Below are 240,386 nucleotides of genomic sequence, written 5' to 3'. Positions count from 1 at the left end.
ACTCCAAAAGTCACCAATTCTACACTCAGCTAACCTCACAACTGTATCTGCCTAGCTTTGTTTACTTTGTTTTTGAGCAGGTATATACAGGAAAACAATGACAAACAAGAATTCCCTAAAGCTCACATATAATTTCAGTTTTGGCTCCAATTATTGCTTTATAATCTTGTTTTTATAACTGGGTCAAAACCGACCCTTACAATACAAAGGTAATCATTTCAACGAGAACATTTTATAATTAAGAGAAAAACTTTTTTTTTTTGGCTTTATTTAGTTTAAATAGAGTTTCCAGACAAAGTCAAGAAGCCTTGTTGCAATAAACACATTTATGTGGCTCTTTTTTGGTGCTAAAAACGGGTCAGTGCCGACCCTAGCACAAGAGAAAGGTTAATATATGCATGTAGTTAAGAGAAAAGGGATACAAACAAGGAAACTGCATAAAAACAAACCAGTTTCACTTAAAACTCTGCCTAACCCTGCTTCTCATGTCTGTTATCATTCAGCGCTATCTGACGCCGTCCTTCTTTTTTTTTTTTTTTTTTTACTATCCCCTCTCAAAATCTCCTTTTCCTTACAGAAAACATGCTGGGAGGAGAGGAGGAGGAGAAAAGAAGAAACGCCTCAGAGGCGACAAGAGAGTGAGGAAGCAAAGAAAGTTGGTAGAGGAGCGAGAGGAGAGCAGAGGGGGCAACCAGATGGAAGGAAGGAAGGAAAGGATCACTTTACAGGCTCAAGTGCGCGATTAAAAGATCCTGAGTAGATAAACAAATATATGAATCAAAGCCTATAATAATAATTTTAAAAAGGGAATCGCGGGCGCGTCACCGCGCTGCGTGGACGCGAGCAAGACAAGACAAGCAGCGGTGCGCGCTGAAGCAGCCAGGTCCTGTCTTTCTCTGCCTGGATTTTACTCCTCATGTTCCTCAAACTCTCGGTGAGGTTCGTCAACTTTTAGGGTCAGTGCGTGAAAAACACCCCTTCAGCTTGGCCTCAATCAATTCTTTCGGGACACAAGCACAAGAAGCACTGGGGAGAAGGTGGAGGAAGGAAAAGCGCGTTGTTACTTCCGAGGAGTGCAGCTCGTTGTCGCCGGGGTTTAGGCGTTGGCAACCGGGTAGAGAGCCCCTCGTCATGGCCGGGGCCAAGCCGGGAGTCCACGCGCTGCAGCTCAAACCCGTGTCCGTCCATGAAGTGCTGAAGAAGGGAGGGAAATTCATCAAATGGGACGAGGTGAGAATGACATCTTAGAAAAGTTGTTTTCACTACAAACAGCACATTTTGCTGTAGTCATTGCAAAAGCCTTCAAGGAAAAAAAAAAAAAGTCAAAGTTTTGATCAAGGCGCAATTCTGGTGTGAGAGACCACTTTTGACAGTAGGCCCTCTGTTGTGAGGTGTGTGTGTGTGTGTGTGTGTGGTGGTGGTGGTGGTGGGGGGGGGGGGGGGGGGGGGGGATGTGGGATACAGACATGTTTTGCGTGCAGGTGTGCGTGACCTCGTAGTCCTGCGCTGAACACAGAAACCCCTGTACTGCAAGTGGGTGTTAATCAGATAGTCTTGTTAAAAAAAAAAAGCCCCTCTGTTGTCGCCAGCAGTATAAAATGTGTGTGTTGTGCTAAATTCTTGTCAAGCCGGTTTTTCTCGGGCTCCGGTTCAATTCAGACGCCCTCATCCACCTTTCTTTCTGCTCTTTTCTCTCTTTACGCACATTCCCCTCTTTTCTCTCAGAAGATTATAGAGCAAGAGGCACCTGTTTCAGAAGCGGTGTGTGTTTTTATAGATGTGGGATTTCACTGTACTATGCAAAAAAGGTGAAAATCACCTGCAGATGATTCCAGCTAAAAGTTTTTGCTTTTCCGTTTTTACCTTCCGCGTTTTTAAAAGCATGACTGGCAACCCTGTCATTGAATTTAGTGAGTTGGAGTTTTATTGGACTATGTGCAGAGAGTAGGTTTGTGTCCATGTGTCTGAGCAGGCATCAATGATTAACTGAGTGCATGACTGAAGGGCTCAATCTGCAGGCTCGTGCTGGATTTACTAAACAACTGCATGCAAAGTGTTTATGTGTGAGTGTGGGGAGAGGTGTGTACTTCCAGTTAACCTGTTATCAGAGGTGTGAATTGCAGATTCAAGGTCAGGTGCGGTGTACACTCAGGTGTTGTAAAGTAGAGCAACATATAGGCAACCAAACACAACCCATTATAGCAAAAATATTATTTGTTTGTAAGATTATCTTTCAAAGACGGGTCTTGTCACGCAAACAGTGAAGGCCATATCCTTTTGATTTCCTTTTTCTCCTCTCCCTCGCACACTAACTCTCCCTGTTTGTCTCTCAAAGGGAATTCCCAGGAAATGGTTATGCTGCTGATTAAGTGTGTGAACACTCAAAAACATATACATGCTTTCTCCCTGTCTATCTTTCAGCCCCTCTTTCCCACTATCTGCTATGTCCCTCAAGAGTCAACAAATGGAAATCATTTGGAGATGAAGATGAACTTGTTTGCGCTGGGGAGTTGTGCGGATGTCAGATTATTTGTTAAAAATTCATTCATCGACCCGTTTTCTCCCTTATCACCTTGAGTGATGTGGTCAGCTTGCTGATAATTCAGGAGGTTTAATGAGTATGAAGTGTGATCATGCACAAAAACCAGGATCGTTTCTATACGTGAAATGGTAGTTCAAGAGATTATTCAGTGTATTTCTTCAGATAATACACATTACCTGTAGGAGAATCTGATTAGCTTCACTTGGTAGATGATATGCTTTTCTGGGTAATCATACATATTGCATCATTAAATAAGTAAAGGAAGACGCTGTACTGGCCAAAGTTACATCTTGCAGTTTCAAGAAAACTGTTGTAGACTAAAACCAAAAGTTAATTTGCTGTAGCTGTTGCTGATAGTTTTTCCTGTAATCTTCCTAGACAAAGTGCTCTGTAAACAAAAATCTATCAATGTATAGTTTTATACCTTTTATAGAGGTATTAGCTTGCCTTGCTCTAAGGTCATGCAGGCATCTTTTTTTACAACTCAGATGGACAGATGTGCAGTCCACCAAAAATTAACAATGTGTAGGTTAATGGTGATGGACAAAGTAGACTAATAAGAAGAAATATAATTTTTTAACACTTAGTTTCACTTCACCACAAAGCAGATGTTTGTCCTTTTTGACTTCTGCCTTTCCAACAGCTTAAAAACATAACATAGAGTCCATATGTTTAGAGCTTAAGTTGTTTTGTAAATAGCAGATGGCATTAACAGAAAAAAAACCAAAAACCCTCAACATAAAAGAGTGATGTCGCCATAGGGCTGCAGATGATGACGTCTTTTTTTTTTTTTTTTCATTTTTTAAATCACCAATAGTTTTGGTGTCACATCACCACTGGGATTTCATGCATCGGTACCCATTTTTCTTCTCATGCATTTAATGCTTGTGCCTCTCCAAGTTGCTACTCTATTGAAATATGCCTCCATGTTATGTCACATGACAATAAATCTCTGCAAATGAGGAAGAGAAATAAAGAAGTAATTAAATTGTTTGACTGAATCATGAATTAAGTGTTTCTTTAGAAACATGTGTGACCAATAAATTTAACTGCTTTAAAAAAAAATGTATGGAGCACCGTGTAGCCTTCATATTGTTGTGTGTACTTTTTGAAGTCTCAAATTTTACATTAAGCTATTACTTTGTTAGAGTTGTGTACAGTAGTGGTGCATCCCGATTGCAAAGATTCCACTGTTATGTTATGTTTTCAGGAAACCACAATTATGGACCGTATCTACATTCCTTTTATAATGATTTTATCTTCTCTTCTTTTTCCTCTTTCCCCTCAACACACATGAGAAACCCATGGGTCGCCTGCACAACAGCAGCTTTATCAAGCCACAAACAAGAGCTCATTAGGGGGTGGGAGGGATTAGAGGTAATTTTGAAGCACCCTGCTTTCAATTGAGGGAGTTCAAGTCCTGCAGGAAAACAATTTTGTCCTTTTGTTTTAACTTGGATTTCACTATTTCATTTTGTGTTGAGTACCGACTCTGACGTCTTTTAAGTTTTCTTTGCAAGTGTATGCACACCAGAGTCACTTGGTGAGGTTTAGGAAATGAGATATTTGGTTAGGTTTGGAGCCAAAAAAAAAAGAAAAAAAAGCATGGTTCAATGATAAATACAGCATTTATGTTACCCGGTTGCTCCTTGCAAACTGTCACCGTGTCAGGTTATTTCAGAGAAACGGGACTCTCTTGCCCAGGAATGAATTTAGGATACACAATTGTGGTTTTAAGAAATATAAAATTGCTACATTAGTCTCAGGAGATGAGGTTGAGAGACCTGCAAGCTTTAGCTCTGGCTAAAAGCCCAAGGAACATTATGCACATCCAGTGGATTGTAGCCACAACTTTTTTACTGCCACACCCAATTATGTTAAACATTCAAGCCAAATACCAGGACCAGAACAGAAAACGTTATTTTGACTTGGTTTTGGAACTGACTCAAAGTGGACGTCTGAAAAACTGCAATGAAAAACAGAAACAATGAAATAAAGTGATGTACACACACAAAAAAGAACACTTCCTGTTGTAAGTTTCGTAATTAAAATCTCAATGAAAACAGGAAAATGAAGCGACTGACTTCGTATCCACGCAGCCAGATGAAAATCTGATGAGATGACTTGGAGTACATGTATGAGAATTATCACTCATAATCATGATGACCTATTTCCTAAACTCTTGACTATCGTGGTTCTTTTTGGGTTTCAGGAACTCATTGAAGAAACCTCACTTCCTGGTGTACTGTAATTTAAATGATGTGTGTATGAAATGGAAAGTTTGCTTGGTTTTAACATTAATGTAGTCCTAAATTATCCTAAAAACAAATTAATGACCAGTAAAACTTGTATTTTACTTTGCAGAATTTAAACCCCATAGTGGAGCTGAAACTGTTCATTTGCTATATATCAAAGTGAAAGTAAAATTTGATGCCAGCTTTGTAATGTGAGGATTCATCATTTCAAACTAATGGCTTAGATGAGATTAAATAATTTGAAATATCTAAGTGTGTTTTGTTAGTTTTCTAAGATTTATTAGATGAGCAAACACTGCAAAAGTTAGGGAAATGAGTACATTTCCAGTTTAAGGCAGTTTTCCAGCATTAATTCAGTTTTTTTTGTATTTGATAAAAACATTGCTTCTGTACCTCCTCAGTTTTGATTGCTTATATTAGATATATGAACCAAGATGACTTTCAGCTAAGAGACAAACGGCTACATTGAAACTAGTTTATTTTGTGTAACCAGAAATTCTTCTTGCAATACCATGTGCAATAATTTTCTTCCAAGAAAAACCTGGACAAACCTGGAAAATGAATTAAAACACGCTGTCTGTAAGAAAATCCAGTTTTCCTGGTTTAGAGATTTTGGAACCATTGAAAGTAACTGGGCACAACTCAGTCGGGCACTTTGGTGCATGTAGCTAAATTTATCCCAAATTGGGCAGTAAATGTAATAATAACCACCAGTAAGAGAAGGTGTTTTTTTTTCTTGTTTTCTTTCTTTAAATTATGCATTTCTTAATATAGATTTTTTTCAGATACACACAATCCGATCACAGATCTGTTATCGCTAAACCATATTTTCAGAGATGCTTAGGATTTGTCCATTAAAAATGTGTTCTAATAGTTAAAAAATTAACCTTTGTCACAAAAACGATGGTTTCTTTAAAGACTTAATGTAGTGCGATAAGAATGAGGACAAACACACAAGCTGCCTGAGGGCAGTGCAGTTTGTTTACATGAAAATCCCACTTTTGACCTCATCCCCTCTTTTTTCCCCTGTTCTCCATCACTATTTCCTCCCTCTTCATTTCTTCATCTTCTACTCTCAGGTTCATCTCACATCATCCATTCATCTTTTTTTCTCATTCATTCACCTCTATTTGAATCCAATGTCAGTCATTCAGCTGCTCCTGTGTAGTCTCCCTATAACTTTTTTTTTCTTTGTTTAACTTTTTATACCCTTTTGTTCTCACAAAACAACTCCTTTTTCTCAATTGCCTTTGGGCAATTTACTATAGACACATGAAGTAACACACACATTGCGACTGACTCATGCACGGGGGAGGAGGACCAGGAATGCATTCCAAATTGACTCTTTCTTCTGTGTTTTGGCTTGTATACACATGTGCATGTGCGTTGGAGGGGGGGGGGTACTTTTGTTCTGGGTGTGCGTTTTGCGTTGAATGACTTCCTGTTTGAGCTTGTTGTGAGGCTCCAGAGCCAAACCATTTTCCTTCAATCTCCCTCCCTCTGTCCTGTGTCTCTGCTGCCGGTGCTCCTGCTCCGCCCTGTGCAGCTAAGCCACAATTCAATTTAGAAAAATTCCAACTGGAATTCAGTTAAAATTCCCCCTAAACAAGGAATTAAAAGAAGCAGAGGCAGACGGTTTGCCTACAGAGCAGCTTGGCACTCAATGCTGGTGTCTTGATACGTAAAGATACACAAAAACAGTCTTAACATCTAATGTTAATATTTACCTCTTTTGCAGTGCTTATGGTTTCACAAAATTCTGATTAAACCTGTATGAACTTTTTTTTTATATATATATATCTCCAAAAGCAAAAGGAGATCTAATCCTATGGGACAAACATTCCTCACATTTTGCTTTGGTCAGATCCAGATGGAACAAGTGAATTTGTTTTCCAGATTTGTGGACTTGATTTGTTTAATCACTTGATTTTTTTTTCTAAACAGGGCCTTGCTAAAAAAGTCACATGAAATCAAGGTGAGCTTTGGGAATCTGACATCCCACTTTTGAAATTAGATGTTCCTTTTAAATCTATATAAGCTGAGATAATCATAGTGAAGCACAACATTTTGCATTTTAAGGGTTGCTTCCTCTAACAGTTTGAGATCAGATTTTAAAGACGGACTTACAGGAGTTAAAAACTATAGTGTTAGCCACATACAAGGGCAAGTGTGACACAATGGTGCTTTTGTCCTTGGTGCACAGCTGTGTTGTCAAACCAAACTGACAACAAACACTTATCTTGTCACTTACATTCTGGTTTTGCTTTTGCTGACTTTACCCCAATTTGTTGGACATACATTTGCTGTGCTTTTGCAAGTGCAACCTTACAAGAAAGTTTGCACCAGAGATGTGCAGATTCAGCCAAATGTGTGGTTTGGATCATTTTCAGTTCACTTGTAAGTGGGTTTAATCCAAAATTACTTTGAGGTCTGTTCAGCTGCAGTGCAGATGGTAAATTGTTAAAGCAGTAGTTGTATGTTTTGGGAAATACTCATATTAACTTTCTTAATATCCCCTCTCATGCTTTTTTTCAGCTCTACAATATTGAGAATAATTTTGGACTATTCTGATGCTCAGATGGTACAAGATGCCAAAATAATATGGTGTTTTACAAGTAAACAATAACTTAATGCCATCAACAAGGCAACAAGAGGCTGCAGGTCTTTGTACTGTACACATAGCTCCCATGATCTGACTACGCATAGAATCAGTTTGAAAGAGAGGAGACTGTTGAGAGACAAACCCCTACCAGAGACAGAAAAATGAGGCATTGACATCATTGACCCTATCATAAAATTAGGTCTTTATAAAATACCCCAAGTGTTTTTACTGCGTTTGTGTGTGGTATGCAGTGTCTGCACAGCTTCATCAGAAACCACAAGATTGTTAGCACTGATGCCAACTGAGCTCTGTTTCTGTATAACACATTGTTAAAGTGATTATAACTTTAACCCTTACCAGAATGAAAAATATGTGAAAAGCAATTACAACAATCTCTGGATGCAGGACAACTTGTATAACTTAAAGCTAATATCAATTTTGTTTTATCTACATTACATCAGATGCACATGATTCTGCCTCATTTGTTTAATGACATAAGGAAAATTAGCTTGTCCACCTGGCTAAGTGTACATGCCAGTTGGAGTTCATAAATAAAGTCTACTATTGAATAGTTTGATATTAGATTAAATGTCAGTTGGACTTTGTCTCACTACAGGCCAGTTGGTTGGCAGGTTTTTTGTTTGATGTGAAAGTAAGGCAAGCAACAGAAACAGACTAGTTAGACTTAACATCAGGGCTTGTACAGTTTATATATATATAAAAACATTTTTTAACAAGATTTATTTTTATTTAGCCTTTATTTAACCAGGTTAGTCCCTTTAAGATCAAAGGTCTCTTTTTCAAGGGAGAATGGCCAAAAGGGCAGCAGCATAGTTTACAACTTTGAAATTTGCTTAAATAAAACACGTGCACACAGACAAGGTAGACTACAATGATTCCACCAGAACTTTAAACTCATTCAGTGTAACAACGGCTTAAATTGAGTTTCAGATTGTAATTTATTCCAAGTATTAGGGGCTGAAAACCTCAATGCTTTCTTGCCCAGTTCAGTTCGTACTTTAGGGACAACTATTTGCAGAGCATCCAGTGACTAAAGATTGAGACTTCATTGTTTTGTTGCAAAATGACAAGACAAATAGGACAGACTGATACCCAGATGGGTTTTGTAAATGAACACATACCAATGACTGAGGCGTTAAGCACAGAAATATGACCAGTTAACCTTAGAAAAGAATATACAATGGTGAGTAAGGGGACCGCAGTAAGAAATGAGTCTCAGTGGCTTATGGTACACACTATCTAGCATGTGGAGATAATGAGCAGAATCATTCATATACAACACATCTCCATTGTCAATAACAGGCAAAAAGGTTGCTTCCACCAATTTCTGCTTCACATGAAAAGCAAGAGTTATTTCTATAGTAAAATAAAAGTTTAATTTCTTTTACAACATACTAAATTTGCTCCCTAAAATACATGTGGTCATCAATTAAAAATCCTAAATATTTAAAAGTAGATACCAACGCATGTTGACCATTTCTTTTAAAATTTTCTTAAACAGTGCTGATCTTGCAGTTTTTGAAGTGGTAAAAAACATACATTTTGTTTGGTCTACATTTAAAACAAGTTGAAGATGACAAAGTTGTTCTTGTCCTTGTGGATGCTGTGCAGTATATGACAGTGTCATCAGCATAGAAACGAAAAGTTGAATTTGTAATTTTCTGTCCAAGATTATTTATGGAAATAGTGAATAACAATGGGACCAACACCAAACCTTGGTGGACTCCCTTTTTCACTTGTAATACTTCAGAGGAGGAACCTTCAATCTGAACAGCCTGGGTTCTGTTTGTGAGATAATTTGCAAACCATCCAACTGCTTGCTGAGAAAAACCAATAGCTTCAAGACATTTAATTAAAGTAATATGATCGACAGTATCAAACGCCTTTGACAAGTCAATAAAAAGGGACAAACAGCACTGCTATTGTCAAGAGCTTCAGTTATATCATTTAAAACCTTCATAGCAGCAGTAACAGTACTGGGATTTTTGCAAAAACCTGACTGAAATGGTGACAGAATAGAGTTGGAGGCTAGAAAGTGTTTTACCTGTTTATTGATCTGGGATTTAAGCACCTTTGCCAGAACTGGGAGTTTAGAGATTGGTTTTTGATTATTTAAAATACCAGGGTCACCTTTTAGGGGGGGAATTACAAGGGCAAGATTATTTTATGGTTTTAAATGTGTGTATATCAACTAAAACTGATTTAAGTCTTTTACTATTATGAGTGGTAGTGTGTTTACCCACGATATGATGACAGCGACAGTATACACGGAACTGGAGCACTGAACCACTGCCTCCGACAAGATATTAGCGGGATTTGACTGTAGGAAAGGAACACAACTGTCTGAGATAATAAGGTTAGTTTATTATTGTTGACTAAACTGAGAAAGTCATCCCACACACATTCTCACAGCTGAGCCTGAGATGACAGCTGTCTTGCAGACAGGTGAAATTAAGTAGTTTCATCTCAACTTGTTCATAAGTTGTTGCTGTCATTGTCAGGGCTTATATGTAAGGCACTGGTAAATGTTTGGTCACAGCTCACTTTATCTTTAGAGAAATGATCTAGTAGCCCCAAGGGCATCCCATCACTGTAAATTAGTATACACACTCAGGTGCTGCGTTCTTATCAGTGCTGATCGGAGCCAGAGCTGATAAATACCTGCCACTACTGCAGAGTCATCTAATCCTGCTCTGAGTGCAAATGAAATACTCTATCTTTTGCATTTAAAAGCCAAATGCTAGTGTGTGTAAATGGATATTTGTGACTACTGTAAAAGGGGCTACAGACTAGATGAAATTGGTATCCAACTTCAGGCAAAAAAATAGGACAATATTCGTTACCCTTTTTTTAACGCAATTTCTTTCTCTTTTGATCAAAGCATCTTCTCTTAATAAAAATGCCCTCATAATTTTTCTTCCAATAGGCTTTTGCCCTGTATGTTGTGGCTTCTTAAACTCTGTTATCTATCTTCTGATTTGCCTATCTGCTTGGCTTTCCCAGTCTTTTTATAATATGCATTAAAAAAGTTATTAGCAGCAATTTTTATAAAGTAAAGGACAAAAAAGTCTGCCAAAGAAAGATAGTCTAATTATTTGAGATCTTGTTGAAATGCAGTTTAAAAATATCCCATTCAAAGTCAGCATTTAATGCTTATACAAAATTTTTATGTAAAAACGTACATTTCATGAGAACATACTGTAAGTGATTATACATACCTTGCTTTTCATTCTAGTAGATAAATACAAGGAAGCAACAAGTCACAAACTGTCAGACGTCTGGGAGATTAGGGTGAAGAAAGAAGAGAAGGAAAGAAGGAAGTAGTGCAGGATGGTGTGAATGTCTGACGCCATGTTGAGAAACACTTCTGACATCCTGACAGAGTGGTGAGAAATAACCTCTGGATGGATAGAGGGAGCGAGATGGAGAGGGGTGGAAGGTCAACTACAGCCACATGTGAAGTGTGGCACTGACATCTGGAGTTCTCCCTCTCCCCTAATCTTTGACTCTGTTAATAATCTGACCCTCATTCACTCCCAGCCTTTCTGTCTCTCTTTATCTTATATTTAATCTCTTCACCATTCATTGTTTTGTCATCTCTTTCCCCCTCTCATCCTCTTTCTGCTCATTTATCTGCTGTCTGCCTTTTTTGTTTTGCTCGCTCACTGACTTTTCAATCTGTTTTCTTTTTGTCAACTTTTTCTTCCTCATGTCTTTGCAGATTTTCCTCTCTTGTATCAGGTATCAAAGTAAACTGTCTACATTTTTGGTAATTTACTATCTGAAAATGAAAGTCTCTAATACATTACAGTGTTTTTAGTAGAATTAGTAGCAGTCTTGCTTGTCACTGTTCACTAAGCTGCTTTTTATCAATGTCCTATAAGGGCTATAATTTATCAGTGCGTAGATCTGTAAATGATCTTGCTTTCAGCTCTGACTGCTTGTTTTTACAAAAGCAAATGTTTTCCCTCCTTTTTCATAGGTGCAAACTAGAGTCTGAGAATGCTTTTATTTTGCATAATATGGTGTCTTGGTTATTTATACCCAATGCGTTATTACATTATAGTGGGGCGGCAAAGCTTAAAATACCATAAAAATTGTTTATATTGTGATTAAAGTACTAAATTTGCTAGGTAGGTTAAAATATGTACATGTAACTAAGCTGAACATCGGGACTTTGGCTCACATAGTTTATTTCTCAGTGATTAGACGGACATTTGTAATCATCAGAGTTTCTGCTTTCTTATGACACCTTGAGTGTGTTTGCTTGTGTTTCACCAGCTTAATGACTTTAAATGAAAACCGATATCTTAATAAATTCCAGCCAGACCTCCGACCTCTTCCCGGTGCTGAAGCAACTCTGGTCAAAGTGTTAAATGACATTAGGTTGAATACTGATTCTGGTCAAGTATCAGTCCTGGTTCTGCTGGATCTCAGTGCTGTGTTTGATACTGTAGATCACAGAATCCTGTTTCACAGGTTGTAAAACTAGGTTGGAGCTTCTGGAGCGGTCCTTAAATAGTTCGGGTCCTATTTAGAAAGCCGGAGTTATTTTGTTACGATCGGCAGCTAAGAATCTGAGCAAGTGGCCATGACTTTTGGAGTCCCCCAGGGATCAGTCCTTGGACCTCTTCTTTTCAACTTGTATATGCTCCCTTTGGATGAAAAAAAATGACAGAACTTGAACATTAATTATCACATTTATGCAGGTGTCTTTGTCATCAAATGACTGCAGCCCAAAAGATTTACTTTTGGGAGTTAGTATCTGGAGCAAATAAACACCTGGATGAGGGAGAATTTTCTACAATTAAATGAAGATAAAACTGAGATTATTCTGTTAGTAGCAAAGAGAAGAGGGTCAGCGTTGGCAAACACTTGGAGACTCGGGCTCTTAAAATCACAGACTAAGTTTGTAAACTTGGAGTGTTGATAGACTCAGACCTGACTTTCAGCAGCCACATCAAAGCTATCACTAAGACAGCTTTTTACCAGCTCAGAAACATCAACAGAATTAAAAGTTTAGTCTCCCATAAAGACCAAGAGAAACTCATCCATGCATTCATCTCCAGTAGGCTGGATTACTGTAAAGGTCTTTTAACAGGACTTCCTAAAAAAAGCATTAAACATCCGCAGCTCATCCAAAACGCTGCTGCTAGAGTTTTAACCAGGACTAAGAGATCTGAACACATCACACCAGTTTTGAAATCTTTACACTGGCTTCCAGTCAGTCACAGAATAGATTTTAAAACCCTTTGGATCATTTACAAATCCCAGAATGGTTTATGCCCAGAATACATCTGTGATATGTTCAGAGAATATAAACCTAGCAGAGCTCTTAGATCCAAAGACTCTGGTCAACTAGTGCTAACCAGAGTCCAGGCTAAACATGGCAGTGTAGAGTTAAGAGATCACTTCGTCTTCGTGTCTGACGTCAAGTTTAGTTATTAGCAAACATGGTAATGGTGAATGAGATCATGATGATACTTGATGATGTTATGAGAAAGAGACACAAACACAGTAGAGTAGTAGTGTTGGACTTAAAATCATTAAATGCATTGTGGCTTCTTCTTTGTTCCTTTCACGGGTCAAATAGCCATACTGCACAACACTGCCCCCACAGTTTCCAGTGGCACTGCTCCATTTGCTCTGTTGGGTATACATCAACAAGCTCTCTGAAAACATAGATAAATACACACAAAATGTTTGCCAGAAGACTGACAGAAGGCACGGTTTGTTTGTGTATGCATATTTAATATTGAGCATCAATGAGACCTCAGGCTGTGCATACACCAAAAAAAGGAAAGAAAAACAAAGGTATTACTTTATAATTGTTGTGCCTTTTTCAGAATTTTTTTTTTGTAGGCATTACAGTTTTTAATATGAAATTGGGTGGGTTTTAATGGTGTGCCGTGTTTGCTGGTGAAAAAGCAGTAATGGGTGATTTTGAACATTGAATTGTGGTAATTTGCAAATCCACAGCGCAGTCAGCTCTGAATGCAGCCAACACTGAGAGGAAGTGGGCATTTGTGGAAACAGAAAAACCTATCTTAGGATTTCAAAAAATAAACTTTACACACACACTGTATTATTTACTCTGCAGAGCATCTACCAGTGGCTGGGTTAATGGTTAGTTTGAAACATGTACGACCTGATCAGATGAAAGTTAAATGAACCCTGTGGAGAAATTAAATTGTGCAGCACCTGCCAACAGGGCAAAAAAATAGGACTCAAGAATTTGAATACACTACTGGAGATATTATCAGGAGTAAAAAAGTTACAGTGCTGTTCAGATAAACCTATCCGATGCCATCTATACTTTAATGTTCCTGCTAGTTTCTTTCTTTATAACTTATTTTTACCTTTCTCACCCCTCTCCACCCTCTCTCCTCTCACTTGAGTCCAAAGGTTACCTTCTATCATCAACTTTTACCATTTGCTAAAGCAGCAGTTGAAAAACACATACAAAGTGCACACTGGTCTTATTTCCCACGCAGCTACGGTAGGCTGTTTCCAACACACACACAAACACACAGTGTATGGTTGACCAAAGGTGGACTTGGAGCAGCCACTTTTATCAGTTTCCCTCTAATGGCTTTCTCCTGACTCACATTATACAACCACACACACACACACACACACACACACACGTTACTTTGTGGTGAGGAAATGCAGTTAAAAGGGAAACAGAAAAGCCATTTCTTTGGCTTTAACTTGCATGTCCTTGGAGGCTGTGATTTTTCAAGAGGTGCTCATTAGTTGGTCCATGTACGACATCAGCCACAGGGGGTGGTCTTTCCACTCTGTGTGTGTGTGTGTGTGTGGCATTATAGACAGGTAATGAAGACATTAGTTATGAAGATGTTTATTAGAGGGTCAGTACATCTGGAGGGGGTCTGGAGAAGGAACTGTGACTTTTAATCAATTAAGGTAGAAGAAAGGAATAGAAGTGAGTGATCTGCAGTGCGGGAAGAAAGATGGACATGGAAAAAGGAAAAGAAAGAATGAAAGGAAGCAAAACAAGACTTCAGAAGACTTCTACATATGGCAGTTAATTAGGGAGTGGGTGAGGTTCAATTATAGAGCCTCCACCCACTCACACATAGCAACACCCCATGGGGTGCTTGTTTACAATAAACAGGATGGATGTATGTGTGTGAGAAGACCATGCATTTCCGATTTTCTGGTAAAGTTTCTGACTCGTTCAGATAATTTTGCCTGGAAACTAAGGTGAAATGTTATTATATTACATGCACTTTGAACAAGCATTGACTTTGAACAAGAAAAAGTGGATAATTTACAAGATTACCGAAATTATTGTAACCAAGTAATTGGTGTACTTGCCAAATTCAATCACTCAGTAATTGATCTAAACAACCGTCCAAAACCAAATTATGAAGAATTTGCTACAATCTAAAACAAGGAGAGCAGCTGCCCTCAATTTTGTAGCTTGAAACAATTTCACTTGGTTTAACTGATGAAATGTAAACTTGTTAAGAGCCATTTATCAAACATGAGTAACTGGATGAAACATTGCAAAAAGGTTTGCACGCATGTCACAGTAAAAAGCATCACCAGAAAGCAGTTAACAGTTATGTAAAACTCAGCAGGCGTGACATGCAAATGTATCTAACCACAATGGTGTGTGTCTGAGCATGTGGATGTGTGTGTTTTTATTCTCCAACCAGTGCTTGCTTGAATGTTCTTTGGCAGATATGATTTTCCTGCCAAAACAAAGCCTATTGATCAAACCACTGTCTGTATGTAAATGTGTGTTTTTTGGGTCTGGTCCCATTGGAATTTCCTATTTATGGGAAAGTGTGTATTAACACTGTGTACACATGATCAATGGATTGTCAAGATAGTCAAAAAGGAAACAAATTTTTTTTATTTTTTTTTGTTTTTTAATGAATCAACTGATTGGCATATGTAAATTTGTCATGGCCATGCATTTGATCAAAGAGAATGACATTCATTGTGGTTTAAATACAAGAGGGGAATAGAACTTAATATTTCAAGTGTCTGTCTTGCTTCGTCCCTGATAGAAATGACAAATCACTGCTGTTTTAAGTTTTAAAAGTTCACTTTATTAGTGTGGAAAAAATTAATCTCCACCTCTCCCTTGATACTAATGATGACATGTTTTTGTCTTATTAGCAACATTTCTACTGCTAATGAACTTTAATTAAAATACTATTGCACAACAATGTGGTGACTTGTAGTCGAGGGTGACTGGTATGAAATAACTTTAGGCATATGCTGATATTCAGTTGATTTGATTATTTTGTTTTTTCTTTTAATGTGTTTGTATAGCATCACAGAAAAATGAAAGGTTAATCAATATCTAATTAAAGAAAAGCGAAGTCCAGCTGGAAAAACAAAACAGAACAAAAAAAAAGGAAATGTAACATGGTGCTTATGCATATTTGCTATAGAATACTAAAGAAGAGGATATGGTAATTGGTTGGATGGTTTGTTTTGTGTAAAAAAAAAAGGCTCTCCAGGGAACCGATGCATAAATGGTGCATGCTCATAAGAACATGTGTGTATGCCTTTAAATCCCACACAAATTGGACTCTATAAAGGGAGGATGTGTGATGAGGCTGTGCGCCTCACAGATTCTTTGAACCGTGTGTACGCACGTTTTCGAAGCAGTTGTAGCCTGATTGTTTCTGGCATTTGAATGGCTCATTCACTGCAATTGGTTTCCAAAGAAGACAGCAAACCATGCTTGGAGTGTACATCTCTTTCTTCCTCCTAAACATCTCCACACAAGGCTGTATGTGTTCATCTGCTGCTGATAGAGCAACAGATGAGTAATGATCCTTTTCGGGCAGCACAGTGGTGTAGTGGTTAGCACCGCTGCTTCACAGCAAGAAAGTTGTTAGTTTGAACATTCGCTGGGGGGAAGATGACAGTGGCCCTTTTTTGTGGAGTTTGTTTGTTTTCCATGTGTATGCGTGGGTTCACTCTGGGTACTCCGGCTTCCTCTCACCATTCAAAGACATGTGTAGTAAGTAAATTGGTCACTCCTTAGGAGTGAGTGTGAGCGTGATTGGTTGGTTGTCTTTGTGTTGGCCCTGTAACAGACTGGCGACCTGTCCAGGGTGTACCCTTCCTCTTGCCTGCTAATTGCTGGAACAGGCTCCAGCTTCCCCATGACCCTGAATTAGACTAAGCGGCACAGAAAATGAATAGATGAAGGATCCTTCTTTCTGTGGTATAACAGAATTGATCAGTTTTTTGTTTTCATTCACCAGTTTTTCATCTGTTCCTGACTATAAAACTGAGGTTACTAAACAGATTTCCTCTTTTTTACTTGAGGTGTTTCACACTCAGTAAAAGCTAGTTCCTTTTCCTTTAACATGGTTTCCATTGCTGTGCATATTTAGGTGAAAAAACAGAAAGTGGAAATCATACTTGTGGATGTATATTTTAAGTATGATTAGATAACAAACATGGCACAATTATGCGTAGCCATGTTCCTTAGTGTGCATATGCACAGTTTTAGGGATGATACTGGACAATTTTTATACCTCTGGCCTCAGATATCTTTGTGAAAGTAAAAAAAAAAAAAAAAAAAAAGATGGCATGGCATATGGGAAAGTGTCATGAGTCTCAAACTTCTTTATCTAAGTTTCCTCAGCAACAACAGAGCACAGCCCATAGATATGCCTGCATGTTGATCAGCTTGTATGCTCAGATGTTACTTGATATATATTATCAGAAAAGAAAAAAATGATAATAAAAGGGCAAATAATTGGCCACCCTTTTAACTGGTATTCCTCTAACTTGAAGCTCCTGGAAGTACAGCAGATGGCTCATCCACCTCAAACATGGGTAGCAACATCGTTTATATCATGGCATAATGTTTGGTATAAACTCAGGCTGTTATTGCAGGGTTCTTACATAATTATCATTTATATCTTTGTGTCAGCGTGCTTCGCAAGAGAAAAGACATTTTAGACAATACAGGATGATACAAGACGATAAATGGAAATGTTTTAAGGACACATATAATATCAAATACTAACAGTGTTTCAAAAGAAAAAGTTGACCCAGTAAATTGTGTTTTATTCTTCTGGTAGGTATATCTGTGTGTTTTCTCATCTTTGCTCTAACTGCTAGCTAAATACAAACAGGTAGGGTTGATTATCATTGTGAGGGGTAGAGATGTCATATCACCATTGGTGTAACAAAGCAGTGGGATAAACCACTTTTATCTTCCTTGTGTATGAAGTTCTGGTATTTTTCAAGCTTTTTATTTAGAATTTTTTATCAACGGGTGTCTAGAAACAACATATTTTAGGTGCTGTTTTAAAAATCAGAATTTGCCATTATGTTAGCGAGTGAAGCTCTTTTTTGTTTATAGGTACTTTGTCACAGCTGTTCACATAATCCACCAAAAACACTTTATCCTGCTTATTTATGAAGCGGGGCGGCGGGTGGAGGGGGTTGGTCATTTCTGTTTAAAATAAAAATTAATTTAAAGGCATTATGAATGGCTTAAGATTTTTACCAAAGCTGTACCAGGTTACAGGACAAGTTTGAGTAAAATCCAAACTTGATAGGCTGCATACTTTCAGCAGGTTTTATGTATGGCATGAATGAAAACTGAAACGATTTTGCTAAAGCACTGTCTGAGAAGTTTCATCTCCTCCGTGGCTTATGCTCATCTGCAGAAAATGGCAGGGATTTCCTCTTAATGGCTTTACTTTTTTCTTTTGTGAATACCAGTGAAAGGTAGTGGAAGCTGCTGGCTGTGTGCTCTTGCTAGCTGTATCTTTATAGCCACTTTACTTTTTTGGTTGGATTTGTTTGGTGATTGTTGTACAAGTTGTGAGCTTCAAGACTTTTTGATTCAGTGGAAAAACTGTCACTATGCTTTCATCCGTTGTTCATTGTGGATTGATTCTGTCTGTGATTTTAAAGGGAGAACTGACTTTGGATTAAAATGAAATGTGTCCTGTAATTGACCCGTTTATTTGTTTTTGCCCAGAAAAAAGCATTTTGATTAGCTGTATAGCTAAATATTTAATACAAAACACAGCTGTCTCTGGAGCTGATTTGGATATTTGATTGTTTTGGACTGTACACACTCCTAAATTTGTATTTGGTTCAGTTTTGTTGTCTTGAAATTCCAGCTTAGCATGCAAAAGATAAACAAACACGGAGCCCAGGCTTCGCTTCAAGTCAAAGAACCGTGCAGCTCTAACATTTGCGGCCTCCAATCACCAGCTGAGCGGAGCATCTGACATGAGGTCACAGTCTTAAGATGGTAATCACAGCGTGCAGTTGGGGCTGTATGGCTCTGCAGTTGGATCAGTGAGTAAAACCGAGGTCACAAGTTCAGTAATTTATAGAGCGGAGTTGGCTTCGTAGTTGAAGTTACACTCAAGTTACTCTTTCACAGGGTTTTGTGTGAAGGCAAAGTGGGGTGTAATGTGCAGTTGCATCACTGTTACCTCATAAGAAACAAACTCTAAGCTTAAAAACATCAAAACAGCTAAATGTTGTTTATATTTGTGTTTGCTGTAAGGCATGTTGAATTGCTTTTTTTCTGTAGGAAATGTGCCTTATAAATAAAATTGCCTTGCCTTAGCTAAGCTTAGGATTTAACCCCTTTTGTAAGGACCAAATTTAGTGCTCAGTTAGGCCTTTGTAGTGTGTCTAAAAATCATCCGTTGTTCTTTCTTACTTCATGCAATGCACGCGCATTAGTTTGCTTAACAGAGAGCAGTGAAGTAAATCTAAATTTATAACCACTGACAGATAGTTGTTTAAAAAATTGTTTTGTCTCTGAAATCTGAAACCTTCTCTTTGCAGCTTGTATTAATTTCTATTCGAGTCAAACATAATTTAAGATTTTTTTTCTCTCTTTTGACATTTTGTTTCTTCTTTTTTCTCCAACCTTTTTCTCCTCCCTCCTACCCACTTGCTCACCATCCTTTTGCTCTCAATCCTCTCCTGTCTTCCTCTCCTTCCATCTTTCTTTCCCTCCTGCTAACCCGCTCTCCTCTAGCCAACCTTGGAGCCTAAACTCAAGGTATGTTTAGTTTAGACAGCAATAGTTATGGATAATTTGTAGGAAATAATGCATTGAGGAATCTTGAGAAGCTGTCATAGAACACACCGTTCACTCAATGTGTTTGTTATGCAAATGATCATATTTCAATTGTCATAAGAGTGAAAACTGTTTGCTTTTATTCCTGTTCATGAATTATGTTTATTTAAGGCATGAGCATTATAAGCATGAATGAGTTTATTAGGCCTGTTATAGTGTGTGATATTTAGGTGTGATGTTTGGTTGTTTTTGCTTCCAGTATCCAGTTCATTGATATTATTGTGACATTTTATCGTTCATTTCCACAAAGCTTTGTTAAAAGCTTTGTTAAAAGCTTTATGGGATGTTTTCTGTGGGTTTGCTTTACTTCTATGTAATGCTGGTGATGATGCTGATACTGATGCTCATGATGACTGGTGTCAGTGAGTCATCGGTCACTTTAGTAACAATCTGGATCATCACTGTCTGTCAGGATCTCTGGACAACATTTTCATCTGTTGCAGCAAAACTGTGATTACCGAGCCAGAAGCTCTTTGTGTGTGTGTGTGTGTGTGTGTGTGTCTGATCATTCTCCATGATGATGCTAATGACATGTTGATTCAGACTCCTGTGCTGTTATTATGCTGCTCATGAATGAGATTTACATGCTGGCTTAGGTGTGTGGTTTCCACAATCAAAACAGCTGTTACACAACATGTGACACAAACATTCTGTCCATCTTCCTGTCTGTCTGTCTGCTCTGGCATAATGGTGACGTGCTTTAAGACAGCTGTTGCTATGAACTGCATGCTTCAGTATCACAGTAAACAGATGTGAGATTAGTATACTTAGATAATAATAATGAGATAACTGTGCAGACAATCATAGCCTGGTTTACTGATAAGAAAATAAGCCACTCACCCGGTCAGATTAACCATGTTTTTCTTTTCCTTTTTTTTTTCTTCTTTTTTTTAATTTAGCACCTTTTAGGTAACTGTTACAAATAAATGGAAGAGATGTGGAAACATATTTATGGAGCAAAATGGTGGCAGATCATGGGACTTGTAGCCGACTTTAGTTGTTAATGCACAGCTTTCTGTGCAGTGAGCATCATGTTCATTCACTTCGTTAAATTTCAGCTGAACAGCACTGCTTTTGTAAAACTTCTGATCATGTAAACTCACAAACAGAAAAAATGTCCCCAGTTGTAATATTAAGATGTAACTGAAACATGCTTAAAGAGCTGTATTTGCCCTTATTTCTGCTTAGAAAACCTGAGCTGTCTGGGTCCTTTCTCACAGCTGTGTGATGTGAGATGGTTATCCTGTGTGTTCATCCCTCTAACATTTCCATTTATGTTGTCACCTAGGAGCCCAACAGTGGTCCCCCGACTCTGGTGACCCTGAAAGTGGATCCAGATGGATTCTTCCTCTACTGGACTGGAGGGGCCAACCTGGTAAGAAACACAGAAAAAGAAACAAGCCCACCTTACAAAGAACTTAGAAAAACACACATGATGGAATAGAAATGGGCCACTATAGAGCATTCTTAATGTACCAACATAAGTGCTAATATGAGTAAAACACTTATTTGTTCACTTTAACACCGCTGTACAGCTATAAACCCATTTCATACAGATTTAGTCCTTAATAGCTGTTCCTTCCTTCTCCGTCTCTTTTTCTTTTTGTGGTTTTCCTCAGTCCATTAGTTCAACCAAAATGGGTTTCATCTATTTGTTGTGGTTTTATTTGTCTCCTCTTCTTTCTTGTTCAGTCTCCTCCCTATTGTTCTGTGGTCTTCATCAGTCCTGATCTCACTCACTCCATCAGTATTTCTACACATCCATTCCCCCCTTCCAAATCTTTGGTTAGCCATTTGTTAGCTCATTATTGCAGCAATATTAGATTGTTTCAACATCTAGCTAACACAATTAGCAAGATACAGTAAACAGCATCATGAGGATGTTGTATTTTGAGATAACTCTGAAGTATTTGTGTGTTGGAAGTGTTTGAGTCTAATATCTGTTTTAATACACATAAAATGCACAGTGTGACACTGAGGCTGTCATGATCTTGAAGTTTAGCTGGCATACATTTTGGTTTGCATTGATTTTTGGCAGTAAGTAGTTTAATAGTGCTTTTGTTCAGTTTGTTTTAGATTAGTCAGATTACCCAGATTTGTTGCAGATCCAGCCTCTTCCAAATTACTGGGGTCTGCTGTTTTTGGTTAACATAAAATCAAAATGCACCCACAACAATGCGGGTGATGAGATACTGGATCTCAGTATCTCATTGAGATACTTCTGCTTTAGTTGTAAAAGTTGTAAAATGAATAAATTATTGCATTTCTCTTAGTTTCATGCTGCTGCTTTAGTAGATATTACAAATGAAACATGTATTTGCAGTCATGCGTAATATTTCTAAAAGTTCTTTACTTGAACTCTACTGTGTTTTGTTGTGTGTGCTTCTTGGATTGGATTACATCTCAGGGCAGCTCAATTAACTCAACCTGCTCTACCACTCATTCGGCTGGTTGTCCTGAAGGCGTGGATGGAAGGAACTTTTAATAGAAAATATTACGGTGTGGTGTTTGCGTGTTGTAGAGTACGTGCACATGTGTGAATACACATATCTGGGCCAGTGCACACGCCCCCCCCCCCGTCTGTGTGTGCACGTGTATCAGCATGTGTTCATGCATTCACATAACAAACAGAAGCTTTAAATACTCATTTTATCCTGATGTCTTACTTGTGCATGTGTCTGCACACACGTGCATGTGTGGGATTGAGATAATAGGCCATTTGTCGCCTGAGGTGCAGCAGTGACACTGTTTAGACTGTCAGCTATGGATTCTTCTCATCAAGATGGTGAAGCTTTACTTGGGGATACTTGAAATGGGATTGTTCCGTTGTCTTAAAAGTTGTTGCAGAACATCAGAAGAAATGTATTAAACCGTTTTCTTCCACAAGCTGACAAAATTTCCTAAACTCTTAATGAAATGTTTGTGACAGACTTTGATGAAAATACTGTATGAGCTTCCTTTTCAGCCAAATCTTTACACCTCTCTTCATAGTAGGCAGTTTTTGTTCGATGATCCACTCAGCTTCTGGGGTGCTTCTTATTTGAGATCGGTCCTAAAGCTATGAATTACACATAGATGTAGACGTAAACTATGCTCTATATAACTGTTGATTGGAGTTTAACAACAAAGCAGAAAAAATAGTGTTTGCGTTCTAAATCTAACATAAAGGGAATGCAGCACGATTTCAGCTTGAAACGTATTCCAAAAATCTTATCTGCTCACTAAGTTTGATATATTCTAGCCAAGCCTGCCCCAAAGTGCCGTGGTTAACTTATATTAAAGTTTTTACAGTGTTTGTGACTTCATATACTAAAATACATACTCAAAAAAATTTTTTTTTTAAAAATATATCTGATTTATGTTGCAATGGAACTAAAAAAACACAACCAAAGAATCATCATTTTTATTTTTACTTTAAATCTTTTACTTTAAATCTGGTGACTACATTTTCTACAATGCAACATTCCTTGGTGTCAGATTGATTGTGATGTGGGTAAAAATCAAATCATTGTCTTTTGCACCTCTGAGTATGGTTCTGGAAAAATAAACAACTACGGAAATTTTTTGTGCTTCCTGTTATAAGGATCTAATTATGTGTTATCTCAACACAAATACTTATAAAACTGTTTTTAAGCGTGCAGCTCTATCTTGAATTTTTTCCAAAAATTTTCTGGCATGACAATGCAAACGTTTGCAGTATTTGCTCTGACCTTTTCTAGAATTTTCCACCCAGTTCTCTTGTAAAATTGCATTCATCAAGTGAGACAAAGTGGAATAGTAGCAGCCAATCCCCCAGAGCATTGACTGGGAGCAAATGTGCATCCTAGTAAGATTTACTACTTCATATTCTTTTCTGCAGGTCATTATTTTGCTCCATAACTGTTCACGCGTCATTGGATATAAGTCTGGTATACCAGAAACAGTTATCAAGGAGCCTTATTCTTCATTCTCATGTTGTAAAGTTATTTCCACAGCACACAGTTTTTATCATGCCTTGCTTACTTTGTGCTTTAGACAGACACAACCCTGCACACATTACCTTATATTACCAACAGAATCTCTCATTTTAATTGAATTTTTTTAGAAGGTCTTTGATGTGCTTGTGTGAGCAGCATTCATTCAAAAAGTTCAGCTTAACTTGCCTGCACATCTTTCTGAACATCTCCAGTGTAAATGCATGAAAACAGACTTAAGTGAAGACAGTTTCTGGCACCCATCAGAGTCAGTGCCACTTCACTGGATGCGCTACAATGCCCGTCTGCTACTTTTCATCATCATTAATGTTGGCATGACTAGGTTGGGTTGTGGCTTCTATTCTTATTTCAGTAACGGGAATGAACCTTGGTGACGGTCACGACCACAAGTGATGACAATAGACCTCAAAACATCTGGAGCACGGAGGCTAATTACAGAGAAATGTTTATGGTAGTTATTTTATGTTAATTTACTTCAATTCCAGCTCTTTCTGTGAGATAATTTCATTTTGTCAGTTTTGTGGTGAATTTTACTGTGCGTACTGGTGAGTAAAACTCTCAGTCAAACTTTGGCCAGTGCAGGGACGTCTGTCTCTTTAACCTCATAAGCTTTTAGAGTGATGCAGGTTTACAGCCAAGCTCAGAACATCTGGACAGTTGTAGAAAACAGAAGAAAAATGTGGCGTTCTGCTCCTGCAAACCTCTTATTTATTTATTTTGGTCTCAAAAAGCTTATTTTGGCAAATCTAATTTGAAAATAGACACACCTGGATTTTTTTTAGAGTGACTGTGTAATCATTTCAATGATCCCAGAGTGAAGCTATAATTCAGTCTTGTGGCTCCCCAGGAGGTTTCCAGGCAGAGCTCAGAGGAAAGAGGACACAGCAACACAGATATCCAGAGATTATTAATGAGAACAGTTAAGACACTTTCACATGGATGACAAGGGTATTCTGGATGGAACCCATTTCTCTTAATAGAGGCACCCAAAATATTCAATCTCAAGCGCAGTTTTTATTTTGGGTTCAATGCTGCTCTTGTTAAATGCCAGAAACTTCAACCAAACATATAATCAAGGTGGCGGATGGTGTGTGTGTATGTGTATATATATATATATATGTATATATATATATATATATATATATATATATATATATATATATATATCTCATGATTAGAGAGCTTGTGATCAAAGAGAGGACACTCACTCACCTAAATAATTTTCATAATCTCAGCAAAGGCATGCAAGAGCATCCAAAAGTCTGCAACCCAGAAATGTCAAAAGCCATTCACAAGTTGAGAAAATATAACATCTAGCATAAAGGTGACATTGCATTTTACAGTATTTAGGGCATCCTGGTTCATATGATTTGAAGCTCAGCCTATGGGGGTTTAAGTGTCTGAGGACACGACACACACTTTCTTTAGCCCCAAGCTCCACATACAGTAGCTCCGCAAGTAATGTCAAAGATTTCAATGACACAAAATTTGAATTAATTTTTGACCACTTTGTGTGTTTTCTGCTGCATCTTTGGAAACCACTGGCTCAGAAAATTAGTTTCTGCTTTTGTCACTCAGTTAGCAAAGATTGTGGCAGCAGCGAGAATCAGTCTTGTACCAAATAAAGACAAAAATCTTGCGAGTTTAACAAGTGCTCTGTAATGTTTCTCAGTTTGGCTGCAATCATGGTTCTCTGAAGATACACAACAATGGTTTTGCATGTCTCCACGCAGATGGATGTTATGAGTTGCAGAGAAACTGCCCCACACACACCTCTGAATTACAACAATATGTTGGACTTATAGCTGGACGTATAGCTTCAACACTTGGCAATTCATTACAATAATGTAAACGTTTGTACAGAGCTGTAAAAGTTGGCCCATGCACAGCGTGGAGATGCACGTTCCAGCCTTTCCTCATGTTCCATCCATCATCCCACTTTAAAACCACTTTTTCTTCTTATCTGACTCTGTTTGGATAGCCTGCTTTCATCCACTCATCTTCTCTTTTAAACATGCTCCTTAACAGTTCCTCCTTACCCACTATTGTGTAGCCACCTTGATTTGCATCCTTTCACGTTTTCTCCAGGTTTTCTTCCATCATTCCATCTTACATCCATCTGTTTCATGTCATCTTCTTCTTTGGCTTCACTTTGTTTAACATTTTTCTTTAAATATCCCAACTCTTTCCTCTGTTTTTCCAATATTTCATGTACCACTGTCTCTGTGTTGACACTTTCCTTGAACAATGTTCTTGTCTTTCATATTTCTTGCTCATCCTCCGTTCCCTCCCAGCATCCCTTCCTATCTCTTTGTCTGTTATCTCCCTTCCAACATCTTTACATAATGTTTGGAGGGGCATGTTCCAAGAACTCTAAATTGTGTGTGTGTGTCCCACAATTTCCCATCATTTTTGAGTCAGTGGTGATAACAACAAACTGGCTAATGTACGCACGTGTACACACACACACACACATACACACTGTGGCTGTGAGGAGACAAACCCCACCATGCCCCAGTCTGCACTGGTTTTCTTTTGCTTTCCAGTCACTGTCCCTCTTTTTTTTTCAAATCTGCCCAATCATGATGAGCAGTGTATTTGTACACTAACAAGCCCACTTTTATCTAACCAAGGGACAGCCTCCAGATCCAGATATGCTATTTCCAGGCTTTTGCAAGCATGAATTGAGTGGGGTGCAAAGGGGATAAATTTCACAAATATTTTAGTGCAGTAGTAACAAGAAGGGGCTATTGTAAATGGTGTTTTTAATAAAACTGTGCAACATGCACCAGCCAGATCATGTCCAGGAGGAACTCAGAATAGACATGCTTTGGAAGACAGAAGCCCTTTTGATAAACAACATGCTGCAGAACTTCCTGCAATTAAGCACTTTTGTGCTGTTTAAGAAAGATTCTCTCATTTGTCTTTGGATTTCAGTCAAAATATGTTAATGATCTATTCTAACTACTGACCCCTGTGATTCCTTGGTATCCAGTTTTGTAACTAAGTCCTCAGCATTTTCACTGTGGGTCGGTGGGTTGACTCCAGCTGAGGCTACATTCTGAATGCAGCGCATGCCAGTGGCTGTGGGTTACACAAGAGCCCAATTCACACATATGCTTACAACTTCCTGTTAATCCTGCTGCCAGTCCTCTTTCTGTTCTCTAACCAACCCCTCCTCCTCCTCCTCTTTGCACTTTCATTGATCTTTGCATTTTCATTCCCGGTAAAATGTTTTGGATGTTTAATGGATGCCCCTGCTGAAAAGGAGTTTTCTAAAAATGCTGATATTGCTGTTTAAACTGGTCTGTAATCCTTTCAGACCAACAAGTAGATGCATTGAATTAAGATAGCTTTATAGAAGTGTCCTCAGAATGTCTTATTTAAGACATAAGACAAATTAACATCAAAATAAAGGGTTTGATTTAGAGAAGGTGACCCTTATTTATTTGCAATCTGGTCAATGTGAAGCCCTGATTTCCCTACTATTAGGATATTAATCATGCCTTGTGAAGCCTCTTTTCTTTTAAGCACTTGCCTGTCTCTATTGTGATCCATATTGAATTCTCAATTTTTTTAACCTATCAGGAAACATGATGGGATATTAACTGCTATTTGCAATGCACCTTATCAGGAGTACCTGCCTTTATAATCCAGTGTTGTCTCTTATGAAAATGTATCAGAAAAAGAATTACAATTTTAAAAAGGAGTTTTATAAAATGTTGTGTTCAGTCTATTTTAATCCATTGATTGTAGAAAAAAAGAAGTGACTTTAAGTACAGGACCACTGACAAGCACTCAAAGCCAGCTCCGATACATCTTTGTCTACAACAGTCTCAGAAAGCATCAACTTCTTTCCAGAAATGCTTTGGCAATATTCACATATACGTGATTCATTAATGCTCAGTCATGGTTGTGCTGGGCATTTTGAACTGCAGTAAAAGTCATGAGATCAGACTCAGTCTGGACTCCGGCTAGATGACAACTTGTTCCTGCAAGTGCAAAGCAATGGACCCACAACTCAATTCAGGAATGCAAGAAGTCACCCCATTTAAAATGAGTAAGTCTGCTGTAACCTGAAACATTTATGTCTGAATTCTGCCTAAGTCAACACATATTTCTCCCCAGTATGGTGTCATTACCTAGATACGGGATCAGTGTGCTGGTGATCCTTTAGCAGATTTTTGTCGTCAAAGATGCATGCTTCTGTCTAATCAGTTTTGTTCAAATATGGCTGCTTCTTAAAGAACAAGATGGCAATGGTCAATTGCAGAATTTGAGCCTTTAAGTAAACCATTTCACAAACCACTGGGTAACATCACAATTGCTCCATCCATCATTTAGTTGTTGCTTTTCAGGTCGAAACTAATGCACCTCAATTGTGCAGTGATGTATGAAAGTACAGAGGCAGAACAGGGGGATCGAAGTTAATCTGCTGCCAGTGGGCTATGTCTGTAAGGGAGAACCTGCATTTTGAAGCACACCGCTTTAATAGACAATATGGTCTTCACTCAGATGATTCTGCAAATCCAGAGTAGTGTAAGCACACAATGATGTGGCACGAAGTTTCTTCTGGTTGGCATGTGTGAATCACCAAAGAGGAACAGCAGTGAGATAAAGAGGAACTGCACCTAACAAATAAATTACTTAAACTACAACTAAACAGTAAATGACACAGCCATGGCACATTCTGTTATCACAGTGTGTTGTATGTTTTCACAAATTTGTTCAAAGTTGTAGTTTCTTCTGTTTGTGGATTGTGTTTTCAGATTTTGGGTTTTATTATGATGTTTCTGCATATATTTTAGATTGCAGTGTTATTTGGGAACACGCTTATTTAAAAATAAAGGTAAGTGCCTCAGTAGATGAACTGAACATTTCTGTGTTTATTCCCCACACGAGCTTTTCCAGCACAAATTTTTTGTCAGTAAAATGTACTTTAGAATAAATGAGGGGATGGGATTTGATACAGTGTGGTTAGGCTGCCCTTGGCGATGTGAGGCCTCACCTGTCACAGAGTTAAAATATACCTGTAACAGCAGCTAATATTCCTGGTCACTATTTTGTTTTTATTTGCTGTGCGTCTGATTTACCTTTTAAATGTCTTTTCCTCCCACATTTTCCGGCTCCATGCTCTCCATCTCGGGGCAGCTGGCAGCTATCAGAGAGATGAGGCAAAAGTTGTTCTTCTAATATAAACTGAAGGATGACATTTCCTCCCGCTCAGCTCTCCAGTTTTCTTTCTTAGCCTTCCATCTCACAATTTATATCCTTTCTTTCCCAACTACACCTTTTTTTCTTCTTCCTCCCCTGTCTTCTTATCTCCCTCTCCATTCCTCATCAGTATATCAATTTTACCACATGGACCTTCCTCTTAAGAGTTATTGCTCCTTAATTTCTTGCAACAACACTTCTAATCTCCCTCATTCTCTCTCTGGGCGTGGGAAAATGGGCAGGAAGTTGCACAGACATGTGGGGTGCTGAGGGAATTTCGTTGCCCCCTCTTCCCTCCTTCCATTTCTCCTCCACCAAAAAGATTCCCATTAATGTTTTGTACAGCATTCCTTTCTTCCCTTCTATCCATCTTTCAGTCTTCAATTCCTTCTATCCTCATGGCTTCCAGGCCACATCAGTAGCACCTGTGCTTTCAGATATTTTGCCCCAAGGGATGCAACAGAGTTGCCGGCAGACCTCTGGCTTGGCCTCCTGTGGTGTGGAATTGATTTTAAATACCTTGAACAAAGTGAGGAAGTGTACTTCAGTGTGAAATGTGTCACAGCCTGGAGCTGTGAAAGTGAGCTGAGCTGTGTAAATCTAACATGACAAGCAGGTGACATCCTCTAGATCAATAAGGCTGAGTTAGGGTTTAAATTAGGCTGTGCTTTTTTGGTTTTTCTTTATTATCTTCATAGTGATTTCTTTCTTTAATTATTAAAAACATTTGCTATACATTTAGATTATTTCTGCATGCCCTCATAGAACCAATCCCCACCTGAACTGGAAACAGTGAGTTTATATTTGTATGTAGGTACAGTCACCCAGGCTGGAGAGTGTATCCAAGATACTAAAACAAGACTTTTCCAGAGTAGCAGCTTCTTAGTTATGAAGCTTTTAGTATGTGTTTGAGTGTAATGAGCTAGCGGATTAGTTAGAATGATTGTTGGCAGGTATAGGTAGAGCTCTGATAAAGAAAGCTCTCTGGGTCTAGTCAGACATCCACAAGGAATTAACTTGGAACGAACGGTTTACATATCACACTCTTGGTCACTGGTGTGCACACACAGCAGCCCACAGGGGAAGTGAAGTGTGGCAGCTGATAATGTGACAGTTTCCTCTCTTCCTTTCTTTTCTCTTGGTTTCTTTACTTCACTTGGCTGCATGTTTTATTTTCTGAGCAATCTTCATTTTAACTCATAGAGACATGCTGGTGCGCACACACATAGATAATGAAACACACACACACACAGATCCACATACCCAATGTGTTGATCTGCATGAAGAACTGAGACGTTGCGTGGTATCGAATCTATTGTCAAAGCAGACGCTTCCTGCACACAGGATGAGTTACTGTGTAGATGTGTGACTTGTGTTTTCTCTACTGTTTGTGTGTGTGTGTCTGCTTATGGTGGTTTATTTAATTCATTTATTACAGGATCATATTTACGTAGATTATGTTGTCATTAATCATTATTAATTTGTCTACAAAGTAATGACATCCTAATTATAGATGTAATGGTTAAAATCTGTGAATGATTATGGCATAATGAGGAAAAAATGTTAGCTATGAGAGCTGAACCGGTCTTAGTTAAAACCACTCTTCCTAATTCTTGTTGCTGTAATGGTGCATGCAGAGCTCAGGTATTTTAAATGATATTTGGATGTACAGACATTGTGTTTGACCTGTAAAAACACTGATATAAATTCACAGTAATCTTGTTGTCTTAACTGCTGGCTTCTTTTCAACTGGGTAAATCATCATATTCTCTATATTCATGCTCTGGTGGAGCCTGTGGTTCAGGAGGAATAACAGGCCATCCAGTAATTGTTGTTGTGAATCACGGCTTCTTTAGTCCACATGTTGAAGTGTGTCTGGGCGAAATATTGAACCACACATTGCCCACAATGAGTTTACGATAATACACAGAGTGAGAGGCTCTGCATGTTTGCGTGTGTAGATCAGTGATCTTGTCCTGTACTATAAATCTCTTTTAGTAGTCATCAAGACAAAAAATTCTATATAAACACAATCCAGTGGGGACATCATTCTAGTAACGTTGCAGTTGGTAAATGCAGGAAAAAGTAGAACAATAGTTGTAATAATCAGAATTTTTGCTTAAATCCGTTTTGCTGCTAAGAACTTAAGAAATTCAAACGAATATTTGATCAATATATTAATTTATATGCAGCTAAAGCTCCTGTGATTTATGAGAATATCTGAAAAAACTGTCAAATATTAAGCTTAACAGTAGGTCTATTTCTTCTTCTGGTGTTTTACTTTAGGGCCTGTGTTACAAGCTGTAACAAGGCTAGCTTGTTTACTCTTGAAGCACAGATCTCAGTTGACTGGAACAGGCAAGAGCTCAAGTTTCACACACGGCAGTAAAAATGCCAACATATAGACACATAGTACAAATGTGATGTTGTATTTATGATTGTTCTTCATGTATGAAGACCAGTCATGCAATCTGAATATCAGGATACCCTACATTCATTGTTCTGGATTATCCAAATAGAATGGTTGTATCCCCCATCTTAAACTCTGATTTGAAAACTTAGCCTTGTGGTCTGCCTGAATTCACCTATAAACCCATTATCACATTATATAGTCCATATTTAATTCATGAAGTCTAAGAATGTCAAACTAGGATTCTTTTGTGCTATTTTTAAATGATTTTTTAAAACAATTTTTGTGTCTTTCCCACCGTGTAGCCCTGAAACCAGCAGCTATGGCTTCCAATCATTAATATAAGCAAGGCTAACTGTATGCTAGCTAAAGCTTCAACAACAGTAACTTGGTAAAAGAAACTAAAAAGCTGCTCTTTGCTAGACTACACACTTACACATGATTTTTCTTTCTTTTAACCAATTCTCGATGTTTCATGTTTTGTTTTTTGGGGCGTACGTGCGTGTCTATGTGCTGCTGGCTGCACATGAGGGTTTGTGTTGTCAGTGATCTTTGTTTCTATGCTACAAAAGATTTATGATAGCTGAAACTGCTTTGGCTTTGTGAGAGTTTGTGTGTGTTTAGTTCACCCTTTATTTATTTGCGCTTTGAGACATTTGGTTATGAGTGTGTTGTTTACGGATGTGCTAATTTTGTTGATGCCCCACTTGCTTTTATTTTCCATTAGGGATGTTGTTCTCCATCCTTTTGCATTTTGACTGGCTTTAATGTTTGATGCGTGTTGTTTTTCTTGATTTTTTTTTAAGTAATAATAATAACAAATAAATCTATTAAGGAACTTTTTGTCTCCATGCAGATTGTAAAAGAGCTCACACTATAAATCATGGCTACGTGTAGAATGCAAATGTTAACATACTTGGTTTTAATGTTCATTTTGTTAGTTTTTGTGCTCTCTACAGTAAAAAAAAATATAACGCCTCCGAGTGAGAAAGTGACAAAAAGTATGAAAGAGGTAAAATAGATAAAAATAAAAAAAATGTGGATGGTTAAAAGCTATAGAACTAGATCCAGTTGAAATACACAGAGGAATTGTAACAAGATGACAGAATTATAGAGTTGTCCCATGCTTCACAGGAGTATTAAGTGTCCCCCTCCTTCTCCTTCTCTAAACACCTTGCCAACTCTCCCATTGGAGCCATAAAACAGTTTGAAGCTCTCTTTGTTCTACTTTTCTGCTGTTTCTGTGTCCTTTAAAGTCTCCTGTCAAGACCTTCTCTCCTCTTCTCCTCTGCACTGATTGGCCGATTGGATCACAGCCAAGTGGCAATGGGTGGAGGCGCGTGCCGTTCCACTTCCGTCTATGTTGGTGTACATACGGGCGGTCATAGGGATCAGTTTCCAATATGCCGTCATCATGTGCCATTTGATAGCAGCAATTATTGGTCATTTAAAACATATTTAGCAGTTGTGACCTTTGAAATGCACACTTGGACGCGTCACAGGAAAGGAGTGGTGCTGTCCTGATTGTTTAGTTGCCCTTTTATATTTTTCTAATCATGTGAAAGTGAATGGAGGGGGTTGCCAGTGAGGCAGGCAGGAGGGGAAGTAGAAAGTCAATCAAAGAAATGAAGGAAGGGAAAGGAAATGGTGCAAGAAGCTCTAATCATAAGACAACAACACTTTCTGGACTTGTTTTAGTACCTTATTATAGGTTGACCTAATAACTAGTGCAGGATCAAAATCACCCTTGCACGCAAGTGGTGGAACATCAAAAGCTAGATTAAGGCTAGCTCTTTTTAGCTTAGCATTGTGACAGGATGCAGATGGAAAATGTTAGCGTAGCTTTGTGGAAAGCTACCAAAATCCATCTGCCAGTTTTACTTAAGCTTAAATCAACTATCTGTTAAGTCTACATTAAAACTCAAGTGTAGTGTAGGACTGATTCTATGAAAAATAGTAGTTGCTTCTAAACTTTTCTCTCAAGATAATGTTTGCTAGAACTAGTTTAGCCACTTTGCCAGTTTGTTCTGTTACTAAGTTATCTGTATTTCTAGGTAGAAAAAATATAAATGACATATATATAAATATCCAAGGTTAGTACATACCCCCATGTACCGGATAAGCCATCAGCATTAATTAATTATTTTCTAGGAAATTACTGTAGAAAACTCTAGAATACTGACCTGTCGGTGGGAGAGTTATATTTGATAAGAAGTAAATGAACAGTTTGACTTTGAATGAAAGAACTAAGGCATCACAAATTGCTCAGACAAAGATGCAAGAAGCAGTGCAGCTTGCTGTGTATGGAGCTGCAAAGCCACATGCAGATGCTGACCTCTGTGGACCAGCAAAAGCACCCACTGGGATAAATGGAATCCTAGCATTCATATGGATGTTACTTTGACATGTCACACCTACCTAAACATTGCTGCAGACCACGCACGCCCCTTCACAGCGGGATTTTTCTATTGCAGTGGCCTCTTTAGGCTTGCTACACTGCAAAAGTGTGCAAGAACAGTTGGGACATAACAAAGAGTCCAACCTGTCTTCTCAGCCATCGAATTCCCCAGTTCTCAATCAGATCCAGCATCTGTGGCATGTGCTGGAAAAACAGGACCCCACCTCTAAACTAGAAGGACTTGAAGGATCTGCTTAAAGTCACCTTGGGGGTTTTTGCAAAGTTCATGCCTCTGTGGGTCGGAAATGCTTTGGAAACAAGTGGAGGACAAAAGTAGTTAAAGCTGCAACAGCAGTTCATTTATTTATCTCTTTTAATTCACCTGCTTGTTGTGATCAGTATCCTGAATATATAAGTACTTTTTATTTTTATGAAACCAATAGTTTTAAACTACATATAAAAAGAATTCAACATAAAACAAAACAAAGGGGGAAAAAGAAACAATAATGGTTGTCAATAAGTAATAACATGCAGAAGCTAAATCTAGCCAATACATATGCAGCATGGCAGCAATAAAACCGATTTCATCCTTCTTTTTTTTTAACTTGATTCAGTCCATATTGAAACAATAAGGCTGCTGTGGAGTCGCAGACATTCCTCCTCTGCTGTAAATCCTCAAAAGTGGATAAAAGATTTGTGCAGATAACCACGTTTCATGTGAATTTCATGTCTTGCACCTTGTGTGTATGCAAATATAAATAGATTTAAATTAACTAAAAATAAATATGCCACTAAGTAAGATAGGTTTTACATTGAATGCTCAGTGTCTGGGTTGAATTTGAATTATTTTGATGTTCTAAAGTACATAATCATAATCATAATCATATTTGATAATTCTTCTGAAGCTTTTATTGATATCACATAATCTTCATTTGCACATTAGCATAGCTAATATGCAGGAGTTTGGCTTTCTTTTCAGTCTAAAGATAAAGTGCAATTAGTTATATCTTTTCACCAGTTGATATCATAACTAAAAATCTTTATCAGCTATGTGATACATTAGCATTTGACCGATTTCAGTTTTCTTAACAATAACAGCACAAGTTTCATTTTCACTTCCTTTGAATCAAAACCACTCATCAGACCAGAATGCATGGCAGTAAAGTTTTTTTTTTTCTTTTAGGTGCAACCTCTGTTGCTAGGATTGCATTCTGGGAAATGTAGGCAATCATAAACCGAGGCAGAAGGGACTAAGTCCAGTCCATTACTGGTCCAGTAAAAACAGTAAATTAAAGTAAATGATAGCACTTCATCACAGGATGCTTCCTGGAAAACTCACCCAGACTCATTTGGAGCCTGCAGCTGAGTATGCAGTGATGAATGGGGAGAGCTTAACACAGAGAGATGAATGGAGCGCTACAGCTGCCATTACTAGCTAAATATTACACACTAAAACCCGCAGATACACACATGCAAACTGAGCAGAAGGCTGAAATATGTTAGGAATGCGATTTCAGAGATGACTGACCTTTACACGGACATATGCGCCACGTCATGTGCTCAAATACACAACAATGCAGCAAAACACACATCTCACTCACTTTTCTGATCACACGCTGACACGTTTGCACTGATTTAAGAGTGAATATTTTCTTGCTAGGAGTTGTCACATAGATCTGAAGTGTACTGACTTGTTTGGGTTTTCTACTCTTACTTGCCCACACATGCACTCTGACATACACACCCTTTTTTGCTCAACAGGTCAGGATGTTTCACAAGTCAGGACCTGCGGTGATGTGTCTGTGTGCATATCAGTAGCATGTGTGTCTGTGTTTGACGGTTAACATTTTCTTACTGGCTAGTGATGTAAAAGACAAAGTTGTAGTCTCATTACTGTGGTCTCCAAGGAGTCGCCATGGCAGTGGCAGAATGAAACCATGGCCTGTGGGAGAGGGGGTGTGTCCATGTAAAGTGTATGTGTGTGTCTTATAGACCCAGAAGTGGCTTAATCTCCCAGGAAGTAAGTAATTCTCCACAGGCCAATCAGAGGACAAAGTTTGAGACAAAGCTAAATCCAATTGGTGCAACACTGCTGACCTTTATTTCTAACAACCAATCCCAGGGGAGCCCACAGTCTGCGGGGAGGTGACATCACAGCTAAAGTGAGACTCTGAGACTGAAGAAGGCATGAGTTTCAATACTTAGACAATGATGCTTACTGTGAGTGTGTCTTTACTGGTTTTCTTTTTTTAGAAAGTAAAATCAGACCAGAGACTTTGGACAAAGTTACAGTATCAGGCAAAGTGTGACAAGAACAGAAACCTAATTGTTGATAGATAAAAAAATAAAACACACACGCACCCAAAAACATTTTAACATTTAACAAAAATTCAAAATTGTGCATAAAACGATGTATAAAAAAGTCAGAGCCGAACAGGAACACGTGGAGAAAAGATGGGACATAGATGAAGTAAAAGGCTTGAGGAATGAATGTGGGTCTAAACAAATATTTACACAGGACGATGCATGCATCCTCCCATGTGTTTATGGTTGGATTTATGACCAAAACCTCCTCTTCTAGTCCAGCTCTCATTTTTTTGTCTCATCTCTGCTTCCAGCCAACTGCGCCCTCTTGGTTTATGGCACTTTGGTCTTCATTCTTTTCCCACTCAGTGAGAATCAGAACAAACAGACTTAATCCAGCTTCTTCTCTAGAGCAGTGGAATTGCATCTAACACGAACAAAATCATGCTGATTTTATGGCTGACTGATTTATTTTTTGGCTGTTTTATTTATTTGTTATTGAATAATTACCTTGTCCAAATGACTAAAGCTGCTATTTGGAGTGGTATTGCATACAAAGCTGTGTTGTGTTTTGTGCAGTAAAGATAAAACTATCTTCTGCTCTTCTGACTTTGTATCTTTTCCTTGTTTGCATGTGTGCATCTGTGCTGCTGCAGCATCAAGGATACAAATGTTTTCCAAAGATACTAAAAAAAATGTGTTTGTGCATTCTTGGCTATGCATGTCTCTCAGTTTTCAGCTTTCTCCCACAAATGCACACAAACACACAATGTTCATATGTCGCTGGTTGTGTTTTTAGTCCGGAGAAGCTAAAAGATAAATAAAAGAGATTTAATGGAAGGAGATGAAAGGCTAGATGAAGCATGAACTTTTAGCCTAGGGAGTTAATTTCAGCACAGACTTTCATTCAAGTTCTCTTCTCTTTTTTTTTTTTAAACCCCCATCCATCGAAAACTTTTGAGCACGTAGCTCACTGTTTCTTACATAACTGCAAACTGTAGTGGAAAAGATGTCTTACCACAACAATGCACATTCATCCTTCCCTATCATGTTAGCAGCACTTTTCTTGCTACTTTTTAAATGTGAATGTCATAGATGACGAAAAGACTCTTTATATTGTGTAATTAAACTTTTAACAGACGAAGGTTTCAGCTGCCTTTTCAGACATGCAACTTAAAAATAGGCATTAATTTCATTACACTGTCCTTATATAAAATGTAATAGCTCATAAATATGATATGGATATGTGTTCAATTTGAGAAGCTAACTTTAAAAAATATTAAAATAGTCTGTTTCCACAACTTTTACATACTCAAAAAAACTATGTAGTGGCTCAGAGTCTAAAACTTAACAATCAACCTGCATGCCTCTTGTTTAGACACACAATCCAGTCTGCAGACATGCTAATATTTATAGTTTTGAACTAAAAGCTAGAGATGCATGCTGCCATTGGCTTGTCAAGGGTATAGAAAAATGGAGGCTTTGACAAAAAACATTTGCATCAACAAACAAGCCAGTGATGTCAAATTTGACCTGAGTGTGGTTAATATTCGCTGGAAGAGAATAGTTTGTTAAAGGATGATGTATGTGTAAAGACAAATATGACATGTTTAAAAGTAAACAAAAGTTGTTAAAGATTTACAGGATGTGCGTGATGATCATACTGTAATTGGTTAAAACAAGTTAGAAAAGATAAGATACTGGCGCAAATGCAGCAGCAATGCAAATCCTTCTTGCACGGCTTCAAAATGTGCGTTTATGGTGTAAAAACTGAGATTTGGGTTAATTTCGGCGTTGTATCTTGACATTTGGGTGCAGTCAGTCAAACTTTAAAGAGCAAATTGTAGATGATGCTACGGCATTGGTGGTGCCAGATCTGGACATTTCTTTATTAAAATATTAATAAAGAAGAACACTAAAATGACTGTTCAGTATTTAAAATTTTTAATTTATCTCTTTGTTAAATTTGATAAGAGTTTAGCTTTACTAACTGGGTTTGGAATTGCTAATTGAATCATCTGGTGAATTTTTATTAACTTTTTTTTCACAATGTTTGCACTGAAAGGTTCTGTGCAACAAACCATCTGACCAATGGAGGTGAAAGTACTGTCCAAACAGTGGCTGAACATAATTTCATTGCAGTCCGTTCTGACATGACTCACTGTGGCTGTAAATTTGAAAGTCAGGAGATCACTCAACATCCGCTAAAGCAATGTGGCCATGCATGGCATTTGTAAACAGACAGGAACCATTGCAGTGTAACCAATCTCATCATTTCCTCTTTTCCTTTTATGTTATAGTAAATGTGCATCACAGGTGATTAAACAAACTCTTTGACATTTCTGTGTTTTAGGAGGTGGAGAGCCTGGACATCAGCACCATCAGGGACACCAGAACAGGAAAGTACGCCAAACAGCCAAAGGTTGGTAACACATGTGTATTATAAAGTGGGAGAAAGAAGCCACCACCTCCCACTTTTGATAATTTTCTCCTCAGATCACAAACATGATGCTCAAGTGTGACTGTCGGCAAGCAGAGTGTGTGTGCGTGAGTGTTTCCTCACTCAGCTGATTGTGCAAAGGTGACAGAGTGTTAATGAGCCTGCTGACAGATGGGCTGTCAGACAGGAAATGATATAACCAGTGACTGTTAGTGAAAAAGTGATTGTGTAAGAGTGTATACGTGGTGGAGAGAGAGATAAAGCAGCATTTTAGTACTAAATAATTAAAACATAATAATATGTTGACATAGTGCAGGTGAGTGAATGAATTTAGTGAGCAAATAAAACATTTATTGATGTACTTAAAATGTGTTGCTGTAGTTTAGGCTGATGGTTTCAGCAAAAAAATCCGCTTTCAGCTGGTTGATTTTCAGCAAAACAGTCGTTTTGCATTTCTGTAATAAATCAGGGCTTAAACATGCACACTGTCAACTTTCATTTGTGGGTATATCTACAAGCCAAACACAAAAGTGAGGACGCTTTGTAAATGTCAATAAAAACGGAGAGCGTTGGTTAATCCTATGAACCAATATTGTATTCACGATAGATAATAGAAAACTTACCATATGTTGAAATGAAGACATTATTTGCTGAACACAAAAGAAGAAGAAAGAAATGACCTCATCATGAATACAGACTTCAACATCACTTATACACACATCATTTATACACACATCACTTATACACAGCGGGGATGTTTCTGTCAACCAAGAAATTCCACAGAAACGCACTCTGCCAATAGCTTTACAAGGATAGCCTCTTTGGTTAAAAGCAGCTCCAATAAAAACTATTTACTCTGAGGTCTGTGATGTATCTTAGGTAGCCTGAATACTGTCTTTGGAATTTTTCTTTTCTTTTTCTGATGGAGTGGGTTGCCTACTAATCTCTGGGTTCGTAATTTGATCCACAATCCCTTAAGTCCCCATATCAGTGTCCTGTGGGAACACCAATTTACTACCCCCTGAAGTGTGTGTATGTATATTTGGTTCGGTATTGATTCATTTACAGGTATTTACATCAATTTTTTTTTAATGTTAAAGGCATTCTCAGACAGCTATATAATAAAACAGTGACCCCGTTCATATGATCGTCAAAATCAGATATCTGGGAGTAATCAGATTGCTGTAATCTGCGCTGTCATGTCTTCATGCACTTCTCAAATACAATATTAAAAAAAGCCTTGTTTACATTTACCAGTCCATTATCGAATTTATTTTGGAGTATGTATGTGCATAGTGACATCACTACCTGTTATTTTATATACATTCAGTGTTTGTTAAACACGTTGGAGCCCACGGTCTCAGCATCTGCTGCTAATGTGAGATGTAATAAGCTGTGTAAACCAATGGTGAATGAAAAAATCTGAATTTAGCATAGTCTCGGTGAAAGAAGCAGATTTTGGACAGAAGTGACACAGACAACCTTTAATTTGTGATTATATGCAAAGATCTCGCCAAGCAGTGTTTACTCAAGTGATTTTTATTTTTTTTAAATCCAGCTCTAATTCTAAGGATAAATTTTGAAGAGTGCGGGAAGATTAAACTTCAGGGGAAATAAAATTATGTAAAAGATCCTAGCATAGTAACTACTCAGATCAGTGATGTTATAATGATGCTGTTTATTATGTTACCATCTACCATAAGAGTGACCAAAAGACCAAGCACTCTATGGGAAGCGGAAGAAAGGATAAAACCACAGAACATTTGCCTCTGAAGATGTGGTTTAGGCTTTTAAAACCTAAAATTGTATTGATTTTTAAAGCTTTTAAAGTAATTTGAAATGGCTTAATTAACAAAAATAGACAATTACAAAGCAAATTAGTACGGATAGAAACTGAAATGAGGATGCTCAAGATTCAACTGAGGGAGAATTTCTTAGTTAATAGTCTCATTTATTGTTATAAATAATAATTATCATATATAGTGCTAGGAGATAAAGGTCACACAGAAACATGCTCCACTGTGGCTCAACCCACGCAGCCATGTGTATTAGAAACTTTCAGATTATATAAACATAACATGAGGCCTATAAACAATCTATGCATTCCTGTTTTACAATGAGCTAACCTTTTGGTTAATTGCTAATGCTAAAAAAACAAAAAAACAAAACAAAATAAAAAAACTCAGTTAATATACAGGTTAAAACTGTGAAACATCAAATTTACAAAGATCAGAAAGAAATTGTGTATGAGTGCTTTATTATCTTGACAAACAGCAAAAATGTACACATACTATAAAGTAATGAGCATTTTTTGTGCAGTTTTAGTGGCGTATTTCTTTCAGTCACACTTGAAGTGAATACAGAAGAGATACATAAGGGCCACTGTAGTTTAAAGATGATATAAAACTGGGAAAATTTGAATCTGAGGAAAAACCCTGAAATTTCAAAAATAAAAGATAGAAAAAAAGAAACCCAAATTCTAAGAAAGCAAAGCCTAATGATTCCCAAAGCTTTTAAAATCATAACTTTGCAGAAAAAAAATCCACGAGGGACCAAATCACCCACATTACAGCACAAACCCTTCTGTAGGAAATAAAAAGAGCTGCAACAGAGAAGTTGTCCTGCTGTAAAACACATTTGAATAGCTGGCTCATGTAAGCAGTAACATCTTTACATCTGTCCATCAGCTGTAGTTACTGATGCAAAAAGCATATCAATCATCCATCCCAGCTGTTTTCACCTGAAGTTACTCCAACCTTTTTTTTTCTTCTAATTTATCATTTAAATCTCAGAAAAAAAGTCATTTATTTCCTGTAAATTAGAATCTTTAACCATGAAGTTTGGAGTCTTGGAGCTGTTTCTCGGAATATTACCCCTCCCCGACTCTGTAATCCGAGACATGATGGAGGAAGAGTGATCTATAATTGAGAGACAGACACTGCATGTCCGAGGGAGTTAGTGGACTAAAAAGGAGGAAAGAGTCATTTAGTTAATTAGATCAGAGTGCTACGCCACATGCATCACATTTACTGTTCTCAGGAGACAGACATGGGCTAGAGTTTGTCTGCTGGGTGTTCAAACAAGTGTAAAGTTTATTATATTGTTTCTGTCAAGGTAATAAGATGTCTTCAAATAAATGAATGTGTGTTTATCAGGAGCCAAAGATGCGGGAGGTGCTGGGTCTTGGTAAGGAAAATGGTGAAGGCAAGCTGGTAACCATCGTCTATGGCAGCGACCTGGTCAACATCTCCTTTCTAAACTTCCAGGCCATGCAGGAGGATGCAGCAAAGGTAACCATGGAAACCACCATCTTATAATGTTCTCAAATGACCTATATATGTAAACTTGTTTTTTTTTTTTTGTTTTTTTTCCTTCCAATCCAATTTACTCTGTACCCTTAGGCCATATGCTGATTGCTCACTTTACAATGTTGACTTAAAGACATGTGCATGTTCAGGAGCTGTTTCGTCTGTGTGTGTTTCATATTGTATATAACAACCGTTCACTTAGTTTTGATGCGGATTAATAGCCTACAACAGCCCAGTTTTATCCACTCCTGTGTGTTTCCAGATTTGGACAGATGAGCTGTTCACTTTGGCCACAAACATACTTTCCCAGAATGTATCGCGGAACACCTTCCTTCTCAAAGCGTAAGACTTTGTGTCTGACTTGTCTTGACGTTGCACAGATTTTAGGTATTTTAGCTAACACTCGCACTGCCTCTCTGTCCGCTTCAGGTACACAAAGCTAAAGCTGCAGTTGAATCAGGATGGGAAGATCCCCGTGAAGAAGTGAGTAACGGCATCATCAGCCACTTTTTCAACTCTACACACACATTTACAGGCAACAGGCTCTCCACTTCTTCTTTCTTTTCCTCTTCTCTGTTTCACTTTCTCTTAGCTTTTTCTTTTGGCTTGAGTTTTATGTTTAGAACAGTATGTTTTAATGGTTTTAACTGAGGCTTGATTAAAAATAGAATTAACAGAGCTCTAATAATGCCTTTTTCTTTCAGTATTCTCAAGCTGTTTTCTGATAAAAAGCGGGTGGAGACAGCTCTGGAGCAGTGCGGCTTTAACAACAGGGTAATCATTAAATGCAATCACTGATCACAGAGTTACTAAAGATATGTTTGTTCTTAGTATCCCCTCATGCACAACGATATGATAGGAAAGGTCTTTTTTACCTCAAGGTGCAGATAATGTGGTTACATTCTTGGTATGCCCTTCAATGCAATAAAGGCAGCAAAAGGCTGCAGGACTATAGAGGAGTAGCTTAAAAGTATTTTTTATCAACTGTCACGTTTAAACTTTAGACAGTGATTAAACCACTAAAACTTCCCTAAAAAGTTATTTTTCATTAAAATAATCTCTTGCAAATGGCTTGTATGTGATACTATGCCAATAACCAAATGTATGGTTCTGTAAAGACCTGCCTTTGTCCCAGTGACTCACCTGGCTGCAGCTGCTCACCATCAACTCTTTGACTTGTCCACATTGACAAAAGAACAGAGAAAGAAATATATTTGTGTAGTTTGGCAGAAGTATTTATATCTTGAAACCAAACTACAATGCTAGTTTTGGTTGTGAATAAAACTTTGATTTTCGAGCAAAAAATGATTGTTATACTCATTTTCTAAATCATTTGATAGCTCTAAGCGTATTAAGACTGTGTTTATGAAATGTTTGATGAAATGGTTAATTATAAAGAACAAACCAGCTTGTTCCTTACTATTTGTCCTAGCACATCCTAGCCCACAATCAGATAGGATTGGTTCCCTGAGTTGGTTTGACAAGAAACATTATGATTTTTTATTTTTTTAAGGATACGATTAAGGTGCTTCAGTTCAGTACCATATATATGTACCATACAGCCATAAGATACACGAGAGTGGCATCATTTTAGCTACTTAAATAGCTCTGCATTGGAATAAACGGGTATAGACAATGGATGGACTGATGGATGGTATTATTTTACCAAACCAAACGAGCAGAGTAGTAATGAAAACTTAAGCTAGCAAGCAAACATAAATTAAAATAGTTGCTAATATGTGGTGTAATTAGACAAAGAGAAAATGGACTTCCCCAAAGAAGCGTTTTCTTTGTTTTTGTTGATGTAACCAAAAACCATGGATTTATCTCTCTTAAACCTGGGAATCCAAGTCAAGTATGATTTAAGTGTTTCGCTCTATTGTTTTGTGACAAGCTTTGCTTGTGTGCCCTATATGGTAACTCAGCCTTGTAGTTTTTGGGTAAAACAAGGTTTCATGTGTCTTGAAAGATCAGTGCAATCTTGACTTAAAATCAGTTTGGAGTCACAAGACATTTCTCACTGATAAAGACACCAGACGATGCAAACTGTGCTGTCAGCGCTTCTCCTGGTGTTGCTGTACTCTGGTGCCCCCTGCTGGTTGCCTAGAGGAACAGATTTTTACCTGTAAAGTGATACCTATCATTACCCCTGCCAAGGTGGTGCTGGTCTGTTTGTCTGTTTGTTAACAGATAGGGAAAAGTTTTGGCATTAGAGGGTCTAATTAAAAAAATAAAATAATCACAGCCATTGGCATGAAAAACAAAAAATCTGTGTTTGTGAAGACAGATGGTTGACAGTTGTCTTCAACAGTCATAGCTTTCTGTCTACGTCAACCTCTTCACAGCTCAGAGCAGCAAATCTGTTCATTTAACAAGTCCAGTGAGGAAAAAAAAAAACATGAAAAGTAAAATCAAAAGGAAATTGTAGTAATTTGTCTTATTTTGAGGAATTCACTGAAGATGGCAGTCTACCAGTATTTATAAGAATTAATTTTATTCACACAGTGGCATGTTTTTTTGAATATGTTTATCTTGATCTGGCCCTTTTTGCTCTTTTCTTTTGTATTTTGCTACACAAACCTCTCTGTAATCTTCCTGCAGTCAGAGGGAATAAAGCCAGATGATTTCACGTGGGATGCTTTCCAGAAGTTTCTTGACAGCTTGTGTCTCCGACCTGAAATACAAAGCATTTTTGAGGAGAGGTATGCGACACCCATGCTGTGATTTGACAATTTTTATTGTCTTTCCCCTTTGCTAGAATAAATATTTACCTTCACCACCCTAAATCCTAGCATTATAGGATTTCTCTTCAGCCACACACACACTTGTTAATACACTTCTGTCTTTGCTTCAGTGGCTCCAAGAGGAAGCCGTTCATGTCTTTGGACCAGTTAATGGACTTCATCAACCACAGGCAACGAGACTCCAGACTGAATGAGGTGCTGTACCCCCCACTGAAAAGAGAGCAAGTCCGACAGATCATGGAGAAATATGAAACCAACAACGGCCAGCTGGAGAGAGGTCTGTAACTCTGCTTACATATTAAACATCACTTGTGCCTCTGTGCAGAGCTGCTTACAGCATGTGACCTTTGGGAGTTTTTAACAAATTATACTGTGAATCAACAACAGCTGCAGCAAAGATGGCTTGGTTCTGCTTGTTTTAGTTTAAAGAGCTCTATTTAAGGTTGTCACTGATGCATTGGTTTTCTTTAAGCTGCTGAAAAGTTCTATAAAGAGCTGCTATATCTTTTTTTATTGCATCTTTATGGGCAGCACCACAAAACTAGTTAATTTTTAGGCGTTCTGTGTAGTAGATATATATTTTTTCTGCTACAGCAAAGTGAAGCACAGGTTGCTCCCTTGAAACTTTATGCCTCAGACATGGCAAAGCTGCATCCAAATCACCAAAAGCAACCTTTTGCAAGTCTGATTAAATGTCCCTCAACATGTTCTACTGTGGTCTTCTGTGGACAAAATGTACAAAAACTGTGAACAAACTGAACTACAAGCAGCTCTGCCAGTACTCTTCTAAGCCACAACCGGTAAGATGATCCTGGCCCAACAACAGGAGCTTTTGTGCTCTTTGAAAGTTTTTAGAGCAGATTATGTTAATTTATTACCCTTCAAATTAAATCAGTTATTTTGATCTCTAAAGCAGATGGATGCTGGTTGATAAAGTCGGCAGCTAAAATAAGTTTTATTGTGTAATAATTGAGGTACACATCTTCTGTCCTGCTCTCTTTTGCAGACCAGATCAGTTTGCTGGCTTTCTCTCGGTATCTGGGAGGAGAGGAGAATGGCATCGTACCCCCAGAGAGGCTGGATGTCATTGATGATATGAACCAACCACTTTCTCACTACTTTATCAACTCATCACATAATACATACCTCACAGGTAAGTTTCTCATAAGAGCATATAGAGTAAAACGGTTCACACAAGCTTACAGAGCCCGTATTATTTTCTCAAACTGTTCATTAAAACACAATATATCGTCCCAGTTAGTCTGAAACTCTTCTTTTTGGCTGCATATTTCTGGATTTTAGTCTTTCAGATTTGAATCTGTAGATGCCTGTCTTTCTGTCTTTAGTGGGTCAGCTGACGGGGCTGTCCTCAGTGGAAATGTACAGACAGGTGCTGTTGACCGGCTGCCGCTGCGTCGAGCTGGACTGCTGGAAGGGTCGACCACCAGATGAGGAACCCTACATCACCCACGGTTTTACCATGACCACTGAGATCCCTTTTAAGGTGAGTATTTCTGCTGCTAAGGGTTTTTATAGTTTCATGTTGACATCTGGATCAGATTAAATTAGCTATAATATTTACTGTACAGTAGTTTTACAAAGCAAAGTTTTACAAAACCCACTGAGTAAAAAAGTAGATTTTTGTCATGTGTGTGGAAAACTCAGAGATGCTAAGCTGCTGTTCTATTGTTGTTGAAACATAAACATATTTTCAAGGAATTTGGTGTTTGGAACTCTTGGTCTGAATTCATACTTGAAGCAAGAGTCACAGAATATTTAAAAAAAGGTGGCATTGCTATCCTGAAAAAACTTTGTTTTGTAATTATTTTTTATATGATTTGATCTTAGCCAAAACAAAAATTCCACAAAAAGATCCTGAAAAAAATAATTTCTTTTAAAGTTTAATTTTTTTATTTGGTGAAGATGTGTGATATATGCGTCAAGTACACAAGCTCATGTAGACCATAATATGTAATTAATTTATATAGCTCATGATGTATTTTATCACACTTTTTCAGCTTATAATTAAATGAAATATATTTATTCTTTTATTACAGACTAAATAAATTTATTTAATATGGTAAAACGTGGCATTTCTTAGAGTAATACTTTCTAAGGATATAACTGTACTGCCATTGCCTGATAATAAATTTCTTCTTCTTCTCCTTGACTACAGGAAGTGATTGAGGCGATAGCAGAGAGTGCCTTCAAGACTTCACCTTACCCTGTCATCCTTTCTTTTGAAAACCACGTAGATTCGTAAGTTTCCTCAGTATTACAGGCCAGCCAGTTTGTCACCGTCTGCATGTATTTCAGCTCCTTTTTAGACAACAAGTCCCGTTTATTTATTGCCAGACAAAATACAAAACTTTAATTGAAATACTTCCTCTAAACTTGTAGAATTTGTTTGAACACTGATGCTTGAAGGCATTTTGAATTTTGGTTTAAAACGGAGCTTTGTCTGCTATCAATTCAGAGCTAAACAGCAGGCCAAGATGGCAGAGTACTGCAGGACAATCTTTGGAGACGCCCTGCTCATCGATCCACTGGAGAAATATCCGGTATGATAATTACGGACTGCTTGTGACTGCTTGTGTTCATTGTTAGTAAACTTGCAAAGCATGTATTTGTTTTTTTAATAACTTTTTGCAGCACATAATGCACTTCTTTCCCCGCACACTACACAGCTCTTAAAATAAAGTCCAGCCTGGCCTGTGACCCGGACCTCAGGTCAGCGTTAGACAAACAGAACTTTAAATTGACAAAATGAAGATGTGACAAAACACAAATAGTCTTGGATGTTAAGTAAAGTGAAATGGTTATATACACATCTTGCACGGGCAAGAACTCAAATGTGTCCTTTTATGTTTCAAAAGCTATTATCTTCAGGCTAAAACCTAAAATATAGCTGAACTAAAGAAGATTTATCTCTAAGTAAATCAGTTGAGTTTGCCTCTCAAAGCATGATGACATTTCCACCAAGCAGTCATGTTTTTTTTAAACAGCAAAACCGTTGATTTAATATGATTTCAGGGATATTTTTTTAGTTATAAAACCCTGTTTGGCCCTGTGACTCCTTTTTAAAACTGACGCATCAAATTTTGATTTGTCACATTTTCTGGTCAGATTAGTTGCTCACCTAGCTCTGATTAACATGCCAAGTCTTTAAAAACTTGTTAATCCAACTTCACCTCTGAGTCTGTCCATGCCATTCTGTAATAGTTCAAAGCTGATCTATGTGAATTTGTGTGTGATTTTAGCTGATCCCTGGCCAGCCACTTCCCTCACCACAGGAGATGCTGGGGAAGATTCTTGTTAAAAACAAAAAGAAGCATCACCATCATCGACCTTCTGAGAGCAGCGGCAGCATACGACGCAAGGATCAAGGCGAGCAGTCGTCACCTATTAATGGTAAGAATGAACAGCTCTGATTTAAACTTTTCAGCAGCTGATTTCCCTTAAACCTTATGTTAAATCTGCTCATTACTGCACATGCCAATGAGCCCATTCCCATTTGTGTCCAGAACCAGTTTAAAGTTGACAGATTGCTATTTTCTGTGTAGACTGCCCTCTGACAGACTGTGAGGGAAGTCAGCTCCTTTACAATGGAGAGGAAAAGCTGGCTGAGAGGATGGTCAAAGATGCAGAGCCTCGAAAATCTCTCGGTTTGTTCAAGAAGTACAGCATTATAAACTAGAAGTGGTGCCAACATGTTGAACATTTTGTAAAATCTTTATCTCATGCTACCAGGGGGGGAAGGAGAAAGCGAAGAGGATGAAGAGGATGAGCCTGTTACAGATCTGAAAAAGCCCAACTCTGACGAGGTAGGAAGCAATAGGAAAGGCTGATAGACTGTTTGACAGGCTAAGGGGCTGAATGATGGATTAGTGTTATCTCCTTCATCCAGGGTACCGCCAGCAGCGAGGTGAATGCCACAGAGGAGATGTCAACTCTCGTCAACTACATCGAACCTGTCAAATTCAAGAGCTTCGAGGTGGCAGCTAGTAAGTGTGTATGCACAATGAGGAGAAAGAAAAATGCTTAAACTTATAACTGTGTGTGTGACTGGGAATAATGTAGGTCCTGGAAGATTTACAAACATGTACTTGTTCATGGGTTATCATCACTCTTGTCGCACATGAAGTTGATATGCATAGCATTTTAATAAATATTTGTGGTTTCCAGATTATTTTCTTTGTCCAGTCTGACTGCCTTCCTCTGTTCCTCCCTTATTTTTTTGTCCTCCAGAGAGGAAGAAATTCTTTGAGATGTCATCATTCGTGGAAACCAAAGGCATGGATGCCCTAAAGAACAACCCCGTCGAGTTTGTTGAGTATCCTTACAAGCTACAGGCCAGTCCCATGATAATTTATGTGCCAGCATCTTTCTAGCAGATTGTAAGATGATGAATATCTGGTCCACAATTTCCTGTATGGTGTGACAACCAGTGAATGGAGATAGATTTTAAAAAAGATAGATTGGTGTAGGATTATAGTTGATGGCTTTAAGAATGTGCTTTGGCTAATATGTTCCAGAACATCATGCTCTCTGCTAACATGTAGCGTTGTCATATACAAAACAAAGAACTGCACAAATGTTGTGGGTCAGTTCTTCTTGGGCTACTGTACCAAGAAATGTTGCCCCCTTCCTACAGATTTCTGTAAATCCATTTTCAAATATCTGTTGCATTAGACGATGTATCCTCACAACAAAATATAACAACATAACATATGTTACAACATATTCAGTAGACAGACATGAGAGTTGTATCAGTCTTTTCTACTAACTCTAGAGAGAAAATGCTCCAAAAAACTAGAAAAGCCGGGCTTAATGTTTGACCGAACATCAGCAAACATCAGGAAGTAATTTTGTCTGGCACAGCTTCTAACATGTAATAAATCGTCACTGCACATATGCGCCTCCCCATATGTGTTGATCCTTTACAGCGCTCTTCCAGGTACAATAAGAACCAGCTGAGCAGAATTTATCCCAAAGGAACGAGGGTGGACAGCTCCAACTACATGCCTCAGATCTTCTGGAATGTCGGCTGTCAGATGGTGGCGCTAAACTTTCAGACTCTCGGTAAATACTTTTATAAATATGGTTTAAATATGGTTTGCATTTATCTTAGTTTGGAAATTATTTTTCACTTCTTTTTTTATACTGCTTAATTATATTTTCTGAACCTCCCTTGTTGTTAAAAATCAATGGTAAATGGAGTCTTTGAGTTTCTGAAACTAATGCAGCTCAAATTTCAAAGAAGTTTGGATGCTGTGTAAATATAAACAGAGTGCAATGATTTACTCATTTTATAAATTCACTGCAGCATCTCCTTTAACAACCATGTGTAAACATCTGGGAACTAAGGAGACCACCTGCTGGACATCTGGGAGAGTGATGCTGTCTCATCACCTCTGCCTTTTCATGTATTTGGCAGCCTTGGTTTGTCTGTCTGTCAGCAACATAACTCAAAAAGTTATGGACTGATTTTGATAAATATTTCATGAAATCTCAGAAATGGAACAAGAAACAAGTGATTAGATTTTTGTGGTGATCCGGAACACCACCTAGATCCAGTAATTTTTCTAAAAGGATTCATTCCTATGGGGAGATAGGGATAATTTTGCCATTAGAGCTTCTAACTCTTCTTCTAAATAATGCCCACATTCATTAGTAAAAAATAATATCTAAGACCTTCCTTGAAAAAGATGTCTGAATGGGAGCAGATGTTGCTCTAATACTTTTCAGCATTGATGGTCCCTTTCTGTGTTTAAATTGTCAGAGATGCAAGGTTTTGAACTAGCAGCTGGCAACAGGCTGAATGATTCCCTTCCTCTTTAGTTGCAGCATTAATGAGTTTCCAAAAAGAATTTCAAATTTTTATTCGTCACACCAGGGAACATTTTTCCTCTCTGCCTGAGTCTTTTTTTGTATAACAGTTTACTTCTTTTAAAGGATTTTTTGGCACTAGTGGCCTTTATTTAACAGTAGCTTGACAGAAAAGGGCATCAGAGAGAGCTGGGAATGTCATGTAGCAAAGGGTCCCAGGCCGGGTCTCGAACTGTGTTTACAGACAATGAGTGAACCTTTTCCTATCTTTACTTTGGAGAGACTCTGCCTCTCTCAAGTGCTCTTTTTATACCAGACCATGTTACTTACCTGTTGGTATTATTATTATTAGTATTATTTCAGTTGTTTCCTTTTGGTACCACTTACTTTTACAGCTTTTTGTTTGGTATGATGTTGGTGTGTAAAATTTATAATTTATTATTCACATTTTAGATAACTTTCTAACTTTTTTGGATTAGGGGAACTAAAAAAGAAAAAAATTAACCGTTTCAATCTTTTCCATTCTCTTTTCCCTTGTTTGGCATCTCTTTTAGACCTTCCCATGCAGCTGAACATGGGGTTTTTTGAGTATAACGGCCACTGTGGCTACTTGCTAAAACCAGAGTTCATGAGAAGGACGGACAAACACTTTGATCCTTTTACAGAAAGCATAGTGGATGGAATAGTTGCCAATACAGTCAAAATTAAGGTAAAGACTTTTTAACTTTTTTATTCACACAACTTGTGAGTAATATCTTTAAGAGCCACTATAATAATGTATGATTCAACCTCCACTAGGTGATCTCGGGTCAGTTCTTGACAGAAAAAAAGGTGGGGGTGTATGTAGAGGTGGACATTTTTGGACTTCCGGCAGACACAAAGAGGAAGTACAGAACCAAAACATCGAATGGGAACTCCCTGGACCCTGTGTGGGATGATGAATTGTTTGTCTTTAATAAGGTAATTCAAAAACCAGACTCCAGATGTCTGTGAAAACTTTCTCTCATCGTTCTTCTCCTGTCTTACATCTTTTCTAAACTTCTCTCACGGTGACAACTTTCCAGGTGGTCCTTCCAACACTAGCCTCTCTAAGGATTGCTGTGTTTGAGGAAAATGGCAAGTTCATTGGACACCGAATTCTCCCAGTGTCGGCCATCAGACCTGGTAAAAACACCTAAACATAACTGTCAACATGAAGTGCTTACAGAAGTCCCTTTATGGAAACAAAGTTGAAAAGTGTTCCACTGATCCACAATATGCTGCTCAGTAAAGGAAGGTCTGAAGGTCATTAACCAGCTGTTTTCTTCCTTTCTTCAAGGCTACCACTACATAAACCTGAAGAATGAGCTAAACCAGCCACTTCTGTTGCCCTCTCTTCTGGTTTACATTGAAGCTCAGGACTACATCCCTAATGAACACCAAGGTGAGAGCACGGCATAAACAATGCTGCTGTTTACCACACAACCCAGCCTTTACACCAATTCAATGGATTCAGCCTGATCAGACACCAGCCATGACATTCAGTACAGTCACCAAACTTCATTTGATGGGGATTTTAAGTATTAGTTTGACATTAATACAAAATAAAAGTGCATTAAGCTATTTCTACCTGTTATTACTTTTTAGTTAAATGTTTTGTTTCAATATAATGACTAAAAATGTATTTTCTCTGTTGTCAACAGAAGCTAGCCTTTACATTTAGCTAGCAATTTAGCCTTTACTTGCCCTGCTAGCAAGCGCTTGTTAATTTCCAACACATGGGTTTAAAAGAATACTTTCTTTGTGTTTTCTTTCCTTTTTTCTTTAGCTTACAATAGGTGACTCCCAGTACAAATGTACAAAGACAACATTAACAAAATATTAACGGGGAATTGGTTTAACTTATACATCATCAAGGTGGAAGCATCAATATGGTGAACCAGTTACTCACAATAATATTACTTCATAGTTCAGTAATATTAATTACTATATTACTTATCTCAAATAATTTTTAACATAGTATTAATAAAGGACATCCTTTTTTCCAAAATATATTTAATCATGTATTTTAAAAATGTTTTAAAAAAAGTTTTTAATTATCTGCTCCCACTATTCAGTATAAGGGATTGTATTTTTAGTTTTTCAATGTCTGAGTACAATCCCACGGCCTATAAACAGGGCAAACTTGCACCATTCAGTCTGTTGAACACCATCTTTTCTGAACTTATACCTAATAGACACAACACTGGGCTTTGGATCATCTTTTTATTAAGCATTTTGATTTAACATGTAACTATAATTGCCCAAAAATCCCCAGTTAGTTGACATTCATACAGCTTATGTATAAATGTGCCTCTGCTCCTTTCACAACTTCAACACACTTAAGAGACCTGCAGCTTTAGTCTTGCCATCTTATATGTGGTCCAATAACACATATGAATGGGCCTATCAATCACATCTGCATCTCTTGATGTTTTATACCAGAACCTAACATATTTCTATGTCACTTCTCTTCCCATCTAAGTCATTTTCCCAGGCTCTCTGGAGAACTGAGTTTGGTGGCTAAGCCATTCTCATTAGTCCATAAAATTGAAGCTTTAACTACTTGAGTTATCTGACAAATGTCCTCTATCATAGTTTGAAATGTCAAGAAGTCTTTTGTTGTGCAGAAATTATACAATTTCTTTAGGAAGAAAATATATTTAATTATCTGTTCAAAAGCCTAAAAACTTTTTATATGCTTTAATAAAATTTCATAATATGACCTTGTGTTTATTCTCAGATTTTTACTCTATTTCTATTTCATATCATCAAATTATTTTTTATTTTGTGTTATTTAGTCAGCCTTGCCTATGCGGCTAAAAGGTGGTATAGGTCTTCTTGTAAAGCTCAGTTGAATATATCACAACACTAGATATTGTCTTTTGGTATTTTGTTTACTCAGAGTACGCAGAGGCTTTGACCAACCCCATCAAGCACATCAGTCACTTGGCCAAGAGAGAGAAACAGCTGGCTGGCCTCATTGACGACAACAGCGAGGTGAGACACACCATTATTAACCAACTAGAATGAAAGAGTGCAGGGAGGTTAGAGCATGTGTGTGAGTGAGAAAACTTTCCTCCTTTATTTTCTTCAATCTGTGCTGCTTTTAGTTTATGTTGACTCATGAAGTGTTCAACCTACTTTTGGCCAGCATGTCGGCAGCCAGCTAAGAGACGGCGAGATCAACAAAGAGACGGAAGTCATTCCAGCTGATCAACCCCCCTCCTCCTTACAACCGCTTCCCCCCTGCCCTCCAGATGATGTCCCTGACGTTATCAAGTTACCTACACCAGGTAGGGAAATCCAAAAAAGGATTAGACACACAAATAGTATTTTTCTTTGCATAGACTCAAGTGTAATACTAAATTAATAGGTAAACTCTCCACTGTTATGAGTCACTATGAGTCTACTTTTTAAAATTTTTTGAAAGCTCTGTTATTTTGTCCAAAGTTTATGTGCTCTGTACAAGGTAAGTTGTATGCATCTTTTCTGCAACCCACAGTCTTTGTAACCAGAGTATGTGGATTTGTACTCCAGTGTACTGTAGTATTAGCCACTAGATGTAGTGCTACCAGCAGTGAAGCAAACAGCAGAGTTACAGGTTTAAAGCAGCTAATACACTAAATCAGCATGTGTGTGCACTAAACGGTTAGATTACATACATGTCATTTGTTCAGAGTCTAAGCAGCATTCACCAATATGCTTTTGTTTACATAATTTTGAGCAAGTGATTATTTTTCCTTATTTTGCCATGTTGTTAAATTCATGCAAAACAGCAGCTTTTCATGAATTTAAACATTCAGCTTTCTATCAATTCAAGGATATTTTACTTGGAAATATTATTTGATAGAGTTATGAAATATCCTCCAACACAAGACAAACTCGCCTCCTAAAGCTTCAACGAGAACATCTAAGCCCATGTCTTTGTCTTTGCACAAATTAAGCCCTGTTTTGTTGTTTGTGTGCTCCATTAGTCTTGCATCCATTTCATGTATACTGTGTGTACACTTTTTCTCCTGTGTTTGTGTGTGCATGTGTGCTTGTGTGTAGCACAAACTCAGAGGGAGGACTTGATAGCCACTGTCCTGTCAGGTAAGGTCATCGCAACACATTCATTTCCACATTGAAATGAATAAAATCATTTAGTTTGTCACGCTGAAATGCATGAAGAATATATCTGTTGAGGTCATTTTCATAAGTCAGACTAACTAGAAGTGGACATTTCTCAGCGAGGTTGTAACTTCTCTGCCTGTCTCTGTATGCAAATCTTCCAGACATCCAGGTTCACTCTGTGGAGGAACTGAAGCAGCAGAAAAGTTATGTGAAATTCGTAAAGAAACAGAATAAAGACATGAAAGAAATGCGTAAAAAACACCTAAAGAAGGTATGTGCAAAATAGAAACACATTAAATAATTCCATGTTTTTAATTTCACACACCAAAGTTGAGTTGACTCCAGAAATTAAAAATAAAAAAAAGATATATTCCAGTCAAGCTGCATAAACACAATTTTCTTTTGCACATTCGCTAAAAAACTGTTGGGATTTTGCATGTGTAGGTGTGGAATCTGAGTAAGGAGCAGAAGAGTCGCAGCAGCCAGCTTCAGTCTGACTCCAAGAGGCGACGCAGTCAGATTGAGAAACGCCTCAACCGAAGCATTAAAAAAAAGTAAGTATAGACTAATAGATGGATGGGAGTAAAAGCAAGCCATCAATTGTTAATAGCCCAACACTACAACAGAAGCTTTTGTACCTCAGGCACAGTCTAGACATAATATACTACCCGGATCTCAAACCTTTTCACTTTGAGTAACATACCCATATTAAATTTTACAATATCAGGAATTTTTTGGCCAAAGCACATTAAATTTGCCCCCTTTTTTTGCACATCTAAAGTGAGGAAGTATCTACAAACATGTTGGTCAGGTCTCATTTAACACAAAACAAGTAGCATATATGGATATTTTAACATGTACAGATAATAAAAGTAGAATATAGAGAGAATCTCCCTGTTAAACATGAGGCGTTTTAGTGGCTGCCACTCATTAAATCTAAATTAATGTGTTCCACAGTGAGCCGCAGGAACAGGCGCAGCACGACCTGAGTCAGTTGGATCAGGAGCTTGAGAAGCAGACAGTACAGCTGCAAGAATGGCAGATGCAGGAGCTCCTAAAGCTTCGACAAGAGCTTTACTCACTGGAAAAAGAGAAGCAACAAAAGAATCTGCAAGAGGTGACGACACTCGCACCAGCTCTTAAATATAAACTAACACAGCACACAACTGTGATTTACTGACTGGTCTGCTGTGGTGTGTTTTCAGGCCTTCAAGAAATTAAAGGAGACGGCCCACGAATGTCAAGCAGTCCAGATAAAGAAGCTCAGGGAAACGTGTGAGAAGTAAGCAAAGCCTCCAAATGAAAGCATAAACATTAGCTTCAAAACTTTGGATTTGTCCTTCTCTGAGAATGAGATTGATGTTCATCTGCATCTGCAGGGAGAAAAAGGAGCTCCAGAAAATCCTGGACAGAAAACGACTAAACAGCATCAGTGAAGCCAAGAACAGAGATAAAGAGAAGGCGGAAATGTAATAAACTTTTTATTTTTTTTAAGTTTTTATTAGCATTTCTGAGTAAACTCTAGCGTTGATCCAACTATTTGTACAAAGTTTCTCAATCTTTATTCTTATTGCTCTCTAGAGAACTGAATGAAATCAACAGGAAACATATTCAAGATTCTGTAGCCTTGATTCGCAGGGTAAGGACCTACACTAGCACTGCACTTTATTTGTTATACTTTCTCCTAAAGTCTTTATTTCTTCTTTCTCCACGTTAGCTGGAGGAGGCGCAGACCAGGAGGCAGGACAAGCTCATGCTGAGGCAGCGAGAAGTGCTGCAACACATAGAAGAGGAACTTCCATCAGTAAGTCCAATTATTCACTGCTGGCGTTGGAATCTGTTTCCACCCACTCGTTGAGTTAAAACTTGTGATCAGATCTCAGTTATCTGCTCTCTTCTGCTTGTTATAAGAGGATTTAAATGTTCAGTAGTCCCACATGCTGATTAGTTTAGAGAAATAGTCCCAAGTTAAACCCTGAGCTAATTCTTTGTAGGGAAAAAAAACTATTTTATTTGGTAATGTTTTTTTGTTTTTGTCCAGCTCCAGTCCCAGTTGGATAGAGAACTGGAGGAGGGATACCGGCGACTACCTGAGGAAATCTGTCAGCACCTTCAGCTAGAGCTCCAAAACAAAGGTCTCCGAAAGGATGCCCTGTTCTCTGCTCTGTCCAATCACAGCAGCCCCAGCTCGGGTCCGCCCTCCAACTGCTCTACACCCTCTTACCCATCAACTCCCAGTCGCGGCTCATGGAACAGGAGCATGGACAATAGCACTGCCTCACTGGCTGATTCCACGTCCTCATCCACCACTCCTGTCCTATCAGAGGCAGAGATTTCATTCACTTAGATTTATTATTTGTACAAATGAACATAGGTATATTCAACAGGGGTCTATAGTGATCTGGGATAGTAATGATATAGATTATTTACTAATTTTATTTCTTTTTTTTTATTACAGACTGTCGATGTCTAAAGAGCTGTAATATTTTTTATTTTCTGTTTTTGTCACATGACACATCATTGCATTTTGTTGGAATATTTCAGAATTCTCATAATCAAAGTTCTTTTTTTATTTTGACATTTTTAAATACTTGTCTTGGTTTTACGGTCTGCTTTGTTTTTGCATCATTTCCTTTTTGTGTGGTCAGTAAGCTTTGCTGGGATTTTGCAGCTGTATAGTAGCACTGTTGTTGCTATAGGGATTTGTTTGTTGCAGCTTTGATCTCCTTTTTTTCTGGATAGCTTGAAAGTGTGTATAGCATAACAGCTGTAAAACAGCTAAAATGTTCCATTCATGCTTTTGGCTTAAGCTCTTTTGTTCCTCAGATAAATGAGGGACTATTTAAAATAATCTTAAGAGATGTCAGAGTGCTACAAATAATGTCATAAACCAAATATCATTTCCACTTTTGTTAGTAGAAATTATCCAGGTTAGATAAGTATCTTCCAAAGCTTAAATCTGAATGAGTGTTACTCATTTTTTAAAGAATGTTTTTTTTTTTTTTAAATCAGAAGATTTAGCTGTAATACTAGCAGCCAACCATCAGGTGGTGCTGTAACCTTAATTTAACTGTTCTTTGAAAAATTTCAGTCTGAGCCGACTGTACTTCCAGTCTGATAATCCAATTATACTGTACCCTAACACACACTCACACACCTGTCTCGCCACAATTTCATGCGTCATTGGTTAAAAACGTCTCTGCATGCATTCAAATTCCCATCAAGGTTGCCTGGATGAGAGGGGTTGTCAGCAGACATCCATCTGTCTTAAAAACAAAACAAAAGAAGTATGAAATTGTGTGTGTAGGTTTGCAAATGAGGGTTTATGTGACAGAACATTCACTTTCTAAATCATGTGCAAGCAGATAGCTCTATCCCAACACTCAAACTCACACGCTGGTTTAGCTTCTAAAATCCTCATCCCATCCAATCTACTCCCTGTGTAGAGAGCAGGAAGCATACACACTCATTCACACACTTTGGATACAAACCTCAGTAAAATTATAAATCTCAGAGATTACTGAACTCCAAGAGGAGATGTATTTGTATGTATATGTGTGGCCAGAAGATAATCTCTTGATGGGGCATCTGCTTTGAAGAACAGTAATACTTCCTTCTAAATAGAGAGATTCTGTTTTATGTAAGTGTGTGTGTGTTTGTCCTACATGTGCTGGTGCAGTTAGTTTGCCACTTTGGCAGCCTTGAGGACATTTGCTAAATTAGCAAGTCATCTGATGATGACTTAAAGCTGCACTATGACATCTTAATATAAAAACGGAGAGTGTTTTGCTCTCTTGGTAGCTGTTTGCTGCTGTTTTAACATCACTTAAGCAAAGAAATTCCATTACCCTGGTGTTTCAATTTTCTAAATGGACATAGGAAATGGTTTTACGTAAGTTTTATTTTAAATCAAATGTGCCCTTTTAGATATCCCCCACATTTCACTCAGTGTGTTACTCCTCTCCAGACAGATATTGAATGTGGGATTGTGGCACACAAGCTAAATGGTACATTAAGTTAAATATCTGCTTTGTCTCTACCAATGCTTCCTGTTTCCCCTCTATTTATTTAGCTGTTTTTCTCTGTCATAGCAGCTATTTTTTTGTGTGCGTATTGTCCACTTTGAGGGAGTGAAGTAATGGTACTATGTATAGATAATCTATGGAGATGTTTAGTTGTATGGATTTTACTACTGACTACTAGTGCTGGTGGGTGATTGAGGTCTGTGAGGTTAAATAGGGCAGAGGGAACAAACAAAAATGAGCATAATGTTAATGTTTTGTCAAAGAAATATTTAGAAACTCCTCTTCCACCTTCCTCTTTTTGATATGCACTGGTTACCTGTGTTTGTGATTACCCCAATTATATTCACTGACATGTAAACTATCATCTGTTTAAAGTCATATTTAAACTGATTTTCTATTATGGTGACAAGTCCTTACTGATAGAAGAAACTGTACGTGCAGGCTGCTGAAAAAATGAAAATATTTTATATCAAGTACCCATCCCAAATTCAGTGTGTGTAGTTTTTTTTTTTCTTCTTTAAAGATTTTTTTTTGTGTCTAAAATCCTCCCGGAGCTCTGATTTGTCCTTCAGCAGGGTATTTTTGAAGCCAGTGTCTATATTTTAATGAGCTGTTTAGGAAAGCCGCAAGACCATTTCAGGGTAAAGCACTTTCTTTAAATAAAACCTCTGACCTTGTGAGCTTTGATAGAACAAAATAAGATTTTTAGCCCGATCACCTCTGTGCTGTACTGCACTAATGCATATAGTTTCAGAGGTAAACCTTTTGGCGCACTCTGGAGGCGTGAGTCTCACCAGTCTTCTCAAATACTAAACTTAACCAAAAATCTTGACACATTCCTTGGTGGTAATGTGATTTGTAGAGGATTGTCAAGTACTTAAGATTTTTCATTACTTTTGTCGTGCAAAACGAACATACCTTTTTTCCCTCTTCAACATTCTTGTTAAAATGCACTTTTCCCTGTCTGTTTTGGATGCTTGTGAAATCTCTTGTTCTTGTAATGTCGACATCAATACAAACACCTTTCAATGACATTTAGTTTTTGTGTAAATCATCAATAGTTGCGTATTAGGTGTCACGAGCAAATCAGTACGGATACATTTTAAAGATTTTACTTTTTCCCCACTCTTTGCACTTTAAACTTGGATTTATTTGGTATTACAATAAGAATGCAAATATTTAATTTTTAAAAATGTTACTCATCTGAACTTGCAGTCAGAGTTGTGCTTGACTTGGCAAAAGTTGTATTTCTGACAAAAGATGAGACATATTGCCCAGTCTATCACCTTTCACCACTGTAATAAGAAGCTAAAAACTATTTGGCAGAAATTGATAAACAGACTACTGGTGGATGTTTGGAAGTGCAACTTGTAAGCTAATTTATAATGCATAGAAACCACAGGTACGTCAAAACAACCACTTGATTCACTTGAGACTTAGCAAGCATTCTTGACTCTAAATGGCATAGTTATTAAAGATAAAATCAAACACACTTACAGATGCAGCTAAAAGATTGTCCTTTCATTGAACCTAGGTACTGTGAGATCATATTGAGATTGTGTAATTAGTCCATTGAAGACTTAATGTAAAACTTCTTTATTGACATTTTGGAGGATTGGCCTGTGGTGCACAACAATCACTGAACAGATCTGGTGGCTTTGAGGATGGATTAGTATAAAGAAAATACAAAAAAAAAAAAAGTGCATACAGAATACAGTGACAAATATAAAACATGTTTTTTATTATTAGAATGTGCCATATCTGAGTGTGGCCCATTTTCAGCTGTTTGACTTTGATTCAAGTCAGCTAGTGGTCCAGAGTTTATGAACCAACAAGTAGGTTATTGAATTACCATGAACTGTGGCACACCGCCCTACTTATAATGTCTCATAAATGTTAACTTCTGTGATCTTCATTTAGGGGCACTATTTTTTATTTATTTTTTTTTTTTTACTAATCTCCCAGTTTACATCCCTACATAAACAGAAGTAACATTAGCCAAATGTGTTAATTGCTAATTAGCAAATATTTGTTAGCATGCTAAGTTGCTAAACTTAGCTAGCAGTAATTTAGACGTTATTAAAGAGTTACTAAACTGTTTAGTAATGAGTTACTAAACTGTAACTCAAAACACAGATGTCCTTATAGTCATTTAGGCATTTTTAGATCAGTAAAAATGTGGACTTGTGTTAGTGGAGATTATTTATTTTGGCTTTATGCTAAAAGATTAGCATGTGCACCATAACTTCCAAACATGCAATTACTAGACTGCTGTCACATTTAATGTTATATTTTCCATTCTTAGCTTTGGCAATGTTTTGGTTCAGCCAACATGTACTGTGATCTGTGTTTCTGTGGCACAAGGAAAGGTTTAGTCAGTGTACTAATGCCTTAGTTACTTTGCTTCCAACCAAAATTGAGCTTGAGATTGTTTCTAGATAAATGTGAGCCTTAATCTCTGATTTCTGTCCTGTTTATGTTAAAACTCTAAGTTAAATTGATGTGTACAAAATAATACTCTCATGAACACAGCGGCATACCATTAGATAGTATGCTCACTTCAGTATCTCACACAAACACTCCTTGACTTTCTTCCTTTATTAGACATTTGGTGACTAGTCTCCCTCAGGCTCACCCTGAGGCCTTTGGCTGTCATGCCTTTTCTCCCTCTCCTCTTCGTGTCTCAGCCTCACTGCCCCAATTCTTCCCCTCCAGTTTTTTACCCAGTAATGAGACCATATTTTACTTCAGGACTAGTTGAACTTATTACAAGCAGCAGAGTGAACACTTTACATAGTGAAAGACAGCATTCAATATATATTAAACAACAGATTTGTTGATACTGCATATGAAGTATAAATAATTGTCAGATATAAAGGGAATACTATACATTGATCCAGGTGTAATATTTTATTGTTTCCTCATATTAATATAAAGTAGATATGGCTGAACATTCAGTAATAAACTTCTAATTTTTGTTTCCTGTTTCTCTGCTGTCTCCTGGCTTTCTTTTTGATGAAGTTTGTACTGTATGTGATAAGGGCTTAAGAGCTTGAAAAAAAGCAAATGGACTTCTGTTTCTTGGTTCTTGAAGATGTTTCAATGCTCATCCAAAAGGCTTCTTCAGTTCTGCATTAGAAACTTTTCGGATGAGATGTAAAATATCAAGTTTTATGATAGATAGATAGATAGAGAGAGAGAGAGAGAGAGAGAGAGAGAGAGATAGATAGATAGATAGATAGATATGGTGATTGGCTTGCTGTGGTGGGTCATTTGCACATTTCCTGTCTTGCTGTGTGGCACCTCTGTTCTGCACTGTGAGTCAGGTGTATATGTAATCCTTTGAAATGCCCACTGTGTGAGAATTATCAATGTATATGCTCGGTGGTTATTCTTGAATCGATCCATCACATGCCACAATTGTGTCAGATGTGGGATCAAAATGACTTTATTAAGAGAGATTGAGCAGCTTATGGAAGCTCTGGAGAATGAGACCTATCCATGGAAGACTGGTGGATTGCTTTTATCAAGGTAGGTGGAAGAGCATGGCCACAGTGCAATGCAAACTGAAAGTGATACCTGCAGGCGGCCTTTCTCAGGACTGGTAAAAGCCCTCCCACTGACCCCTCAGCTTGCAGCAGAGATCCACCCAGTGACAGCGAACAGACTGCCAACACTGACCAAGCTTCCTTGCTATAACAGAGAAATGACGCTTGATTGTTATCCAGGTGGAACTCGCTGCTTAACTGTATCTTTGGTCAACAGAGGAGGCAGCAGTGCAAGTTGCCTTGATTCTTAAGTGCTTTTAATAATGCAGCCATGTGCTGGGGCAGCAGCACCAAAGCCAGAGGCTTGAAGACATTGAACAAACTGATCAAGAAGGCTGGTTCTGTGCTGGAGATAACTGGAGCCGCTGGAGCTGATTGTTCAGAAAAGAATGCTGTACAAGCAATATCTTCTTCTAATTATTGTTTTTAAAAAATTAAAAATAAAACCCTACTACAACATTACAATTTCCCTCTGGGATTATTAAAGTAGTTTTAATTGAATTTGTGATTAATTTCAAATGCACAATGTTTATAATGACCAAATAGGTCATCGTGACTTCTAAGCTGCTAAGTGTATTTTGTGTGTAAAAGCTATTACCATATATTTGATATACCTAAAAAAATTTTGTGGTCATTGAGTGGAAAATAAAATAAAATTAAACCTTTGTATCGTTTCATAAGGCCATCTGCCGATCGTAACCCTTTTATGAAAAAGAAACAACTAGTTGATAAGGTCATTTACAGTATTAACATGATAATCAGATCAAAGAGCAGCAGGAGTGTTTTCTTTGGTAACAGATTTGGTATGAAGTAGAGGTGGTCTGTCTGTAAATGTAAAACACCTGGAGACAGAAATGGCAGGCATTATTTCTACAGAAACTGCCCTTTTGACTCACAGTGAAACGTGTGTTACTGTGATGTATCATGAGCCCTTAGCCTTTTTTCTAATGGGAACTAATTTATGTATGAAGGAGCACATGGCAGCACTAGACTGCTGTCAGGAGTCAGCAGTGTTTGTGTTGTACTGTGTGTGTGTGGCCTCAATCACTACAAAAGTTACTTAAAGACGCAAGAAGGAACCCGTTCTGTGAGGGAGAATATTCCTCATGTACTCACAATGCTGCAGTATCCTACTGCTTTATTCTCACGTTTTTTCTTTTTTTCGCTCCTCGCTCATTCCTTGCTTCTATTGCTGGGAAGGTTATTTTGAAAGTATAATCCATCACTGATTACCTGCAGCAAATCCACAGTAATCAGTCACCCAACAAACCGTCAGTGCAGACAATCGGTTTGGGGGATTATGTGCATTTTATCAAGAGCCTGAATTCTGATCATCATCTGTTACATTTCAGGATGTCATGAACACATCATTTCATCTGGGAAATGTGTCAGAACTGGTTCTGTGCCTTGTCTACATCTTTTCAAATGAGCATCATTTGTTCACCTCATCTTTTCTTTTTAAATTCGTTATACTCTGGGCTTTTAGGTCAGTTTTGTTAATCTAATTTTCCATTCAGAGGAGAAAACTGAAAAACAAAAATAAGTGTTTATCTAATTTTCATTCTAAAATAACAGGCTGTGTTTTGCCATGTCAAGAATAATTTCTGACTGGAATTGCAGTCATTCTACTAGCAATGTAAAATTATTTATCATAAAATGATTAGTTAACACAAGGTGCTCTTCCTGACCTTAACCATACTGTATAACCGTTTTTCCAAGGCAGGAAATTTTTAATTTACACGGGATTTAAAAAAAAAAAAAAAACCTTGGCACATTTCCAACATTACCTGAGGACTTTTCAGATTCCCCAGAATTCTTGAAGGGCAGGTCTGTAAACTTAAGAACCAGTACGTTTAATTTGCTCCAACAAACATAACTCCATGTTTTGATCATTTTTAAAATGGAGTTATGAGAAGAGGACAGACGATGAGCTCCAGGCTCTATGAGTGTATTTACCAAAGACAACATTTAGTAAAAAATCTAGTCAGTTGAAATGTACCAGAACTTTGTGGTATGGTGGAAATGCAAACCATACAGATTACCATGACTTTTTATTGCGCAGGATTTATTTATGAGTATATAAAAATTCCTGGAAATGTCGGGAAAATCCTTGTATGACACAAACCTGTTGACCTCATAAGTCCCTCCAACAGCAAAGCCTCTCTGTGATTCGCTCACACAGACCATCACTTCCAGTCTGAAAATACAATAAAAACTGGTTGTTTTTTGTGTTTGTATTTTACGGAATTTATTTTTTATTCTACAAACTATAAAACCAAAATCAAGCAATTTTCTTCTTTTTTTTATTAATTCCATTTTAATAGTTAAAAAATTGTATTCCTTGTATTTCATCTTTAGTTTTTTAAAATTTAAAACAAAATTAAATAAATGCTTGTTTGTTTTTAATACTCACCTCTGAACAGAAAATTTAAAAGGACACTGATCCTTTTCCTGCATCTTTACTCTTCCTCTTGCTATTCATCCCTCCTAAAGTTATAAAAAAGTACTTTTTACGCCTATCTTTTCATTTCACCTCTTCATCCTTGTCAGTCTCATTGTCTTGCTGTCAAATTCCTTCTTTCTGGTTTTGTGAAGACTCTTTATCTTCTCTCAGTTGCATCCACCACTGTTTACTCCCTTTTCTCAACTGCATCTGTTATTTTTTTCTCCTTCTTCCCTCTGTCCGTCTCATCCTCTTCAGCCTTTTGACCCACATTGTCTGCCTCTTTTTATGCTTCTCTGTTCTCACTGAAGTTACATGTGAGATCTTATCCTTTCAAAAACTGCATTAAACACCCATCGTCTTTTGTCTAAAATGCCATTGTCTAAGTGAATATGCTAGTTGTGCTTTTTTTTTTGTCTTGTCTTTTGTATGACCGCCCCCTTTTTTATTGCTTTTTTCACAATTTCATTTTACTTAATTCTGTTATGTTATCTTTCTCTTTTATTTATATATATACATTTATTTTTTCGTCAATATTTTCGCTATTCAGAAGTTTTTGGCATTCTTTTAATTTTTTTCCTCAAAATTTTATATTCATTTTATAAACTTAAACAAGTTAAAAGAAAGCAAAACAATGTCAACATAATTATTGTTTTTTTTTTTAATCATGGTAGTTTTAATTTGCTTCATTGGTTGCAATATTAAGCTATGTTCATCATCAAGAAGTCAGAGGACACATTTACTGAGTCCAGAAAACTATTTTTACACATAAAAATCCCATAAAGATCATATAAACTTAGGAGAAAAACTAAGGACTTTGTGGCAATAAATCTTATACTGTTGAAAAGCTGGTTTATTTCCTTTTTAAATGGTACCATATTTGTAAGGGAAATACATTTGTGGGCTGAGTAACAAAGTTGAGAATGTGGGTTGTGCCCAATGCCAAATAGTTTATTTTGCAAACCCAACTCTGCTGCACATCCCACATATGCATGTTCTGTTGAACATTGTACCAGATTTACATAAACAGTGCTAAAAATGTTACACTCAGTTATGTTTTTGGGGCCGTGGAATTTAGAGAATAATAATAATGAATGTTTATACAGAAAAAAAAACCCCCAAAAAACAAACTTTTAATCTGTTTCTACTTGTTTTCTTATTTATTCTTTTTTTATTGTAGAGTACAGAAAAATTTAAAAATGTAGCTGTATGTCTCACTGTAATGTGAAAGAGGACCAAAAACTGAGTGAATTTTAAATTTATTTACAGAATCCAGTCTCCACATGAAGGCTGATGAATAAGTAATCATTTGTCAGATAACCATCACTTATAACAACGATATTATGCCAAAATATGTCAGCGTGTTTACAGCTTGTTGCCCCAAGTGATATAAAGAAAGAGGAAGAAAAAATAAATAAATAAAAAAATCAAGCATCTACATTTTAAAACCCCCTTTAGATATCTTCTGTTGACGAGCTATTGATTTGCAACACGTCTTTGATCATCTTGCTATGATCAAAGTACAGCAGGTGGCTCATAGCATAATGAGTTACACCTCTCAGGCATCAAGCTACATTAACAAAACACATGAGGCTGTAGCTGAAAATAGAAAAGATGTGTGTAAATATGATAGTCCATAAAGATGGGCATGACTTTGTTTCATGCGGCTTAAACACAAGTTTGTAGTCTTGGTTCACCCTTGATTAAAAAGAGTGTTTTTCTACCAATAAAATAGTTGGAATAGCTGTAGAAAACTGTACAAGACAGGAAAAGAGAGAGAGAGGGCTGTTATCTTAGTGTGTTTTAAAATGTGTCAATCTGTGATGTTGCAGATAAAAAAATAAATAAAAAAAAAAGTCTAATGTTTGTAGTGTTTCTAATGCTTTTCACCAGACTGAAAAAAATTGGTCAGGTAGTTTATCTGTCAGGGTTTATCCATGTAATACTGTGATGAAAGCCCATCCTTATTTCTTCCTAAGTACTGCTCTCTGTTCATTTTATTTATGTGTCTGAGAAAAACTTTTCCAGTGATAATATTTTTTACTAAGAAGTTGTTGTTTGCTAGTTAATTAACCAACTAAGAAGCATCAAAAACAGTTCGTGCGAGGCAAACATTTGGACCCATGAGAGGAGAGAGCGTTTCACTTCCTGTCTTTCTCATCCCACAGGATAAATTTGTGTCAGCACCAAATCCATCACTTCTTCTCATGCTTCTTCACATTTTTCTTTCTCTCAAATTTCTTCTACACTCACACTCCTCATCCTCTGCTTCTCTTTTTGCATTGCATATCAAACTTTGTGTCTCACCATTTTATCTTTTCTGACTATATATTTTGCCTCAGTTTGCACCTTTCTTCTGTTGTTCTTTGTGTATGTTCCCCTCAGGACTTTTGTGTTTACTTTTCGTCTCGTTCTCCTCCAGCGGAGGATGGAGCGGTGTTTCACCGTCGTGGTTACCGCTGGGTTGCTGAGGGAATAACAGCTGCCACTTTATTCTTGAGAAACTGACAGAGAAGAACGAGAAGAGGAAGATATGCAGCAGTCACGCAAAACATGCATGCAGTTTTAAGCCTTAAAGTTTGAGTCTCTTATAATTAGGTCAGTTTTAGTGAGAGAATAGAAATGAAGCGGACACCCTCATACACAATATAGCAGAGAGATAGCGCTCTCATCTAGCTTTCCCCAAAGTGCCTCAGAGCAAGTCAGGGAACCACACAGTAGACCTGTTTATTGGCTAACAGAGCAGCAAAACTGTTGTACTGGTCAGGTCCCAGGTGTCTCTGTGTGTTTATATGCGTCAGTGTGCAAACTTCTTGCAAACTGCCCCTCAAGCCTGGACTATAAATATGCTGCTCTTTCTCAGCTATGGCTAAAAATCTGTGGTAGATGTATGCAAGAGTTAAAACAATCTTCTCATCCCACACAAACATTTAGAGGCTAACCCCTGAGATTTACTCTATAGGGTATATGAATCACAACGAATCAAAAGAAATGGTGTAAACAGAAAAAAAATAAAACCATTTCTTTATGCTACATCATTAAAGCCTCTCTCACCCCTTTCTGTCAGATTTGCTTTGTTTTGTACTCTGTCTCTTTAAGTCACCACTCTTGGAAAGTCCATTCAGCTTAAATTGATCAAAACAAGATGGAGAGAAACTCTGCTGCTCATATAAGTTTGTTTGTATGAGGTGTGCCAAGCTAGCCATGGGACGGGCCATTTGCAAATGTATTTTATGATGATGCACACTAGTGATCGAAGAAAATTTCTGTACTACAAAGGAGCTGTTTATTGCATTTGGGATTAAACTCTGGCCATTTTGCTAGAATACAGTGTTCTACAGGGGAAAACCTGCATGCTGACATTCACGTTTGCTACTTTGACACCTGAAGCGTAACATTTTTAGAAACCAGGATCAGCTGAAAGGGCATAATACAGAATCTGGGGTGTTCCCAAGAGAAGGAAATCCAATGCACATATACACAGGGCCCAAAGGTCTTTTTCTAATGTCCAGGTACCAAACACTCCAAAACATCAACAAGTGTTCTTTGTCTATGTCCTGACTGTTTGGCGGCATGAAGAGGACCTACTCAAACTTGGTGATGTTATGTCTGATTGGTATTCTTTGAATACAGACTAAGTTTTTTTGTTAGCAAACAGAGCTGACTAAACATTTCAGATTAAATGTGAGCACATGCTGCAGCCCATTTGCTAATTCCTAAGCTTGTAGTGAAGTATCATCTCAAGTCCCTGTATCTTAACTGAGCTCTGTAGAAAAGACACAGACACCCTTTTGAACATTTGCCAGTCAAGTTTTATTTCACCTTTGAGAAAAAAAAAGAGAAAAGAAAAGTTTGGTCTTTGTAAACATCTATATCCTTTTTCACATCATATCATTTTCAGCATTTAAAAATACTTTACTCTTTACTACAACATTTCCAACATCAACACTGTATTCAGAATGAATTCATGCATCAACACACTCATGGACGGTATGATATGAATGAATGCACACATCCACACACACTTGCACACCCCCCCACACACACACTCAATAAAAAGGATGACAGTACACTCGTTTGTTTCTATGTTGACTTGGTGTTCTACTCTCTGATGATTTTAAACCACACAAAACAAAACAAAATGAACATTAAGATTCATGAAGTGAAAAAAAATACCATAAATTTATATTAAAAGCACTTTGTGGCCTCATAGATAGGACTGCATGAGTATAAAGTGGAAAAAAAATATAAATAATTATAATATAGAAAGCAACAGAGTGGCTAACAATCGAGAAAAGATGGGGGAGGAAAGATCAACTTCATGGTCTGAGAATCTCTAAAATGTGATGTGGCATTAAAGTATGTAGATCTAAAATGTCCATTATTAAATAATAAGTGAGACATTGTGAAACAATTACTTACATGAACAGAGTATTTAGCATAACCATTCAAAGATGGCTGTCAAATAATCCAAATAAAAGGACATTCAGCTCATTAATACATGACAACATGAACATGACATGCTTTTTCACCCCATCGTTTTTATTAATTTAAAACCATCCCTTTTTTCCCCTGTTGTACCACAAACAATGAAGTTCAGCAAAAGAGAGACAGGTTGGCTTCTCACTGCTGCAGGTGAACATAACAGCCAATCAGTGAATAGTCGTGAAGTGGGAGGAGCTTTTATTCTCTCAATCACTAGCTTAATATTCGACTTGTTACAGCTGTATAGCGTGATTGTCTTGTTCTTAAATTATTTTATAATTTAAAAATGTCCTATCTGTAATTATCTATTTATTAATGCCTTCACTCTAATCAGCCGTTGAGCAAAACTATTAGAGAGGTGTTAAAGAAACATGGAAAATGGAAAACGCTCATGTAAATATACAGTAACAGCAGCTACTTGCAGGAACAATGCCACATCCAGGTTTACCCAAATACAAATACTGTAATATAAATCTTCCATTTCAAACCCAGATTATATTCCTCTCCTGTTAAATCCCTGAACACACACACACACACACACACACACACACACACACACACACACACAGCAAATCATGTAGTTCTATCAGACTAATATTCAGTACCAGTTAAAGTGTTACATTTGCCGCACACATTTTCAGGCTGTCACCTTTTCCATCAGGAAAGCACAAAATAATTATAAGTATTATGTCATCACTGTAAGTGCATCTGAAATGTGGAGGGTTGTCATGTTAACATGTCTGGCCACTGATGTCCAACCTTGAATAGAGTGCTTTATAATTTATCATGTCCCCAGTGATGTGTAACTGTACTTTACGCGATTGCCTTGTAGTGTGACTTGGATATTTATATTATTGCCCAGTTCCATAATAAGTTCCTTAACCACACCACGAACCCTTGAAAATAGGATCCATTTTTTCACTTAGTGGAACGTTAGCAGTGCACCGAGTTGTTGCTGTTGTAAATACATTTTTGCTAGTTCTTATACAGAATTAAAAAAACCTTCCAAATATCGCATTTGGCATCATGATTACTATCGTATAATGTCTTTGCTAGTCTCTTCCTTTTTTGTAGCAGTGTAGTATATTGTAATGTAGCAATTTCTTTTTTGGTTACATGTTTTAGGTTGAGCTGATACTGAAGTGCCCTTAGCTGGATCTTAAAGCAAAATAACTACGAGTATGATGCATCAATTTCATCAGCTTTTGTTTTCAACTGATGTTAAGACAGCCCATTATCACTAAGATTGATCCACAAAACAAAATGTTGTACTCTAATAACAGTCCCAGATCCCTAAGAGTGTAGAGGTTTGGCATCTTTCTTTGCTACATGGTTTTATGGACTTTTAACACTGTTCATTTGATCTAAAATGCTTGTAGTATGCCATCTTCCGTTACACAGACCCCTGTTAAAGACCCATCTCACACAATATTTTCACTTTTCTATTTTACTTTCACTTGCAAATAGTTAACGGTTTAGGCTTAAACAACCCACTTTTCCCATCCCGTCACAACAGTTTAGAGATACGCTGCCATCTCATGCTTTATAAGCATTGACTTTGACACCATTGTGTTTTGGTGATTTGAACAAACATATCTTTTAAATGTTTTCTGGTAGGACAGGTCCATTTCCTTTAACCAACAAGTCTAAGATGTGTGTGTGTTTTAATTGCCAGATTGCATGTGGACTACATGTGTATGTAGCCTAGGAAGCATGTCTGCATCCAGCCATCAAGACATCCAATGAAGAGTCAGCAACCTCAGTGTAAGACAGCTACTAACAAATAGTTACACACACCCACACAGACTCAAGCCAAATGCCAGCATCAATTCTCTGTCTTGATTGACAGCCAAAATCTATTATATATCAAATATTATTTGATAGATACACACATGTGTGCACAAACACTCACACAGGTAATCCAATTTTCATGCATTTTTACCGTGGGCCAGGTTGGCATTTAAATTCATTAATCTAGCATATGGGACTCCACCAGGGACACACAGGGCAAGCCCTTGTAAGGAGATTACAACACCAACTCACACACACTCACATACAAAGGCACAAACACACATGGAGACAAACACACAAAAAAACATGCAAACAAAGAGAGACACAAGGAAAAGAAACACACATGTACAAAAGTTGAACATATGACGAGTAGCATGTTGAGCATATGCAGAGGAACTAGGCAGTTATGTTCGCTAGAGGAGCAGCAAACACACAAAGTGAGACACATGAAAAGAGAATGACACACAAGCACAATGTCTCACATTCACCAGAGTCAGGAAGACAACGGTGAGCAGATAGATGGTCGCTAAGCAACAGCCAAAAGACTAAAAATATGGTTGCATTTCTTCACACACTTCCAAAGCATGCACACGCGTACACACACACACTGAGCTGTCCTCCAGCAAAGCTTATCAACCTTTAAAAAGCCTACATTTCTAAATCAGTCCCAGTATTTGTCTGTTCATGTGGCAGCACTATTATCCCACACCCTCATTCTGCAACTGGTTACAGAAGCTTAAGTCATTGAGAAAAAGAGTTTGGCCCGACAGATGTCCCGGCATCTCAGCGGGCCAGAAACCATGCCAACCAGCAAGTCATGTCAAAACTGGTGACGTTTAAAGCAACAGAAAAGACTGAAGACACAGAGATAATGAAAATGATCAGTGGGGATAGTTTTAACTATGTGATGCTAATTCAAAAACATATCTGTAAGCATCCAGGCTTGTTGCTACGGCTTCTGTAACTGGGGGCAACATCATTCTACCACTGCAACTTAGACACATTGCTCAGTTTGCTGTATTTTAGTCATGCTGGCAGTATGGCTCAGAGTGGTTATAAGTTTGACCCAACTAAAGATGTAAATACTGGACAAATTGTCATGAAGGTTTCACGCAGCAAAGATGATCTTCATTTGATTTTTTTTTCTCTGCCAAGAATGGATTATTAGTTTGTTAGTTCATGCTAACAATTTGGTCCACTTCTTAACATCATCAACAGTTGAATCTGAAGACTGGAGCCTTTTAATCTGTCTGACTGTTGCAGTTTATAAAAAATTTAGTCAAATATGGACATAAATATAGGATTTATGAATGTAGCATGAGTTTGGGCTAAATGCTTTATGGGATGGTAGAGCTGCCTTTACATAATTGTGTTTTTTCTTTGTTTTGTTTTAAAGCCTGCACATGCCTAACATATTAAAGCCCACAAGCTCCAGGGCAGCTTTGATGAGGCATGCCATTTTGTGTAATATCTAAACACATAACATTTTCATGAGTGAGATAATTCTTTTTTTTTTAAAAAAAAGGGATTATTTGCAACATGGCAGATGACCAAACTCTTGATCAATGACTGTGCCTGGCTGGTGAACAACACATTAAGAGATCACTACAGCTTTTGACAGAACGTAAAGGGAAGTGGTGTACTGAAATGTCAAATAAGAGGGAAAGGCTCACACATCTGGGCATTTTTAGCCCACCAGAGCAGAGCCCCCCTATTTTAATTTTCCATTTTTATAACTGCAACTACATCAGACGTTTTGCAGGTTTTATTAAGCTTTTATTTGCATGGGACTAATTAGTCCACAACTAACAACGTAGACGATGGGCGGGTAAATTGTTTTGTTTTCTCTCAGAAGGGTTTTCCTTGAAGTTTGCATTTAGCATGGTGTGGGGTTTAGCTGCTCTTTCTATTGGGCTGTTAACAAGAGAAATGCATTTAATAATAATGTACACTGACAAGCAATATGCCATCCCTTCTGTCCAGCTTGAGTTCAGCCTCAAGGCAAGACCAGTGTATTAACACACAGCATCATGTAAATCTCAGCTTCAACATTTTCTCAGACAAATAAAGATGACAGAGCAGCTCCTTTGACATGGTAGCACACAATTCTCTTTTTCAGCTTTTCCCATATCTTAGTTCGCTGTGATACAGCACCATGCCTGAGTGAACGCATTTTTTTTTAACAAAAAACAAAAACAAATTGCACAGATTTAGCCATTAAATATATCAAATCGTTTAGTGGTAGCGTGAACACTTTCAGTTTTACTAACAGCTGCCAGCTCATTTGAAATGACATATGCCTGGAAAATAAAACTTCACACTTCAAAATGAATGGTTAGTCATGAGTGATGATGTTGGTCTATCAAATCTTTGAAGAACAACGTTTTTTTTCTCACCTGGTGATATAAAACATACACATGATATTTAAAAGCTGCCGTACATTTCCCTCAAAGTTAGTCTCTGCAGTTAATTTCTTTACGTCTCATTTTTGCTCTTTGTTTCAATGAAAATAGAGTCTGGGTCTTTCTTGCCTATTTTCAGACATTTTCCTTACAAAGAGAGGGAGGGGGGGGAAGGGCTTCATTTAAATGAAAGATAAATAATTTCTCACACACATCAATAAAAGTTTCTTATAATATCATGTACAATTAGAAAGACTGGGTGTGGTCATAGCTTTGATTTGTCAACACTGCCGTTGCCTTCACAGTCGTCGTCATGGTTACAGTCGGTACAATCCTTTATTCTGATTGGTCTTTCTTGAAATGTCTTTGCTAATGTCACTTGGTCTCATGTGAGCCCCTTCAGTTCTTTGTATTTCAAGGTGTAAACAGTGCACTGTTCAATATGTAGCGCACAAAGTCATTTGTTTTACCTGCTCATTGACTTTACACAAGATTTCTTGATTTTCAAGCCATATCCTGTCTTGACATCCACTTTATCCTTTTCTTACTGTTTTTTTATATCTTTTGTTGGTGTTTTTACAATTGCACGGTAACAACAACAACACATGACACCACTGAAAAGTGTAGAAAATAAGGAGGAAGTGGGGTCATCATTAACAGAGAAGGATTTGGGATTGGCTCAATTAAAAAGAGGGTTTGTTGGTGGTGACCACATCAGTTCATTATCACAACTTCAAACTGTTTGTACAGGACACATAAAAGTAAGGCAGGGCAGAGGGGGCAGTAAGAGGAGCTCGATGGTGTGCGGAGTGTTTGTAAGGGAAGGAATGTACAATGTGTGTGTAGAAATGTAGAATAGATGAATTATTTTGCACAGTGTATCCAGGATTAAAATTTTTAAAAAGCACATAAAAGATGGCCTGTAATCATTTGCCTGCAAGTTGGTTGCGGGATCACCTGAGGGCTCCAAAATGTGTTTTTGTATGTGTACATCTAGAGAAAAGGGAGTTAAATGTCATCAGTTCTAGTTTTTTGATAAAAGTTCAAAGGTTATGACAGAAGGATCCACTGGTCCTATGAAAACCATGAAGACAGGAGGTGTGAGATGTAGAAGATTTTGCAGCGCTCTTCTTACTTTCTCCCTCCTCTGCAAGCATGTCCATTACACAGCTACTGGTTTTCTTGCAGGCAGCCTTTCTTTCCTTTTTTTTTTTCTTTTTTTTATTTCCATGGTTATCTCTCATCTTTATCCTTCCCCTCAGCTTCACTTTTCTCTATAGAGGCCAGATGATTATCTTACCTGCTGCTGGTTTGGCAGTATGCTGCAACAATATCAGCCGTTTATTAACTATCAGACTGTTTTGTCCAATATTGACGACACAAGTCCAGTTAAAAGACTTCACTGTGTTTTTTTTTTACATTAATACTTTATGCTGAGGAATTTGTCAGCAAAGTTCTTTGCATCCCAAAAGTTTCCCTTTCACATGAGAGTGCAGAGTCTTTGAAAGTAAAAGAGCTGCTCTTGCACAGAAGTATAATTATTGGAGACATCGTTGGGGAGTTATATTTTCTGATGAAGATTTACACTAATCTTTTCAGGAAAGAAATTAAGGACGTAAAATCAATTTTGGACAAAGTTTAAAGATTTATCCATATCAGTCCAGATCTACTCTCCATTTAACTTGCCCTCATCCCTTTGATGTTGGCAGTGGGTTTTCTCCCTCTGCTCTCATCTCCATTTAAAACCCCTCTATATGGCAGTAGGCCTCCAGTGAAGCCAGCAGGATGTAAATCAGCCACAGCGAGACGAACATCAGTGACGTTACCATCTTGCAAGTCCGTGGCCCACCCAATTCACCACCTGCCACTGATGCCCGTCGCCGGTACAGCAGTGTGATCACACACACCACAGCCAGGATGGTGAAGAGAGTGACGGAGAAGGCCAGGCTTCCCGGGTCCACCTTGAAAGGCTTGCCCTTGGAGCGCCAGGCGACAGCTGCGATGGTCCACGCCACTCCAATGCCCAGGAAGACATTGACAGCATTGGAACCGGTGACGTTGCCGATGGACGCATCAGCATACTGGTCCTGGATGGCAGCAACTTTGCTGGCAAATGTGTCTGATGAGAGAGAGAGATTGAATGTTTAATGCAAACTTTTTTTCCCATTAGGCCTCCGAAAACTGTAGCTTCAGAGTTTGTTATTGATTTCGTCTTTTAGAAGAAAACAATTCACAGTGCTTGACAAAAAAAAAAAAAAAAGAAAATGATGTATAACATAAACCAAAGGTAATAATTACTTTTCAATCTACAAAAAACCTAAACAAAACAAAACAATGAAATATTGAAAAGCCAAAGTAAAGAAACAACAATCACAACTTCTGATGTTTTGAACAACTGTTTCTTATAAGCAACTGAAGAAACTAATCATGAGCTAAAATTCAATATGAAACCACAGTGACAAACTTACAATTTAACACGATGGTATAAGACACGTGTATGCAGAGAAAAACATAAGGAAACCTGAAGAATTACAGACAGAGACCAGACAGAGTTCAACAAATAATAAAACCTTGACATCTAATATATGGCTGTGTGGAAGAGATCAGAGGGATCAATACTATCATACAATACAACCAATACCCCACAACAGAGAAGCGATAATGAAAAAAACATCAACAAAAATAAAAATAAGATATTAGACAACACAAAAGAGGACAAGACAGACTAAACAGATGTTTTCGTACTAGTGCAAATATCAACTGAATTCAAGAGATCTCCACATTTTATAAATATATGGTATAGATGTTAAACAACTTTCACTTTATCCAGGGTTGTCTCAGCCAGTAAAGGTAGGCTGGGATCAGACAGTCCTCCCAGGAAAGAGCCTTAGCTGTTAATAACAAATTTTAAAAAAACTGTGACAGGGGCAACAAACTGCTGCAAAAATCATGTGGTATTGAAAAGAAACTGGTGGATGAACAGGTTGCAGCTAATTAGGCCAACTGATGGCAGGTCAGTAACATGATTTGGGATAAAAGGAGCACCATATGCAGAGTATCTCAGAAGGTAAGATGAGAAGAGGTTCAGTCATCTGAAACTTTACAATACTCCATTATTTACAATACTATAATCAAAAGAAAATCTGGCACAATGACTCTAAAATGTCTGTTTCCTCTTTAAACATTTCACTTTTTTTCTTTTTCTTTGCTCTATTGTTAATAAGTTAATAGTTTATGACATTTGCAAATCATTGTAATGTGTTTTTATTTATATTCTTGTCCTTATTCATTCCTCTACAATTGGAAGAAAATCTAGAGACAAAATATGAGACAAACCTATGAAACTAACTGTGTAAATGAGGGTTTAGACAGCATAGGTGAACTATTATAGTTTCTACTAGGGGCTTAAATAGTATTTTACATGTAGAAGTAGAACATTAGTCTTGCTGTAATTTGTAGTTGTATACTACCATCAACATGTGCAAAATCATAGTAATAAAAGCTTCAAAATTATGTAGGCGTTTACAAGCAAGCTTTTTAGTGATGAATATTTGAGCAGAAACTGGATCAAATGCGTGAGAGTCTACAATTGGGTGAGCAGGAAGCACCAGGGAAACAGCTTGTTACTGTATGCATATCTCAGCTTATTTCTATTTTTAGTCAAGCCGCTGAGATGAGTCTCAGTTCGTATTGAAATATCAGTGAGATTAGTTGAAATTCATATCCCAGCATGAAAAATATTCTCCAAACTATTTAAGGGGGGCAGATTAATCTTAATCATGTTGGTGAAATTGTGAATTTGAAACTGAACTTTGACACTTTACATATTTATCTCCCAAATATACAAGGTATACACACAATGTACCAATGTTGCATCACAGACAAGAGTCTTGTGCAAAGAAAATCTCCTATTATGGCACCGTAAATTGGCCATTTCAAAAACTTTTTATTAGTCTTAATGAATGTCATCTCTGTATTTTGGGATATAAGCAAACAGTTTAATGGCGCATACCAGAAAAGGATTCAGAGACTTTATTCTCTCACATTTTCATTTCATCCTCGAAAACCTGCAAACAAGCTGACCCTAATAACTTTGATTAAACTATTACGTAATTTCAGAATTTCTCACTTTTTAATCCCTTACTAAGTTCTTACTGAGTAAAAATGTTCTTTCTGAGTAAAACGGTCTCTGGGATGCTGTGTAAGGTATTAATGCAAACAGAATGTAATAATGTTCCCATCATTTAAAACTTATATCAACGTTGGTTTTCTGTTGATCTTCTGTTATATTCACATTAAAGCACTACACAACACATCCAAAGTTCTTTATTCATTTTGTTTGTCACAATCTGAAGAGAATTAACCAAACTAGCTATTTGATTCAGATAAATAAATATGAGTTATAAAGACAATATTTTAATTTGAAATGTAGGAGAGTGGTGGCAGCATGGTGGTGTGGTGGTTGTTTCAGAGAAAGAAAGTTCCCAGTTCGCTGGGATGTCCCATCCTTGGAAGACTGGCAACTGTCTTGAAAGTTTTTGTTTTATTTCTTGGAATGATGGACTCCAAATTGTTTAGCAATGGTCTTATAACCAGTCCAAAATGGTGCAATAATTGCATCTCTCAGATCACGATGTCTTTCCACCTTGGCATTGTGTTTACATAAAAACTGAATGCTGCAGACCAGCATGCTCATGCTGATAATGACCAATTAATCAAGTGCATTTGATTAGCACCACCTGGCTGCCATCAATCATGCGACTTAAAGCTTGATCTAAAGACAAGCAGCTGTGTAATATAAACACTACAATACAACAATGCTGAAAGCCTTGTAATCTAAACTTGACTTTAGACTGCTGCTGATCAATAAAACTTCATTTAGCAAGTTTACAGAATTTAAAGTAGACCACCAAAGACTAACTGCACCAGTGTGTGAGATGAAGACTTTTAACCAGTGACACTACACTGAGGATAAATCTGTGATCTCTACACAACTTGACCAACAGCACTTATATTACATACCACTTACAGTTTAAATGGTTCAGATGGTTTAAAATGGAGTTCAGTAGACCTCACAGAGCTGTCAAACCAAGATCCGATCAGCATCTGCTCCCTAATTGCCTGAATCTGAAAATTCACAGTAAATTGGCCTGATAATCCTTGAGTGTGTCCCGGATGTAATAATGCAAAAAAGCTTTTATGAGCCCAGAGGATGGCAAAAGGAGGAGGGTGAGAGCGGGAATGAGAGGAGATGAGTGTTTCTAACGAGAAGATTACAATCACACAAACACGCACATGAGGCAGCAAACTAATCCCAAGGGAAGTTAGAGTCACCTGCTGAACCTGCACACATTTTCACCCACACACACACCTGGAGTTTACAGCACACACAGGTCAGAATGATGGATGAACCAATAGCAAAAACACAACATTCAATAGAAGGAGGGAAGAAAGAGGGGGGCATGAGGTAACACCATGCCAGAATAACAAATTTATGGGCATGGTGCGAGATAGAAAACAGAACAAGGGGGACTCTGGAGAGTCGAAGGAAGAACCGATAGAAACTTAAATAAGAATATATAGATTCAGAACTGAGCAAATGAAATGCCAAGAAATTAACAGCCAAGTGTTTTGTGAGAGAAGACACACTGCTGGCGGGTGTCAAATCCAGGTTTAGAATTTCTAATCTCAATCCACATGACAGAACATCACTCTAGAAGGAACTGATTCAAATATTACTTTCCAGAGACTTCACTGCAAGCCATCAAAGTTACCACCTGGAAGAGTAGCACAGCAGCCATTTCTATAAATCAAACAGAGAAGTAACAATAAACTCGCTGGTGAGAGGAATGAGGTAGGGAATTGAATTAAATCCCAGGGATGACACGTCCCCTCCAGGCAGAGACAAGCTCAGGCTGAAGGCAGTGAAAGAGCCCAGTTTATACAACTCAAACATTACTTCCAGCCTGGGCATGGGTGCAGCTGCTACTAAAATAAGATGGAAGAGTCAGATTTGCAGCTCATTTTGTTTCTACAACAAAACGCAAAAGTGTTTTATTGGATTTTCTGTTAAAACATTTTTGAGCTGCTTTGCTCTAATGTATTCACACGTTTAGCTGCAAACAAATCCCCCCAAATACCATAATATTTTTAACAATATTACTAGTCAAAACAAATAAAACTTTACTTGATCATATTTCCACCTTTGAAAACAAACAAAAAAGGAAATAAAACCCAAGGTGGAGCTGTGCAGACTGACAATGAAAAATGGAAATAAAGCACAGTTTTAACAAGGGAAGAATCATACATAAGAACTACACAAGAACATGTGATTTCACTAATTTAGAAATATATTGTACTGTATGCTGTATTTAATGGGAAGAGGTCCATATTAATATGAAGTAGATGTGAAACAATGTCTTGCAATTTTCCTTCTCTTTGTGTCTACTTGAAAGAAGTGTGTATGTGAAGAGCAGCTTCCACAGAAAGAGGTATGGCCAGCATGTAGAGTCTCACAAACACCATACACTCTGAGAAAAGTCTGTTAAAAAAACCAGGGGCCAAATGTACCGTAAAAATGTGAAGCAATTTTCCATTTTTGGATTAACGGAAGTGTTCATACAATTACTGATAAAATGTCCTGGTAATTTTCTGCCAGAAAATTATGTGTGCATGTTCTTTTTTTTTTTTTTTTTTTGCATTTTCCTTTGAGTAGAGTGCTTGACATAGAAGGCTGGGAACATGTTTTTTACTCCCACATGACAGACTAATTCAGATTCTGCAGATGCACAAGGTTAATGCTACCTTTTAGATGAGCTGTGCAACAGCTTCACATGCATGTGAATCTAATCTAGTCTACAGCAGTGACAGACTGGCTATTGAACATGCAGGGCATTCTGTCCGGTTCTTCACTAGTTAACTGGTTGCATTCATTAATTAACTGGTTGCGTTTACTGGTTAAAACAGCAGATCTTAAATTTAGCTTTTTTTTTTTGTCTTACGGAACTAAATGATCTTATTGAAAGTGAGAAATTTATTCTTTAACCATCATTGATCAACAATGAGTCAGCACCTTTCTGTTTGTCTGATAGCTGGATACATTTGAGTAAAAGTGTGTTAGAGTCAGCTTCTGTGTAGGTACAGAAAAAAAACAGTTAATTTATTTACATTTTTGTCTACATGTAAATACTGATAAAGCTGTTTGTTTCTTTATCAGAGAATCCAATCATTTTGGACCTGACTGCATCATCATGTGTAAAAAAAAATAAAATCTTCATTCAATCTTTAGTTAAACCTGGTTGAGATAACATCTCCTGAGGAGAAGAGCAGGCAGCAGACAGACACTGTTTCTACATTTAGTCCAGAAATAGTTTTCATCTGATGCATCGTTTCTCGTGTCTGTTCTTTCGGTTTTCTATCAAACAAAGAAATGCTGCTCTAATATTCATCACTATGCTGGAGTATAGATGTTTATTTTATTAACAAATTACACTTTTTTGAAGTATTTAACATGTCCGTTCTCACTGATTTCTGCTTTACTCGCTGTATGGCTCTAGTGGTTTTAAGAAGTTAGACAGTTGATATTCACATTTAAGGGAACCCAAAAATTTGTCATGTGCATAATCGTATATGGCTTGGTCTAGGCCAAAATGCCCCAGTCCGTCCCTGGTCTAGAGTACAGTTTAGAGGTGTGGATTATGGCGATTTTCCTCAAAAGTCTTTCTTAAGACAAAGCATCCACAACGTTATTCTGCTCCTTGTCAATAAGTTTGGTATGTTATTTTCTTTCAACTGAAGTTGCACTTGTATGTGAAATCAGTGTGATAAGTCTGTGTGGTTACCTATATTTGGACTGCACAGAGCTGGTCAGAGGTGGACTTTCACAAACTGGATTATAAAATGTACATTTCACAGGGCAGAGATGGAAACCAGGAGGAACTGTCTCTCTTCTTAGACAGTTCTGGTAACACTTTGCAGTAAGATACACAAAACTGTGCTTTGTTACTAGGGAATGGAAGGAATCAAGAACTTATGCATAGTTAACCAGTACTTACTGATTAAAACACAGCCCAGGCTTATCAGGTAATTAATGGTTAGCTATCAGGGAAACCAAAGAGGAATAAATCAGGAACGAATGGATAGTTAACCCCTTTAAGTACCACAGTATGAATGACAAGTGTCGCCAGCAACGCAGTAGGACTTAAAGGGTTAATGAGTACTAACTTATGAACACATACTCCAGGTTTATTAGGGAACTAGTAGTTAGTTATCAGGGACACCAAAGTGGAACAAATCAGGAACCAATGGATAGTTAACCCGTATTTAGAAATAAACATTACAAGATGTTTGACTATTGATTCATTTAAAATGACATTATCATTATTTGCACTTCTGTATTATTTCTGTACAGCTGTACATTTCGGTGCTTGAAGATTGCAAAACTTTATGCTTTAGCAATTAGTTGTCCCTGTTTGCAGTGAACAAACACTACTGAATGGATTATCTCTGATGCTGAAGAGATCAAACATGCAGGGAACATCTATTTTCTTTTACATCTAAACAGACATACGGACCTTATCTACAAACATCCTGTAACAATGGTCTAAGAAAGCATTGAGTGATTTCTGTGCAAATGCTTTGGATTTATTTAATTAGGATATTAAGTGGAAATTTAAACATGTCAGATTTTACTTGAACAACACCTAACTGGAAAGCCAACATCATGTAAAGAACAATGTATTGATTGTACTCCACAATTTACTGGTGAATTTTGGTTTAAATGACACAGGATTGTGGGACAACCATTGTGATATTGAGCTTAACTATATGAACGCACCATAAAAAAAATGTGTGTGTGCAGACACTGCACACACATATTCATGACCTCACCATCTCCCCCCTTCCAGGCTCACCTGGCACTGATGTTCCCAGTGCTACAAACACCACAGCTGTCACTGAGTCCTTCAGTCCTATCGTGCAACCGAAATGCGATGCCAGATCGCCAGTAACTGCAGTGAGGACGCCGATCAAAGATATGGATACGATGAAGCAGGCCCAACCATTCCAGTACTCCGTTGGTGGGACAAAAGCAAACAGAACCTTCCAGAAGACGGTGAGGAAGTGCATAATGTAGTCAAAGCAGGAAGGCAGCCGCTCCTCGCCACTCTCCTCCTCATCATCATCTCCTACAGGTGCAGAAGATTTAAAATGAGGATGAGTAAGACAGAATGAGAGAATGTTAGATTAAAAGAAAAAAATTTGAAACTATGTGAATTCACTGAGCTATACAAAAGGATTGATAGGATCATAATTATATTTGTCTCAATGCTACAGCAGCTAGCAATTAGCTTAGGTTAGCATATTAAGTAAAATATGGGAAAACATTGGCTTTACTCTTCCCAAAGGTACAAACACTTATTATTAATAGATCAAAATAATCAAAATCAAATCAAACACTGCTTGAAAGTTTTGAGAAATCTACCCTAAACCCACACAAATTTTAAATCATGAAAATAATCCCACATGTGTTATGTGTTACCTGCGCTAACAGTAACAGCACTGACAAACTGCTCCCTCCAGCTGCTACTTCCCACCACCAAGGCCAGGTTTGTCTTCTTGATCAGCTTATCTACAGTATTCTAAACAGGCACACACACACACACAAACACACACAAAAGCAAGCATGCAAATACACACAGGCCAGGCAGAGTAGGAAAGACAGAACTTCAAGTTGTTGATTTACCCACAACCCCACAGCAAGAAAAAAATACAGCTTTCCAGTAAATGTCTCCAGTGCAGAAATATATTTATACAAAGAGAATTGAAAGTATAGGATATACTGAGACGTAGCTGTAAAATTGGCACATTTTACTGATGTTACCCAAAAGAACTGAAGAAAACCTACAGGCAGGCTGATAGAATTTTCTGTTTAAAGCAGGCAGGGAGAGGAATAATAAAGTATGCAAAACAGCTCGGAGCAGCTACGGAGCATCACAGCAACAGTCATTATCCTAAGTCAGCTGACAGGGCTACAGGAAAATCCTGCATGGTTTACTGTTTACAGTATTAATGGCTCTATGAGGAGGAAAACACATTTATTGGAACAGTCTCAACAAGAGAAACCACAAATTAATCCCAATGTGTGTGTTTTTGTGTAATTAAGGATTTATAGATTGGACCTAGGCACTAGTATTGTATAGTAATAGGTTGAAGAACAAGCATTGCATGCATAGGAAGAATAACCTTTTCAGCCCGTCTAAGAAGAGTATTCACTGCTCTCTGCACACATGCACACCAAGGACATGACACAAATGGACGAATGAATAAATGAGCTCTGTAAACAATGAGATACACATGATTAGTTCCATTCAAAATAAAATTAAAGTCAGAGATGAGAGAAAAATGAAAAGGTGATGGATGGATGGATGGATGGATGGATGGATGGATGGATGGATGGATGGATGGATGGATGGATGGATGGATGGATGAATGGATGGATGACAAGCACAAAGTAATGAAGGCTGAACAGGCGACAAACACCTTCAGTTTGCTACTTTATTGTTTTGCTACACACAGGAAATGTCAAGTCATTTATAATGATCTGTTGCTAAATTACAAAACTGTTGAACCATGGTTTAACTGATTACATCTAAAAAGGCACCACTCCCCATGTAAAATATGCAACCATACAGAGTTTAATGACTTTAATTTGATGAATGAATGATCTTCTGGCAACCTTCTTTTATTTTTTTAAAGAAATAATGAAAAAAAAAACAGCTTATGCTAAATAAACATTTTGTTATCTTCTAAAAAAATTGATTCAAGCAGAGCGAACCACTCAACACGATCCATTACATACTAACAATATAAGTAATTGACAGGAATTAATAGGATATCTCACATGTGCCTCTACTGGTGATGAAGGCATGGATACACACATGCACACGTGCTCACTTACCTTGAACTCGTAGGACTCCTCTATGATCACTTCCACTTGTGTGTGTTCCCCCAGACTGGGGCAGCCCATCTTGGCCACCTCTTCCTCCTCTGCTCCCACTAACGGCTTGTTCTCATTGGAGTCACCTAGGTAACCATGGAGATGCACAGACCAATAGTAAACCCTCAAAGGAATTTGAGTTTTCTTTCATTTACTCCAGTTGACATTAGTTCTGTAAAACTTCTTATGTATGTTTGAGTCCACTGAGACATTTTGTATTTGGTAACATTTTGTAAAAATATAGACAAAAAAATGCAACCCAAAAATTCTCTGTCCGAATATGACACATATGACTTTAATACTAAAGAATAGAACTATTATATAAATATAAATAATTCTAGTAAGACACTGAATATGTATAATTAAACATGTCAGTAATGAAAAAGGACATATTTAAATAATTATTGTGTTTTGAATATTTGAAAACAAATTTAAGTCTTGATTGATTGTTTTTTAGGTAATATTTTATGTAAAAAATTAATTTATCTTTACGCATCTTTCTGTATTTAGATTTTATAGACTATTTTGTAAACATGGTAACACGAATGTCTTATATATAATATTTTCTTTTTTCTGTACAACCTCTCTGTAAGTCAAACAAGGAAAGAGGACCAAAGCCTGTTGTGAATATAATTTTAGCAGAGCTACATTGTTTTAGATTTTATAGCAGTAATTTGCTTCAGTCAGTTTCACCCAAATGTATTCATATTTATTATTCACATATTTAAATATGGATTTTTTTTTTAATTTTCAAAAACAATTTTTTTAAAATTCCAAACTTACAAAATGTCCAAAACAGCTTAATTTAATGTATTTAATTACTTTTATTCTGCTTTATTCACACATAAAAGCTTATTTTTTCCCCATAGTTTTAGTACCTTTTAATCTGCCTTTACCTATGGGTCAAATGGTTGAAAATCTAGACTGAATTAGCTCCAATTATTTAAAAAAAAATATTCAAAACAAATTAAACTTATACCGCTGCCTTCACTAATGCACTAGATTGTGTTGAGTATCATTTGGACATTTGTCATATCTTTGCGAGAAAGCAACCCACACAGAGTCATGTCCATTGTAGGGGCATTTGGCAGTGGACCCAGGTCAGCATGAGCACCCTGACCAGTCTGTGACTACACAGCCCCACATGCAACAACAACATGTGGTTCATTTTACACGTTTCACCATTCTGAGCTACAGCAGTTCTTTGCTGTTCTGCATCAGTGAGTTTTGGCTGCTCATTAACCAGTTTAAGACTGGTTCATGGTGATTTCCATAATTGTAGGTCTGAACCACAGCAGAAAACAAAAATCCTGCTGTTAGCTGTGGTGACACTATTACCATGGGCACACTGCACACTACTAAGAGAGAGTCCAAAGTAAAGGTCAGTATACGAAAGGGTAAGAAACTAATTTCCAGCAGGGCATTAGAGGGCAAGTTAGTCAAACAACATAGTAGTTATCAAGTGTAAAAACCAGCATTTACACCCCAGCTGAAATCAAATCATGTTTTTAAAAACAAAAATCATCTTGACTCTGGCCTCAGCAGCTTGAATTATTACTGTAAAATCTCCTGTGAGAGAACAAAATGTAAATGCTAATATTTACATCTCATATGCCACAAGGGAAATCTAAGCTGTCAACCATTTCCTGTTGTTACAAATGTGAATACACACATGGAAAGTTATATTTTCAGACATTTCTATCTTTCCATTACATATGTTGCATCATCAGCTTCCCCATTCTTCCATAAAGTGAGCGTTTTCACTCACTTTTCACAATCATCCTTTGAACCGTTATCACTGTCGAGCTGCTGTAATTGAAAAGTGAGGCATGTGTTACAGTATGTGTGTGGCTGAGCGTGCGCAAACGTCAGCCTGCTTGCTCTTTGACAGCGTTATAAAACCAATTATATTCCTCTGTAATGAAACACGCCCCAGGCTGCTGCCTCTTCATGTTTGACATCTAGACTGTGGACCCATGCTCCACCAGTAGATTCAGCGAATGTGTTGAGAGCAAGATAAAAGAGACTGAGGTTTCACTCTCTGACTGTGCTTTGTCTAATTTGGCAGTCTGTTCCATAAGGTTCAAGTGTTATAGGAACCTTATGGGGGATCATATCCCCTGCATTTGTTGGGTCACTTAAACCAAGAAGTAAAAGCTCGTAGCTAACGTGCTAATAGCAGTGGTTGTCAATCCCATGCCACCATATGAAAATGTTAATAATTACCCCTAAACATCATCATCAGACTTTATTTGTTTATTTGCATACTGGGACAGGGATTTCTCTGTTTTTTGTACACACAAATGCTTTTTTTCTGTGTTTTTGAAACTCTCATGAAACTTATTCATCCTGGGAGCAGCGGCGGAGGAATACAGATACAGGAAATGGAACACATAAGCTATCTACAGGACAGGACAGAACAGACATCCCTCTGAAAGTTGAGATTCTTCAATGTCTGTACCAGGATGTTACATATCTTTTATCAGTCTGTTGTGGAAAGTGTAATGTGCTTTGCAGCCATCAGTTGGGGCAGTGACATCTATACTATAGAAAGGACTGAACAAATTGGTTGGTTCTGTGCAGGGGACAACGCTGGAGCTGCTGGAGCTGACCATCCAGCAACATAATGGACAATTCTTTACATCCTCTACAGACCAGAATGAGGAAACAACAGAATGTGTTCAGTCAGAGACTTCATCAAGTATGCTGCAAAGCAAAGATACAGCAGATCGTTCCTGCCAGCAGACATCAGCCTCTGGAACAAAACTGTCAATTAATTATTAATTATTTTTAATTAAACAAAACACAGAAAACATTACAATTTCCCTCAAAGGAAAACTATATGATTTTCATTTAATTTTATGTCTATCTGGGACATATCATATCATTACATTGTAATGCAGTAGCATTCTTAACTTACTTTATTTTTTTTAGGTAACTAATCTAAACCATCAATTCAATAATTTAGGAATCAATTACCTGTTACCTTTTAAACAAGCAATTTGCCATTTTTTAAATGTTATTTGTCTGCATATTTTGTTTCCACAAAACACACAATAAAGGAAGACATACATAAATAAAATAAACCTCAAACACAGTCTGTCTCTCCTGCTCAGCATTTAGTGAAAAAGAAGGAGATAGAACCAACATTTGTGGTGTCATCATTTCGCCACAAGTTAAGAAATTAAATATCTACAAGCTGTTTACACTGAGCCCCACATGACTGATTTTGAGTTTGCAAAATCACGGTCTAGTGGTTCTAATTATAGCCACAAAAGTTTAGGAACTGGTGTACACAAAGTAAGAAGCAACTGGTGACATGCTGCTCAGTTTAAGGGCTTAGTTTTTGACACAAGACCACACAGCTTTTAGCATGCATTTTATGTTTGTTTTTAATTTTACAAATAAAAAAGGTCTGTAACCAATAACTTAGTAAAACTTATGAAGTCTGCTTCAACGTGGGATTGTTGAAGCCTTCGGCTAACTATCAAGCTGGAAAAAGAGACAATTAAGACAGATCAAAGGCAGTGTAAAAGTGACATTGCATCATGGTATTAGTCTGCAGAGCTTCAGATTATATACCACACAAAAACATATGATGATATCTGATTTTATAGCCAAAGGGAACAAGAAAATGCAAAGGGATGATTATATTTACTTATTTAAAAATGATCTGAGTTACTTTTCCCCATAATTTTGGAATTAGCTACTTTTTAAAGGCAGTAATCTTGTCATCTACTTGATTACATTTGAAATATTGATCACATCTGACTGTAGGTAAATGTGAGGATCGCTTGTTTGGACAAAACAAACAAAAAAAGTTTGGCTTCATAATCAGACTTCATCTTAATCCAGTTCATCTTAAGGGAGCAACAAAAAGTCTGTGAAATCTCATGGTAATTTATCCAGCATAGCTGCTAACACCAGAGGCAGGCTAATTAAAAGATTCACAGTTTTTCACAAGTACCTTAACTATGGTGTAAGTATTAGATTGTACTAACTCTGTTACTGGTCGAAAGTGCAATTAGACCTGTAGTCGAGTAAATTTTAAAGGGGCTAAAATCAAATTAAATGGGGTAGAGAAATGACTCATCTGAGTGAAATAAAATGATGTAAACATGTTTATCTATGTAAACAGACATTTCTTTTAACAGAGGTGATAAAGCAGGAGAGACCAGAGAACTGAGTCTCTGAGCCAAGATTAACTGGCTTGTGCATGGAAGTGAGCCTTTTAAATTTCAGCTAAAGCTTTCATTCTGTTCCCACAGAGAGTTAAAGGGCTTACAACTTTTAGATTCTTGAATTTCTGAGCTCCCTGCTACCTCCGTGGACACACAGAGAAGGACATGACAGGTGGGACTTAACTGCAAATGTGTGACCCCAGAGAACAAATACAGAAGCTCTTTGGCTCTTCATTTTCTGTTCACAATAAACCTCTTTATATTTGTGGTTATGAAACAGCAAACACTGATCAGGAAAAGTTATTATTTCTGCCCTGCCTGTGACATGGACGGCATTATTCTAAAACCACCCCGCAGCTCAGGGGCAGTGTTTTTATAATCCTGTCCAGGCTGCATAGTCAGTGCTTCAGTACGTTTCCACAGTTAATCTGAGTTTAGATTTAAAAGGCTTCAGGTAATCAGTGCAGGTCTCACCCTGTTTTTAAGCGACAGATGTGCACTCGGATGGAAAGTCAGTTAAATAAATACTTCATTCTGTCACCCAGTCCTTGTTGCCCTTCACAAGTTCTTAAAATTGTCTTTTGATAGCCTAACACACAAAGAGACAAACACACACTCAAAGCAGACAGGAAGGCAGACCCACCATGTTTCTGTCCAATCTCCAACAGAACCGGCTCTCCAAGCTCAATGGTGAATGTCTTGTTCTTCTCATACTCTTCATCATCAATTATTTTTACCTCAATGATCTTCCTGTTAAAAGGAGACAAGAAAGATGAGACTCAGTGAGGGCATGCCATATAAATACGTTCTTAGTTTAATGTTCTTCCTCATAATACGAAGCTGGTTGCAGCAAACATGTTTGGATAAATCTAGCTAAAGTTATTCACACCATTTGGGGGTGAAACCACACAAAAATCAGCAAAGGTACCGAGGTACACACAGATTTTTTTCAAGCTGCACAGCATGGTGATGCGAAGCACAGCTCAGCTGCTTCTGTGGCATTGTCAATTATGTGCACCTGGAGGACAAACCTAAAATGCAGCTCAAGGAGTTCTGCAGATGTGTGTGCAGGAATCAAATCTTAACAGGTAGTGGAAGCGGAAGTAATCAGAAATAGTTGCATTCTCAGGGGAGGACAATATCTGGAGACGGTGAGATAAGGATTGGATCACTTCATTAATAACTGCAAGACAAGTAGTGTCCAGAAATATGTTTGCAATTTTAATATTTGCATGAGGCAGTACAAGAGGTGCATCCATTGTTTGTAATTATGTGGATTATAAATTTGCTGGGTACCTTTTTTTAATTCATTCTTTTTATTAAAGGTGTCAAATGAATGAGTTTCTGTGCAAAATCACCATCGAGGTTGTTGAGCATCAAGAGACAAAAGCAGTGTTCAGCCTGCTCATAAACTTCACCTATCGGCTAGAAGAAGAAGGGAACTAAAAACAGGAGAAGATCCAGGCTGGTAATAGAGCAGCAGCAAAATCTCTGCAGTGCTCACTTTGTAAAATACTCCAATGCAATGCTCAACGATGCCATACTATTACTAACTTAGAAATGTGATTACAGCTCGGTCCCGGACAGTGGCTGTGGCTAATTATGTTAGCTTGGATCATGCTGTTTGTATTAATAAATTCGTCATCATGGGCTGTTTGACTTTTGGCAGCACTTTGTAAAAATAAAAGAATCTTTAATCACGTATGTTAAGAAAATGGAATCCCGACACTTCCTGACAATAGATGGTTTCCTGTGGGTTTTAAATTTGTACAGCTTTGTTAAATATGGCAGGCTGGAATGTATAACTTGTCATGAACATATTAGCTATTGAGCCCAATGAAACTAGTATTACCACCATGCTGCTGATGTCAAAGAAGAGCAGAAACACAACCAGCATTGAAAATCAGCTTGGATCATTTAGAAGTATTGTCAGCTCACACAAGGAAGTAATTCCATTGCCCCCCAGATGCACATGCATCCAGCAATGTTTGTAAGCAAATAACCTGTTTACTTACAGGAGATTCATTGTTTGTAACAAAAGGTACCATTATGGTCTCATAACCACATTAACACCAATACAAAACCTATTAAACTATCTACAATATCAAGGCTCTAATGTCTTCATAGTGTTTGTTGCTCACACTAAGACTAATAAAGCTGAGCTTTGAATTCAAACTGTAAAAGGTTATATAAATGATGGTACAAGACATCTTATATTCATTGTACTCTTAAATAACTTAAAAATTATGCAAGTGTCAGATGAAAATTTAAAGATTTCTGAGCTGGGCTACGCCCCATTGTTTAACAAATCCCCCAAAACACACCTCATGTGTATAGCTCTCATAAATTTGAAGTGTTACATGATGATTTGTGAAAGGCATACACATAAAATATAAATGTACACTAACTCAACTCAGCTTTATTTTTGTAGCTCTCTATAGCTCTACACTAGAAGTGCTTGTGCAACCAGCGGCAAAGTTTTCAAATAACTTTTGTGAGTCCTTCGAGTCTATTTTTGACACACCATCTTATGACATTGGTCGTGAGTCTCCTTCACTTTTTGTGTGACGGGGTAGAGAAAAGAAAGGGAAAGAAAGGCAGAAAGTGGGCTCAGCCTAGAATCGAGGGGGCCATCGTGGCTCCACTCTGCTATCAGGTACCTCTGCAGCCCAATTGAGCTAATGTGTGTTTGTGAATCCTCAAATGTAGACAAATTATTCCTCTCACTTTGCTTGTGATACGTTTGGTGTGTCAAGACTTGTGGCTGTAAATTAATCTCCACATTGCTATCAATTGATAACTTGCACATCTCTGGAACATAGCAGCTCTGTGATCTTTTTGCTTGTTGATTTGTTGATTGACACAACAATTATTTCATCTCTATGGTTAAATCTGTCCACATGTCTCAGCGCTTATTCCTGATATAATGTTGGCTTTATCATAGTATACACACATTTTTCTGCTTGTGCTTTAAGGTTTATATTCTAATTAATGTTTTATGCTGAGTGATAGTTAAATGAATTGCTTGTATGTATCTTAACAGGTTGCTATGGGAGGTTCCATATATGCATATGTAATTTTTGTCTGAGCACCTGCAGCACACATCAGTGTTTAAAATATCTGTGACTCGTGCTGCAGTTTTGGTGCTTCTACAGAAATTTCATCCATCTCTGTCTGCCTGACAGACAGAGGAGAAAATGTTCACTTCCATCTGGGCTTTTTCATAAAATCCTTCACTGCTGCAGATAGGCTTTGGTTGAACAGGAAAAATAGGAGAGGGAAAGTTGAGAAGCAAAAAATATCTGGAAGGATGGAGCGAGGAATGTAAAGAAGTGGTGGATGGGTTATAGAAGTGGAAGCACATTTTTCATTGGTTAGCTGTTGCAGCAGCAGTGGATAAAATTAGCTGGATTTGCTTTTGCATCGCATCAGCTTCAGAGGGCAACTTCCAACAATGCTGAAAAATAAATTTTAAAAAAAATTTGGTTTATATTGTAGTGACAAAAAAAGAAAGAAAAAAACAAAAAACAAACAAATACCCACAACTACATGCAGGTACATGTCAAAAAGATTAATAAAAAGGGAGGAAGGAGATCAGAGCGGTTATATTCTGTTTTACAGCTCATTTCTTTTATAATTTTAAGCAATCTGGCTGTGATATAATCTCAATTCATGCAACATAACTGCAATACTGGATTCTTTAATAAAGAAACTGAAAATCTTTGCCCATGTAAGGATCTTTTTATAGGTTAATAACCATAACTAGGCATAGCATGTCTATTAAACCTTGCGTTTTTAAGGCCTCTGTGAGATTAGTCATGTTTTCTTTTTTTTTATAGCCTTTCCACAACTAAAAGCACTAAAGCAAAAGTAAGAGGATTAGATTAAACGCTCAGCTTATCGGCTTCAACATATACTACAAACAGTAGCTTGTAAAGATATATGTAAAAGTTTAGCTGAGCTTAGCTTTCAATACCAAGGAGCATTTCTTTAACTAACTATATTAGTTTGCTAAGTTAAAGGTTAGAGTTAAATATGTTTACTACTGGCACAGCCACAACATCTGCTTCGCTTAACTGGATTCATTGATTTTGCAGCAAACTCTGTAAAGGTTAGTTGAGCTTTACTAAAGGTGAAAGTGAATCATTGAATCTGTCTGAAAGTGATAATGGTAGGATTAAGGATGAAAATGTGGATATGCACACAGATAACTAAAGAAACACAGCAATTATTATCTAGTTTGTTTAGAGGATTTGTATGTGTAAGTAATCATCAGTGTTTTCTGTTAGCATCAAGTCCAATTGATCAGCATATGCAAAATGAACTGTTTTATTAACACTTTGCCCGTCTTGTTCACCATTTAAACAGTTTTTACACTGTGAGTCACATTCACCCATTTGGCACATCTTAGTTTACACAGAGTTACAGGCTATAGAGATATTTTTCCTCTTCACATGTATACACACGAGGCAATTTGATGTTTAGTGTTATTTCAACATGTAGTCTGAGGAAGTCCGGATCACACTCTAAACCTTCTCACTGGCAGACAAATGTTCTCCTTCTTGAACTACAACCATCCCATATCTGTTATTCTTGTAGCAGATTGTTGTGCTTACAAACCAAATACTGTTAGGTAAACATAATTCAACAAAGTCATGTGTACAACCTCTGCTGACAAAAACCTTTAATAGATAATTTCAAAACGACTTTTAGATCATTGGCTATTTAGGATCCTGAGGTGAGAAGCTTTAGTTTCAAGTCTATATTTTTTGTCAGACAGTCTTACAAAAAAACAAAACAAAAAAAAAAAAAAAAAAAAAAAAAATACAAAGTTGATAACCTAAGTAGATAGTATGAACTTGATCAGATAGTTTTAGCTCAGGCTTTGAGTCTCATTGAAATGAATCAGAATTGGTAGATAACTGAGCCTTTCTAAGCTTTCAAGGTCAGCTCAAAAGTACCAGGAAGTCCCTCCTTTTAACAGTCTATTGTGGTGCTTTTCAGGGCCACATAGACACACAATCAATGTTTGAATGTTATTAAGTAAAGGTTGCACAACTGCTCAAGCATAGATCATGTGATAAGACTGCAAAACAGCAGCTTGGAGGAGGTGGTTTGTGCATAGAGGGAGAAGATACAGCAGCATAGTGGAAGTATGTCTGAACAGAGTGCACATCTCTAGAACAAGGAATTCAGCTTGTGATGAGCATAGTCAGATATATGAGATTTACACATAGGACTTGTGTTATCGTCTTTCTAATACTCTACATTCTCACTCAGATGTGTTCTCAGTGACCAAGATTTCACACAGAATGAATCAATAATTATATAATGGTATGTATATATATATATATATATATATATATATATATATACATAATAAAATAAAGGTTGTTGAAAGTGTTTTTAAAATGACATATAAAGGGAAAAAAAACTAAACAAATCCACTTTATTGCATCTGAGGTCACTACCAAAGCAAAAGCTTACAACACAACACAATTTTTTAGTAAGAAGTCAGAATGACGAGTGAACTCTAGAGGAGTAATTTCATGGTTGAAAAAAAGGTGTACTGTATTTCAAAAGTATTTTTCTCAAGCATAGCACACGCTTTCAGAATAGTATATCACACCATAAAAAATGGGTAAGTCACTTTAAAAGCTATCACTTTAGTCTTTTGCTAGCTTATTGCTAGTTAGCTTCATTTGTTATACTCCACTTACAGTTGTCAGTTCAACTCTGATATTTACTGTTGTCCCTCTCTGGAAATATTAACTCATTATTGAATAATTACCAAGAATTTTGACAATAAAACTGTAACTGTTGTCACAGTAAACTCCATACAGTATGTGCTCAGTGGACAAGGAAGAATGTGAAGTGTAAGAATGGTAAAAGGGTTTACATGAGCCATAAAATGAGAATGAAATTGGTAGAGGCTGTTAAAAGAAATGCAAAGAGAACAGAAAATAAAGAGCACTTAAACAACTCAAAATGGGATGGAATATGCAAGAGAGATAAGGAGGGAAAACAGAGGCAACAGAGATGGAGAAAGAGGCTGGAGGAGGAATATGAGTAATGTATAGTCTCCACTGACATGTTAAGGGTTACGACTCAGTACACACTGAGTTCAATGAGAGGGGGTGGGGATAAAAACATACATACACATACAGAGATTGTCTTTGTGAGAACATTTATTGCCAGAATGCACTCTGAAACTCACAATTTTGTCCCTAAACCCAAACCTTAAAATAACTCTAAACCTTACTCAACAATGAAATCTTAACTCCCAAACTAACTGTTAAAGGGATGCCAGATGGTGTGAACCAAACATATCCTCCCTTTACACATCCTGCCATGATCTAACTGATGTGGTCCTCACTACAGCAGTAGGACACAAATATACACAAACACACAGTAACAGACTGCAGTTTACTTTGCAAACACAAATAAACAAATCATAATACAACAATTCGTAGCACAACACACATTTCTCATGTTGTACATTGTATGTATTGCATAGATTGTATATATTATATAAGCCGACAGTCAACTCTGCATTAGTTCATGCTTTACTAGTGGTACAAAAGTCACACATACATCTTAACACAAGCACGCAAACTATTCAACTCAATGCACACAAGCATGATATGCATGAGCACATGTATCCACTTAACACCTGGAGGGCTCATAAACATGTTATGCACCAACTGAGCCAGTTTACATATTGCATGCAAAGCACAGAAACAGATACAGGCAAACACGCTGACTGCAGCATTTTCATTATTCATAGTTGTCACTGACAGCTCTCACACGTGTCCTCGCCTATCTATCTCGTTCCTATTACTGCTTCTTCAGCCCCTTGTTAACCTCCTCTGTACATTTCCACAGTTTCTCTGACTTTCATCACTTAAGGTTATTCTGTTCCACTTTTGATAAATCCTCTGCACAGTATGTTACATACAGTTCTGCAATAGATTGAAAGAAGTTGAATATATCATATAAAACATCAGTTTTTAATAACACATTTGAACAAAAGTAGTGTTAAGGTTAAGTGTTAAGTGACACACCCTCTATTGTTGTTTCACTTAAAATGGATTGTTTGGGAAATTGGTCCTTGGGCTAGGCTCAAACATTGAGGACTTGGGAGCCTGTATGATCTAAGAACAGCTGATAGAGATCCACACATGAGCATTATCATTTTTAAAAACATGAGAGTTGCGAGGAGGATTCTGCTGTGATTATCAAGGAAATAAACAACCCTTTACATCAATGACTGTACCAACAGATGTTTAACTGGTCAACATCTGCAGCTTGGTGATGATGTACGGTGTCAGATTCATGTCAAAAGTCATGTCAAAGTCAAGCATCGATCGACCTAGCTAGTGTTAAAAAAAACATATTGTAGGAACAGACACTCAAAAAAACCTGAGATAATAGTCATTCATTTTATAACTAAAGTACGCTACACCTTTGGCTCTGCAACAGCACTCTGTATAAGAGTGAAAGAGTCTAAGGTTTAATCCATGGAGCTGATCCTCAGCTTCTCACTCCACACTTGAACGGACATATACTCATACAGGATGAAAAAGAGGGGAATGTAAATTTAGGCTCACACCTCCCACACCTGCTACTCTGTTACACATCAGAGGCTCAGAGCCCCAAAACTACACTGTAATGCATCATGTAAATGTCTACAGTTTATGCAATCTGGTGCTGAGCAGAAGGTCTCAACCTCTAATAGGAGGAGAGATTTGCTGTTGTATTACTTTCTGCCCTGGGTTGAAGTTTTAAATTACAGTTCACTTGTGCAGAAGTTACCAGCACAATTCATTCCTGAAATATTTGTAGATTTCTTTGTCTTGCTTAATTTAATATTATTTGCCTCTATAACCAAACCATTCAGTAAAAGTCATCACGGCATGTGGTCTGCAAGCTTTGCAGGTTTATACTTATTATTGAAAATATATTTTTGTTTTCTAATCTAGCCCAAATACTTCACTTTTCTCCCACCCTTACCTCTGCCTCTCTTTCTGTCTCATCTCTCCTCTTCTACCTTGTTACTTTTTGACACTTGCTCCCCAGAAAGTTTCTCTGTTAGAGAGGAGCATCAACACCCTGTCAACAAACAGACACAAAACACACACACATACATGCACCCACACACACAAACACTGTAGCAGGTTCACTGAACACAGAGTGTGCACTGCCAGAATTAGAGTGAAAAACAATGTGAGCAAAAAAGGTCAACAAAAGGTATTGTTGATTAAAAAGCCCCAAAGAGAATCTTTAAATCAAGTTAATGGAGAAGTTTTATACCATCGCTGCGTGTGTGTGTGTGTGTGTGTGTTTGAGTGTTTGCATGTGGCTCTAAAGTTCTTACAGAAGTGAATGAATAAGTGACAGCTTGATTTGATTAGTTGAGACCTCACTGCATTACTTAATGGATCAAACCTCTCTTTATATCTTTGTCTCCATCTCTTTCCACCCTCATCTGGCTCCAGTACTAGTTTTGATTTGCAACCAGTGGACATGCTGTGTTTGTGTGTGTGTCTCTGTGCACAAAATGTGTGTGTGGTTTCAGGGAATTAGAAACAGGACACAATACTTTAAGATGAGAACTGCAGCAGCTAACGAGTCATTTTCTTGAGTGAGGCTGATTTATGCACACAATCCACTTTTATCCTCTTTCCCTTCAGGTGGAACCTCTAAATGTGTCTTTCACGGATGCATGCACATACTTACACACACATACACACACAGATAACTGCTACAATGCCATAAAGCCAAAATGTTAAAAAATATATCCTGATGTGTGAAATTGGAAAACAACGTAGGGACAAATCTGGCTCAGAGTGATGAAGAGGAGAAAAGAAAAAATGGATTTATATCTTGACCAGACCTTCAGGTGGCCACCAAGATTATAATAAATATTAATATCAACAAATAGGATTACCAAAATAAATGTCACTGTGGTCCAAAAGGGAGGAAACAGTCTCTACAGACTTTCATAGTTTAGCTGGGGTATTCATACACCTTACTTTAAAGTTACACTGTGTCACAGTTTTATGGTAGTACATAGGGGGGGGGGGGGATTTCTACATAAATGAAGAAATTAGCCACAATCTCATCACTGTTAACTGACCTCGTTGTCTTTGGTGGCTGTTTTACAGTAATTTAAAAAGAAAAATGAGCTGAATGTAAATGCATCCAACAGGCATTTGGGACTCCACTTTCCAACCGTTAAAACCACTTCTAAGCTGGTGTTGAAAAGGTGAAATGAATCTGTGCCATGTTGTGCCTTGTATCCTAAGCCCTTTCAGAACTGCACTGCTCTCCATTAATATGATGACAACTCAATTTGTTATCATGTGAAGTCCTCCCCGCTATTTTCTGATGCATTTTAAGATTAAAATCTAACCAGGTTGGCGCAAGTAACATATACATATCACTTTTAAAAACTTTTTAATAAATAATTTACTCTCTGTTTATACTATGGGGTAAATTGTGTGTTATGCCTGAGCACATGTGGGTTCTCTCCCACATGACACTGACATAGTTGCTATCATAATATAGTTATTAATTAACAGTTGTAGTTTTACTGTTGTACATTTGCATTTACACCTTGTCAGCCACAGGCAGGAAACTCTGTCTTTCCTTCACAGTCCAAAAACACGTTATGTTTGATGATTCGAATATGAGTGAGTGTTAGCATGAGTGGTTGTCTGCCTCTCTGTGTTCTCATGGACTGGAAGGCTGTCCAGGGTGTGTCCTGCCTTTTGCTTCTTTGCAGCTAATAAAGGCTCCAACCCCCCTGTAACCCTGCATCAGAATAAGTGGGTGTAGACAATCAGTGGCTATAAACTGTCACGGTTTCTGGGTTTTGGTGGGTGTTTTGATTGTTTAGGATTTTGGTTTTTGTCATGATTAGTTTGGTCATGTTCTTGGTTTGTAGTTCTTATGTTCATGCTTTAGTTTTCAGTTTTGTCATGCTTGGTTTTCCCTCTTGTGTTCCTGTGGTTTTCTGTTCCTGCCTCGTTAGTTCACCTGGTCTGATTAGTCATCCACTTCACCTGTGTCTTGTTACTCCCTCTGTGTATAAGTACTCCCGGTTTTCAGTCATTCATTGTCAGATCCTCATTTTTGTCATGTTTGGTTTTTGTTCTCTGGAGTTTATCCCCGTCGTCTATGGTTGCCTGTCTTGTGTTCCTGGGAAATAAACCTTTTACCTGCACCAGTTCTGCCTCCTGCCTGCATTTGGGTCCTCACCCCCACCTCCATTCGTGACAGTAGGATCTGACCACAACTGGACCCAGCAGGTTTGATGGCTTGGTATCAGTTTTACGGTTCTGAGGTTGCTGACTGGTTCCCAACGGTGGAGGAGCCAGACCTGTGGTTTCCTGATCCTCCTCCCACAAGGTCCAGGAGGAGGAGGACGTCCAGGCACCAGGGGCGGCAGCCCATCGAGTACATGACGTCAAATGAACTGGTGGGAATGCTCCTTGGACTGGACACGGAGCCTGAGCCGCTGGAATATCCAGAGTGGTCGCCGTTCTGGGGAACCAGATTGGCGATTAGCCCAAAACCACTGGGGCAGGCCAGGTCTCGGAGGTCGACGCCGGCTCATCGCTTCACGTCTCGAGTGACGCCATCAGCTCCACGGTCACGGGTGTCGTCACGGGCTCCCAGGCCCACGCCTCCAGTTTCGCCTCCAGTTCCAGTGCCCCAGGTCTCCACGCCTGCTCCTAGGTCTGCTCCAGCGCCCCAGCTCTCCACACCTGGTCCGAGGTCCTGCCCTGCTCTGCAGCGTCCGACGCCAGCTCCGAGGTCCTGCCCTGCTCTGCAGCGTCCGACGCCAGCTCCGAGGTCCTGCCCTGCTCTGCAGCGTCCGACGCCAGCTCCGAGGTCCTGCCCTGCTCTGCAGCGTCCCATGCCGGTGCCCAGGTCCTGCCCGTCTCTTCTGGTTCCTGTCCCTGAGGGGGTCTCTGGTTGTGACGCTCCTCTTCTGGTTCCTGTCCCTGAGGGGGTCTCTGGTTGTGACGCCTCTCTTCTGGTCCCAGTTCCTGAGGGGGTCAACGATTGTGACGCTCCTCTTCTGGTCCCTGTCCCTGAGGGGGTCTCCAGTGGTGACGTCTCTCTTCTGGTCCCTGTCCCTGAGGGGGTCTCCAGTGGTGACGCCTCTCTCCTGGTCCCTGTCCCTGAGGGGGGTCTCCAGTGGTGACGCCTCTCTTCTGGTCCCTGTCCCTGAGGGGGTCTCCAGTGGTGACGCCTCTCTTCTGGTCCCTGTCCCTGAGGGGGTCTCCAGTGGTGACGCCTCTCTTCTGGTCCCTGTCCCTGAGGGGGTCTCCAGTGGTGACGCCTCTCTTCTGGTCCCTGTTCCTGAGGGGGTCTTCAGTGGTGATGCTTCTCTTCTGATTCCTGTTTCCGAGGGGGTCTCGGGTCGAGACGCCCCTTACCCACTACTGGTGCCCGACCCAGAGCTCCAGTCTGCCCGTCTGCCTCCAGAGATCCAGTCCAAGCCTGCCCGTCTGCCTCCAGAGATCCAGTCCAAGCCTGCCCGTCTGCCTCCAGAGATCCAGTCCAAGCCTGCCCGTCCTCCAGAGATCCAGTCCAAGCCTGCCCGTCCTCCAGAGATCCAGTCCAAGCCTGCCCGTCCTCCAGAGATCCAGTCCAAGCCTGCCCGTCCTCCAGAGATCCAGTCCAAGCCTGCCCGTCCTCCAGAGATCCAGTCCAAGCCTGCCCGTCCTCCAGAGATCCAGTCCAAGCCTGCCCGTCCTCCAGAGATCCAGTCCAAGCCTGCCCGTCCTCCAGAGATCCAGTCCAAGCCTGCCCGTCCAGAGATCCAGTCCAAGCCTGCCCGTCCTCCAGAGCGCCAGTCCAAGCCTGCCCGTCTGCCTGGAAACCTGTCTGTGCGTCCTCCGGGTCGTCCTCTGGAGGTTCTGCCCCGGTCCGTCCGGCCCCCTGGCCGGCCTCCTGACCGGAGCCTGCTGTCTGCACAGCCTCCGGGTCGTCCTCCGGAGGTTCTGCCCCGGTCCGTCCGGCCCCCTGGCCGGCCGCCTGAACTGATCCTGCTGTCTGCACGGCCTCCGGGTCGTCCTCCGGAGGTTCTGCCCCGGTCCGTCCGGCCCCCTGGCCGGCCGCCTGAACTGATCCTGCTGTCTGCACGGCCTCCGGGTCGTCCTCCGGAGGTTCTGCCCCGGTCCGTCCGGCCCCCTGGCCGGCCGCCTGAACTGATCCGGCTGTCTGCACGGCCTCCGGGCCATCCACCGGAGGTTCTGCCCCGGTCCGTCCGGCCCCCCGGCCGGCCTCCTGGCCTAATCCTGCCGTCTGTTCTGCCTCCAGGTGGCTCCCCCTGAACTTTGTCCTGGGGCCTGTCTTGTTTTGGTCGGTCCCTCCTCCGGGCCCCCTCCGCCCACCCTGGGTGGCCTGCTTGGGGTTTTTCTCTTTTGTGGACTTTGTTGGGCCGTCTGGTATCCGGCCCTTGAGGGGGGGGGTTCTGTCACGGTTTCTGGGTTTTGGTGGGTGTTTTGATTGTTTAGGATTTTGGTTTTTGTCATGATTAGTTTGGTCATGTTCTTGGTTTGTAGTTATGTTCATGCTTTAGTTTTCAGTTTTGTCATGCTTGGTTTTCCCTCTTGTGTTCCTGTGGTTTTCTGTTCCTGCCTCGTTAGTTCACCTGGTCTGATTAGTCATCCACTTCACCTGTGTCTTGTTACTCCCTCTGTGTATAAGTACTCCCGGTTTTCAGTCATTCATTGTCAGATCCTCATTTTTGTCATGTTTGGTTTTTGTTCTCTGGAGTTTATCCGCGTCGTCTATGGTTGCCTGTCTTGTGTTCCTGGGAAATAAACCTTTTACCTGCACCAGTTCTGCCTCCTGCCTGCATTTGGGTCCTCACCCCCACCTCCATTCGTGACAATAAACAATGGATGGATGGATGTTTCTGTCAGTGCAATCAAACCCTCACATCTATAACACTGTTCAAAATGCTGAAACATCTAAAAAAAAAAAAAAACATTTTTAGATGCTTTCATTCACCATCAATATGTTTTACACAAGGAATACATGATTGGGACACTAATGTTAAATTTGATGTAGATTTGACATCCATCGATCTGTTGTGCAGGGGTCTGGAAACAAGCCCAGCTGCAACAAGATGAGACCTTGGACAGGTCACCAGTCCATCACAGGACTACATATGATATTTTGAAAAAAAAAAAAAAAAAAACACTGACTATTACAACACTATAGATTTTATTTATTTACTGTCCAATCTTGCACATTGGTTTGCTCTGTTTTTTTGTTTTTTTTGTTTGTGTGTGTGTGTGTGTGTGTGTGTTGTTGTTTTCACAGGGATGTCTGAATGAAGGATGATGAAAATTAACAAAAGCGATCAGTGTGTGAATGATTGAATGCCATTGCTCTGACTGACAAAGTCATTAATGTTACTTATCATGTGTGAAAAGACCTTGAAATTATATTGAAATTAGCCACACTTCCTTTTTTCACATAAGAGTGAGAAAAATATGTCCTTGTTTTTTAAAGTTACGTTAGTATGGTAGATTACAGCAGGCAGCTATGGAGAATCAAGAGACCATAAACCCATTAAAAAAAGAGTATTTCTATTATTAAAAAATAACAGTTTGGCTTTTCAGATTTACAGTATAGAAACTACAGTCACAACTGGAGAGTTTTCCATCATCAAAATTATAAAAGCATGTCTAAATATTTCTAAAAAAAAAAAAAAAGCTTCTACAAAAGCAGGTTGGTTTAAAGAGCCTTCATTTAGATCTTCTCATTTGAGTGACAGCAGCACAAACAAAGCAGGTGGGGATGTGAGGGGGAACAGACAATGAATAAGATAAAAGCCCTTAAAGGGAGGGGTATTGTCCCTCTTAATGATGTTGTGGAATGCATAATGAGGAATCACAAAACACATATACTGTTTCATCCACATACACAGTCCTTCTAAGTGGTCTCCAGCTGTGGTGAGTAATAAAGTTGCAACTCTGAAATGCGTGGGAGGGCAGAGATGGATAGTTAAAGGAGATGCTTTGAGGGTGAGAAAGATAAATGAAGGAAATTATGGACACAGGAGGATTAGAAAAGGTGAGAAAGGAAATACAAGAGGACAAGGAAGTGACAGAAACCAGCTTATGAAGGGAGAGGGAATAAAAACAATATCAACTGGGCAAAAACAACAGAAATTCAAAAGACTTTCCACTGCCAGTCACACAGGAAATTTAATACAATCTGGGAACAAGTGACTCACCAGCATGTGTTAAAATAAAAATACATGGTTGGTACCTTATTATTATCATAAAATGAACTGGAATACTGTTATGGAGTATACAGAGTACTTCAATGACTAATTTGCAACAGCTGGTGCTTGTTTACTTGGAGAAGATCCAACAGATGCTAGTTTTGGGTAAATCACAAGCTGTGGCATCAGTATACATTGAAATAATGGAGGCCACCAAAAAACATGATCATAATAGGAAACAGCAGGGAATAAATTTATGTAATGCTTGAAAACTCTGAAGACAACCCCTTTCCCTCTGTAGTGTGCAGTACATTAGCTTACACACTTCACACTTTACATATTGTAAATGTTTAAATCTGTCTTAGATAAGCCTGAAAAACACATGCAGTATGTGCATGCTAACGAAGCCGCCTCCACATAAAAAAACAATATTAAACTATGTCACAAATCACTTTGTGCACACTTTTCCACAAACAGACACAATCTCTGCCAAGTGTACTATATTCCATAAGGAGCTTCTTTTCCTCTGTGCTCCTTTGGAAATGAAAGAAAAAAGAGGGATGAAGTGAGATGATGGAAGAAAGGGTTGAGGGAAAATAATAAATATAAGTGTATAAAGCATAGGCAGCAGAAAGAGGAAGAGAGCTTTATTGATCAAATTATGGAGGAAGAGCAAAGAAAAAGAAAAGGGAAAAGAAAAAAGAAGCAAGTATGAGAAAGAAAAGAAGGGAAAGGTAAAAAGAATAATGACAATAGAGTAAAGGATGGAACTGAAAGAGGAGAGTGATAAGATTTGATCTTAAATGTCGCCCACATGAAGTTTGTAACAGAAAGCAAATAGAATAGACAGGCGCCAGCACCAACATGCAGTATGCATACATGCTAGTGAAGTGACAGCAGTATAGCATAAATCCTGCACACTTGAATGACATTACACACGCTAACCCACTTTTATTTCTCCTCTGATCATCATCCACCCTCACACTTCCTCTCTCGCCACCTCTTCACATTTAATAAATTTCATTTGCATGAATGAAGGCGGGGATATTCAGCTGCTCCAAAGAAAAGACTGACACGTAACAATCCACTAGGGTTGCACTAGCGGGGTTTCAACTTGCAGATGTTTTTCTGGTTCAATTTAATATAAATGTGCTTAAAATTAAAGGTGGAAAGTATGAAAAAAAAAGAAAAAAGAAAGAAAATGCTGCTTGTCTGAGTGGTTATGTGTCCTAAATGAAAATGCTGTATCGTTCCATATGTTTTTCTACCTCTGTAGTGCGTGAGGAGACACTTGAAGATGGTCCTAGGAGGATGCACTAAACAGTATTCAAATGTTAGCAACTAAAAAGAAGAAGCGGAGGGAAAGAAGAAGTATTAATATTTAAAGGAAATACAGTTAGAGTGACTGAGAGGAAATGAAATAGCATTTATTTATGAGATTACTGAAGCTCAGTTTCATGATGTCAGTGATAGAAGACATAGATTCAGATTCTTGCTTTTTCAAAATGACATTTTATTCTCCTTGTTTGGTTTATAAAGTTATTTTTGTAAAGCCATTTATACAGGCAGAAAATAAATATAACAGCACTACAGCCTTCCAAACGAAGGAGAGTTTGGGTATGAAAGAATCACAGTTCTCATAGTCTCAGAAGGCAATCACGCTTCCTCCTGGGCATCTTTGAATCAGATAAGAGGTTTTTGATGTGCCTCAATCATTATGGATCAGGGGTTTGACCAAATATTTTGACTTTATATAATAGTTTATGTAATAGCTTGCTTTGCTGAGAAGAAGTAGCGTGCACAGTTCAGCTCTGGATGACAGTAGACTGTAACAAAGTGACAAGAATTAATTCCCTGTTCGGCGGCAGTTATATTTAAATTATAATATTTAGTAGATGGTATGATGTGTGCATGCAGGTTTAGAGCATCAGCCCACCTGTTGGGAAGGTCAGTGATTTTTACTTGAAAATAAAAGCAAAAGTACAGAAAGTACAGTAGATGTCACCAGTGTATATACTGCATTCAATCTGTAGTCCAACCCTGAAATAACATAAAAAAGACAAAAAAGAGACTATAGGAGAAGTGCTGCCTTGTTATAGCTCACAGAACTATAAAATATAGGTGGCTTCTCTTGGTAGAATAGGTATTTCAAGTAAAGTTCTTCTTAGGCTAGGAAAAATACTTTGACAACACATATGCACCGTTAGAGGTAGTTCTTTATATTTGATATAATCTCTCTGAACATTGCATCCAAACCAGAAAACAGACTAATCTGAATGTAAAATCTAATTTAAAAAAAGAAAAGAAAGAAAGAAAATTAAAGAGGGTGTACTAATAAAAATAACAAACAAAAAGTTTGTTGCATCTTTAAACAAATAACTTGGACCCAAAAGCATCTATAATAATACATTCATAGCTATGCATGACCTTTAATGTTGACTATGTTAAACAACAAGGTTGTTGTTATCAGGTTTCCACTGCGAAGGTAAAGCGGCCGACGCGACTTTGTTGATGTGTTTTGGAAAATGTTTATTAAATGTATTGGCTGGCAGTTCAATGCCATGAATACATTTTAGTACCCATAAATTATACAATGCCATATTTTTTCACACAGTGGAAAGATGCATGGAGACATACAGTAGATGGGTGGAAGTGAGGATAGAAGACAAAAAAATTAGATGTTTGTATAGAAAATGACAGAAAAGAGACATCTGAAATAAGTAAAAAAATCTGAAATGGGGGAAAAAATGACAAACAAATAAATGTAACGATTAAAGATATATCAGCTATATACCGACCACAGATGGAGACAGAGGAAGTAAAATAGAAAGTGTACAATTATTTTTAAGGAAAACTAAATAAACCAGAAAGATGTAAAAGATCAAAAATTATGTCAGTAAAACCTGAGAACCATTGCAAATCATTTTTATCGGTTCTGCATTTTGATCCTGGTTGCAAAAAACAAAACAAACAAAAAAAAAAAAAAAAAAGAACAAGTATAAGGCATTTATTCTTCCTCATCTGTTGTCATCCAATTTTCTTTTATCTCCCTTCTCCTCCATGTATCCCTTCTCGTCTGTTCTCATGTATGTTTTAATGCTGCTCATTGTATATTTATGTTCTGGTCAAAAAAAGGAGCTGCCGTGGAGAAACAAGCTGTTTAAAGAATCTCAAAGCACTAAAGAAAATCTGCTTCAATACCTTCTGCTGTATGCAGTTTGGACTGAACATTTGGTTTACTTCATTTGTTTCTACTTATGTTGCTTGCAGTTGTTCACCTAATTCCGTCACTATTTGACACTATCATACAGTATATTTTTTTGTTAGTTGCTATGTTTCACGGTATGATGCCTGAGTTTAAAAAGGTGCAAACATTCCTTTAATTATTTTATAATGCTATTTAATCAGACATTTATTGACATTATTTACTGTTCTTAGAATTGGCAGAGGAATATCATAGATACTATTTTTCTGAATATCAGCAGAATAAAAAACAAGCAAACAATTCATAAATTTGCATTTGATGGAGCTGTAATGAACTCAATTGAATTTTGAAGCTGAGAATGTTTATTCCTCCAAAGGGGGTGGGGGGTGGGGGGTGGGGGGGGGGGGGGGGGGGGGGGGCACAGTACAAAAAGTTTGAGAGCCACTGCATTCGAGTAACTTTCCCTAAACAAACTTTTTGCTAAGGGACACCAGGGATAAAGTGAACACCTTGCAAAATCCACGCCTTTTCTTTCCAAAAACCTAATATTTCTCACTTTCATTGATGCTGGAATGTTTAAACTCAAACTACGCAAATACTGAATATTACTGTATCTTCAGATTAAGAAGGCATTTTATTTTATAGAGCTAAGCTGAAGTAGTTGGTGTGATGCCTGGATAGATAGCAATAATAAAAAGAGCTTGTGCCCCGACTCACATGATATTTCAGACAGGCTAGCATGAAAATTTGAGCTAATATTCAATAGTCATGCTAACAGGCGCTGTGGTGCTTTGAGCTGAATGCTAATGTTAGCTTTCCAGCTTACAGCATCCAATAATGTTTAAGCAGGAAAACACTGTTTAAGCTGTTATGCTATGATTCAGCTAGCATGTAGCTTTTATTAGCTTATTCACTGTATCCAGTTTGTAATTCTGCCTTGATCTATATTGATGTTAATATAACTCAGTGGTCAGTTCATAGTTGCCGTTTGGAAAATAAACATTGTCCTCACAAGTTCAGAAAATGTTGTGTACTGTATATCTAATCACACTTTCTGTTGATTGACTGCCATTAACAGCTCAAGGTGACGACTTTTAACCAGTGGGACATATAAATTACCATGTCAACCACTGCCAGGCCTGTGTTTATCTGCCAGCCAAAGGTTTTCACTCACAAACACACACACTCATCGTATTTCTCTCTCTTCCCCTGGCACAGGGAAATCTGCCAATTCTCTCTATTCCCCTCCACTCTCCTTCACTCACTCCTCCTCCTTCCCTCTTCTCATCCCACTATTACCACCCAGGGTGCCAACAGTTGGCCCTACCAAATGTGCCCCCTCATCTTCCTCTTTCCTCCAGTCCTATTTGTTTTCCTCTCCGCCCTCTAGCTGTTATTTGCCCCCATTTTCATCTTCTTCCCACCTGCATGTGCCCTTTCTTCTCCTTCTTTCTCCCAATGACTCAATTCTCTTTTCCTTTCCAACTCGGCATCTCTTCAACTTTATCGCTCTGGTTCTCTTTTCTGTCTTCCCATTTACTTCCAGCCCCAGAAACCTATTCATCTTCTTCTGACACTTCCAGTCTCCTCCTACTTACCCTTCATCCACCTATCTAACTTTTACCCATCACTCAGAATACCTCCACAAGTGTTTTTATAACCAGGTCATAAGAGGTTTTTATCATTGTCTATCAGGGGAAATAAAAGTGAAGATAGTGAATGAGCTGTGAAGAATTTAATTATCCATCAAATGGTACTGTAATATACAGTATATTAATTCTAAATTACACTTTAAAATCATTAGAAAAGTAGAATAACAAACTTTTAACCTGATTCAAATGACAAAATGTTGCAGTTTATTTTTCTATTAACATGAGATCACATTAATGTGGTATTACCAGCTGAACAGAAGACTGGGTTAAGGCATTTGTGTTGTACAGAGTAGCTGTATAAACTACAGCAGGTTAAACAGAATATCAGACTCTCCATTAAACAGAATGGAAAGATGGCAACCACTGTGTGGAAGAAGTGGATAAAAAAAAGATGAATGGAGATGGAGACAGTTATAAGCAAAGAAATATATACCCTCCATTGAATTAGTTATCTGCCTGTTTTGAAAAAAAAAACTTGCTATCCAACAGCTGGAATGGAAACAACTTTAGGGAGAGGGTTAAATGCCTTGCCTTGTTGATTGCCTTGTTTCATTACTTAGTCTTAACTAGGAAAATGTACCCCAAATTAACCAAAACAAAAATTCAAAGGTCACTGTCGGGGACTTGTAGCTTATCCTAGTCCAGTGATTTTCAAACTGAAAATGAAAGGGAGTGCTCATGGGATTGGGAAAATGTAGCAGACAAACTAATGTTTAGACAACTTGGGCTCTTGGAAAATATTCTGGTCCACACTCCAGACCACTTGGTGGCAGTAATGCACCAATTCAGTTTTGCCAACCGCCAATAAAGAAGAAATCTGGATTTACTGAACACATGGAAGGGAGAAAAGAAATAGAGAAATATCGAGAAAGAGGTAACTGGCATGTTTATTCCTCCAAAAGGGGGGCACGGTAGAAACAGTTTGAGAACCACTCTTCTAGTGTGCCATTGATTATATATAAAGTATAGAAGGAGGCTAATATCAGCCTGATTAGGTTGATTCCCTCAGGTACATGTTTTACTTGCTTAACTGTACATTTACCTGAAGTTATCACTTCATCCTGTTATTTTACATGAAAGATTAGGCTACATCATACACTTCTGTCAGTTACAGACACTCACATGTATGTTCAACATTACCGTTCTTACAGTTCTTTATTCGTTGAATAAAGCGAGGTCCTTAAACTTGCTTTATACAATAACTAATAGTGTGCCTGTGGCTAGAGGTGCTTGCCGCAGGTCTGTCCATGTTTTTATCTCTTATTTATTTTGCACTTAGTCATCGCTGCTTTGTGGATGTTTCTAAATGCATCTTTTCTTCTTTGGGTTTTGAAATTTTATCTTTTTCCTCTGCTTACAGAGTTAATTAAATTCTGTTTAACCTTCATCTGTGATTCACTATTTGCTGAACATTAAAAGTTGAAGATAGTCTCTTCACTGAGCTATGCTAGCAATGTATCTAAGATAGTAAAACAATTCCCTGATCACAAAACTATGGATTAATATACTGAGTGTTTTAAAAGAGAGTTCAGATGCGTGGGGGCATATATGGGTGTCTATTTTAAAGTGTGAATTTGGTTGCTCAAGTTTTACCTTTTACTTGCTTTTACAGATAACAATAGAAACCTTTCAGGAGAGATGCAGGTGGAAATTTGATAAAATAGGGGACGATAAAACTGAAGGGCAAATTTTTAAGTATTAAAAAGTGGAGTATGGAAGAGGGGTGAGAGGGAACGGATGGATGAACATTAAAATGAAGGGAGGGTGATATATCATCCTGTGAAATGAAGAGGGAGACAGAGACAATGTGTGTGATGGAACAAATAAAAAATAAGAGATGGCAGGTAGGGAGGACGGCCCAAGCAGAGGTTGGAGGGCAAAAAAAAAAAAAAGAAAAAGGAGATTAATACAAGTGAAGAAGGATGAGTGACAGACGTACAGTTAGGCCCATAAGTATTTGGACAGTAAAGCAGTTTTCATGATTTGGGCTCAGCATGCCACCACATTGGGTTTGAAATTAAACAACTGAGATGTAATTGAAACGCAGACTTTCAGGTTTAATTCAAGAGGTTGAAAAAATATCGTGTGAACTTAAGAATTGCAACCATTTTTATGTGAAATCTCCTCATTTCAGGGGCTCAAAAGTAATTGGACAATTAACATTACCATAAATAAAACTGGGTTTTTTTAATACTTTGTTGAGAATCCTTTGCAGACAATGACTGCCTAAAGTCAGGAACCCATGAACATCACCAAACCCTGTGTTTTCTCCTTTGCGGTCCTTTGCCTGACCTTTACTGCATCTGTCTTCAGTTGTTGTCTGTTTGTGGGTCTTTCTGCTTTACGTTTTGTCTCAGCAAGTTCAAATTCAGGGCTAATTCATGTTGAGATCTGATGATTGACCGACTAGTCAGAATATTCCACTTTTTTGCCTTAAAAAACTCTCTCTATTTTTCCTCTGAGGGTCTTCTTTTCATGGTAGATTAAATCTACCATAAAGTTTTCTCTTTATGGTAGAATTATAAACTGGTTGACCGACTTTCTGGAGAGTGTTCTTCACTAGGGTGGATGTTGTGAAGGGGTTTTCATCACTATGGAAAGGACCCTGCAAACATCCACTTCTGCTATCCTCCATGGACATTGAGTTCCCAACTTTACGAGTGCCCTTTTTGGAAGTGAATGCTCTCAAAATAAAGATGGGATCTGGTCCATATCATTTAAATAACTTCATCTGGAATATGTTTTGGAAAACGGCTAAAATAAGAAAACTTGTGTCAGTGTACAAATACAGTATATATGGACCTGACTGTATGGATCAGGCTGGATGCCTGGATAAAGAAGAAGACAGTTGGCAGAGAATTAAGGAAGAAAGAAGGAAAATCAAGCAGGTGAATGAAGGGAAATGGGTTGGCAGGATGATGAAGCAGACAATGAGTTTAAAGGAGTCTCAAAGAGGGAAGAAGAACTACAGTGGAGAGTGCTCTGAGAAGGAGGAGATGTGAGTGGAGATAGAGAGCCTGTGTGAGTCACAACGTCTCCTCCACAAGCTATTAGTGATTTAATCACTCTGACATCACTCTGTGTGTCTCTGTGTGTGTGTATCATACCAGATAACCCTGAGGTGGTGCAGTCAGGAACTGGCTCATCACTCTTCCACAGCAGCGTGCATTCATCATGTCATAGCAAAGTTTCTCAAGCTCTGGATTAAGACCCAAAACAGGACGGTTTTTTTCATTGGGTTACTCTCCAGCATGGTCGTGTACGTGGCTGTAAAATTTACTATTTACCTTCTGTGAGACTGATAATAGTTCATCTTAAATGACCGACTATAAAGCTTAAAATGCCTACTTGATTTCTGCTAAATATGCAAGTCAACCAGAAGGACATTCATTTCCATGGAAGGCTCTGTGATTTCTGGTGCGTTTGCAAAACTCCTCCGTCAGTTATTTTCATTAAACTGAGCTTCCCTGAGAACAGTAGAAGGTTTATTAATTTGTAATGAGTTTTGAGGAGACAAGGGAGTGTGCCAGAAGGTTGTTTGTTGATTCTGGCCTAATTAACATACAGTGCACATGTAAAGTTCAAAAATACATCAACTGGGAGAGCTCAATGCACTGCAGCTTAAAAGCCCATTCATGCTCACCGCAGAAGACGGATGTGCAGATAGACAACAGTTTTGTCCGTCTTGTGTGTCAATAACGCATGTAATTTGGTCTGTTCCCAGGGAGCTTAGCTATCTGTCGCTTGATGCAGAAAACGGTGCAATACCACCGGAAATCGCAGAGGCAGTGCTGAGCAGAATAGCTGGCATGCGACCAGCGAAAGAAACACACCAGAGAAGAAGAAGAGGATCAGGAAGGGAAAGCAGAAGAAGAATGAAGACGAGGACAATTAACAGCACAATCCTAATTGAGGAAGGTGTTTACTTAAATTTGAGTCTAGTTGTCTGCTTACATGTTTGTTTTCTCATTGTAGTGTGTCAGCTAACCTATGAAAGCTGATTTAGCTAGCATTTACACTGAAACAAATAAAATTTGTGAGCTTCCAACTTCAGTTTCCAATCCAGGTTTCATAGAAAGATGTACTGGAGGTTGAAGAATGCAAGATGGATGTGCAATATCTCCATCGGGGCTGTGTGGGCCAAGCATTAGGTTTTATTCCTTTTTAGTTTTGATGTTTTCTTTTTATCCCAAATGGGTATTGTCCAATATATTTATGATTTCTGTCGTGTGGGTGGACGGTTGTATGTAAATGATTGGGTTTGTTATTGTGTTTCTACTCATTGATTTTGTTAAGGTGGCTAACGTAACAGCACTTAAATCCAAGACAAATTTAAAGAGGCAATAAAGTGTATTACAGTGGCTCACATCGTATCGTTACATAAAATGTATAATGCTTTAAATACTTTGCAGCAAATACAAACACTGCTACAAAAAACTAATTAAGGCAGAATGTGATGATTTTTGATGAAGCACCTTGTAAAATGAGGAAAATTATTTTATTTAATTTAACAACCTTGCATGAGAAACAAGTCTTATGACTGTTAAAATCAACTCTTTCTATAATAGCATCTGTTTCTGTTGTCTGGTTTCAGTGATCCCAAATAGTCTGAGGCTGAATTATCATTTCACTTCATTAGCTTGTTACTGCCCTCATAGCAGCATCGAGCTGTGCACAAACAGAGGTCACTGCTCAGGCTGAATCCCTTGTAAACAATTGGAGGGTAAACTGTTGTGGACTTTGAGGCTATGCCTTCAGTATATCAGCAAGATGATCAAAGCAGAAGAAGAGACAACATGGCATAAAAGTAGTATTTCTTGTATTTGAACGGACAGAAGTCAAATGTTCCTATAAAACAATTTGAAAGTCCAGAACTAACAAAGGAAAAACTCCATGTAAATTCAACTGTAAAATATCCTCCTAGAAATTAAATACTGTAAGTTTATGAGACTGACAAGCTTTTGTTATTTTGAATATCTGTCTTTCTCGTCATGAAATTCTATGGTTACATGTTTTATACCAAACAAACAACTGGATAAAGATTTGGGACATTAATTAGTAACAAACTAGTAACATCCCCATACAAATACACAATTTAGCCTTTTCCCACAACAAGTTTGCACAATCTTTTTATAAAAACAGCACAAAGGGTACAAACACTGCAATTTCTTTTACAGATTTATACCTCTGTTAATGTTGGCCTGTACTGGGGCATGGAGTGACCCACTCACTTCAATCCACCTTTGTCTTCTTTGAGTTTCATTAGACATCAGCAGAATAACCATCTAAGTATATTATTGCCCAGCTCAGAATACGACACACCAGACTGAAATATAGCCATGGGCAGCTGGTACAGATTGCCTTTTTCTTTTTTTTATTCTCATTGTGACTCATGTGGTGAATTGGCCTGGGTTGTTAAAAAAAATCTGCACTACAGAACATAATGAGCAACTTGCTGGTTTATATTGTAGTCATCATGGATAAAAAACAAACAAACAATCAAACAAAAAAACACAACAAAGAATATCCTCACATATTTGCTGCACAGACACACGCACACATATCTATCTATCTATCTATCTATCTATCTATCTATCTATCTATCTATCTATCTATCTATCTATCTATCTATCTATCTATCTATCTATCTATCTATCTATATATATGTACAAGTAATTGCTAGAGCGTTATTAGCTTCATTCTTTCTCTAGTTATGTGAACTACATAGCTAATGAAAAACTACTAATATCAAACTTAAGAGCAAATGACTTTGGATAACGATAATGAGGAGTCTGGATGTGTATACTCTGACCTGGAAGTGTGATAAAGAAATCCACTTCAGAACTGGATGTGAATTTAAATTGCATGTTTTTAAACCTAGGGGGCTTCAAATTGGGTTGTGTTCTTTTCTTTTTGGGAATTTTGAAGTTGGCGGCGACTTCAACCACTGAAATATATGCTCTGAAACTGAGAAAGTTATCATTTTACAGTACAATACAGTAAAAAGCATAAAATCCTGACTACTGAGAAGCAGGCAATTATACCTGCCTTAAATGATGTTCATGATAAAACAGAAGCTATATGTTCAAAAAGATATGCATGGTTATATGAACTTCATTGCTTCAAGGTAAAGGATGTGGAAGGACTGTAGTAGTTTTAGATGGTGGGAAAGTAAATATCTGATTAAAAAACAAGCAAACAAATATTTTCCTTGTTTATCTTTTTTTAAAAAGAAATAACAGGAAACCTAACTTTAAAACACTAGTGATTTATTTATAGAAACCTCTTTTTACATAGTAAAAAACAAGAGAGCTGGTGTGAGGCAATGATTGCTAGTCACTGTAGATATGGCTTTACTTATTCACAGAAACACTCCCAGTGTAACATCATTAATCTAATCAATTCTGTGTCCCATATTGAAAGCATGACATATGGAAAGTTTAAAAAGACTACAAAAACAACTTGCAGGGGACATAAATGAAAAAGTAGAACACCAGCTGACACACCCTGGAGGTTCCCCACCAGTGTGGTGGTCTGTGAACTTACTAGTCAGGCCTTTAATGTGGTCTCCACAATACAGGGTGGAGGCCAGTTTAAATGTGGGGCCTGATGCAGATGGAAAGGGGCGGCAGTGACCATGGAGGTGCAGGGAAACCAGTAGCCTGTTACTACAGCTCCCGTGATTACAGGGTGAGTGTAGTCCACAGAGGTTTGTTCACAGGGCTTCACTGGCAAGAGTCAGGGTGTGTATCCACACTTAGTTTAAATACATGTGGGTGCACAACAACAGCCACAGTGTGTGTGCGTGTGTGTGTGTGTATGTGTTTGAGTGTGTATATACTTGGCAGAGAAAATTGCTGGAAGAGCAGGTTTGCAAAAACAACCACAGGGGGAAGATGCAGTGTGAAGAAGTAAAGAATGAGGGGTAACAGAAATAAGGAGTGACAGGGACGCTAAAAGATAGTATTGTGTTAAAAATAGGCTGATGCAAGGAGGAGGAGAAAAAAAGAACAATGAGGTGGAAAAACAGACAGACCGACACAAACAGAATCACCATTTTACAGCCAAAGCTAAAAAGGACTACTTTGTTTTGTATTTTAGTGTCACAGCATCCCTTTCAAAGCTCAGCACCAAAACTTTTATTGTCACGTTTTGGCTTTGACTCGGACCCACAAATCAATAGATTCCTTTACTGTGTAAAAGCAGCACTAAGGCACAATTAAAGGGTTGGAAGAGTAAGAAGAGCCAGAGGCAAGGATTAAAAATGGGTTAAAAAATTGTGTTTGGGGGAAGCTGCAGGTTCTTTACACTGAAGTGAGAGTATGTATGTGCGTGAAGCCTTTCAAGTCATATTACAGTAGTATAGATAAAAAATATCAAAAGGCAAACAACAGACGGTGGCTCCACATTGATTTTTCTCCACAGCTGACACTTCACGCATGAGAAACAACTGCAAGCGCACTAAAACATACACAGAAAGCTTAAAAACTTATTAAAAATGTTGACTTAAGCTACTTAACTTTGACTGCTCTGACATTAGAGGAGATGAAGAAAAAGAGGAATATGGGAGGAAGAGTAAAAGGAGAGAATAAGAGTCAAAAGGCTTGAAGAGGAAGGAGACAAAAGAGGGAAAGGGCAGAAAAGACAGAATAAAGGCACGTGTGCTTTTTTTATCCTCCTTTTAATTCTTTTTCATCTTTATTTCAGCTCTCTGACTGTCGCTCAGCTGTCTGTCTGGCATCTTTCTCTTTGTGAGGCAGACCATGACAGCACCAAAATGTGATTTGCCTCATAATCCACTTGGCCAATGAATGTTTTGGTTTATTAATTAAAGATCAAACAATGGCCATGCGTCTCACAGATGGAGACGCAATCACCATGGTTGATGCTTTGGACTGACAATAAACTCTCAAGGAATGGAGTAATTTTTTAAAGAAGAGGAGGCAAATAATTGGGAATGTAATCACAACTTACAGTCACGTAACAGCAGGAAAACAAATCCTTAGAAGAAAGGCTCAAATTAAAAAACTACAATGGTCCCTTTTTCTACGCCCATAATTTCTTAGCTGAGTTTGTTATCTTTCGACTTTTCATCTCTTCATGTCATTTCGTCTTTGTTGTGCTTACAAGACGAATGATCAAAAGTTGCTAAGGCAACAAACAGGGGGTGCAGAGCAATGAAAAAAACTCATTCTCATGGAGACGAAATAAAGAATTGGGAAAGTGGAGGAGAAGCGGAGGGTAGAGTGGGCGGGGAGTGCTTTTCTATCTATTAGCAGGCTATTATTTAAACCTGAAAGGATGGGGTAACATCAGACATCAGAGGAAGAAATGTACCTTTCCGAATAAAAATTATGTAAAAATGCACAACAACAATGTGCCTACTCGATTTCAAATGTTATGACTGATTTTGGTGATCTTCTAGATCATTGTTGCTCTTTTTGTGTTAAAATAAACACATTATTTTTCCTCTTGCTGCATATTCCCACTGACGCAATGTCCACATGGCACCGAAGCCGGTTCAGGTGTGAAAATGGTGGCGAAAACTAGGGGCTTCAACATCCCCACGACACAGATGTAGGACATACTACAAGGCTGTGGGGGGCGCTAAAGAGTAACCCTCCAAAACTAGAGCAAAACAACGCATGCACAGATAAAGGCTCACTGCGTGTTTCAGGAAGTTCACATTGGAAACAGAGAAGAGAATATAGCTGAGGATTCACTGCGAGGCAAAAGAGAAACATTTCTTTGGACTAATGAAGAAGTTGAGCTTCTTCTTCAAAAAATGCTTGACTACAAAGCATAAAAAACTTGAGGAAGGGTGGATTGGGAATCGGCGCGTTCATCACATTGACGTCACATCCTCGATTTGTGCGGCACAGTACCGCAGACAGTAAAGGACTCAAACCTATCCACTTTGGTACCTGGCTTCATACATGGTCGGTTTCATGGAGGCTAATCCCTGGCTTCGTGGGGATGAAAGGGTGGTTTGCTAAAATACTTTTGCGGTTTTGCTGCAATCAGGTGTTGTGCCGAAAAAAGACAGGTTAAAACATAAATGTGTGTCTGGGATGCTCAGTTTTAGCTCTCGTCTCTTTAAAGATCCCTTCTCATCTTCAGCATGTGACAGTCCGAAGTGATATAAATATGAGAAACTGGACAGAAATTTTGTGAGTGAAAGTCCCTCAAGAACAGGAAACATGAATTCCTTTACTGTTCTCAACGCTGAAACATCTAAGGTTTGAGATAAAGACTCTCTAGGCCTCAGACAGCACTACAGTCATAATAATCACAACAAAGTGTCAGGCCCACATTCACAATATTTTTTCAGTCCCTAAAATCCAAAAAGCATATTTTGCTTGGAAAAAGGTGCATCACAATTAAATAAATAAACATTGAGATTAGCTGTTTCTGCAGAATAGCTGTGTAAATGTCTTTTGCTTGATATATGTCACCTGCTATACCAAAGATGCAGAAATCTAGCTTAAAATGACCAAAGACCAGATGCTTTGGTAATCATGCTTTGGTGAAGAGTCACTTGAGAAGGCTTTAAGGCGCTGGTGCTAAAGCGTAACAAGATGTTATAAGGTTAAATCGTTTGTGACAAACAAATCATTATGCTTGGGGAACTGCGATTATAAAGGCCCATCACTTAGCTACGTCAGTATAATAGATGGAAGGACATAATATTGTCTAAATACTCTGAGAAGTTCTTACAATATGCACCGAAACTGTGATCTTACACAACATATGCTCAAAATGAGTAGTCTTGAGCTTGTGTTTACATAACATTAGTTGAAGCCTTGCTTCTGTAAAAGTCATGGTGCAACATGAGGTCCGCTAACAAATCATGGCGTCTAATTTTCAGTGTTTTTAAATAACATCCTTAATAGTCAAATAACCTTAGCAGGCCGTAGTACCAAATGTCATTACACACATTTTCTAAATAAGCTGAGACAAACAGATGAAAATTAAACAAATCAAAGAGGTTTAGGTTTTTGTTTTGATCTTTAACTACACCTTTTACATAGCACTCATTGAGAAGGTGAGTGATGATGCATGCATCCTCAGAGGTGTAGAACTACCAGGTAGCTCAACAAGATAAACTGATAAACAGCAGATGAAGTTCGGTGATGCAGGAATTCAAGTTACTTTGCTGCATTGCTTCATTCATTTTTAAAAGGACATTTTTTTAAAGTGATAAAAGTACCAAAAGCCCAGTCAGATACCTGCTTCAAAAACCTAACATCTGACATTAAGGATTACTGGAATGGTCGCCAAACATGCACATTCAATCATTGTGAAAACAAGTCTTTGCCCAAAGCTCATCCAGTCAGTTTAATGTTATAATATTTTAGGAAACTCATCTCTTCAACAAGCTGAATGTTATGATCTTTGAATGATTTCAATAGCCTGAAGTGTGTAGAATAGTTAAGTGAAAAACCTTTTAGAAAGTAGTTACAGTAGTAGTTTACAGAGGATGAAAAACTAGTAAGTCTGAATGCACTCCCCCAATAAAAAACAGAAATCCACATCTCTGACATGTATTTGACACGTGCATTCAAAAACATTTAGACACACTAAAAGAACCCAGATAAACTATGGACATAAATAAAAAAAAAAAATAAATAATAAAAAATCAGAAAACAGACAATAATTTCCATCAGTTAGATGTTATCTACACAGAAACATTCTTGCTTTGCTGTACCACTGCTAGTTTTAGAATAAACTATGGGCTAATTGTGCAGGAAAGTCCTCATTTTTCATTTCAGTGAATCACATCACTTTTTGTTTTTCACTATTTATTTTCATTAAGGCAGCAGTTGAAACTTTAAAAAGTTTTCAATGGAAATATTTCCCATACACACATTTGTCTACCAGTAAAGCCTTTCCCTTTAATTGGGTTGTCTCGTGATGAACCTGTTTGTGATGCAGTTATTATTGATAGTTGAGGAAACTGAGTGAAGGCCAGTGCAACACTAGATAAGTTAGATTTTATTAATACATTATTTTTAGCTGATATATTTTTCTCAATACAGTATTTACAAAAGTTTACATAAAAAATTCTTTAATACTCCTGTTGGGAATTTATGGAGCAACATCCAAATTAGGTCTTAAAGTCAAAAATATACATTTTTGGCTGCACATTTAATCCAGTTTGTGAATGGTTAAATCACACGTTTATATTTGTTAATTAAAATGTACACACTCATTTTATATAATCAGAACTGCAAGATATTTTATCAAAAGCTGTTTCTAACCATCTCAAAGAGTTATGGGTGAATGTTGTCTAATACAAACTCTGTTGCATAAATATAGCCAACAGCAGGAAGCAGTGTGCATACTAAGCAACTGAGTCACATGCTGTGATAGTGACAAAGCTCTGCAGTCTTTACATATGAATTTGAAACAAATCTGCAGGAAAACATTCCAGAAAAATCTAACTAAGAAATATCTCTGTAGCTAATTAAAGTGTGTTTGTCTATTTCCCCTATCTCTGCTTGGTTATAATGCAAAGCACTTGGTTTTATATTCTGTCTGCTCCTTCATATTTGAAAATGCTTAAATCCATGCTGTTGTTTAAAGGCAGTTTTTTAAGCAGTATGCTGATAAGCAGGAAGGGCACAATATGCAAACATCCACAATCTTTCTAGAATGATAAAGATGCTGAGGTGTGCGCATGCATGAGTGTGTTTGTAAGGGTAAGAGTAAGAGATGACGTGACACACGCTAGACGGGCAGCAAAAATGACTGTGTAGAAATATAGAGAGATGCTGACTCACACAACAGCAATAGCAATCAAATGGAAACACTTGCATGAACATGAAGGCTTGAGCGCAGAAGGAAACACGCTTGTGCACACTACACACTGCACAGCTCTTGGGGGATTTGGAGTTCAAAGGAAGTTTTATTTTAGGAACAGCTTCGGGTTAGTCACCCCACACTGGTGACAGACGGAGAAACAGGTTGCAAATATCAAACACTTTTAAAGCACTACAACATGCACAAACACTCGCTCAGTCACACACAAGACTCACATTCCCACTTTTCCTATTTCCTCTTGATTCCACGAAACATCTCGCCAAAGGCAGAATGTGTTGTTTAAAAAGTGCTAGCTGACGTCTTCATTACCAGCAGCTAATGTATGATCACAGCTCTCTTGACAGCTTTGTCAAAAACACCAAGAACTTGTGTTGTAGTCTCTTTAAAACATAACAGAAGATAAAGCTTAAAATCATGAAGTAGCGATTTTGGCGGGATGTAATTCAAGGGTGTTCGAATGGATCTGAATTCAGAGGCGGACCACAGTGAAATTACATGAGGGTAAGCAAAGGGTTAAGGAAAGAAAGGGTAATGAAGGAGCACAAAATACAACAAGATTCACAAGATTCAAGCAAAAGGAGATTTAAACTGGCAGGATAACAAACCAAAACTAGATACCAGCTAGAAGCTAAAATGAAGCTCTGGCAATGGACTGTAATGGAAAGTGTAACATATATAAATATACAAGTCACAAATCAAATAAAAAATTAGTCCTTTTTATCTAGATTGTCTGGCTCCATCATTGAAAAACCAGCGGTATAGCAGCACCAACTCTTTACTAGGCTGGAGCAAAGAAAAGTGAGACACACTGACACAGCTGTAGCTCACTGGTAATTACTCTGTCTGTCAAAGTGTGCTGAGATCCTGAGATATACAGGATGTAACCTATAGCAGCCTGCTATAACACTGTGTTAAAATAAAGTTTTCAAAGACAAGGTAGTGTGTCTGCTTGCTGTTTGTTTATTGCAAAATTTATAAATCAGTGCTGAACCTGACAGGGGGGGGGGGGGCAAAAGGAGTGAACAGAGAAGAAAAAGAGAGACAAAGATACACCAGACTGACTTTTGTTGCAAATGCAAGGATCATATGAAATATGTATAAACAATACAGCATTTTGTAACACTGATTTAATGTGTGGCTTCATGTGTGGGCACAGCCTTTAAGACCAATTGTAACTTTCAAACTCATGCGAAATGCATCCACTTAGTACAGAAAACTTGTTTGCAACCCACACGAATCTATACAGCGTCTCATGGTCAGTACTCCAGTCCAGTACCCTCATGATTTATTGTATTCGTTTGCATCTTAATTTTTTTTAGTTTCAAAAACATCTATTTTCATTCTCTTTTCTGTCTCCCCTTCTTTAATAAACCTAACCGACTTTAAAAAAAAAAGCAAAAACAACCAAGCAGCCATGGTGGCAGGAGCAGATGACATGAAAGGAGCTCAACAAACATCATTAACTTACAGTAACCTTCTGAACTTTTGTCGCATATGTTGCTCCTTGAGCTTCCTTTCTACAGTTTGACTCTCAAGATGACTGAATGTCCTGTGAAGTCCACTTCACAGGAAATTATTTAACTACCTAAACCTAATGTTTGATGTCACAGTCTCTACATTCACCTTTAATAAACAGGCTAAGGTTGTAGGGCTGCAAACAGGTGTGGTGGCAACAGTAACTAGGGACATAGTGTGTGGTTAATGATTTTTTAGAAATTCATCACAAAGTAAAGCTTAAGATTCTTCCAGAAATGTCAGAGCTTGCTTGTATAATCAATCTGCTCTCATCTAAATACACACATACACAAGCAGGGCTGGGCAGTAACTGAACAGGCGTTGGCACAGTCTGGTGGCGACACCTGTTTCAAATTTATAATGAGCAGCCGGGGGAGAGGACCACACACACACTGTAACAGACACACTCACTCGCACAGTTGTCTGGTTCTTGGCTGAGACTCTGAACTGTGTTGCAGGTCAGATGATGGCTAAGAATAAACAGACCCTGCTGAGAGTCTCTCTCTGTCTCACGCACACATAGTTCACTTCGCCTTTTACCTCTGCACGCACACACGTACCCTCTGATTAACACAAAAGGAGCAAAAAAGGCAGCTTCAGAGCTGCAGACAGGAATCCGAGACATTTGTAGGACCCACTGGGGAAGAAGAGAGGAATAGATAAAAGAAGCACTAATTGGCTGAACAGAGAGAATTAATTAATTGTTGTTGCACATGGTGGGACCAGATAGTGAATAAATACAGATACAAAGTGCTTTATACCCAATATGTGTGTGAATTTATACAGAGTGACTCTTAATAAATAGTACAAAAACCATATCCATCTATATTAATATGACCATGGTCAGTTCCCTCATCGACTTCATTCTTGAACCATACCATACCATACCATACCATACCGTTCCATATAGTACCATACCATACCCTACCCCACCACATCATACCATACCATACCATACCATACCGTTCCATATCGTACCATACCATACCCTACCCCAACACATCATACCATACCATACCATACCATACCGTTCCATATCGTACCATACCATACCCTACCCCAACACATCATACCATACCATACCACACCACACCACATACCATACCATACCATACCGTTCCATATCGTACCATACCTTACCCTACCCCACCACATCATATCACACCACACCACACACCATACCACATACCATACCATACCACACCATACCTTACCATATTGTACCATATCATACCATACCCCACCACATCATACCATACCAACCACACCACACCACACCACATACCATACCATACTATACCATATCGTACCATACCATACCACAACACACCACACACCACGCCACACTGGCTTATCTGCCTGCAGCCAGGATGCAAATGCTGCCGTACCGCTGCAGCGAGATGATTGGCTGAAAAGACAGGCTCCACCCTCTGCCACCAGGATTGGTCGCCAGCGGTTCAGGTCCTTTCAGGCTGGCCACTCAGGAATCCTCCTCGCCTTTAAATACCATGGATTACCTTCATTCGAGGCAGCTGTGTACTGTCAGGACACAGTTTGCCATTTGGGACAGATTTCTTTAAGAGAGGTGTTGTTTGTGGGCTACTCTGTGTGAGGATTGTAGTGTGCTACCTTGTGTGGGTATTACCCAGCTGTCCAGCATAGGAGCTGCGATTTTGTGCTGGTTATATGTTACCTTGGCTGAAACCTCTGAGTAAACTCCCCCGGACTTACTTGGTGCGTGGGTATTTTCTGTTCTTTTGTAAACTGTCAGTAAGGACGTACACCTGTTACAGGACACCTTCAGTTAAGCTTGGTTTTGGTTTACGTGAGTTTTGAGTAATCATTGGTATTTGTATTTGTTTGATTCTAGGATCTTTTGTGTTGGGTCATGCTGACTCCGCCACTTTGTGTTATGTTGGGGGTTTTTGTACATATTGTAAATAAAAATTGTTACATATATATATATTGTAAAAACCTGATTCCGACTCGTTTTGTTACCGACCCTTCTTCCCCTGGACTTAGAGGGTTCGTAACACATACCATACCATACCATATCATACCAAACAACACACCTTGCATACCACACCACACCATACCATACAAGTGCTGCACATAACTGAATACTAAAAATTATAAGAAACAACAAAAAAAAAAAAAAACAGAAAACAGAAAAAACATCAGGCATGTGTATAAACATGACATAAGAACCACTAAAATTCAACACAATAAAACCAATTTAAACAAATAAGATCAAGTAAAGAAAGTTTAGCTGAATTTGAAAACTAAAGAATAAAAATGGGTTTTAAGACAAGGTTTAAAAGTGGACAGTAAAAGGGCCTCTCTAATATGCAAGTGGAAATTATTCAGAAAGCCCTGTCTCCTCTGAGCTTCCTCCTGAACCTCAGTACCTCTAGTACCTGTAAACACAAAAATTAGAAGTTTAAAATAAAGTCTAAAATGCACAGGCACCCAGTGGAGTGAAGCCAGGACAGGCGTAATGTGGTCTATTTCACAAGTTCTAATCATCAGTAATGAAGCAGCGTTCTGAACCACCTGCAAACTCCAGAATAAGGACTGACTTACTCCAACATAAGTCCATTACACAAATAGTAAAAACTGTCATGTTTCTAACTACACACACTGTTTACACAGTAGGAGTTTATGACATCATCAGGATCAAGCTCCTTCTTTCTTCAGATGTATACAGCTGATATCAAAGCTGGTCGGACATCATGACAACTTAAATTTAGTGAATATGCAAAATTCTCCCGTCAATGCATAAAGAAGACAGCTACCTCATCATCCCTGAGCTACAATAATGACAAACATGTGATGGAGGCAAGGAAAACACATTTTCTTTCAGTGATTGATGTTGCATTGTGTTATAGTCTATAATTAAAGATATGTAAAGTTGAGCTAAAGGAACTCATCCATCTTCTCTCTTCTTGTCAGTTCAGCTCCAATGGCTTCAAGACCTTTAAGCACTAGCACATCCTTTTTACATTCGACCCTCCTTTTCATAGTTTATCCTCCATTTACCACTCTTTTCTCAAAAACTCATTCCAAAATACAGCATTACTAAGAATTGTTGACAGGTCAATGTTGGAGTGCTTAAATTCATAAAGAAGGCAAAAGGGGTAAACAAAGCTATCACACAAACTGAATGAAAGCATGCTTTATGGAGCATGGAGGGAGTGAAGGGAGGTGTAGAAGCTGAGTTATGTCTGGGTTGTGATCCAGCTTAACTGCTTTGGAAATGAATCCCTTTTCTGTGAAAAAAGGGCTAGACAGCAAAGGATGGATGGAAAAGAGGAAATCAGGAAATAAGGGAGGAGAATAAGAAGGTGGAGAGAGATGAGATGAGCAGGTGGAGAGTGGAGGTAGAAGAGGGTGCCAAACAGAGGGAGAGGAAGGTGAAGAAGCTAAGATGGAAAAAAAATCTGACAGTGTAAATAAGTAAAGGTGAAAGGCAGAGGGGAGGAAGATGCAAATGAAGAGGAGGTATGAGATGACGGGAAGGTGAGGGTAAGGGTGAAGGTGAAGAAACTCTAAAAATATGCTAGAGAAAAACATGGGGAAAGAAATAGAGAGAGAAAACAGCCAATTCAAGATTAATGAATAACATAAATGTAATGATGCAATGACAGAAAAGAGGAAAATTGGCAGATAGGAGGAGGACCAGCTAGTGCAACAGATTAAAGCTGGTTCACATTAGTGTAGAGGAAGAATTCTGACAAGAGCTTCAAAAGAACAATGATGAAAAGAGAGGAGAAACAGAGAGGGACAGCGGGGAGGGAAGATGAAAAAACTTAGCGAACAGAGTGAGTTAGTGGAGGAAGAGTGAGAGATGAGAATAAAACAGAGATAAATAGAGAGAAAGAACTTGAGGGGTATTGATAATGAGGGAGGCTCTAAGCCACCTTAAACCCAAAAGTCAAGGACTGATTGGACCAAAACAGGAGTGAAAAAAGAAGAGTGAATGAGAGGAGGTGCACAGGACATCTGGGTAATGACACAGTGGGCATTTTAAAGTATAAAAACAGAACAACAATGAGGGGAAAAATGTAAAAGGACTGGCTTTAAAAAACTTGTGAAAAAAGGAGTGGCACGACAGACAACGGGATGGATAGATCAATATACCACAGGGGTTTCTACTCCAGGCATATCCCTCACTCGGTTTGCTCACTCCCCCTTTACATGGAAGCAGCAGATTATCGATTCATCTCCTCCTTTCCTCCACTGTCATTCTGCTCATTCAGCTCCTCCAAAGCAACAGCTTCAAAGCCTCTCAGCTTGTTTTTCTCAGGATTTAATCCAAAACTTACATTTCCTCTGTTACCTCTGGCTGGGTGTTAAAGAACAAGCCAACATGAGGCAACAAGGAGAAGACAGAAGGAATTAGGCTCAAGATCAACACTGAATAAGCCACTGATGAAGGCTTGTTGGAAGAAAATATGTAGATATTTTGGTTCTTTTCTGTATATGATTTTGAGCATTTACTGCTACAATTATCAAACTGTGTTGAAGCAGTTAAATTAGGATTGTTATGCAGAATTAAATTAACTCCACAGCAGTGTCTTTAACAAGCTGCTGCATGTTCACCTCTTAGCTCGTAAAGTTGGTGCACTAATTTGCTTTTTAGCACCAAATTTAATAAACAGCTGCCCTGGAGGAAGTACATAATCATTTTCTTACTGTCTTTTTTTTTTAGCTCATCATCAGTAGCAGTCAATTTTTCTCCCTGGTTATTATGAATTTATTTTCCCTGTGACAGCATGGTGGTTTAACCCAAGTAAGCTCATCTAGTTCAAGTGTCTGTTTCTTAGTTTTCAGTTTCTTTTGTATCAGACACGTAACCTGCCACACATACTTGACATGTTTCGATAGCAATCCTTCCATCTTCATCAGAGGTGTGACTGTGTACATGTATGTATGCATGTGTATGTGTGACAGATTACGTGTCTAACACGAAAGAAACTGAAAACTAAGCATGGTGACTTGTTAAAAGAACCTTCATTTTCTCCTACTGGTTAAAATGGGCTAACTAAACACTTTCAGTGCTCATTAACCCTCAAAGGCTCATTAAAAAGATAATGGAATATACTGCTAACCCAGAAATATGAAGGCTACAATTAAGACTTGCAAACTCTCCGTTTAAAAGTGCTATCTGAACATATAATAGTTTAATGAGAGGACATTTATTTGGGTCACAAAAGTTTGTACAGACTAAAATGAACTAGTTTATATTCCAGTCAACTGAATTTTAAACCCCAGACATCGTCACATCCTCCTGGTTGTGCTTTTACACTGCTACATTATTCATTAACATGTCTGTCCAGACATGAAGCTCCTGGCTGCAGAGGAGACTTGTGTTGTTGCCTGTTTAGTGTCAGTGTCTTTACTCTAGTATTGCTTGACTAATTTTTACTGACCAGATCAAGTTTTTAGTGTGATTTACTCTTTGGCCTTCAACCCAGCTTACGATCTTTTTAATTTATTTTTCATTTAGTTTTTCTTGTTTGGATTTCATTTGATCTATTTTATTACTTTTCTTCCTTATACAGAATTTTATGATTATTTTACATTCTTGTTTTTATGTATTTTTATCTGCCTCAGATGTGAAGTCCTTTGTTTCAGCTGTGGCTGGTGTTAAAGCACTTTATGATGATGATGATGATGATGATGATAATGATAATGATGATGATGGCATCCCAAATACACACATAAAATAATTATTTCATTGTTATTTACCTCAAATTATTTACTGTGCACCACTTCATAATATGAAGTCAACCTTTCACACCTCTGATCATCCATCCATCCATCCATCCTTTCTTGCCTCCCTCACCCATTCATCCCTCCACCCTTGCTCTGCCTTATTTATTTATCCAGTGATACATCCTCTTCTCTCCCTCATCCATTCTTCTCATCATCCTCTTTGGCTCTCATCCTTAGAAGGGGTAAGATATCTGGAGGGTCCATCATCAGCTTGGGTCACTGACATCCTGAGACAGAATCCACACTGAGTCTCCTCCTTCTAGCCTTAAACCCCAAATGAACCAATCAGGGAACTTTAAAAACTCTATAACTTCATTCACAATTTTAAATATCCATCCAGTAAAGGTGTATTCTTATAATGAAGCACACAGTGAAAGACTCAACAAAGTCATTTAACTGTCCCTGTAGGGATGCTCCTTCACAGTAGCCACAGCTGTTTGTGGATGTGGTTTGTAGATAATTATATTACACATATTTTTAGCATTGATTTTCTGCGTGCAGCTTGTTGAACTTAGATGTATGTTTTCAAATCAAAAACACAAGTGCTTCTTCATATAGATGAGTCTACATGATATATTGGTCCACAGCCAGTAGAGAAACAGGCTCATTGCTACTATTTTTTACTTTTTTTCAAACTTGACCCAAACAGTTTCAAATTCGTAGCTCTTTTTAAACACCTTCATTCAAACAGTTTAATATGATTTGATGCCACTTCACTCATATCTGCTGGACAGCTTCATAGTCCAAGAAGGGCTAACTTTTTCCTGCTGTTCTTGCTCATTATATCTCTCATCTCATTCCTCACTGACCTCAGTGTTCACCAGCAGCAAGGGCTGAATCACATAATTTCATTACACTCACACACACATTTGCACATACACATTCTACCCTTGTAGTGACAATCCTGTCTGGAGGCTGGCTGGTTTCAGACAGAAAATTTTTTTCTAGCCTGACATGCACACATTTATATCCACAGCTTTGTAAGCTGGCATTAGCTGGGTTTAAAATGAATTTGAAGCCATTTTTTTGGATAATTTGCATCAAGCTTGATTGCATTAATTTACTTATTAGCTATAAGAATAAATGAGGCTGTGTTGTGCCATCAGAAGATGATTGCTTAAGATTAATAAGAAAATACATATATAATGTGTATCAAAATGCAATAATTAAAACAATAATGCACAGAACAGAGAATAAACTCTAAACTTTGAAAGCCCAAATCACTTCAGCTTCAGCCCAATTACATTTAAGTTATTCAAGAGTACACTGACTATTTCCAGGTCACACCAATTTATTTGTAGCCTACAACCTTTTAAATCAATCAACAACTTTAGAAAGTGATATCCTCACCCCTGTATCTAAAAGTCAAATTTGTCCTATTGCATATAGAGCCCACACACACTAGCAAACACACAAACACAGAGGGGTTGTTTTATGGGCCCCAGGAGGCACTGAGGAAACTGCATTCCCAACCGCTTTATATATTGGTCAATTTAACACTGCTAGCATCAGCATATTAAAAATGCATGTTCCCAAGAATGCAAGGCAGTTCTGAGTGTGTATGTAAGCACACACGTGTGCAGGTATTTAATGCAGACTACCTTGAAAAGGAGAATTATTACATTCTAATCTACTGCTCAGCACTGGATTAAAAATTAATAGAAGTCACTCAGAAAGAAAATAGGAAACCAGGAACGTGCATGTGTGATCCAAAATAATGCCAAAAATTGTTTTAAGGAGTCTGAGTTTGCATTAAGCTGACAGATAATGGTGTAAAATATATGTACTCACATGGTCTCATCATTCTGAAACTCCAGTTTTCCAGCAGCCAGTTCATAGTCCTCCCCTCCTTTGGCGGTGCCGTCCAACGTTCGATAGGGGACGGCTACCAGGCCCCTGGCTCCTGATGTCCTGAGAACTTTCACCTCCATCACACCTACACTCTCGCTCACCCTCTGGCTGGCACCCTCAAAGGTAAAGATGCCTGAGAAAAGAAGAGCAACCAAAAAAAAAGAAAGTCAGATGGTTAATAAACACCTACGCTATCACTAGCTTTTTTGCTCTCCAAGGTGTACAGTATGGTACAGACAGATGAAATAATTACCACCTACTCTCTCTAGATAAAAGATTATTACCATTAGGTATACATCCCCCTTCCTCTCATCCTCCCACACTCTCATTCTCTTTGGGTTCTATCAAGTTCTCCAACTAAAGGTGACACAGAAAACGTTCATCTCCTGCTAACTGCACCTTGTAATGGAGATCCTGGGAGTGTGTGCTGCAGCAAACCAGTACATGCCTAAGTGTAACCATTTCTATCCAAATGGCTGCACTGTGCAAAAGTCTTAAAACCCCCTTTATTTCCTTTTTTTTTTTTTCCAAGAAATCAGACTTTCTGCCAACCACTGAAGTGGTCTTGAGCATTGGTGAAGTCATTGAACCTTTATTTATTTATCTTTTAGTTTATGTTCTAGAAATATTTAGAGAACTAAATTCTGCTGAATATCTTGTCCAGCTTGATTCCATTGATTCTACATGAAAACACAATACATAACTGAATTTAAAATTTTTAGCATAACAACAAAAATAGCACAACAATAATAAAAATTAGACATCAGTAAAAGGTGAAATGCCTAAAAACAAGCCCCTTAAAGAATGTGGACATCTAAAATCACACCAGGTCTTAAGCAGTTTTTGTCTCAATACCAACATGATGACAACAGGGAAAAGTTCAGGTAAAGCATTTAAAAAAAATCTATACGAAATTCAGTGTTTAAACTAGTTTTGTATTTACCGGTTTTAATTTAGCTTGTCTCCTAGTTCAGGACAAATGCAGTAGTAATCTGTGTGTTTTATACGTTTACAACTGTTTTATCCTCTATGTTTAATTTCTGCCTCTTTACAATTCCCTTCCAGACAGATCCAGTGTGCCGTAATTGGCCAGCTGGTAGTTAATAAAGGGTAAGTGGAATATGGTTACAAACAAATCACTCTAGTTAATTGGAATTAGCCTATATTGTGATAAAGATCAGAAGTGAAGCCTTGATTACGAAGACTTGCTTTCCATTTCCATTTGGTTTTGTGACATTGCAGACCATTTGTGTACACAGAAACAATGATTAGCAGCCTGAGAGAGCGTTTAAGCCACAGTAACATAGTGTACAGTTCGGCACATTGTTTTACCTGCATGATCGTCATCGTAAATGGTCACCGTGGCTGTGTGGTTGTCACCAAGCACAGCTTTCGGGGTGGTGCTGGCATCCGTAGGGGCAGTACCAATCTCAGGATAGCCAACCACACGGGGGTTACTAAGGTGTACATAGAAGTACTCATCCTCCTCAAAGATGTCATCATCAATCACACCAACTGTGATTTCTGGAAAAACAATGGACACTTCAAAATCTTGCTCTGAGAAACTGAAAGCATCTCTTAAAGTAAATGCAATACACCTGCAGTGCTGCAAACAACCTTGGTTATTTGCAGCACAAGTCTGGTTTTTGAATGCAATACCACAAAAACTTACTGGCATCATAGTTTTTACCTTTGAGGGTCTCTCCAGGTTTGAACAGCAGTGTTCCTTCAGCAAACTCATAATCGGAACCTGCGTTAGCTGTGCCATCCTCAGTGCGATAATCCACCTGGGGCATGTGGAAGAAGAGAGACAAGGGAAGTGGAGTGAGATGACGGGGGTGGATGTCAAAGATGATCATAGAAGAAAGAAAAGGGCAGATTAGCACAAAAGGAGAGCACAGCACAGAGGAAAAGAGACAGAAAGAGGAGGGCAAAGATGAGAAAAAGAGGCAGTTGGGGAGATGCGGACAAAGGGTGAGAGAACAAGGAAAACAGCCTCATTAAACCAAGCCCTCTGGTATGATATAGTTTCATAATAAGAACTTTGAAGCTAGCACAATACAACTTTCCACATTACTAGTCCTCTCTCCCTCTCCGCTGCATTTGCCTGTAAATTAACCCCCCAACATCCTGCTCAAATGCAAACAAAATAAAAATAAACATAAATAGAAAGATAAAGAACATTTTAAACTAATAAGAGTTTGTAGCCGAAGCTCAGTCATGGTGTCAGTATTGGTGGTGCTACTGTGGTCAGTCTATTGGTCCTGCTGTATTTTTAGCTCCTCATGAAATCTCTTAGGCCTTAATTTATTTTTTAATGCATCCATCCAGCTTGATGATATTTCTGGGACTGTCCTGAGGCTTGGTAATATTTAATATTTTCCAGACTTGTGGAGTGCTGATTTCATCAATTCTACACGAAAATGTGAGAAAAACTATTTTATTCATTTCATTGTTAAAAAAAAGGAAAATGATACGAGAGTTTTTATCTCCACTATCAGACAGACATTTTTTTACATATTAGTTCCAAGCAGGTCTTGCATACATAAAACTGGGACTAACCTAGTTTTACCCTTGACTGGCATGACATAATATAAACTGAATGTAATATTTTCAGTGTGAATCAGGAATCTAATTATACAGTCACTTGCATTTACGGCCCATATTATTTCATTAAGAGAAAAAATACTTAAAATAGTTTCTAAGAGAACGTTCACTGTTACAGAATGAGTTATTGGTAAAAATAACTTAAAAAAAGCAATTAGTTGTAGCAGACAGAACCATGGCTGAAGCCTTCAGAGAGCACTATAACACTGACTGCATCACATTTAGCATTAGCAGGTAACACAGGCAAACCTTTCATAGACAATACAGATGGATAACTCTTAGCTAAGTGTTCAACATCTCAGGTGCAGGGACTCAGATGTTTCTCAGTGACATGTGCAGGATTACATCATATGTCACAGACATACACTACAGTCCCCTCCTTTACCATCACTTTTCTAAAGTTTCTTTCTGCCTGAATATGCTGCAACTGTATCTCAGTTAAAAGACACAATACTGTGTTCAAATATTGCCACTGTGCCTCTTATCAGTGTTCCAAGACAAACCCTTGATAATTCACTTTCCCGACGGTTTAAACTTCCTCAGCCTTGCTCTCCATGCCAACATCCTTCTTGTTGGCATGGTTATTTACCATAACAGATGTTTAAAAGGGCCAGAATTGCCAACAGACACCCCATAAGCAGCACAAAATCCAAACCAAATTCAACACTTTTAGCAAAACAGCAGGATTATTAAATGAACCTGCATAACATTATACATCTCTGCAAGCATCTTTATATATTTTTGGTGTTTATTTCATGTTTTGTAAAATACAAAAATCTGATCTTCTGGTATATCATAATTTATTTACAAGAGACAAACAGCCCTATAAATTTCCTGTGTAATAACACTGCAGATATCTACTGTTGTCGGAGACTCTGCAGGAGAGTCTGTTATTCACACAGAATATTTTATTCAGTGCATTAGGCCAGCATTAAGACTGATACCAATGACCCTTTGCAAAAAGACAATGTTTATTGGCCACGAGCTCAACTTAAAACCAGAAGAAGAAGGTGTTCTAGCTCGTGTCTCCCAGCCTGCTTCTGCTCTTCTCTACAATCTCTCCTGCACACCATCATCCAATTAGAAAAAAACAACACAGAAACTCAAATCCTCTGGAGGTGAAAACATGTTAGGAGGAAGATCAGATCAAGACAAAAGTGTTAGAGATGTGAGTGGTGGTTTCCTCTGTTGTCTGTTTTAATTTGCCTCTAGGTTTCTTGACTTCCCTCCCACAAGCACACACTTTAATTCCTAATCGGCTGTGTTTCTTTCAGTGCACACACACAAACACACACACACACCTTGACAGTGACTCCAGGGTCTCCTCCATGTCTGGCAACAGTCAGTTTCAGAGAGCCACAGTTTTCAAAGCACTGGTACAATGAGGGTTCAAACTCCATCCTGACGGTGTGAGGATCGTCCTCCTGAGCCTGAGTCTCATTGCTGCTCACCACCTGAAAATCAACACACACAGTCAGGCACAATGTGACCTAACAGCTTTAAATATCAAGTTAAACCCTGACAGGGGGAGTAGCGTCTGCAGCTTACCTTGCGAGCCTGGTCAGCGGCATGTTTCTTGAGGATGTTGCCCGCTCCAATCATCATCCTGGTTGCTTGGATACGGTAGAATGCTCTGCTCTTTTGCTGCTGCATCAGGACCTAACAAGCCAAACCAATCAATTAACAAACTGATTCATGCTGTGAATTTGATCTGCACTGTCCAGATTGGTCTCACTTTTATGGAGCTTATCTTTTAGTAAGAGATGAAGTACATGAGTGAAATAGTTGAAAATACTTTCTTTAACCTCTCCAAAAGTTAAGTTTCTCACACTTAGCTGCAAACTTTAAATTTAATGATGCTTATCAATCTAGGAGAAAGTATTTCAATAAAAGTGTATGGCTGAATAGTAATGCTAACGATCCACCAAATTGAAAATGAACAAATTGGCTTCTGTGGTCGTGGAGATCATTAGATTAAATGTAGCCTCTTGGCTGAGAACAATGAAATTTATTTAAATCTAAGGCAAGTGAGATAGAAGTTTCACTGCGGAACATCAATAAAATCTGCAGCTGATTTGATGGCGGCCTCTAGTAGTTGTGTGCTTTTGCTTCAGACGTGGATAAAATTGTTGGTACCCTTCAGTTAATGAAAGAAAAACTCACAATGGTCACAGAAATAACGTGAATCTGACAAAAGTAATAATAAATAAAAATTCTATAAAATTTAACCAATGAATGTCAGACAATGCTTTTCAACTATCCTTCAACAGAATTATTTAAAAAAAAATAAACTCCTAAAACAGGCCTACAGGGTACCAACAATTTTGTCTACATCTGTAAATAAGTTTGCCCAGCTCCATTTTCCTTTACAACTTTCAGTTTCTTCTGTGAAGATTTATTATGGCCACAGAAATTTTAATGTGCCCAGTGCAGTTTAGTCTACTGGTCTGTTGTCATTCTCATTAACAGTGCAAAGCTGAAGGAGCAGCTGCAAGGGCAGAAGGGCACGGATGCAAACAAACATCTGGAAGCTGCTCATTCCATTTTCTGCATGCCAAACTGCATCTCCTCCCTGGTTCAGCATCAAAGCCAAAATAAATGAACTGAATAAGAGCCACAAAGAAGCAGAGAGAACAAAATCTTTCAAGATTTAACGGTTCAAATGTGATATTTAAAAGTGGAAATTAAATTCGGAAAAATAACGCTATGATGTTCTCATTTATTCTATATTAATTCACAAATCTAAGAAAATAAAAAAGACCTCAGGTCCCTTCAGCAAAACATTTTATGGGTTTCCTTCCAACTGAGGTAAGCCTGAGAAAGCTTTAAGTTATTATTTTATCTGTCAGCAGTGGCTTGACGGGCAAAATATCACCTGGATGGCAGAGAAGTAGAACGCTACAGAGATGTCAGTGAAGTCTAATGGCACTGCTAGTCTGTATATAAATGTTTTTTTAAGTAGCTAAGAAATACACTATTGTCTGTTAAGCCTGACAATCAAAACAACTTTGTTTATAGTTTCAGTGAATGTATTTAGTTTGCCGAAAAAACAATATGCCAAATTTACTGATGCAGCTATTACGTGAAAGATGTAGTTGACCTGAGTTGCACAACAGCAGCTAAATCAGCAGCATTTCTGAAATGTTTTATCTTTCAGTGTTTTATTTGTAAAGGCTGCATGATGATGTGGTGGTTAGCATTGTTACCCTACAGCAAGGGTCCTGGTTTGAACCTCAGCTTCATTTTCTCCAGTTTCCAGTCTCAAAACTTGCATGTTAGGTTAATCGGTGTTTCTGAATTAACCCTAGAATTTAGAGTAAGTGTGAATGGTTGTTTGTCTTTGTGTTAGCTCTGTGCTGGGCTGGTGACCAATCCAGGGTGTCCTTTAGTAGCTGGGATAAACCCCAACTCCCCTGTGACCCTTAGCTGAATTAAGCAGGTATAGAAAATAGATGGATGGTTAGTCTTGTGACCACTCAAATTGCTTTGCACAACAAGCCAAGATCCTGCTGTCACACACATTTACACAGCACTGTTTAAGGATCATTTATAGCTGCATGGAGGTATCTGTCTGTGTCGCTCTCGATGAGTGCTGTTTTCTAATTGACGTAGTAGTGCAGTAAATCAAAAACCAAACACAGCCTTCGTAGATTGTTTGAATGGCTGGATAAAAGTTAGCTTGAGCTAGCAGGGGCTGATAGCAACCGATTTTGGAATAAAAAGGAAACTCCAACATGGATAACTAGTTAAAAAGCACACCTACTATCACCTTAAACACCTTGTTTTCACCTGAACGTCTCACAGCATTATCTCCATCTCACTGTCACCCTCAGCAGAGAGATGGATAATTGAGATGTGTTTGTGACTGTTTCACTGGGCCAAAAGAGTTAGCAGCAATGTTAAGAAGCAAACTTCTTACAGATCTTCATACTGTGTGCTGCTGTTGATCCCTCAGGCTAAACAAACCTGTCTTTGATTTCGCTTTTACTAGCTTCACCAAACTATGTCAGCTTTGTGCCACTAACCTGGTAATTTGCCATCTCAATCAGCTGCTCCATGTCTTTTTCTGGGTGCCTCTGCTTCAGCTCCTTCAGAGTCCTGGCCATGTCCCTCCTTGCCTCATCTTCCTCATCCTTTGCTCCTCCCTCCTCCATCAACCCTCCGTCCATCCCGCTGTGGCAGTTCAGTGCTAACTGTCCGTCCAGCTCCAGCATGTCCATCTTGGTGAAGCCACCTGGGCCCAGTGCTCCACCTCCTCCATCTATGCCACCAATCCCTCCATCATTTCCTCCTTCTGTCTCAATGATGATACCGCGATTCTTGTCGGCACGGTAACGCTTGCGGACATATTTGTAGATGAGAAGGCGTCTGTCGGCCACCCAGGCTTGGACCACACAGAGGGGGAAGCAGAGGAAGGTCAGCACCGCCTCCCATACCTATAAGAGAATAGATGGGGTAAAATTCCACACTTTCCTCTTCTTTGTCTATTTTTCTTCCACCAAACCCTCCTCCTTAAGAAGCTCCTTTAAATCATGTGTGTCCTTACCTCCACCTCTCCAGGGGAAAAGACACTCAGAATCAAATAAAGCCAGATGTAAGCGAAGATGCTCCAAGCTGCTGTAACAAAAAACACCCGAAGGTGTTTTATTTTTCGCGTCTCTCCATCGGGAACCACATACACACACAGGGCGATAATGACAAACATGTTGAATGCAGCGCTGCCCACGATGGTGCTGGGACCCAGAGAACCAGCCTCGAAACCGTGACCGCACACCTGCAGGTGGGATCAAAATCAAATTATTATGTTCCCATCACACTTTATCTATCTAATGTGTAGCTAGCTAGCTCATGTTGTACCAACCTCAATAACTGACAGCAGTATCTCCGGGGCACTGGAACCCAAGGCCATTAGAGTGAGATTAGAAACAGTCTCATTCCAGATTCTGACTGTGGTCGTAATGGTCTCGCCATTTGGCTTCTTTATGGTGATTTCCTTTTCCTGGGATGTTATGACCTGCAGAAGAGCAAAAACACAATGAAGATACCAAAGAGATGTTAAGGAGCTTTGACTGAGTAATCTTACAGAGGGAAACATAAAACCACGTCAGGGTTTATTATGTTTATTAATTGTCGTACCTCAATAGAAGACATGAACCTGTCCGCTATAATGCTCATTCCCAGGAACATGTATATAAGGGCCACAAAGTAAACAATGGCACGTGCAACTTTGTCCCCTACAGAAGGGTTCTGAGGGTTCCACACAGGCAGCACAACTCCTGGAATTAAAACATGAAAAGAGTTTTTCCATCATAAGGGTCACAACAGCCCTATCTGGTCACTGCTGCTAAGTCTGCTCAACTCTCTGCTTCTTTAATCTTATATAGTCTGCCACTGCAAGCCGCCTAAAATAAACTCAGTGGCAAAACAATCTGAATAGGCATTTTGTGCAGGAAATTTTCTATAAGGCCCCATTTGTCATGATAAAACTCACTGAAGCGATAAAGCCTACGGATGTTGATGAGATTTAGGTCAATAATTTGGCACAATCAGCCCAAAAGTCAGCATGTTTCTGCTCATTAGCCAATGATGCTGAGTCACCTTATGTGAGGCTTGCTAGATGTGTGGGAGTGTCCATTAGCACCTGGAACATATAAGGTGTGGAAGTTGAATTTTTTTTTTTTTTTTATTATTATTAAAAAACTTATTCTTACAAAATGTTATTGAGATTTTGATTCAGCAGTTTAAGATCAAAGTTGTGGGAAAGTAGTTGAAACCTTCATTAGCACATTCAATGTTCCCAGTCAGTCCCAGTCAGTCAAATATCTAAATGTGTAGACAGCTGTTGAGACCACAAATCTTGATAATGACTGCAGCCTTTCCTCAGGCTAGCAATTATGACCATATTGTCTGCACTCCTGTGTGTACAGTTTTCATCTGCACCATATGAGAGGATTTTCTCACATAAAGTGTCAGGAGAGGTGTCATATTTTGGCCAAGAAAGCAAATGGAGTGATATTTTGCAAGAGCACTGCATGAAATTAAAAGGGGCCTTTGTACAGAACCACACAGTGTTATTACAAAAACTATTTTAACTATTGCATTTGGGTTATCTTTTCTTTGTTATGTGATTTTTTCATCTAAATTTTTTTAAAGTAATTGTGTTTTTATGATTACTGTTTTTTCAGACTTAATTTCAAGAACACAATTCCTCTTCTTCTATTTTCAGTACCAGTTCAGGCAAAGTTTACTGCCTGTGTCTGCCACTTTGCAATAACAAATGTATTAGGAAGCAAGGGCTACATTCAATAAAAGTGCATTCAATTTACAGAAAAGAGTTTTCTGTGCATGTACAATACAGATCATATGTATGGACAAGTGAGCATGGTCACAACAAACTGGCAAAAAGCACAACAGGATGCACAGGCAACACTGTCAAAAGGCCAGTCTGCAGGCTTGCACTACAGTCCAAACAAACCAAAATGAGTCACCACTGTGGTGCTAGACATAAAAGGACAAATTCAGAGGTCATGTGTCTGTGCCCCAGACTCATCTTTATTTCCTTGTTAAATTACTGTTCTGTAAATCTTTGATGAATAATGCAACCCAGACAATGAGGACTTAGCTATTAAACCTGCAGGATAGAAATAGTGGGAGAAATATACCATATTTATGCAGCCAAGCTTTGCTTTGACCATTAAAACATCATTATAATCCTTAGACATAATTATTTACTAAAAATGAAACTGTTCTAATCGAATAAGACACTTTAAAACCAAAGAAAGTGAGTCTGAAAGTTTAAGAAAGGTGGTGTTAATTATATCTGAATCAATATCAGTATTAATATTTATAAAATAATCATGTTCAGTTGTTTTTTATGCTTACACAGCTGGTATACAGTCAACCAACTAGAGGCTTAACACTTTCATCTACTTAACCCTGTCACTAAGCTGGACTCCCTGAAAGGTTTAGACTCTATGTAATCATGTTAATCCTTCCCATTTTCACTAAACTGTTTTCACAGATAACACAAACTCACCTTCCTGACAGGGGTCTCCACTAGCTGAACAATTTTTCTCTGAAGAACCTGCATGGACCGATGAAGGGTATGACAGCAGCAAAAAGAAGGATACGAGGAGGAAGAGAAGCGAGGAGGAGGAGAGGTGGGATGAGTGGAGAGAGGAGAGGGATGATGGAGGCGTAGACATGGCTGCAAGAGCCATTTTTGCTGATGCAGCTGGGCCTTTACTGGACTCTACTGAGTTCTACTGAGTCAACTCAGTGTGAGGTGATGTCAAAAACCTGCAGACAATGAGAGAGAGAAGGGGAGAGAGATTATTCACCTTTCCAAACCACAACACGTTTTCACATGAACTCTGGATTTAACTTTTAAAATAACCCCTCTAATGTTTTTCTTCAAGCATTGTGGGCCTTTACGTAAGGCTGCAAATGGTGGAACTTCAAGTGAATATAGTGTGGAAAAGCATTTAAGCACCACTCAGCAAAAACCCTTCATCTATGACCAAAATTTGCAAGCTTCAGTTTTATGGTAATGTCAAATGGACTGCAATCATACAGCACTTCACAAATACATTCAAACAGCACCTTAATTACATATGATAGTCACTGTTGTCTATCACACACACACACACACACACACACACACACACACACACACACACACACGCACACACACAGAAATGGATCGACTTCAATCAAACATAGGGATGCAATTTCAGGGTTTATAATCTTGCCAAATGATGCTTCAACAAGCAGACCAAAGTAGCTAAGAGTTAGACAGTTCACTTTACCTCCAAATCCACAGCCTGCTTCTCAAAATAAGATGGTGTAAATGTGATTTAAGAAAAACAATAAAAGCAATAACAGAAGTTCCCTACGTAAAGAAATAGAAAGTCTTTTAAAGTGCTGTAAATGGTGTTATACTTGTAGCCATTAACTCTAATTAAAGTGAAAATAATAAAGTTTAATCAGTCTGAGCGGCTATGAGCACAGATAAAAATATATAGGTAGCCTCTGTTTTTAAATCCGACCTTAGACCATTATGAACATATTTTATAGGCTAGATCACCAAACAGATAGAACTAGGACACATTTATGTATGTTACAATTCTGTTGTTTAGTAATTTTATACTAAATAAAAGAGTTTAAATGTATGCATTATTCATGAAAGTCTTTACATCTAGCTTTCCTTCCCAAAGACAAACATGAAAAAAGAGAACCAGGTTAGCAAGACTAATTTCTATAAAACCTCTCTGTTCACCCAGTTAAGTGCTCAGAACAATAAAAACTAAATCTCCTCACACATCTGATTTGCTCCTATAGCCCTTAACACCTGCAGGGCTCCATGCTGGAACTAAAAACTAGTGGGTCTTCTTTGTGAGCCAGAACATCATTAGTGTGTAAAAGCTGGGTTCTCGCTATATTTCAATATAGTAAAAAAAAAAAAAAAAAGCAAACGCCAAAACAAATAATAAGCTAAAGAAAGAAAGGAATACTGCAACAGTAAAAAATAAATAAAAAATAATAATAATAATTGGGGCAAAGTGGAGCTGGACATAGTGTCACATGTCCATCTTATGAGCTACTGGACAGCATGATGCGTCACTGGCCAGCAAACCCGGTAAAAGGGGCTGCAGAATTCAGTCACTGCAGCAGCTACAACGGAAGAAATGGACCGAGTACCACCTCCCACTCCTGGCTCTTCCAAAAATAAAGACAACAAATTCACTGAAACTCACGTCACAGTGGGAATAATTCATTTTGTGTAAAATGTTGCCTGGCAATTGATTTAATTTTAATAAACCAAATTTATTTAAGCTCATTTTGACTTTCTAACATCTTAAGAGATTCTCGTAGGTTATAATCGAGCCTGACAACTTAACCATCAACTTTGATTACCAAATTTCCAAGCTTTTTACTGTCACATGGTAAAGTCCTCCCACTATAGTTCCAGTTAAACTGGTATAAACTTGGTATAAAATAGCCAGTTCACTAGAAAGGATCGAGGCTCAGAGACTCCAGAATGGAGCCAGAACCAGAACAGTGTCTGACTGAAAGCGTTACTGGAGGGTTAAAATTTGAGGCTGAACCTGACTAATTAAATGGTCTAAATGGCTAAAACGGCACTCTTAATATTTCTGTTTGAACAATGGATCATACGATCATGTGCAACATGACAAATACTTCACTTGCATCCCAATGCTTTGGTGCTTCTCAGCTTTAAGTGATTTTTTACCATTTAACTCAATACAAAAGCATTTCAATGCTCAATCACACATTCAACTACAGGGAGTAGCTGATTTCAGAAAGAAGCAGCAGACTAATGCAGAACAAGGAGATGGCTTATATCAAGCCGAAGTCATAAGCAGAATAAATACAGATCAGCCTCTGATTCACAAGCATATTCAAAACTGTTTACTAACAGGTTTGCCTTGCAGACTTGGCAACGTAAAGATCAGTTGGCGTACTTGAGCCTGATCTTACACCACATATCACATATTGCTATATATTCTGAGCCACTTGGCATCAGACTGTTATGAGATATGTAGTTTGTTTTCTCTACATACATAGTAATATTTGTAAAAGGGTTATGCCTAATTTTTTGTCTTATTTGTAAAAATGTTTATCTAATCCTTCACGTAACTTTGGTGTCCAAACCTGCTCAAACAATGACTGAGAGCAAAAACAAAGAAAATAAAAGATAATTTGGTCTCAGGTGAGTGTTTTAATGTGAGTGTAAAATGTTCAAAAGCCGCAGATACTTTTGACTCGGGGCTTTCTCGCAACTGAACAGCAGGAGTATTAAAACGGCTACTTTACAAAGAGGCTTAAAAATTGATTCAGCAGTTTTCCCACCGTTCCCTGGTAGAAATGATGGCCTTGAAACAAATATTTCATATGCGAGTCTTTACTAATAAGCCATTACAGACACTGTCTGTGTGCAGAAGGCTGTTTTATAAATGCAACTATTTGCTGTAGATTTTATGTTGGGCAGCAAATCAGGTCAACAATGATATAATTCCATGATGTAAAGGGCCCGTTCAGAGCTGTGGGAAAAAAATGTTAAAAAAGGGAAGAGAAACTGTTTGATGAGGCAATGTCGAGTCAAATTAAATACAAACACACAATCAGAAACAGTGTCAGTTGGCCATGATGTAAAGAAGTTGCTGACCTTGTATTACCATATTCTCAACCTCACTTACACACCCTCCACTGACAAAAATGCTGACCCTCTTTCACACAAACACACCTATGCAAACACCACCACAGTTTGTCATCTGTGGTGACATTAGCATCAAGCCTCTGACCCTGTCTTCATCTATCTTTAAGGGTCTCGCTGCTCCGACAACTACCTGTCAGTTCAATTGGAAAGTCACTCCTCTGCCATTTCTGCTGCGTCACTTTCTACCAGACACTTTTTTTCGTTTTCCTCATCCTTTTTCTGCAATTCTCAGATGAATAGAAAACCCCCTTTTTTCTACTAGATTCATTAAATTTCATTTTTCCTTTCCCCATCCTCACCCCTTCCATCTTTACACTCTTTTTGGTCTCTTTTAAGCTCCCACTTGCTCCTCATCCCTCTGTTCCATGTTAATGTCCTGATGTTCTCTGTCCTCCTCTAATCCCCTTCTTACTTTCTCATTCTCATTTCCTCTCAGACCAACCTAATATCTCCTTTTATTTTATCTGCATGTAGTCTACAGTATTACTGTTTACTGACAAATATGTTTGTAAAAGTAAAAGGGACCATAAATGTCCATTATATAGACTTTTTTCTTCTTTCTTATTCGTACATTTTAATAACAGTGACAAACTATGATAATCATGTGTACTCAAGTGGCTACCACTTAGTTAAACAACTCTGGTTAAATGTGCAGCTGCAGATGAATTTCTGCGTACCATCTTCATTTTCTGTCCAGGTTTTCATAAATTTCAAGAAATCATTTGTACTCAAACGAGCTCTTTCCTGAGCTGAGTCTAGCTTCAGCATTTTTAGAGATAATTTAAGTGAAGCCTTTCAATAATAACTTTAACATTAAAAAGAAATGTCTGCTCTCAGAGCAAATCCATGTGCAAAGTGAGCAGAGAAAATCAATTTTACTGACTCATATATGAGAAATCTATTCATTAATCATCAGTAAATGAACTGGATCTTGGCTATGTGTTGGACTGGCAACCTGTCCAGGGTATACCACACCTCTCACCCAATGGCAGCTAGGATATGCTTCAGATTATGTGTGTGTGTGTGTGTGTGTGTGTGTGTGTGTGTGTGTGTGTGTGTGTGTGTGTTCCTTATTTTCCCCAGGCTGTCCTCTTGTAAGACATGAATCATTCTGACAGATCACACACAAACCATGACCTCTTCTGACATGACAGAGATGCTCATGCATGATTGTATGCTTGCATGCAGACATGCATGTAAATGAAAATATATGCACAAAAAAACACACACACAAAACATAAAAACTTCAGTCGCACTCACAGGCCGGTCAAATCCCTCTATAATGCTTTTAATCAAACCAACAGGTTTGCATGCACACGTCTGAGAGGTGCAGTTAGATGTGATAGTAAATTGCTATCATAAGGAGGAATGACACAAAAGATTTTAATGAAATTTAAACCATAGTTACCCATCTTACTGTCAAGAGCCTCATTCTGTAATTGCCTGTCTTTATTGTAGCTATACCCAAGTATAATAACAGAGTCCAGCTTTATCATGCTGGATTCAGATTGCCTTTGTTAATGTAAATTCAGCTAAGTCTAAGTCTTCTATCTCATTAAAGCCAACCTGTTTTCTGCAAATATAACATTTCCATTTGCTGCCGCTTGCAGTTAAAAGCATTAGCAAAGCAACTGGCAATATCTTCCTGCCAATTATGGTCAAATGACTATCAGTCATAAAAATCTGACAAAAAGACGAGCCAACAGTGGATTGAGTATCAGCTTAGCTAGTGTTCTGTAGCATATACTAATCTGACAAAATTGCTGCTCAGCTGATGCAACCAAATCTGAAACACTGCCTCTTTAAATCCCTGGGAATTGAAATAAAAACAAAGAAAATGTACCACATCATGGTCAGACCTGCCTGACAAAGCTGTAGTTGAATAAGGCAAAAAAATATTTGCCTCATATGTGAAAGTGGGAACTCTTAAGAACTGCACAACATGTGACAGAGGGGCTGAAAGATGAGATAAAAGCAGACGACACACATATTCACACCCACTCTGAAGCACATCACACACACACACACACACAAGTTTCAACCTGTTTATTGAAAGCAGTAAGAGCACTGACCACGGCTGTCGATTCCTATCACATCAGCTCTGCCTCAACGCTCTGCCTTGTGAAGTCATGCTGATGTCTCAGGGTTAAATGACATTTGATTCAGCATGATTTCTTAAGCTCAGCAAGGATTCATACTTTCATTCACATCCCTCTTTCCTCCTTCTACTCCATAGCTCCTAGCGTTTGCAATAGTCATGACCTCATATCACTGTGAAAAAACAGCCACAGAGGTGAGATTGCATCACTGTTTCAAGCACAAACTGGTGACTCTTGAGGAAAGCTCAACAGGAAGGGTTTGAGTTTTTGTCATATTTCTTCCACATGCACAGAAAGAAACTTCATATAACTACAATGCACTAGCCGTTAGACCCAGATTTATGTACTCTCTGAGGGCTGCAAAGATCTCTTTTCATTGATTTCTCCATCTCACTTTGAATCTAGGGTCATTTGTTTGATTTCATAGCACTGTTATGTGTCATACAGCCTTTCAGAGATAGTGATTAGAAAGAGTGCAGTCAGGATATAAAATCATATCTCAGGATTGAATTTTTTTCTTCTTATCCTTAATCGCTTAACCTTTATCATCTGTCTGGCTGATCCTTCCTGTCGTCAGGTTTTACTCTCTGCTCTCATATTTGCGTAGATTTAAAGAAACAGGCTTTTTCTTGCCAGTGTTTGCATATATTTGTGCTAACAGCTCAGCTGTTAAGAGCTGTGTTTTTGGTTTTCAATGGTAAAATGGACAACACACTGTAAGTGAGAAGAAACCTCAATCAATATGGATCTTTTCATATTGATTCCTGTGGTAATTTAAGTCTTTGAGAGGGCATTAATGTGGACAACAATTTATTCATACCTTTTCAGCATGAATAGAAGTGAATCTTAATTATATGTCATTTCAGAGCAGTGAGCTTGTGAGTGGAGTTGGAGACCTTTTTAGTAGATCTCTGTTAGCAACACCAAGGACAAAATGCATACAAAAAACTAGTCAAATGCCTTGTGCAACACACAAGCTGTTATTTATAAAGTATGAATGAGTGAAAGGGAGAATGTGCGTACCTTATCATGCATACACACATTAAAGGCAACTGAATTGAAGAAGACTGGTTAATAAGATGCTTTAGGCTAAGTCTGTAGAAGAACACAGCCAGCAAAAGATGCATGGGGTGCCATGTCTGCCAATACTGTTTGTTGGAGCTGATGTTCATTTTCTCATGTTTCTGTTTACTTTAATCTGAACTTCGTTTGACTTTAAACTGATTTCATCTGTTCATTTTTCTCCTCATTCAGCAGTTTTTGTTCCTTTTGTGACTCCATACTTAACACCACCAGATAAATCAGGTTTAATTTCCTCTTTACTTTCTCAGTTTCACATTCAGTAAAATGGCACTCCTCCTTTCTTCCAGTGTTATTCCTGTTTAACTGGGAGAGGAAATCAGCTTTGTGCATGTGTGTATAGCCTTTGTAAGGGTCTAAATTCATAAAAGAGAATCACAACTATGGATAGTCTTATAAAACTGGTGAGAAGAATATGCGTGCCTTTTTGTGTTTAAAATGGCCCCAGGACTGTACCGTTAGTTCTCAGGTCTGTTGTACATTTTTTCAAGTTAAACAATATCAAGACCTGTCTTTTTAAAATAGCTCTTAATGGTGCTGGGCACTACACCAGTTCATAACAAAAACTGTTCTTTTATTTTCATTATTATATTAATTTCACTTATATTGTTTGAGGTGAGACATTTTTTTTACTGCTGCACAGCTAAACATGCCTGCAGCAAAGCCTCTATTTTATCAGAGATGTTGATAATGAGCCTGAGAAAGTTCAGAAAGTGAAGCTGTTGCAGATGTTGAAGCTGAAGATGATGACACAAAAGATTATCAACTAAAATAAAAGGAACCATATCAGTAGTCTGGAGATATTTTGGGTTGAAAAGGTTTGATGTGGACCAAACACCTGTTTACTGCAACTGCTGGCGAGCTGAAGCTGTCACTGGCTGCGGTAACCTGAACGATTTGCTTCACCATCTTAGCAGCAAACATGCTTTAAATTCAGGTCTATGATCATGGCTACAGACATTAAAATGTCTTTTTTTTTTGTACAATGTAGACTTCTCATGACAATAGAATAGGCTATTCGTAGCCAATTTATTGTAGTAATTGTAGAAAAAGATATAGTTAAATACCATGAACTTGGTAACAATTTGATGATATATCATTTTGGGCACATCACTCAAGACCAATTCTTAAATCTTTTCTGTTTTCAAGTTTTTAGTGCATTGCGAAAATGCAGTACACTGCAGTTACAGCCATCTATGGTGCTGTAACTCAAGTGGTAGAGAGGTTGCCTTCCAATTAGAAGATCAGTGCTTCGATCCACCACCCCCTGGATAAACCCCCACATTGACCCTGATATGCTTGCTGGAGTGCGATAGAGCAAAAAGCTCTGCGTATATAGAGTGCAAGTACAATAACAAGTGTGGTTTGTGTGAATGGGTGAATGAACAACAAACAGAATTTAAAAAGACATTACATAAGCGTGCACCATTTACCATATCTTATCTAACTCTAATCTGTGCTTTTTTGCACTTTATTTTCTTTATCTGCTCCACCCTTCCTCTTCCTCTCTCTTATGTAGTTGTTCCCTCCTCTCCAGACACAGAAAAGGAGAAAGATTAAGCCAGCGGAACTGATCATGTTCATATCTTTAGTGTGTGTTTGTGTGTTTTTGCTTGTGAGTGAATGGGGTTGTGTGCCGGTGTAGTTGTCTGTGTGGGAGTTTGCCCAGTGTAAGTGTAAGCATGTGAATGTGTGTGCATGTAGAAGCACATGGGTGACTGATCACTGACTGAACCCATGGTAGCTCCAGGCTTAGAGCAGCAGGGTCTTGAGGGTGGCGTGGAGGGAAGTTGGGATGTGGGTGGAGGAGAAGCAATGAGGCAGCCCGGCAAACCCAGGGGGGGAGTAACAGTTATTGTTAGAAGAAGGAGAATTTGCATCGGCCTGTGCTCCTCTGAGGAGAAAAGAGCTCAGTTAGGACAAGATCAGGAGAAAGATGGGGAGGAAGACACAACAGGATGACAGTTGGGTAGAAAAGTGAAAGTTAGGAAGATAAAAAGCCATGACAGAAAGGGAAGAGATGCATGGAGATAAAGAAGGTTTAGAGGAGAAAAAAGAAAGAGGCTGAACACGTGCATGGCTCTGAGGTTGCAGCTATCCAGAGGCTGAAGAGCTGATGAGATATGTAATTAGGCAGATTTAAGGGCGATAGTGAACGCGCCTCACTGGGCCGTGGATACAGCTGTCCAAGTGTTGTAAAGTGCTGCATATACTCATGAGCACAGTGCAGATTTAAGATCCAGTGGAACAAAAAAAAAAGACGTCAGGGGTCTGGCTATCCTCAGATAACATTTTAAGTCGCTGTAAATTGTTGCACAGTGACTGACAGCTGTTTACTGCATGTGAGCTGTGAGGTCTTCCATTCTGCTCATTCAGGGAGAGCATTTATGCCAAGAGACTGCTAATCATAATCTGAGATTCTGACATTTCTAATAGTTGTAAGGCTTGATAGGTGCAAGCAAGTGCAGCACTCTCAGCATAAACCTACACATGTTGTCAGATAGCAGAAACAGATGCACATATTCTGCTTTGTTTGTCTTTAGGAGATTAAGGAGATCAGAAGAAAGATCACTAGAGATCATCAGAAAATTAGGACTAATTTATCCTTAAGTAATAAAAAATAAAGCTTATTTAGCCAAATGCTTCACTGGTCAACAGCTGCTGGCCATGAGCCTTCTGTTGGTTACCCTATTGCTACAATAAAATTACATTTTGTTTGGTCAGCAGTTCCATGTGGACCTAATGAGGGAAATTATTGCAGGCAATTCACACTTCACACTTTGTTAGAGACAAAGTGTGAATTGGGATTAGGTTATGGGAACAAAATCATAGCTTAGTTTTGTTAGTGAACAGATTCCAGCTTAGCCCCAATCATAGACTGTATATAAAAAAATGGATGGAGCCTCCATGACGTCACCCGTATGTTTCCGAAGAGCTGAATTGAAGCACATTGGGCGGTTCCCACCGTCGCCATCTTGGCAGTGTCACATGTGTCGTCGTTCCCAGAAAATCCAAAAATTGGGCAAAGAGGTGGAGCTGAGAGGGAGACTGTGAAGGTAGGGGTGGATGATTGACAACCATCAAACTCCGAGCTGCCTGTAGTTAAGAGCTAACCGAGCTAACCCGGAACTAACCAGCTAGCGGAGTTAGGCAGGCTAAAGCTAAGGCACGCTGTTAGCCAGCTAAAATCCGCAGTTGTGCTGCACTCTCCCTTCTTGCCATGGATATTGGATTACTGTCAATCAAAAGGACATGCCCCCTAATTATACCGAATTTCAAGCTTAAATAACATCTAGACGGATGAGTTAAAAAAAAATTTACCCCCTCAGTTATTCTCTGTAAAGGAATTGAACACATAGATTCTGCTTTATAGAGGAAAAGTGACCTAAGCCACTATATCCTCATTATCCTGCAGTATCTGAAAAGCCTTTAAAGGTATGTTGAGAATGAAAATGTTTCATATAAATTAAGAACATTAGTACCCATTACAAGTTTAGGATCAGGGTTTGGGGTGGCTTAGTAAAGGTTAGGGATTAGGTGTTGTGTCCAGATATCCAAAATGAGGGAAAGTCAGTGCATGTCCTTACTGTTTAAGATTTTGTGTAATCTGTACTACTGATGTTGACTTTAACTGTTTCTTTTAAACTAATGTGCCCTGGGCTCATCTGTCACACTGATGACACACACTTCATACTGTACACATGCTGCAGTGTAAGAAGTCAAATGGAAACACATACATTCAGTTTATGCAAACATACACATCTGCAAAAGAACATTTACTTCCAAATGCATAGATATTATTCAAGCAGCATGCAGTCACTAAAGTTAATGCGTGTTAGTATGGGTTTATGTTGGAGGCACGCATATAGCATTGCATGTAACATATAGATTTCCGTGTGGGTCAGATGATGTGTAAAAGTCGGATCAAGCCTCTGGCCTAGGTCACAAAGGCTAAAGATGAGAGATAACCACAGTGTGTAATCCCACAACTTAATTAAAAAAGACTGTCAGTTTGACATGAGGCTGCAAATGTTCTCAGCATCAAAATAACTAGAAGTGGAAGTTCAGTCCTCATCTTGCATTTCCCTAACATAAACAACACACCACAGTCACCATCTCTTCTCCTTTCATTTCTATTTTTCAGTGTTTCCATCTTCTACAGTAGGAAAGGGTCTGACTCATTTTGATTCTTATGGGTTTTTACGGCTTTGCAGCCAAAGTTTACACTTTTTACAAGCGTCACCTTCTGTCCTTCCTCTTTGTTTGGCATGTTGCACAAACATGTGAAAGTTTTATAGGCGAGGACATCAGTCAAATGAGATTAAAATGCTTTTAATGGGTTGTCACAGCATTATGGGAGAAGCTGATGATATGATGGTGCTAGTGAAGGTGTTCAGCACTATTACTGTCAACACCAGAAGTAGTATCATGAGAACTGATAGTTGCTTAAAACTAAACACAACTGAGTTACATCTTCAGTAAAACTTGACCAACTGGCGTCAAATGAGGTGAACATGCGTGTGTCTGTAAATCTGTGTATGCCAGAGTCACTAAGGGTGAAAATCTTGTCATGACAAGCATCTTCTTCATCCCCCGGGCATGTTTTAGCTGGATGGAGCAAGACTTTTCTCCATTTCTTTCCCATCGGCGTCACCCATCTGTTTCTTTTCTTCTAACCGCCCAATGCTCTGCTTTCTCATCCACTCTTTTCCCTGTTCATTCTTTTTTCAGCTCATTTAACTTCCCTTTTTTTGTCTCATTCCCTTTTTTTCTCATCACTTCTACTTTCTTCCTCACTCTTTCTTTTATCCTTATTTCGTCTTGTGCACCACAAAGCACCTATATTAATTTTAAAAAGGCCAAAATCAATCCTCTTGTCGTTGAGCTTAGAGAAAAGAGACACAGAAAAAGAGTGTTTGTCAAAAGCAGGAAGAGGGGAAGAGAAAAAAGATAAATCAACCACATGGACAATAACTGAAAGCTGCGCTAATCCCTCCTGATCTTTGTTTTACATCTGCGAGTGGTGCACTAAATGTGCACATACACTGTTTCTTGGCAAATCACATGAACACGTGATCTTGCTTTCCATGTGCATAATTTTTAACTTCTTCTTCAAACACAAACTCTTTTTCTTTTTACAGTGTGAGCATCATCAACTCTTCAAGCTATACAGTGATAATAAGTATGCGATCCTATTAGTCACTGTGGTAACAGTTAAGGGACCAACCATGTTTTTAAAGGCAGTGATTTTACACACTCTTCACGCTTCTACTTGTCGCTTTTCAGTTTCTATAAATAGACCATCTATTTCCACTGTTTCTCCTCTTTCTGTCGATCTGCTGTCTTCTGCTTTCCACCCATGGATGAACACAGCTATCAGATGCAAGTCCAAGGGCCAAAAGGATCAGGGGTATGTATGGGTTTCAAAAACAGAGACTAAATTGGTACCATTTCTGAATTTGTTGATACTGAAATAAGCTCCAGAACCAACAATGCTACTACTGAGATTGATTCTTCTAAATTTGTTCTGTCATGCCATTAACTGTGATAGCAGTTGAGTCCAGCTGTAGTAAGAGATTGACCTGGCCATTTCATTGGAGCAGTGTCCTTAATATATAACTACAATTAACTGTTTTTACAAGAAGGTGCTAAATTATGTAACTGGAATTTAAGTGGCATGCCTTGGTCCAGCTGAGCTAATACATGCAAGAGTTATTTGAGTTCTAGCTGTCTTATTAGAGCCTTTTAGTTCATAGTTTCTGTTAGAATAACACAATCGTTTTATCCTGTTTTTTTGTGACACTTAAATGTGTGGATGGCATAAATAAAACTCCCAAGCCTGATGTAATTCTAAACAAGGGAAAAGGAGCAGGAAAAAAGATTATAATGCCAAGTTTTTATACGTGTCATTACATCCCATCTCAACCCAAATCTCATACAGACCACATAAAAATGTTCAATCTTTAGATGAACACATACACAAAGATGCAGCCCAATAAGCTATATTTTATGCAAAGTTTGGCCCAAGAAAAGAGAATCCTGAATAAAATCCAAGAATATCCACACATAAGGTAAAGTAGCTACTAAGCAATCCGTATGGGACAGCTCACACTTCAGAAAAAGGTCATTAAATGCATCGATCAGACACTGCTGCAAGTGGAAATGTCAGGTGATTGTTTCTACAGTAGCTTTTATAGTCCGTCTGCCGTAAGGAAATTAAAGATTTATCAACTACATTTTTGTATTTCTGACACTACATAATTAAAAATCAATATTTTTTTGCCGCAAATACATTTTGTAATAAGGACAAAAACAGTATACAACATGTGTGTGATATGAAATGAAAGATGAGATCCTCACAAAGGAAAAAAAGAGCCTAGACTGAGTAGACTGCTGTGCTGTTGAAGTGTTACCACGGTGATTAATGGGTTAGGAAAGTTATTATCATTATCATTATGGATATTAAATGAGGGGGTGATGCACTTAGTATGTGTGTGTGTCAGTCAGATGGGAGAAACCAGAGAATGATATCACCAGATTATTCACAGGGCCAACATTAACTAAATCAATTAGATAAGATGGGATTCCTCATAAATTACTAAGAGGGAATTACAGTAACAGGCTGAACAGGCTGAAATGCATCCTAAATTAAATTAAATAAATAAAGATGGTTAGCGTGCAGTAGGTCAATATTTTCTAAATCTATCACAACAATAACAGAATATTGTAGTTCTTATTTTAATGTCATTTCTTTGAAAACTATTTAAAAAAACTATTAAAAATTAATGTCTTGGCTAGGTCACTAGAAAAACAATATCAGATAAGATTTAATCACAACGAGGCTTTTATCTAGTTAAATAATGGAGAAAATGCTTTTTCTGTACTATTCTGGATTAACGTCTTATTCTGGACTTCAGGTGGTATGCTAAGTTTGCCTCCAGCAAAACACTCACACACACTTTTATATCCTTACTCTGTCAAATGAAGGAAAATAATCTTTGTCTTTCAAATTTGAGGATTTATCATTTGCAAGCATAAAAAAGATACATCATAAATCTCTCCACAGTATCATTTAATCTTAGTCATGATGTTTTTCTAGTTCTTATTGCAAAATATACAATGGCATGAACCAGCTGCATTGAGAGGAAACAATGAATATCATCTTATAAAATATCTGTATATTGTCTTAAGATTGATTTTACAATGCACTTTGCAATTTGTGCCACTAGATGTCACTACATCCGACACACCGGATCATTAAAAACCATTTACAAATGAACATGGAACAAAACTTTTGAGGAATATTTAGTTAAGCAACATTTCTAGAAACTGGGGAAATATACCATTTTAAAATTAACTTTAAATGCTACTAAAACAGCCATAAATGTGTGCCTTTGCATGAAAGAGCTTCAGCTTTTTTGATAAACCCACATTTGGATGTCAGATATGACAAAGTGGAATAAATTCTTCCATCTGTATCCAAAAGATCCTAGAATGTGAGCATGTAGTTTTCTCTACTGAATGCTGCCTTTGAATAAATACAGCTCCAGATTTTCTTATGTTTTTAAGGTATATATTTCTATGTGTCAAGATTAGGAATGATTAAAAGGATTATACAGATTCACATTATTCACAAAACATCAGTATGAGATTCATATCCATGTTGTTTTGGTAAAATATAAACAATTCTTTTTCCTGGCAGCTGAGCTGAATCATTATATTTTCCCCAGTAACAACAGGGTTCAACACTTTGCCAACCAGCACAAACTGTTGATGCGCCTGCAAGCCTCTGAGGGTGCAAAGTTAACTTTTACTGTTATGATGACAGTAGTTAGTTGTACGCCTAAAATTTGGCATGTTACTGTTTTGCTTTTGCAATTTTCCTGTTAAATGGAATTGAAAGCCACAACTTACAAGTAAAATCAGTGCATTTGTTCACTTAAAAAAGAGCGTGGGTATCAAAAATGTGATATGTTGTATGATAGATGCTTCGTGTTACTAATTATATTTAGATATTTTCCACTTCTATTGAAAATATTCAGGTGCATGCCTCAAAGAACTGAAATAATCACAACATTGAGCAAAATTAACAGTGTTGTCACTGTTTACAACATGATACCATTTAGGATATCAAATGTCATACACTGAATAAGTAAAAGAGGGGGGTGAAATATTTGTTACAGAGGGAACAATTTTCAACAGCCAAAGTGTTACAAAGAAATATGAGCACAATTTCAAAGGGGAGAAAAATCAAGTTGACCGAATGTCCTGTATCACCACATTTTGTTGACCGGAAGGGCAGTCCAGAGCTGGATCATCTCAAATTTGAAAGCCTTCTCCTCCACAAGAAAATTCACCCAGATACAGAAACCCTGCTTATTAAACCTGTGAAATCTTCCCTGCAGTAGTAATGACAATGGGTGTGGCTCTGTTTGTGTGTGAGAGTGTGTGGGTGGTTACATGCAGCGTGGAATATCAAGAGAGGGAGCGCTCATATTTTTTTCCCTTTGTACAGACAATTAAACATTAATACATATGAATTCAAATGACTACTGAACACAAGTAGTCACAGTACTGAAGCTTTACTGTGGGTGTGAAAAAAGTAGTCACTATTACAGTGTGTGTGCTGCTGTTCACACATCAGCTCAGAGATTCTTCATCTGCACAGCCACATGGTAAAACGCACATAAATGTAGATAGACCTTTACTGCCACAGTAATGACTGACACCTTTAAAGACGCACTATGCAACTTTCCAACCTTAAAACTGCATTTGTGCTCAGCTGAATCATGAGGCTAAGAAACCACACTTCACAGCTTTTGCTTGGCAGCCAATCAATTCACTGTATAACCTGCAGCATCAAGAGAGGCCCAGTAATCAGTATCTGAATCGACCTTGTCACCACAAGGTCACACACCTACACACACAAAAAAACTAGACTTCAGTGTAAAAGATCGAGAAGTAGGCAACGTTTCCAGGGACATAAACTTTCAACATGCTGCCTCACTGTCACCAATAATTCACTCTCTTTAGACTCACTCTTGAATGCTCATCTTACAAATAATGTCAAGAGCCTCTCTGTGCAGCTTCTCCTATCTCCACAGTTTCAGACTCCACTCTGGGCTCTCTTTATTTACTATCGACATAGATCAGTAAAAGAATCATCCCGTTTCTTTGGAGAGCTTTAATAAGAGCAAAGAGTAATTCATCCAATTTACACTGTCCAGTGCACTGCATGAGAAACTCTGAAGTGATGAATTCACACTTCGTTAGCTAAATTGTAAATCTGATCTCATGTCAAGCGTATGATGCAAAAGAAGCAGATAATGGAGGTACTGAGGGAGCTCAAAGTCCTGTTTCAAGTGGGCCAATAACTCATTGCGAATAGGGGGTAAAAATCTCTTTTAGGCTTCCAGCTTTTATGTTTTACCGTTGCATGAGCTGCTACACTTCATTACTAAAGTATGACTTCTGTGCTTAAGGGTAGATGTTAAGGGGTTGAATGTATTTCTTATCTGGTAAGTGTGGCGTGTCACAGAAACACCATGGCAACAGTTAAACAGGCCACATGTATTGAATATATGTGTTGGGATTTGAAATCTGGACATCTATACATATAAATGGCTTGAGGCCATTTCATTTGAATACAATTTCATAATTGCTTTTACTGTTATTAGTTTAATTTTGCATGTAATTTGAGAAAATAACTATATTTGACATGTTCATAGCAAGTAGCTAATATCAAATATATACAGTGAAAGATGTGTGAAGTGAACAAACCTAATGTGAAAGATGTCATATCAGATGTGAGGTTGGTGTAAGTTCAGAGACGACACGGGAAAAAATGAAGAGACACCTCTCTTCTGTGCAATGTGCATACAGATGAACAAGTTGATGACTGCATCGCTGGATCAGTATCACACAAACATCCAAGTGTTTGGGCTTTCCTCTAAGAAACATTTCTTGCAAGACATTTTGGAGAAGTGGACCTCATATGCTCACAAATCACTCCTTAATAGTTTGTTAGCATGGATGAAGTTGACAGCAGACCCAGCTACACTTCAGCCAATTGGTGATAAGCCTCTCAGGATGCAGATACAGTTACGATCCAGCTCAAATCAGCTGTGATGTAATGACGAAGCCCTGTGGTGTAAGCTCAGAATGATTAATTATACCTCTTTTTTCTTTCTAAAACAGTCAGGTTTTTAGTTTATGAAACCAGAACAATATAATCACTGTTTGGCTTGTTAGAAATAAATTCTGTTAATTAATGGGAGTCACAATCAATAGAGAATGAGGTTAGAAGAGGAAAAGGAGAAAGAGTTTGAAAACCAATATTTTAAATTTACAGCCTGACTGACAAAAGGATAAAAGTCTTATAGATTGACATACATGATGCAAACATCCTTAGAATCTTTCAAAGTGGTCTTTAGCAGTAGTTCCTGTAGGCTTTCTACAGGCCCTTTAAAACTTTTTCTTTGGGTATTGGATTCTCTTCACAGGGTAAATAAACCACTTAATACTGACCTATAAATGTTTCAAATGTAAAAAAAAAAAAGGCACTTAACTTAAGGTATCAGCTATGTATAAACACGGAATAAATGAAGCAAAGCAAAAAATAAATATATATTGTATAATGTGTGAAGTAAACTGATGTGCAGGCAGAAATCAGTTTCAGTAGAACTCCTATTTGACTGTGGCTTTCATAGTGGTCCCATTAACTCCAACCAAAGTGGTGAGGGAGGGGGGAGGGATTTCACCCAATTTGTCTGGCCTTTAATGCAATCATGTCTGGCCAGCAGGCAACCCCAGGATGTTCAATTTTAAAATGCTCTCTATCTCAGATTCCACATTACACTGTGACAACGTGATCAGTTTGGTAACTGCAGGCCAAGAACAATGTGATTGCTTCAAGTTTTAGAAAATCAACTCATCACCATTATTAACATTCTGTTTACATCTTTACCCAAAGATCCATGAGATGCAACTATATCCTGCCAGAGTGTAAATTCTTAATCATCTAAATGTTCTCATGATAGCTGTGCCAAATGACGAGGGTAAGACAATTGAAGCTCCTTTTGTTGACAACTGAAAACATCTTTGATATTGTTTTTTTTTTGGTACCATCATCTATCCCTGATCTTTATTTCATTATCTTCACAAATGAGGCCCAGATGATGCATGGACCTGATTCGTCCAATATTGCTTTTTTTTTTTTATTTATCACGACTGAATATAAACAGTTTCCATTGGGTGATATATGGAGCATGCATGAGGCAGAAAGACATGACACCTACTTGCTCAAAGCAAATTCCCCAGACATATTAATTTCTCTATTTGCTTGTAAGCTAAATTGGAAATCAATCAGACTTGAACAAGAGAGCTGATAATGTAAAGTCCACACAATACATGATCAAACTTATCCAGTCATTTGTGTTATCATATACAATTCTTTCATGTGAAGTTGATAAACATTTGTGGCTGCAGAAAAATGGTTTATGTGCTCATGTACCTCAAAATGATCTTTGTGGAGGTAATGTAGGCCTCTGAAAAAATGTATGAGAAATTAAGTCATTTTAACATCGTATCCAACCTGAAATTATCACTTACTTAAAGAAACTTTATGTTGCTAAGGTTTAGCCAAACCATCTTCAAAATACTTTCAAAACTCCTGCAAGGAAAGGTGAAATTACAATGAATACCTAAATTATCCCAAAAGCCCCATCAGAAATGACACCATTACTATGTAAAGTGTCAAAAATACAGACTTAGACAATGTTGTCTTCATGCCTGAAAAGGCACAGTATTCGGCTGGAAACTTGGCCATGCAGACGCTACTGTAATTGTCCATTATGTAGGTGGGAGCTTCGTATCCCACCTCATTCCTGTAATGATAATAGCTTCTTGCAGTTAGCTGTTAATTACTGCTGCTGCACGCAAGCGTCTGACTGCATGTGTGTCCGTTCAATATGCTGAGCACGCTCAACCAGTGTGTGCAGCCATGGGTGAAAATAACCCCCTCTGCAACAGAGAAACAAAGGGAAAAGGAGAGAAGAGAGAGGTGAAGTTAACCAGAGACTCAGTGAGTCCCTGAGTCATCCTGACCTTCTGATTGATCCACCAGCACGCATACACCGTGATCTGTGTATAAACATGCACACACAAGTGCACAGAGCTCAGTGTTACGAGATGATGTCAGGGTGGTTGATTTCAGAGGTCTGCATTTGACACCACCATCTGGCTTATAGCTGCAGGGAAACACACACAAACTCCCTCATGCCCCAACACTTACCTTAATCCAGTGTTATTTCTAACCTTAAGTTTAAAATCTTAACCCTAAAAAGACCAGCTTGGAAGATTTCTAATATGCATTTATTTAGCTTTTAATGCAATTTAAAAATATCCATCTTCACATCATTTAAGAAGCAGCCACCCTTCCTCTCTCACCGCTCCCAAACAAATCACCTCTGTGTCACCTTGCCTTTGCCCAACAATAAATTATGAGCCTCCAGAGTACTCAGCCTAACCCTGCATTAATTCAATACCACTAAAAGTTTAAATTATGGCATTTAAGAGAGTGCAAAAAAAGAGCATGGTGTCCGTGACGTTCGCTCTGCTGTTGTGAAGATGTACTGTGACACCTTTCCAGTGATCTTTTTTTTTTTTTTTTTGTGAAAAAGTAGATTTTTTGTTGTAGACTAGACTACCTAACTAAACTAATTAACTTGTCTGTTGAACCAAGTAACTTGAAAGCACATTTTGCAGTCTCCAGCTCTTCATCCCCTCATGCTCTGCTAGTAGGGACGTCCAAATTTGCCTGAAAGGACCAGGGAGAAAACATTTGGACTGTTGCTTTAAATGGCAATGAATTCCAAAAAAATGTCAAGCTTTTACAGTAAAATGGTACATAAAATGGATTTTGTTGTGCATACAAGTGCTGTTTGGCACACGCAATACATTTCACCCCCAGAGCTATGTCTTCTTGGTCACAGCTAAAGTTTTAACTCAAGGGCAGTATGATGGTGGCTGCTGTAGGAGGCCAAATGCGTGTGTGATCATGTCTTTCCCTGCCTGGACACTTCAGCTGAGACTGACACTGACATTCTTGCAGCTGCAGCCCCACCTTATTAACCACAAGGCCCCAGTCATCCCTGCAAGAATGCAATGCAATCATATTGCTGCGCTCGAGCTAAATGTTTTATTAAAAGTAATATACAAGCTACTTCTGCTTTGCCTCCATTAAATTCCAATATTCCACTCAACAGCCCTGTAAAGGTAATGGTACTAGTAAATTTCTTTGCTATGCACACTAGAGATGAAAACTGGCCAATATGCAGCAGTGTGCAAGCAAGTGTGTATGTAAAGCAATAAGTGTCCTGTAGAGGATATGCAACTGAGTGCTGAGAGGTTATTTAAGCATCCGTACTGTATTCCTATTGGTAGAGCACTTACCTGGACACACACACATAACATGTTGCTTAGGAGGGTTAACAACACACTAAAATATCATGGAAGTAAGTGGCAGCCATCATAAAAGCTGGAGCTATTCGCTAAATGCTAAAGAGGCTTAAGTGGTTTCTTTGTTGTCACCTTTATCATATATTACACTCTGGAACACCCAGCCTATATTCCCATTTTATTTAGATTCTTTACAACATCAGTAATATTTTTGTTGTCTGTAACATTTTTAGGGAACATCATTTACATCATGTTTAATGCCCACAGCTCAACCACCTTTTCAACAGTATGTCAGCTTTATAAAGCAAAGCACAAGCAGCTATAAGGGGAACAGAAGGAGTGTCAGGAGTACCACAATATCTGCTTTTGATGGCATATATACAATTTACTCTGTACTGGTTTTTTATATGAACTGAGCCAAATGTTCACATTTAACTCAGTGCCAACTTGTATAATCACATTAAAAACCTTCCAGGTTTTCTTCTTCTGGTCTGCAAAACTGTGCAAATTACAAACAGGTAATGCAGCAGGCATTTGTTGTTTGTAATTTAACATCTGAAGAGATGTGATTAAGAGTACATACAAACCAGTATTCAGTGATTTTATAATAGGAAAAGTTATTTTTTTTAAAAGAAGATAAAAAAAAACATTGCCATATTTAGCTAATGTGTGAAAGTTAGTCAACATGTGCAGCTGCTGCTCTCAGTACAGGTAGAGGTGGATAGAGAAAAACAAATGCATGTGTTTGCCAGGTTTGTCCAAAAAATCATTAAATTTAATTCTAGTGTTTTGTTTTTTTGTTTTTTTTTTTTGTTGTTGTTTGTTTGTTTGTTTGTTTTTTTTAAAAAAAAAAACACTCATACAAAATTATTAAGTTGGCAATAATGACAAGTTGTCAGTGGGTTTGAATTGAATTGGCAGGGCTGTGCTTTGTAAAGACAAATACATGCATGGCCCAGTTTTACAGGCAAAACAGACGCGTTATATCAGTACAAACAGTACTGCCTGATTTTATATCTTATTAGAATAAATAATTATTTAAATTTAAAAGTCAATATGCTACATTGCCCTAATGTATGACACAACTGGAGCTTCAAGAAACATTAAATAGCTACATAATTCTCAAGAGACAGGGTTGGGTTTTCACAAGTTTATAGCATGCATGAAATAACACAGTAAGGGATCCAATATGCTCTTTTTGTAGCCACTCTTAGAAATTTGTCCACAGTAGACCCACATTAACATCTTCCAACATGCATGTGTAAATGCATTCAGATTCTCCTCCTATTACTTTTCAGTTCCCCTTTACATCTGTCCTTCAGGTCGAGGTCAATGGAAAATCTCATGAAAAAGACAGTATGTGAGCTTTTTTTTTGTCCATTTAATTACAGTCAAGGAGTTCTGCAACAGATGGCATACAGCTCCCACAGAGACCTGATCACAACATCATGTTCAGTACAAAACCAGAACCAAATACAAAACCAGAAACAAGTCTTATTTAACTTTAAGTGTCAAGTATTAGCATCTAGACAGGTTTAAACAGGAAACTTATTACTGTTATTTAATATTTAAGGAGAAGTTTACTAGTTATACTTTTTCTCAATCCTTTTTGAATATGTATTTGTATGCCTCATATGTTTTGTTTTGTTACAGTTGATGAATAAAATCTACTTATGATTATCACCAGGGATTAAAGTGAGCCCGGAGCCCTCCGGAGCTGAGCTCTGCCACCTTAGTCAAATAAATAAATGATTCAATTCAAACTGGCAGTGTCGCTGCTGATCATTTTTAGCATGCACAACCTGCATGGCTCTCTCATAAGCACAAAGATGCCCAGCAAATCTGCTGGCCCCGCCTTCATTAACATGCAGCATCACTGACCGAGTCAGTCAAGCCATGTGTTATCATTTGAACGAGTGTAAAGTGCATGTGTGTCGATTCACTGACTAATCCGCAGCAGTTTGAAACAGCTTTTAACCCCAATGCCTGAGTGGCTAATCGGGTCCTGGAGGATTCCCAGTGGGCTAGTCAAAAATAAATAAATAAATGCATAGGTAGGAATAAGTGGGAACTACTTCTTCTTTCTGGTCCCATTCTACCCAGTGTAACTACTGACCACAGGGAAATGTGTTAGTTATTCCAGAGGTATCTATAAAGTCCATATATCATCGCAGAAAATATTAGAATTACAGTCTCACTATAGTAGGTGTGTGTATTATTAAATAAATTACATTTTCTTTTCTTTTTTTGTACTTGAAGGAAACCTTTTCAGTGGGTCAAACCTAAAAAGAACTCAGACATAAAGAGAAACTAAAAAAGGTGTAGAAAACTTTACTATAAATATCTTTGATGCTGTGTGGATGAAGAGACAGGTGAGGAGACAAGAAGTAGAAAAGGCAAAGAGAAGAGGACAGAGTGAGGAGGACATGAGAGAGAGGGAGTGGTTTGTGTGAAACATTAGTTGCTTTTATTTTAAGATTAATTTTGGTCTTTATTTTGGTCTCTGGAGATGTGTGGGTGATAACAGCGTCTCCATTGCTCTGTGTGTTCAGCTTCTGGACCTGCTGCAAGTCACGGCTCTTTCATAAAGGGTTGTATTAAAGCATGGAAACTAAATTCTTTAGACAATGTTTTTGTAATTTGGTGCATTAATACAAGAAATTAGGCTTTTAATGTCTTTATTTTCACAAAAAAAACTACAGGATTTTAGGTTTATTTATCCAGTTTACTCCACATCAAAGAAGAGGTGGGCTGGTCCTAAATACAAAACTCCCGAGCTGAAAATTGGTTCCACTCTGGCCCTGGTTAACGGTAATCCCAACTTCTAACTTAAAGTTAGAAGCTGTCTAGGCTACCTATGGCTGTTACTGGTGAGATTATGTTCAAGAATATTTATTTAGCCGCTGGAAAGCCTGTTGTAAATGTTAATATCTTGTAATTTTGTTGTTAAATATGGAGGTGGATGAAGAAAAGAGAGGGCACAAACAAAATTTATTAATTACTTTCAACAGTAAGATTGGTTTGAAAAAGATTGATCGGCCAGTGAAAAGTCCGTGGAGTCAAAATAGTGTTTAAGTAGAATATTGGTGTTATTTGATTAAAAACGTTGTCATTTATTTAATGTTTTAATTATTTATTGGCTCCTCTTAGTTAACCATGTTAGATTGCTATTTGTGTGTTTTGCATGTTAATCCAGGCTGTATTTTTTGTTGAGAATAATGCCAATGCAGTAGTTTTTTGCAGTCACTTACATCATTTTTCCCCTACTGCACCGCAACACAGGGTCCCCCCACCCATCAAATCCCACTTTATCAGTTTTAAATTTAAATAAATCAGTTTTTTTAAAAAGCTGAAAGTTTTGCAGAGCACTGCACATGGACTCTCATATGAAACTATCCTTCTTAATGCTGCTGGTTCTGAGTAAAAGTTGAGGGACCTCTTCATACCGCTGATGTAGATCTTTCTTAAGTGTCACATTAGATAGGACAGCACGTCTCAGATTTTTACATGGTGCTGATAAACAAAACTGAACGCACCACAGGCAAGAGCTGGACTCCAACCACAGACAGTGACATGATAAACATTATATTGTATTAAGATCCACTAAAACTATTTAAAATGTCTACTTTAATAATGTCTGCTTACATTTTACTGTGCCATCTTGTTGAGTTCATTCATCATTTTAACGACTTAGTTTATGTTAGCAGCTTTGTGTTCATTTTCCATTTTTTTCCCCGAAATATGTAGTGCTCCACCTCTATCTACAATGAAAATAGTCTTTGTTGTTGTCATATTTTGCTCTCCCCTATTTTGTTAACCATCATCTATCCCTGAGATATCTCACTCTCTTATTTCAGGGTCATTTCATTCATCATGGAGCTTGACATTAATCTTGATTCTTTGCCATTATTTGCAACAGATCTCTAAACTTTGATTTACAGAAATATTTTCTTCTGCTGTTCATGCTTTTTGTTATCTCCATGTTAATTCCTTTTGTTAAGCCTTTTCTTAATCCATGACAAGCCTACATATGATTTCCTGGTAAAAAAAAAAATCAGTGTTATTCTTCATGTATGGGCTGGCCTGTCTCCATTCTTTATCTCCAGCATAATAGCTTCCATCTATTCGCCTCACCTTACAAAGTCATTATAATGTTCTAATTAGATTTAATCTAGTCTCATAATCCATCTCCATAGCTATTATCCATCTATCCTCCACCTTCTGCTGCTGTAGCCATCTAATTCACTTTGCATCACCTTTTGAATCTCGGCTCATCTCCACTGCTCGTCTCACTTCTTTACCTCTATCTGTTGTCACATCTTATACTCCAATTCTGGTAGTTTACTTAATTCATTACTGAATTTTCTTAATTATCTCCACCTTTACAGATGATTTGTGACTTCTGCCTCATATGTTTTTCTAATATTTTGTCTTCCCCAGGTGAAAATTTGCCAAACTGACTTACAGTTTTACTTTCACATGCATTTTTGCTTTTTCTTTTTGCTTTTTCTTCCTCCCACATCCAATCTATTCATTCCTCTATTTCTCTCTTCCCAGTGCTATTGATTTTTTACATCCAGCAATGCCATAAAACAGCACCATCTGCACAGATCAGCATCTTTCAAACATATGGCTACAAATTAGACAGTGGGTAAGTCAAGCTCAGCAAAACTAATTATGTCAACACCGGTAAAAGTTGACAGGCTAAACGATTTACTATCGGCAAAGTGATTTGTGATTAAATATATGAAAAGAAAAAAATTGGATTAGCAATTGAAGGGTTATTTCATTTAAAAACAAAGTGAGCACTTAATTAGTCTGAGCTGATCAAAGGCATTCCTTTACATCTTATCTCTCTTCTTTGTCCGTTAAGACGTTTATTTCCCCATTTAATTCATCATAATTTCAAAAATCATACAAACTCAACTCTGAAATAACTCATTTATGTGATATATTGTTAGTATCCCCTCTTTCTGGTTTCATCCCAGAGTACACGCACTTAAAATGAACAGTATGCATGGAACCAAAGTAAAGCAGTGATGTGCGACGGACTGGGGACCTCCAAAGGTGAAGGAGAAACGGTGAACTTTCAAATACAGACACATACACATAAACACACATGTGGCTTTTAGATGCTGTGCATTGGCTGGCAACACAGAGGTACAGAGCTTATGATGCACTGGCATAGAAGTGCAAAAAAATCTTCAATAAAATGATCGAATTTGAAATGCAAGGTGAAGACACACAAAAGAGAATACACACTCACCACTGAGTATTTTCCAGTTGTGTCTAAATGGCCGTGTATTGAGCTGACAATGAGTGACTCACTGCTGCAACTGACTCCCTATTTGACTGTTTACATTGCCAAAAGACACACACAGTTAATAGCTTGTGTGCACTCACACCAGCAGACCAAACAGCTGGTCTCTGAATGTTTTCAAAGGTGTGTAAGTCGACTGAGGGGATGACTCATAGCTGTCTTCAGACACTGTTCACAACTGGGGGGGTTTGACTTTGCTTCCATCTGGCTGTTTGACCTGCTCAGCGTGCTCTGGAAAAGGGCATTCACTTTTTATTTAAAAATCTGAATCTTAAATATAAGTTATAAGGAAAATGCATACTTTATAAATTCTATAATGCTGCTCCTGAAATGATTTATTCTACAGATGAAATGGGCCAGCACCCACTTACTCTAAACATGCATTTTCAACTCGTATTAAGTGTATAACCATGTTTAAAGGCATACTCTGACATTTTGGGAAATATGCTTATTCTTTTTCTCATTAAAAGTTAATTCAGAAGATTGATGCCATAGTCATACTCCAGTCGGTGTAGCAAGAGCTAGGGACTAATTACAGTTGCCTGGCATAAAGACTTTCACTTGGAAGAAACAGCTAGCCTGTAATCTCTATATAAGTTATTAGAGTAAACTGGTAGAACTTATTAAAGCACATGAGACAAACATGTTATATCTGCCCATTTATTCATTGAGGAAAATGGTCTATTTCACATAACTGCAAGTATGGATAGTGGTCTGTCCATTGGGGTTACATAAGCAAAGAGAAGCTGGAATTTCCCGTTTCATACTTGGCTTCAGTCCCTCCTTACATTACTAATATAAGAGGGGTTTAAACACATTGAAAGGGAGGTTTTTTGAATTAAAATACAGATCTTAGACTGTCCAGTTCTTAGCTTAGACTGCATTATGTTGCTTTTCTCTAATTTGTCATTTACTGCTTTGGCATTGTGTGCATACTTATCAGTCCAGTTGTTATTAAATTTTCTGCTTTCGCTGTCAACTCCTCCATTGAATGTGATGTTTTCATACGAAGTGAGTGTCTTTGGCCTTCTGTCAAGAGTGTAAACAGCAGCACTATGTAGTGTCCCAAAATGTCCAATAGTGGTTCGCTTACAGTTTAATCGCTGCTATTAAATGATTCATTTACTGTTTATGTACAGATGGGCAGTGGGCCAGTCCAAACAGACTGACAGGCCGGTGCTGGCCCGTAGGCCACCAGGTGAATGGCCTTGCTGTTGAATCACTGTACAAAAAGGCTTAAAAACTCTTTGATGGGAAAAGTTATTTATATCACTGCAGTCAAAGCCTTACTAAATATAAGTTTTTATCTTTTGAGAATGATAAAACTTTTGAATATAACTCTTCCATATACAAAATATGAAATGGACCACACCACCCACCATAATAGGAACATGTGAAACTAAAATCATTTTCTTGAAGGACCACTACAGCCACCACAAAAGGAGACTGTGACGTTCTCCACAGATGCATCACTTTTGGACAATCAGTGCAGTCAGTGAGGGGTACTAACATGTGGAACACAATACCGCATATAATAAAGCATTGTTTCCATCAATGAGTGTGGGTCGGTAGGGTTAGGGTGCGGATCTGGTCTGTAAACTGTAATCTCGTTGCGTTTCCACAGCCAACCATAAGGAGTGGATGGAAAGTTAGCTGCGTGGACCATCGACTACCTCACCAACCGGCCACAGTACGTGCGTCTGCAGAACTGTGTGTCTGAGGTGGTAGTCTGCAGCACGGGGGCCCCTCAGGGAACAGTGCTCTCACCGTTCCTCTTCACCCTCTACACCTCGGACTTCACCTACAACACCAGCAGCTGTCATCTCCAGAAGTTCTCTGACGACTCAGCCATTGTGGGCTGTGTGTCTGAGGGGAACGAGCTGGAGTACCGGTCAGTCATCATGGACTTTGTGGACTGGTGTGAGCGCAACCACCTGTGCTTAAACACCAGTAAGACCATGGAGATGGTGATTGACTTCCGGAGAAGGACACTACCCCACACACCGGTGAACATCCAGGGGAAGTACATTGACCTGGTGGACAGTTTCAAGTACCTGGGTGTTCACCTCAACAGTAAACTGGACTGGTCACACCACACAGACGCCCTGTACAAGAAGGGCCAGAGTCGCCTCCACCTCCTGAGGAGACTGAGGTCCTTTGGAGTATGCAGGCCTCTGCTAAGGACATTTTATGACTCTGTGGTAGCCTCTGCTGTCCTCTACGCCGTTGTCTGCTGGGGAGCGAGCAGCACTGACCGGGACAGGAAGAGACTGAACAAGCTGGTCAGGAAGGCCAGCTCTGTCCTGGGCTGCCCGCTGGACTCTGTGGAGGAGGTGGGTGAGAGGAGGATGTTGGCCAAGCTCACATCCATCATGGACAACACCTCTCACCCGCTGCACCAGACTGTGGAGGGGCTGAGCAGCTCCTTCAGCAGCAGACTGAGACACCCTCAGTGTAGGAAGGAGCTCTACCGCAGGTCCTTCATTCCCACTGCTGTCAGACTGTACAACTTATCTGTATAGTCATAATACTGTGTAGTATTTATTTATATTTTACTGTGCAATACCCCCCATTATCAATGTCATCATATTCTTCATATCCCACCATCACCATGTAAATATGTATATAGTCTGTGAAGTTGTTGTTATATTTTATATATATATATAGTATATATATATATATATATATATATATATATATATATCTTTTATATTTATAATGGTACATATTTTTTGCTTTTCTTAGACTTTTTCTTGTAAATAATTTATATTGTACCTTCTTGCTGTGATGCATGTTCACCTTATTCTGTCTTTCTGCACTTTATTCTGTAACAAGAGCTGCTGTAACAAGTGCATTTCTCCACTGTGAGATAATAAAGTCTAATCTAATCTAATCTAATCTAATAACCATACTTGAGAAGTGGAGCAGCAGTCCGATAGCAATAGATGCCTCAGCTACGTAATAGCATGGCCCCACCGCAGCGCCTTCCTTAAAGTACAACCAAATCACAACTCAGAAACAAAGGAGAAGAATGGCGGTCAACTAACAGTTTGTGTTTTTGGTGGTGCTTCATAAGGCCATTTTAAACGGAGATTCAATCAACAAAAAGAAAATATGTTGCTCTAAACAGGGAGCCATTCCTGTTTTGATTTTATGACAGGTCGCTCGAGAAGTCACTTTTTTTTTTTTTTCAACCAATTAATGGATTGCAGTGAGTCAAACTCCACCCTTTTAGGCCAGGTCGGTTAGATTGGTACCCCAGTGGAAGAGTCCCAACAAAGTAGGTTGGGCCGGGTCAGATATTAGGGTAACCTTGCCAGTTTTCGCATGTGTAAACACAAAAATGCATCCTAAACCACCCTGCTCCCATCGGTGGAAATGGGGCTTAAGAGAACACACCAGATACACAACTTTTAAATTTCATCTCAAAAACTGGCTTCTGAGATTTCCCAGTCTGGGATTAATAAAGTAATAATAAAGTGAGGCCTGGATTAATTAATTATTAATTAATTAATAAAGTACGCCTGGATCTGATTCTGATTCTAAACCTGTTCTCACTGCTTGAAATATGCACTTTAACTCTTTCACATTATACAATACAATATTTAATGCAACTGTTTTTCACTTTACTTTTTATTGTCTGTACCTTGTTGTTATGTGTATTGTTTTGTTGTGACCTGCCAAGGGGCAATCAGGTGCAAATTAGCTATTAGGCTACCTCTATGCACATTGACATTTGTTCATTTGTATGTATGTTCATTAATGTGCAATACTGTTCCTTTTTAAACAAATAAATAGATAAAAAGTGTCAAGATATTTCAGTTTCTTGTATTATAAGTTCTAAGTTTGCAGGATTTAGTTTACAATTTAAAATGACTACAGTCCTTACATTTTTTTTTATTTAAGCCCCAAGAAAGTGCAATACAAGAAGTGACAGGTCAGTAACAGAGTATTTAAGTACTTTCTCAGAGCAGTTTTCTTTGAGCAGTTGCACCATTCAGTCTCTTGTGCCCACAGGAGTACTAAACATCAGCAGCAAGGCGGGTCAGCAGATGACAGGTTTGACTGCAAGTCATCTAGTGTTGATGTCTTTGCTTAGACACAGCCAAAAGGGTCAAAAGCCTGACTCGGGCTGCACCAATTTGTACCAAACACCACTGCAGTGTTTCTCCTAGGTTTTTGGCATTGGGGTGGCAGCTGATTGGCAGTGGCCGATTGGCAGCAGTTGCTGTCAAATGGTGGCGGCAGGGGGTGGAGGGGAGTGGGAGGGGGTGTGTTAGGGGGAGGTTAAAAGTAACTGCATCGTCTTGGGTGGGTGTGGGGCGCCCTACTAATAAAATGGCAGATAAAACACTGCTGAATTACTTCTATCTGATTGAAGTAGATGTAGCTTCAAATATGTAGCCAGTGACTGTCTCACTAAAGCTTTGGTTTTTATAGAATTAACATAGATAGTGTATGTAAATTGGTTGCTGTAAGAACTTATAAGATGTCTGTGTCTTAAAAATCGTGGGCGCATAAAGCGCTGTGTCAAAGGTCATTTAAGAAGGGTGCACACTGCTGATGTTGCCTTGGGCACCAAATATGCCAGCACTGTCACACTGTCAGCACTTGAGCCACAGACAAAAAAGTTCATATCACAGCCTTCAGACTGAAGACACAGCACATCAGTGTGTTCTGTCAGCAGAAGAGGAAAACAAGCAACAATACTGATGCAAAAGTTTCAAGATGAATTATATACTGGTCTTTCATGAGGGCCCTGTGTGTCATAGTACCTAACCCTCAGAAATAAAGTAAAAAAATAGAAAGGGTCAAAGCTCTCAGGTATTTCCAAAGGTCACTTCTGAAAGCTCCTCCAAGGTTGTAATTGGAAACAGCAAAAAAAAAAAAACACCACTGATATTTCACCATAATAACACCACTCTGGAATTGTATTTCCAATCCCCACAGAGGGCAAAATCCCATCACCGAACACCCTCAAGAGCACTTTAGAATTAAAGTCTACCAGTGTGGTGCAGACTGCAAGACAGAACTGCTTTATAATAACTGGCTTTAAAAAAAGCCAGATATGGTGCAACTGGACATCTGCAAACAGAGACAGTGACAGCTTCTGCACCTGAGAAGACTGACAAATTGCCTTCACAATGTATAAACATCACACTTACTGTAGGTATCTTTGTAATATTAGATTTCTTCAACAAATTGAGCATCAACAACAGCAACAGCTTTGAAAATGGTCACACTGTAACTTATAACCAAAGCTATTACAGTTCTCTCTTAGATGACAACAAAATAAATGCTAGAAAGAAATGAGAAAAAGTAAAACCCCCCCAACACTTTCTCACTTCCACATCATCACATGCTGATACTTGGTTGGGGGCTTTTGGTGTAAGTTTAATGCACTTCCCCTTTATCTTCAGATTTAAATGGGAACTGATATTTTCACCATCTACAAGCTAAGATGTGTTGATATCTGACACCAAATTAATAGACAGAATACAAGCATTAGAACTATTTGCCAAAAAGAAAAAAAAAAAAAACTTAATCAGTCTTTTTAAAAAAAATCAAGAAGCATATCCATATCATTAGGCATAAAAGTTGCATATATACAATCTCCCATCTGCTTTCACTTAAAGACATCTTGTTCTCTTCACATCTACTTCCAGACATCCATGCACAAAATGTAGAGCTTACACAACTAAAGGTAATCCATATTACCTGCTGTGGTAATGCCTCTGGAGCACACATCCAGAGAGCTTCAGCACAACCCTGTGAACAATATCACTAAAACTCTGCCCTTCAGGGGTCACACACCTGTCACTGGTTTTAGTCACCTATACTGTTTCCCTCACATATTTATTGCTCTCATATGTACATACACACACACACCATGTCTACAAGAAATCAGCATCCAGCAGCTCACCTTCCAGCAGTAAAATCAATGAAAATACATCAGCATCATGTCACATCCAATAATCTCCTGTACAGTACTGAATACAGATGGTGGTTTAGTTGTAGAGAATGTGTGTGTGTAAGAGTTAAACAACAAAGGGGAGATTAGAAAGTAGGTCCAAAACTGTTTCTATGGTGATTAATGAGACACAAAAGTCTATCATTATGGGTATGAAAGGAGTGGGTGATTGCATGTGTATGTGTGTGTGTAGTTGTGTGTGAGATGGAGAAAAGAACCAGAGCAAGACAGAGACGAGAAAAATGAGAAATCCTTGGTGAAATGAGTTTCATCCAAGCCCCCCGGCTGCTTTTCTATCTTAGGATCGATACAGTTTTCTCACTGGTAACTGGGACGCTGTTTGGCACAGGGGCCAAAGCAGGTCAATAAAAACACACACCATGCTCGCAGACGATTTCAGAGTAAATCTGAATGAAATCACTTCTCTAGCTGCCTACCTGTCATCTCTCTTTCAAAATATGAATTAAACTGCAGCATTTGGTGCAAGACAGATCTATAAGGGAAAGGAGGAAGAGTTGAGGTTAGAGGTGTATGTGTGTGTGTTGCAGGGTGGGGTGGGGTGCAGATCTATTTAAAATAAAAAAAAATGAGTAACATATTACTTATGCAGGATTGAGAGATTTGCCTTTAAGCAAAGATTTACACATCTAATTCCCTGAAGCTTCAGCTTCCAACATGTAAAGCTACAAAACAACAATAGTGATTCTTATTATTTTTTATATTATCATAAAAAAGATTTTACACTCACTTCTAATGCCGCAGGCAATCAATGTTTCCACGGTAATAAAAGCAAAGGCAATATATATCAGCTCAAAAAGAAAAAAATGTGTTTGCGGTGGTCGCTGGTGTCATTTAACTTCTTCACTCAGTGAGTCTCTTAACCTGCAGACAGACAGCGACTCCGCTCGCTTGCACAGCAGATGGTGACTGTAGTTCTCGTTCTGCTCTGAAGCCTGAGAGAGGTTGGTGTTGCATCATAAAAATCCAATTTTCCACCTGCTGCAAATCTGGAGAGCAGAACAAGGACTACAGTTAACAGCTGCAGTCCAAGGTAGTGCAGACAGAGTTTATTCACACAATGACAGGAGAAGACGAAGCTGTCACTGAGGACCACCACAGCAACAACAAAGCCAGCCTGCAGAGGAGCGTCGTGAAGAGGAAGAAGACTGTCATATTAAGAGTCATACATTCAGTAGCTCATACTGTAAATGATTAACAAGGTCGTTCAAATGCCACCAAATCTAAGAAAAAGTGATAAAAGTTGTACCTAGATTTGAACGCAGACGACAGCATGAGATGAGGAATAGCAGCAGGCACATGAACACCCAACAGGAGACTTGTATACAGTCAACCATATGCACAGCTGATGATGTGAATACCTGAGCTCAGGGTCTCCCATCCCTAAATACAGAAGCTGAGCAGTGTAGAAGCCCATATTTTGCAATAGGGGCCTCTTTTTATGTGCAAATCTGGTACAATTATGCTCACTGCCATGTCACATGAGGATTAATGACAGTCTAAGCCATTACTCACACTAAGTCAAACGTTTATGTGACTCTGAGAGATGAAGTCTTAGATGTGTTACCTATAACATGTATGCATTGCTGTAATTAATGACAATCAAAATGTGACCAATCACTGCTCAAAGCAAGACACTCCTGGAATAGTGAGACTAAAAACACCTTGAGAGTTTGTATGTTTTCTAAATGAAAAAATATTCTAAAAAAAAAAAAAAAAAAAAACATGTACGTCAGTAATCAGCTAACACCTGACAATAACAGCTTTCAAGGAGACCAAACCTAGGTTTAAGTGCAAATTTTGAAACATTACTGTTTTTGATCCTGTATTAGAATTTTATTTACAATAAAAAAATTGTATATAAATCTAATAATGTTATTAACAGTAGTAGGATCATCAGTATAGTTGAAATATATTTGCATTGATCACATTCTAATCTTTTTAAGACTAGTATTTTATTTATTTATTCCATAATGTACCATAAAACGCAACCTTTTGTTCTTACCTCTGCTTGTATGATGGATTTCCTTTCTGGCTTTTCTGAATCAAGGCTGAAAATTTGTAGGCAACGGAGGCGCCGAAGCATCACCTAGTATATTATGAGGATCATCAACCAACAGCTCAGCCACAGACTCAGCAGCACCCAGGGGATGTGGCTAACATTTTTCAATTCAGAATAAAGTTCCTTTCTTAGGAAAAAATCTCTTTGGCTTTAAAAGATTGTAATATAATCTCTTTTTCTGCCTACTCAAACATGAGACTGTTAACTAAACAAGATAATATTAAAATATTTCACCCTCTGAATGACCTACTGTATGAGATAGTTATGTTACACCCGCTGGTTAAGATAAGGCAAAGACTTGGACTTTGTTGTCAAAGGAACAATGATAATAGTCATAGTTAATGTTCACCATCAGTTTGAGCTAGAAAACAAGCTGGAGCTTCCTCTGTTTTATTTACCTCTCTACTTTTAAAAGAAGAAATAAAACCAAAAACAAACAAAAGACAGTAACAGAAGAACTCCTGGAGCTGCTAATAAGGACTTTTCTCCTCATTACTACTTCTCAGAGCCTAAAGACCCAGTCCATCACAATTACCGATTTCATTAAATGTATTTTTAGTTTATCAGAATACATGCCTGTGAAATCCAAACGTCAATTAGGGAACCCTTGTTTTGCCAAATGAGTCAAATTAAGGCTGGTCAATTGTTCTGCAGATCCCCAGATCGATGGGATCTGACTGAGGCAGAGTGTTTGAAGCACATCCTGCTCAATCTCTTGAAATGGGAATCACAAGAATTCATTAAAATCGACTATCACACAGCCAAGGACACACACTTTCAATGTACTCTCAAACGGGTTTGTGCTGCTGGTACTGCTGGTAATTTTTTATCCATATACTATTGATGTTAGGTGTGTGTTCTCAAGTGCATGACATTTGAGTGGGTGGGTTTGGAAATGTGTGTGTACGTGTGAAAAATATTCAGTGTTTGAAGCCAGTATTCAGGCTCATTGTGAGGCTGTGGAGATGCATGCATGCTATTATATGTGTGTGTATGCATGTGTGTTTGTGCCTACATATGTCTTTGTATTAGTGCTTAATATCTGCTTTGATTCACCTAAAAGCATGTTTGAAGTAGGGACCGAGACTGGAGCAACCAACAGATTATAATGGTGATACTGGCAGAGTAGAGAATGGATGAACTAAAGGAGAAATAAAGAGAAGGGTTTGCGTAGGGGAAATAACAAAAAGGTCATGGATAGAGAGGTAAAAGAGCATTGCAGATAATAAGAGAAAAGAGTAATGGCAGAACAATGCTGAAGAGGAAATGAGGGAAGCATCACAGGACCCTTTAGGCTGTGAAGGCCAGAGAGGTCTGATGATGTACTGTTTTAGAGGACAGATGAATGGTTAATTGCGTATTAATGTTTCATTCTACCTCTACATTAGGCCTACATTAGAAAATGAACTTAATGAAGGGTGCTCTGGGGCTTAAAGTTAATCAATAGACTCTGCTTTTCCTAAAGGATCAAGTATCAGAGAGGGATGGACACTGGATGAACTCTGGATGGACAGAAGTGTATGCAAGAAAGCATCAGTCAACATAATCTTGAGTATGGGGAGTCACAATTGATGACAAGTGTAACATTGCATTACATTTATATATCTATTATTTATGGGACTATTTAAGAATATTCCCATAATAAAGCAAAGAAAGACATGTTGGACTCTTTCACTAAGGCTTTCTTTGATAATAACAACTAATTCATTTCATAGTATTGCAATAATCTTGTTATTGTGACTATACAATAATAAACAGACTATTGTGTGGTAAAAGAAATATATATTAAAACAAACCTAATCCAGAGCTAATTGTGAGCTACATTTTGGAGTTTATTGAACATGCCCTTTAATTTAAATTCTATCTTGCATCCTGTCTCTTCTCTGAGCTTCTCCAGCCAGTAAAAGTCAGTCCAATGTTGACTCTTATCTTTTCCCTTACTCTGTCACTTTCTCTTGCTCTCTTTTTTTTTCTTCTTCTTTTAGCTTTCTGTAATAATATCGTCTTAGGTTTCTTTACTGAATCAGCCATGGCATGTGACCAAAATGACCAGTGTGTTGATATCTAGTTGCTGTCTTTTGACATGATGCAATAGAGTAAAACACAGCTGTCTTGTGATGCTCCAGGCTGGAACACAAAGTTGTACAATATTTACAACTGTTAAATGTTTCAACATTATCAGTATATTTAATAGAACAATTTAGAATAGCTGGCAGGTCTGGCAAAAGACGACAGATAAAAATGTTGTAGAAGCTGCCAAAAGTGAAGTGTAATGATGCAGTGCATGGCCTCAAACACAGGAAAGATGTGTTGGTTTGTCTCAGCTCTAACGCCAAGCTCTGTGGTGAAAATACACAGTTTCACCGAGCATCTCATTAGTCATAATGATATGATGACATATTAAATAACCATGTAGTTTGTGTTGCTCATGCTATATAGAAATACAGAGCAAGAAACTACTTAATAGTTAATGAACTGAAAATAATTCAAATACAATAAAATTAAAATACAATTGAATAACAGTTTATTTTCATCTATGACCCAATCCTGAGTGAATGAACAACTGTGCCTCACTAATATACAAAAAAAGATGTATGGACAAACTGACAATGTTCTGGTCAGATGTTGTCATGTTTTAATAAAATGAAAGTCTATTCTTTCAGCCTTTATCCACTCTTTCAAATAAACCTCTTCATAATCTAGTAAGCTGTAAGACCACCACCTGCCCCATGTTCTTTGTATCACTTTTTAAAATTACATACATCAGAAACTGCCACGCTCTATATTTTATCATGTCCTATACAATGATGCGAGGGCATCTTCCTCATTTCTGATTGGACGGTTGGCATCTTAATTTACATAACGAGGCTTAATTGCTCTTTTAAAATAAATCCACATTCATTTAATTCCAATCTTTCATGTGTGAATATGTGTGCACAAGCATGCCCACCATAATAAATGTAACACAGAGTTCAGGTGTTTTGTGAATCCCAATGAGCTCTAAAGCAAGCAGAAGCTGTATGGTAGCCTCCATGCAGCTGTTGGCTACATGCAGTGAGACTTTAAGCCTTCCTCTAACTGGCCTTGGCAGTTTGACAGAGCCTGAACTGTGGCTTTAGATAATCCAAATAATGTAATGTATGCAATCTCATAATGCACATTGCACATATAGTGTTATGCAATCCACAATCAGCATAATCTTTCTCTGCTTTTCGATAGATGGAACATCATGGATATGTTTCACTCACATTGACAATCTCACACACATGCACACACACACACACACACACACACACACACACACACACACACACACACACACACACACACACACACACACACACTCAGCTTTTTTCAAGCCCAAGTCATGTTGCAGATGTTCATATCCAGTATCTGCCAGCCTGCGTTTGTTTGTATTTGCCCTGTGTGTGTGAGTGTGTGAGTGTGTGCATGCATATGATGTTGAGAGGTACTGGCAGCACAGTGCTCAGATTTCCATCCCTAGCTAATGTCACACACTCAGAGGAAAGCAAAGAGCCTAAGGAAGATTCCCAAAACACACATACTTGTCATGCATAAAGAAATGAATTTGAATACTGAAAGTGAATAATTAAAGTCAGCATAGTCTGAACATCATACCACATCCTCAATGAGGCTTTTCTACAGTGTTCATTAAATGGGATGGATTTATTTTTGCTACTTGGTGACAAACACATCTGTGCAGGGTGTTCATTAAAGCGTTATTTTTCCTCTGCAGGACCCCGATGACACATACACATGAAGTTCATGACTAATATTTGTCACACCTATACATAGAAATGCTTGGTATCCACAAATCCCAGCCATCCAAAATGAATTTCAGTCTGCACTGCACTCACCCTGAATGACTTTTCCCTCCACGCAAAGCTTCTCTCCATTTTTATGTCACAGCCATTTAGAGACGCTGAAGAATTTAATTCAAGTGACATGCAAATAAAACTAAAAGCCATAAAATATTTGAGGAGAACAGCTATCACCTTTATGAATAGAGTTTTGTGATGCTGGGATTTAGCCAAGTTGACTTTTTCATGAATCTGCAAGTTTTAAGTAAAAGGATGGAAAAGCAATGCTATACACCAGGAAAAAGCATCCAAAGTGTTTTCTTATGATGAATCAATTCAACATAATACTGTTGTCTTGTAGTTGGTATCAGTGGTGTCAGTTGCTGCTAGACAAGGCTGTTCCATCCAGTGGTTTGCCCTCATCAAAGGATTATTTGGGGAATTGTGAGTTGGCTAACAAAGCAAAAAAAAAAAAAAAAAAAAAAAAAAAAAAAGAAGTGTGTTGCACAAATCTGTTTACAGGTTTTTTCTCTAAAGGCTGTATATCTCTGTCATATGTCTTTTTTTTTTCTTTTTCTTTTTTTTTTTTGTAAAGTTTAAAAGGGAAATGTGTTTTTGGTGTAATTCCAAACAGCTTATAGACATTTATAGTATGATTTACTAAATTATTACACAGAGGGTCAAACAAAAAGGGTTGGGAACCATTGGTTTGATATGTGAAACTGTACACAGATCAGCTCCAACATTAAAACAATTGATATAAAATGAGTACCACTGTTTATTGCAAAGTTTCTGTTGGGAAAACCAACATCCTGTTAAGAACATGGATGCTACTTTCACAACGATCACTCCCCTACAGTAGCAGCCTCCATCAGCAGGGCTGCAGTTTCTAGGGAAGGGTTCAATAAATGCATCATGAGGTGTTCAGCCATCCTCCAGACTCTCAAGTTGCCAGTCTGATGGGTTCTCACATCTGTGGGAAACAAGTACAATCCACCAAAACCCCCACCTCTCAACACACACGGCACAAAGGATCTATTAACAACATGCTACCAAAAACCAAGACACCTTTAGATATATTTTGTTCATTTGGTGACTGGACAGAGCTCTTTTTGGGTCAAGAAGATGATCTACTCAACACAACCAGGTGGTAATAATGTGGTTGTGACTTATTGTGTTTGAAGGAGCAGCATAAACATCCCTTCTGAAAAGTGAAATGCCTAAAACAGCAATACCAGTCATGACTGCAATGTGTTAGCTCCAAAACATAAAATCTCTTTTTGGAGTTTAACTAGCAATGGAGCATAATTGGAGAATATGTAGAAAGAAAATGGACAAGTATCTAAAACTTGTAATAAAAGTGCATTTTTCTATAAAAATTGTCTTCCAAGATCATTAAAGTGTTCAAATTTAAGGCTTTTACAAGCAGTTTCATTTCTATGCAATTTTTTTTCTTTATTTTACTGCAAGGTCTCTGTATTACCCTCTTTCTTGCACCTATGTGCATTTCACTGTTTAACTGTATAATTCTTATTCCAGCTTCACTGCTTCATCATTGCTTTAATCCCACTATGAAACGAATGCACTCAATTTTTTATAAAAAGTTGGCACACATCTGCTCTCTTTCTCCTCCATTTCTTTAATTTGAAAAATAAACACCCCTGCAGCGATGAGAAATTACTGTCTCCCCCAATTAATGCCAACAAGAGGTGCATTGCACTGTGTGTGTGTGTGTGGGTGTGTGTGTGTGTGTGTGTATGTGAGCAATGCCAAAAAATTGGACAGTTTGATACCAGAGCAGATGGATAACACAAGTGCGTTTGATTTGTTTGTGTTCAGGAAATGGGAGCCACAGAGCTGTGGTAAAACTAATGAAGTTAAATGGAACAGTCTTTCATTAGCTCAGTGCTTTGCTGCATGATGAAACCTCCGCCCTGCCCTTCCTTTACTTTACAGGAGCAACGCGGTAAGGCAGTAAAAGCACGCCATCTCTGTAATGAATTTTCAAAAGAAGCTTTGTTCAGTGAAGAACAGTAAAGACAAAACAGCTTTATTTTCAGATTCATGCAGACACTCTTGTTCTTTGGAGACGGTCCCACTGACATCTGAGGGGTTGAAATCGACCATGAAACTTCAATGCAGAGAAGGACAAACAGTGATCAGTTAAAATGTGTGGAAGTGTATTTGAAACAGAGAAAGGCCTTCTGGGTATGTGCATTGATGAAAATAATACACAAAAGCAAAGGCAAGAGCATGACAACAGGGTGGATTACTGGTATCTACAAGTGCCTCTCGTCCATTTCCTGTGCATTTGCTTCTGTTTTTTTACACTTGTCCAATCTATCCCTCTTATGTTCATGATCTACATCCTTTTCCTAATCCAATCAGAAAACCACTACTCATGAGAAATCATGCATCACTCTCAATCCACAATCCATGCACGAGCACAAAGACACACAATCCAACCGGTCCAATGACGATGATGCTGAAACTTTCACAGTCACACAAGCATGCACTTGGGAACACACCATCTCAAAACCACACATGGAGAACCAGTTTACAGTCATGCATGCAACATGGCTGGGCAGCTTGTATATGTGTGAGTGTACTTTTATCAGATTATACAATCCAGGTCTGGGTTTATGCTGCTGTCACAGATTACAAAGAAATAAATTAAAGAAAAAAAGGGGAGGTGCAAGGGATGGAAAGAGAAAAATCAGGACAGGGAAAACTGCTGAGGACCAAAATGTATAATAATGGGAATGGGAAATGTGATAAAAAGATAAATGGTTATAGGCCCAGAAAGGGACAAATCTCTACGGATTCAAGGAGGTGTTAATCTAAACAGATAAAACAAACTAATAAGGACATATAGGGGGGAAAAAATAGAAAAAATAGGAATGGAAGAATCTGTAGATGGAAAAAAGATGAGAACAGAAATGATTGCAGCAACCAAACAAGAATAAAGTAGAAAAAAGGATTTCTTATTTCACAATCATAGATCATATAGCAGCACGGGAGAGCTCATCATTTCTCTCAGCAGGCTTCACGTCATCATTTTACACTGTTATTAGTGTTGAAGGTTGTCTGAGATTGCAGGGTCTGTAACTGAGAATAAATTAATCTTTTCCCTCAAGATTACTGAGGTAATAAAACTGAGTTAAAAGCTAAATGAATTTTGGTTATATATTCATTATGTGGTCAGACACATGGCTCCAAATCTGCTGGCGATGGCTTAGCAATGTTTTCATGCCATATTAGCCATTATCCCCAAAGTAGTGTTTTGTTTTGTTTTTTAGTTGTTTTTTTTTTTTTTGTTCTGAGAATTAAGCGTAGTGTTCTGTTTATTTGTGCACCACACAACAGGAGATCATCCTGGTAGAGCCTAAATGAAGCAATAAATAAATGAAAGCAAGTGTGCAATGAAAATCGTGTTCACAACATATCACATGCTGAAAACAAAAAGCGAGTTGAGCCTAATAGTTATCCACAATGCAGCCACCCGATCTAGTATGACCATTTAAAGGAGTTTTAGAATGAAATTAGTTCAGTTTCTTACAGAAAAACATCACATTTTTTATGCAAATTGTGTCAAACTAATTTAAAAAGCATGGTGTGATGGACTATGAGAAACAAGAATTCAACAAAGTGGAAAGATTATTAAGTAATTTTGCATTTCCAACACAGTGACCAAGAGCTGAATGAATCACCAAGGGGGTATTCATGCTATTTAGAAAATAGTATTGTCTGCAAATTTGAGAACCGATAAATTTAAGCTGTACCACAGAAATCTTTATCATATTCATTCAAACTTGGCCATGTTATGCATCACACACTAGCAAAAGAGAGAGCTCAGAGTACAGAATGCAAGATTGATGCCAAATTAGCTTTGATAGGGGTCGCATCACTGAAAAAATCTGCAAAAGGTCTGGTGTGTTTTTAAATGTGACTCAGCAGTCAGTTACACCCAAAAAAAACCATTTATGTCCACACTAACTCCTAGAGAAAATTTCTACACACAAATTATTAACAGAACATGCATGTTTTGTGGACTGTGGGAGGAACCCGGAGTGTCTGGAGAGAACCCATGCATGCAACGGGAGAACATGCAAACTCCACAGCTGATGTTGGAATCAGAAAGGGGACAATGCTAACCACCACATCACCATGAAGTGCACACCACCAAACTCAGTCTTATTTTTGTTTCAGCTTCCATGGTTTTGTGTAACAAACTTAAATTCTTACCTGCTTGCTGGCTTGTGAAGAGGATTGCAAGACTTATATAATATTAATATTAATATTAATATTAATATATATTAATAACTGACTAAAGTTGCTATCATTTTAGGCAATTGCCAGTGTTTTCCCACAAGTTAAATTTGCAATTAATACTTACTATTACAAAACATGGTAAATGTGCAAGAAAAGGTATTTCATATTTATACATTTAAATATGTTAAATGTGTTTTTCAATCAGACATCCATGATTTGATAAGCTGCATATTGAATAAAATCACATATGTTGTTGTTAATAGGTCTGCAAGATGCATCCAGCATACCTCAGTGTATAGTGAAGACAATAATGATTTAATCTATGTGGCTTTTGTTTTCACAATTTTGAAACAACCTGCAAAGTATTAGCTCTCCTTGTTGCAACTACAGAACAATCTACCTCATCATATAAAAACCGGAATGGCATTCACCTCAATTTCTAACACAACTGCAGCTATAGAGAAAATGTCTGAGATTACATAATCTTCTGCATCCTACTCTGATGTGTTTGCATCTACTGGATCCCTACCTGAGGTCTTTTTACATCGTCTACTAATATACCATCTGGCACCTCCCAGTAACCAGTTGTAGCACAGCTGCTGGATCCATTTGACTGGTCATATCCTCTGTCACATGCAGACAGTAACATCATAAATACAGGACTGTTTCATGATGACCCTACCTTTCCCAGAAGACAAGGAGGGCTGACACAGCAGAACATCCTCTCTAAGATCAACACAGTCAGCTGCAGCCTTTCACTATGAATTTGGATGTGGCAGTCAATTTCTTTGAGAGTGTTAGAAACCATCTGTTAGCAATAGAAATGCTGCCTTTACTCTTGCACAGCTACAGCAAAAGAGGCATTTGAAGAAATGCATGTAAAAACCATGCTGGGGATGAAAAAGACTGCAAAACTCTAGAACTAATTTTGCCTTTAAGGTACAAGTTCAGCCAGCCATGAAGATATTCAAGAAAAAAAAACTGCTCATAGATGCTGTCACTGCTTCCTTGTTTAAGTCACTTGCGCAAATTATGAATAAGTTTATAAATAAATTCCCCAACCACGACCAATAAAGATCACATGAGAAAACAACAAACCTTTAGTGATTACAGAGGAAGCTGGTGGTGATGAAGAAGCCACCATTAATGAGTGCAAGCTGACAATGAAAAACTCATATATTCCTCATTTATTTGTAGACAAGAAGAATACATCTGAATACCCATTTTACCCCATTTTACTATTACCCTTCAAGAGAAGACACCTTCAAAAATCTATGGCACAAAACGGCCCCACGGGATGAGCCAACATTGGTATAAAGCAAGAGGTCAGCAGGTGGGGGTCCTTTAAAGATGTATTTATTGATTTTGATTCAAGAAAATCAGGGAGGCATAGATTTTGAAGAGTTTTTTTCCCCTGATATTGCCAGACAGGGTGACAAGGAGTGAGTGTTTATTCCATTGGAATACTTAGTGCTTATGTAATTGTTTTGTAATTTGCAAGCGTGTTGTTTTTATCATTTTACTGTGTAAATATATGTTTAAGTATACCATAATTATAATTTATTGGCTATGGGTGTGAACATCAGTTTATTCAGTTATGACCAAAGTGTGATTAGGTGATTGTACTGGGAGGTTAGGTTACACTCTAGGACCTAGAAGCTACATAGCAGAAAAGGTTATGACCATCTTCACGCACCCTAGACACACTTTTTTTTAATCATCCCCCTCAAGCAGGATGCTGCAGGTCATTATGATAATTATGATCAACATTTCCTCCTACATGAACAGCTTCATCTCATCTACAGCTAGCTTGAGCTATGGAAAAAGACCTTGGAAAATAGCATTATTCTATGAACACAAGGAAATATGTAGTCTATGTCTTTATCAACAGCACAATACAGATTTACACTGAACACTTACTAAAAATCTAGGGATAATATATATATATCAAAAACATCAACAGAATAAAAAGTTTAGTCTCCCAGAAAGACCAGGAGAAACTCATCCATGCATTCATCTCCAGTAGGCTGGATTACTGCAATGGTCTTTTAACAGGACTTCCTAAAAGGAGCATTAAATATCTGCAGCTCTGCCAGTGGAGATTAAACTTTTACCAAACGTAGACACTTTTAAATCCAGGTTAAAAACATTTCTTTTCTTGTGCGCCTACGCAAGTCAGGCATAAATATAGGAGGCATGATGAAAATTAAGAGTAAAAGCACTACAGGCATGATGGAAAAACAGAGCAAGAAACAATAACAGGACATGCATGGCAGGGGAGGTAAAGGGAGAAAACCATAAGAAAAAAATATCTGCCTCCAAAAGAGAAAATTTATTTGCTTGAGAACCACTTGCTGCTTAATTTAGCTGAATTCTCCTTTCAAGTTGCATACTTCTGTCTTCAACTGTTCATTTCACCTGGAGTGTGTCCATTCACAAAGCTTTAAAGCTTTCCACTTTTCCACCTGAGCCATATCTCTTCATAAAACACAATCTGCAGCCACCATTTGGAGAAGGTCACCTAGCGTGGCTCACTTGGCTCTCCAAAGCTCTCCAACCTAAAATGAAAAGGCTGACTAGTACTTTGGCTAAACTGGATGTAGCATTTGCTTATATTCAGTAGCATAGAAGTTGGAACCATTTCAGACTTTCCAGAACACATTCAATTACTTAAGTGGTCCCACCGGAAAGAGGCCCTAGGGAAGACCCAGGACACACTGGATGGACTACATCTCACACCTGGCCTGGGAACACCTCGGGATCCCTCCGGATCAGCTGGTGAATGTGGCCGGGGAGAGGGAAGTCTGGGTTTTCCTGCTTAAGCAGCTGCCCCCGCAACCCAACTCCGGATAAGTGGCAGATAATGGATGGATGGATAGTTTTTTGTTTTTTTTTTACTTTATGTTACTAGCAAAACAAATGGGACAAGGGGACAAATTGGATTTCTTAAGTGTCCTAAGTATGCTTCATGCATTGAGGCCACATGTTTATTTTCTCTTTGCACTTGCAGAGTGAATTTGGGTTTGTATTTATGCAGATATTCTAAAAACTGGTCTGACGCTTTAGGGATTTTAAAGGTCAGTGAATTCTTCATCTGTGCCGATTTTCACAGTTGGCTGCATAAGTGATTGTTCCCTTTTTACAACTGGTTTCCTATTTATGATTCCAAACGAGCAGATTGCACTGAATTTGCATGGCCTCCGAGACTGGTTTGAGCACAGGATATGGTTGCTTTCTTCTTCCTCATCGTATCTTCCTGTTTCTTTTAGAAATCAGACCCACCCTAGTTGCTTTTTTTTCCATTTAACACTGCTTCATGCTGCCAAGCATTAAGCCATCCCTGAAATGTAATTTAATGCAAAAACAAGCCCCAACAACAGTAACAACATCTCCAGGACAGAGCCTGGTGAATCACTGCATGCATACCACACACACACACTCACAGACTAAGAGAAAGGCATATTCACAGACACAGTCTCTCACACATGCTGTCCTCGGTGGAAGAGTGTGTCATATGCTGAGGTTACTTGAAAAGCGAATGGCTCTCCTCCACTGTGATGTTTCCTATTCTTAGTAGCAGTGGGGAGAGCCTCTCTGCATATCAATGCCTTGCTCATCTTTAAACATCATCTGGTGGGATGACAGTGATGACGGTGCCATCATGTGTGTCGGTCTCTGTTTTAAAATTTGTTTTCCAGTTCTCTGTTATTCCACGATAACTTTTGCGAGTGAGAATGTATGTGTTTGTCCACATTTATCATTTTTTTTTAAAAAAGCGTGATGAAAAGCTGATTATACTTCTTATTGCAAACACAGAATAACTACTTGAGGATGAAAAGATGACTGAGCAGAAGTCACAAGAGGTTGTAGTCTTTTAAGATTGATGAGGTGACCTGGCAAGTGCAGTTGCATAACTACTTCTGGTAAGAATGATATGGTAGCAGATATGCATTCACACCGGTCCTTCTAATTTGAATCCTAGTTTTGTTTTTTTTGGTTTTTTTTTTGTTGCTCGTAAAGTCCCGAACAATTGGGTACGTGTGAAGCTAACCTAAAAACGTAGGTCTCTTCAACTCAACCAAGGAGGCAGACTACAGGGGATGGGATGTACAATACAGGGCATTGTGGATAAATGCATTCCAAACATAAGCATGTGTGGGACGATAGCCGGGAGAAATGGACCGCAGTCAGATGTAGAAGAATGTGGTTCAACCAAAGACCACTAGGATTTGATACAGCTCCATATTTACTCTTATGTGGTGAAACAGAAGTTGTCCTAATAGGTAAGCAAGTTTTCTTTATTGCTGTTTGACTTCTCACAACCTCAGGTGAAGTCAGTAATACATTATTTACAAGGTCCAGTTTGTTTGAGTAAGGGCAGTGTGTAAGGAAACTTATGCAAACTTGGACCAAAAGAATGTTGCAACTGGAGTCTATCTAAAAAGACTTTTTCACGTTGGTCAAAATTCCTGCTAATATCTGGCTTTCGAGTGCAATGTTAAGGTGTTTCATTAGTGCTCAGGCCCATGTCAGATGACTCTGCACTTGTGGGTTTTTATTTAGCCATAGCTGCAGTCAGCATAGATGGGAACACAACACCTGGGTGCGCATGCTAACTCCTATTGATGGTGCTATGTTATGACTAAAGCCCCATATATGCTCCCCTACGTACAAAAAATATGTCAAATGTTGTCATACATCGCCGTCCTCATACTTTCATGCATGTTTTCCGTTGCCATGGTGGTTAAGTCAATTTCTCCACAAGTGGGCAGTGCTAAGTTCAGAGTTCACTCCCACAAGCCGACGTCAATTTCAGACACTGTTTAGCAGCAGAAATGCACTGCTACAAAGTTGTTTCCAACCACCCAGCACACCCTAAACATTTGCATATAGTCTTCAAAAGGTTGCACAATTTCTACATTTGTTGTGCTCTTCTTCATTCTTCCACAAAACTGTCCTTCCATCTGCATATCCGTCTTCTGCATCGAGCATAAATGGGCCTTTAAGGAGTGGACATAATTCACATTTTTCCTACAGAAAAAGTTTACTAATCATAGCATCTTACATAAAGGCTCTTAAACAAGCAGCTCGCAGGCAAAATAAGATCAATTTTACCTGTCTGCAAGACAGCTTATTTTTTGTACTGCTCTGTGGGATCACATTAAAAAAAGATAAACTTGGCTAATTATGTTACAAAGTTGTGCATTGAGGGCAATTTCTTATATCTGTGCCTAGAATGTAATGATTTGATTGATGAGCACTGATGTAAATTGGCACATCTCAAAACAGTGTCATCAACATTTACAACATAGCTACGGGGAAAAATAAAATACATCATGACCCACAAAAACTAATAACTGCATCACAGTGCCATAGCACTTTTAAAGTAGGTTTTTGCAGTTATGTTCTAGTTTCTGCTCTAACATCCATGAATATATATTAAATCCAGCCCTTCATGATTGATACAGTCCAAGAAGGTTTTGGCAGCAAGCCATTAAATATGTTTGAAACAGTCTTTTAGTATAAAATAACACATGGTGTGAGATTATTGAAGCAATTTTAAACAACAAATATGACACCGGGTGGCATATTTGTTATTTAGAGTGCTTCTGCCTGCTACATGTTTCTGTACATTCAGTCACTGAGCTGCCTCATGTTGTCGGTGTAAGAACTAAACAAACGGCTGCATGCTGCATTCACTGCTTCAGGGCTATTAACAACTCACTTAGTCAGTAGCCACTTTCCTTCTGAAGGACAGAGTGGTGTACACAAGTGTGAGGGCCAAATCAGACTGCTGCGTGAGAGAGATCAATGCTGGTACATCTAAAACTGCTGTCCAGCTTTGGAAATTACACTATTTGGCAATAAACTTGTCAAATGAATCCCTGAAGTGATGCTTTGGGAGTGATTGGAAACTGAGTAGAATGAATTATGAGAGGGGGCTGGCCAACCTGACTGGCCCCATGAGGGACATTAAGGTGATATCAGGTCACCCCCACTTATCTTTATAGGTTTCTTTTTAGCTCAGAGACGTATTTCGTGCAGAATGTATCTACAATCTATATGGATCCAGGCCAGAATAATTAAATATTGATTTTTGAAGTTCCTTTCATATTCAGTGATTTTCATTTATTCAATGCTTTACACTGCAGTGTATGTTTAACATGTTTTTCCTATTCCTGACACTGTCCTGCTTATATGTCAGCCTTTAGACTATGCTTTAGTTTCTAGCCTAATAGCTTAATTTATCAAATGTCTGCACCTACTATGTACTTTTGAGCTTGAAAGGCTATAGATGAGTTTTATAAACAATACCCCTCTACTCACGCTACACTAACGGTGCAGTGAAGTGTTTGCATGCCATTGTTTGATGTTACCTGTCGGGATCTGACCCTTCTTTGAAGGCTAGACATTGAATAAACTCAAACACGGTTGACCACTTTATGGGAAAACAAACTTAACTGAAAATATTCAACTGATATCTTAAGAAAACAACACTTGTTATCTCAAGATAATAACACAATACCTTATCACTACAAAATTAATGTCATTATCTTGAGATAATGAGGTGAATAACTCATAATTTCCAGATGATGACATTTAAACATTTTTTCAAGCCAGGTCTTTCCAGGTCCGTAAGTTCATGAATTCTAGAATAAAGTTATTTTTATCAAATGTAACTTTTTCATTACCTATTATTTACTCTAAAAACCAAACTTTACCACGCTAGGCCTCTTACTATCACCCTTAGCCAATCACATGCCTCTTCCCTCTAAATGTGGCAGCTCAGGAAGCATTATTAAAAAAAAGCCTTTGTCAAATGCCACATTCATAGCAGGACTTGTGCACATTTGATGCTCTTAGTCGTCCTGTTTTTAAAACACAGGGCCAGGATGGGGGAGTCAAAGTTAATGTAGCTATCCACTCTTATCAAGGTGATTCTGCAAAGCACCTCTGCTTTTTTTAAGCACACACTGATATGGTGCTAATCCACCTCGATTTGGTTTGTATGAATTAGTAAAGAGATACAGCAGCAGCATGATGAGGATGATTTCTTGATATTGCATGACCACAATGTGAAAAGCACTAGTGACCAACTAGCCTTTGAATGCTAACTACCCAATAAACTGACAAGCTATACTGGAAGATCTGCTCACAAATGATTCCAGATTTAAAGTTATTCGCTCATCACCCCTTTTTTTCTTTGTTGTTAGAAACTTGTTTTTTTTGTTTGTTTGTTTTTCTGAGAAATGCTCTTGTTTGTTTTTGCACCATAAATGTGTTAAATAAAACGACTGTAGCCCTGAATGATGGTCACAGCAGATTCTGTCTATCACAAAATCTCATTTTTACCTTGTGTGGATTTTGCAACGCTTATACACCAGTCCACAATGAGCAGGGTACATTCCTGAGCTTCAGATTGTCCACTGATTCCTGTTAAATACTTTTTGACCTTTTTAGAGGTAAGAGTCAATAAGCTTAACACTGTAATCCCAGATTGGTTGAGTTTACTAGAAATTCGTGTGGAAACCTGTTCCCCTAAACATTTTTAGAAATGCTGAAACTAAACAGATTAAGTTGTAGCAACATAGGCGACCATTAAACTTTACAAAAAGTTATTAGTTCTCTTAACTAATTTTTAACTAATATTTTAATACCCCATAGTTGTTTGAACCAACACTTTTCAGTCCGATTTATGCAAATTGTTTTGTTCTTTCAGATGAAGACTGAGTCACAATGACTCGATTTCATATTAAAAATTGACTAAAAAGACTCAACTTGTTCCAGATGATTCTTTTTTTAATCTAGAACTATTTCAAAATCTACATTGAACTAGGAAATTTGCCTTTTTAATGATAATAATTCAAAGGTACATCTTGGCATATTTGTGCTATAGGATGATTGATCTACAACATGCAAACCATGAGACAGAGACATTAGGATGTGCGAGTCAATCTCTCGATACCTGATGCTAAGTATAGATTATGTGGTGGTGATCTTTTCCTGTTCTCACTCATGGTACCAACTTTAAAATTCAAACAGAACAAAGCTTTCCAACATTGTTTAAATGTCATCATAACCCAGGAAGTAAAGCACATAACTCAAATTTACAGCATAGCAATCACAAAAGGTTAAAATCTGCTCAATATTCATCTCGAATGAGCCTTTGTGTTTCAGATATATATGATTTTTGAAAATAGCCCCCCCTACTTGCATTAATGTAGGTACAGATGTGTTGCAGCTTGCATACGGTCTGAATCATTATTGTGAGGTAAAACAAAATAGAAGCAAAAAGTCAGCATTAAACTTAGTTTGTGGTTATCTACAACACTTTTGTGCACATTTTTAATCTAACTGTACTGACATTACTACTGATGGTTCCTACATTGACAGTTAAGCTGTTTCTGCACCAGTTTTTGCAACCAATTGCACGTCACAATTGGCATATTTGCAAAATTTACAAACTAGCCACAAGTCTGAGCAGATCTGTCTTAACAGAAATCTCTAAATCAGTCAGTGTGACAGCAGGAATTCCCAGATGGTACACAACATGTGAAAGGAACCACTGCAACAAGTGAAAAACAGTAATTGCGCAATTATTTGTGGAAAATGGTCAGTTATGCTGTTGTATTTCCTTGCATGACCTCATCCTCTGCTCTTCCCCTTTTGTACACCTGCCATGTATTTTGCTCAGCAAAAATATGACGTGTAGGAAAAAATGCAAAAAGTCAAGTTCTTTATACTTTTGCTTAATTTGATTTGTTTTTATGCTTCCTGTGTTGTTTTGTGTTTTATTGTGAAACACTTTGTGATTTTGATCTTGAAAGGTGTTATATAAATAAAATGTACTTACTTTCACCCCAAGCAGGAGGTACTTGACATCATAGCTAGCACATGAAACCAGAATATCATGCATGACTGCAACTTAAGTAAGACATGCAAAGCCAACTAAAACATATAATCACTAAATTAAAAACACGCTTCATTCCTCCCTTACAGACACCCAAAATTTTCCTCCTCCACATACACAGGTTATTCCTTGTCTTCTTTTCCACTTACCAACATTGTTGACATACCTCTGTCATACAATGTACCATCACATATAAGTAGTTATGCCTGCTCTCCTGTCAAAGCTACAAGTCAAATACCTACTGACATTCCTTATGTCTCATGGGCACTTTAGAATAGCTAAATTCAATATTTAATAAAGCATCATTGTCATTGGAAATAATCTAATCCCTGGAGGTCATACAAAGTAAATTTCAATCACCTAAAGTACGCCTCCTCTACGTCTGACAATGAGAGGACACACTACAGCGCAGCAAACTTTTTGAATATTATTGCTCAATTTAAAAGACATCTATATTTCTCCTCTCTGACGCCCCTCCTTCTTCTCCACAAGTTTCTCATCTTCTTATTTTGCTGCCCAACATAGTCAACATAAGCTTCTTCTGCCAGACAGTTCGCAACACAGCGTGTTTATCTCTACAGCTAGCAACACCTCCCCCTTACCCCCTCCCCTGCCACTACTACTGGCATTTAATACACGTACTCTCACACACAGAAGAGGATTATGGCCTGCAGGGACTTTCCTGTCACTTAGATCCTGGACAGACATGTCTTGAGTAACAAGCAACAGCACAAGTAATCAGTAGCTGGTGCCAACAACACACATAACACCTTATTATAGACAAGAATAGAGGCTAAGATTTGGATTACCGCTTTCTTCAGCTGGAAAGTCATTGTATTGTCATGGAATTAGTTGAGGATACAGTCACAGGTAAGAACATGTATAAACAGGCAGAGGGAGAGATATTTTTAGCATAGCAGTCGTACACAGACTTTGCAGGTATGAAGGCAGCAAAATGAAAACAAAACCCATACAAATATAGAGGGAAAACCATAAATGTGACCGAATTAATGTCAATATTGGCATTTCTGGGATTAGGCTGTTTAAGTAATAAACAAACACCTCACTGCACAAACAGGAAATCCCAAAAAAACATGTACAAACACAATATTTTGTCATTAGGAGACCTGTTGACAATGTTACCAAAATAAATGAGCTAAATCTCTGCTTGTCTAACAGTTTTGATCCATGCCTTACACCTTACAGGTGTTGTCCATAAACCAGTAAAAGCGTACTGGACTACAAACAGCATCAAAGCTGCTTAACACAAAGACTTATTGGAGCTGATGCAGTATGAAAATTATTTGAGACATGCAAATTAATTTATAGCCCACATTTCATTGGACAGCTTGGGTCCTTGAATTATTGAGAGGGTGGCATATCTGTGGGTAAATAATTCATCAAGGTTGAAAAAGTCCCCATCACTAGTATAATCGTCACCATCGTCATCCAGCTGCCATTAGCTCAACTATCATTATAAAAATATAAAACCAAACCATCATCATATTCATTCTCATCTCCATTATTACGCTCCTGTACCTCGGCAGCGCGATCAGCCACTCATCACCCTCATAACGTTATTACAAGTGCTGTTGTTTAAATCATCACCAAATCATCCAAATCATGATCAAATCTCCAGGAATTAACTGTTTCTGCAGCATAAGACCATCATCACCGCATCCAGCTCATATTTAAACATAATAATCACCATTTCGTAGATTAATTATCTGTTTCACTAAACAAACTTAAGAGAGTTCGCCCTTTGATTGTGAGCTACTGCTGTACTATTTTGGATGTAGTTAGATCCATCCCTCCTGTCCTGTCTGTGCTCCCTGTTCCTGACCCCAGTCCCACTGTCCCTCGCCCTCGGTGGCGCAGCAGTACCGGATCATACCCGGTCCAACGGTTTTAGTCACTTACAGTTTTCCACCGTGGCTCCGTCATCCAATAGATAAACAATGTCTAAATCCCGGCTTACGCACAGACGCCTTGTTTAGCACTATACAAGGGACCGTGTAGCTACCAGTTAAATGCTTAATTGGAGGCGCTACTGACGGCGTCTCCTGGACGAGGCAGGGCTCTGCCGTGCCGCGCATACCTGAGGGTACCATGCTGGGCATGTCATGCATGTCTCCTTTCTCGCAGATCTCCCTTAACGCTTAACCTCGGCGGACCTGTTTTGCTCCTTGTTTGCATTCCTCTTTTCTCTACAGACTGTCTTCACACTTTTTACACACTGACTTTCTCCTGTTTATCATACACACAAACAGCTGAAAATAAATTAAGTGAATAAAGATAAATATGTTTAAATTAACATAATTGCGCATTTAAACAAAAGAAATACACGTTGTTTGCGTTTTCTCACCGTTTGTGTACACTGGAAAAAGCCCGGGTCGGGATCCGTTCATTGATTCACTGACTCTTCCCTCTATCTGTTCATCCTTCCCTCCGTTTGCTCCCTCATTCAGCAACTGAATTAGACCTCTCTCCTCCTCCGAAGCGATGTCAGAGCACGCGCACTTCACCCGTTGGCTCGCACGTGCGCTTTTGCGCCCTCACTTGTTTCTCTTCCTCTCTCTCTCTCTCTCTCTCTCTTTCTCGCTCTCTCTTTCTCTAGAAAGGAGTATTCTCCTCTTCTTTATCTGTCTCTTTTTCCGTGCAGAACAACAATAGAAAGAGGGCTGAGAAAGAAATGAGGCACAGGAAAAGAAAATTAGATGGAGCTGAGGAAGGATGAGCTGATGTGAGCAGGAGTGCAGGATAAGACAGAGACAGACAGTGGCCATTACACTCTGTGCTACTGCTGGGATTTGTGAACATATGTGTGTTGGGAGGCACGGGATGAAAGTGAACCAAAAGAGCATGCATTCCCAGCAGCAGCATCTCCACAGCACTTATAAACACAGACCACCAGAGACAGAAGGGAGCAGTCTGAAAATTGGTGAGCTGAGAAGAAGATGCAAAACAAAATTAGAAAATATGAATGTTTTTAATAAACTGAAGGTGGCTACTACATTTTATTTAGAGTAGTGTAAGAAGATGTAACTATAAAAAGAGATTGTGCTGGTGTGATTAAATGATATCAGCATAGAGACAATGTCACTGTGGCTTAAATGTTCACAAAGGTTGGTGCAAATGGGGGCTTTTTGTCTAAGAACTAAGCTTTTTTTTTTCTTTTTCTGGTCTTACTTTCCTTTTCAAATGCTCATGCAGCAAGAAAGGAAACCACTATTCTTTTTTTAGCAAAAATACTTTGTGGTAAGGTTTTGGTTTTCAGAAATAATAGGTTATGAGAAGCATAGAGCATGGACTAAATATGCAACAGAATTCAATTTATAATCAGTGAGGTCCATACAATGTCTCTGAAGTAGAAGGGATGATGTGAAAATGAGCTTGATTTCCTGATAAGCATGTTGCTTACTATGGTATTGTCAATTAATTTAAAACCAAAATATCCATAAAATATTGTTGTTCAAAAGTGTTTGACCTAATTTCCAGGGGACCAGGCTGAATCGACATACAGGATATCCTGACCAGAGCCATTTTTATTGTTGTGCTTTTTGTCATCTTGTAGTCTTCACAGTAGATATATGTTAGTTATGTTTGACTTACACAAATAATCTTTAACTCCTTAAAGTAACCAAGTGGATTTCATGTTTATGCCAAACCCAACGGCAAACACCAAGTGTGGAAAATAATGATCCGATGGGAGACTAACCATGAAATACTCACAAAATAAAACTCTTGATCTGAGCATGCTATTACTGACCACTATATGGTTTAAACAAAAACATGTATACAATCTGCTACTTGTCTTCTGCCTCCTTGTGGATACTTTTTGCATTACAATAATTCTGACATATCAAGCAGTAATAAACGATACACATGTGCAAATTATTATTAATATTATTATATTTGTTTGTTTGTTTCTTTTAATTATTTACTTATTTATTTTTTGAAAGAACCAAATAAAGCCCATTATTTCTAGGCATTAAAGGGTTAATAGGACTATTTTCTTAACAATGTCAAGGAAATCTGGTAGGATTTGTGCATTTCTTGGTTGTTCAAACAGCAAACAGCTGAATACTCGCTTTCACACACCCACATCACACTTAACTCTCCCACCCTGCCCTGTAGGATAGGAAGCCTCAAATCCGGCCCCCACTACCACTCCCACCACACCCCACTCAGATGCAGCTGGGCACCCTCCCAGGGCCAGCAGCACCCCCATCAGCTCAGCCAGCCTGGATCCCGGCCCCTGGAGCAATTACTTCCCTCTGCCCGCCCCCAGTGGCGCCCAGGAACAGGGGTGTGAGAGGACCCCATAACTAACTCAAACTTGGACTGAAAAGTTGAAAGTTTTATTTACAATAGTGAATAATAAGTAAAGTGGTTTTTTAGAGGTGCAGCCCAACAGAGGGTGAGGTGAGTTTGAGACAGGAGGCAAGTGTTGATGGTTCAAAGACAGTTGGTGAGCCAGACAAGGTAAAGCCAGGCAAGGGTTTTCAGCAAGAAGGAAGAAGCTCAAGACAAATCCAAAGGGCAAGGCTGAGACAGAAATCTGTGAGGCAGAAAAACAAGGTCATACGCTTAGTGGTAGAAAGGCTGTGATTAAGACGCTGACTCGCTGGACAAATGGAAACTGACATCTGGCCATGGAGGGGTGAGAAGAGGAGACTTAAATACTATGAGAAACAGGTGAGCAGCATGTTCACCTCAGACTGTTCCACAGTTTAATTCCACTTACAGAAACAGAAAAACTTCTTTTTGTTGTACAAGCACGTAAACAAGAAAAGTTAAGTTTTCCCCTGAGACTATAAGCCACATCCCTCCATGAATGGTTTCTGAATATTTTCTGGTAAAGCAGTCACTGTTCCATCAGGGAGAGATACAGATACTTCACAAGCCCCACATAGTTTTCACAAGGCTGTTTCAGCAAATCTGTACAAACCTGTACTTGTGTCTGTGCAGCACTTTGGGCACTTTGTGTTGTTTTAAATGTGCTTTATAAATAAACTAGACTTTGACCTTGACAAACATTTTTTGAAACAATGGGGTTTAATTGCAAAAAAGAAAATATTGTCAGTATTTACCACACCAATTTCACTGTGATATCCTGGTTTATTCTAAAATGTGAGAGTTCATTCATTTGAGATACATAAAATCACTAAAATTGCATACCAATAACTACGGAGTACAGAGAAGTTACCCAAAATGCCCTTTCATAGCTCATGTTGAAGGGAGGACATTAGGCTGTTGGTCATCACCCTGACAGAAGGCTGTCCACAGGATGACTCTTGTTAACCAGGGTTTACTCTTTATGGTTCTTGGTGAACAGTAGGGTTTGAATTACAGTGGAGCCAAGGGAAACTCTGCTAAAAACACTCACCTCAGACACTAAGAGAGCTCTAAAAATAGTCCACGTTCAAGTTATATTTACTTTTTCTATACGGTTTCTATTGTTTCTTAAATTCAAAGAATAATATTAATTCATCAGCATTGTGTGTCTATACATTTAATAGATTTTTTGAACAACCCAGGTGATCCATGCTGTTAGTCGTCACTGTGGACAGTATATTGTTAGCTTGTTGTATGCCACAGACAGGGACCACTTCATTGTGGCTTTTTGTGGTTGTTAAAAGAATTTTACATGATTTGCAAAACTGCAGTGCGCGCCCAAAAAACATGGCTTTCCCCGAAAGCATCTGTGCGTTTTAAGCCTTGGTGGACAGGGAAATGAAGGCCAAAACAAAAAAGTGGTGAGTAAAATATTTTTCTAACCAGCATTAACAGCCCCCCAAGTGGCAGGTCTGAACACAACCAAGACAAACTTAATTTGTATTAAAATGGCCGTTATTTATTCAGTCATTATCAATTATCATGGTGGGCCTTTTTTAATCCACAAACCAAAATAATAATACAAAGGTGCTTGCAAAAGCTTTCATTTCCCTTGGAGAAGAGAAAACAAAATGCATAACAACAGGTGGTTTTCTTCTGAATGGAGATGTCTGATGTTTCTCCAGGTATCTATTGGAGCCACTTCTCCAGTGTGAGGAACATGGTGCTCTGATGACCACTGGTACTACTGTTGCCTTCATCTTCCAGGCTTTCTCTAGTTCTTCTTTGAGCCCTTGGTATTTCTACACGTTCTTGTGAACTTTTCCTGATATTGCCATTGTTCAAGATGGCTACATCAATCACAACAGCTTTCTTCTGCTGCTTATCAAAGATTACGGTGTGTGGTTGGTTGGTCACCACATTTTGTTGGTGGAAGGAAGTCCCACAAGATCTTAGCTCTCTAATTCTCCACCACATTGTCCATATTCTTCACAGATGTTTTTGTACACTATGGCGTTCTATGTATTCTTTGACTGCCAGTATTTTGCACCACGCTGTGAGGTGCTGGATTGTTTCAGGGGCCTCTTTGCACAGCCTGCCCCTGGAGTCCTGCCCGGTATTGTTCGATCTGGGCCTCTGTTGCTTGGTGCTCAGGGTTTGCTCCTGTGCTGCCATGATTAGCACAATTAGCATGATTAGGTTCCACTGCCTGAGACATTTACTGCTAGCGCTTCATCCCTGGGGTCCATCTTCTTTTCGTGGAGCTTGGATGTTTCATCTTGGATAGTGTTGACACCCATTTACCTTTCATTAAAGTTTCCATTCTTTATTGTAAAAGGATAAATAAACTTTATTTAAATTCATCTTTATTTAAGAAGGGTAATATGTGGTCATAAGGAGGAGTTAGGGTGGAACCTGCAGTAGACAGAATTCAAAGTGCATCAATCAGGTTTTGCTTAAAAGTCATTAACTGTGCCAAGCTCAGGTTAACCTTTGGTCTAAATCGGCCCAAATTTCAACATTTCCTTTTTGGGCTAACTTTGGTCCGTGTTGGACGTCTAAACATGGCCCAAATTTAAACATCTTTATATGGGCTAAAGGCTTGAACGGACTGACCTGATTTAACCATAAAAACATCAGTTAACGTCTGGTGTTTAGTGGGCATTGAATTTAATGGGCTCATTGTCATGTTCAAGAAACTAGTTAAAGATCCCTTTTCCTAGCCTATTTATTTCAAGGCTTGATGTGCTGTGCATTCAGAGATGGTACACCTCTATCACACAATGATTTTCCAATCCTCATCTCTCCAGTTTTGGTGAACCTGTGCAAACTGGTTATGTTTTTTTCAGGCCATTCTCTCTGTAAACCCTGGAGATGGTTGTGTGTAAAAGTCCCAGTAAATCAGTAGTTTCTAACCCCCCTTTCCTCCCCATTCTGATGCTCAGTTTGAACTTTAGGAAGTCATTTTAAACATCAGTTGCTGCCATGTGATTGGCTGATTAGCTATTTGTTTTAACAAGGAAATGAACAGGTGTACCTAATAAAGTGGTTTGTGGGCGTGTTTCTGATTTTGTCTGTTGTTTAGTTTGGATTTATTGGGTTTTTTCACGATTCACAATCGTGAAATTAATGTATATCAGTGGAATTTTTGTGTACCTTGAAAATAATTCTAAACCTTGTTCAGCTAGAAAATTGGGATTTTTAACACCCCCCCTAATTTTTCTACTTCAAAACAAGCAGTTTAGATGCTCAAAGGTAACCAATGTTTTTAATGCCTAAACTTCATGATGTACATTTTTAAATTCCCGTAAATATAACAGTGTTGGTTAGTTGACTTAACCAAAGCAAATGATGTGCCTGTTGTTCAGTAATTACATGAAAACAGTGTTGACAGATACCAGGTTCTCTTGCCTAGTTAATATACATTGTAGTCTCCTGAAACATAAAATGTTTACATAATTCCCAAGAGACATGGGCTACAATAATAGTGTGCTAAACATAAGTGTCCAGTGGCATGAGATGAGGTGTGAGGAGGTAAGAAAAGAGTAAAAATAGAACGAGTTGGTGATCACTGAGCAAGTAGACATGAAAAGAAGAGGAAGCTGTGTGGGATAAGTGCTGTTAAAATGGAATAAGGGTGAGGGGTAAAAGAGCAGAGTGCTGGAATCTATGTGACTAGTGAGCACGAGGAAAGGCACAGTTTTACATTATCCATCTTTTTGACACAGCTGATCAGAGTTCTGTCTCTGTGTGAAACATGGCCTTTACACCGCAGGCTAATTCACACCCCGAGGGGACATCACATACGCTCACAAACAATAACATACACACACACACACAAGTGATTCCAGTCCAACTCTTATATATGCTCAGAGAACACAGCTTCACACACAACCACCCATGTGAAAAGCATTCCAGCTAAATGGATAACTGATATGTATGCATGCAAACTTAAATGTAACACATTAAATCTGTTGGGGGCCATTCAGACTAGGAATGAATAGAACATGGGTTTCCTGTGAAAAGCACTGCATGTAATATTAAAGCGTTTCACTTAGGAGAAACACAGTTCTGTGCCAGAATAATTACAAAAGCAAAAAATATCCCATTCCCTTTCATCTGCTCCATTTGTGTCGGCCGTTCTCTCAGTGCTCTCAAACTTTTTTTTTTCAAACATGATGCTTCCTGAGTTAATTCAGATCTAATCAACCAGGCATAAGACAGTTTCATCTATGTGTTTTTAAGTGAGTGTCTTCTGAAGGAAATGGACAGTATCAGTTTACAGGTCCTCAACAATGGACCCATTCAACAATGGATGAATGGGTCTGCAAATCCTTAGGCATCAACAAAACATTAGACTTAAAAGTGGAACAGAGATGGTATTCAAATGGCATCTCATTCAGATTGCAAATGCAGTAATCTAAAAATAAAGCATTGTGTAGCAATGATTTTATGTATATATATATATATCATTAATACAAGATATTTGTAAGCCACTTCCTGCCAGTTCAGTGTTAACTAGCTTGTGTAGCAAAGATAGTAAGAAATAAATGTCTGCCGTGTGACAGAGAGTGATACATTTTTAAACTTGTTAAACCAACAAGCTACACATATTTTGTAATGACAAATATGATCCAGCAGAACCCGCCTTCCAGTTCAAACTGGCTCTTCTGAGCTCATGCTGTTGCTTCTTCCATCCTTGGCCATCATCTTGCCACCCTCAAGCAAGGCTTGTTTCTCTTGGGGCAACTCTCTTCTTGTTCCCTCTGTGATGCCTGCTGTGTGCCAATCCTCCACAACTGTTGTTCATTTGCTTGTTATACCTGGGGGTTTGCCCCACTCGCTGATATTCTGAGTACGGGGCATGTCTGGAACAAACACAGCTAATTGCTAATGTAATCAGTCATGTGAAAACCATGTTAACTGCATCAAAGAGGATTTGTAATTACATATCCCCTTATGTCTTTTTTTAAGAAGTTTTTTTTTTTTTTTTTCTTTTCAAAAATTGCCATTTCTATTATCTTTTTAATACACATAGGAAGCATGGCGGTAACCTGACTACAGAGACAACATACTCACATTGTAGAGAGAGGAGACTTTCATCTCTTCCTCAGTTATTGACAATTAACCTACACAGGTTAAAAAGTAAAAGTTCTTATTCAAAGCATTAATAAATAACCAAACTTTATTTGTTGCTCCCTAATAGTTTATATTCCCTCTTCTCCTTAGCTTTAGTTATAAAACAGTAGTTTGCTGGCATGATTGTTGTATGCAAAAATGACTTGATAATTAAGAGTGATTTTGTTTAAGTGAGCAAACATAATAAATACTACAGATGAATTGTCTGTTTTCAGAGTTTATGACACAGAAATAGTGTATTTTGATTAGGTAAAACCACTCTAATTAGGAGTTGACATTAGATGATGCCACAATAGCAGATTTAGCAATGCCCAGATAAATACTCAAATCCAATGACTCAAGTCACCTCAGTCTGAAGGGAAAATTATAAATGACAAAAGAAAAGTAAAGAAAAGAAATAAAGTTTTCCCTTGGTAGCAGGGCTGCAGACTGTGACACCTTTGATAGAGATTCCCTATAGCAATAATAGCATTCAAACTGCCTTCGGATGAACAATACATGTTGCTCTCTGCCATGTGTTGAACAGGATTTTGGCAGACAGTAATTTGGCACAGCTCAAAAGCCAGTTAGAAACAAGGCTAAGTCTTTCTCACACTGATTTGGGCTCTCTTGCTGTTACCTACACTTATCGTCTCTGTAGTAGATAGTTGCACAGCATTAACTAATTTTATGGCAACCACAGATTTAACTAATTGTTTTCAGATATTTAGCACAAAAATGCTCATTTTGGCAAATGTGCATGTTTGACTAGTCTAAAATATTACACTATTAGGTAGAAATGTTGCTTGTTAGCTTAGTGTACAGTAGCAAATATTTAGCATAGCTCTTTCTGGAGGACATAAAATCTAACTCAATAAATACCTAAAAAAAAAAAAAAAAAAAAAAAAAAAAGAACATATGTCACCACGTCTTCCTACCTTTTATTGCAGAGTATAGACTCACGTGTTCTGACCATGTACGTAAGGCTGGACCAGCACCATCGCCATTCAGCCAAAAGTGGGAATTACAAAAATAAACATTTGGCTCCAGTGAAAGAACACTGTTACACTGCTATAATCTTTGTATTGTTGTCAGTGTGTAAATATTACCAAGTAACAGAAAATCAACATAACATGTGTAACTGAACACCCAACATTAGACTCAGGTGCACTTTCTAAAAACTACTGTCACATGTCCCCTCTGCACCAAGACACACAAGTTTAATCTGCCATACAAACAACCAATAACAGCTCCACACTCTGTGGTTCTGAACTCTTCTTTGTTGGACTATTCACATCTTGCTTATTTCAGCAAGACAATGTGAACCAAATTCAAAATGAGACAACTACAATTACAACTTCATGAATTTGTAGTATATAAATCTGTGTAATACTTTAAACTTTTATTTGTTGAATTTCATGTGCTGCTGTCATCAAAACTCATTAAAGAAAAAAAAATCCCACTATTAACCTTCCCTAGTTCACCAATAGATGTCCAAATGCCACCACCCTTTTAGCTTTTTGAACTTATTAAACCAATAAGTTACACATATTTTGTAATGACAAACATAATGTCACTTTCCCTTCCTAAAATAGAACATTTGATTGTTTGCTTTAAAAAATTCAAGAAACAGTGATTAGGTAAAACCACTCCAATTAGGAGTTGATATTAGATGATGCTGCAATTCCCAGATAATTACACACTCAAATCCAAAGTCTTAAGCCACCCTGAAGGGATAATTATAAAAGGCAAAAATAAAGTAAAAAAAAATAAAGTTATCCATGGTAGCAGGGCTGCAGACTGTGACACCTTTAATACATTGTTGAAGAAAGAGTGATAAGTTAATGGTAGTAAACACACTGGTAAATATGTGTGTAATGGGGTGCTGGATTCACCAGACTGCTGAAATTAGTAAAATTATCTTTGATAAATATGGGCTAATGGAGGCCAAGTCCCATCTCAGAACCCCCTTATGTGGTCATAAAGACGGACAAATATTGTGCATGATTACACAGAAGCACAATAACACACTCTTACTGTTTTATCCTCAACTTTATAAAGCATTTTAACTTCTGATTATTCATGACCTGCTTCCCACTCATTGCACCAGGCCGCTGAAGCAGTTGTAAGTCCTGCTGATTGTGGTTCATAGGGGTGCTGTGAAACAGAACTGAATGATGATGAGGCACATTGCGAGCAAATGAGTCTTGATAATTTGAAAGCCACACTGCACTGACTCTCTCGCATCTGCTAACAGATGCAGGATTATATATTCTTGTCTGCTTGTACATACACCCACCAAGCATGTCCTGACACATGAAACCACCCACTGGTTGATTCTTTTCTGTTCACTTACGGTTATTGCAGAGCTAACAGCCATGCAAGTGCATCAAAGTATGTGTCGCTGCTGTGCTTGGGTAGTCGTCAATCACAATAAAAGTTGATTGCTAAGTGCTTATGAGGCTCTGGGACTGTTATGTGTAGTTATGCAATGTTACACTTATGGCTGCTTAAACATACACATGTGGCACAAGTTTTGATGCTCTAACATGCACATACACACTAACAGGATTTAAATGAGATGTGGACCACCTCCATTACTTTACTCAGTTATTGATCACTGTTGAAAGGAAGTTGCTGATTAATCAGAAGGCAGAGAGAGATCCATGAAAGCCAACATTTGCACACTGAGCAGAATAGTTGCATGGTCTGAGAGTAATTTGCTAAAAAAAACACAAACATACTCAGGTTATAGAGTGTCTGCACAGACGTGGAACCTGAGAGAGATGTCTTCACCACAGCCTTCAACACTGTGACCAGACTTTTTTCTGCACTTCTGTTTGGTGCTGTTGCTTAATTCTTCCTTAAAAACTGAAATAGAGATATTTAAAACTGTGAGTATGAAAACTTTCTGTGAAACTACAACATGCATTTTTGCCTACCCAGCTCCCCAAAAAACTTAAAATAATGCTCTGTCACTGTGCATCCCTGAAAAAGATGCATATATTTTATGTAATAACATGTTTGCTCACTCACTATAAATCATTTATCATCTATTACTCTTGCTGCTCTCATGCACAGACAAAAATACACACACAGAAAAGGAAGGCAACTGAACTACATACACGTGACAAGCTCTCACCTACTGTCTCTGCTTCACCTGAAATCTGTGTGTGTGTCTCATACACACATTCACACAGTTCGATATGTGTTGCAGGGAAAAGAGTCCCAAAGTGCAATTCATCAACATGTTTCTTCTCCCGTTAAGCAATAATGACTGTTTCCTGTTTCACACATACCCGTACAGCACGCAGTTTAGACCTTATGTTAACAACAAAAATAAAGGGGGGGTTGTAATTAAAGGTATATCTGCAGACACACTGAATTAATAAAATTTACAATAGTATGCAGCAGAGGTTGGACTGTAAAGATTTAAATAGAGTTAACAAGGAGAAGGATGGAAAATGCATTGGGTTTTTGGCAAATGAAATCCAATTTCTTCCCCTTATAATGATATCCATCTATCAGAGTCTGGATTTTTTTTTTAATGTGGATTTGTATTGTTATGCTAATGTAGCAGTTACAAATCTAATTTCTGCCCCGCTGACTAGCACTTCTCAAGCCAGCAGTCAGTGTAGGTTTCTATTGTCTTTCAAGAAATTCTTAATTTAATTGTGCTCCCTTTCCTCTTTATTTTTCAAAGTTTGAAAACTGAAAGTATGATCAGTGGAAGGGAAAGGTGGACCCACTGTGACAGTGTGAAGTAAAACTTATAACCTCATATGATGGAAAATTTGATCTCCAAACAAAAAGATGAAAATACAGAATCAAAGCTCTCCAAAAAAAACAAAAAGTACCTTACCTTTTCATCCTTCACTTGTTCCCATTTCACATTATGCACTTTATATTTTATTACTCCCCAAGTAAGTACAACAAACTGCTTGTTTCTGTCAAACATCATCAATTAAACAGGGGCAATGACGCCATCAGCTAGAAAGAGCCTGATGAACTAGTTCAGCCAGCAACCCACATACAAAGGGGAGGGGAAGTAAGGGTGCCAGAGAGGGAAGGGGAAGTAGAAGTAAAACTGCAAAAAACAGAAACAAAGGAGGGAGTGATGTCTGAAGGGGGTGTAATGGGTGAAGAAGAGTGAGAATGACAGATAGAAATGATAAATGGAGGAGAGAAAGGGAAGAAGCAGACACAAATGGGTAAACAGTAATGGATGCACATGGAAGGAAAATGAAAGCTGACAGACTAAAAGGAAAAATGTTGAGGTTTGTGTGTGGGTGCAATGGCAGTGGGCGGGATTAGGCATTGAGGAAGATGAATCTACTAATGCAGATACCATATAGTATCATTTGGGCTGAAATTGTATCTTGTTTGTACAGTGTTGTTCCTCTCCATCCAATTTCCGCCTTGCCGTCAGAACAATTTAAACCTGTGAGGATGATCTAGTTCTAATGTGAGAGACAGAAAACAAAATAAATTAATTAGAAGAGAGATTGAAAATGTCACTTGACTAAAATTGGCATTGTTTTTATTCACGTTAGGATGTTTGTCTTGCGTTGTCCATTTTAAGATTCTGCTCAGCAGGAAAAGTGAAAAAAAAAATTAAACCGCACTGAAAGTAGTAAAACAGTTCATCGTTATAAAATGAAATAGTGTCACATAAATCATTAGACCACTTTCAAAACAGACCTGGTGGGTGTTAATGAAAATCATTTAAAAAATTGGTTAAATTAGGTTTATTCTAAAAATCTGATCAGACACTGCCGTGCTGAACTCTTATGTTTGATCTCGATACAGCAGCTATACATGGAGACAAATAACTCTTTTATCATTAAAATTTGTATGCTTGTTACTTTCCTTGTCCAGGCTTTGACCTGTCATGTCTCCTGTCTTTTCTGCTCTCATCATTTGAAAATCCTCACCCACCAACTCCTCGCTCATGGACTGCTTCAGAATAACAACAAGCCAGATATTTGTTTAGAGATTGGTGTGTGTGTCCATGAGCCTTATGTTTTTGAAGCATACACATAGCAAACTATGCCTATTAAACAGGGATTTGTCTCTGATCTGGGCTATTTATCTGCAAGATAAAAACCTCGAATTTATGAAATGAGATCTAACAAAGAAGCTGAATAAGTTTTAACTGAAACAATTTAACCTCTGCATATAAACAGGCAAGCAACATTTGAACCTGCCAAACTAAAAAATTATGGCTGTAAAGGGGCTGTAGATGGGGCAAAGCTGCATTGAGTCCAACCAGCGTAAAACTGGTTCCAGGACACAGAGGTGAGAGCAGGACATGAATAACGCTTTACTGGGTGAATTACAAACAGACTTTAAAAACCATTCATCCATTTAACCATTTTCTAGGGGACCAGGTTGCAGAGGGGCAGCATAAACAGAAAGCCCAACCCTTTTCCTAGTACAGAAGCCGAGATTGGCCATGCTCAAATATTATTCTTTTTTTATTATTATCTCCAAATGACGAGGTAATTTTCTTGTTATCTCAAGATAACAAAACCTGTTTTCTTGTGATTTGTAATAATTTATCTTCAGAAAAAAAACTTAGTTTTCTGGAGATAAAGACATGATTAAGGTGGGCTCAAAAGTAAGTGTGTTACGCCTGACTTCGTTGATCAAAATAGACCCCATAACGGCTGGGGAGGGGCTATAGTCATAGTCTATACATGTAATTCTGTGAATGATTGATGATAAAACTTAATTGTCAGACACACTGCATTTTCAGCGTTTGTCAGACTTGAACGAATTAAAATTGGATCTATTGATCAATGATGGATGTTCCTCACTCTGATGTCAACTTGCATCCGTTGCTGACTTGACTGTACTGAGGCATCCCAGTACAGAACAGCTCTGTACTGGTATAGCCCTTGGACCCACTAATTGAGGTATTGAGAGAGAAGAAGATAACAGCTTAGCTCTCATCCATGTTGAAGGACAATCCCCTCCTCTACGGCCCCCACACCTCTCCTGAGCACTGACAGCTGCAGCGCTCCTTCAGCTACAGACTGCTGCATCCAACGCGTGAAAGAGTACATAAAAGTACATGATTCCTGCAGCAGTTAGACTGGAAACCTGCACTGCACTGTTAGACAGCAAACACACTCAATAAAATGCAGTATAATTTATTAATTTGGATACTTAATTTTCCTTATTTTTATAATTCTTATATATTGAAAACAAGGAGGTTTTTGGGGGGAACCTGTGTGGAGCCTGCATGTTCTCCCGTGTATGTGTGGGTTCTCTCCCATTCCCACAGTCGAAAGACATGCATGTTAGGCTGATTTGTGTCTCTAATTTCTCACTAGGAGTGAGTGCAAGTCTGATTTAATGTTTGTCTCTCTGCTTTGATTCTGTAATGGACTAGGAACAGCTCCAGCTCCTTTGTGACCCGGCATTTGTGGATAACAAGATCAATTATCCCATTATCCCAAACTGCATTAAAAAAAAAATCTCATCTCATCTCATCTTCAATATCCTAGCTATCTTTTCTAGCTTCTTCATAAGATCATTGAAGTGTTCCCAAGCCAGCCAAGAATTACAGTCTTTCCAGAAATTCCTAAGTCTTCCCTGAGGCTTTCTCCTGGTGGGGCACATCGGAAGTACCTTCCCTGAGAGAAATCCGAAAGTGGCTCTTTTCTATGTAGAAGAGCGACAACTTTAGTTAGAGCCCCTCCCAGAAGACTCAACTCTTCAATTTCTTCCTAAGAGTGCAACCAGCCACCTTTGGGGGAAGCTTATTTCCACCACTCTTATTTGTGACATCACTTTTTCAGATACTACCCACAGCTTCAGAGGTGACTGTTGTAAAACAGACTGACTGGGGAATTTACTGCATGATAACAGACTGGTACAATGACCACATCACTGTAGACACTTCTCCAATCTATCTTTCAGACTTTGTTTCTGTTTTACCTGACCTTGTGAAAAAGATCCCTAAATACTTGTTTGCTACAGGCCCTAGATCTGGGGCTTTTAATCAGCACTTATACACATATTTACACATTTGAACAAACCTCACAAGTGTTCCCTTTAGTGTGACACCAAAGTTATTTAAATAGACCTTGCGGTTGCAGAGATATACTCATTTTATTAAGAGTATTAAATTTCAAGAAAAATAGGCTTAAGGCTCAAAGGGTTTTAAACTCCTCCATTTGAGTCAGCAACTCACTCCCAACCTGGAGTGGACAATCCCACTTTTCCAGCCAAGTTACTTCAGTCACATCAAGGAGTTCAAGGCCTCACCCTGGAGCCAGGCCTGGTGGAGAGCTACTTTGGCAAGGTCTTGGGGTTCTCATATTCAGAATTCTTTGTTTTTATACACTTAAATCATATTGATCTTTATAAATAATGTAATTTCACTATTAATTGTTTAGTGAATCAAAACTTCAACGTCTATTTTTTACTTTTACACTTACATTTTATGTGTCTGCCAGGACAAGCAAATAAAGCTTGATAATATATTTGTTTCACACTTTTTATTTTCTTGCAAACGGATTACGAAGGAAAAGCTGAATTAACTGCAGTCAATTAAAGCAACTTTGTGCATTGTGTTGAAAGCTTGTGCTTATTAAATAATCTATTATTTAGAAGCCGCAAATAGTAAATTATTTAAAACCTGAAACTGTGCACATCCATTTTTCACATTGTTGTGACATTAAACGTGAAGAGTTTAAGAAGCCAGAGCCAATCAAAATGGCCCATTCAGAGAGGAAAGTTAAACATTCATCTTGTATCGTTACATATGACATGGACAAGCACGCATGATAAAGATCACTGCATATGTGTCAGACAACATCAGCAGCCCTCTGAGCAATCATACCAGCACAATCGCATGTAAACAGCCCAACCAGAGGTGATTTTAAAAGAGGGCTAGATATGAGTGTTTACGGTTTTAACTTTAACAACATAAAGAACAGGCATGGTGGGAGTGACAGAGTGTGTGTCAAAGTAGAAGGTAATTACAGCGCTTGACCTGTTTGTTAACCTTTATCTCATTGGGGAAACTCAAATGTTTTGAAAGACACTCAGGCTTATTACAGAAAAATAGCTTGAGTGGTTTTACATTATGGAATATTTGCTGGTTTCTATCTTGTTAAAAGTTTTTGTGTTCGTTCACTGGTTGAGTAATACTCCAACTACATCTTGATTTGTGAATGATCGCTCCAGTTACAGCCATGAAAAGTAACAAACTACAGGTATTCATGGTTATGTATAAAAGAAAAAACATCCTCACTCTTTTTCTAAGTTTTTCCTCAGGAAAGTTTAATAAAAAAGAAAAAATCAGATCCTCGCCAGGTCTTCAAATTAGGTAAATACAAAAATACCAGACAAACTAAGTCTAAATGTAGACGTAGGGGTTGGAAAAACTGAGTAGTCCAGTGTGTCAAGGAGGTAAAGCATCAGCAGTGGTCATAGAAAAGTGATTGTTGATGTCTATCAGTCTGAGAAAAGTTATAAAACAACTTGGAGTCCATTACTCTGCAATGAAAAAGAGCATTTACAAGTAGAAAAGATTAAAGACAGTTGTCAGTCCCCCTAAGAGTGGACTTTCCAATAAGTTCACCCAGGTCAGGATGCAATGCTCAGAGAAACTAGAAAAACCCAACAGCTACATCCCAGACTCTGCAGGCCTCAGTTAGCATGTAAAAAGTTTTATGACAGTGCAATTATAAAAAGACTGAGTGTCATTTTTTGGGAGGATTACTAGTAAACAATTGTGCCTCAGCATGACTTGTAATCATAGTTTGATCTGAACAAAACTACAAGACTTCTAGAATAATATTCATCAGACAAATAGGACTTCAAACTTTCACCACCACAACAGCACATTTGGTAAACACCAAGGCATAATATAAGCACAGACACCTAATACCAACTGCCAAGCATGGTGGTGATGATTTGGGTTTGTTTTTCAGTCAGGACCTGGACCTTGCAGACATTGAATCAAGCATTAACTCCTCTGTGGAGCAAAATATTTTAGTCAAATGTAAGGCCATCTGATAGCTAAAGCTTCACAGAAACTGGATCATGCAGCATGAAAATGATCCCAAACGCAGCAGCAAATCTGCATCAGACATCAGGGTGTCGCAATGACCCGGTCAAAGTGTAGCCCTCAACCTGAAGGCTCAAACCAGTGACACTCTTGCTGTGTATTGTTCAATAACACCAAAACCAGTCAGATTTTTGTGGCGTTTCTGTATGTGAATTTATTGTTAATAAAGTTGTTTAAACCAGCTCCACCTGCAACAGTTACAGCCATAACATCTTTCACATACCATTGCTGATGTATTCATCTTCTGATAATCTCATGTATAACAATATATAAGTCAGAGGCTATACTTTATTTTACTGAAGTAAGGGCTGTTTTCCACCACTGAAATGCAGTTTTTCCATTTCTGTCCAGGCTATTCTACCTGGACACTAAAAAGAATTACATCAGGAAGACATACTATATTCTCAAACATTAATTTTAGAGGAGCTTGGTTAAACGAGTAGCTAGCTGCATATGGGTGGAGTGAAATAAATTAGTAAGCCCCCATATGTTAACCTTGTGATCACATATACACATAGTTACACAGTGAGGGAGTGGTCCGTATATAATGAGCATGTTCTGAGAGCAGTGATGAAAGAGCTTGAGTGAAATAAGCACAGAAGTGTATTCACTCTGATGTAGGTTAAATTTGTTCTCTGTGTTCCTGAGTCTCTTGCATGCAGTTCTGTAAAATTCTGTCTCTTCAGCCTCTTTTTTTTCTACACATTGCCACCTCTGTAGCTCTTCTTTTCTCAAAAACATCTCAAATATTGTGGTCCGCCTTCACTTTTGATCCTTTATCTGTTGCTATTTTTGTTCTTTTGTCTGTCTCTCCCTCTCAACATGTCTGGTGCACTCTCAGATGTGCTTCTCATCTTTTCCCAGTACTGGGAAATCAAGGGATCTTATCTTCTCTCTTTTATTTTATTAATTTATTTTTTACCTACTTAGAGAACATCTAAACTTGCTCTATATCTTTCTGAGCTCTGCTTTGGTCTGTAGAAAATATCTGAAAGAGGAGTGAGTGCAGCTGAGGCGGCGGCAGACAGTCAGTGCCCTGGCATTAAATTGAAAGGAACATTTCAAGGGAAGCTTAAAACCGTTGCTCTCGAGCAGCCACAAACTCACATAAACACGGATGCACTCACATACTGAGTGGTGGTTTGGAGACAGTGTGGGAGCGCATACGCCTCCGTTTCCCAAAATAACCACCAGATGAGGGGCAGGGAGGCAGGGCGAGGTTGGTACGGAAAGATATAAATGGATGCTAATTGTATGGCTCCCTCAGATTGCCCTTAAATCCGGCGTACTTAAACACAAACACACACACTCTGTGTTTTCATATATGTGCATTAAGGCTATCCAACTCATACAAGAAAGTTTTAACTCACACATTCATTGATGGTAGCTTTAAAGCAAACACATGCACACAGCTTAAAACGGATAATGATTTAATGGCTTTCAAACTGCAACCGAATCCAACCAAAACTTTCATGTTATTTCTGTATAATCCTTCCAGGAATAGTTCAGAAGCAGCAAAGGGAATTGTCAATTTTCCACTTTTGCATTTACACAGTGGTGCATACTTAAAACATAGTATGAAAAACTGAATGTGCAGACTTTTCCTGTTTGTCTGTGCTTAGAAACTCAAATTAGTTCTGTTAGGATGCACTGAATTAGAGAAAGCTGGATCACATAATTTCATATCTCACCCCAGTCTCCACAAAAAACTGTTTGCTCCTTCTGTTCAAGTACCTATCACTTACTAATTTTGTTTCTAATCTCCCAAGAGGCTCTTAATTTAAGGAATGATGTGGAAAGGGAGAAGAGCCAGTTCTAAATATAAACGAATAATTATATGTTTGACCCTTGTTGATGAAAGCAAAGTGCAAGAGAGAATAACTAGAGAGATAATCAGAGAAAGTTTGCAATGCCCTGTACACCCAATAAGCAGTTTTACTCGTTTGTGGGGATTTTGTTTAAGCAACATGAAGAATAATTAATTATTTTCTGCAATGTGAGATTTTCAGAAGATTTTAGTGTTTGCCTTTAATTTCCTTATCTTTTTGTTTATATTTTGTAGCACACCACCAAAGTTGTTTTAGCAAAAAGGTTTGTTGTCTTCTGTCCCCACCTGCTGCTCATACAACAAATGACAACTAACAGCTCAGGAATTTTCTGTCTTCTCATTGTTGTGTCCAAGTAAGCAAGAGAAGGAAGAAAAATATCATTTTAAATCATTTAAACTTACCTGATGACCTTGCTGCATGTTTACGTGGTCATGTTCTGTAGGCGGCAATTAAATCTGAGTGTGTTTACAATTTTATCTGCTGCCTTTTACCACACCCTGTTTTTATCATACCAACAACTGCTAAAAACAAGTCTTGCATAAATGTTGTATGACATGAAGTGTGTCAATTTCTTGTTTAATTTGTATGTATGACTTTTTTTATTTATTCAAAAGCCAAGCTCCTGCAGATAGTAGGAAAGAGTCCTTGGGGAAAATGAAAGTGATTGACTATGAGCAGGCCACCTAAAGGAGACAGTATATCCATTTATTTATTTAATAATCTTATTTTGTAAAGTGCCTTTAAGGTTTATGGATGTCTTTGAAGTGCTCAGTAAAATAAATCATTGTGGACTTGACATGTGTGAAAACTGTGCATTGCTGTAACATCACTTATCACCCTCCTGAAAAACTGTAGCTCCTGTTTATGCCCAAACCATGGGCCCAGTCTGCTTAGATTGGTCATCAACAATGATGGCATGTAAGGCAGGGGGTCATTTTTGTTTGAGACGTATCTTAAAGAGACCATAGACAGGTATTATGCAAATGTGCAGCACAATGATATTGCCATTGAGTGAAGAGGATTAATGTCAAACTCCAAAAGACACTCGATGCGGCTCAGATGCAGTATTGTAGACTTTATGGAGCCCCCTGAGTAACATTAGTGGAATAAAAATGCATGTTTCATGAGATGAATGAGACAATTAAGTTATGGCCATTAGTTATTATGCACGATAACCCAGATATTATTGTGTGGTCAGAACTTGATAAACTGTGGCCAGAGCTTAAGAATACATACTGTAGCTACAAGATATAGTATCTAATTGTTTAATTCACAACACTGAGCTAGTTCTACATCAAGATGAGGAGGATACATTTAATTTTATTTGCTCTAATAAATGTCTCATTGTATTTAAAAGAAACTTAATTTGACTTAAATGGAGCATTTCTAAATGTAAACAATATTCAGACACTGTTGTGCTTTAGGCTACTTTTATTAAATGAGGTAGATGAACTTCACCATTTCTGATCTCGAAATCCAGCATGGCTCCTCCTGTATAAAAGGGGATGATAGCTGCAGTAATAAATTGTTTGTTGCCATCACTGATCACTGATCTGTACTGAAACAAACTTTTTGCACCCCCCTTTAAATCTAAACTGCAGACCATCTGTTATACTGTGTGTGACGTGTCATCTAATTATTGATACTGTGACATATTGAATGTCATATTAGGTACCTTATCTGTGTGCCAAAATGTTATCAATATTATTGTTATTATTATTATTATTAGTAGTAGTAGTAGTAGTAGTAGTACAATAGTAGCAGGTAATAATACATGCTATGCTAGTCCAATAACCACCCTTGGGCGCTGTATTGATCTTTTTTCAATACTCTTGCACGTTTTTTCTTCTATTGCTATCTTATTTTCATACCGTTTTAATGTGTTTGATGTAACTGATTGTTGCAACAATCACCTTTCCCTCAGATTATGGCATCATTTATATATAAATGGAATAACGAATAACAAATGGTTCTATAAGGCTTCTATATAGGACTTCATAACTTTGCAGTATTTTTCATGGACACAAAACTTCTAAACCAAAAGAAAGTGAAAGCACATAAAATGGGCTCTTGATGAGGGCGATGAAATAGAACTTTTAGGAATGTGCATGTTAGTATTGCAGTTGGGTATTTGTTTACTAGCTTTACTTTACGTAAAGGCTCAAATTTAATTTATGTACAGATAGAGTAACGCTAAATCCGAGCCAGTAAATCCGAGCCGTATAAGCGATAAGTAGGACTCTGAAACCTATTGCGCATCTTCTCTGCACATTACGGTAACCTGGGTAGACAAACAAGTCCTAGCTCGCAACAGTGACGTCAGCGCGCCGCGAAGGTGCAGTAAGGCGTCGCGATTGGATGAGCGCGAGCTAAAGTGTTTTGTACAGTCAAAAAAAGAAGACACGGATAACAACAACAACAGCCGCGGCTGCCTGAAGCTAACTAAAGACACATTGGCACTTTTCTGGCCTATTCTTTAGAGATTTCGGTAAGGAAACGTACTTATAAGCGTTCTTCCAGGCGCAGTTAGCCAAGATTGGCTGCAGCAGCTTCCGCCCTGTATGAAGTTTCTTTTGTCCTCTTCAGTCAACAACAACAAAACAAGCAAGGCAGTGTGCAGACTGTAGAAGAGGGATTGTTAGCTTGTTTAACAGCAAGCAGCCACTATTATTTGATATCAACGAGTTTGGGGTAAATTAAGTCGGTTATCTCATTTGGTTGTTTCTATGAAATACCTTTGGACCGGTCAGTATCAGGGACAACAGAGCTGAACTGATAGCTTGCTGGGTGTGTTACACAGGTGACTGTATTAACGACACGATGGATGCTGCCGTTTTATGAGTCTTGAATAATTAAGCAATGTGCTTTTGAGCAATAAAATGGTAGCAAATCAATTTTGTCACCACGTTGCACAGTGGTTTTCTTTCAAACATACATCTTTCCGCAAATGCTCCTGACTGTGAAGATGCTTAATGTCTGCTTTGTGCTTCACCCACTCAGGTCAGATACAGGGCAACATAAATATTAACTTACTTTGCTTGTAAATTGTGAATGTTGTACAATATATTCATTATTCAAGGTTATGTATTATATATATATATATATATATATATATATATATAATATATATATATATATATGGTCACATGTATATTTTATATTTTTTATATTTTTTATGTTCTATTTCTTCAGATGTCACGATGGCTGCAAATTTCACAATTTCAGACAGTGATTCAGAGCCATCGGAGGAGATAGAGGAAGGGAAAAAACAGCCACCAGCAGGACAAGCGGAGCACATCCGTCAGCGGCACACCCTCACGCTACCTGAGCTCAGACAAACAGGTAAGCATTATGCAGATAAGCATATTAGAAAGCATGGAGTACAAAAAAAAAGAGATGGCTGGTAAAACCTGAAGTCGAAATTTTGGGAAAATGACCATGTAAGATATATCAGTGTATAAATATTTCATATTGCTAATCTTTTCAAAGTATGGTTTAGCAATAACAGCCACACCCTGCAGATGAGTGCCCTACTTTATTGTTGCAATCGTCATAACAGCCAGCATGTGTTTATCCAAATTCACTTTGAATGCAGCTAATCCTCAGTAGTGCTTCTCAAAAATGTGCCTTCATTTTCTAGGGCAATGAAAAAGACTCCACCCATTAGCCTGTTGCCATTGGTGCCATTAACATGACTCATTTCAGTTTAAATCAATGAAAGTAATATTTTTATTTTATTGTCCTTCCTGTCACAACTACAATGCTGATCTTACTCTTGCACACTGATGGTAGGATAATTTGTTTATTTAAACCAAAGTAATACTCCCTCTTTTCATTGTTTTCCTAATTTTGTCTTCTTTTGGCCTCATTTGTAGAGCAGCTTTACAAAAACAAATCTTTCTCACTTTCAGTTTTATTTTCACTTAAATCCAGTTCAAGATGTTAGCATGAAATTGCATTGTTATTCACATAAAATTTAAACTAAGAGAAACAAGAGAATGAAGACCATAATATTCTTTGTGCCTTATTTACCTATAGTGTAACATCTCAAACCCCTCTCACCTTTCCCTTCATCCATGTAGGGAATGGTCGGATCAGAGTGAACTCAGAGTCCCTTGCTTCCACATTGTCCAAAGATGAGGAGCTCTTGGCGAGGGGGGAAGAAGAGGCTGGCACCCCCACTGAGGGATTTCCATTTAGGGGTCGATCTAAGTCAGCTCCCCCTGCCCTGTGGGCTGCCAAGAAGTACGGCCAGCAGCTTCGAAGAATGAGTGATGAGTTTGACAGCCTGCTTGATAAAGGGGTGAGTATGAGTAGAAAATAAAGGGTCCTCATGCAGGTAAATGATAATGGTGCGTTGCCTCTGCAAAATAAAAGCCACCATGCCTTCAGAATTATGATTTTTCTTTTTTATTCAGATGTTACAAATCTAAATTATATTGTATGAATGGATTAACATGAACATAAAATCTGTGTCTGTGTCTTTATGTGCAATGAATAGTTGACCCAGTTATTTCATTTTTAACGTGAAACTTTGTCCGTGGCAGGATGGGGTTGTTCACGCAGCGGTGTCCGTGTCTTTAAATATTCAAATGGGATGTATACATTTTTGTACTTTCTCAGCACCTCAATCAGCTGTTCATTAAATAAGTCTCATAAAAAGACGAGTGGGGAAGAGAAAAGTGGAGGCAGAGCAGGAGAATGTGGCAGGAGAGAGCAGCAGGGAAGCTGTGGCCGACTTTCTGTACAGCAGAGCCTTTGAGCTCTTCAGAATCAGATGGACTTTATTAGTCCCAGACTGGGACATTTCAGTGTTACAACAGTATTATAAAATGAGAGGGAGGGGGGAAAAAAGACAAGAGAAATCAAGTGCTCTCAGCCTGGCTGCAAACTCTACCATTTGATGTTAGCCTTAAATAAAAGTTTTAAGTTGTAATTTTTTTTTTTTTTTTTCTGTGGAGGTGGGGGTGGCAAAGCCCTCCTCCCCAATTTTAAAACATCCTTGAGGAAACCCTGGGTTCAAAGTGATTAAAAAAAGACAGATCAATAAGTTAATAGCTCTGTATTAGTTACATATGGTAAAGGAATCGCATTGTGTTATGCCAGGATCACACTATGTTGTATTCAGCTGACTAACAGGGAGAAATAAAAAAGGTTTTCTAAGTATAAGTGCGCTATGTAAAGCTCTCTGCTGCATCTGTTTCATGCAGGAGATGAGGAAGGTGAAGAGTGCGGGGACGACCAAACAGATGCACCACTCTAAAAGCTGGTGGAACTACCTCTTTAGTCATCAGGAGACAGAGGGCGAAAACAACCATCATGAAAATCACACTCAACGCACTGAGTAGGAAATAAGAGTTGTGCAAGGCTTTTTGGGATGGAGAAATCAGTTGGGAAGACAGCAGCTTGGCAGCCACAAGAACAATGCAACCTGCGATGAAAGAAATGTTGGTTTGATCAAATATGAAGGTGTGGCTTAATGGGACACTACAGCACATGCTCAGTGAGTCCCATGTAATTTTTATGTCATTGTTAACTACTTTAAAAAAAAATGTCTTGCATTTGTGTTTTGATGGTGATGTTAAAAAAAGGAAAAACTGTTGAACAGCCTAGTGTTTAATGTAAGTCAACCAGGTGTGAAGATTGATGTTGGCTGTCTGCAGTCCACTAAATGGGTAAAATAAGAGAGGATTCAGTTATTTTTCACATCAAAACAATGCAATATACTACAGATGAAGAGATAAATGTACTAAAATAAAAAAACTAGCTATTTGAGGCCCCTTTGAGTGCTGTTAAAATGTCCTTTATGCCTTCTGCCTGTGTGATAAACAAGGCACGTTTTCCTCCAAATGTTTGTGTTTAACTTGCACAAGCTTACGACGATCACTGTAATTGTGTGCCAAAATAATCGACGGGCAACTTGAAAGAGTATAAAAAAATGAAGAATTTTTAAAGAATTAAACTTAAGTCTTTTATCCAGTTTATTGTTCTGCTACTTGCAAGCCAGTAACATCCAAAATGACTGTACTCGACTATCGGTAACTGCTTTATAAGATCAGATTTATCAAAAGAACAATCTTGTACTTGGACAATCTCTTTGTCAAATATTATCTTTTGTAAAACTTCAGGGTTAGATTATAGGTGATGACATTAAAACTACATATAAAAGCACAAACCAGCCTATCTTTATAAAGCCTTGGACAAGCAAGAAATAAAAAAAAAAAAAGGTATTTCTATGTGTAAAAATCTTGTGAATATTCTATGAAATGGCAGGGGTTGATGTTATAAGCAAGGTGATTTTACCAGAATTTTATTTACCAGGTTACCACACTGATAGTTAAGTTTGGCTAACCTAGCAATAGGCTGTGTACGATCCATGGCTGTTGTGATAAATGTTACGTGCATATTCAAGAAAATGGGGGAGGATGACTTAACTGCTGTACAGCACACTAGACTTCAGCCTCATTTCCTCAGAGGATGAATTATTTTGAGTCCAGTTTCTTTTAAACACCTTTTTTATGGATTTAAACACATTTTTTTTAAAAATCTAAACTATTAGCAGTGTGTTCAGAGTTTCTAGTCCTGTTTATGAAAGAACTTGTTTAATTGTGGGTTTTTCACTTTCATCTTTGAAGCCTCAGCTGTAGGAATGCTGATCAGATGCTGGATTTGCTATTCATATGTCATATTCAGGCTTTTGAGGACCACTTGTTTCATACTTTAACCTCTCTGGAGATTAATATTGTGAATTAAGATCTGCATTTTTATACAGCTTGGTAAAAATGATGAGGCCTGTTTTGACTTGTCTATCAATATGTGATTATTAAAAATGGTAGGTTTGTTCTACTTATGTCTTATTGTCTTCCTCTCGACTTGTATGGTTGAGTTGTGAAGTGCTTGGGTTTGCAGGCTAAAGGGCTGCATTTGTATTGTCTATACTAACATTTATTGCTTGGGTTAGGTTTTTTATAGCTTTTCCTAAACTTTGTTTTTTTAATCGGAGATCTCCAGACAATCTGAATGGTTCCACTTTTTTTTTTCTTCAAGTCAACCACTTCCCTTGTTTTAAATGTGTAAATCACCCTCTAACTGTTTAAAAGGAGTAATACTTTTATCAGATTGCTTAAGTATGAAATAGTATTATTCGTTGTCACTAATAGATGTTTACTTTTAGTACAAGTAAGACAAAGGTATCAGCTGGTGGAGAATATCTGCATGGTATTGAAAGCACGGGGTCAGATTATAAATTCTACTCCTGGACAAAGCTGAGTTGGAATTTGAGATTATAAACTAATGAAATGCCTTGAATATTCTGTAACCTGTGATATGACATTACATTGCCAGCCTTGGATGATTACCGAATCAGCGCCTTAATCTTTATTGCTCGCTGTCACATATTAACGCTCGAAGAAAAAGCACAAAGTTTATACTCATCTTTAGTCATAAATGAGAAGAAAAACAATCTGAAGGACGTTGTGTAACCATCCTTAGTATTACTTGAATCTGGAGATGAGTATGAGGAAAATATTTAATATTTTCTTTTTATTTGTTATTGGATTCTTCTTCAGTTTTTAATTACTTTTGTAAATGTATTTTCTCTACTGCTGTGGAACTTCTGATATACACTGTCCTAAATAAATGATTTTAAGAGTGATTTTAAATAGAGTTCCTTTGTTCTCTTTCACTTCAGATCTCTCCAGCATGCTGTTTTTAATGTTTGAAGATAAAGCTTGTTCACTGCAAACCTTTAAACAAAAGCGTGAAAACGCAAAAGTAATAAAAACGGTGTGATGTTTACAATTCTAAAGAATATGAAGTTAGGGTACATGTTCACATTTATTACAGGAAAATAGTAAAAGGGGGTTGAAAGGGAAAGCTCTTGGTGTGTTTAAAGGCATAAGAATAAAAAATGACAACTTAATGTGTGTTTCTCAAACTACAATTTAAGGTCTTAGTTTGATAACATGCACCACTGCAGAAACTGAAGGCATCTTGGCTTCAGGCCACTTCTGATGGATCCCAGCAGTATTTGTGCTGACAATCCAAAGCTGAAAGTCGGTTCATGTCTGTGTCACTAAGTGTGAAGTCAAAGATTTTTGCATTCTCCTGTATTCTGTCTGGATTTGATGATTTGGGGAGCACTGGGACGCCCTGCTGGACCGCCCACCTCAACAGAACCTGGAAGAAAGCAGAATTACATCTCATTTCTCCAAATGTTTGCATTAAATAAATTAATCATACATCAAGTAGAAGAGATTAGCCTGCCTGTGCAGGTGTTCGTTTGTAGTTCTTTGCCACCTCCACAACCACAGGGTCTGTGACCAGTTCTCCTTTTCCTAAAGAGGAGTATGCCTGGAAGCACACTCCATACTCCTCACATACACTCCTCAGATCTGCCTGGTACAGCTGCGGGTGAAACTCTACCTGAACGAAACAAGCATTCGCAAATAACCTTTTTTTTCTTTTTGTAGGAGATATTTAAGGCTAGATGTTATCAGTCCTGTCACTAGCCTGCATCATACCTGTAGGACTGCAGGTGGGATTCTGCAGCTCTGCATTAGTTCTTTCATGTGCGCTGGCGTGTAGTTGGACACTCCTATGGCCCTCAGCTTCCCCTGGCCATGCAGCTCCTCCAGTCTGGCCCAACTCTGAGCACGGTTCCCTGGGATCAGATGTTTAGCTGAGTCATAGTACTGCTTTCTCAACATGATACATGCTCTCAAGGAGCATACTGACATAATCTGCCTTTTACCTGGGTTGCGCTGGTCAGCCACTGGCAGTCCTTGTGTACCAGGCCAGTGGATCAGGTAGAGATCAATGTAACCTAAGTCAAGCTGAGACAGACTATGGAGGGCACCTTCCATTGCCCTCTCACCCTGATCCTTAGGGCCCAGCTTACTGCATTGAGAAAAGAAGAATGCTGAGTGAATGATCAGATTGAAATGATTGAATTAAAAAAAAAAAAAAAACAGATCACCTGGTTATGAATACATCCTCCCTGGTTAAACCATATTTAGGCAGAAGCTCCTGCAGGGCTCTGCCCAATTCAGCTTCATTTCGGTAGACGGCTGCACTGTCAAACGCCCGGTATCCAGCAGCCAGAGCAGCATCCACTGCCTGATACACTTGTTCAGAGCCCCACAACTTGTAGGTCCCCAAACCCAGGAGGGGCATCTGGAGTCCTGTATTCAGGACCACGGAAGGTGAGGAAAAGGAGGAGGAGGAGGAGGAGGAGTCCATCTGACCCACAAGACTCTATATCCTGGTTGAACTGTTTCCAGCTGCCAAAAAGTAAGAGTTGAAAGATAAATATTTGATTGTTTTTTTTTATAACATTATCTTTTTAGAGTAAGAATGAAAACTTATGACAACAGTTTTTATCGCAATGTGTGAATTAAAGAGGTAGTTTTGACACGTAGCAAATGTTATTAATATTGTTATAATGACAAACTGTTAATTCTTGGACTTTAAATATGCAATACTGACGTTAGATTGTGACAGCCGAGAACACTGCTGTTTCACAGAGTTAATAAACAGCAATAACATATTTAATTTAACAAATTTGCGGACCGCTATTAAATTAATGTCACCATTTTACATCGATGTTTCAGTCTTACCTTCCGGGTGTCCAGTTTGAAATTTAGAGGTGACTAAACTGACAATGAACAATAAAGTGGAAAAAGTAATAATAAGGCCAGAAAATGACACGAAAAAGTTCTCTATTTTGCTTAGCCGCTCTACCTACTACGTATGGTCAGCTGACAGTCATGTGACAACTTAATGCCGGGCGGGTTTTTTTGCCGTCACCATAGTGACACCTGCTCTTACACAGCTGATTTGACGAAGGTCCAGCTAATCAATGCAGCCAAAGAGACCGAAAGGCGGGACTTAAAGATGTACAGCGAATCCTGAGACGAGCCAATCATTTGATTGACGGGACCATTTTTAACTGTTGAAGTCCTGCCGGAGGTACTTAGCGCGAGAGGATAACAGCGAAAATTGGTGTACGCCATTTTCTTCGAGTATTACGGTAACTTTAGAGAAAAGTTTTGTTTTTTTTATTGCAAAACATGTCAATGCTAGCTGAATATACTAAATATGTTTTTTCAATGGTGTTGCGCCACATAGTCAACATTATGTCCTCTGTCTTCTGTCACAAATTACTACAGGTCAGCCATGTCACTTCGGACCTCTTCCTTCCCCATCCCAGAAACCCGATTTTTCAAAGCTGGAAATTTCATCTTCAGGTTCAAAATCCGAGGAGGTACCAGCTACAGGCAAGACAGATTACATACATATACATATCCCACAACTTCTAATAAAGAGTGCTAATAGTTTATGGCATTATGACATTTTTTCAATGATTTTTAACTACGTCCGAGTCCCACCAAGTTTAAAGAAGACAAAGTTTGAGTTTAAAGGTAGCCCAAAAGAAATATTCACAGACAAAATCTAAAACCTGGTCTGAATAATCTATACTTCTATTTAGGACCGTTCCTACTTGCTTGTGGTACATACTGTAGGTATTACCCAACATTTGCTGCTGTGTCATCAATTTCCAGTTGATACTTTGATTATTTGGGACCATTCAATGGTAGTTTGACCAATGGCAGAGTTAGCCAATTTAGTTTTCACAAATTTAGGTGTAGTCTGGGAGCAGAAATTCTCTATACCTTTCAAACTATACTTCCATCCACTATCTTCTGCTTGTCTAAGGTCGATTTGAGGAGGCACCAGGTCCAGGAGGAAAATCGAGACATCCCTTTTTACCAGTGACACTATCAAGCCCCCTATGGTGAATTCTAAGATGTTCACAGCCCAAAAGGGATTTATAATCATTCCAGTGTGTTCTGGGCCTGCTCTGGGTTCACATCTCAGTTTTATGTGCCTGAAAACCTCCTAAGGGAGGTGACCAAGAAAGCTTTCTAGTCAGGCACGATCAGTGCCTGTATTCCATGCTCTCCCCCAAATTCTCAAACTCCTGACGCTTATCTGTCAGGCTGAGCCTAGCCACCCTATGAACAAAACTGATGTCAGCCTCTTATATCCACAATCTTTTTAATTCCCTCACAACCCATATCTTGTGACCATATGTGAAGGTTGACTCCCTCTACACAGTATCAGACCAACACAATGATCTAATTACTGCTGATGGATCCCCAATCCTTCCGGCTATTTCTGTCCAACCTGCCATTCTGAACAAGATTGCAAAATACTTAAATTCATTCACTTGAGGAAAGGACACGTCAGACCTGGAGAGAGCACTCCATCTTTTTCCCATCAAGAGCCATAGCCTCACATTTGAAGGTGCTAACCTTGGCCACTTAACTCTACTAACCTCTCAAGCGCATACTGAAGGTCATGCCTTCAGCATGCATAAGTATGCATGATAACCCTGGGGTTCTCAAACTAAATACCCTCATTTCCTCCACTTCAACTCATGATACTGTCCACGCTCACCACAAATGAACAAAACAAGTTCCCCATGTCACGTTGCCATTTTTCTTATTAGATTATATTCTTATAAGAAGTGTAAATTTTTCCCTATATCTCATTGCAGTTTAAGAGACAACAGAGCCTGAGGCAGCATATGAAGAGGAAGCATATGTTCCTTTTGCATTTGTTTAAACTCCATTCTCTTCATTCCACTACCTTAATCTCTTAGAAATATCCTGAAACATGTTCCTTAAGTTTGAGGATAGATGTCTTTTCATCTGCAAAAGAAAAGGATCTAAGCTCCCACAGGATCGGTATGCCTGCTGTTAAAGACGACAGACTAGACTAAAACTGATCTCTAACAAATCCCTTAGTGCCAGTTTTCCCTCAGAGTCTAAAAGGTAGTTTTTTTTTTCTAAAATTTAACGTGTGCTCTGAAAACCTAGCAACACTTCAGCTTTTTACTTGGCATTTAATATGTAATAATCAAAAGTTTTGGCAAAATGCATTCAGTGAAAGATGCAGTGTTAAACTGGAAATACTGGTGCTATAAAACAAAAAGATAAAGATGTAAGATGAACAATTTGTTTAATGTATTTCATCAGCAGAGAGAAAACTAATGAGAAAGATGAGGATTTCAATCAAGAAATGGAGGTAATTACTGATGCAGTGTCTACATTTGAATTTTATTATTATGACACTATCTTGTATAGATTAATTGTCTGTGTGTGTTTTCCCTCACTATGTCTCTTTTAGGATATTATCAGGACTGTTATTGGCAACCTGGACAATCTCCAGCCCTTCTGTACCAATCATTACACAATTTTTCCCTGTATCCTTCACATTAGATTGTCACTCTATCGCTGTGTTTTTATGTCTGTCATCCCTTCAGTTAACCCATTATTGTACCACCTGTTCTATCAGCCTAAAACCAATCTCTCTCATTCCTAACCTCTATTACTCTCTATTACTGTAATATTTTTTTCTCTCTCTGCAGACTGTTGTTTCATGTCTTTGTTTTCTGCCACAAATTATATAAAACAATGTAAGACAATTATTGCAATGTGGTTTAGTAGGTGTAAGTAGCCCCCTGTGTCACCACAAAGCACTTAAGTCATTGTGTTTCTTAACTGTGGCTACCAGATAAAAAGTGTCGGGAAGTCAGTAAAAATAATCTGCAAGTTTTCCCGCATACAATAATCCTTTATGTGGAAAAAAATATGGAGAAAGGTGAGGACAGATGCGGCATATGCTTGATAAACTATAAATAAAGTTTTATTCCGGAAAGTAATGCTTGTACTCCATCACATTTCTGAACCTGCTACACCATCTTGTTTGATTTTAACAATACAAATACCATGTATTGTACCATTTATCCATGACCATGTATCTGTGTGCAGCACCATGTAAAAGTGTGGATAAGTGTCGTTAAACTGCTGAGGTGGAGGTCACTTATTTGATGAAGTGTCATTCTAACTGGCTGAGCTTGTACATGCATATTGTGCTTTCTGTGTTAAATAGCAAACAAACCTGTAAGCATAACTAGTCCTGTTATCTGGCTGTGGTAAAGTACAGATGCTAATGACAACTGTTACTGTTGGGGTATGATCACTTTGATAACTTCTCACATGACTTTGTTTTATTTGTCTTGTTTCAGAAAAGCCATCAGAGAAGGTGAGTTTTTTTGTTGTTTTGTTCATATATATATATATATAAAACAACACCAATGTTATTATCAAACCGTCTTGTCTGATAAAGAGGCTTTGGACAACACCAACACTGTGTACTGTAATATAGTAACATAAGACACAGCACATTTTTGTTTGTGAGCTTGTACCTTTTACCTGCCAATATTTTTTGCCACAGTTTGTTTTTTGTGTGGTACATATTGTTAAAAAAATTATTTGACAAAGTAGAGCATTATAATTGACAGTATTTTGTTTCTTTCTAGAGAAAAAAGGAAACGCAGCATGTCTGCTCCGTTTCTGATGAGCCTCGGTCAAAGCGCTGTCGGAGAGACTCGCCACTAGAGGAGGCCATACTCCAGGATTTAATTCAGGACATGGCAGCAGAACACAGTGTGACTGGGTGAGTGTCTTTTTCTGTGACTTACCTGCAACTTTTAGCAACACACAACCCCAAAATTACCTAGACCCTCTATTAGAGTTTATTATATTTCACCCTCTATCTTTTTTGTTAGTTTTTGAGTGGCACAGTGTGACGATGCTGTCAGATTTGCTTTAATACATCTGACATATTTAAACAAATAGGGTTCTATAGACTTGAATTGTAATTGTGATTCACTTCGTAAGTGTGTCCTTTAAACTTAATATTTGTTATAATACATAAATCAACTTTTCAAATAAGGTAGTGTACTACATACCATACAATGACATCGGACATTTCATATGCCAGACACTGTCAGAGCTGCTTGAAAGTTTTTGGGTGAGTTCTGAGCTGTCTTTGCAGGACTATTGTTTTCATTTTAATTAAGTTATACAAGAGCTATCTACATCGTGAATATCAACAGGTTTTTATTGGCTTCATCATGGATCAAAATGGGATGTAATGTACTGGCAAACGCCAGCGTGTATAAATTAATTTTCAAAACTGCTAATATCTATTTTCATTATTTCATTCGATGTGAACAGGATATGTTGCTGTAACAAGAATATGCTTGTTCACACTAATCATGTCATACACAATCTCAGGCAGCTCACAATCACGCAAACATTATTTGTGTCATCCCCTTTGTGTCTTGCACACACAAACACACGCTCCAGCAGTTCTTGCAGTTATGAAACAGACATGAGGCGAACGGGCGCCACCTCAATCACCCTGACAGATCAGTGGGGCGAAAATGATCATTTCAAGATTGTATTTAACTTATGTAAACAGAAGGGCGCCTTTTTTAACCTGAACACACACTCAGATGCACAAACTATGTAAACATCCTGCAAACAGCATAGCCTCAAGCAATTTCACAGGAACTGTTGAGCATTTCGAATCCTGACCATTAGATCAATGTGTGCAGATGAAGATGCCACACATTAAAACTGAGGTTTGAGTTCAGTCATCACTTATTGTTCATGTAAAGCAAAACCACATTTACTGTACTGAATATAAAATACTACACATACTGTCAGTCAGTGCTCTATTTTCTGAGGTTTCCAACAAACTGCTTCGTCATTTGGCATTGAGGTGTGTGTGTGTGTGTGAGCATCTGCATGATGCCCTAGAGCGACAGATAGTTTGTTTTTGTGTTAAACCTGCTGTGAAAAAGGGAACTGAAAAGAATGAGTTTCAGAGAGCAAGTGTGGACATATTATTGTAAGAAAGAAAAGCCTGCTTTTGTTGTTATTTCTATATAAGTTTAGTGCTCTGAATAAAGATATTAATGCTGTATTTTGTTGTTTAAAGCTTTGATCAGTTAGAATATTATGTCTGAGAGCAGAACTGAAGGGGACTCTGTATTTTTCTGGTCTCTTTTCTTCTAAGTTAGGAACATTAATCTTATTAAGCATCCCAGAAAAGTTCCCATTTTTCTTTTTTTGCCAGGAACTGGTACCTTTGTTATGTTTATATTGTGTACATCCAAGTGATTTTTACAGTTCTTGAATCTTACTGAGGAAATCTTAATTTATTCTCAAGAAAATTGAGTCATTTTACTTCGTTGGAAGATATTTTGCCAGTTCATTGTCTTCACACACTGATATGAAACATGTATTAACTCTATAGTTCTCTATGTAGACACTTCACCCTCCTTGGCTCAAAACCCTGTTGTACACAATCTGATCCTTGTCTTCTGCCCCCTGGTGGATACAATAATAATAATAATACATTAATGCACTACAATAATTTTGACATAGCACACAGTAATAAACAGTAAATATACAAAAAGAAATTTGTTAATTATATTTTACATTTCATTAAAGAGCCAAATAAAGATTTAGGATTTAAAAAATTGACTTTTATTATCCATTTCTTCTGAGTCCATGACTATTCTCAGGCCTCTGACTTGATTGATAGTTTTTAACATCTCTGTTTTAAGCTCAGTGCTGACTTTTAATCTTTCTTTCTTGGCTGAAGGAAATTCTGGCACATCCAATCTTTAATTTGATTAATGCATTTGATCAGTGTTTCGATTGGACTATAGTCTACTGGTGAGATGGTTATGTAGATTTGGTTGTATGGGTATTATTGTGAGTTGTGCCAACGCTTTATGTCTGTCTTATATTCATTATGTACAGCACTTCAGTCAACCATTGTTGTGTTCAAAAGTGCTTTATAAATAAATTTTTATTTGATTTGATTTGATATTGTGTTAAACAGCTGTGGCCCCAAGATGGAGCCTTGGGGAATTCCGAAGGTTATTTTATTTCCCTCTGATTTATCAGTTATCCTAAAAAATTTCAAGAATTTTTGCTGGAAATGACAAAGTGTTCTTGTTATTCTGAATGGCGAACTCATCATTTTCAGAGGACCCAGAGATTCCAGATTTAAACTGTAGTGTTTCCACTGTCTGTTTTCAAGCAGATGTCATTGAAGACCCTAAGTAGAGCAGTCTCAGTACTGTGATGGCCAAAAACCTGACTGGTAGACATCAAAACAGTCATTTTGTGTCAGAGAGTTATGTAAGTTGAAAGACAGCTTTTCTATCATTTTGCTAAGGAAGGGGAGGTTTGATATCGGCCTATAGCTGCTCATGAGTGACAAGTCATAGTTGGGGTTTTTTCAGGAGTGGTATATGCCAGCTGTTTTTAAGGTCTGAGGGAAGACACTTAAAAGCAGAGACATGTTTGTAATCTGTAAATCTGACACCATGTGGCCTGAAACATTTTTGAAAAACCCTGTTGGCAGGGTATGAAGGCAGTAAGTGGTAGACTTCATGCGACAAATTATCTTGTCGCATGAAGGATGGCCAATGATCTTATCCCGGTTTTTTGGATTAACCTAAGAAAAGTGTGTCCTGGTGTTTATGTCTCCTCTGAGTCGATGACAGTGATGATATATCCTGAAGCTGGTATGGAAGCAATTACTGCCTGTTTTACAGATTTTTGTCAGTAAAGAAAGAAGCAAACTCATTACAGACCCAGTTGTATAGAAGTTCAGGGTTTACTAACGAAGGATTAGTAGTCTGTCAACAGTAATGAACTAGGCATGAGCATTATTGTTGTTTGAAATAAAATGTCAGTTCTTTGCAATGGTGTCAGGAAAAAAAATATGATTGTGTTGCATTTCTCTGCTCCAGATTATAAACCCTCAGTCTCTCTTTATAGATTTAATAGTGAACCTGCAACTTTGTTTTTCACCACCTGCATTCACTTTTTCAACATTATTGTTTTTTTTAACATCTTACCATGTTTCTGTTCCTTTTTTGGCTCCAAAATGAAGCATTCTATATCATTAATGCACAATTAAAGGTGTTAGCAGGTCATGAGATCTTCAAAAAGAAGTTCTTACCCATACCCTGTTATATTTGTGGTTATCATTGTGCAAAGATTGTATGTAAAATATGTATTGTTCATCTCCAATGCAGCTTTTCTATGATAAACATAGCCTAATTTATTTTCAATAAAAAATCTCATATACTGTATTTGAAATTATTTATAAGGTATAATTCTGAATTAAATGTCTCCAACTTACAGAAAAGTGGACGCAGGCCGTCAGCATGAAGGAGAAAAGGTGGATCCTGTATTTGAGGAGGTAATGCTTTTAACTGATTTGTTAAACTTTTTGTCAAATAAACAAGTCAGTCATTTTATGCCACAGTTACTTAGAATGAACTGATTTTGAGAATTCATCTTATAATGTCCATCTCATGTCACTCTTTCACTTCCTTTTTAACGCATACACAAATACACACACACTTGCAGCATCTGTCTTTATTGAAGCCCCGGGCTAACATTAGCGCAGACAGGTAGGATAACAACAGTGATTATGGTTAATAATAGCATTACATCAGGCAGATTGTAGGAGTAAATGTGTAACTGTGTGTATGTGAGAGAGTGTGTGTGTGTGTGTGTGTTTCTAGTGATGTACTTCAGTTTGATTAGCAACCAAGTCCGCAAATTACCCTCCTCCGCACCCTGTCACGTCCATGGCCTTTAATCTAATCTGACCATGTATTCTTACACTTGTCCACTCTGGCTTTTTTTCCACCTCTTCATGCTCTAGCCTTTTTTTATTTTTCCTTTACTTTTTTTAAGTGGAAAAAATTATTTAAACTCATGTCAGCTCGAGAGGGTTTTTTTTTTTCAACACTAAAAAGGAAGTGCAGATGCAAATCTACAAGCTTTAAATGGATTAGATTGGAACTTTGTGGTCTGTTGGAAGTATGTCATTCTTGCACACACAAGTCCAAAAGATTAATAGTTACATTTTTTTATGAATCAGTTCCAAATTACAATGAAAGTGAGAGCAGTTTTACCACTATGAGCTATTTGTTTTTAAACAAGCCTCTGGTTTCATATATATACTTTTAGTTGACAAACATTATCTACCAACTCAGGATAGGCATTTCTAACTACAATGAATTATCTTGCTCCTTAAAAACCACAGATACATAGACCTAAATACATCATATTTTTATTTTTATATATATATATCTACAGCACACAAAGACGCAGGACCCAGGACAGCAGGAGGTGACACCAGTGAGGCCAGGGATTCTCAAAAGGATGGCCAGGTTGGAGCAACAGCACAATGAACAATGCCGTAACCAAATGGTATTTTGCACACGTGTTAAAAAAGTAAAAAGTGAACACAGCAAGGTAACACTCAGACCAGTGGAGATGGTACAGTAGTTATGTCTAATTTGTGAATTTGATTGACTTTTACACCCTCGGGAGAAGCTAGCTGATTGTACAGTGGATGTGCAAGCAAGACGTTGTCAGAGACTACAGAGTGTTGGGGAAATCCACCTATTATATGCACAGACATTTCAATATTTCTTTGACATATCTGCAGAGACAGATGCCTAATGTCCTCAGGCACATGAAGGATTGACAGGACCATGTTTGGCATGAGTCTGCAGTTCATGGTAGTAATGATATACAGTAGCAGCCTTATGGGATGAACCCACTGTGGTAGTAAAGATGTCTATGATTTGTCTACTTAAAAAGAGTGAAAAAGGCCCATTTTTTCCTCTCTTTTCAGGCACATCTTCCGATTCCTTTTTAAAAACCTTGAAAGTTCAGACTGAAGCTGAAAAATGGAACCAACAACCAAGGCAAATACTACTCCTTAATATTTAATATGTGTAACAGGGATGTTCTGCTTTTACAAGTCCATGAAAACAAGAACAGAAGTTTATTGGCACAGTTTAATCACAACGTATACAGTGCATTCATTTACTTTTCATTTTACTGATATCTGCAACATTCTTTGGTTTCATCAACAGATTTTATTTACAAAATTTCTTGAAGTTCAGATTCATAAATATAAATAAATTTTGTACATTCTTTGGTCTCCTGTCTGTGATTAGTAGTTATTGCAAAGAGTGGATTAACCATTAATTAGACCTTAACATGTCCATGAAGAAATTAGTCAGCTGTATTAACTGTTATGCAATAATCTTCCTTAAATCCGTAAATGACAATAGTGCTAGAATTTCTCTACTTACACTAACTGCTGAGTCATTAAGAGTTATGACAAGTTTTGTGCTAGTAATGCTTCTTTTTTTTTTTTTTTTTTTCTAGCTGCGTGTTTACCAAGCCTCAAAGCAAGACTGAAAAGGTTCTGTGTGCGTGTCGCACACGTGTTCATGTTACATGTTCAGCCTGCAGAAACAAAGAAAGAAACTCTGAAAGCGCATCTTGACGTACTGAAAAGGATTAATTTTTCTGTCAGTAAAGAGGACCTGGAGATAAATCCAAAGCTGACTTTATGCAATATTTCTAGATGTTTTTATTTAATGAGTTTGGCTGGAAGTGTTTCAGTGTGGATGTTTTTTTGTAAACCTTGCTTTTGGTGATTGGTCAGCTTTCAGTTAGACAAGTTAAAGTGGATTTTCTTCAGAAAAAGGCAGAATGTGGTAGAAAAAGAGAAGTTATGGATACAACAAATGTTCTGTTTAACAGTAAATTGTAACTCAGTTTCTCGTTCTGTAAATGTTTGGTATGCAGCATTCTGTCATGATGTGTCAGTAGCGGGATTTGCGGCACATGTCGCAGCGACACGCCTTCGCCGTCAGGATCTCTATTTCGTCATGGTGACGACCTCGAGGGCAATCCAGGCGAACTTTGACCTGAAGGGAGAAGACAAGCTGCAGGACTTAAACAATACTCTCCTAAGTGATGGAGACTGAAGAGGGTGTTGAGTTCCCTCCCACCTCTCACCTTAGCGTCCTTGCTGATGGTGCAGCATCGTGAAGCAGAGGTGATGTTGTGGGTGAAGTTGGAGGCCACCAGTACGGAGTATCTGGATGGGAAGGCGCTAGACTCACAGTAACCCACACAGGCATAAACCAGATGGGTGCCCTTGCAAGTGCCGCGGCGGTCGCTGCGGATGGTCACATTGAAGGCTGAGGAGGAGAAAACGTGAACTTGTATGTTTAGGATTTGCAGCTTTTAGATCCATTTCTACTAGATAACTTGATTCTCTACATTTCCACACCAACTTTGCTTTTCTGTGTTAAATTTTGCATTGATTATAAACATTTTCTCATTACTGCATTCCAGTCTGTTATTCCCTGTATGAAGGAGAAGAAAGTATGAGCAAAGAGATGCATCTGTAACACTTTCATGCCAGCCTCAAAGTCTGAGGATCTGGGGTATTGCTTTGTCCCTCACATTAAACTAAAAGAATATGCTGCCAAAGAGGTTTCTGAAAGGCTGGCAAAAATGGATTTTTCCAGCTGTTAAAGTTTGGAGTTACATCTGGGAGAATGTGTAAAGCCTACCATACAGCAAGGCCGCAAATGCAGAAACACATCCCAAACAGATTGCACAACTATACAAAATATATTTTTTCTTTTATTCAGGAAAATAAAATGTACATCTCATAAAGCTTTGGAGACGTATAGACACAAAAAGCTTGGACTTGATGAGCAAGCCAAGCAGTCAATCAGTGGGATGGAGCTGCTACTGTTAATTTTTGTCAACATAAAGGAAGTTGCTGGTAAAGAAAGCTGACTGCTAGACGTTTTGGAATATTTTAACCTTCTCAAAATCAACAATGTTTTCTTTGTAGGTTGGGTTTTTCTAAGCCATGCCCCTCTAAGAAAGAAAGACTTCTTCTTTAAATCGAGATTACACCTAGAAGAGTAGAGGTTGAGGAACAGCTGAGAAAATCGCATGGTTGTTATTAGCAATGAGCTGGCTACTTAACCATGTAGGTACTGGCAGATTATAATTTGCTGTCCTTTGGTGGAAACATTTATATTCTAACAGCTTAGCCGTGACAAAAAATACAGTAAAGAAAAAATATTAAATGCATAGTATGATGGTACTGATCTATATTCTGTCTGAACACCTGCTGATGTACACAAAGGATTGTGGGTGCTTTAAGTTACATCACGGAGGCTCTGTTGAAATTTTGCCTCATAAAGGATTTTCTAATATCTTTGACAACAGAACAGTGAGATTTGATCATGAAGTTTTCTCGAAACCTGGCTATGGTTATCTCCATGACGTTAAGAATGTGATCTTCCAAATATCCTGAGAAAACAGCTGCTACTTAACCTGGTTTTAGAACCAGACCTCTGATAGACGTAGAAAAGAAACATGTGACTTCAGTTCTTTTGCTTTTAAATATTCAATAGTAAAACTCACGATACAGGTGACATCCTGGGGCGAGGGCCTCGTAGCTCCAACCAATAGGAGAGAAGAAAAGCAGCAGTGAGATCAGTGGTAGGGCCAGCAGGCAGAAGTGTGAGGTCATGCACTGCGACATCTGGATGGAGGAAAAATAAGTAAGATGTTGCTGGAAGAGAAAAAGGAATCAGAAACAAATCTTTGACGTGTTGAACACACCTGATTTGACTTCTGATTAAGATTAAACCAGTAGTTTGGTCCACTTTGAACACATCTTCATTTAGAAAAATAAAAATTCTTTATCATCTTTTGCTGAACTTTTCCTTTATAATGAATGCCCAAACCCTGAGCCCCCTCCTTCTTCAGCTAAGGTGATTTCCCCTCCTGCAGGACCGCCGGTGTGTCACTCATTTTACTTCCAGCCAATGTGAATAAAAACAATCCCGTCTCTATCTTTTCAGTTTGCCTCATTTAACAGCTACTTGCTGACACATGCAATATACACAACCTGAATAAGTACACGTGCAAAACATACACTCAGCTGCATGACAGCACATACCATAATCCCTACACACACTATCACTGTGTGAATGACAAAGGACCCTTGCTCATCTACTTTACCCCACATCAGTATGTACATGAGCATTGTGCATGATGCACTTGCCCACCGCCTCACCCACACACGTGTCTAAACAATAAAGTCATCTTTTCCTCGGAATTTGGTGGTCCTGACCTCTGCCCTGTAATTTAGCAGCTCTTTCCAGCTTTGCTTCCTTAGTGTTGGGAACCAGCTCCGTGGCAGCAGCAGTGAGACCCCGGGGATGTCATTCATGCTGCCGACACAGCCAAAATTAACGGGTCAGTACTGTGATTGTGTGTGTGAGGCTATTAACCCCGTGTCAGCTGTTGGGGAAATGCCTGGCTTTTTCCTCTCATGTGGGGTTTCCATGCCTGAAAGTTTGGTTTGCCTTTTAGAGAAAATAGTTTGTAATGTGTAACAATGCACTATGGGAGGCGATTACACAGAAGGTCAGACTGCAGAGTACCCAGTGAGAAATTGAAACAGACAAGGTTTCAGTCAGAATTATGTTATCATTTAGGAATCAGTCATAAATACTGAAAAGTGTCATCAGATGAGGGTTAATGTTGATACACTGGAAGTGCTGCAGGAGATGTTACTTTATGATATTGAAACATTTTCCTAAATGCACACTTATCTGTAACTTTATTTATAAATATGTAGAATTTCAGAGAAAAAAAAGTCTAAATTCACTGCAGAGCCCTCAGAGTTATTCTTTAATGAGCAATAAATTATCCTGACTTATTTTAGCTTTTTTAAATACTAAGATATAGCAGTTATATTGATGCATTTTTGCACCAATGCCACATATCCAGTCTACTTACTATTTAACCATAAAATGTATTATGCAGCTTTTTTTTTTTACAGTATCTTCTGTGAAAATATATAATCAATCTGCTGAAAAATAATACCACTTATTTCTACTAAAAATTGTAATTAAAACCTTTTGTGAAACCCTCTCAACGATCTATGTCTTTTATAGGATGCGTAAAAAGTGTTAAAACTTAAATCTTTATGAGCAATTAAATTCATAGCAAATTATGTAGTTACAGTATTGAATTCAACATTTTAAATATTATTGTCAACACATTGCCAGCTAATGAAAATAGATGCAAAACCCTGTACTTAGCTATCTGTTGAGAAACTGACACTATTTTAGCTTTAACTATTCAAACTCTTGCTTTTAGGAAACAGTTGTTGCAACAAAGAAGTCATAAAATTAATAGGAAAGCAACAAGCAAGCCAAAAATAAAACCCTTTTTTAAAGGTATGTGCCACCAATAAAAAGGATGATACATTGAAATTACATCTAGGTATTAAAAAATAAGCAAGTTCTTACCTGGAGAGTTGAGAATTTTCAGGTGCTGGTGTGTCGTTTGACAGGTGTGTGTGAGTGAGTGTCTACTGGGAGCCTCATGCAGGGATATAAGTAACACAGGTAAGAGCTCTTGACACACCCACAATTAAAGAGATGAGTTTCTGTGATTTTTCTTTCTTTTTTTTTCTTCTGGTTCCCTTTTCTCCTTCTCTCTGCAGCCACCTTTTCTACCTGTACAACATAACACACTAAATTAGAGGGACTCTAGTCACAGTAAGCGTCTTTCTGAAAGGTTTCTCTGCTGGAGTGTGTCACCATCCTTAGGTCCCTCCTCCGGTTCCCCTGTTTTAAACCTTCAGGGGGACCATTTGCTGCTGTGACACAGAGGAAAAGTAGATAAGTTTTCCATCCACGCACCGCCGCAACATTGAGAACACACACACATACAGAGCTTTATTTCACAACATGCATGGAGACACATGTTTACATTAAAACACACATGTATGCACAAAACAAATCACAGGAAGAATAACATTTTAGGCCTCATTTTCTAGTTGATATACAGCAGTTTAGGATTCATAAACTGAACTAAAAAGTAGATCACACACACACACTCAAAGCAAGGCTGGCTTTTCCATTTGTAGTTGCAGCAGGAAGGACAGGGTCAGGTCAGAAGATATTGTGGGTTTGGGTCAGCTGTGTGTGCAGCACATGGTGGGTATATTCTGGGGAAATCTGGCTCAGTTTCTCCTCTTCCTTAGTTTGAAAAGAAAGACATCTTAGCAACCACCGTCACCATAATCTGTTTATAGACTCTGAGATTATTAGATGGATTTTAAGCAGCAGTATCTGGATGCTTCAGCAGTACAAAAGACACAGACTGCCAAACTGAACCACTGATGACTGTGTAATTCTTACAAAGAGAAGCCAAAGACCACAAAATGGGAGTTTTTTTATTTTGTTTTGGTGGGTCTCCACTAGAGATTAAGTTTTAGGATGAAAGAAGAAATGCTTTTTTTCGGTGTCTTTCAGCAGTTGGTATATCAGTGAATATCTGAATGTCTTTTGGAGGAGTTCAGTTAAAAAGGTCAATGTTGAGAGGCTGCTGTATAATCCACAGCTAGTCAGTACAGCTAAAGCAAAATTCTCGACATCTGGACTCAAAAAGGGATTTTAAGGATTTGCTACATATTTAACAACTTTAATAGCATAGTTACATAACATAAAAAAGATGGATGTTATTAACTGTAATCGTTTTAGAAAAATCATTAAAATATTTCAAATAATCCTGAGGAAAAAGAAAATCTAGAAAAAAAATATCTAGAGACTTTTCTTCATGCTTTCAGATGGCGATGCATTAAAAACAAAAAATTTGATTCTGCTGAAAAATACAATTAACACTCTTCACAAATACAAGACACAATTTCACAAGACATCATCAAACCACCTTATAAATGCATTCAAGTCGTGTGGTCACAGTAAAGCATTAACCACTGTCTACATGAAGAGGATGTCTGCAACATTACCATAATAATTTGACAATTTCACAGATTCAAAAAGTCAAGAAACTCATTTAGAATGCAAGTTGATGAAGAATGTGTGTGTGTGTCTTATCATACTTTAGTTAGGAAACAAGATACAATTTAGTTTTTTTTGTGTTTGTTTTTCTCCAAAAATAAAAATGATCAGCAATAAAAAAATTTTACTCATTAAAGAGATTATTTGATCTCCTTTAATCAAATTATCTTCTTTAGAAACACACACACACACACACACACACACACACACACACACAAAAACTTTTAGTTTAGACTTCACCTCAGTTTAAAAGAAGCCCCGAGAGGCTGGAGGTCTGTTTGTAAAAAAGTGATTTTATTCACAGTTAACTTGCAGAAGGTAAAGTGACTGGACCATTGACCACAGATGTGTTACAGTCCAACAACACATCCCAGAAAAGAAAACACAAGCAATGCAGACACTGTTTGTGTCTCCAGCCATGTTTCTTGCAGATTTAGCATGACTTAGCTGTTTAAAGACAGTTTTTTTTAACATTTTAATTACTTTACATTTCTCTGTTGCTGTTTTATGGCAACCTTAGCTGCTTTTGCTTCTTCTTAGTTTTTTGTTTTGTTTTGTTTGTTTGTTTGTTTTTGTTTGTTTGTTTTTTTGGCACATTATTATACATCATTTTGTCTCTTTTTCATTTTACACTTCTAAATGGTTGTTAGGTATCTCATTTTGTGTCATAATTATTTACATTTAATTCTTAATTTATTGTCTATGACTTAGAGTCAAATATAGTCACATTTTTTTTTATGTAAAATTAAAATGAATAAAATCAGTGGTAACAAACTGATGCAATGTGACCTAATTTAGATCCAGCATCCCAGCATGCATTAAACAGGCTAAATGAGGACAAGTAAAAGCAAAATGGCCTGTTATGTCACAACCACAGAAATATAAAACGAGACACCAGTTTGATAGATAAAATAAGCCATTAAAGAGCTTGAAAAGACTGTGACCATATCAAGAGTTTGTTTTCAGTCTTACTCCTCTCTGTGATGAGCAGTGGGACTTACATGTCTGTGACCAGATGTTTGATATGCCGTCCCAGCGTTTACCTTCACTTTTTCTAAAAGAAAACAATTCAGCCTCTAGGAACTTTGTGATGAACTTATTTTCTTAGGATGCTTTGAGTGCTCCTGGCTCATACAAACACCATGTAAGGGAAACATAATTACCATCATGTGGCCCCTTTGCACCACTCCAGTTATGTCAATGGAAAACGGAGCATGTGACATCATCACCTGACGGCCCATGCACCTACACACACAAACACGCAAAGCTATCAACGTGTTGACAGTAAGTTGCATGGACGGGTGCAGTGTGTGTTTCTTCAGATGTCACGCTAACCAGAAAGTTGGAAAAGAGAGAGAGAGAGAGAGAGTATGAATGAGAATGGGCTGCAGCACCTCATCAGCAGCGAGACATGAATGAATGAAGGTTAAATGTTCACATTGTTAAACACACACACACACACAGTTAAACATTACTCCAATGACTCAGCGAGCTCAATGATGTTTGTATCGCTCAGTGGCCCTGTCGCTTTCAGTTGCCATGACAACCATGGCATCTTGAATAACATTATTAATGTGCCTGCTTCCACTTCGGCCCTGTTATTTCAATCTCTGTGTGTATGTGTGTGTGAGGGTGTGTTGCATCTCATGCTCGTGTGGCAGTGCATCATGTTCTTTTGCATACAACATACATGAGCATCATCATGTCTGACATGATATTATGTACATGTGTTATTTTTGCCTCAATGTAAGGAAAGGATTAGGCAATGTTTTCCAATTTCTAACACGCTGTTTCAGACCAGCTGATCAGTTTAGTCCCATGTATGAAAACACAAGAGATATAACGAGATACCACAAGTCCCTTTGTAGCCACAGATTTTATTTGTTACTGTGTATTATACTTGCTGTGTAAGTGATAAATGCCAGCTGTAAGTTTGCATGTGTGTGCTCATCGAAAGCTGTATAAAACACTCGAAGCACACAAACAGGACCATTTTCTGAGACAGTTGAGTTGACAGCGTATTAATGTTGGCATTAAAGAAGGGAAAAGGTGGACTTCATGCAGAACCCAGTTAACTGATCCTGTCAGCGTCAGTTGTGGTTGTATTTTATTGTTGAATATAACATACACATTACCATTTTATCCAGCCTCAGTTCGTATATAGAGCATGACAGATGAAATACTGAATGCGTGCAATGTTAATGTCTCAGTTTTAGGTTACTAGTAAAGCTACTGTTCATATATAAAAGCTACTACATGGCATATCCTGCTTTCAGGGCCTCTTCTGTTCTTGAATACAAATTCATTTATTGCTTCCACAACTCCAAGATGCCATTCACATCAATCGAAGTATTGATTCCTTTATGCAGGGGCCGATCTCTCAGAAGGTCTCACACTCGGTGTCCTGGGTGGAGCAGATGGCACAGTGGCAGTGCAGGGCCATGGGATAGTGGTAGAGAGGTGAGATGTTAGGCTGGCAGCCCGGCAGCCGGGCTGTCATGTGATGGACATGACTGTACGTGCACACACGATGGTGTCGGTGGATGTAAGGTGGCTCTGGTATGGGCTTCTGGAAGGTTCACAAACACAGGAATTTAATTTATTAAATGAGTACTTGATGTAAGTAGATGTGATGCTTGATTACATTACACATTTAAACACATCAGGTATGGCTATAATTAATTATTACTAGATTAATAAAAGATTATAGTGCAGTTAATTGGCTTTTTAAAACTTTATTATCATATAAACCACTTGTCATGATTAGTATGAAGATAAAATGCTATTTAAGTTGTCATGCATGGTTGAAACTCATTATTATGTTCTGTGAATGTTTTTATGATGTACTGTATACAGTATAATAAAAGAAAAAGAAGAAGAGGAGATTATTCCTTTATTTGGTAAATAAACAAACTTGAGACAGTGAAATACTGCTGGAAGAGTTTAAAAGTAGGCCACCAATGTTTTGAAGTTTCAGTCACAGCACTTTCAAAGCATTTCATATACATATATATATATTTATATATATTAAATGGCATGAGGTGCCACTTGACTCTGTGTGTGTGTGTGTGGTGTGTGCATGCGTGCTTGTGTGATGGAGGTACCTCCCAAGTGTGACAACGCCCCCAGCAGGCCTCTGTGGTGATGTGCAGCCCCTTGCAGCCAGGTTTCTGTGCCACAAAGGAGAACTCGCGCACTGCGCAGCCTCTGAAACCGTGTAGCGGTGTTGTCATGGAGACACACAATACGGTTGCTCCGGCAAGCAGAAGACAGAGAGAGAGGGGATAGAGCAGCATGCTGAGTATGGTGGAAATAAAGACAGGGGGTTATAGCTGACTAACTTTTTGGAGAAATTGCTATTATAATAAGTGAAGAAACAGATACAGCATCTTGTTAAAAAAAAAAAAAGGTTTCATTGTATGTCAGTAGGCTACTGTTTAATTTTAAATAGCTTACAAAGAAAGAAAATGAACACTAAAAAAGCCAAAATTTTGACTATAAAGATGGATAAATTGTTAAAGTTTAGGTGATATATTTACAACATTTTACACTGACGAAGCGAGGACTCAAACACGATGTGACATTTAGCGTGACTCCCTCTAGTGTATTTTGTGTCTACTGCAGCCAAAAACCTGCATGTAACTCAACTTATTATAAGTATTACACTACCAAAAAACCTGACACTGGAGTTGACTTCTTATGTTGTCATGCTGGTAAAGCTGCATTTTCTCCTTGTTTGCCACAGACATATTTACTTAAATCTCCTAGAGGCATCTGTTTAACTTTCTAAATAAGAGAAAACTTAAATTTGCAAGATTGTTGAAGAACAAAAAACGTGGATTAAAAAACATAAAAAAAAAAGTGAACATCACTGAAAAACCTGTGAAACCAGATGTGTTGTGCTATTTGTAAAATAAGTTATGTGGTACTTGCATTATCGTATTAATAAAAGGTTTAAAACTAAATAAATAAACAATAAATGGATGAACATATCTCACCTTATAGGCTGGAGAACTTGCAGAGATCTTAGCTGCAGGACTCTGGTGTCTTTCTGTCCAGACAATCCAGTGAATGGAACCAATCTGCCCTTGTTGTTTTTAGAAGGCCGTTAGGGAGGACGGACACTCTGACATCACAGCAATTACAATAAAATACCATTAGACCCTAAGTCAGAAATAATGGAGAGTCCCTGTGCTTGTCTATGCTTTCTCAACCTCAGCCTGCATCTCTCCCTGAGTACAGTTTTATTTTCCATGTCTATCTTCACTGTACTCTCATGTAAGAAGAGGCAGCACCAAACCTAGATAAATTTTATATGCATAGAACTTTATAACCATTCAAAGCATAGTGTTGCATGGTGTCTTTTTATTATTACTTTAAAAGAAATTCTTGTAAATTTCAGCGATTAAATCAAATTTAATGCAAACTCAATTATCCTGAAATTAGTTGTTTTATCATTTAATACCAGAGGCAACCAGTAGTTTAACCCCATGTTTTATCTCAGTCATACCTAGTGAAGCTGAATGATTGTACTAACCGTGCAATGTTATGTTCAAAACAATATAGGAAGTTTTAGCAGATTTCATGTTAGTTTCTTTTTTAAAGCTATACGATTTGGATCACTGATATTGAATCTGTCATCCTTGTACAAAAATGCACACACAACTTGAACAAGTCCAGAGCTGTGGGATTATACATGTGCATTTTAGAGAATAAGGTAAAAAAAAAATTTATCATTGCTAACATTTTAATATCCTATATACATGAACAACTTGTTAGCTTAAGCCAGTGGTTCCCAAACTTTATCTGCAGGGTCCCATTTCATTGAGAGCAATAATGTCAAGCTTGTAACTTCTTTGTCTTCATAAAGTCAAATGCTAATATTTTGCAACATACAACACATTGTAGTCTCTCTTCATCGCCCACCATTGACCATTACCTGGTCAAGCCTACGGCAAGATATGCCTTGTCATATTTTCTTGTCTTGTCTATTTTATTTTATTTTTTATTTATTTATTTATTGTAGTAGAAAACTCTGCTTTTGATTTATCATTTACAGAATGCAATATCTTCACCTGTAGACAATTTTTCATGGTGCTGGAAGGTCAGCATATATAGGATCAATAGGAGTCATTGGCCAAAAAATCAAAACAATATGCTTTCACACTTTAGTGGTCATGTTGTATTAACAAGATAACTTAGCATATACCAAACAACTCGACCAACAATCACTGTAAATGTGAGTCTATTTCCAAATTAATCCTGAGTTTTGGTTCATTGGAAATAAAAATGCAGCACCAACCAATGAGATGCTAACCTACAGTACAGATTCTTTGATGATGAGGATACTTCATTCTTCTACAAACATTAGGTTACGCTATTTTATATTTTAATACAAGCATCAGAACCACATTTTTTTTCTCAACCTGTCTTCATTTGTGTGTAAAATGTTCATTCCTGTTGCCATTATGATTTATTAGTATTATAAGTTATTTCTGACATCTCAGTCAGTAACTGTATGGAGCCCACTCAAAACCAGTAGAGTAAATCAATCCAAATATAGAGGAATGCATTAAAAGTTTGCAATTTCTGCCATATATATATATATATATATATATATATATATATATATATATATATATATATAATAAAGCAAACTTATTGGATTGGATTGCTTGATTCCAGGCAAAGACTGAGCAGCTACCTTGTACGTCATTATTTTTTAACATTCAGCTAACCAATAAGAGCAGACGGACCTTTCAGGTGGAGTCTGGACGGGCACTAAAATAAAGTATCTAGCCAGAGGCTGACAGAAAGTGCTGCTGAAATATACAAAGTAAAAAAATGTGTTTTTTTTTCTTTTACACCAAAGAATATTAAGCTGTTTACTCCTTAAATAAAATAAAGCTGTATATACATAATTTGGGCTTGTGAATGTATAAATTTTGTTTTGCTTGTGTATATCAATGACATGAACTGCAGCTGACACTCCAAAAACACAACTCATGACACAAAAAATAGCAGACGCACAGTGTTTTCTTAAAGTGAAGTTTCATTTTTAGCACATAGTTTTTTGTTGTTTTTTTTTTTTTTTTCTTATTTTTTTTCTCTCCATTCTACATCCCTCTGTAATGTTACGTACAGTAGTAAGCCTCTACATTCAAACCCCCCCCACTGCTGTGTTGGTCCCCAAAATATACATCTTTTTCTTTTGCAACCTCTTATTCATCTTCTCTATGGTTATTTCAACACAACAAACACAGACCATTGGGCAAACAGTGCAAATCTAGAAATTCTGTGAAATTGCTACGTAATGCGGTTGTAGGTTTCTGTAACATTATATTCTCATTTTGTTGTTCTGACTTATTGCCATGCTTTCATGTCTGACTCTTTTCTTTCTCCTCCTCTGGTTTATACCATTCATTTTCTTTGAATACTGTCACATCAACTCTGATTTAAAGCATTTGTTCGCATTTGGCCCAGTGAAGGTGGCCATAGAGGAAACGTGACAGTCAAAAAACCAGCATCTGTGAGGTCATACTAGAGCTCTCTACAAACACTCTTATCTCTCTCACTTCCTGTTTTGGACCAGATTTAGAGTAGATAGAAAAATTTTAAGATCGTGGAATGACATGTTAATCAAGGACATTTAAACTTGTGAGCAATAAGATTTAGGGTTTCATTTTCCTTGAGTCAGTTGACTAACTGACAATAACAATTGAAAAAAAGTTTTTAAGTGAGAAAGTCAAAATAAACCAAAAGTAAACTAAGTTTTATGCCAACAAAATCAAGGTCTTTTTGGGGCTCTTTTTGGTTGTGTTTTTGAGTCTCACTTGCCTGAATCAAGTCAATGTTTGAAATCCAACCAAAATAATTTTTTGTGTGTACGAGTACAGAAGTTCAGCCAGATGATGTTGCCTAGTAAGGCTGCAAATAGACTTCCTAGTTCCTTCGGCTGTACATTTTCCCTCTTATCATCTAGTACAAATAGGAAACATGCAGCTTGAAAATAAAAGAAATGAAAATCCATCCAAAAAACAATCATGGTCTGTTAGTTGGTGACTGTAAATGGATCCTCAGAGTTACTGTGAATGGATGTTTTTTTTTCTCTGTGATGGACTGATGCTGTAACTCCCTTTTTTGCCTGACAGCGCCTACGGAAAAGTTCCAGCTCCCCTGCAGCCTTGAATAGAATAAAGCAGGAATATAAAATAGATGACGTTCTCTTGCTGGTTTGGATCT

General features: G+C 38.1%; 7 protein-coding genes across 15 annotated transcripts; 3 read left to right on the top strand and 4 right to left on the bottom strand.

The window, feature by feature from the left end:
- Positions 1 to 321: 321 nt before the first annotated feature.
- On the top strand, positions 322 to 61,308 carry plcb3 (phospholipase C, beta 3 (phosphatidylinositol-specific)). Of its 2 annotated transcripts, XM_041985402.1 has the most exons (34): positions 325 to 1,230; positions 20,830 to 20,916; positions 38,195 to 38,263; positions 41,437 to 41,571; positions 41,852 to 41,931; positions 42,019 to 42,072; positions 42,294 to 42,363; positions 44,191 to 44,291; positions 44,444 to 44,610; positions 45,340 to 45,486; positions 45,680 to 45,837; positions 46,510 to 46,592; positions 46,810 to 46,894; positions 47,594 to 47,744; positions 47,897 to 47,998; positions 48,084 to 48,157; positions 48,241 to 48,337; positions 48,582 to 48,666; positions 49,291 to 49,415; positions 50,717 to 50,871; positions 50,961 to 51,122; positions 51,227 to 51,326; positions 51,481 to 51,585; positions 53,086 to 53,180; positions 53,335 to 53,476; positions 54,234 to 54,275; positions 54,458 to 54,567; positions 54,741 to 54,850; positions 55,254 to 55,413; positions 55,502 to 55,578; positions 55,676 to 55,765; positions 55,878 to 55,935; positions 56,014 to 56,100; positions 56,338 to 61,308. In XM_041985402.1, exons 1-34 carry the CDS (start codon positions 1,132 to 1,134, stop codon positions 56,641 to 56,643), a joined length of 3,768 nt encoding a protein of 1,255 aa, XP_041841336.1. In that variant the 5' UTR covers positions 325 to 1,131; the 3' UTR covers positions 56,644 to 61,308. The 2 variants fall into 2 exon arrangements, with proteins under 2 accessions (XP_041841337.1, XP_041841336.1); XM_041985403.1 differs by lacking the exons at positions 55,502 to 55,578; positions 55,676 to 55,765; positions 55,878 to 55,935; positions 56,014 to 56,100; positions 56,338 to 61,308 and having other exon boundaries at positions 322 to 1,230; positions 54,741 to 54,854; positions 55,254 to 55,370.
- A 7,576-nt stretch (positions 61,309 to 68,884) lies between these two features.
- On the bottom strand, positions 68,885 to 190,556 carry slc8a4b (solute carrier family 8 member 4b). 2 transcript variants are annotated; one of them, XM_041986414.1, is made up of 17 exons: positions 190,473 to 190,556; positions 137,892 to 138,154; positions 135,992 to 136,131; positions 135,717 to 135,869; positions 135,402 to 135,629; positions 134,881 to 135,291; positions 132,404 to 132,514; positions 132,157 to 132,309; positions 129,939 to 130,035; positions 129,581 to 129,772; positions 128,189 to 128,381; positions 88,811 to 88,917; positions 83,948 to 84,072; positions 83,233 to 83,268; positions 82,529 to 82,628; positions 81,903 to 82,175; positions 68,885 to 75,109 (listed from the first exon to the last, which is right to left on the bottom strand). In XM_041986414.1, the coding sequence occupies exons 2-17, from the start codon at positions 138,073 to 138,075 to the stop codon at positions 74,730 to 74,732; spliced, it is 2,883 nt and encodes a 960-aa protein (XP_041842348.1). In that variant the 5' UTR covers positions 138,076 to 138,154; positions 190,473 to 190,556; the 3' UTR covers positions 68,885 to 74,729. The 2 variants fall into 2 exon arrangements, with proteins under 2 accessions (XP_041842348.1, XP_041842349.1); XM_041986415.1 differs by lacking the exon at positions 83,233 to 83,268.
- A 20,251-nt stretch (positions 190,557 to 210,807) lies between these two features.
- Positions 210,808 to 214,710, top strand: badb (BCL2 associated agonist of cell death b). The gene is made up of 4 exons (XM_041985554.1): positions 210,808 to 210,965; positions 211,670 to 211,819; positions 212,560 to 212,780; positions 213,688 to 214,710. The coding sequence occupies exons 2-4, from the start codon at positions 211,678 to 211,680 to the stop codon at positions 213,823 to 213,825; spliced, it is 501 nt and encodes a 166-aa protein (XP_041841488.1). The 5' UTR covers positions 210,808 to 210,965; positions 211,670 to 211,677; the 3' UTR covers positions 213,826 to 214,710.
- An 814-nt stretch (positions 214,711 to 215,524) lies between these two features.
- Positions 215,525 to 218,248, bottom strand: zgc:101765 (uncharacterized protein LOC450036 homolog). 2 transcript variants are annotated; one of them, XM_041985547.1, is made up of 7 exons: positions 218,095 to 218,248; positions 217,455 to 217,758; positions 217,230 to 217,375; positions 217,000 to 217,139; positions 216,743 to 216,901; positions 216,469 to 216,655; positions 215,525 to 216,363 (listed from the first exon to the last, which is right to left on the bottom strand). In XM_041985547.1, the coding sequence occupies exons 2-6, from the start codon at positions 217,715 to 217,717 to the stop codon at positions 216,476 to 216,478; spliced, it is 888 nt and encodes a 295-aa protein (XP_041841481.1). In that variant the 5' UTR covers positions 217,718 to 217,758; positions 218,095 to 218,248; the 3' UTR covers positions 215,525 to 216,363; positions 216,469 to 216,475. The 2 variants fall into 2 exon arrangements, with proteins under 2 accessions (XP_041841481.1, XP_041841480.1); XM_041985546.1 differs by having other exon boundaries at positions 215,525 to 216,655.
- A 72-nt stretch (positions 218,249 to 218,320) lies between these two features.
- On the top strand, positions 218,321 to 227,376 carry LOC121639956 (membrane-anchored junction protein). 6 transcript variants are annotated; one of them, XM_041985551.1, is made up of 10 exons: positions 218,321 to 218,507; positions 218,647 to 218,754; positions 220,519 to 220,567; positions 220,670 to 220,745; positions 221,057 to 221,143; positions 221,571 to 221,587; positions 221,865 to 222,001; positions 225,562 to 225,619; positions 226,528 to 226,601; positions 227,072 to 227,376. In XM_041985551.1, the coding sequence occupies exons 2-10, from the start codon at positions 218,654 to 218,656 to the stop codon at positions 227,115 to 227,117; spliced, it is 645 nt and encodes a 214-aa protein (XP_041841485.1). In that variant the 5' UTR covers positions 218,321 to 218,507; positions 218,647 to 218,653; the 3' UTR covers positions 227,118 to 227,376. The 6 variants fall into 6 exon arrangements, with proteins under 6 accessions (XP_041841485.1, XP_041841486.1, XP_041841487.1 ...); XM_041985552.1 differs by having other exon boundaries at positions 226,883 to 227,091; XM_041985553.1 differs by lacking the exon at positions 226,528 to 226,601.
- A 680-nt stretch (positions 227,377 to 228,056) lies between these two features.
- gpha2 (glycoprotein hormone subunit alpha 2) lies at positions 228,057 to 232,815 on the bottom strand. The gene is made up of 4 exons (XM_041985555.1): positions 231,588 to 232,815; positions 229,687 to 229,807; positions 228,253 to 228,437; positions 228,057 to 228,161 (listed from the first exon to the last, which is right to left on the bottom strand). Exons 2-4 carry the CDS (start codon positions 229,805 to 229,807, stop codon positions 228,057 to 228,059), a joined length of 411 nt encoding a protein of 136 aa, XP_041841489.1. The 5' UTR covers positions 231,588 to 232,815.
- A 961-nt stretch (positions 232,816 to 233,776) lies between these two features.
- On the bottom strand, positions 233,777 to 238,678 carry LOC121639949 (glycoprotein hormone beta-5-like). The gene is made up of 3 exons (XM_041985535.1): positions 237,143 to 238,678; positions 236,249 to 236,441; positions 233,777 to 235,713 (listed from the first exon to the last, which is right to left on the bottom strand). Exons 2-3 carry the CDS (start codon positions 236,438 to 236,440, stop codon positions 235,525 to 235,527), a joined length of 381 nt encoding a protein of 126 aa, XP_041841469.1. The 5' UTR covers position 236,441; positions 237,143 to 238,678; the 3' UTR covers positions 233,777 to 235,524.
- Between the last annotated feature and the right edge of the window lie 1,708 nt (positions 238,679 to 240,386).

This window comes from Melanotaenia boesemani, chromosome 5 (assembly GCF_017639745.1).
Source record: "Melanotaenia boesemani isolate fMelBoe1 chromosome 5, fMelBoe1.pri, whole genome shotgun sequence".
Classification (NCBI taxonomy): domain Eukaryota; kingdom Metazoa; phylum Chordata; class Actinopteri; order Atheriniformes; family Melanotaeniidae; genus Melanotaenia; species Melanotaenia boesemani.
The sequence above is the reverse complement of the archived record's forward strand: the minus strand, read 5'-3'. Positions and strand labels throughout refer to the sequence as shown.

Coding starts and splice junctions, on each gene's coding strand:
- LOC121639956 (XM_041985549.1), top strand. CDS start 218,654: ATGTCACTTCGGACCTCTTCCTTCCCCATCCCAGAAACCCGATTTTTC. Junction 218,755..220,518: donor CGAGGAGGTACCAGCTACAG/GCAAGACAGATT, acceptor GTATTTCATCAG/CAGAGAGAAAACTAATGAGA. Junction 225,620..226,527: donor TGGATCCTGTATTTGAGGAG/GTAATGCTTTTA, acceptor ATATATCTACAG/CACACAAAGACGCAGGACCC.
- badb (XM_041985554.1), top strand. CDS start 211,678: ATGGCTGCAAATTTCACAATTTCAGACAGTGATTCAGAGCCATCGGAG. Junction 211,820..212,559: donor ACCTGAGCTCAGACAAACAG/GTAAGCATTATG, acceptor TCATCCATGTAG/GGAATGGTCGGATCAGAGTG. Junction 212,781..213,687: donor ACAGCCTGCTTGATAAAGGG/GTGAGTATGAGT, acceptor TGTTTCATGCAG/GAGATGAGGAAGGTGAAGAG.
- slc8a4b (XM_041986414.1), bottom strand. CDS start 138,075: ATGGCTCTTGCAGCCATGTCTACGCCTCCATCATCCCTCTCCTCTCTC. Junction 130,036..132,156: donor ACCCTGGAGTCACTGTCAAG/GTGTGTGTGTGT, acceptor CACATGCCCCAG/GTGGATTATCGCACTGAGGA. Junction 82,629..83,232: donor TTCTTAGACGGGCTGAAAAG/GTTATTCTTCCT, acceptor GTGCCTGTTTAG/AATACTGTAGATAAGCTGAT.
- plcb3 (XM_041985402.1), top strand. CDS start 1,132: ATGGCCGGGGCCAAGCCGGGAGTCCACGCGCTGCAGCTCAAACCCGTG. Junction 44,611..45,339: donor CAACGGCCAGCTGGAGAGAG/GTCTGTAACTCT, acceptor TCTCTTTTGCAG/ACCAGATCAGTTTGCTGGCT. Junction 48,338..48,581: donor GAGCTTCGAGGTGGCAGCTA/GTAAGTGTGTAT, acceptor TTTGTCCTCCAG/AGAGGAAGAAATTCTTTGAG.
- LOC121639949 (XM_041985535.1), bottom strand. CDS start 236,440: ATGCTGCTCTATCCCCTCTCTCTCTGTCTTCTGCTTGCCGGAGCAACC. Junction 235,714..236,248: donor GGCGTTGTCACACTTGGGAG/GTACCTCCATCA, acceptor TGAACCTTCCAG/AAGCCCATACCAGAGCCACC.
- gpha2 (XM_041985555.1), bottom strand. CDS start 229,807: ATGTCGCAGTGCATGACCTCACACTTCTGCCTGCTGGCCCTACCACTG. Junction 228,438..229,686: donor CCCAGGATGTCACCTGTATC/GTGAGTTTTACT, acceptor TCTCCTCCTCAG/CCTTCAATGTGACCATCCGC. Junction 228,162..228,252: donor CCATCAGCAAGGACGCTAAG/GTGAGAGGTGGG, acceptor TTCTCCCTTCAG/GTCAAAGTTCGCCTGGATTG.
- zgc:101765 (XM_041985546.1), bottom strand. CDS start 217,717: ATGGACTCCTCCTCCTCCTCCTCCTCCTTTTCCTCACCTTCCGTGGTC. Junction 217,140..217,229: donor GGCTGACCAGCGCAACCCAG/GTAAAAGGCAGA, acceptor ATCTGATCCCAG/GGAACCGTGCTCAGAGTTGG. Junction 216,656..216,742: donor ACAAACGAACACCTGCACAG/GCAGGCTAATCT, acceptor GCTTTCTTCCAG/GTTCTGTTGAGGTGGGCGGT.